At 33.7% G+C, this 288358-nt stretch overlaps 6 protein-coding genes across 9 annotated transcripts; 1 reads left to right on the top strand and 5 right to left on the bottom strand.

Moving 5' to 3' along the window:
- Positions 1-2421: 2421 nt before the first annotated feature.
- LOC124364438 (seipin) lies at positions 2422-26081 on the bottom strand. Its single transcript, XM_046819935.1, has 7 exons — positions 25533-26081; positions 21119-21264; positions 18170-18372; positions 14459-14675; positions 11761-11850; positions 10609-10741; positions 2422-3295 (listed from the first exon to the last, which is right to left on the bottom strand). The coding sequence occupies exons 1-6, from the start codon at positions 25769-25771 to the stop codon at positions 10614-10616; spliced, it is 1023 nt and encodes a 340-aa protein (XP_046675891.1). The 5' UTR covers positions 25772-26081; the 3' UTR covers positions 2422-3295; positions 10609-10613.
- Positions 26082-44332: 18251 nt separating this feature from the next.
- LOC124365431 lies at positions 44333-55854 on the bottom strand. The gene is made up of 14 exons (XM_046821410.1): positions 55839-55854; positions 51167-51285; positions 50924-50992; positions 50734-50802; positions 50540-50608; positions 50346-50414; positions 50152-50220; positions 49863-49931; positions 49665-49733; positions 49471-49539; positions 49277-49345; positions 49132-49151; positions 48774-48966; positions 44333-45374 (listed from the first exon to the last, which is right to left on the bottom strand). Exons 1-14 carry the CDS (start codon positions 55852-55854, stop codon positions 44754-44756), a joined length of 1590 nt encoding a protein of 529 aa, XP_046677366.1. The 3' UTR covers positions 44333-44753.
- Positions 55855-93168: 37314 nt separating this feature from the next.
- Positions 93169-111362, bottom strand: LOC124364437 (putative methyltransferase DDB_G0268948). 3 transcript variants are annotated; one of them, XM_046819934.1, is made up of 9 exons: positions 108331-108755; positions 105851-105993; positions 105198-105364; positions 103041-103115; positions 102762-102891; positions 100477-100592; positions 95289-95429; positions 94249-94291; positions 93209-93379 (listed from the first exon to the last, which is right to left on the bottom strand). In XM_046819934.1, exons 2-9 carry the CDS (start codon positions 105953-105955, stop codon positions 93356-93358), a joined length of 801 nt encoding a protein of 266 aa, XP_046675890.1. In that variant the 5' UTR covers positions 105956-105993; positions 108331-108755; the 3' UTR covers positions 93209-93355. The 3 variants fall into 3 exon arrangements, with proteins under 3 accessions (XP_046675889.1, XP_046675888.1, XP_046675890.1); XM_046819933.1 differs by lacking the exons at positions 94249-94291; positions 108331-108755 and adding an exon at positions 111343-111362 and having other exon boundaries at positions 93169-93379; XM_046819932.1 differs by lacking the exon at positions 94249-94291 and having other exon boundaries at positions 93169-93379; positions 108331-108747.
- Positions 111363-123872: 12510 nt separating this feature from the next.
- LOC124364436 (deubiquitinase DESI2) lies at positions 123873-146559 on the bottom strand. 2 transcript variants are annotated; one of them, XM_046819931.1, is made up of 6 exons: positions 146264-146559; positions 145969-146075; positions 142843-142915; positions 134121-134214; positions 131002-131143; positions 123873-124766 (listed from the first exon to the last, which is right to left on the bottom strand). In XM_046819931.1, exons 1-6 carry the CDS (start codon positions 146277-146279, stop codon positions 124599-124601), a joined length of 600 nt encoding a protein of 199 aa, XP_046675887.1. In that variant the 5' UTR covers positions 146280-146559; the 3' UTR covers positions 123873-124598. The 2 variants fall into 2 exon arrangements, with proteins under 2 accessions (XP_046675887.1, XP_046675886.1); XM_046819930.1 differs by having other exon boundaries at positions 146289-146559.
- Positions 146560-148317: 1758 nt separating this feature from the next.
- LOC124364435 lies at positions 148318-224827 on the top strand. The gene is made up of 23 exons (XM_046819929.1): positions 148318-148683; positions 159769-159995; positions 161296-161451; positions 162477-162608; positions 164931-165103; positions 166845-166980; positions 169496-169781; positions 171741-171879; positions 177559-177727; positions 183172-183226; positions 185476-185600; positions 189342-189528; positions 191762-191974; positions 192332-192577; positions 195331-195521; positions 197585-197803; positions 200749-200875; positions 202003-202160; positions 213328-213490; positions 217950-218128; positions 219969-220114; positions 223552-223673; positions 223893-224827. Exons 2-23 carry the CDS (start codon positions 159771-159773, stop codon positions 224036-224038), a joined length of 3693 nt encoding a protein of 1230 aa, XP_046675885.1. The 5' UTR covers positions 148318-148683; positions 159769-159770; the 3' UTR covers positions 224039-224827.
- A 13894-nt stretch (positions 224828-238721) lies between these two features.
- On the bottom strand, positions 238722-263960 carry LOC124364434 (nucleosomal histone kinase 1). The gene is made up of 8 exons (XM_046819928.1): positions 263834-263960; positions 257903-258073; positions 255234-255298; positions 252657-252726; positions 249407-249603; positions 247923-248139; positions 247407-247577; positions 238722-240497 (listed from the first exon to the last, which is right to left on the bottom strand). The coding sequence occupies exons 2-8, from the start codon at positions 258054-258056 to the stop codon at positions 240061-240063; spliced, it is 1311 nt and encodes a 436-aa protein (XP_046675884.1). The 5' UTR covers positions 258057-258073; positions 263834-263960; the 3' UTR covers positions 238722-240060.
- Between the last annotated feature and the right edge of the window lie 24398 nt (positions 263961-288358).

Below are 288358 nucleotides of genomic sequence, written 5' to 3'. Positions count from 1 at the left end.
CAGCTGATCGGTCACAACAAAACCACACCTGTCATACGCCGCTATCCGGCTAGGCAGAGAAAACCCGTAAGCAAACTAAACTTATAATTATTCAAAAATGATTTTTATGATATTGATATTATGTGAGTGTATATCTATTCTGATTTCTATGTATTCTTATCTTGATTAATTGATTGAAATGGGGTTTATTGAGGATACAATAATTATCCATGTTTGATATTTTATTAGGTGTGCTATTATTACGTTATGTACTTGATTTCATTATCCGTATTCATTTCTACTTGTGTGTAAATTGTGTTTCATGACTTATCATATTTCTTTTATTACTTGTATTCATGTTGTATTATCTTTCAACTTTTAGGGGGGAAGAGTTATAGTATATTAATTAAATAAATAATATTAATGTGGTGTAACAAGACAGTTGGTTACCCTGTATGTCAGTACAATAATTTAGTTTTATGTTGTTTCACGTGTGGCAATATGTTTTGCAAGTTGTATGACGTAGAGGGTGAGCTGATTCTAATAAATGGCTCTGGTTGGTCGGCTGGCATCATACCACCTCACCTGATGCTCGTGTCCAATCCCACGCCTCAGCCCCTGCTACCTTTGTATCGCCCCAGTCCTCCCAGACCATGAAAAGATGCGGTCGGTTCGGCCAGTGCGTTAACTTTCAAACATGTGTTTAATTTACCAGCCCGTTTACCTCTAGGCTATGATGCCGACCACCACCGTAATGTCGAATCACGACATTACAGGGAAGGGTAACATCGTAGTGAACTCAACTGTGTACCTGATGAGACAATGGAACACTACTTCATCTAGATTACATTGTTTGTAGTCTAAGGGTCTCTGATGTTGAAACAATATAGAGAGTTCGTTATGAGCTTCTTCGTCACCGACTGTTTTAAATCTCTTCAGATGGATGTTGATTCCACTCCAGGAGTCAAATCTGTCATAGCGTTAGATTTCAGACGTTGCTCTAAGTGGAAGGTGAAACGGAGCTGAACTTAACATTTTCTGTGAGAACCTTATAACGGTTCTCCATAGTTCTTCTGTAAGTGTAGCAAATTTATTGATATGACAAACTGAATGATTGGTGAGTTAAATTTATAAGATCGGAACTCAATTTTTTTATTGGGGTACTTCCTGATCTTGGAATTTGATATTGTGATAAATTTTTAAACTAAGAATTTATTTTTATACTGTGCAACTGTACTTAATTATTTATTAACGTTTTATAATAAGTGTTTGTCTAATTTTATTAATAAATAAATTTATGTTTTGTTTATCTATGCATAACTTATATTGTTTCTATTGTTATTTTGATCTCTAGTTTTCATAGAGATTAAGTTGTTAAGATTTTATTAAGTAATAAATTTTTTAACTGTTTTTTATTTATTGACTTATTTGTTGTAACTTTAAATATCCTTATATTATTTATTTAAGTAGGTTAGTGACGTGGCAATACTGCTCAATATAAATAACTTTGTCAATGCTTTTGTAAGCCTGAACGACAATAAAACATATTCTTATTCTTATTAGTTTTGGATCACCCCTTCCCACCATTGCTCAACATTATGTGATTTGATGAAATACTTACAGACTGGATGACAATTCTAAACTTCTCGTTACAGACCATGGTGACTGTATTCAACTCTATTCTCTGTTAAATAACAAACAAAACCTAGAATATTACATTCAGTTGTACGTGACAAACTCATTGAAAAATATGGTCTTCAACAATACATGATGTATTTAAAATTATTGTCAAACTATTTTATTGACTTTTAAAACTATTAATTTATAATTCACAAAATAATAATAAGAGAACAACTACCATAGATTTTAAAATATTCATTTTATAATGTAGGCAAATATTGAATCACATTCAATAATAATTATTTGTACTATTACCGGACTTATCCATACACTATCAGAATCATACTTCCTTCCGTTTGTAATTATTTAAATTCACAACTGATTATCAATGACCCAGCTGACCAAAATTACTCTAAGTTTTGATTATAGCAGATCAACAAACATAACTTTTCGATCCCGTTTAATTCATTTAATTTATATTCTAAAATTTAACTTTCCTTCATTTTGCATATTTAAAATCACCAAAACTTTATTAGGGGGTCCCAATTGACCCTTTCATCAGCCCACTGTATCTACAAGCATACAAAGGATGTCACACATAGCACCCTATTGGATATCTGAGGAATCGGATCTATTACAGGCCGACTACGAGCAGATCTTCCACATCATCAGTAATTGTGAGCTTGTTCTTCTATTAACACTAGTTGTTTATTATTCCAAATTCAATAGTTCTTAGATTTCTTTCCATTTTTCAAAAATAACTATTGGTTTTTCTGCCTATATTTAGTCCAAAACCCACGATTCTGATATTGAAGTATTATCTCATTTCATTTTGATCTATATTTATTAATTTATAAGAGTTACATTAACCTTTCTAAATTCATTCAGAAAAGATTTATCAAATAGGATTGTTATTATACTTGTGTTAATAATTCCTACAGTTTATTTCTAAGATATTGTTCTTTATTAATAAAAACAAATATAGACGATCAATACTTATCCAAATGAATTAATACAGAGCAAAATTACTTATAATGTATTAAATCATCTTTGAACCATAAAATATTTGTTGCAAAAATAAAATTATGATAACAAACAAGATTACCTTCTTTGAATCCTTCAAAACACATAAATTCATGTGAATATTCAAGCTTTACATCCACAATTTAATTATAATTAGGATGGATTTTGCGATGAAGCTAACCCAGAAGATGAACAAGGATTAATGTCCCTATTTGGGTACTCCAGGACTCTTTGACCCATAGAACAATCAGATACGGCCTTAGGAATTTATGTTGTAGTGAACACTGTATTATGTCAGCGAGTCCAAGTCATATAAGAATAATGGAAATATTCAAATTAAGTAATAAAATCAGATATTCCAGATGAATTCTGCTAATTCTTCCTAAATGCCATAAAGTTTTGATCACTTCATAAGTTTCTTCAAAAGTTATAAAATCAAAATTATTGAGATCATATTCATTTACCATAAAATTAATGTAAAATTATTTAATAATCTAATGTATCATATTTTATGACAGTTTTGAATGTTGTCATCATTGTAAATATTTAATATAATGTATCCAATTAACTCAGCACAAGTTCAAAACAGCTTGTGATGGCAGACGGAGTGTACAACACACAGTATCATCAGGTACAGGATCTTCAGTTCTTTCGCTCTATTGACTTGGAGAATCTGGAACAAAAGAAAATTGACTATGAATAACCATAACAATTTTTTATGATATTTATTGTTTAACCTGTATGTGGTTATTCACCTATTTTGTTAGAGCTTTTCTGTGGTGGCTCTCGACACGAGTCCCACCATACATGGCAGAACACTTCCGCGTCTTTTACAGTTTTCTTTAAAGTGAACAAACAGATGCACCAATCACATAATGTTTCACTGCTATGGTTTGTCGTTTATGTAGAACTAGATTTTCTTTTCATTACTAGTTAACAAAAAGTAACAGATTATTTATTCCATACGATACATATTTGTTGTTGTTAGTGTCAGTAAACATGGCTGATGATAGGTTATACCACAATAAAATACGCCATGAACGATTCCAATTATTTTTGCTGAAGAATCTAGTATCAAGAGTGATGAATCTGAAGAGAAACAAAAAACTTTCAGTATCAGTTAATTTCACTGAGGGAGCTGAATTTCAGGTAAAATCTTTAACCCTGTATAACTTGCCAACAAAGGATTTCTGGACCCATGTTTATATGATATGTTTCCATTATTCTGATGAGAGGAATAAGCGTGTGCAGTATGGCAGATTCCTCCTGAAACATCCTGTAAACATGCTTGTGTCGTGATGCTGAGATCAGGACAGGTTGCTATACAGGAGTCGGAAGCTGACAAACCAGTGATAGGCTCTTATTGCCTTTTTTTGCCAAAAGCTTTTTTGGTCTGCACTTAAGTTGCCCAAAAGTCTTACACCATAGTTGATTTGCGAATGAGCAGATCAAAGTAGACCATTAACAAAATTTCTAAACTGAGACATGATCTTAAATCTTTTAAGAGACAGGTTACTCTAGACAGTTTTTTTGCACAGATTGTTTACATGTGCATCCCAGCTAGTTTAGTGTCAAAATAAATATCCCACAGATTGACAGGATAAAAATAGGGATGATACAAAATGTCTATATTATGTTTTAGTAAGAACAGTATATGTTCTGTCTTATTTACATAATCAGTCTTGTTCTAAATAATCTGTTAGCTGGGTTCTAACATTAATAGTATTAGTATTATAACACATCAAGGTTGTGACATCCTCATATAACAATAGAAAACTTGGTACACTTATACTAAAATCATTATTACATACTAAAAAATAAGGAAGGGTCCCAAAACAGAACCTTCGGGGCGTCACCCCTCCAACTACACTTAAATATTCTGAGGAAGAGTTATTAATACACATAATTTTGTTCTCTGTCTTTCAGGTAACTTTCAATTAATTGTAATTCCCAAATTCCTTATTCCATACAATTCAAGTTTTTAACATAAAATAGAGTAAGTTACGGTATCAAAAAGCCTTGCTCAAGTGATCTGGTCTAAAGCGAAATCAATAAGGACTGATTCAATTGTTGGATGTACAGTATTGAAAAAGTTGACGTTTTAAAAAGGATTCTATTATTTTACTCATTATCAGAACTATTGTTATAGGACAGTAGTTCTCTGGTAAATTCTCGTCTCCTTTTCTTAAATATAGGTGGTAACTTTAAAGAGCTAGTAAACTGATCCTCAACTAACATTTAATTAATTATATAAGTAAGAGGTAGAATTATTACATCTATAATATTCTTTAAACAAAGTTGGGCGTTCCATATAAGTCTTCACTACATAACTGAACTGCTCATTTTGGAAACAACATAAATTTACAGTATCACTGTAAATTACATTCCATTTGAAATCATGTTTAATAACATTAACGTGATGAGGATAGTTCTCTAAGAGATCAAAATATGATATGTTGCAGACATCGTCAAAAAAAGCTGTATTGTAAAAATAAGATTTACAGATATAGTCTATACAAATCAAATAATAAATAAAAAATAATGAAATTTCTGGGGCTTACCAGGTATTGGTGGTAAATCATCCTAAACACTTCATCATAACTCTACCAGAACATTTAAACATACATTTTTATTTTCTGCAAACTAGAAAAATTAAATTTTTACTTCTTTTGTGAGATTAATTCTCTAAATACACGAGGCGTGTTCAAAAAGTAAGTACCAAAAAAAAAAAAGTAAAACAATTTTATTTATACATGAAAGCCCAAACCTTAAACTATTTTTTGACATAGTTTCCAGCGATGTTCAAAACACTTTTTGTAGCGGTTTTGTACACTAAATCAAACATGAAACAGTTCAGCCAGCATCAGGTTGTTGGATTTAGTTGGACTTGGCAAGTTTTTTTTTTGTTCTTCATTTATCTTTTTTACCCTCTTCGTAGAAGATTCCACGCCAATGAATGTAGCTACAACTCACGAATATAAAAACTCACCAAATAAAGTAACATTAGTGTGAATGAAAAGTCCCAGGAGACTAATGGTAGTGAGGACTATCAAGTCCATATCAGCTGAATCTCAATTTGCTGGGATAAACTCTCAATCTGATGCATATTCAATGATTTTAATTGTGTAATACAGTATCCACAGAATATGTTACTTACAAGATTCAATCTTCTCCATCGAGATAGTAGCCTAGTTCTTCACTAGTTCCCGTGCTTGAAGAATTCTTGGCTTGATCGTGATTCATCATTTTCACTGCTACTCCCAGACTGCTTTCTCTGGTCTTGGACTTAAATCTGTAAAGTGATACTTATTTACAGACATTGTCAGGTACGGAAAATTTGACGCAATTCAAACTTATATGTCTCACTGAGTTTTGTAACTAGAATCATTCAACCAGACCATTTTATTCAGAGACTAACAGAGTTTCAGAGAAGTACTCAAGCCACCATCTACGTAGTCTCCTACAACCAATCTTCAAGCAGAGTTCTGAGAAACGGTCTATCTCACCCGGAATTTCTGAAGACGCTGAGAAGTGCTGTTAATGTTTACAATGTATCCTCACCCCATGAATCCGATCCATAAACCTTCTACACCCCTAACACAGGAAATCTCAACCCAACCTCAGGTTCACCCTTCTGACTCAACCTGTAATACTGTAAGCCCTGAGTCTCCTGAATCATTAACACATCCACAGCTCTGACGCTGACCACTAACCTCATTGCAGCCTCATCACCCAACAGCCCTTCTGGCAGTTATTGTAACTTTACACCACACCAAACTCTGGATTTAAACTCCCCACTGATAGCTCAAAGAAGTCCAATTTAGACTTTCAAAATGTTTCATTAAAAAAGTAAATCTGAGCATAAATCTACAAATATTCTTTCAATTTTTCACCAAAAACATTCAGCACCTCGAATCGCGAAAAGAATCTCATTAGATATCATTTTAGATCTAATTAAACCGATATTATTGTATTGACCGAGCACAATATGAAACCGAATGAATTTACAAACATTTTATCTGGAAAGCTTTTCTATTACATCTGAGTACAGTCGTACCACCACCACTGGAGGCGGGGTGGTCATCCTGTCGGAGAGGAGTTTAAATTCAAAGGCTCTTAGACTTGAAAAGATTGAAGAGTTGACAGAAGATAAACTTTTTGAATGTTGTGTGGCTAAATATAAAATAAATAAAATATCTTTTGTTCTAGTGGAATTTACAGGAAGCCACAGTTACAAACTCTCGAATTTTTAAATAGGTTAGACAAATTATTTGAAACCTTAGCTGGTCTTAAGGATGTAAAAAAACAGTGTAATAGCCGGAGATTTTAATCTCAATGTTCTAAACACTTCATCTGAAATTCAAAAATTTAAGAATATTCTTAAAAGGCATAATTTTTTATTACTTAGTAGATTTTCCAACAAGAGTTACTTCAAATTCATCTACTGCTATAGATAATATTGTTACAAATTTTGATAAGTCTCTAACACAGGTGACTGGTATTGTAACTGCACTGTCAGATCATGATGGACAAATTTTTTGAACTCAATCTACCAGTTGTGAATGGTCTTGAAAAAAAATTTGAATATGTAGAGTTTAGGGACTTTTCGAAAAATAATATGAGTGTTTTTAAGAATGTCTTGTCCCAATGAAAATTGGTTGACAATGTATTTAGCTGATGTAGATAAAAAGTTTGAGGTATTTAACAGTATTTTTCAATACAACTTTAACTTAATTTTTCCTAAAAAAAAAGTAAAAAAATATCTTGGTAAAAGTAAATGCAGCTGGATTAGTGACAAATTGATTATGGATACAGAAGGATATTGTTGAGCTTACAAAACAAGCTAAACGTAGTGGTAGTGAAGATTTCATGAAATATTGTAAATTGAAAACCAAAGATTACAAAACTAAGCTAGTTAATGCAAAAAAAAACCTTTTATGACAGACAAATTAGAAACTCAGATAATATCAGTAAGAAAACATGGCAAATTATAAATAAAGAGATTGGAAAAAGTTCTAATGTCCTAAAGGGTTCTATAAATTGTATAAAAAATGATAATGATGTAATAATATCAGACCCTTTAAGCATCTCAAATTGTTGTCAATAACTATTTCATAGATGTAATAGGAGATTTAATCCAAAATACAGCTAAGGAATCCACAGTCTCCGCAAGTCATTCAGGTGCAAATGTTCTAGATCAAAATCTTATACAAAAACCCTTTTCGGTGTAATCCGGTAGATGAAAAGGAATTAGATAGAATTATTTCATCATTAAAAAATTAAATCATCGTCGGGCCATGACGAAGTTCCGCTGAAACTAATTTTAAGTATGTTGGTAAGTCCTTGTTGAAGCCTTTAGTTCATTTAATTAACTCGTCGCTTATAACTGGAAATTTCCCTGAAGTTTTAAAAGTGTCTAGAGTAATACCAATTTTTAAGAAGGGGAGAAAAATTTAAAATGAATAATTATCGTCCGGTATCGGTTTTACCTTCTTTGTCAAAAATTTATGAGCGAGTTATGTACAGTCGATTAGTAGATCATCTAAAAAACAATGATTTATTTTGATAGGCAGCAGCATGGATTCCGTAAAGGTAAATCCATTACTTCAGCTCTGCTAGAAATTTACGGAAACTATAAAAGATTCTATAGACAAGGGGGACAAGTCCATAGGGGTTTTCATGGACCTGTCAAAAGCATTTGACAGTATTTCTCACCAAGTCCTTCTTGACAAACTTAAAGTCATGGGTTTATCAAACCTTTCTCTAAACTGGTTTAGATCATACCTCTCGGACAGATCCCAGTATGTTGAGATTACGTCAAAACAAAATACTCTAGTAGTAAAACATAAATCTAGCACACTAAAAATCAAGCATGGAGTACCTCAGGGTTCTATTTTGGGACCATTGCTGTTTTTATGCTACATCCAAGGAATGCCCTCAATCTTAAACAACATTAATGGTACAAAAAGTAATTTGATCTTATATGCTGATGATTCTAAACTTAATTTGTGACTGCTAAAACTTATGAAAATCTGGAAATAGCCTGTAAAGAACAATTAAAAACCATTCAAACTTATTTTCAAAGAAATAGTCTATTTTTAAATGGCTGCAAGACTAATCAAATGATATTTTCCACTGTACAAAGTAAAGATTATTTTAGAAATACCAATTTCAGTTAAACAAACTAAAATTGAAAAAATTAATAGTATCAAATTTTCTTAGGACTTAATGTGGACAATATTCTTAGCTGGGATGGTCACATAAATATTTAGCGAGCAAAATTTCATCAGGGCTCTACATCTTGAGGCGCATGTCTTTACTGTGTAGCACTGAGACATTAAAGTCAATTACTATGCACACGTGCATTCTCATTTAGCTTACGGGTTGGCCATTTATGGTGGAACATCTAAAAAAAATCTAGACACAATTTTGATACTTCAAAAAAAAGCACTAAGAACAATTCTAAATTTAGAAGAGAGAATCTCGGTAAAAGAAAAATTTTTCCACTTTAGAAATCCCAACAATATATGATCAATACATTTTTAGAGTGCATTATGTGTGTAGGAAGTAATCTTGACAAACTAGATACGCGTAGTAATATTCATTATTACATACTAAAAATAAGAAGGGTCCCAAAACAGAACCTTCGGGTTACCCCTTCAACTACACTTAAATATTCTGAGGAAGAGTTATTAATACACATAATTTGTTCTCTGTCTTTCAGGTAACTTTCAATTAATTGTAATTCCAAATTCCTTATTCCACACAATTCAAGTTTTTAACATAAAATAGAGTAAGTTACCGTGTCAAAAGCCTTGCTCAAGTGATTTGGTCTAAAGCGAAATCGATAAGGACAGATTCAATTGTTGGATGTACAATATTGAAAAAGTTGACGTTTTAAAAAGGATTCTATTATTTTACTAATTATTAGAACTATTGTTATAGGACGGTAGTTCTCTGGTAAATTCTCGTCTCCTTTCTTAAATATAGGGGTAACTTTAGAAAACTTTAAAGAGCTAGTAAACTGACCCTCAACTAACATTTAATTAATTATATAAGTAAGAGATAGAATTATTACATCTATAATATTCTTTAAACAAAGTTGGACATTCCATATAAGTCTTCACTACGTGAACTGCTCATTTTGGAAACAACAAATTTACAGTATCACTGTCAATTACATTCCATTTGAAATCATGTTTAATAACATTAACAGGATGAGGATAGTTCTCTAAGAGATCAAAATATGATATGTTGCAGACATCGTCAAAAAAAGCTGTATTGTAAAAAAAGAGTTACAGATATAGTCTATACAAATCAATAATAAATAAAAATAATGAAATTTCTGGGGCTTACCAGGTATTGGTGGGTAAATCATCCTAAACACTTCATCATAACTCTACCAGAACATTTAAACAATTTTTATTTTCTGCAAACTAGAAAAATTAAATTTTTATTTCTTTTGTGAGATTAATTCTCTAAATATACGAGGCGTGTTCAAAAAGTAAGTACCAATAAAAAAAGTAAAACAATTTTTTTTTTAACAATTTTATTTCTACATGAAAGCCCAAACCTTAAACTATTTTTTGACATAGTTTCCAGCGATGTTCAAACACTTTTTGTAGCGGTTTGTACACTACAACAAACATGAAACAGTTAAGCCAGCATCAGGTTGTTGGCTTTAGTTGGACTTGGCAAGTTTTTTTTTGTTCTTCATTTATCTTTTTACCCTCTTCGTAGAAGATTCCCGCCAATGAATGTAGCTACAACTCATGAATATAAAAACTCACCAAATGAAGTAACATTAGTGTGAATGAAAAGTCCCAGGAGACTAATGGAGTGAGGACTATCAAGTCCATATCAGCTGAATCTCAATTTTGCTGGGATAACTCTCAATCTGATGCATATTCTAATCTCAATTATTTTAATTGTGTAATACAGTATCCACAGTAAAGATATGTGACTATCTCAGAATATGTTACTTACAAGATTCAATCTTCTCCATCGAGATAGTAGCCTAGTTCTTCACTAGTTCCCGGCTTGAAGAATTCTTGGCTTGATCGTGATTCATCATTTTCACTGCTACTCCCAGACTGCTTCTCTGGTCTTGGACTTAAATCTGTAAAGTGATACTTATTTACAGACATTGTCAGGTACGGAAAATTTGACAATTCAAACTTATATGTCTCACTGAGTTTGTAGCTAGAATCAACCTAGAGATATGTAGTGTTGTACTAAGTCCTGTCAATGTTATTACTAGGTATGGCTGTCAGATCGTGCTGTAAACATTTATTCCTCTGACAGTTCTTTTGACGGTCACCTTTCTTTAAATATTAATTAGAACAACAAATGATCATACAATCAGTCAACATATTCTTTTAGCATAAACAGATCTTATAAGGATGAAAGCAATATTACAGGTGCAATATTATATGCAATATGCCATTAAAATCAAAGAACACAGTGAGCATAATAACCTTCACGTTTGACTGCACTTGTCAAGCCTTTTTCGGTCATGGTAATCCAAAATACCTCCACTGGGATGATTGAGCCTTAGTTTCGTCGTCATATCTGTAAACCTATGTTTCATCATCTGTTATAACACATTTCACTAATTCTGCATCGTCATTGATTTCATTTACTGACTTCTGACCTACTTCCATTCGCCATTGTTTTTGTTCAAAATTCAACAATTTTGTAACAGATTTTGCTAACATATGTTTCATACCCAAAATACTCAAAAACATTTCATTGCATGAGCCAACTGATATGCCAACATCATCAGCGACTTCTCTGATCATAATACGGCAATCATTTATAATCATTTCTTCCTTTTTTTTCTCGTTTTCACTATTTGTTGATGTAATGGGGCGTCTGAAACGTTCATCATCTTTAATGTCTTCATGGCCACCTTTGGATCATTTATACCACACGTAAACCCTTGTTTTATTCACAGCAGTGCCATTGGCATATAAAATAATTACAAACTGCACTCAACAGATAGAATAACTTTACCAGTTTTCTACTGTGTAATTATGTTTTAGTGTACTGACTTATATTTATATGATACAGCATATTTAATATGAAGATAATAAGAAAATAGAATACTAGATAAGAACAGATCTTATCAATTCTCACCTTCAATATAACCACTACTCCCCCAGACTCGACTCCTGAAGGACCTGCTTGTTAAAGACTTTTTCATGAAGTCTAGAAACATTCCTCCACCTGCAAGCACGAACAGGTTAGGTCAGTTGTAACTATTCAATAAAATAGTATATTTATTTCTAAAAGTTCGTCAAAAAATCAATAGTAGTTCACTAGCAAAGTAAAAAGTACAAAGCATGTGCTGAATATACATTTCTAAAAGAGGTTCTACTGTGGTATAAAAGATTAAAAAGACGAAAATGAAAATTAATAAAATTGGCTAGCAATAGTTTGATGATGTTAGAATGTAAGTTTAATTATGTGAACTTGTACTCTAAATGCAGTATTACAAAGAAAACCATCATGTAACGTCCTGAATGGTATCACAATCTGAGGGGCAGAAGGAACTAAAGACTTTTGATATAATCACACAAGACCACTTCCTGTTCCCAACTTCGATATGATCGGCTTTTAACAATCTCCTCTTTAAGTAAAATTACTATTTTTTATAGAAAAGCATAATTACTCTAGAAATAAGTCTTGACAAACAGCAGACGATACATTTTTGCTTTGTTTTAATTAATGGTTGTTTGCCAAAGAATACATGTTTAATGTAAGACTTAAGCAATAAAAATATAATGAGTTGCAACATGAAAAATATTGCTGAAAGACTTGAAGTGAATGCAAAATGGAATTGTCACAATTACGTGAGTTTCATCACTATAGGCTTTTCAAGCATTCAAGTTTGATAATGATTACTTAAAATCTACAGGTACTTTGCATTTTCTTTAAGTATCACTGTTCTACCTGCCTTGAGTATGGCTGGTTTTGAAATATTACAGGGAAGCACATGATAATAACTTCTGGTGACAAGACAAATTGAATTTTTACTTAAATTTTTTTCCAAAATGAATATCAATGAACATAATTGTACATTACAAAAAAGAAATTATTAAAGATGTTTAGATTTGAAGTAAAATTGAAAATTATGAAACTGATTACATTAGTACTAATTATTTATTTATTTGATATATTCAGGGGGTTACAACATGCATATGCTATAAGTAGGTATTGTAACAGATAGTTTCAATTTAAATTTAATTTTCAAATAGCTCGTGACAAGATTGGTAATAGTCATCTATTACAAACACATGATTATTACATGTAGGCTTAAAATAGTTAATAATGAAAAAGATAAGCAAACTTTATATTGGGATGAATTTGAATTATTTAATTACAAAACTACTAAATAAATTTATAATCTACAGGTGATATTAACAAATATTAAAGTAAAACATGGTGGTTTGGGTCGGAGGCTAAAAGGCTCACAACTTCCGTCGAGTTGGCCCGACCATCTTCTGGCTTTAACCGTTGTAGAGAAAGGACGTGTGTGAGTAGCTCTCTTGCGAGAGAGCAAGTGTTTCATAAAATTGGATTATACGTAAATTTGTGAAGTGGAAAATTTGAAATTATGTATTGTGTAATGAGGTTAACATTCAATTATATTTTATTTTAATTATTGTGTTGTGAAATGACGTGCATTACTCGGATCATTAAAAAGCACATGTTTAAGTGAATCAAGCTGGTGCATAGAATTTACGTTCAATACATAAATAAATGTTATACTAATGAAGTACAGGAACATTTTTAATAACCTGTAATACATCAAATTGGTGAGTATGTCATATTATTCAGACTGAGCTAGGCCTACATTGAACTCACTTTAAAACCACATAGTGTTATTCACTCAACACACCTAGGCCTACATTGAACTCACTTTAAAACCACATAGTGTTATTCACTCAACACACATTAAGACTTTTACACATGACATCACAATGTGGATTCATCAATGAATATGGTTACAATAAAATTAAGCCATTCTTGAACTTACACATAAGATCAGTATTGAAACTTTCAAACACCACCATTTTGTAATTTGCGGCATATTGTTCTACTACTTAAGACCTTTAAAATGGTAAGCACATCAGTCTATGCTTACATTTAAGATTTTCCACTGATTCCTTACAGGCCATTTCTCTGAGGTGGTGAAGAGCTACTGATGTCATCAAAAGGTCCAATTTTAAACCCTACATCACTGTACAAAGTGTTATGTTGTACAGTGAACATGTACTCTTAAACGTCTATGTTTAGACGTTTAAGAGTACAGAAGATATTAGACAATTTCAAGACTTCAGCACCCCTGTGTAAGTTCACCATAGTTAATCGACAAATGCATAACAATAACCGTTACGTTAAAATGCATAATTTAAAAAATATGTTATTAGTTATACAAATTTACTGTGTGTATTTAATGGATGCTTTAGATAGAGTGTTATCAATATATTATTAAACGCTTTGCTCTATTATTTCTTATCATTCTTTTGTCATCAACCTCTTCTGTGTCATAGTAAAAATATACTGCACTTTTAGTATATTTAAATATGTTTTTAAATAACTTGTTTGTATAAAAATTAAGAACTTGTTTGCTGAGTCTTTTTTTACAAACAGCATAATGCACTTGTTAGCAATACCTTGGAGTGTATGTGGTGTTAATTGACTTTCCAAATACCTGAACAGTGTGACGATAAGGTTTGAAAACTCATGCACAAGTTGTACCACCCGAAGTCAAACGTGAATGCAAGAATAAATTGCTTACAAATACTAGAAAGAAGATGTTACTACTCACCATTTTCGTTTTGCATGTAAAGATGGTACCACGAGAGGGAGAAAATGAATGCTAAGATAAAGAGGTTTGAGGACACTCCCAGAATGGCAGAGAGCAGGGGCCAGTGGAACATCAGGTATCGCAGACCACTCAGGTGGGCTTGGATGTGAAGAGAGGCTGAGTACAGCTCTATGAACCTTGACTGGATCTCCAAGTAGATGTCAGTCACTGGGTGGCCCTGATAAAATATTTCAGTATTGGTCATTTCTGGAAATTATGGGCACCAAAGCAATGGGATCTGATAGATAATATACATGAACTAATGGTTAGTTATACATACGAGGGCTATTCAGAAAGTAGGGAACGTTTTGGAATTTTTAAAAACCTAGTGCAAGAAAAATTGTATTACATACTACATATGAAAGAGGGACTAAAATACTAATTTTCTACATAATCATCATACAAATTCAGGCACTTATCATAGCAGTGAACAAGCTTTGAAATTCCTATAGAATTCTGCCGACTATGCTCTCAGCCACTCAGTGACACGTGCCTGGAGCTCCTCAACATTGTCAAAACGCTATGTTGCTAGCCAGGTCTTCATTTTCAGTAAAAAATGAAAATCACTTTGAACAAGGTCAGGATGTAGGGGGTATGACAAAAAACTTCCCAGTTAAATGGGTTCTTGTGTAAGGTTTGCTGTATGAGGTCCGGGCATTGTCATGCAAAAGCAAAATTTTGGATGACAATTTTCATTGGTGCTTGTTTTGGACAGCTCTCCTAAACTTTTGTAATATTTGGCAGAATTGCTCAGAGATTATTGCTACACCACAACCCGAGAAAACCTATAAGAAGAACACCTTGCCTGTGCCACTGTTGCCATGATATTATTTTAAGGGAACTTGTGTTCTGCCATTTTTAAGCTGAATGCACCACTTTCTGACAGAACGTCATTACGTTGTTCCTATACACTTCACACAGTTCCCGATGAATTTCTATTGGTTTTAGGTTTTTTGCCAACAAAAACTAATCACAGACTGCACTTTACAACTAGTGGTATTTTCAATTTCAGCACACATTTCAAATTTGAATTAAAAATTTCTTTTGAACCGTCAGAGCAGAGATCCCCATTGGCACGGCTGGACGCTGACTGAGGTGCCGAGCACGAGCACACCAATATATACGCGATGGGCAGGTACCTGGTGGCGTCAGGTGGAAACATTGCTTATTTTCTGAATAGCAATTAAGAAGAATAAATTAAACTAATCAATCTCTTTGTTGGCTCTATGTACAATTTACAATAGAACACAGAAAATGATTTTTTTTATAAACTAAACTTAATAAGTTAAAATAACTTTTTGCGGTTGGATATTGTATCATATTATACTATTTTCTCAGTCTCAACAAAATTAAAAGAATCAAAAACAAACTTTTTAATGTTTTCAGTTATTTACACCTAAAAGGGGCAAAGTTATCCATTCTAAAGATTCGCCTTCTCTAGGTTACTATTACGTTGATTGGAATCAAGCCTTAACTTTGGGAACTAATTATAAAAATCACTTTGTCGAAATTTATTCACTAACAACGTTCCAAGAAAATTTTAGTTGAAAATTTTTCTATCTTGGACCTCTGCTGCTTTGGCATCCTGGGTGAAGAAATAAACCACGTAGAATATCCATACCAAATTTGGATTTATTTATAAACAATAAGTTAGTGCAGACTTGTTTCAACACTTCCATTCTACACCTTTTCACCCTTTGACTACATTTTATTAAAATCTGGTCATGAATTTGAAAATAACCCATAAAATCTTTAGCTCATGTTATGTAAGAACTGTTTCCTAACAAAGCTTCCAGAACAGTGTTGTAAATAATTGTCTTCATTTTGGGATTCACATACACATGCACATGCACGTGTACGTGCGCACACACACACACATAGACGCACGCACACACAATTAATTACTAGTGGAATATTCATAAAAAAGTTGGATATAATTTGTTCAATAATAAGAGATCTGAATTAGTCGCTTGATTCACTGTTTCGATTAGCGTAGTAACTAAGATAGAAAAATTATTTTAGTTTAAGATAGTTTTTAACTCAATATGACTTTGTACTTGTTACTGCTGCTCTGCAATGTCAATGTAATTTATATGTACAAATAAAAGTTCTGAAATTTAATCCCCTTGTTTATATTTTATTCAAATACAGTTTTAAGTTTATTATCAACCTATAAAATCACTACATAAAGTTTTGTTACGATTGCTTTAATATCAAAACTCATTATGTCATAATTGTTTTAAATGCTTTTCATCTTAGGGCTATGCCCTCTTGGGTCCGGTTGAGTTGAATGAGAGAATTAAGTTTAAAGAGTCCCATAAACGTAGTACCAAATTTAGCAAAGATCAAACAGAAAACATGCTGCTTTAATGTTTATAGACAGACAAACAATTTTAAACATATCCTGCATTTACATTGTTAGATTCATCACTATCAGCCAATTAGGGGCTCTGTTGATTTGATGACCCACTGATATTCTAGTTCTCATTACAGTATTTCTGGTTATCAAACGCCAATTAATAGAAGAACAAACTAAACATCACTGTGTTAAGTTTAAAATAAGTTTTTATACCAATTCTACTGACTTTTAACGTTATTAAAACCTTGTTTATAAAGAATCAAAGTAACAAATTCTTCAATTCTTTGTTCTATCCTTAGAATGAATACATAATAACAACTAATACACACAATCAACAGTAATTTGTATATACTCAAATCAACATTAAAACTAATACTTTATACACTTTGGTTAACTTATCCTTAAATAGAATGTTACCACTCAAGAGATTGTAAAATATGATTGTGATCACAGGCAGTTTATAAAGGCTTCACAATCAATGCCTATATTTAACAAGTTTGTGCATTTTCAATACTCGTAATGCTTCAATTTTCCTGAAATATACAGGGTGTAAATTAAGTCTCAATACACATGGATATATTCCAAACGGATTGAGATATCAATGTACAACCTTCACCATACCTATTAAAATAATTTTTTTGATTTTTTGAATGATAAAAAAATTTCCCCCTCTTTAAAAGAGGAGTACGGGGGGGGGGTTAACTTTAAATTTTCGAATTGCAACCCCTATCTTGTGACATGTCATTGTAAAGGTATATTTAATAGAAACACAATGGCACTAAGAAAATACTTCTATGCCGTTTCTAGTAAAAGTCTTTTTTTGTTACTTATAGCCTATTCATTTTAGTAAACCAAATATAACAACACAAACAAAATCTCACTCACTTTCTGGACCATGACTGTTGTGAAATAACCAACCTGTCAAAGAGTCAAAAGCTCTTAAATAAATTATTTGATTTGACTCATTGCAAGTTTTCTGTAATATTTCAATTCAAGTAGGTTTAAATATCTGACACCATTATAAATTTCATTTATTTTAAAATTAAATGCGTATGGAGGTAGAACATTTTTTTTGTATACGAGTATATCAACACAATATTACAGCACCACACCTTTAATTATTATCGTAACTTAAAAACATTGTCTTTTTATAATCTTACTTTTAATTTCTCATGGTTCTTTACTATATTTAACAGATTAGTTTGTATAACATGATAAAACTAAAACTTAACAAATTTACAAAGTACAGTTTATAAACAGATGGACACATTGTGTTTGGTACATTCTCATACATGATTCACTTCCATTTTTACCTGGTGTTCTTCAAAGTCTGAATAAAGTTCGATGGTAAGTAACTGCTTCTCCTCTTTGGAGCCGAACAAGAAGAAAGGAGAGTTAACACATGTGTAAAGGAAGTTGAGGAACTGGCTACGGTAGTGCAGCATAGTGGAACGGCAAGAATTTGACACAAGCACTCCTCCCTTATCTACCATTCTCGCACACACCATGAACATGCCTAAACGAACAATATTGTTAGAAATTGATTTCAAAATTATCATTATTCAAGCTATAACAAGTTACAACATGTAGATGTAGTACTGACAAAACTACATGGGCCTTGAATTTGTGCCTCCTTTTATGCTATTTCTTTATGTATGGTTCATTAAAACGTTATATTTAAAAGTAGATGATAATGGCCCAATATTGATTATTAATAATTCATCAGGCTTACACACTGAGTCTTTACACTTACCATTCTGGACATCAAGTATACATTCATATAGAATTGTAGCAAAACACCTTCAGTGTGGGTCTATACTGAGTGATTTTGACTATTCGTACACAGCCTAATGCACTATTGTTAATAAAACTTTAATAACAAATTCTTCTATATAATTCCTGAAACCAATCATTCCCCAAACTCTTCTAAATTTGTCACAACCCAAGAACTCACCACATGATCCTTAGATCAAGAGGTGACTGAAAACCTTACTTCAATAAAGCAAATAAAAGATCGCCAAATGAAACCTTAAGAATCAAACTTCTGGTTTTCAATTCCAAAGACTATGCTTCATGACATATTTATAAAACTCATATATTAGGCCAAACTAAATAGACGATTTACAGATTGTCCCATACCACAATATCTTACGCACTCTTTCAAAATTATACACAAGAACATGTTATGACCAGTTTGTATATTAAATATACTAGTCGCAGCAATATTATGTAAAAGAACTAAGATATTTACCAACAAAAACAATCTTTTATGTAATGAACAGTTTGAAATTTAAATACAAACAAGGCAATAAAAACAATAATAGTTTTCAGAAAATTTTTAGAAATGTAAATACATTTTTTTACGTAAGTAGCATTAACTGACCTAACACAACCTTCTGATTTAATTGACATTAACATGAATTCAGAGGCATTGTAAATAAGCTAAATAGCAATGATACTAATGAATTAGAATTAATTGATTTACTTCTAAGCAACATAAAAAAATTATCAAAGGTCAAGAAAAATCTGATGAAGAGCTTTTTTAAAAAAACTCAAAGAAGCTTGTTTTTATAACTGTTATCTAGCCTAATTATTTTGGTGATAAAATATTTTAAGATTTTAGTAATTTACCAACAATTAATGTGTTTGTTGATTTTATTTTAAATCTATACACAATTGTTATTTGTTTTTTATTTATTGTACGATTTTATATCAAATTGTGATATAGTAAATGTTATTGTAGTAGATTTTACAATCACAGTTTTATAAGTGTTGAAAATGTCTTACAACTCTTATTATTCTATTAATAATGTTATACTATTATTGTACTCTAGTACACTTTCAAGAAATGTATTTTTCTGACTTCGTATATTGCTTTTGCTGAACAATAATACATTTCTTAATTCTATTAATAAAACTCAATTCATACAGACTAATTACATAAAGTCAAATTCCTTGAAAGATTTACAAAAAAATTGATCTCCAAATATCTCCATGGATTCTAAAGATGCTCAAGACTATGATTTACTCAACACAGCCATAATCAATGCAATGCCAATCATTATTTTTTGCCTCCCTAAGTGCTTAGTCTAGATCTTTTGGTGACCTTGGCCTCCAGAGCCTGACAGACCTTCATGTGATGTTAATGGGTCAAAAGTGACTGATTAAATAGATCAGACAGATAGAAACTAAGTTAATCTACTTACTACATTTTGTAAAACATGTGTTACCCAAAAAATCCAATATATTTATAATTATTATTCAGCATTGGTTCACATGACATGTCATATATTAATTTTCAATGAAAAACATTTCCTGTATTAGATTGTCTTTTAAATTGATTAACCCTAAACACGGAAGTTTCCCCATTTAAGGATTTTCATGGTTTTGTGTTATTTTGGTTTAAAAGTTTTTTTTAATATTTCACCCAACAAGTGCTGACTTGTAATATTATACGATTTTTGCAGTATGTTGAAAATAAATATTATCTACATACAAATTTATAAAGTGTAACATATTATACGAGTATATATGTATATATATATATATTGTTTCTTTTTTCAACAAAAGCTACAGAACAAAAAAGATATTAATTACAATTACTTACTGTTTTATGTTAAAAAGTTATTAATTAACCATTTTGGATATTTGTTTTACCTTCTTCACATTTAGCACTTAAATAAACATGCGCAAACAACAATAAAAAATACACAAAATAAAATGTGTTTTTTTTGCCTTCTGAAAAGCCCTAAAAAAAATAAAACAATTGCTTCAATCAAACAGAGGAGTTTTAAAACAGAAAAAATAAAGACACATGTGTATAAAAATAATAGGCGTTTTATTTTATAACAAAATACATTGAGAAATATCATCAATTATGGATGATCTTTACTAAATGGCAAATCAAATTGCCATTTAGTAAAGACGTCTCTTTGTTAGTCACTGTTCACAGAAAATTTCTCATTGACAGAGGTTCTTATTTCATGCTGTTATCCTCACAAGTTTATCTCTAATAATCCAACTCCAGCAGAACATGTCCTCATGCAATGATTTCACGATATAATTATTTTGTTACATTCTGTTATGATTTATCTTAAGCATTATGTATGATTTTAAAAGGAATTCTTCTATTGCTGATGTTACATAAAACCTTGTATGATGAACCTTTTGCCTATTATTAAAGTATTAGTGAAGCCTGGATAAAAATAACAGTTATAAAATGTAATGTACAAAACATTGTTTAATAATTAGCTTTTCCTTACCAAGATCAACATTGGCTGGAGATTCTGGCATTTCTAAGTTAAGAAACATTTTATACCTCTGCCCAATCATGAGTAACTGCTGCTTCTTAGTTAACTGCACGTGAGCTGAGGGAAAACTACAAACTCCCTTCTCAGTTTCACAGGCTCTGCAAATAAGAAAACTTTGCTCTAAAAGTGTCCAGTTCAAGATAGTTTGTATCCAGTACAATTTCCTTCTGACACAAGTTGGAAGGATCACAATTCCTTTGTATAAAATAGAATACAAATTCTCAAAGTAAGAATTTGAAGATTCGTATAAACTTGCAATATTGTTTATTGTAAAAAAAGTACATGAAATTTTACTTTGGCTTTAAATAGTTTAAATTACTTTACATAGTCCTAATAATGTGATGTACATTTTGTCTCTACCTGCTATACAAAATAGCTATAATATATGTAATATCTCTACACAAGGAATAACAGTAGTAATTGTACACTTGAATGTGTAATCGTACTATTAATGTAATCTTTAGATATTCCCCAAGTAGTAAATGATAGTTATAATACTGCTTTATAAATAATGGAAAATGGCACTATATTTTGATTCCTAAAATGAATAAATGATTATTTTACCTAAATCTTTACAAGTACTATTGCCATCAGTTTTCGAAATGATGTATTTAAGCTTCTGGAGTAAGATCTCACTTCCTTGTTTTTTTTAACTTTAAATAAAAAGTAAATAAGTTTAGTATCCTTTGAAACTGTTATCTGTTACCTGATAAGTATTATTTATCAGTAGGTTTGTGCAGGGTGGGTGTAGCCACAGTCTGCACTGCTGGGGGGCGGAGGCAATTCTGATCAGACATTCTGAAATATTCATCTCATAATGGATTAATATTCCAAAACTAATGATCACAAATCCTTCAAACCACCAATCCTTCGGGCTACGAAAACACCTCAGGGTACTGTCTGTACACTGCTGGCAACAAACAAAATATATCCCTGTATACATTCTTCAATATACTACCTATCAAGTAACAGATGAAAATTCCAGAAGGTATGATCAAGAATGCCTCCATTCCTTTGTGAATAGGGTACCTCAACACGAAATGCTTTAAAGGTGGCAACGTAATAGTATACAATTATCATAAAAGTTTACATATTTACTTTCACTTTGTTTCTTTAAAAATGAAATAAATAGCTGATTTAATATGATAACTATTAGGAAATATATACTTAAGCTATTGGTTTCATGATAAAAGTAATTGTTATTTAAACTTGGCTAATGTCTAATGGAAGAGGGGGAATTAAATGAAATGAAAAATGTCTTTATTGGAGTTAGGACTAAAAGGCCTCTCTACCACTTAACCTCAGGAATTGTAGGTGGATAAATAATTGTGTGAACAAAGACATTATGGAACAAGGTTTCCTTATCTTTGAGAAAATTCTGTCTCATTGACCCCACCTCATGTAGTCAAACTTCACTCTCAGGTATCAAATTAACAATTTTAATTTTTGGTACAATAACAACCACCATGCATCTGTGAATAAGTTTTGAACAAGGAAACTTCACTCACCCCTTCTACTTCTTTCTAATCAGAGAATAATTTCCCATCCCAGTCTAATTTCTGATTTTGAAGAAATTGCCGTAATAGGTCAGGAGTAGAGTTGTATTAAATGACAACACATTCAGGACAAAGAGAAGTATCCCTTTTATCTAGACGCTCAAGAGGAACTCGTTTCCTTTCAATCTGTGTCCATATCATTTACCAACAAGCATTTATATAAATCTATCAAGAATAAAGTCTTTGGTGTCCTAAACTATAAGCTCAGAAATTGTTTCATAACAAAACCATCTATCAGTGAATCTCATATAGGATCAAAAGTCTATCTGAACAAACTCTCTCCCATTTTAAAAAATTTGCTAATAATGGTTTCAAGTAGCTGCATGAACCAACCTTTAATGGATTTCATTGATCAAATAACTTTCTGATGGTAGTACAGTATATCTCACACTTTACAGGATCTTTTATAATAGTTTAAAGTGTTACTTTTCATGTGTGTACAGCTGAGAAAAGAACACATCCTACTCTTTCTCTTTCACACAGCAGTAGAGCCCATTCTGAGATTAAAATAACCCTCTTGTCTTCAAAACTGTTGTACCTTTATTTTCCAAACATAGCATGAAAACAACTTATTCACAACCAATCAAGTTACCAGTTTAAAACACCACATAACCAAGAAGCCTACTTGAGGAAGATGATAAGTATAACAGGTGAGTGAGAGTAACAGTCTTACTGGCCAAGATATATTATTTCCTAGTACAGTACGCTTAATTAATTGATACTTAGTCATTGTCATACTGAGTCAATAAAAATTGTACAGTCTTAATTCCTAAATCATCAAGGGCAAAGGTTCAAGATATCAGAGAAGCACCTGCTCTTAACCCTTCAAGTGCCATGACATATCACATGTGGTAAACACCACATAAATTGCCGGCGCTGATTAGCAATCAATTGTTGACATTGGTTCATTGCGTAAGTATTGTTATTTTGGGGTAGGGTACGATAAGCAGACCCGGTTTTTTATATTGAAAAAACGTAATCATCGATACCTAATATTCGCATCTCAAATCCTAGACTATCAATCGATATAAAAGTATCTATAGTCCTCAATAACAATCATTTTATATTAAATTATGGATTTAATATTTACAGTGATGAAACAAATAATTATTATAAGCAAAATTAGGAAAACTGAAGACGGCCATATTTGCTCCTCTCACTGTTACAGTTGTTTCTTTCCCACAAATTTCACATAATGGATTTTTCGTCCAACATGTTAAAGCCACGGAAAACATGTCTCATCATCTTTCAAAGCAATGTCGTGTAGTTTTCTAAAATTGACTGCCATTTTTAATAATCAAATGTTACTTATATGTAAATTTGAAATATTACCGTATGTCTATTATTTGAAAGTGTTTACACCTGTTGATATAGATTATTTAAGTTATTTGTTCAAAATAATTAATCAGTGTCGATTGATTATATTGGTGGTTATGATTAAGTAATATAGTTTGCCAATTTCGATACAAAAAACCGGGTCCGCTTATCATACCCTACCCTTATTTTGTGCTTTATCTGTCTTTTATTTATACCAATTAGTGAAGAAAACGGTAATTCTAAGCAATATATGGGTCAACCTCGATTTTTCTCATATTACAATATAATGTTCCAATAGTCAATTAGAAAAGGAAATGACTAGAATTTCTTGCCGGAAAGCAGTTATAGGGAGCAGGCAACCGCCAGACGGTCATATATTGCTTAGAATTACCTATTAGTGATCAGGGGCACTGACGTGATCTGGGCTTCAAATTTGGAACTACTCGAGTTAATTTTTTCTCTAAAAGAGCAAGCAGCGCGAAGCGCTGCGCACCAGGCAGGCATCGTGTGTGATCCTTTGATCCTTTTTTTTATTAAAAATTACTGATAAATTGTTATTACATATTACAATATAATGTAGGTAATGTATGTAAAACAATTTTAAACACATGACCGTCTGGCGGTTGCCTGCTCCCTATAACTGCTTTCCGGCAAGAAATTCTAGTCATTTCCTTTTCTAATTGACTATTGGAACATTAACTTAAATATTGTAATATGAGAAAAATTGAGATTGACCCATATATTGCTTAGAATTACCAAGAAAACTTTGCAGACATGAAAACTGTATAATACAACCTCTAGACGATAGTATTTGCTCAACATTTCTCAGTAGTAAGCCGAATAGTGCTGGTGATCAAGCAGTAGTGTTATCTTATCAATTGTTTTTCATATCTGTTTACATTTGGAAAAATTAAATATTACACAAGAATTTTCTTTATAATTTCATGGCCTTTTCACATAGTATGCTAAAGGCTTGCTCAAAAAGATCTAAAAAAAACATAATAGGCTACATATAGGCAATTTTGAATGGAACTCATAAGTGTATAACAAAGTTTTAAAAATTTTACACTAACATAATATATTTAAAATATATTCCATTTTATTTTTACCATTAAAAATATATTTTATACTCTTCATTTTATTGTAAAAAACTATGAATATCTGTCAAGTTGTTATTAAACAATATTTTTCTGAAAAGCTCACAAATATACAAACATCAGGCTGGGCAATTTGGGGGCAAAATAGCTATTGTACTCAAATTTTTAAATAAAAAGGCTTCTTTTAGGGATGTTGGCCCACAGGTAGGAGGGTATTTATTATTTTATCTCAGATAACAGTTAAATTATAAAAATTACTTAAGGTAAGTCGATTGGCCCTTGTATAGGTCCGATAGTCTGATAGTTAAGTTAGGTGGGGAGTTTCAATGAATGATGATGAAAACAAGTTCAGAGCTAAAAAAACTTTGAGAAAAGCACTATGATACTAATACTTACGTGAACTGTAGATGCACTTGTCTGGTGTGGGACAACGAAGGCATGTATAAGTAATAAAACACTATGTATAAAAAAATTGAAACCCACACAATAGTTGCAACTATCATTCCCAGCATCCCCCCTTTAAAAACACTATCCCACAGGAGTTCAACACCCGCAATTGTTCTTCTCTTGTAGTTTTCTATGCGGCGAGTTATCATTCTGACAATCCGCATCTTGTATGGAATAAACATAAACATTTTAAAATGTAGGCTGTTTCAATTCAAATTTATTATAATCGATGAATGTAACTGAATAAATGTAGGGTCCTAACCCTAAAGAAACTTTATAATAACTTATTATATCAAACTTGCTGATTTCCCTTTTCAAATATTTACTAGACTATTATTTTTCTAAACTGCTTATTCACATTTGTAAGATAAAAATAAATTATTTCATAGAAAAAATCAGGTTATCTATCGACAAGTAATGTTATCTATCTTCAGTCTAACCCCACAACAACAACAGAACACAGTTTACGTGAACGCATATACAACATGCATTGCTCATTGGTCAGATTACCATCGTGCTAGCAGACCAACAATACAGAAAAGCAGAAGCAAAATCTTCTAGGAAAAAAAGGACCGATTACTTAATAAAAAAAAAACAGCAAGTATTAGAATTAGATTAACTAACAACGAAAGGTTGAATTGTTGCTAATGGTAAATACTCAATTCTTAAAGAAAGTCCTGTGAGTGCAGTTGGAAATGAGTTATAAGGATATTTTTGAAAAGTTTATTCTTGACTACAGTATTAAATTTATGCTATCACAACACAATTATTATTTTTATTTTATACAGTGACTAAAAAATCATTTAGGACTCCTTATTGTGTTCTACTATCTATTACTATAGGTCCATATTCATTGTGCCCGCAGCTAATTTAGAAGGTGGAACGTCTCAGATGATAATCTTCCTAGAAGGAAATAATCTTTTATCAGACTGTCAACATGGTTTTAGGCCTAAGCGTAGCACCATTGCAGCCACTCAAACTCTAATTACAAACTGATTTGAAGGTATGGAGGCTAAAAGGAGTGTTCTCTTTATAACGTATGATATGTCTAAGCCCTTCGACACTATAACACATGATGTGTTGCTAGATAAGTTGTAGTTTTACTCGTTTGACAATGTTGTCATTTCTTTTTTAGATCTTACTTGGAAAATAGATGGATTTGTATATTTAAATGGCTCTTTTTCCAATTCTTTTGAGATTGTACAAGGCGTACCACAGGGGTTTATACTTGGCCCAACATTGTTCATAATTTACATAAATGATCTTCCTAGTAACATCATGGAGCAACATGTAGAGTGTTTTATGTTTGCAGATGATCTGGCAGTGTGCGTTCAGTGTATTAATCCTCAGACAGCTACAGATATTGTTATCTCTAAATCAGATGTAATACATGACTGGTGTAATGCTAAAACGCTGAGCTTAAATGGGGAGAAGGTTCAGGACATACAACTTTGCCTTCGTTCTGGTTCAGAATGATTGGCATTCTCAAAATTTCTTGGGCTTCCATCTTCAGTCCAATCTCAAATGGCACTCGCACATTGACAATCTGGTCGCAAAAATTCTAAAGGGTCTATTTATGATTATATATAATAGGTCGCCTGATATTCTCCTTTGCATCTACTATGGTAATGTACATAGCCACTTGTCCTATGGAACCACTTTGGGCGAATTGTTCTTATGCTCACAAATTATTTGTGTTACAAAAAATAATAAAATGTTAAATAGAATTATACTAATTTAAAGTGAAGTAGATAAATAGACAGAGGTTGCTTGTAGTGAATCTAAAATTGCATTTTTATGAATATTTGTAATGAAGTATCAAATTTTCGAAACAAATTTATGATGTAGACATGATTTGACAAGTAACTCTGTAAGTTTCTTATTGATTGGTAAGTAAAATGTTGTCTATTTTGTAAGAAAACAAAAATTGAAAAAATAAAGTTGTAAGTTTATCGCCAAATTGATTGTGCGGCAAATATAAAAAATGCATAAATATACATTTCTGCATCGAATTTCATACTTACATTTTTAAATGTGTGTATACAGTGAAATATGTTACCGAAAATCTTGAATGATATTCTCATTAGTCATATATACAAGTGTTCGGTACGCTAATTATCATTCCAAATACTGGACATCGCTTTTCTAGAACGCAATATAAAAGTCATTGTTATTATCAAAATCTGTAATTTCATCTTTTACTTAAGTCCATGCCTTAGGATTAAAAGTGTTCTTGTTATATTTTTGTGTATTGTGATGTTCAATACAACTGTGAAAATATAACAATTATTCCATTTAGGTTGCGTTAGAGAAATTTAATTTCTAGAAAACACAGGTAGGCAATACTAATCTAATACTTACAGATAAATATACATTGTAACTCATGTTTCATTTATTTAATTATTCACGGCAAACACAATTTTACAACAGATAATAATGCACAAGATAGCAATGCATAAAGAAATCTTATAAAATATATGCAGAAAGATCTATTTTAACGTTTAACAATTATAATCATGCATCAAGCATGAGCATACAAAACAAGCTCAGAAAGAGTAAAAACCAGACAACATAAAACACTAATACAAACAACAAAGCCATAACAAACAAAAACTGTAAATTTAACAATAATCATATATCAAGCAATGATACAAACATATAAATTAACATCAAGCGTAGCAATAGTGTAAATTTTACATTAACAATACATGCTGGAAGGACTTTACACGGTATAAAAAGAAATAGTTTGATTTAGTTATTTCGTTTTCGGTTCTATGTAGCCTTGGCATGCAACTATTATATAAATATAACGTCGAAATACAGGCATGGAAGAACAGTTTGTTTTAGTGGGTGGTTGTTGGCACTCTAAATCTATTGTGGCCAGAAGTTCAGGGCATCAACATCACCAGTTACAATTTTCTTAAGAATACCGCATCCGCCTGTTGTCTCCTTGAAGCCAGTGATCCAAGACTCAAAAGTATTTACATATTTCCCATTTAGAACATTAGTTCTAGTAAACCTTAGTGATTGTAATTTATTGTGCCAACATCACTGATCACTATTTCTCTTAATGTGATACCTTTGATCTCACAGGATTTGATCCTGAAACTCTAAAGGTCAAAGCCTACACTAGACCGCAGAAAGAACCGTTCTATCAGCTCTTTCAGGTTAATTTGAAACAAGCCACTGTATAGCGTGCTAGTTTTACATTCCATGTGTTAAATTTATCAATGTTGTGTATTAAGCAATCATATGTCAGATAGAATAAGTCAACAAAATAAATAACGCACGCTTTAAGATTAAAGTAGTGACATGACAAGGAAATTAATGAATTGGCAGCAAGGTTCTAAATTAAGTACGATATCCTAATATATTTGGTTAATTCTTGAAAAGTGACATGTGATCGAACTGAAAAATATATTCAGTCTTCTTGTACTTTCTATTTTATTGTTATATATTCCATCGTATTTTTATCACACAATGAACTTACAACGATGCTATTCAACTGTGAATTTAAAATTTGTAAGATTTATTACTTCAACTATTAGTGATTATAGGAGTAAAAGTCATTACGAGTGTTTAAAGATTACTCCACAGGCTACACAAAATGACGTTAAAAGAGCATACTACGAATTGTCAAAACAATTCCATCCCGACATTAACAAATATAGTCAAGATGCATCTGAAAAGTTTATAAGCATATCAGAAGCCTACAATGTTCTGGGAAATTCAAACAAGAGGAAGTTATACGATAGAGAACTATTTTTGATAGGTAATGAGTGTGCTATCATTCAAAACGCAACGCCAGAAGAAAATGATTGTAACCCATACAGAACAGTGTCACCAACTATAAAAACTAATGAGAAAAAGCTACACTCCCATGTTGACGAATGGACTCGAATCCATTACAGCCAAACATTTCAAGAAGCATATAATACTAGAACTGGATTCAGTATAAGAAGTAGAGAACAAATGCAGGAGGATGATAGAAGAATGTTGCATGTTGTAGTATTAATTTTTGTTTTCACAATATTTTGCCTTCCTTTCAAAGTAAAGGCAAGGGATACCCCGCAGTAACATTTAAAATCTAGACAAAGGCTACAATTTTACTTAATTATGGAACTTTAATGTGACAAAATATTGTTATAGTTACTAATTTTCTTAAATATATACCTCGTATATCAAAATACTTTAGGTCGTAAAACAAATAATCAGTGTTTTATTAGCTCTTAAATTCCTATGTATTTCAACGAATAACTAATTTAAATCCATAACTGGCAAGCCACTATCAATAGCCGCTTTTGTAAGTATACACAACAATGGGATGTGAAGTTGTAGTGTGAGTGTCACTAGTTACGTTTATACGTTGTATATTTTTATCCCCTCGGTCTCAGTACTATTTGTCTAAAGCTCCCCGCAGAACACTTACGACGAGGTCATCAAGTGGAAATCGGACATGCCAATTGTTCTGTAAAGTCTTGGTAATTAATTTATTATAACAATGTATTTTATTTTTATATGGATAACTGTTTAAACAACGTGAGATATTTTGGGGAACAAAATTAATAATACTTTGCAAAGTATTTTCGACACAGATCTGAAAGAACTACTAAAATATTTCCCGACCCAGTTACTTGGACATTTGTCACGAATTTTCTTGGCTGAAATGGGCGGTATTCCAAAAATATTAACATGTTTTTGTATTGCACTCTTGTTATGTTTTTAATAATACTATAAATTAAAATTAATTATATCTAGGCTCTTATGGAATAAGGACATACGAGCTATTTTATTTGTATTAATAAAATTATCCCTAACTATACATGTATAGGTATTAAAAAATTGGGAATAATCTAAGTTAAAGAAATTGTTCAGAGATTATAGAAACGTCAAGTTTGATAGTCTTTCTAGACTATTTCGATTTCTAACCTTCAAAGAGCATACTGGGGTCCACAGGACCCCACATAAATTTCACTTTCATATTTCTCAGTTAAAGTGTCTCATGATAAATTCTGGTACCCCTATACTTTTATTTTGTATCACTATGCTTCAAGCCCCACCACTGGCCACCTTACTTGCCAGCTGTGTAATAAACAAATTTATTTATTTTGAGGTCCAGTGGACCCCTGAGTGCCGTTTGAGGTTGTTTTTCCTCATTGTCTTCGTGTGTATATGTCTCCTGTTTGAAGTCGGTTCTAAAATTTAATACGATCTTGTGGTACCTTCCATAAGTTCGCCAGTAACATCTGGTTCTTGTTTCCACCATCTACACCAAGGCGTCAAATTCAAATGTATTATATTATTGTTCAGCTAAAAACAAATCAATTCTGCTAACTTTGATTTCCAGACATTTTACTCCAAATGGTCAACAACTGTTTCCTATTGCACTTTTATACATTGCCATACAATATAAATAGTGTATGGTATGGTAAGAGAACTGCCGCAAACAACTTGTGCAACATAATCATGGCTTACATTAGATTAAGTAACAATATGGACTACTGTGGAAACGTGAATAATAATGTTAACAGTTTTATTAACAAAAACTGTAAAGAACATAAATATCGATTAATAATAGTAATTTATTTATCTCAGCTGACACTTTGATATTCAAAGTGAAACAAATATCAGCACACACCAATTATGCAATGACCTTAGGTAAAATTGGTCTCTGCACGAGGTGTCTTTACTAGCGCTTCTTTCTGTATGACTTAGTATTTAACTGGTGCCCAAAGCCGAAGAAAGAATAAATCATTACCTGGTTACCATATGTGAGTTACAGGGGCCCTTGATTATGAATCATTCTGCTAAGATATGTCATCCCTACGAGACAGCTGTGAACGGCCAGTGTAGCCGATTTTACTTTGTTCGTGTACCCACCACCAGAATCGCAACCATCGCTTGCTTCACCTGTCAGCCCCTATTGTTGCTGCTCGCCGATCACTAATAGCGTGTGTTTCTAGCGTTAGCCGCTAGGTGGCACATACGTCGAGGGATTTAAAAGGGAAACAACTTTTAGCATTGAAAAGTTTATCTTTTCAGAATGATTTATAATCAAGGCCCTGTCCTAGTAACTAACCACCAAAACCTCACGATAAAAGGCTGTTGACTAAAGACATAGTTGTGTGTTTTCTATGTTTCTTACTTCATCTTTCTCCTTCCTAATTGAACAGGGCTGGTGTTGCTGTAAACTGCACTGTCCTTAATTAAAAAAAAAAAAAATGTTTATTAAATTAAGTATTTTAGCACCACAACTGCTTGCCCACACAGTTCATTCCTGAATTTCAAAATGTTATGAAGAAATTTGAACTTTGGTGGAATCTAAACATTTAGAAACTTTATTTTAGAATCATATTCATTGAAATAGATTGTAAACATTAACATATTAAATTTGAGAAAAACTTTCTTCTATTCAGATGATTTAATTTGAATTCATATTAAACATCAAAATAATTTTATTTATCAATTAACTTAAACTTAAACAATCCAAAATCACCACCCCTTAGTGTAAGAATTTTGCAACTGATTAACACTTAACTTAAATGATAATAGTTCTGATAAAACCCACAGGATTTATTTCCATTAATTCATATTATTATAATATAATTCACAATAACAATTCATTATTGAATTTCATCCCAATCTTTTAAAAAAATGTCTAGTAAAGGATTTCCTGGTTGTAATTCATTCCTTTAATTTCCATTTCATTGTATTCTTCTCACTTTCATGTAAGTAATTAAACTAATAACTCATGAATTTTTGAGTGCCTAAACCTTACATAAAATTGTATAAAACTATCAAAAGGTTGAAGAAAAAAGACTGCAAGAGATGAACATTGTCCCTACAATAAAATGGTCATTAGAACTTATCATGAATCTCAATAGAACCAATACCACCACTACAACCAACTGTATCAGTCTTGTTGCTGTGTTTGAAACGATTGACAGAGTCTCGTAGTCTAAACAGATTGTTACAGTGTACAATGAGATCCTGTATGCTTTTTTATTATGGCCATGTGGTGAATTTTAAGACATATATAATTAAATTTCCTTAAAATTCTTGAATAAATTTCTGTGTGAGATATCTCATACAGAAATTTATTTAAGGAGTCTCTCCAAGAGGTAACCTTAATCCCGTACTTGAATGCTTAGAAACTAACGCAACTGTTATTAAAAGATTATTATTGTAGGTTTGAGTTACAGAATAAAATTATTATTCATATTCATAAAAACCATCGATCATTGATGAGTATAATTGAGGTGGATAGATATTATGGATTAATAGATGAATTTAATGTGAAATTAACCAAGATGATCTGAAAGCTGGTCATATTGTTATTCTTTTACTTATTCCTCACAAAAAATTATGTAAAACTCAGAACATTCAGTAAGTGATATTTTTCATCACATTTACTTGTAATAGCTCAAATTATAAATACAGTAGTAGTCAACCCCCGATAATAGACCTGACATTGTGGTAAGTCTTTATTAATTACAAAATAAAAGAACTTCTTTGATAATAACATAGAAAAAAATGTTGGTCCATGTTACAGGAGAATTCCAAAAAAAGGATTAACACATCGATGGTTATAAGCACAGACATTGTATGTCCACTTTTTTTCAATTTTGCGACATATTTTTTATATCTTTGGAAAGCTGTAGTCTTCATCTTTCAGATCATACATATTGTATGTCCATTATTACAATAGAAAAATTAATAACAATTCTTTAAAAAAGTGTACACTTTGGAATGATCTAATTTTACACTGCACACTTGTAGCATGTCCAGCGATTGACAGTACCAGCTGATCAGAGAAAAATACCGTTAGAGCACAGATATAGTATCTTTGGACTTGCAATGATTGTGCATGAAAATACTAGGCCTACTCTCTCTCTGGTATTTGTTTTGCATCTTGTAGTATGTCCAAAAATTCGCTGATCTCAAGTGCACTCATATAGTATGTCCAACATTTTGCTTTACAATTAGGTTAGGTTTAGGACATACAACATCTGTGCACAACAGAACATAATCCATAACAATAAACAAAACCACGAAGTCCCTTAATGTTTCTAGTTCGAGCTGTTAACCTCTACTGAGAAAGCTTGTGTTATAGACTTTTCTGATTATTTTGTAATTACCGTAATTACTTATGAAGATTTCTAGGTTGAAATTTAAGAAATGGTTAGTCGCGGGCAGAAAAAAATCCTCAACCTCTTACAAAAACTCTGAATGGAAAAGGTGGACACAATAATTGTGTACACTGGAACAGATGGTAGGAAAGGTAGACCAGCTCCAAACGCAACCAAACTGAGGTAGTGTGTCAAGTAAAGAAACACATAGATAGTTTTCCAAGAACAGAGACTCATTACTGTCGTAAGAATTCAAAAAAGTTGTACTTAGCACCAGAGTTGAACATGAAAGAACTTTACAGACTTTACGTCAGCAGTTTCTGTCCAAAAGAAAATATTGAGAAGCCAGTGAAAGAGCAAATTATATCGCTCCATTTTTAATTCGTATGATCCTCCTTTATCATTCTATATTCCCAAGAAGGATCAGTGCTCTAAATGGAACCAATACAAAAAATGCTATCAATAAAGAAGGTTTAGAAGAAGAGTACTAATCACACCGCGTCTAAAAACGCAAGCGATGGACGTAAAAAGTGAGGAAATGGACTGCAAAGAGAAAGATAGGGTACAGCCAAGTTTGATCTTCAAGCGGTATTATCTGTTTCCCTTTGCTGGTGATGCACAGATTTATTATAAAGAGAAAGCTCTCAGTTTACAACTTTACAGTTTACGATTCAAGAGGTGGGTGAAGGTTTTTGCTATGTTTGGGATGAATACAACGGTATGAAGGGCTCTAGCGAAATTGGTACTGGATTGATTACATACATGACACATCTTCCGAAGGAAATCAAACATGTCACAACGTTTCTGGCACTTGTGGTGGTCAGAACCAGAATCAATTTCTTGCTTCTGGAATGATGTATGTTGTAAAACAAGACACACATTGAAACTGTTAACTTAAAGTTCATGAAGCCTGGTCACTCGTACTTAGAGAGGCAGACTCAACGCACGCCACGATTGAAAGAGCGCACTAACACAGGAAAATCTATGCCACTCAAGAGTGAGCAGTTTGATTGGAATGGCTCGTAAAAAACCTAAACCATACAATGTTGCGATTTAGAATTTTTGGAAAAATCTTTGACCTTTGCAAACTGGGAAATAAATCTAATATTGAACAGAACGAAAAACACCAAACATGAAAATGTGAATTGGCCTAATGTAAAGTGTTTTCAGGTTTCAAAAAAAAGCAAACCCCTTTGAAATTCTATACAAGTACGAACTAAATAAGGGAATAGAGTTTTTTACTCTTGACGTACGTATAGATTTCGAGACGCCACTCGTTTGGGAACAACAACTTCTCAGTCGAAGTACACCGAGCATATTCCGGTTTCCAGTGCCAAGGAAAAGGATTTGATGTACCTATTGAAAGCGGGTGTAATCCCAGAAACATACACGGATTTTGTCACTGGAATTCCTAGTTTGGGATTGGCAAGAGATATTGTACCTTACGTCGTAGATGAAGAAGAAGGAATCGAGTCTCTCACTGAAGCAACCAAAAAGAAAAAAGGAAGACACAGTAAAACAGATGTTAAAGGCAAGAAACCAGAAAAAGAACTCAGCAAAGAGACCAAGAAAACCAAGGAGCCTAAAAACCAAAAAAAGAGTAAAGAAAATAAAACCTCCATTAAAGCAGTAGTAATAAAATGTCTAAAACGACAGCACTACTGAATAAATCCCAGAAAAGACTGACTTCATGAAACTGATACACATTTAGTTGTTTACATGAAGCACTACCTATATTATTTAATGTTTTGTTTATTTTTATTTGGGTTTCTAATAGCTGGTAGTAATTTTTATTTTTAACACGAAAAAAAAAAAATTAGTCTACAATGTATGACAATAATATTATTATACTAGTTGTTGATTTTTCATTTCCCTACTAAATCATCTAGGGGCAGTTTTTGTTTTGCACACTTGTGGCATGTCCATAAATCTGTTGTTCAGAAGTGCACACATATAGTATGTCCAACACGGTTTGATTTACAAATTATTTGTAAAAATATGGCTTAAAGAAAGTTCAAACTATTTATTTAGATGCATTTCCAATAAATGTGACCAACAAAATTTATTCCATTCAAACATTTAACAGTTTTAGTTTAAGTTTCCCCACAAAATACAAACTTTGTTTTCGCAGTTTCCGAAAGTTTATGAAACTGGACATACAATGCCTGTGCTTATAACCATCAGCATATTCATTTATTTGTGAGCCTGACTGACAAGTGTAAACATATGACATAAACCAGTCTGTTTGAGAGGAAATCACTGATCTCAATGGCCCATACAGTATCTCTATATTCTAATTCAGCTTGTAAGGAAAATATAGTTTTTAGAAAACCTACCCCGAAAGATTGTTGTACAAAGTAAAAGTTGTGGTGGATATCATCTTTACAAGAGAAGAAAGGAGGGCAGGTTTAAAAAAGGTGTTTTGAGGATTATATTGTGTAAATTAAAAAAATTTGTAGTTACTTAAAACCCCCTTTTCAGTTATTTTAACCTATTCACAATTTTTTGCGTAATATTACAGTCATAACGATTGCATTAAAGTATGCTACTAACATTATACTACACACTGTTATATAGTTCGTATTATTCTGTTTGCCATAATATTATACAAGAAGCATCTCTATGACAACCATGCACGGTGCAAGTAGTTCTGGCATTTTCTACTAGTCATAGTCCATAGTCATAGTCATAAATCTTTATTACATATTCATTGAGAACATTAATGAGTCAATCTTAACCTAATCACTTTTGTTTGTCATTAAGTGAAATTCTACATTAAAAAGAACAATAATTAAAGAATTCAACAAAATTAGGTCAATTTAAACTAATCAAGTTCATTGCTGCCAGATTCAAACTCCTCCAGACTGTAGAAGGGCGTTTCAGCAGCCACTTGTAGACGCTCTTCCTTAGTTGATGATTAGTGTGTGCCTTGACTTCATCTGGGAGAATGTTCCAGTATTTTGCACCTATGTAGGATGGTTGTTTCTCATAGATGTTTAGCCGATGGACAGGCAAAGCATAATTGTTGGCTCTTCTTGTTGCAAAGGTTGTGGGTGTCAGCTCCTCTTGCCAGCTTTTGATTACTTGCATAGTAACTGCCTCCATGATAAAGAGTCCGACTACCGTAAGGATGTTAAGATTTCTAAATGAGTTCCTGCAGGAATCCTGTGGTCCAAGATTGCAGAGAATACGTATAGCCTTCTTCTGGAGTACCAAAACTCTTTTTAAGATTTCCCTTTGGAGGAGCTTCCCCAAACAGCCAGACCATATCGCAGATGGCTCTCAAACAGAGCATAGTAATGCTGTTTTAGCCGTGTTGGCATGGTCACCTGCTTAAGTCTTCTCAAGACATATATTGAAGAGCTTAATTTTATGCAAAGTTGGTCGACATGAGAGTTCCATGACAGTTTTATCATCTATGATCACTCCAAGGTATTTAGCCTGTTGCACTCTGTTTTAGCTCTGGTATTTCAGCTACCTCATTTCTTTTTCTTCCAAGGAAGATCTGCTGACTCTTACTCTCATTGAGGACCAGATCATTAGCATAGCAGTACTCTTGGGCCATGCTGATTGCGATGTAAGATTCTATCTCCAGGGTTCAGGTGTTTGGTTCTGGAGGAGGAGTACTGTATCATCTGCATACATAAGTGACCCGCAGTAACCACGAAGGTAGCTAGGCAGATCACTAACATATATAATGAAGAGTATCGGTCCTAGGATAGATCCTTGTGGGACTCCTCTTGACATGGCCTTCTTGTTAGATGTGATGTTTAGAATTCTGCAGTTTGTGGTAGTTGTTATTTCCACGGCTTGGGTCCGGTTGAATAGATAGCTCTTAAACCATTTTAATGCATTTGCTCTAATGCCAATATTTTCCATCTTATGTAACAATATATCATAGTTTAAGCTGTCAAAAGCCTTACTGTAATCCAAAAAGATGGCAGAAGCTGTATCTCCTCGTTCTAAGGTTTTTTATGAGGGATTCAGTGATGCTTGTGATAGCAGTTAATGTGGAGCGTCCTGCTATAAATCCATGCTGTTCTTCTGGCAATAGATTGTTGGTAATCAAGTAATGCATCAATCTTGCAAGCGCTATTTTTTCAACAAGTTTAGAGAAGTAGGTAGAACTGATATAGGCCTATAATTTTCTTGTTTGTTCGTTTCCCCTCCTTTGAACTTTGGGTAGACTTTAGCGCTTTTTCAGCATGCTTGGGAAAATTCCTTGAGCAAAGGATTTGTTGATTATGTTGGCTAAAGGATGGGCTAGCTCATTCCTACATGCTTTTTATTATCTTTGAGGATATTTCATCAAAGCTGGCTGACGATTTTGTTTTAAGGACTTTATGGAGTTAAGTACTTCTTCTTGGTTGGTAGGCCATAGCACAAAGTTTTGATCGAAGTCGTGAGGGGTTTCAGGCGTTCTTGCAGTTCCCAGAGCTGTGTTAGAAAAGGATGGATCAGCAGCGTTTACAAAGTATGTGTTGAGTTGTTCAGCAATTTTAGAAGGATCAGTTGTGTCTGTGCCATTGATGCATAGTTTGTGTTGTCCTTTTGAGATGTTGTTTAGGCCTTCTTTCACCATTTATCAGACTCCAAGCTGCCTTACTTTTATTGTCTGACTCTTGTATGAAGTTTGAGTTTTGCTGCTTTCGTAAGGCTTTAATGTGGAGGTCATATTCTTTTTTCTTTAGAGCAGCATAAGCTTTGCTCTCCGCATTTCCTGTCAGTTCATGTGCATTAAAGGCCTGTTTAAAGATTTCTTTCTTTTGAATGGTTTTCTTGATCATTAGGCCTGATGTTGCATTTTTTATTTTTATTGCGCATTTTCCTTTTAGGACACACTACATCCAGATGGTAGGATATTATAGAAGAGAACACACAATATGCCTCCTCAGCACTGCAATGTCGTAAACCTCATTCCAGGACTTCCTTTCCAAGCTGGAGTCTCAGAATCCCCAGAGATTGGTCGCAAATATGTCTTCGTTCAGTTGTTTGCAGGAGTAGCAATATTGGAAGATGTAGAGAAAGTGCATATCTGTCCATATGGTCTGAGATGTGATTGTTTACTATTGCTTACTGAAAGTTCATTTTGGACCAAAGTTAGTAGCAACAAGGTCAATTGAAGTCCTGCTATTGGGAGTTATCCTAGTTTGGTAGGTTAAAGCGTGAAAGGTTGTAGCTAAGGAGGAGTTCCTGGAGTTCTTGATCCGTTTTTTCATTTTTTCCTGGTGCTGGGTTTGAGACAGTCCACATTAATATCTCCCATTATGACAACAGGGTCATTCCATTCGGTATGGTTTCCAGGAAGTTAGAAATAGCTTCTAAAGCAACTTGAAAGTTGCGGTCAGGTCTATAGACTCCTAGGATGTAAAACTCTTCTTTCTTCAGGATGAGTTTTGATTGCTGCTAACTCACACACAAGTTCTATTCCATGCCGGGATGCGTTTAGATTAGCTAATTTCAGCATTTAGGTTTTCATTACAATAAATAGCAACACCCCCCTTTAAGTGTTCTTTTCTAGAGAAGTCAGCAACAAGTCTGTAACCTTTAATAATTGTATTTTCTAGATTTGTTTGGTTAAGGCCATGTTTCACTTAAAATTGACTACATCAGGATTATGTCTTGAAGGTGGTTGACAACCAGATCAATCTTGTTTGACAGACGATCCATATTTTGGTGAAAAATCTTTAACTGGTTAACTTTCCTTGGTTTTATTTTATCCTTGACCGATGTTGCGTTGAAAAAGTGCCTGTTTTGTATTTTGTATTGATCATCTTGGTATGAGCTAAAAAAGATTCCCGATGATTTTCTTGGGCACTCAGACCATTTCTGTAGATTCTGGGTTGTGTTGGTTTGGGATTTTTTTCATTACCGTTGTCCTGTCAGAGTTTAGCATATGTAGTGTTTTTGATATTTTTCTAAGCTGCCTTGAGTAATCTAGTTTACTGGCTTTGATAGTGTCAATGTGTTTGTTTAAAAAGTCCTCAAGTGTCTCATTTATACTGAGTAACTTCGCTGTAACTGGAGGTTGCTTTAAAATTTGCCGGGGCTGTGTCCTGCGTTTCCATTTTGTTTGTCAATGGAATTTTTAATTTTCACTCTATCTAAATGGGTTTTTAGTGGTTTTGGAATTATTCAGAGTCGGTAAAGATCCATCTTCATATCGATGAATAAGAGGAGCAGTGACTAGTTTAGTAGGTTTGTCTTCATCAGATGATTCTCTAATGTGTCATCAAACTTCCTATTTATGTTTAGCGCCTGTAGCTTTAGATTTGCTTCTTGACTCTTTACCACTTGGAGAGATACACTAAATGCATTTCGTTTTTTATTTCTTCTTTAGTCTTAATGGTGAGCTCATTTTCTTGTAGACTAGTATAAGAAGAAGGGTTGGCCTTATTACTGCATTTAGTTGTGAATGGTGTAGTAGGACTAGCAGGTATTATACTTTCAAGCTCCTTGCAACTTTTATGTTGAATGTTTTCTGACAGTGTTTTTGACCAACTGTTCCAATTTGTCTTGCCTACTTTTTAGTAGCACGAGCTCCCGTATGAGTTGATAGGTTGTTGGTGTAGCTGGAAGTGTGCTTTCTTCAGAGGTTTGAGTGGCAGGATTTTTAATTGTTTCTAGTTTATTTAAACTTTCCATTTTATTTCCTCTGAAGTTTATCAACAGTCAATTCCAGATTTTTTATTTTGTTCAAGTTTAAGTCTATAGTATGTTGTGACTTTTATCTTGTTCTTCAAAAATATTTTGCATTTCAATTTGAAATTCTTTTTCTTTACGCAGTTGGATTGGCAGTGTATCAGCTCTTCAGTAAGGGTTTCAATCCTGCTTAGATGTTTTTAGTTCACTATTCTCAAATTTCTCTATTTTCTCCTCCATACTTAATATTGTAGCTGCTAGTCTAAGATTTTCTTTCTTCTAGGTGCTTATTTTTTTCTAAGAGAGTTGAACCTATCTTAGCAGCTATTTCTAGTTTTTCATCGTTATTAGTAGTTTCTAAGAGATTATTTTCTACAGGCTATTTTTCTATTTCAACTAGTGAGTCATTTAAGATTTTTGTTCTACTATTTGAAAAAGAGGAGTTTAAGAGTTCATTCCCACGGGTGCTGTTGACTTCCTGTGGGGAAGTGATAGAAATTTGAAGGACCTCTTGTATATTTTTAGTCTTTATTTCTGAGGTGTTACAGGCAGCAATGTTCCAGTTCAGTTTTAGACTGACACATGAGCTGAGACGGTTAGTGCATTGCCATTTTCCAATTTCAACTTTTGTCCATTTTTTAAAGTTCCTTTCCAGAATGTTTTGGCATCCTACATGGTACCATTTTTTTACAGAGTCCTGTGCACAAAATCCCTGAGAATTTCACTCCAATGTCCACAGTTTGCCACAGGGAAATTTTGAGGCATGTTTGTAGATGTTCAGCTTTTTAGTACTAGGCTTGTCTAACCCCTAGTGGTCTTATTTTGGGTCAATATTTAAGATTGTTAGTCTAGACTGTTCATTTTTTTTTTTTTTTTAACTAGGCTTGTCCAACCCCTTGTCTAACCCCTGATAAGGTCTGATAAGCATACATATATAAACAAACCAGGACAGTCCTCACAATAGTCAGATTGCCCAATGTCAAAGAATGTGTGCAGGTGTTCAAACACTGGTGCTCCAGCTTATCTTATCTGCTGGTCAGAGGTCAGCTCTCGGCAACAATGTATCCTTATCTGAGAGCCTTTCCTATCAAACTGGTTAGAAACACTCACTTATATTCAAATTTGACAATAAATTGAATTTATCTCTTATTGTAAGTCAAACCTGTTTGTTATTGTTCTTAAAATCTTCACAACAAAAAACTGCTAATTTAGGTACCAATTATTAGAATAAAAACACACTAAAAACTGTATAAAATTGCACAAAATTGAAGAGCTGACTTGCACATGGACTGTAACAACAGGGGCGTCCCCCACTTCCTCAGATGTCAGCACTTCCTTGATCCTTTGTAATGAGTGTTCGTACCTTTGCAAGTTCGTTATAGATACAGTGTCACCTGCTCTGGAATATTTTGTAGTTTTATTTCTAGTATTTATTGCACCATGGAAATATCTGATACACAAATAAATGATTGGCTTCGTTTGCTTGATGATGATACGGATGGGATGCAAAGCAACACAATTTTAGGTACAAAAATACGTAATGGGTTAAGACCTAATTAATACTAAAGATTGTACACATGTTGACCACAACATAAATATATAAATGTTTTAAAAATCCCATGATTGTATAAGCGTAAAAGGAGTTCAGAAGAGAACCTTCTTCACCATGATATTATGCTCTAAGTGAAGCAGCATATAAAATATATTTATATAACAAGCATGGCCAACCACGTCATGCTATTATTCAATTGTCAGTTCTCCCAGACTAGCCACATGTGTATTTCACTGCTTCAAATCTACTATGCAAGACAAAGCAAAAAATATACTTGCATGGTTTAAATTAAATATTGACAAAAATAGAAGTCCTCGTCTCATCATATAAGACACCATTTTTGTTTGCATTTACTTCACATTAGTGGCTGCAAGATTACATACACACTAGCCATTGATTAATTATGCAGAAATTAATTATGCTATTTTACCTACTCTACAATTTAAAAAGCAGCCATAGAGTGTGGTCTATTTTTAAGATAGTGAGATTATTGAAGGCATAAAGCTTTATCTCTACAATTTCTTAAACAACTATTCTCTTTTATTTGCATATTTCAATAACGTATCAATGCACCTAAGTTATGGAATTACTTCACATTATACCTTCACAAGACTACTCCCAAATTGAGTCTAAAAAAATTGGAGCATTGTAATTTAAATATAATAAAGTTTATTAAAAAAAGTCGTGTTTAAAAATGTGTTTGAACACATTTTATAATTAGAGAAACAGTAATAAATAACTAAAAGTACCAAAGAACCTAGTGTTTTTCTGTCAAGGATTGATGTTTTGCTTAAAACTTTAAATTTTTTATTTGAACACAGCAGTTCCCAGTTCATTTAGCTTTTTGTATGGTAAAAGCACAGGGGCAAACTTTTAAAGTAGAAATTCATCCAACAGAATTACAGACATTGTTTATAAAGAAATAGTGTAAGTGCTGGTATACATTGAAGCTGGCTTGTAAAATTATATTAATGTATTCCATGAATGAAATAATGTAATTTTTCAAACAATTTATTTCCTTCTAAAAGCTCATTGTCTGCTATGCTATTATTTATGGGCCAAGTGGTTAAACCTAAATTACTATTACTTTGATACTGTTTCCATGTGCCTTGCTTGATTCAAAGCTTGGGGAGTCTTCATTGAACTGATTAAACTAGTTCAGGGGTTTTCGTTTTGGTGGAAATGATCAATCTAGCACACATAGTTAATATTTCAGTTTTTATTTGAACTGAGGGTGCAAGATATGTATAGTTTAGTTTAATATTAAAGATCACGGAAAGAAGAATACACAGAATGTCAGAACCTTACATCTGGCAGTCGCAATTAATTTACAACACATTTAGTCCCTCAGTGAATATAGACTTTGAATTTTTGGATATTATTGTAGTTTAATGGTTTTTTTTACTCTTATAAAGGTATTACTATGATCATAAATACTTTGTAGAACATACAATAAGTATAAATCAAGTGATTTTTACTAATTGTACAGACAAAATTGGAAAACAGGTATCTTAGGTCTGGTACTTTTATATAAGAAAATCACTGATACCGTCAACTTCCACCCAAGCCAACTACCATTAATTTATGGTGGACCAACCCACCAGCTTATCTAAAGAGTGACTGTCATAAGAGTACACAACAAAAATCCCTAATGTCATGCAGGAATTGAACCAGCGACTCCAAGGCCACCTCCCTCATCCCGAAAGTAGCACCATCCTGACTTGATGTCTTGATTGTGCAGATACCTCACTTAGTATACCTGCTGTAGCTGTTTGAGTCAACTGTATTGCACGCCAGTTCTAGGGTTAAAGACCACTGCAAGAGATACCACATGAGTTCTGGATCTCACAAACAAGCCACAGCACTATTACAAATGACAAACACGCATGCTGGCGATTCACTGCATTCCACAGACAGAGAATGACTAAGCAGACTGCGAGTTTAGGTATTTTGTTGTAGTTGGAGACCACTGCAAAATATAGCACTCGTAACCTAATAGTGGAATAACTCACAAAATCATACTTATACAACTAAATACAGAACTCACTGAAACAAAGGCCCAACACTGTATAGGTTCATTCATTTTAGGTAAAACTAAAAGAATACCCTTGACTCCCCTATAGGTGATTTATTTACTTTTAGTTGTATACATAACAATATTTTTAACTGAAACAATGTTTTCTCAAATTTCAAGGTTTGACAAAATACTGTTACAGAGAAAAACGCAAGACAAACAATGCATGGATCTTAATAGCACATAATCAATCACCATTATGAACCATTTGGAATAATAAACAACTATATAAGTCTTAACCTTTTGAGCCCCAAGATAGGCCTAAGATAGGGGAGCAGTGGTACAAACGGAGTAGTATCATTGCCTGGTGTCCACAGGGTTAACAAAAATAATAAAATAAGTTAGAGTAATATTTGATTCTAATAGATTTAATCAACAGAAATATTACATTGCTACAGTTATAATTTTTACATAATATTTATGATACAAAATAGTTGGAAATGCAATAAAAATGTAAATTTATGGCATGAAAAATGTTAAATCGTGTATAATAAAGACCCAAATATAAGTTCTTAATTTTGAAAACAGTTAAAAAGTTTCGGCGAGTATACTCCTGAGATCAAACATGATTTAAAACTTAAACTTTCAATCCTGGAAAATCAAAAGATTAAAAAAACAATCCTAGTGGTAAGTAAACATAAAAATAGGGTTTATATACAAATATATAAATCTTTTTACACAAAATAATATTGGCTTAACTGAATTAAAATCAATTATCATAATGGTCTGGTTATTGATATTTTGTACAAGTTATAATTATGTACACGACGTATTTAACCTGTTACACTCTCTACCATGGTTTTCTTAATAATCTCCCCAAAGTTCTCACTCTGACACTCATCTGTGCTCTGACTTGGCTTCTCCTGACTGCGACTATTCGACTCTGTTGCATTAGGCAACTCGGGGTCTCCGTCTGTGTAACGACCTTGCAGTAGTTCCGAAAACGACTCCAGTTTTGTTTCATTGTTTGTGTAGTGATTGTTGTCCACCGAAGACGAGAACGATTGATACGACGAGTGCTGAAATTCCAGCCCGGGAGAGACGAAGTCAGACACATCTGTGTGCTCGTATGTCGGCATGTAGCCACTGTAACCGTAGCTGAAAGTTGAGTTCTGCGAGTCGTAACCGTCGTAACTGTACAAACTGTCACGGTAAGGGAACTCTGGGAAATTCCCTGAGTGGGCACAAGCCTCTGCACTGTCCCTCAAACTGAGGTTTACTTGACGGCGCTGTGCAGCTTCCTCTTCTTCTTGAGCCTGCTTCTTCTCCAGGTCAAGCCGCATCAGAGTGTGAATGAAATGTGTCCTTACTCGCACAGGGTTGAACTCGATACGGCCACTAGAATTGCCGCATCCATCCCGTGTACATCCACAGGGAAAGTTCAACCGGTCCACCTACAACAACAAACAATATGTATATTAGATTTCGAATGCTGGAAAAAGAGCTATAAGGCATTATTATTACTCAAACAAACATGAGGAAATAAAATGGTGGTATAGGTTAACTATAAAAAACCTAAAAATTCGTTTTATTAATAAATTGAAGAACAGCATTTTACTACAAACAAAGCAAACATTTCTTTAGTGCTCTATTAGATTTCAGTATGTTTACAGTATTCTAGGTAATTTACACTAATTCTAACTCACCAGTATTACAGTTTGTATCTTAAATTTAATTTAAAACTTATACACACAAATGGAAACAATCATTATTTGTATACCTAAGCTATACCAGTGATTCCTTAAAAAAAAATTAGTATACATTTGAATATAAACATTATATAGTCCTAAATATGCATCATGTCTTCTTTTGGTTTAAAACGAACTATACAGGCCCTACTTAAACATTAAGCAATGTAAACACCCAAAAACTTTAACTGATACAAATATTCCCAAAAAGAAATATACACTTCAGTCATTAAAATCAGGTTGAGATCATCATGTTCAAGAAGCATTAACTGATATCCATATGATTGTAAATTAAAATAAATTTAGACTAAGTTAGTGTTTATACAACAGATAAAATAGACTAGACAAATCATTGATAAAAAAAAAAGTATAGATGTAAATCTTCAAATAAGTCTATTCATGGATGACAGCTAAATGCCAGTACGCAAATTACTGAATGCAATGACACATTATTGTCTTATTTCTGTATAAAAAACAATACATAGATAACCAAACTAGCTTCAGTTTGAATTTTTTATGTCTACCTAAGTCTGTTACATCTACGTGTGGACGTCTGTTTCTTGTGGCAAAAACATTTTTGTTTATATTGTAATTTGTTTAGTTGTATAACTAAGTCCTTTAAAAGGATGTACAAGGGCCGTTTTCTTTCAACTTCTGATCTCACGATGTGACGACCTGAAACGTGGCAGTTCCGCAGTGTGGGCAATAGTCGATTATGCATCTTTCCTGCTACAACATTTGTCACTGCTGAGATCAAGTAACTAGTTTCCGCTGAGCTGCAGTTGCATAAACATCGGCGCCTCTATTGATCCTCCGCCAAATACAATTTGAGAAGTGTTATTAGTTTCCTACAAGCAGAATGTGTGGTGTTTACGAAGAAAACATCATGAGTGAGTTGATGGAAGAAACACCACGGAATATGATAGTTGACAATTACAGAAGAACCACAACGCAGCAAGGGAATACGTGAGTACATTTGAAACTTTTATAACAAAAGGAAATTATTCTCCACAGCAAATTTATAATGCTGATGAAACTGACCTCAACTTTAGAGTACTGCCTACAAAGAGTTTAGCGTTTAAAGAAGAAACCTATGCTCCTGGCTTCAAAATAAGCAAAGATCGAGTAACATTAATGGCATATTCTAACAATTCTGGTAATCACAAGCTCCCACTAATCCTGATAGGCATATCTGCTAAGCCTCGAGCTTTTAAAAGCATCAATATGAAGTCATTGCCAGTTTATTACAGAAACCAGACAAAAACGTGGATAGTTATTTAAACAATGATTTCATGACAAGTTTGTACTCCATGTCAAGAAATTCAGCAATGACAATGATTCGTCTCCACTTGCAATTCTCTTGATTGACAATGCGCCATCACACCCAAATACCGAAAAACTGTATAGCGGTGAAATGAAAGGAATATTTTTACCTCCAAACATCACAGCCTTATTGCAGCCAATGAACAAAGGTGTGTTGCAAAACTTAAATACCACAATTTTGCGAACCCTGATTGAAGATGACAGTCTGGTTAAAACAGTAAAAAACACTAACATCAAGGATGTTGTTTATTGGGCTGATTATTCTTGGGAGAACGTTACAATTCAACATTGAGAAAGTCTTGGACAATGACACCCTCAAGCAGACAATGACAGAGACAACCTGTTACAACAAGTTCAAGCAATTCCTGGTTGTGAGAAAACAGTTGAAACACAGGTCAATGAATGGATGGCAGCAGATGGTATGACCTCTGAATTCTTAACTGATCACGACATAGTTGCAGCAGGAGGAAGGAAGAGATGACAAAAACTTGTGATTGATAAAGGAGAGTGGGTGGTGCCACACGCAGATGGTGCAGCAGTGCTTGACCTTCACTACGATACCTAGAGCAACAGGCTACTACTACACCTGCCGATGTCATGTTTATGACACAATGTCAAAACTACATGTCATCCAATAGTCTCTCTTCACTGTGAAAAAAAAAAACAATTACTGAATTCATGTTAGTAATATCAGTGCTGTACATCCAGTTTTTATTTGATTTCACTTCTTAATTTATTTCATACTTAACCTATAAGTTTCAATTTAGTACTGTATTTAACCCTTTTAGTACCAGACAGTTTTTCAAAGTTTTTATGAAATATGCCAGCCTGTTTTTTAAAAGGACATGTAAAGAATGCCAGGCAATTGCACTCTGAAATAATATAGAAGAAACCTACCAAGTGATCGTCATGACAACAATGTATAGAATATAATTTTTTTCAATCTTTTTCTATGTTGCCTGGATACAGAATGCAAGATTTGATTGTATTTGGCCGAAAATTTTAATCACACAATAAGAAAACCCAGATGTGTTCCTGGAGTGCATACATACCATTTAACTGTCTTAGCTATTTTCCTACGTTAACCCTCTAAATTGCTGGCCTAATTATTGCATATTTGCAAGCTTCAAAACATTATGCTTCAATAACCACTTGACAGATTTTCATAATTTAGGTATTTTTTGGTAATAAAAATGAAGAATACAATACATATTTTTGGGTAAAAACATATTTTTTTGAATTATATACCTGATGAAATGCCATGAAATTATAAACATAATTTATATATAACATTATATTTTTCCATAATAAACTAATGCCAACAATAGATTGTGTTTTTATGCACTTGGCATACTAGAAACAATAAAAGAAACAAAAGCTTGTTGCTATGGAAACATCTAAATATCAATATTGATATTATTACACTCTAATAACTGTTTATTGTACACTGCTTTAAGATTTGTTTTTACATCAAAACACAATTAAAATGGAATGAAGTAAACAGTGCTACTAGACAAACATGTAATTCTTATCTGACGAATTCATCTGCTGACAGACCGAAATCATAGTTAATTATCATTCCAAAGCCCTACAAGGGAGAAAAAAAACAGCATTAGCCGATACATAAAAAAAAAGATCAAAAGCCGCTATAAAGTAATGTGGATATTTCAAACTGTACATACACTACACTACACTGATACATAACTTTAAGTTTGAGATAGTTACAATTAAATTCTATGAAAACCACCACATTTTCGACACTGTATAGAACACAATACTAACCTGACATTTGATCCCAGCAAGGGAACAGGCACATGTGTCCGGATCACAGTAACCCTTGCACGCACAGCCACAAAACTCCCGAGATGTCCTTATATCTCTGCATTCATCTTTCTCCACTGAGTCGATTTTGTGAACACCAGCAGCTCGTAGCATGGCTCGCCTCTGCCTTGTTGGCACTGGCTGCAAACAAAGTTAGAAACTCAAATTTACTGCTTCTACACTGATTATGTGAACACCAGTAGCTAGCAGCATGACTCACCTCTGCCTTATAGGCACTGGCTGCAAACAAAGTTAGAAACTCAAATTTACTGCTTCTACACTGATTTTGTGAACACCAGCAGCTCGCAGCATGACTCACCTCTGCCTTGTAGGAACTGGCTGCAAACAAAGTTAGAAAGTCAAATTTACTGCTTGTACACTGATTTTGTGAACACCAGCAGCTCGCAGCATGACTCGCCTCTGCCTTGTTGGCACTGACTGCAAAGTTAGAAACTCAAATTTACTGCTTCTACACTGATTATGTGAACACCAGTAGCTCGCAGCATGACTCGCCTCTGCCTTGTAGGCACTGGCTGCAAAGTTAGAAACTCAAATTTACTGCTTCTACACTGATAATGTGAACACCAGTAGCTTGCAGCATGACTCGCCTCTGCCTTGTAGGCACTGGCTGCAAACAAAGTTAGAAAGTCAAATTTACTGCTTCTACACTGATTATGTGAACACCAGCAGCTCGCAGCATGACTCGCCTCTGCCTTGTAGGCACTGACTGCAAAGTTAGAAACTCAAATTTACTGCTTCTACACTGATTATGTGAACACCAGTAGCTTGCAGCATGACTCGCCTCTGCCTTGTTGGCACTGGCTGCAAACAAAGTTAGAAACTCAAATTTACTGCTTCTACACTGATTATGTGAACACCAGTAGCTTGCAGCATGACTCGCCTCTGCCTTATAGGCACTGGCTGCAAACAAAGTTAGAAACTCAAATTTACTGCTTCTACACTGATTTTGTGAACACCAGCAGCTCGCAGCATGACTCACCTCTGCCTTGTAGGAACTGGCTGCAAACAAAGTTAGAAACTCAAATTTACTGCTTCTACACTGATTTTGTGAACACCAGCAGCTCGCAGCATGACTCGCCTCTGCCTTGTAGGCACTGGCTGCAAACAAAGTTAGAAAGTCAAATTTACTGCTTCTACACTGATTTTGTGAACACCAGCAGCTCGCAGCATGACTCGCCTCTGCCTTGTTGGCACTGACTGCAAAGTTAGAAACTCAAATTTACTGCTTCTACACTGATTATGTGAACACCAGTAGCTCGCAGCATGACTCGCCTCTGCCTTGTAGGCACTGGCTGCAAAGTTAGAAACTCAAATTTACTGCTTCTACACTGATTATGTGAACACCAGTAGCTTGCAGCATGACTCGCCTCTGCCTTGTAGGCACTGGCTGCAAACAAAGTTAGAAAGTCAAATTTACTGCTTCTACACTGATTTTGTGAACACCAGCAGCTCGCAGCATGACTCGCCTCTGCCTTGTTGGCACTGACTGCAAAGTTAGAAACTCAAATTTACTGCTTCTACACTGATTATGTGAACACCAGTAGCTCGCAGCATGACTCGCCTCTGCCTTGTAGGCACTGGCTGCAAAGTTAGAAACTCAAATTTACTGCTTCTACACTGATTATGTGAACACCAGTAGCTCGCAGCATGACTCACCTCTGCCTTATAGGCACTGGCTGCAAACAAAGTTAGAAACTCAAATTTACTGCTTCTACACTGATTTTGTGAACACCAGCAGCTCGCAGCATGACTCGCCTCTGCCTTGTTGGCACTGGCTGCAAAGTTAGAAACTCAAATTTACTGCTTCTACACTGATTATGTGAACACCAGTAGCTTGCAGCATGACTCGCCTCTGCCTTGTAGGCACTGGCTGCAAACAAAGTTAGAAACTCAAATTTACTGCTTCTACACTGATTTTGTGAACACCAGCAGCTCGCAGCATGACTCGCCTCTGCCTTGTTGGCACTGGCTGCAAAGTTAGAAACTCAAATTTACTGCTTCTACACTGATTATGTGAACACCAGTAGCTTGCAGCATGACTCGCCTCTGCCTTGTAGGCACTGGCTGCAAAGTTAGAAACTCAAATTTACTGCTTCTACACTGATTATGTGAACACCAGTAGCTTGCAGCATGACTCGCCTCTGCCTTGTAGGCACTGGCTGCAAACAAAGTTAGAAACTCAAATTTACTGCTTCTACACTGATTTTGTGAACACCAGCAGCTCGCAGCATGACTCGCCTCTGCCTTGTTGGCACTGGCTGCAAAGTTAGAAACTCAAATTTACTGCTTCTACACTGATTATGTGAACACCAGTAGCTCGCAGCATGACTCACCTCTGCCTTATAGGCACTGGCTGCAAACAAAGTTAGAAACTCAAATTTACTGCTTCTACACTGATTTTGTGAACACCAGCAGCTCGCAGCATGACTCACCTCTGCCTTGTAGGCACTGGCTGCAAACAAAGTTAGAATCTTAAATTTACTGCTTCTACATTGATTTTGTGAACACCAGCAGCTCGCAGCATGACTCGCCTCTGCCTTGTTGGCACTGACTGCAAAAAAAAGTTTTAAAACTCAAATTTGCTACTTCTACATTGATTTTGTGAACACCAGCAGCTCACAGTGTGACTCGACTCTACCTTTGTAGACCTGGCTACAAACAGATGTAAGAAACTCAAATTTAATACTTCATAATTAATTATGAACTTGCCAATACGATATACCTGGAGTGCCCCACCTCCTTAGAGTACTATTCCAACAGGTTGTAGATGTGACTTACTTGTATCCACTAATCAGGATTTTTAAGGACAATAAAATGCACCCATACTGGAATTCACTACAACAAGAACTGCAAAGAAATGACTACCTTCTAAGAATTAACTTTTATTTGTGGACCCATGATAAAATGCATGAGGATGAATATTTTTTTCACAAGGTTTTATAGTGCGACAAAGTAAACTCTAAAGTAATGGAGAAGTGAATCGTCACTAAAATGAGGTTCTTGGCTTTTGAAAATCCCCACTGGATACGAGAGGTAGACAACCAAAAATACTGGACCCTCAATACTTGGTGCGGTATTGTTTATAAGAAATGTGGTTTATGCAAGGCGGGATGCCAGCCCACTACTCTGAAGTGGTATAACAAAATCTGAATGAGGAATATCCCTCAAACATAGATTGGGAGTGGTGGGCCTACTTACCCACCTAGACCTCCAGATTTAACAAGCATGGACTACTTTATGGGGTGTTTATGACTCGAGAGGACATGATGCAATCTGGGCTGCTGTTCAATCAATAGTCAAGTCAAAGTCAAAGCAAACTTTATTCATGAACATAGAGTACAGAATATGTGTCAATAGATAAAAGTATTTATAAATTAGGTTGACAAATCTCTCCAATTTGAAAATTCTTCAACGGAGTAGAATGTCTTGTCGGCCAGCCAGGTGGTGAGACGTGTCCTGAATGGGAATAGTCTCTTCTCTTCTTTGAGATGTCTTAGCAGTAGATTGAAAAAATTTGCTCCTGCATAGGAAGGTTTTTTGGCAAACATTGCAAGTCTGTGAGATTGAAGGTTGAAATTTACTGCGTTTCTGGTGTTGTGGGTATGGATGTCAATGAATCTTTCAGCATTGCTTGTGAGAATGTGATTGATGGACTGAAAGATAAACAAGGCAGTAACAGTTTGGATACCAAGGTCTTTAAAAGCACTTCTACAAGTGTCTCTTGGTCCCAAGCTTGCTAAGCACTCTCTCACAGCCTTTTTCTGCATTATTAGGACTCTATTCAGATTTCCTGCAGTTGATCCACCCCAAACAAGCAGTCCATATCTTATGTGGGATTCAAATAGTGAGAAATAAGCAACTTTAGCTGTTGCGAGGTCTGTGACAGCTCTAACTCTTTTGAGCACATACAGGGCAGTACTCAATTTGTTGCAGACCAAATCAACATGAGGTGTCCAAGATAGAGCACTGTCTACAATAATTCCCAAGTACTTAGTTTCTTCCTCCACCTCTAACATCGGGAGTCCAGCATTTTCATTTTGTGCTCTACTAAACAGTACTTGCTTTGTTTTTCCTTCGTTTAGTGCCAAGTTGTTAACATGACAGTATTGTTTGGCTACATTTAAAGCAATGAAGGGAGAAGAGGCATTTGGCTGTAAAACATTTAAGTTTCCAGAGTATCAGTTGTATTCCAACTGTTTGGAATACAACTGATTACAGTTTGAACAACTGTAAATAAGGTTACTTCAATAAAATAATTTTTGGACTGAAATAGGTAGAATCTAGATAATTGTAGGAATAATAATTACTTCAATTACAGCATCTAATGGAGAAAAGTTAAAAAGATTAATTCACTAAGAAACTACAAGAAAATACAGGAGCTCAAAACTTGATAATAAATTGAAACTTTTTTGTTCAAAATGATCAGTGAATAGAAACCTTTAACCCTTTGAACCCCAGACCAAAATATTGATGGTGGAAAAAACGTACCAAAATCATTTGACCTAAGAACTACGGAGAATCCCCGGAGCAGAAACAGCTGTTTTGCATACTGTTTGTAAAAAATTAATACTTTTGCTATTTTTTATGCTATTGTCTTTAATACACACCAAAATGTCCAGAATGAAATTGTATACACAGAAAAAGATTAGTCTGAAGTATAAAAAAATGTTTAACAGCATTAAAATAATTTTAAAATATATGTATATAGATTTGTAGGCAAAAAAATTGATTTTAAGATTTTTTAATTAAAAAATAAGAAATATTTTTACCATGGGCACCCACATTTTATTTTTCTAAATTTAGTTTTGTGTATGTACAAAAAAAATTATATTGATATCTCTAAAAATAAACTTTTTTTGAATTTTTATATAAAAGTATGCGACTTGTAAAAACCTCTAGGCGTACAACACAAAAATCACTGATATTACCTAAATAAATAAATAGTCAAAATTGTTGGTACTTACGATTTTGTATTTTAGTAAAATACATATAAATATGTATTAATACTCATAAAATAAGTATTTTACGATTTCAAATAAATATGTATTAAACGCATATACCATGGCGACGATATTACGTCGCCCGGGGATTCTCGCAACTTCATTGGCGACGATACATCGTCGCCGCGGGGATCTTCGCATATCTTCTCGGCGACGATATTTCGTCGCCTGGGGTTCAAAGGGTTAAAATAAGGTATGGGGGGGGGGGGGGTGGGGGGGGGGGGGGGTGGGGGGGGGGGGGGGTGGGGGGGGGGGGGGGTGGGGGGGGGGGGGGGTGGGGGGGGGGGGGGGTGGGGACATCCCACAATAAATCATGATTATGTTTTTAACTATCGAATACAACATTAACCTATATATATATAATTCATAATTAATCTTGCGAGCTTTTTATTTTATTACCTACTAATAGACTAGTGACGTCATTGCCAGCTTTTTATTCATTCATGTAGTGAGTGGGTTTAGTGACAACGATAAGAAAAATGGCAATGAACATCCAAATTTGGCCTAAAATGTTTTTAGCTGCAGTATAATAAGCCCACTAACACAATTTTATTAAATTATCGATTGATTCGAACATCGATATTCATGACAAATCCAAACGACGAAAGCAAACTTTTCGCTTATTATACAGCACCCTGGAATAATTTTTTTTTTTCCATCAAATTATGAGATGCCAAAAAATTTTTTTGTACCAAGTATTAACCCTTTGAGTGCCGCAGCGTTGCAATGTTATGAAGTCAAAGTCAAAGCAAAATTTCTTTATTCATATACATCAAGTACAGAGATAGTGTCAAAAAGTAAGTTATTACATTTATGGATAATAATAACGATAGCATCAAAATTCATGATTTGTCTGATATTTTGAGACATCCAGATAGAATTCTTGAAGTGTATAGATGGCCCGTTGAGAGAGTATTTCCAGAGTGCAGTTTTCAGTTCTTTTCCCTTCTTCGCCGTATTTCTGTTGGTAGCAGTTGCTCAGTTTTCTTCCCATGTAGGTCGGTTTTTCTCATACTGCGTTAAGTGGTGAGGGGAAGTTGGTACATTTTAGTTGCGTGTGTTGAGTAGTGAATTCTTCAACCCTTTGTAAGGTTTTTTCTCCGTCCACTACATCACATTCTTGGATATAGAGAGCGTCACAGTCAAATATTTAGGTTGGGAAAGGCCTCTCTGCAGCTTTCCAGGGGATAAAGGGTTTGAAAGGGATTCTAATTGCCTTTTTTTTTGGAGGATTAGAATTCTGTTCTGTTGGTTTTTGAGGTTCCTCCCCATACAGCCAGTCCATACTTATGGGGTTCTCAAACAGAGCGAAGTAGGCAGTACTGCAGTATCAGATCTCCGATAGTTTTGATCTGCTTGGGGGCATACAAGCTTGAGTTCATCTGTTACATAGCGGCCCAATGAGGGTCCAAGATAATTTAAGTCAACTAAACCCAAGGAATTTGTTTGGTAAACTAAGTTCATTCTGGTAAGGAGTTTATTTCCCCCTATCTTTTTCCCAAAATCCTAATTGGCTATTTTGGGGGGTTTTCACCACTAAGTCGTTTCTATCACAATATTGATATGCCATATTGACGAAATAAAGCATCAGGCACAATTTTCAGGAGAAGGGTTGTCGAGGTTTAAAAAGTTGTGTCGTCTGCGTACATCAAAGTTTTAGTGTTTCACTTAAGTACTGGGGGGTCATAGTAAAAAGAATGAACAGCACGGGCCCAGCACAGATCCTTGGGCACACCTCTTTGTTTGGCAGGGGTTGCGACCGAAATGCCTTGTTGGTTCCTTTTACTGTAGACTTAATTTCAACACTGACTACGGCTTTGAGGAACTCTCAAACCTTTTTAGGGCCGTTGCTGTTACACCCATGCTTCATTTCTTCAGTATGAGGCCGTGTCCAAAGCATCGAACGTTTGCTGAAATCGAGAAGATCGCTGTAGTTAGGTTCCCTTTTTCTAAGCTGTCAATTACTGATTCTAGTAATTCAATCATTGCTGTGGTAGTTGATTACCTTTGAAAAACCCCATGCTGAACTTTTTTATCGGGTTTTGAGTGTACAGTGTTCTAGAAGCCTGGTGAGTACTATTTTTTCACAGAGTTTTTGCGACCGTTGGAGTAAGGATATGGGCCTATAGTTTCTTAAATTTTGTTTTACTACCAGTCTTTAAAATTTTTGGGTATATTTTGGGTATTTTAAAGCGGAGGAACGTGGCCTTCATTTAAAGATTATTGAAAATGTCAGTGAGGGGGCAAATTTGTTTCTTTTGCACAGTGCTTTAGTACTTTTTGTGGATATGTCGTCAATTCCTGCTGATTTTTTGGGTTTTAAGCTTTTTTAAAAATTGATCTTAACTCCTCTTGGGTTGTGGGGCTTAATGATCTGAGTTCACTGGGGTGAGTCCCTCCAGGGGGTTCAACTGGTCTCCTGGGAGTGCCATTTTTACGATCAATGGTGTATTTTTTCAATGTTGGCAAAATAATCATTGAACTGTTCAGCACAGCATATGTGCTTCAATAAGTTGTCCTTGATGGTCGTTTGAGCTGAGTAAGGTGCCTTGTTTTTTTTATCGGACACATTAATCGTTTCCCCCCATTGTTTTTGCTTATTTGGGAGTTGGGAATTTTATCTGCGATTCTTTTTACTTCTTTGGGTCTTCATCTTTGGTCAACTTTTTTTTTAAGTCCGTCGCTTTGATTCTTCAGCAAGATTTCCTGTGGTTTCAAAATGGTTGAGGGAAGCTAGGTAATAAAATTTTTCAAAATTTTAAGCTTCTGCTCTGCAAAGTTTTGGTTTGGGCTTTTTATCCTGCGTTTTAAGGGGCAGCATGTCCAGAGCTATTGTTACCGTGGTTCTTAGTTGTTGAAGTTCCTCTGAGTTTAAAGATGTAAACTTTTTCCCCCTTTTTTTTTTTTAACAACCTTTCAGCTCACCAAGTTTCTTCCCCCAATTGCTCTGTCACTGATTTAGTTTTTTTTTCCTCTAATTGGTGATATGCACTTCTGGCTTGTGATCAAGACCAGTGTTAAAGACTGATATTCAAGTGCTTCAGTGATCATATTGGAAGCAATCCAGTCTATAATGATTTTGATATAGGATAATTCTTGTGGCGGGAATCAACTCTTTGAATATTAGGTAAGCAGCTTTCTTTTTTAATTTTGCTTGTTTCTGTTCCTGGCTCCAGTTATATCAACATTTATATCTCCCATGATAATGAATGTTTATTTACGACATGAGTGTAACTCTAGAATACGAGTTAATGTGGCTATTTGTATCTTCTAATTACTATCAAGTCTAAACTTAGATTACTATGAAAGTTACTTTGAAAGAGTGCAAAAAGTGCTGCCATTGCTAATTTTGACGTTCGTATTTTGATATTTTATTGGCCAAATAACCAGATAGCTGTATACTCAGTAGGTTCCAAACTAATCAATTTTTTTGGACGAGTTTTTTCTTACTGCAGATGAAATAAATTTAGAGTATTAAAAAGAACAGACTTTCTTAAACCTATTTTAAAATTTACAAATTATTACAACAATCAATAAAAACAAAAATTAAAAGAACGTTTTATAATTTGAAAGTGACAGGTGATTCAGCGTCTAGGTCTACTTGAAGGGTCGCTCGTGTAAGTCTATTTGTAGGTGATTTGGCGATAGGAAGTATGACTCCATCGAAGTATTTTTTTTATTTATTATGGAAGAAGGAAAGTATTAATAACATAATTAATAAAGTTTATTTTGGTTCCTGATAAGGAAAACTCGTCCAAAAATGATTTTGTCTTCCAGTCACAACGTAGCAGACGAGTACTGTGTTGCGTAAGAGTCATTCTTGTTGTTTATGTGCTGATAACCAAGCATTTGAGTAAATACAATCTAATAGTAACTTATACAGTGTTTTACTGTATTTATTTAAAAAAGTAATGTAGTGATTTGAGTGTCCAAGCGAAAAACATGAGTTTTAGTGTGTAAAAATAATAGGGTTATTTTGGTTTTTAAAAAGTTGCTGACACCTATACAAAAGAAATATATAAGCAAGTATTTGACTCTACCATACATATTCATTTGTGTTGTCTTGATGTTTTATTTGGTGTATTGTGAAAACTACACTATTACAATGTAATGTTCTAAACTCTGACAAATGAAGTACAACTTATAAAATTTTGGTACTGGCATGTATAGATTCCGTGTTTTGTTTTTATTGTACAATCATATATTATACATGGGTTTCATTTAGAATTTTACAGCCCTTTCTTCTTCTATGGGGGGTGGCCTATTGCAATGCACTCTCATCATGGTTAAAGAAAAAAAAATAAAGAAAAAAAATCTTAAAAATACTGTATACACTCAAATTAGGTTCATACTTTAACTTTTAAAAAAAAAGTAAAAAGAGTTTTTTTTTGTAAAAACTGAAAATTTTTATAATTTTTTTTTTTAAAGCAAATTTTGCTTGTAACAATATGTCTCTTATTATTCATTTAATTAGAAAAAAAAAAACACCAAAAGTATTAAAATGTGTTGGATAGTTGATTTACAACAGTTTTTTTTTCCCAAAAGTTTTCACAAATATGCTAAAAATAAACCCAGCACTTTATGCACATGGCATAGGAGAATGCCAGCGGCACTCAAAGGTAATTAACAAATCCAGAGTTTTGGATTCCTTATTTGAAAATTATACTTAAAGATAAATTTAAATAGGTAGCCGGCGGCACTCAAAGGGTAAATAATATATCCAGAGTTTTGGATTCCTTATTTGGAAATTATACTTAAAGATAAATTTAAATAGGTACTTTGGTATTATACGGAGGCTACTATTTTATACAGCTCGCTGTAGTCTATATATATAAAAGAAAGTCGTGTTAGTTACACTATTTATAAACTCAAGAACGGCTGAACCGATGTTTGGCTGAAAATTTTTGTTAGGGAGGTAGCTAAGAACTGGGAGAAGACATAGGATACTTTTTTTATCCCCGTTCGCCGGATTCAGGATTCCGCCCCACTGGTCTCTAAAAGTTTACAAAAATACCCTACCCGTAAAAAATGCATTGCAGCAAACATATGTTATTAAGTGAAAGAGAGCCTGTTCAAATTTAATCAGCTGTTCTTTGTAAACATATATAATGCGACAAACAAATATGTTTATATAATTTTAATTACGATTTTAAATTTCTTTACATTTATAGTTTGAAAGGCATAAAGTAAGCTTAAGAGAATCAGCAAATTTTTTTCAACTGTTTCTGCAATCACTGTTAAGCATAGACTTTACTATCCAGATAATACAATTCAAATCTTACGTAAAAATTCACCTTTAAACTGCAATATTTTTCTAATATAAACCATGCTCGTGCTTGATCAGAAAGAGCAATGCAGATATCAAAATTACTATCTTACGTTGGCTACAAATATAAAGAATGTTATAAAAACCTACCTTAGTTTTTTCTTTTTTTTGTTTACAGAAGTATGGTTCTCAGAACTCCGTGCATACATATTCTCTCGATCGAGACAACAAAGCAAGCTCAATAATGGCATCGGATATATGAGTATAAATAATTCGATCCAGAAGTGATACACGCGCAAAGCCTAAAATAAAAACCATATGCAATTTCGTTTAACATCTGGAGCTCATAATCATTAGACTGTAATAATATGTACCTAATATATGCCTATTTTCGTTTCAAAAATTACATTGAGCGCCATCATTTATTACATTGTATGTGTGCAAATGAATTCGACTTTTGACTCCTGTCCACGCTGAAAATCGCTTGAAAATCAAGAGTTTTCGTTATAAAATACTACGAATGTATTGACGAACTAGCTGTTACCCGCGGGCTAATCGCGCATAATTGCTTTTACTAAAGTAATATAAGGACTTTTCTAAAGATTGTGTGCGAAGCCGCGGGTAACAGCTAGTAGATAATATAGATTAGGTTATCATAAAATATGTTACTTGTAGTAAAGTAACCTTCTTGAGCGCTCATGTAATTATCCTAACTTGAATTTGGGTACTTTCCCGAGAGATTCAACGAAGCTTGCATCAATAACCAGGGGCATTTCCGATCGGTATTTTCCCAACCTCCAGATCATGCAACATGATGTGATGTCGGAAAAGTACTTATCGGAAATGCCCCTGGCCATCAATGCAGGCTTCATTGGAGCCTTCCACCCTGCACTTCTGGGGGAAAAAAAGAAAAAACTTCCTTTAAGATAGTACCCAAATTTAAGCTCAAATTATATTGAGTGCTCAGAAGGTTAACTTTAATTTTTCTATTTTTAATACTTACTTATATTATGAAATAACAAGTAGGTATATAGAGACAGAGTATAGTAGTGGCATCTGTATTTTTTTCATAGGGGGTGTGAAAGATGCATTACTGCACGAATGCTTGGCTTTGCTGTACCAAGCGAACATGTGTGGGGCTCTCCAACATGTTTTTTCTTGAAGGCACACCCACTGAAAAAAAAACACCCCCTCCTCTTCTTGGACCAGCCTAGAAATGGTGTTCCAATACTTCAGGCTAGTCTTTTTGTTTCAAGTCCTTAGTCAAGCTCTCATCTGGTTTCCTTTTTTCCTAGATTCAGTTGTTCACGATCTAGAGTCCTCCTTTTTCACCCTTAGGATTTTCTCCACGTATTTGGCCATCACATCCCAGCATTCCTGGCCTCAGAGCATAACTCAAATGATAGTCTGTAGTTGAAGATCTTCCTGCAACTGTGTCATCAGCTCCCTCCTTTCTTCTGTCCATTGTCTGCACCTGAAGAAGGTATGTTCGGAATCATCCCGAGGTGAATCTCCAAAAGCGCAAGCTGGCAATTCCCTTTTAACCACTCTGTGCAGGTACGATCCAAAATAACCGCGGTCCGACAAGAACTGAGTGAGGAAGAAGCCCACCTCGCTGTGTTGTCTCTCCATTCACTCTGTGTATGAGCAATGGACGTTTTCGTCCACAGGATTCAGCATCCCAGTGACCTTGTTCATCTTTGCATGCTCACAACTTTTGCAACTCGCTCTGCTTCCTCAACCCTGGGTTGCTGTCAAAACAAACTTACATTTTGCGCCTTTAAATCGATGGGCATTACACTTGCGATGACCTGAACCGCTTCAGAGGCTGTCCTGTATGAGCTAGCATCCCTCAAAGTGGCTTTTCTTTCTCTGAACAGATACCATTCTCTTTTGATACTTTCCTTTCCTTAGAGTGTTGGAAACCTCACATCCATAGAGTACGATGGAGTCTGTAATCAACATCGAGCCGCCTTCACCCTGCGGTTCAGCCCCAATAAACCTTCCACAAGTCGGCAACCAAGATGGAATCAGCTTCCCTGCAACATTGAGCATATAAAGAGGCTTTTATGCTGATGGGGATCCTGGATCCCCCCTTGCTTTGCTGACCAAGAACTAGGCGCTGTCTTTTCCAGCAGCGCCCTCCTCCAAGCAGCGGCTGTATATCCTCAGGAGCACTTCTGGGCACACCTCCATAGCCACTTTTAGCACTTCACTGGTGTATGCCATCTGGCCCTGGAGCCTTCTTGTTTCGAAGTTAAAAAATTGAAGTGGACTCCTGCAGTGTAAAAAGTGCATCAAGTGTCACTTACAATTCGTATTTTGATAATATTTAATATTGTATTACGTCATTCCAGTCTTTTAACAGTATCATTGTACTTGTTGGGTTCTAGACTATTGATATATTTTAGGAGATTTGTATTGAAATTTTTTTTCTATGGTCAGGAATTCTGATGATACTTTCTTCTGAGAGCTGACATAGGGATAAACAATAAGTGGTTTATACTTTTTGTTGCATAGGTGTCTTTTTATTTTTGACAGGTGTCTTAACAGAACAGCTAGCTAATATGGTATGATCTCTACATTAAATGTTCAACAGCATGAGAAGAATTGCTTACATGTTAGTTCTAGGTCTACATCAGTTTCAATATTTCACAAATTGTGTATTACATCATCAAAGTGACACCAGAACATGGAATTGGTATGTGATTGTAGCACCTATTGGAAATAGCACCCAACATCTTGAAATAAACTAGGTAATTGAAGGTATTGCTAGTATTTTGAAAGGGTGGATATACGAGCTGAAAGTGTTGTAGGCAAATCTTTTAAGACATCTAACTCTGGTCTTATAAAACTCCTATCATAATGTTAAGAGTTTGTTATAAATAAAACGGGTCATTGTTGCAAGACGGAATAACTCGTCAGCAGTGTTTTTAGTCATAAGTCCAACAAATAACTCTGCAAAAAGCCGTTGGGTTAACATACTGTAGTACTAATAGACTATTAGAGGGTCAATACTGACCCCATGATTGTTATGAAGTGATACCTAGATCATCTACATTAACCTGTATAGACTAATTATTATGGGTATCACTTCATAACCATTCTCTTAGCAGGTTTTGAAAAGTTGGGAGATTTTTAATGGGCTGTAATTACTTATTTTAGTGGAGGATGTTTTTTTTTTTGTTTGGAGTAAATTTCTGTATTTTTAATAGCAGAAGGAAAAAGGTCCAGTTTTAAAAGATTTTTTTATCACTGCTGTTAGTAAGGTTGCAAAGACATGACCTCCACAGTATTTAGTTAGTGATGGTCATCAAATAAGTTCTTGATTTTTGTCTAATTACATCTTTGACTTTAGAGGTATGTGGGGGTAAGTGTGATAGTCTGTTTTATCACTATTTAGCTTTAACATTTCACAAATAAAACAATGGTTTGAAAGTACTAAATTATCTCCTACTAACATTGTGTCTTAAAAAATATAAATTTCGCATGGCCTCCCCATAATAATAGAATAAATGGCTTTAGAGAAGAAGCATTCTAACATTCTTTATATTTGTTTCTTCTTCAAGACTATTTTTTTTATTTACAATTTAATCATGACTTAGTGTGTACTTGTTTTTGCATAGGTCTTACACCATAAAAGGGATGTTATTGTGTTTTCTAGATAAAATAATTCCATATATTAAAGTTGATAAAGTGACCAGTATTTTAAAATCATTTGTTTGTTACAGGTTTCATGGCTAGGATAAAGCAGCTTGTTCCTCAAACATAAATTTTTCTTTGAATTCAGCTTTATGTTAAACACTGTTTAGTGTTGTCAGCTTATCAGTATTTTGAACTGATTTAATTTCTACAGTTCAATGGATTGTAATTTGTTCAACAAAAATGTTGAGAATAATTCAGTTGAGAGAACTGTAACTGTGATCGATCAGAATTATATTAAAGATGATTCTAATACATGTGGAAAAAATTCAGTGAAATGTGAACCCATTGTGACGCCTAATAAAACAGAATTTGCCAAAAGTTTTGATGACACGAAGTCAGTAAGTGACGGTCAGAACAATAGTGATGTAAATAGTTCACTTATCCAAAGTAGTATTTTAAACTCGGTGCCTGATGATGTTGACCATAAAATTTCTAATACAATTCTAAAAAGCAGTTTATTGAGTGTGGACATTTCTAAAGTATCAGATAGTTTTACTGAAAAAAACAACAGTGAACAAGAGGAGTGCAAAATTATTTCTGACAATTCAATTACTAGTGATTCAGAAACTTGTGACAAGAAATTTGTTAAATCAGATAAAACAACCTGTGATACACCTAACGTTATAAAGGAAATTGAAAATCAGGGGCCAGTTAACGTATGCTGTCAGGAAATAAATCAATCATTTGCTGAAGAATCACAGTTATCTCCGGATAAAAATCAAGCACTTTCTGAAGGAACTGACCCTATCCCAAGTAAAATCCTTCAAATTAGATTTTACTGAAATACAGCTGCCCTTGTCATGTGGGGTTGAGACAGGTATTTCAAACTATTCAAGCGAAGAAAAGGAAGAAGCAGTTGAAAAACAGATTAATGCTGTTAGTGCAGACTTGACATCTACAGATCCGACTGTGGATAAAACTTGCCTAGACATTGTAACACCTATGATACTAGATGATTTGAGTTGCTTTAAAAGTGAATAAGACTAAATTGAATCTTGAAGTTGAATTGTCTAAAAATGAACTCTGTGTAACGAATTTGCATTGCAGCATAAAAGAAGGTGATTTAGAAAGCCCTGTTCTTAGTTGTTCTGAAGCTAACTCATCGTTAATTTTGTCAAAGAATCCAATCAATGAGATTCTGACTGCTGGTGATTTGCAGAAACATTCAACTAAGGAGGACTTGTCTTTAAGTGCTGGTAGTTTTGCTAAATTATCTTCTCAAGAAACTGCTTCCCATAATTTGGTACTTGCATCAGAAGAATCTGCATTACTTTCAGATAGTTTTAAAAACCCAGGTAACTCATTTCAGAGTAATACAGTTGCCTATGTCACTGCTGCATCAAGTCATTCTTTAAATGACCATTTTCAAGAAAAACTATGTTACCCTGAAGATGCTAGTGATAGTAACCCCTTTTTAACTAGTTCTACAGATACAAACACGACTCAAGTAGTAAAATCACACCTGACATTTCCTTATAATCATGAAACATATTTCACTGTTTGTCCAGTACCAACAACAAGCTGCCATTCTTCTTTTTTATTCAAATAGTCCAGTGAAATCTCTAGCAATTGATAAAAGCCTACTGATAGGAAACAAAAGTAAATATAATTTTGATCCAAGTGAGGATATTGCACTGAGACTAAGTGCTAGTGAAAACTGTTTAGGTTCTAGAAGTATTTATACTTTGGCTTCTTGCAATATACCAAATAAAGTACACACTTCAACAGGAGTGCAAATAAGTTCAGAAGTGGGAAATCCCATAGTGACTTTTGAGTTCTTTTTCAAATGAGTTTGTCGCTTCATCCAAACTGACTGTAGCGTACAACACAAATAATGATACTTCTCCAGTAGAAAAGGAAGAGTATTAGGTTTTGTGTGTGACAAAAGATATGGGATCAAAAAATTCTGTCAATATAAATAACAACATAAACAAATTGGACAGTAATTCTGCAGGAGTTTGTTATGGCAATAAAGAAGACACTTTTCTCAGTGAATTCCCTCCTGATAGATCTGACGGTAGTGATTCTGGCCTTGGATCCGAAATTGTTGATGAGCGGATTGCCTTACGAACCGATTCACAGTCCTCGGACGAACTAGATGGTGCAATTTCAAATCAGTGGGTTACAGCTAAGTCTGATGTTCCTGCTTTACCCTCCACCAGCAAGCACCCCCGAGTAGCCAAGAGTAGTTTGAAACGTCCTCGTGTTACTGGGAGAAGATGAGCCATCAGCAAAGAAAATTAAAAAGTCCATTGATTTTGAAAATGTTTCCATATTCTACTTTCCCAGAACTCAAGGATTCATATGCGTTCCATCTCAGGTATGTTATATCTTTTTAATTTTTATTACTCTAACTTAAACCTTAAACATAACAGGATTTCGGACATTTGCGATGGCAGATGTCCAAAATCCTGTTATCCTTTCAAACCTTCTATCGTCAATAACAAACTTTCTACAAAGAGCTTTATGTTATTTACATTACATATTAGCAAGTAATGAAAATAATATAATGCAGGAACTTTTGGAATAGTGTTGTATTTACTGACATTGGAGAGTAGAATTTGTAAAATTGGACAGTGTGTAGTCTCTTTTATAAATTTGTAATTATAATTGGTGTGGACCAGCAAGAGAAATTTTGTACCAACGATATAGTTTGTAGGTGTGCATGCATGGGGAGAGTGACTTCAACCGACACTTCTCCCTTGTTGATAATAAAGATCATACAAGCTCAACATGGTACCTTTTCATATTAGATGTGGGCATCTGCAACTCCCCACCACTTTTGGCGAGTTTGTATTATTGACTGTATGTATGGGTGTGCCATCAGCATATGCTTTGTCACTACACAGTTATCAATTATCAGAATTAGTATTTTTATCTTGTTAGATATATACAGTACTACAAATATTTATGATGTATTTAAAAAATCACCGTCTCACATCTGTTGTATTGGTAGAATCAGGAAGTGTCACTTATTTACGCAATATTTTTTCCGTGTGTCACAAATTTTAGTTTTATGAAATTACTAGTGGAAACATAACTATCCAAACATGATGCATGCTATCTAATGTAAAAATCATATGATGGCAAGAAGTTATTATTAATATTGTTAGTTTTTTGAACTGATAGTTTTCGAACACAGTTTTTTAAAATTATTAACTAAGCCCAACACGGTTTTACTATAATGTTTGCACCTTTTAAATGTTTTTGTAGAATTCTGGAGGAACTTAGCTGACATGCAACCTATTGCTGTTATACAGGAAAAATGCTAAATTCGTTTTATTTTCCCCAAAACATACAAAACAGTTTTCTTACAGCACTAACAAACATTGTATTTTTTCAGGACACTAGACAAAATCCTTCATGAATGTTATATTCTTCATGATTATTTTCGTACAAAGAAAACTGTTTACATCAGTGTAGGTTTTTTTTATAGGTTTCATTTTATTTATGTTTTTAAAGCAGAGGTTCAATAATTTTTATTGTTTGTAAGTTTTTGATACCAAATACGATTTCAGGAATATTTTGTAATTAGTATTTAAGTATTAGCTTTTAAGTGAACTAAAGTGATTTTTTTTTCTCCATGAAACATATCACTTCCGACTAATCACAGCTTTCCTTTACCACATGAGGGCCCTGATTATCAGATATCGATATAGTTTAAACTATTATACAAATTAGTTTTAATAATTGAAAACATGATTATCAATCATACATATCTATCATACTCTTGCTTTATTTTTGTCATTAAACCTTCTAGCTTGTAAAACGTTTTGAGGATTTCTAAGTTGACTTGTATGGTCACCGCTTTCCTTTATACAGATCGGTATAGTCACTGTAGACCGTGTACATATATTGTTTCTCATTCTACATACACATCTCTCATTAGGATACAGTGGAGATTTACCTTGTCAGTGTCAATACTATATTACTATATGTCTTAATATAACAAATCGGTTTGGCAAGAACTTGACATTTCAATGTGACTAACATGATTGCATGTTTTTTTTTTATGAAAATGTTCATTTGTTTTTTTAACTTACACCGATTATTTTCTGGTCCTCAAATAACTAAAGATGGTTTATGCCTTTTGATTAAGAATACCTCTTCAATAGTACTATATGCAAATACTTGAAATATTGGCATTATTAAAATGCATGAAATAGTTGAATGTTTGTCCCGTGGTATTTTTAAAACTGTTCTGAGCTGTTCGGCGCAGTTATAAAGAATTCTCTCTGCAACCCCCCCCCCCCCCACTCATCTGCATACAAAATTGTATTTATATTCTAATAATGCAATACCTACAATAACGGTTTTTCTAATTACTGTTGGATGCAGCTCTCAGAGTTTGTCAGTGTTGAAGTTGATTGTTAAATTCAGCAATTCACTATTCTATACAATTTACAAAATGATTAATAGGCTTATTTTTGTAAGTATTATGTAAATAAAAAAAAATTTAAAAGTCAATCTGGAAAAGATTAAAGGATCATTGTTTAAAAATCACGTATTTCTTATAATATAAAAAAATAAGTTTTTAAGTCTGGTCGAAGTTTCATGTAGGTAATTTTATTATGTATATTTAACCTCACAACACAAATTTTCTTCATCATAACACAAAATGACAACCTATTATCTATTTTAAACTACAATCTTGTCTAAATATGTCCTGTGCATGCAGGGAGGGTCAAACCTTGGGTATGTCCTGGACACACTCGCATGCGCAGACATTCACGCTGATGGAAACATGCCAGCCGAGCAGCGTAGACTTCACCGCCATTCACCGCCATTTGGTTGCAACAGCTGCGTACTGCCAGCAATGTCACATCATCCCTCCAGCGACTCTGATACGGATGAACCACCCAGTGAATCAGAGCCAGACTCAAACTATTACTCTTCCTTCAGGTGATTAGGCATTTTGCAATACTAAATTATATAAATAGCATTTTGCAATACTAAATTGATATAAATAGGCATTTTGCAACACTTAATTGCGTATAGATGTTTTAATGCATGCACACATGTAAAATAATAAAAAAATAATTTTGTTTTAAAATTACTATGTGTAACTATAAACAATATTATTTTTTGAATTTTTCAATTACACATTATTCTGTTATCTGAAAATAAAATATACAAATTTCTAGTTTTGTAACATTAATTTCATATCATTGGATGAATGATTTTATGTTTCAAGCAAGATAGCTCAATTCACAATGAATTACATTACTGTACTCTCATTTCAAAATTAATTAAATTGTATAATGAAATTATTTATAAATTATATACGATAATTTACGATATATATATTTAAATCCAGAATAGGCTTGATCTTAAGTATAAGAGCTACATCATTGTCCATTTACCTTCTTGGGATTATGTTATCATACTCATTAAGCGTACAAGCTTAAATGAGGATAAACTATATATACAGGATTAGGTAGACCACCTGTGATATATAGCGACTGAGTAGAGAAACCTACCATTTTCGTTCTAACTAAAATCCCCATATTTTGGACCCCAAACAAATTCGGAGGAAATATGTTAAGAACCTCAAATGGTACTTTGGAAGGGGGGGGCCTCTTTTAAAGATTTTCAAAGGTAAAGGTTGGTTGTGCTGTACCTTATTTTAAAGGTTTCTATTCACTGATCATTTTGAACAAAAAGTTTCAATTTATTATCAAGTTTTGAGCTCCTGTATTTCTTGTAGTTTCTTAGTGAAATTAATCTTTTTAACTTTTCTCCATTAGATGCTATAATTTAAGTAATTAATTATTCCTACAATTATCTAGATTCTAACCTATTTCAGTCCAAAAATTATTTTATTGAAGTAACCTTATTTACAGTTGTTCAAAACTGTAATGAGTTGTATTCCAAAACATTTGGAATACAACTGATACTCTGGAACTTAAATGTTTTACAGCCGAATGCCTCTTCTCCGTTTATTGATTGAACAGTAGCCCAGATTGCATCATGTCCTCTCGAGTCATGGGTCATGATGCATAAACACCCCATAAAGTAGTCCATGCTTGTTAAATCTGGAGGTCTAGGTGGGTAAGTAGGCCCACCACTCCCAATCTATGTTTTGAGGGATATTCCTCATTCAGATTTTGTCATACCACTTCAGAGTAGTGGCTGGCATCCCGCCTTGCATAAACCACATTTCTTATAAACAATACCGCACCAAGTATTGAGGGTCCAGTATCTTTTGGTTTGTCTACCTCTCGTATCCAGTGGGGATTTTCAAAAGCCAAGAATCCTCAATTTTAGTGGACGATTCACTTCTCCATTACTTTAGAGTTTACTTTGTCACACTAATAAAACCTTGTGAAAACAATATTCATCCTCATGCATTTTATCATGGGTCCACAAATAAAAGTTAATTGTAAAAGGTAGTCATTTCTTTGCAGTTCTTGTTGTAGTGAATTCCGGTATGGGTGCATTTTATTGTCCTTAAAAATCCTGAGTAGTGGATACAAGTAAGTCACATCTACAACCTGTTGGAATAGTACACTAAGGAGATGGGGCACTCCAGGTATACCGTATTGGCAAGTTCATAATTAATTATGAAGTATTAAATTTGAGTTTCTTACATCTGTTTGTAGCCAGTTCTACAAAGGTAGAGTCGAGTCACACTGTGAGCTGCTGGTGTTCACAAAATCAATGTAGAAGTAGCAAATTTGAGTTTTAAACTTTTTTTGCAGCCAGTGCCTACAAGGCAGAGGTGAGCCATGCTGCGAGCTACTGGTGTTCACATAATCAGGTGTAGAAGCAGTAAATTTGAGTTTCTAACTTTGCTTGCAGCCAGTGCCAACAAGGCAGAGGCGAGCCATGCTACGAGCTGCTGGTGTTCACAAAATCGACTCGTGGAGAAAGATGAATGCAGAGATATAAGGACATCTCGGGAGTTTTGTGGCTGTGCGTGCAAGGGTTACTGTGATCCGGACACATGTGCCTGTTCCCTTGCTGGGATCAAATGTCAGGTTAGTATTGTGTTTCTATACAGTGTCGAAAATGTGGTGGTTTTCATAGAATTAATTGTAACTATATCTCAAACTGCAAAGTTATGTATCTCTCCACATAATTGAGAGTTCTCCAATGTACAAGGATGATATCAAATAAAACATTACTTTTTTATTAATTTTTTTATTAGAAATTTTATATTACTAAACATTATAAATACATACTATTCTTTTACATACTCCTCTCATCATAGAATTTAAAATTTTTTTCCCATTGGATTGTTTACTTCATACCGTAATTTGTGTAGTGATGTAAAAACAAATCTTAACCCTCCGATGGGTTAATGCCGACAGCTTCGGGCATCATTAACGTAACTGGCGAGTGGTTCATTGCCGAAGCGTCGTCAATTGTTTCTTTTCAAATATTTCATGTGTCCTTCTTTCCTCTAAACATGTTGTATTTGGTATCGTTTAAAAACAGCTGATTTCGCTCTTCATTTAGTGAACATACTTATGCTCCTGCCGGTGACTAGACAAAAAAAGACAATACAAAACTACCAGCTGTTTCGCAGTCCGTCGTTGTTTACATGCTCTCTCCGCGGCTCCCGTTGACTAGTTGAAAGGGTTAGTATTGTGTTCATAGTGATTGAAAATGGATAATTTTCATACAAGTTGAGATTGAACAGAGAGTTAGATAAATCATCTAATTGATACGAAGTGATGGTTAAAGTGACATTGGGATCTGGAAGATGTGCCTTCAGGACTTTGATTTACTTGATTTTTCGTTCCTGGAAGTGAAGAGAGTACGTTCCGGATATTGATGAAATGGAAACTTCAGATAGGGAAGATGTGACTAATGATCCTCCAAGCCCTTTGATGCCTAGGCCTACAACTACCCCATCAAAACATTCCTGTTTTGACTCCTTGGTCTACGAGCTTATCCACCTGAGCCAGAATTAGATATAGGCCCCAAATGTTAGAGTGAGACAACCAGGTCCTAGGCATACCTTAACCCAGAAACAGTCCACCCATCTCCCTATGCATTGCTAATTTTTTTACTGCTAATTCCCTTTTGGATTACTGTTGTTGACCAAACTAATAAGTAATGCTAATAAAATTAATGAAAGAAAAAGACACTCTGGCACGATGAAACGGTTTACATTAGGATATAAAAAAATGGTTTTGATTTGTCACACACCTGAAATGAAAAAGTTTTTTTTCCTCTGTTGATAAACATGGGGGTTTGAATGGTGACAGTACTCAAGCCTAGGAGGGCTTTTTGGACACAATGGCTTCTCAACACAATTTCCTTCATTTCCAAAACAATGGATGTAAACAGATTTTGAAATTAATTTTGTCAAAACTTTCCAACTTACCAGCTAGAGAAGGAGTTCGAAAGGGTAGCCGGGCTATGATCCTTGGATCAAAGTAAGATTTTTCTTGGATCATTTTCAACAGTATTTTTAAAAAATTATTTCATCCTTGGGCAAAATGTTTGCATTGAACGAAAGTCCTTATAGGTATGAAAAAACAGATGCCCATTTATTAGTGTACATGCCGAAATAAAAAACACAAACAATATGGCATAAAAAATTTGAGTGTTGCGACAGCCAAACAAATAATGTACATCACATTGATCCTTTAGAGTGGAAAAAGATTATTTAGCAACTGAGATATGAACATCCTTTTACAGAAAGAGTTATATTTGAGGTCCATCTGCAAAAAGTGCATTGCTAGATAAAGGTCATCACTTATTTACTGATAACTTTTATACTAAAATACCACTAGCTCGCAAACTTCATGGACAGAAATACCTACCTACCAGGAACTATAAATATTAGGTCTAAAATTATTTACCAAAAACTGTGAAAAAAGCCAAGTTACCTGCTATGGAAAAAGTTTTATATTTTCAGGCAAGGAGATGTGTTATTTGTAAACTTTAGACAAAACAGCAACGCGAAAACCTGTCATTCTCATTTCTTCTAAAACGGCTACCCATGCTGAAGATAAAGTAGTGTAAACAGAGTAAAAAAAAACTAATATTAGGAGGGTAAAGAAGCCTATTGTTATTCACAAGTACAAGTCAGTATATGGGTGGTGTGGATGCCAGTGATAAAGGCAGTGTACCATAACTCCTGCAACCCGCCTACACCACAAAAAATGGAAAAAAGATTTTTTTTCAACATCATTGACATTGCTCTCTTCAATGCCGTACGTGCTTTACAAACTAAACACGGACAAACCTATTCAACGCAGAGATTTTTTATAATTAGTTGTAGTGGAATCTTTGGCAGCAATCGAAGAAGATCCTGTGCATGCTCCTGTGTCCTGCTGGTGATTGGAAGCCATATAACTTGATAAATTGCCCAGCAATGTCAAGAGTGGACTTGTGTGGTTTGCAAACCACTGAAAAAAAGGGGGAGGTCCAGGTTCTGTCAGGTTTCCAGGATGTAATTTGTGGAGTCCACAGGGAGTGCTACCACCAACTACAACACTTCTGTAGACCCAAGACGGGAGGTAGGAAAATTGCAGCACCTGGCAGTAGGGGTTCGTCAGAAAGAACGGTTTCCACAACGTGCACAAATTTACTTTTTTGTACATAGAATTTTTTGTTTTTGTAAATAAGTTCATAAAAAGTTTGAATATTTTCTTATTCAGTAATACACTGGTGTTAAACTTCTATTTTCAGAAACACTAAAAAGTGTTTTAGTTTTATATATTTGTAAGAGTGAAAAGTTAAAAAGTTTTTTTATTACATTTTGCAATTCTTCTTCTTCTCCTCCAGAAATGAACAATGACAAATACATGGTAAGTAATTTTTTCACCATATTTTTATAATTCTTTAGAATTTTCCTTAACCAAAATGATATATAATACAGCTTACCCAAATAAAAAAAAATATTTTTTTTTTGGAATTTTTTTAAAAAACGTCTGCAGAATGCCACAAAATAGGCTGAACCCCCAGGTATACCATACAGTGAACCATTGGAGGGTTAAAGCAGTGTACCAATAAACAGTTATTAGTGTAATACATATCAATATTGATATTTAGATGTTTCCATACAAACAAGCTTTTTGTTTGTTTTTTATGTTTCTAGTATGCCAAGTGCATAAAAACACACAATCTATTGTTTTGGCATTAGTTTCTTGTGGAAAAATATAAATGTTATATATAAATTTTGTTATATAAAATTTCAAGGCATTTCATCAGGTAATAGCTAATTCAAAAAAATATATATAGGAATAATTTTGAATGTAAACTCAAACGTTCATTAGATAAAGATTTTTTAAATTTATACTAACACCTATAAAAATATATATATTATTTTTTACCAAAAAATAATATTGTATTCATTTTTATTTGGGGGGGGGGTGGGGGGGGGGGGGGGTGGGGGGGGGGGGGGGTGGGGGGGGGGGGGGGTGGGGGGGGGGGGGGGTGGGGGGGGGGGGGGGTGGGGGGGGAATACAGTCGGAGTATTGCAAATATCTCTAGTTTATGTGTTGAAAACATAATTAATAGAATGTTTTAATTACAAATACATATTTTAGTTCCAATTTACATGAACCCATGCGAGACTATGAATACAAATAACTTAAACGATATATCTAAAATATCTAATGATATTTCTTTAATGCTCTGTGATAGTCTTTACACAAAATTTTAAAATAAATAAATAGTAATAAATTCTAGATTTCAATATGCTATTATGGAGTACACAAAAATAAACAAATCCTCAGTGGTGTGGTATTTAGGTAGACTTTGTGTACAAAAATCTACTTTTTGCTATTGTCCTCATCGTAGCCCTTACCTAAAATTTCTCAATAATGTCACGGAACATGGCCCTCTACAGCCCAAAACCACCCCGTTCCAAAGTGTATATAAAAAATATTCAAATATTATATATAACCATCCCAAATATCCCTAAACTAGTTGAAACTTATAGATTATTTTGTAAATAAAAACTTGTAATGTTTAAATTTTATTACAAGAAAATGGCTAGAGTAAATACAAACAGAAAATAGAAAACGGACAAGCACAGACTATATAACTGTTCTGTAGAAATATCTATAGTCTGTGGTACTAGTGACTAACATTTCAAAATAGTTTAGTATTATTATGAAACACTTTACACGAATATTTACCTTTTAAAAGTTCAGCGTCTCTCGGTAAAATTTTACTATTTATACACTTTCCCGAATGACTTCAGAATACTGTCTATCAACTATTAGACTACTATCTACCAATTAACAGTTCTATACAATAAAGTTTCGACCTTCAAGCAAACTGCACATAAAATATAAAAAAGTTTTGCTTTGATAACGTTCGTCATATGTCTAGTTCATTTGACGATAAGACATGATTAGGCTGTCAACGATTTACGAGAATTGTACTTATTTGTGCCGCTGAAATAGTTGGAATAGTCACATATTTATTGAACTGTATGGCAACGTTACAGAATAATCCAATCAACAAACATTGTCTTGTGTTATTTTTAATTTTAATTACGATCACTAAATAATAAATGAGAGTACTAAATTCAAAATTTAATATAAGGGAGAAAATCATGTTTAGAGATTTTTAAACTGGTTCCCTTAATTACTTTAAACCATGCAATTTTATGCTTTATATATAGCGGTTTAGGTATTATGAACTACATTATCATCGATTTCCTAAATTGTCTGCTGCATTTTTACGTATCAACCTGATATACTAATAACATTTACCTTTGCAAAACATGTTATAATCCGTGTTGGGCAAAACATATTTTTGGTTATGTTTGACGTAGACTAACACACTAACGTTGATAATATACTGGTCTCTCTGAAACGTGTTTTAGTAAGTGGATCTTAATATAGTGTTTTCTTATTTTTTTCTAACTTAAGAATTTAATTTTAAGCAAATCTGGTCCTTAAAGTTTTTAGTCTTCGCTCAGACTCGAATACCCCTGTATTAATTCCAATAAGTAATTCTAACACTAGGGTTGTTATTGGTATCATCTTCTAAACTATCTTTAGTGATAATTTTATTCACAAAGTTTATTTCAATAGCTAGAATTAAATTTATTTTTATTATTAGAACATTATTTGTGAAGTGGGCCCTGAAGTAAAAGAATGAATCAGTTTGTAAAGAGTAATAACACCAATGAAATAACTTAACTATCAGTTCAAAATGTCATGATATTTGATTTAATATTTAATAGAGGTATAAAAGTTAAACAAAATTGCTACTGACTCATATTTCAGATTTAGTACGTAAAGAAGCATTTCTGATTCGAATCAATTACTGAATATTTCACACTACGATTGCCTTGTTTTGCCATAATCAAAAAAAATACATACACATACTTGGTATAAAATACCTACTTTAATAAAAAAATTTCTACTTTCGGCCGTTTAAAACTTCTTCCGGTCTAAGTAATTCCTGGTGCCTTAGTAGCGCTTGTACTGATGTCCCCGTCTAGAAAATATACGTACATCTTAAAATTCCACACCAGTAAAAAACCGTTTACTACAATTGTAATATACTTTGGTTTAAGGTATTTAGGTGCCTCCGTTGCCCTGAAATGTTGCCCTGATCAAGAAAATGTACACATAAACAGGTCTAAAAAGAAGGCTTCGGTAAAAAAAGCTTATTTTTTCTGCTATTGCCATCCACGTCTGGTCTAAGTCTAAAGTTTCGGTATTCTGTTGAGAGCATAATATACATGTACGTTCAATTTTTCCATTCTAAGTCAGCGTAAATTAAAAAAAAAATACAGTTCTTTTTATATAGTTCTTTTAGGGGTTGAAACTCTATTTCAGCCGCCATGGATCTTCATGCAAATTCTTTTGCTTATGTAATGACTGTGTGTTGCAATTTTATCTTTTTAGGAAAGCGGTTACTTTAAAAATACAAATTTGGTTCTTCTATGGATTGGAACCTTATTTCAACCCTTATGAGTGGTTACCTTCTTGAAAAATCTGTATTTTTCTGTGGAGAGCATACGGCACGCCCTTTTCAAATTTCTTCGTTCTAGGTCATCAGGAAATTAAAAGTTTAATATTAAAATTATTCTGTTTTTTTCTATCACAAGGCACTAGTGTGTGTGAAATTTATATTTTAGGACAACGGGAAATGGAAAAACAAAAATGGTTTCTTCTAGGGTTTAAACTCCATTTCAACTATTATATATGTTTGAACTCTATGATTTAGTTTCTTGCTATTTGATCCTTTACAGTCCTTTAGACGGTGGAACTTCCTAAAAACTTTTATCACTTTTGAGCAAAGACATGTGTGTGTAAAATTTCATCGTTCCAAGAAATTGAGAAGGTAAAAACAAAATATAGTTCCTCTATGATTTGTAACCTCACTTAAATTTCTAAAGATGCTTAACCTCAATGAAAATGCTTTATCTTTTCTGCTTTAGTTATGGAACATTCGTATGCCAAATTGCAATGTAGTGCGTGGCCTCGAGATAGTGAAGAATGGGAGTTCAGCTCCTCTGTCAAGTTAACGCTAAGGTAGCAACATGCACAGTACAAACTTAGTTTTTAATACCTAACGTACTTAAGGGCTGAATATTTCAAAATCCTTTCTTAGTACGCATCTAGACTACAAGGAATATTCATACCAAGTTTCATAGTCTCGTAAGGTTTAAAGACAGTGGCCGCATACAATTTTGAGAAGACTACGAAAGTAGTGGAATTATGTTTGAAAACGATGATTGTTGTAATTTTTAACATATTCAGGATACGCCAGACACAAAGATAGTACTTTAACTTTGTTAGCCTGGTATTGATCATTAAAACTTTTTAGTTGGTGTCTACTCGAATTTTTGGAACATTTTGCACGTGTATCTCAAAATAACACGCTTTTAGAAATGTAAGTCGATATCTCTTAAGGTTTTAAGGCAGAGGCTGTTGAAAATTTGAAACGAAAACTCATTATACCTAATTTATTTGCTATTATAGATCACGCAAGTACTACAATTTCCAGTTATCCTTTAAAATCACACATTGTCAATATTGAGCACTAAATAAGGAATTCTTCTCTAGAAAGAAATTAAGGAAAAGAGACGGATTTTTGGAAAATCCCTATAGGATCTGTTCCATTCCGTTCGCTTAGGAAAGAGGCTTAGGAAAACTCAATACATTTAATGCTGAGAAGACCATTGCACTTCCGAAGTAAAAGGATATTCAAGATGGGTACAGTTTTAGGTAAAGGTCGCCTCCCGTCGAGATTCCATATTAGATTCACCATGAGAAGGAATAGCGGGCAGGACATCTCAGTGATACTTCCATGGATGAAGGGGAGCGTGGCTCTGTCCCAACTTCTTCCAGTGAGAGAGAGAGAGAGCAGGGAATGGTACTCTCTCATAATTAGGTTTGATCAAACATTTAACGCAAAGGAAGCCCCCCTTACTCCAACAGGACATTTAGGGTTCATTAGGGGGACGTTTAGGGGGACATTAACTCTTTATCTTAACATCTCGACATTTACGATTAGTGATGTGCGACTCCTCGACATCCATGAAATTGTACAGATGTAAGTGGCTCATAGCTTTCGCTGCACCAACCTAGAAGTGAACTCTTCTGATAAAATATCCTAAAACTATGGAACAATAAATTAAAGGAGGACAGATATGCCCCTTCAAAATTCCTAAAATAAACCTTTCTGCACCTATAAGGACATTTACATCGTAGAATAAAATATTTCCTGAATCCTACTTTCTCTTCAGGACATTGAAACTAGAGTATATGCACTGCACGTCTACTAACCAATAAAAGATAAGGTCAATCACATGATGCTTGAGTACTAACTTAAAAGTGGGGATTTGATATATTTACCATCAACTATGATTGGCACTATCATCCTATGCTAGTAGAAAACGCCAGTAGAGAAGAAAAGTCTCATATTTTGAAGTGCAATATAACATTTGTATAATTTCATTATTAACACAGCACCTTGACTGCGACAGGTGTCATGACCTCGGTACATGTACTGACTTCAGGACAGCCGTTATTGCATCAATGTGTGTCCACTGCAGTCAATGTGTTCAACTATGATACATCTCTAGCTACGTCTACGTTGTCAACAACTTCACTGCGACAGGTGTCATGACCTCGGTACATGTACTGACTTCAGGACAGCCGTTATTGCATCAATGTGTGTCCACTGCAGTCAATGTGTTCAACTATGATACATCTCTAGCTACGTCTACGTTGTCAACAACTTCACTGCGACAGGTGTCATGACCTCGGTACATGCACTGACTTCAGGACAGCCGTTATTGCATCAATGTGTGTCCACTGCAGTCAATGTGTTCAACTATGATACATCTCTAGCTACGTCTACGTTGTCAACAACTTCACTGCGACAGGTGTCATGACCTCGGTACATGTACTGACTTCAGGACAGCCGTTATTGCATCAATGTGTGTCCACTGCAGTCAATGTGTTCAACTATGATACATCTCTAGCTACGTCTACGTTGTCAACAACTTCACTGCGACAGGTGTCATGACCTCGGTACATGTACTGACTTCAGGACAGCCGTTATTGCATCAATGTGTGTCCACTGCAGTCAATGTGTTCAAACTATGATACATCTCTAGCTACGTCTAAGTTTCAACCAATTTTACTGCGACAGGTGTCATGACCTCGGTACATGTACTGACTTCAACAGCCGTTATTGCATCAATGTGTGTCCACTGCAGTCAATGTGTTCAACTATGATACATCTCTAGCTACGTCTAAGTTGTCAACAATTTTACTGCGACAGGTGTTTATGACCTCGGTACATGTACAACTTATTGCATCATGTGTGTCCACTGCTGTCAATGTGTTCAACTATGATACATCTCTAGCTACGTCTACTTGTCAACAATTTTACTGCGAACAGGTGTCATGACCTCGGTACATGTACTGACTTCAGGACAGCCGTATTGCATCAATGTGTGTCCACTGCAGTCAATGTGTTCAACTATGATACATTCTCTAGCTACGTCTACGTTGTCAACAACGTCACTGCGACAGTGTCATGACCTCGGTGTAACTGACTTCAGGACAGCCGTTATTGCATCAATGTGTGTCCACTGCATCAATGTGTTCCTATGATACATCTCTAGCTACGTCTAAGTTGTCAACAATTTTACTGCGACAGGTGTCATGACCTCGGTACATGCACTGACTTCAGGACAGCCGTTATTGCATCAATGTGTGTCCACTGCAGTCAATGTGTTCAAACTATGATACATCTCTAGCTACGTCTACGTTGTCAACAACTTACTGCGACAGGTGTCATGACCTCGGTACATGCACTGACTCAGGACAGCCGTTATTGCATCAATGTGTGTCCACTGCAGTCAATGTGTTCAAACTATGATACATCTCTAGCTACGTCTACGTTGTCAACAACTTACTGCGACAGGTGTTCATGACCTCGGTACATGCACTGACTTCAGGACAGCCGTTATTGCATCAATGTGTGTCCACTGCAGTCAATGGGTTCAACTATGATACATCTCTAGCTACGTCTAAGTTGTCAACAATTTTACTGCGACCCCGTCATGTACTGGCTGTAAACGAGATGAGAGACTCAGTGTGTTTCCACCGCAGTGAATATGTTAATAATCAAACATCTTTATATTTTACCTCGGAGTTCTGAGACTCAGTTGATCAGTGTCACCAAACACCCGAGTGTCTGATACGTGATAAGATAAGCCAACAGCTGGCCCGTGCAGCCGATCAGAACTATTGATCTCCGAGCATACCTGTGTCTTCTGGTCCATTTGGAGAACACAACGGGGCACACTCCACCTAAAGTGGATAAATTAATATCATGTTTAAATAACTGTTCTAACTTTTATTTGATATTTATATTACTGATATTGAATCAAGGGATTACTAATCCTTGCGATTGATTGGTTTGCCCCACAACTTACAGCTGCTTCTTTTGAATAAGTATGTTTTTGTTTATTTTATTCAACTTTGTATTGTCAACGATGGGAGATTGCGCCTGGATTTGATAAAACCCATAATCAAATAGCTTTAATACATTTTATTTATATTGTATTCGTTTACTAGTTTAAATTTGCTTCGAGCAGCTTGGATTACTTGAGCAACTCAAACTACGGAGTAAGATTCTTCATTTAGCGAGAGCAGTTTGATAACAGAAAAGGGTTATGTTTTTCTGCTTGGAATGTACGAAAGAAACCTCTTTACTCCAACTCTAAGAGGTGGTGTAAATATGAATAATGTAAGTAAAATTTAAATTCATTTGTATGTATAATTTATAAATTATTACATATCATGATAAAAATAACTGACTGTTTGGATTGTGAAGTGTAATTTTGCTAAAAGGATTGTATTCTTATACAGGCTTTATGCATTATTTCCATATAATTATTTATGAAATAACTTTAAATATAACGGATCCGTTTATTCCCTTACTTTTTATTCACAAAGGTATAAACTGATGCAAGTTTGTATCAAAATTGACAATCGTTGAGTACAATCGTTCAGGTGTAAAACGAATCATAGTTGAATTGTTCGAAATAATCATTCAAACAGTACTTGCCAATCTCTCTTCGTGGTAGTATGTAATGTAGGAGACACGTAAATGAGACTAGACACAGTCAGGTTGAGGTATCTAAATGGGTACATGGTAAGTCAATAGTTAATTGACTCGGGCGAACAGGTGAATAGGTCTCGGGAAATTATTTTCTTTTGAATATCTTCAAGCTTCTATATATAAGATTCAAAACCCTTTTCTTGTTACTCAGATTATACATACATATTTGTCATGTTATCCGAACAATCGATATGCTTCAGGAAGTATAGCGAGTCAGAGAAATTACCAGATTTGGTTATTTAACTCTAGATCTGGGGTAGTAAATTGTATCCCGCCTCATCCACACAAGCACGCCATATCGCTTTAAGTATCGAGAACTGTCCGTCTCTGTCGCGAAAAACTGATACCTCGAACCAAAGACGTAGCCAGCAGGGAGTCCAAGGGGTCCGGACCGCCCCCTCAAATTTTCAATTGTCTCATTTACTGTTTTAGTAAACGATTATTATTATTTAAATAATTCAATATTGCTGAAATGTACTGCTGAAAGATCGTTCTCAACACAGATACGGCTCAAGAACCTTTTAAGGAACAAAATTGGGCCTTAATTTATGTTTACTTTGGGAAAATATCAGCTGTCGACCCTCCCCCCCCAGTTTTTTCCTTGCTACGTTCTTATGTACCTCGAACTACAGCTTGATGGCAGAAGAGATTAGCGTGACCGATAACATTAATTTCCACTAACCTATAAACACTGTGGCGATTGCCGCCACAATATGAGTTTCAAACATTCTTGTAAAATGAAGCTGTTTACACTACAACACTGCCTGCAAAAATGTACGCAATTTCTGATACAAGTAACTAAAAACTACTTGCTATATTATTAGTTATCATTGTTGGTGTAACAGACCTGTATAGCTGAATGTACACATCAGTCAATATATTTTGCTTGGCTTAAGAATGGCCCAACACTTCTTAACTGTTTTTGAAGGACTGTGCACCTTTTTTGTGGTCACTTGTAGATTTAGGGAGAGCCATGGTGATGCTACTGCCAGTATGTTTATTCCCACCAAGAAGTACAGCACTGTTCGTCTTGTGGTCTGGTCAATGTACTGCTTTTCATTGAACATTAGTAGGTAAACAGGTTCCCCCACAGAGTCCTGTAACACAACAGGTTTTGTTATTAGTCACAGGTACACTTTTATCAGCTGAGAATTAAGGAATACAACTACTAACGTGCTATTTTGGGTACTGTGTCAGAGTAGGAAAATTAATCTGGATCCAGTGTTAGCATAGCATGGACTGTCTACCTACCACGTATTCGCGACCACAACAAAGCACGTATAAGTTTAAACCGACTACTCATGTATTCTTCGAGTGAATGAACAAATGAGTGAAAAATGCCGTATGATTACGCATGACAACAATGACATGGCCAGCGAGGGTATCTAAGGGGTCCGGACATCCCCCAAATTTTCAGTTTTTTTCAATTAATTTTGTAGTAAATGATTATTATTATTTAAATAGTTCAGTATAACTGACATGTACTTCTGGAATATCGCTCTCAACAAAGAACGGATTCGTTAAGGAACAAAATGGGGCCTTGCTCTCTGTCCACTACGGAAAAACATCAGTTGTCTGGACCCACCACTCTTCAAAAAATAGAAAAAAATTTCTGGTTCCGTTCTTGCATCATAATATATTCTATTTAGTAATGTGCTTATTCCTCGTTTTCTTGACAACGTAACTACTTATGAGTTAAAACTCCACAATTTCCCCTCTATTATTGTTGCAGAATAGTTTTCTTGGCGCGAAGAATACCGCAAACTAATGTTTTAAAGGCACAAACTCTTTTTTCAAGTATTTTTGCATAGCAATAGCTTGTATAAGATTTAAATTACGTTGATACATTAACAATACACTGACTAATAGAGTAGCTTAGAAATTCATTAATACTTCCGTTCATAACAGAAGGCAGTATTTATTAATTCTATTGTTCACTTGTGTATTCTACAAACCTGCATATTTATCATCGTCATGTCAGAAGAAAACAAGAACATAAAGGACAAGCTCAAGCTCAAGATGCAGACGAGCTCTCTGCTGATCAGGACCAACATCTTGGGCGAGCGCAGCAACCGTACTCTCGACTCTTACTCCATAGTTGCAGGATAGAAGCAGATGTATCAGTTTTAAACATTTATTTCAAAAGTCAATCATTCTTCCCATAATAGGTGAGTGACCTCGTTTGCAAATATAAGAGTATGTCAAAACGTAAATCAAAATAATAGTATCTTCTTAATTCAGTTAATATAGAATGATACACAGTTAAAGTAGGTATTAGGTAATACGCTATGTTTCCTTAACTATTAAAATGGAATTATCTTGTATAAACTTGATCCCAACGTTAAAATACCACTGCCATTATTTGGTATTACTGTTTTATTGGTGCGGCCTCATAGTGCCACAGCTCATAGCGCCACAACAATTTTGTGGCGCTGTGAGCATGGATGCGATTATTTATTCGGTTGTGTTGGCGCTATGAGCACTCGACCAACTCTGTGGCGCTATGAGCTGTGGCGCTGTTAACATGGATCCGATTATTTTATTCGGTTGTGTTGGCGCTGTGAGCACTCGACCAAATCTGTGACGCTATGAGCTGTGGCTCTGTGAGCAAAGTCACGTTGTGGCGCTGTGAGATTAGGCACTATGAGCCACCACCGTTTTATTATAGGTGTATTTGATATTACTCTGTGTAAGTTCGCTCACAATAAACAGCGAACTTTTGTATAGTGGTACTGAACCTCTGAACCTCTGACGCAAATTTAGTCGTAGTTGTGTAATATGAAGATACCACCACCACTATTGTAACAATATTACAAAGAGTCTTGAAACAGGTCCATAAAACATTACCTCAACAATTAACAGTATTTCCGTTGTATTTTAATCAGACATGCTCCAATCCACGTTTCTCTATCTGTATTGAGTATAACTCAAAGTTTAAAAAAGTGTTTTGTCTTTTACGCAGTAGTTTGTTTTAAGCTAGAACACAATTTATGAGATCTTAAAACTGAACATTTCTCAGGGCAGGATTCTCAAGCCCCTGTTTATGCGGTATTTATACCTCCTGAGCCACCCAGTTGTAAGCTCACCCGAAATATATTTCTACATACTGACTTACTGACTATTATAATTAATAATAATGAATGTTAGATTGTATTGTTGCCGCAAACCAAGTTATCAAGTTAGATTAGATATCTGCAATTGGATAATAATCAAGGAACCCGCCATAATTTATTGAAGACTAACAATGAAGTTTTTATCGATATTTAAAGTGGAACAAATTATAACTACCATCACGAAAAAATAAAGGTTATTGTTTAAAAAACTGCACTGTGGTATTATACTGTGGTATTTTACTTACTGAGGAAATTATACATCGTTATGGCGAACGGTACTTCTTACTGCTTATCAAAAGTTACAACCATCCGAATAGTAGGCTATAATAAAAATTCTCTTCCATAAACCAAACAAAAACGTGGGTTTTAATAATTCTTAGACGAAACCCACTATGAAAGTATAACATTTATGATATTTTTGAAATTAGTAAAAATCTACTTTCTTTTGAATAGGTAAAACATTGGTCTTTGCGTTTAAAAAAAGTTATTTGAACACTTCAGCTCATTCTTGCTGGTCTTGAAATATTTCCATTATAATATTTAAAAACTAGAAGAAGTTTCATGCAGATTTCCATGAGATTCCAATAGCTGTGTAAAACGTCCCATTATAAGTAGTAATAATAGAGCTTTGACAGTTTGAAATTTTTGACCAAAACAGTTTCTTCATCGTAGCGGAGAAATGTCGCAACCAATAATTAACTTACCTACACTGATTTGTTGGTCTTGATCTTACGCACAACTTTGTCCATTTAATCGTTGCTGTATCTATTATAGTGTCCAAGATCTCTTCAGTACATACAAATTTGGAACACACTGTATAAGTAGGTATTATAAACATGAAAAGTTAAGTTACCATTTACGAGAGTTCTTACGTGATCTGAGCTTAAATTTAGGTACTATCTTGAGGGATGATTTTCTGTTTTCACCAGAAGAGCGGGTGACACGCAATGATGACCAAGGGCATTTCTGATCGAAACTTTCCCAACTTAGATCACGTGGCAGATCGTCCAACGAGATCTGATGTCGGAAAATTTGAACGATCTGGCACGTGACCTCCTCTTAGGAAAGTACCGACCGGAAATGCCCTTGACCATCATCATTGTGGGCCACCAGCACTTCTGGCTAAAAAAAAAGAAAATCTCTTTTCAAGATAGTACCTAAACTCAAGCTCAGATCACGTGACCTCTCGTAAAAGTTATCTTTAACTTTGGTATATTCATGATAACCTAATCTAAAACTACTTAGGTCGCGTAATAACAAGTAGTACATAGGGTCATAATGGCCTCCTTTCTGACATCGCTTCCTTTAGGAGGCAGAAAACAAGATGACATGGATCTTTATAATTTCATGTAATTTTCCTAGTGTCAATAAAATTTGTTATTTTTTAATAATGTAATTTTTAAGGTCTCTAATAAGAAAACCTCTTCTAATAGTAGCTCCTGGATAATACCAAAGTACCAAAGAATTTTGTTACACTTAAAGCGTACCGAAGTAGGATCAACCATGGCTAACCTCTGATTTTTCCGTCAACATCGACCATTTGCAGCTAGTTTAGGCCACGAACCTGATTCAATACTCTTATAGTACAAGTTTAGTGTACAAATTTTGACATCATATAGAAATACCTAATATTTATTGTGACCTGTTACGTTCTCTACGGGACAAATCGTTCTTTACAATGGTATTTTAGTAGGTCTATACACTTCTTGACAACCTCTTTGCACCAATTGGTAGGCGACCGTTGAACATAAGATAACATATCGTAAACTTTTAGTAAATTAAAACCGATACAGAACTGTAGTTAATTGTGCAGAAATAATGAGTATAATAGAGCGCCTTGTCTATATCACAAAATATTCCTGTGGAAGGAAACTAAACATGAAGATAGCGCTGTTTGCATTTCGTGATAAAACGTTTCTTCTTCCTTGTAGGAAAGAGTCCATGGATGCTTATTTTGAAATATACCTAACTATTTGTTTGAAGTTTATTTTTGACGATGGAAGGATTGTGAAGGAAATAGGATATTTCCCGACATTTGCCATTGTTCAGTGAAACAAAAAAATCAGTAACACTAGTTTAGCGACCGTTCATGGCATCTCATAATCTTCAAGAATGCTTCCTCTTCATACATAGTTTTTTTGTATATTCCAATTGCAAGCAAAAAAATAACAAAATATTCACATCACTTAAATCATTAACATGGGCCCAACCTAGAAAAAGCATTGCCCACCCTAGCAAACCATCATCATTGAAGTAATAAATGTTTTCATTCATTTTCTTGTGAAAAAGTTATTTAACATAAAACCATTCCTTGTGAAATTGTAGGACATTTTTGAAAGAACATATTTTTTCAAGTATATTGGTGTTGCTTTCAAGCTTCTACCTATTATCATTATCGATTTAAAGATTGTTCTTTAAATTTTACCATATTCCAGTGTTAAAAATTGGTTTTTTTAATTCACCCAAACAGTTATAACAAGACTTAAAAAGAAAAATGTGCAGCTTAAAGTTCATGGTCATCCCCACTTACCTCCCGCACTACATCATTTGACTAAACAACAAATATATATCATGTAATTGAGGGAATGAAGTATAAAATTAATAAGTATATAGAAAAACTCTGCTTATCGTTTTATTTTGATAAGATTATTATTTAAATTTACACTTATTACATCGTAATGAATTACGTAAGTATAGGAAATGGAAAAACAAACTGAAAATAGGAAATTTACAATAATAATTATTGTAAATTTATTATTGTATAGAATTATTCTTCTATGTCCTCATTACTAACGAATATATTTTGAAACTGTTTCATAAAATAGTTTAATCTTATTATGAACCATTGTATGCTAACAAATACCTTTGTAAAGTGCAGCGTCTCCAAGTAAAACTTGAGTAATTTTACACTTTTGATAAACGAACCTTAGAATACCATAACTCAACTATTACTACATAACACTTAGCAGACAGATATAATGCAGTTTCAACCTTGAGGCAAACTACCAATAGAATAGAAACAATTTTTGTTTCCTTAAATTTTATTAGAAACCTAGTTCGCTGGACAATACGACACATAGTTAACGATAAAATAATGATATTTATGAAATATTAGATTGTTTACACTAAAACAATAATTCAGACTTATAATTCAAGTATTTTCATGTCCAATTTATTATAGTTTATATTGTTATGAACTACATTAATATTGTGTTGGTAGATTTCATAGACATCTATACAGGGTGATTCATGAAGTTCTCCCCCCACTTCTACAGCACATTGTACTAGTAAAAATAATGAAAAAATGTTATATAAACATAGGTCCGAAAACGCTTCATTAGCGAGTTACAGCTAGCGAAAGATTTCGCCTGAATTCCTGGGTAAAGAGTAAAATAAAGCCATACTGAACTTTTGGAAAGGTTAATTAAGTAAGAAATATCGTGGATTCTTATGTATTTTTACCTGATAAAGATAATAAAATAGGTTTCAGAACTGTACCTGTAGTAGTTTTTGAGGGATTCAGGGTTAAATGAAAAAATTGGGGCACGAAACAATGTTTTTTTAAGTTTGATGTACAATAACTTTGTTAAATTGGTAATAAATACATAAAATCAACAAACATTAATTGTAGAGAATTTAATTCTGAGAAAATTGATATAATCAAAGTCTAAAATAAAACAGAAATAAGTACCAAAAAATAGATTTTATTCAGTATAATACATTACTAGCTGTAAAGAAATACCGTACGGTATTTAGTTAAAATAAAACAAAAACAAAATGTTTGTTCCTTAATGATGAGATAAATTGAGAAAACAAGATTAACTGTTAAATAAATTTGTTAGTAAATAAAAATATCATGTTTTAATACGTTGTATTTTTTTTTTAATTAAAAATTTACATCAAATGTTTGAAAATAAATGAAGCAAACATTTTTCCATAATTGTTTACTAATCATCGAAATGCAGTTTTTTGTTTTATTAATTTCTAAGTTGGTAACGCACGAATAACAGCTGATCAACAATGGTATTCTGTACTGTTACGTTAGAACTGTGTATTAGTGGTGTTTTGCAAGCTACAGCAGGAGATCGGGTTCTGTGAATCGTGTTATTAAGTGCAATTTTTTCTGTGAGTTATAATTCGATTGTTTATTCAGCGAAAAAATGCCTTACTTATTTACATCAGAGGAATACGCTGATATGGTTTTTATTTTGGGTTACTGTTATGGTAAAGCTAGAGCTGCTGTAGAAGAATATGAACTACGTTCCCTAATCCCTAATAGGAGGATTCCAGATACCAAAACAATTTCAGGAACTTTTCATACTCTTCGGGAAACAGGATCACTACCAAGTACTAGAACCAATTATGAACGAGCTGTCCAACTTGATGATGATATTGTTATTAATGCTGTTCATCGCAGTCCAGGTGTAAGTACACGACGTATTTCTAGGCGGATAGGAGTTTCGCAGTCAACGGTGTAGAGGTCACTTAATCGAAACAAATTTTATCCGTTTCATAAACAAAAGGTTCAACATCTACAGCTAGGGGATGGTCCGCTTCGCTTGGAGTTTTGCAACTTTTTGAATATTAATAATCAACTCTACAAGCGTATTTTGTTTACGGATGAGGCACAATTCACTCGGGATGGTGTCAATAACTTGCACAATGAACACTCATGGGCAGAAGAAAATCCACATGAGGTAGTGGAACAGAACTTTCAACACCGATTTAGCGTCAATGTCTCGTGTGGCCTTTTGCACAATCGGCTGATTGGACCTTTCATATTACCTGGACGCCTAAATGCTGAGTTCTATTTGCATTTCCTTCAAGAAGAGTTGCCGCAGCTGTTAGAGAATGTTCCTTTACATCTCAGACAAAATTTGTACTTCCAGTATGACGGAGCACCTCCCCACTTTTCACGTGCCGTTTCTGCTTACTTAAATCATCAATTTCCTGGACACTGGATTGGTCGTGGAGGGCCTCACCCTTGGCCACCAAGATCACTAGATCTATCTCCATTGGATTATTGCATCTGGGGATGGATGAAAGACATTGTATATAAGACAAAAGTGAATTCTCGTGATGAATTAATTGCCCGTATTATGGATTCGGCTGTGCAGATACAGGGAAGTCCTGAAAAATTAAGAAACGCAACAAAAGCAATACACAAACGTGCTGCAAAATGTATTGATAATGATGGCCTCATTTTCGAACATCTATTATAAAAAGGTGCGTACGGTTGGCCCAACCTGATTAATTTTGCTTAAAACTAGTAATGTATTATACTGAATAAAATCTATTTTTTGGTACTTATTTCTGTTTTATTTTAGACTTTGATTATATCAATTTTCTCAGAATTAAATTCTCTACAATTAATGTTTGTTGATTTTATGTATTTATTACCAATTTAACAAAGTTATTGTACATCAAACTTAAAAAAAACATTGTTTCGTGCATTTTTTTGCATTTAACCCTGAATCCCTCAAAAACTACTACAGGTACAGTTCTGAAACCTATTTTATTAGCTTTATCAGGTAAAAATACATAAGAATCCATGATATTTCTTACTTAATTAACCTTTCCAAACGTTCAGTATGGCTTTATTTTACTCTTTACCCAGGAATTCAGGCGAAATCTTTCGCTAGCTGTAACTCGCTAACGAAGCGTTTTCGGACCTATGTTTAAATAACATTTTTTCATTATTTTTACTAGTACAATGTGCTGTAGAAGTGGGGGGAGAACTTCATGAATCACCCTGTATATTGCAATCACCCCCATGAAGGAATTTTCAGGAGATTTTTATTATTTTCTCTGATCGTGACCCCCAGAATCCAAAACCACTATAATCCGAAAATTTATATACTTACACACACACACACGCGCACGCACGCACGCACACGCGCACACGCACACTCGCACGCACACGCACGCACGCACGCTGCTTCGCGATCTTCTAAATTCTTTCAATCTAAATTGGTCCGTGAATTTGCCAACACGAGTGACAGCCACGACGCGTACTGCCATCGACAATGTTATCACCAATATTCCTAACACAACAGTCTCTGTATTAAGTTCTGCGATCTCTGATCACTTTGCGCAGGAAGTCGTGATTCATGGATGCAAACTGGAAAATCAAAATCCAAAATTTAAAATTACTAGGGCAATTACTTCCCAAAACATTTGCCACCTGAATAGATGTTTAAAAACCGAGTCTTGGGAGTCTTTAAGTGGGTGTGGAAATGTCGATGACATGTATCAGTCATTTAGTGACACCTTCAGTCACTATCTGGATGTTGCATGCCCGTTCAGGAAAACAAAAAACAGTAAAAAGCTGCAAAAATTCATGGATAACTAAAGGAATTCTTATATCTCGAGAAAGGCTCCAATTCTTCTATAAAATCTTCACCAATACTCAAAATTATGATTTCAAAATGTTTTTTAGAAGATATCGGAGAATCTATAAGAAGGTCATAAGAGCTGCAAAAGCCTGACATCAATAGAGCCTTGGGTACCTGTGAAAATTTTTCCAAAACGGCTTGGAAAATAATTAATAACTTTTCTCGAGATGGAGGTTCCAAGAAGTGTTACAAATCTATTGCAATCCAAATTAATAATGAAATTGTTGAAGATAAATTAAAAGTGGCAAACGAGTTCAACAAATACTTTTCAACCGTTGCTTTTACGAATTCGTCATTTAAGAATCCTCAGTCTCACGGAGAAGAGACTGGGGGACCAGTTGCGTCCATGGCTTTGGCTCCTGTGTGTGAAGAGGAGGTAGCACGTGTCATACAGAGACTGAAATCAAAAAAGACCGGTGACGCCAACGGGATGTCAGTATGGCTACTCAAACGATGCTTCAAGCATATTTTGAGTCCTCTAACAAAATTGATCAATTTTTCATGGGAGACTGGAAGTTTTCCATCTCTTTTAAAGACGGCCAAGATCACCCCAATTTTCAAAAAGGACGATCCTTTTCTTACAAGCAATTATCGTCCAATATCAATTCTTCCAGTTTTCAGTAAAGTTTTTGAAAAACTTTTCTACGAAAGGCTTGAAAGCTTTCTGGAAGAATTCGAAATTCTGAATCCAGAACAATTTGGATTTAGAAAAAACAAATCCACAATTGACGCTGTGAACAACCTTTTGGACAATGTTGTCAATGGTTTGGATAGACGAGAGCATGTGCTTAGTATATTTCTCGATTTGTCCAAAGCCTTTGACTGCGTGCACCACGAGACACTGTTGCACCAGTTGGAGAAATGTGGCATTCGGGGTGTCCCGCACTTATGGATCGGTTCTTACCTTAAGGATCGACATCAGTGCGTGGAGATTTCGAGCGTCATTTCAAACAAAATTAAAATAGCCCACGGTGTTCCTCAGGGTTCTATCCTTGGGCCTCTCCTGTTTTTAATTTATGTCGGCGGATTGAATTCAGTTATCCAGCATGGAAAACTGGTTCAATATGCCGATGACACGACTCTTTGTTTTAAAAGTAAATCAATAGAAGAACTAGAAATCACCTCATTCATGGAACTGAACACTTGCATTCAGTATTTCACTGAAATGAATCTGAAAACAAATCAGTCAAAAACAATCGTAGTAAATTTCGGCCTTCGTCAGCATGATCGAGTGGTGCGTCCGGCCGTATTTATAGATGACGACCTTCTCGAAGAAAATAACTCCACAAACTTTTTGGGAATGATTCTAGACAAAGGACTGACCTGGAGCGATCATGTTGACAGGGTCTGTGCTAGAGCTACCTCAGGTATATATGCTCTGCGCAATCTAGCAAAATTTTGTTCCCCAGAAGTTTTAAAAATGGCCTACTATGGCCTAATCCATGCTCATTTTGCGTATGGGATAAGACTTTGGGGAAGTTGTGCAAAAAACAAAATGGAGCGCGTCTTTAGACTCCAGAAAAAAGCTGTCAGAATCATTAAAAATTTAAATTATAGAGAGTCGTGTAGGGAATCTTTCGGGGAGTTGAGATCGCTGACTTTGCCTTGCCTCTATATTTTTGAGGTGATCGTGTACTGCACATCAAGGTGCACTTTGATTCGTGGCGGGGACGTTCATCAATATGAAACTAGAGGCAGGGACAACTTTCGCACGCATCAACACAGATTGACATTAGCGCAAAATCTACCGCAAGAAGTTGGTGTCAGATTAATCAACAGGCTCCCTGAAGAAATCAAAATTTCCAATAATCAAAATCAATTTAAAACGCGTCTCAAGCTCATTTTGGAGTCCAAGGCTTTCTACTCTGTTGATGAATTCATGTCAAGCCGCTGGGATATTTAGATTGCTGGATCTGAGGTCAATGCGATTGTGACCTGAATGATTGCAAGAACTGTGAGTGTGAGGTTGTGTGAATGTGTGGATGATCTCGTGTAAATGGACTTATAAAAACTGTTGACGATTGCGATACGATGTAAAAATTGTTAAAAGAATGCAATAAAGAGATTATTATTATTATTATTATTATTATTACGCACGCACGCGCACGCGCACGCGCGCGCACACACACACACACACACACATATATAAATTATATATATATATATATAATTTAGAAACCATATGAAAGACTATCTTTTCCAGAACGCTAACAATACTAATGTTGTTTTGCTTGCTGTCTGGACCAACTTCAATTTCATTCTTTTCAATATATAATTTCAATTAAATGTTAACAAAATTAAGAATCTCAAATTTGGCTTGATGAGTAAGGCTCTCAAAGTAATTAACTAAGCAAGGAGGATTCTCTGGTATTTTCATATTAAATGGTGTTGTTTATTGTCTATTATAATTATTTATTATGATCTTAGGAGGAATTCTCAGGCTTGCTATGGCGCTCTATTGATAAAAATAATTGTATATTTCAGATCAATTTATCCTATTCTCACCTAGTGACTCATCTTGCGGAGACGGCTTCTGGATTCTCTTCTGAAGAGTTTTTGTGTTTAAGCAAATGTCACTTAGGATTATCTGTGGCCTGAGAAGAAGACAAGCTACTGGTTATATCCTGTTGTAATGTATATATTTCTGGCGAGACGTGATACAATTCGTTTATATTATGATATTTATTTATCATGTTATTTGTGGAATTCTGGGATATTAGTAAATATTTATTAAAAAACTATTTGTTAGATAAAGATTTATACATTATACTAGTATTTAAGTCGATATAATATATACAAAATAGTGAATGTTGAATTTAGATCCATTTCACCTTCCTCTAAGTGCAGTGTCTGAACTGTCACAGACAACCCCTGGGATCTGGAATCATGTTCGTCTAAAGAGAACCAAAAAAGTTGGTAATGAAGAGGCTCAAAGTGAACTTCTTATATTGTTTCAATATCAGACAAACATGACTTCAGATTCTAGGAGTTAAGTCTGTGATAGCATCAAAGTTCGGATGCTGAACTAAAAGGGAGATGAACTGGAGCTAAATTCAACATTCAAATTGACTCAACCCTTCCCACTATAGCTATGTTAAGTGTAGAGTAGATTTTTATTTGGTAGTCTCTCTTTTAACTAGGTATACTATATATTTCTTTCATAATAAGTATTACTCTATTTGGTTTACCCACTTGAATTTCTGTCCCCCTTTCCAAGATACCATAATTATGCACACCAACAACTAATGAAAATAATGGTAGGGGAACATAAGAACTCACTGGCTTATATATAATATTTTTAATTTTAACAACACTATAATATACATACAATATATTGATCAAATAAATGAATTTTGAATTAATAAAATATCTCAGATTTAAATATACAAGAAACATATGCTATAAATCTTTGCGACTTAAGAGCAGGAAATATGGAAATGTAATATCAAATGTAAGTCCTTCCAACTTTTTTTCACCACCCAGCTGCTCTGCTATTCTGGAAAATAAAAGAAAGAGTAGTCATAAATTAAGTTCTTAAGTTAGACATGTTTGTTATTCAATTAAATTTTATCTTATTGTGATGGGTCTTAAATTAAAAGAGATTCATGTCACTGACCTATACAGGGTGTTTTCTAAAGGTGTTCCAATATTGTGGTATTTTATTCTAGACGTGAAAATGATCAAAAAACTTTATATGGAGGTATGTCCTAAAACTTTTAGTTTTCCATCTATCTGTATGTATGTGGTTTTTACCAAAAAAGTTATATCTTTTATACCAGTAAAGATAAGGTTATGAAACTCTGCAATTGTGTTGGCCTTTTAAGAAAAAAATATGAACAAATTATCTTTATCCGTTTCAAAATGGCAGCCAATCATAAATTTTGATGTTAAATTCCGCAAATTCAATACCCTGTATGAAAATTTTACAAGAATATTAAAATGTTGTAAACTTTATTCTAAATCTAACAGTGGTTGTTTTATTAAAATCGAATAACAAACAACTGATTAGTACTACCAAACATAATATCATGTTTTACACACAACACAACAGAAAGTATAGTTTTCTAAACTGTTTTACTCTGAACAGCTGATTTAAAGTCAATGATCTGATTAATGTGAACGGCTGTTTATTTAAGCTATTAAAAGTTGTTTAATTCTGAGTTGGTAATATCATTATTTGCCATTCCTGTTGCTAATGAAAAGAAAACTAAATCATAAACACTTACTAATAAAACAAATAATACTTTATACTAAAGTAATTGGAATGGAGACAAAACAACTTTTACATTACAGAAGAAATAGGTTAAGTTAGTTATGGGTAAAATGCAAACCATGCCAGAAACATAAACAACTTTTAATACATACCTTGGACATACCTCCATATAAAGTTTTTTGCTCATTTTTACGTCTAGAACAAAATACCACAATATTGGAACACCTTTAGGAAACACCCTGTATACACAAATACCTAATTAATAGATGGTTTCCATAACTTTTAAAATAATCATTAATTTGATCAAATTAATGCAAGGTGCCACTTACAGTAAAAAAAGAATGTTAAATATAGTAACCTTAACTGGTAAATGTTTAAACTCTCATGAAAGCTTAATCTTCATGCTTTTAAGTTTATTTCTAAAAAAGAGTAAAAATACCATTTCGATGCGACTGTTGAGCTTTGCTCCAATTTAGACACTGCACTGAACAAAAGGTGAAATGGAGCTAAGCTCATCATTCGCACTGAATCAACTCTTCCCACCACAGCTACGTTATGTGTAGAAAACTTGGTTGCTTAACTGTGCTTTGGGAGCATGTCTAAAACAGTGTTATGCACTCAATTATACACTTAATGGAACAATGAGAAAACCTTTCCATCTAGATTACATGAGACGGCTGTTGGGTAAACCAGATCTTTTGCAGTCTAGTTATCTGTGATGTTGGAATGATGTAAAGAGTTTGACTTAAACACCTTCATCGTCAACTTATTTCGGATCTTTACAGATGGATGTGTATTCCATATTCCAGAAGCTGCACTGAGCAGAAGATGGAATGGAGCTAAGCTCAAAATTCGCATTGAATCAACCCTTCCCTCCATAATTACGTTAAGTGTGGATAACAGTTCTTGAAACACTATGTTTCTTTTTTTATAATACATATGGATGGCTAATGGCCAAAATCCTCTTCTCCTTCCAATTTATTTGAATTAATTATGAATCATTATTCAAAGGGTCTTGTTTTATTTAATTTAAACTATTATTTGATTAGTCTCTATGTTTTAATCGTTGACTTCTTGATTGACAACCCATCAAAACTCTCTTCAGATGAAAAGTGCACTACATTGGATGATTAACAACAAATAATTGACTCTATGAGTATAAACGTGTTGTATATTGTTCTCTTTTACTTACTGAGACTTGAAATCTGCCAGAAGACAAGAAGCTTCAGTTTCACCCTGTTTTTCCAAGTAATTCTGGTAAGAAGACGTAGTGCTTATGTAGCCTATTAAGTCTTCAATACTTGCCTTCTGCGTAGTTGAAGAGAATTCAAATCTGTTAACATTCATTCAATTATTACACGTACAGTATGTTGATAAGCAATCAGTTGATATTAAATTGGTTAGTGGATTAAGAATAACTGCCTGAGCAAAACATATGTTTCAGTAATCAGCTGTTTTAAACCAAACAAAAATACTTTAATAAGATTAACATTGGAAATTAGGAAGCCCTATAGAGCTCTATAGTCGGGTGTATTTAAAATTCACAAAAAACACATATAGAGAGTAAGAGTTTGTGATTTATACTAAGTATGAAATTAAATAAAGTTTTATACCAAAATCACTTAGCAAAAATCAAGAAATTCTTTTGAACCTATAAACATTACAAGTCACAATCACGATGGATTATAGTGCTGCCAAAATAACATAGTCATGATAACAATGTATTAGCGAGACTCGTGATGGCACCGTTTCATTAAAGCACCAATCGGTATGTTTAGCATACTACATCGAAGAATAAGAGTTGTTTTACATGTATACCTACATATCACTAAACACTTTTGTTCCTAAAATTCTGATATATTGGCAATCGTACAATATACATCTACAATCAGAAAAAACCGTGTGTGAATAGTGTAATATACATTTTTATTTTTAAACAGTTATCTAGGTGTTTTATATTGTGTACAGTATTAAATTGTGCATCTTTTGTACGGATACAGTAAACATTTTTATTCTCTGATAATATAAGTTCGTGGACTGACATAAAAAAGTCTGTTAACCATGGAAGCGTCCATCAGAAATTTTAAAACGTGCACTGATTTTTGTAGATTTTACAGGGTCCCTTTATAAATTCCATAATAAATCTTATATGTAGTGCATGTATAAGTGTTACATGTAATTTTTCTTGTTAAGAATCAGAGGATAAAACTAACTACATAAGTTTGAAGCATAAATACAAATATTTTTCTTACAGCATATATTGTATTTATCATTTTACATGTGAAAAATATATTACATAAAAATATCTGCATCATTAAAAAATCAAAGATGTTTCAAAAATCCAAAATAGCTAAATTGTAAACTAAAAATATATATTTTTATATATAGTGTTATGGCGTTCAGAAAAGAAAATGGTAATAATTTTATGTTTACAGAGAAAAGCGCAAGGTGGCAAATTTTTACCTATTTTCATTTGATAATCAAACAATGAACTAAGCATATTAAATTAATTTTCATGTTTTTTACCTTTTTTATGAAGTTACCTGATACAAAACAGTGTTGAAGTAAGTGTTATACTTCAAAATAAACACACAACAAATCCAATCGACAACTTCTACTTCATACTAAACAAAGTCAGTCACATCAGATTCCTCTAGACACGAATATCATTTGATCTACAAGGCTCATCAAGCAAAAGCAAAAGTATTTCCTAAACACAAGAAAGGCAATACAACATCAGTGGAAAACTATAGACCTATATCGATTCTTCCAACGATATCAAAAATAATTGAAAAAAATCTTTCTGAATCAATTGACAGCACACCTGACTACTCAAAACATCTTGACGCCTCAACAGCATGGCTTCTTACGAGGAAGATCCACCACCACGGCTATAGTTCAACTGACAGAGTTTATTATTGACAAACTTGAAGAAGGTACAACAGTAACCGCCATGCTACTAGACTTCAGCAAGGCTTTTGATTGCCTAAACCACTCTCTACTGCTCCAAAAAGTAGGGAATATGGGCATTAGGGGAGCATCACATGACTGGCTTGCTAGTTACCTGAAAGATCGACAGCAACTAGTGGAATTAAATTATACCAGAAACAACACATCCCATAAAGCAAGATCAACCTTGCTCCCAATCACTAGAGGTGTACCTCAGGGATCTATACTTGGACCAGTGCTCTTCATATTGCTGACAAATGACCTACCAAGCTATCTTCTTGACTGGGCCCAAGCTATGTTATATGCAGATGACACCGCTCTTCTTATTGCAAAAAAAGACACAGAATCTCTTGAAATAAATTCATTTATAGCCCTGAATATGACAAAGCAATACTGCCAACATAATGACCTAGTTCTTAATGAGAGCAAAACACAACAATTAATATGGAAAGGCCGAAGAACCAATGATTACTATGGCTTACCTGAAATAATCCAAGATAATGAAGCCAAGTATCTCGGCATAACAATAGATGACAATCTCTCTTGGAACTCACACATTGATGGTCTTTGCAGCAAGCTCAACTCTAGTATCTATGCTCTTAAAAGAATAAAAAGTACTTGTAACAATGATACTACCAGGACAGCATACTTCTCTCTTTTTGAATCTCATCTGAGGTACGGACTACTTGTGTGGGGCAACTCCTCAGTAAGAAACAGGGAGCGGGTTCTGGTTCTACAAAAGAAAGCAATTCGAATTCTTGCGGGACTGACTCCTCAAGACTCATGCCGTCAGGCATTTGGAGAACTAGCGATCTTGACAGCTGTCTCACTCTACATCTGCGAGACCATCTGCTTTACAATAGCTCAGAAACCTGACCAGCTAGGTGACACACACACAGCTATGACACCAGAAACGCCTGTGACTATGCCCTCCCCACACACCACCTGACCCTATTTGAAAAGAAACCTACATACATGGGGAGAAAACTTTTCAATCATCTTCCAGAGGACCTCAAGAGACGCAGAGATGAGAAGTACTTCAAGACAGCACTCAAGGCCTGGCTGCTGCAGAAACCATATTACACTCTAGAAGAATTTTTAAATACCTGATTGTACAACTAAATTATATTGACACAATTCTGTACTCCATGTATACGAATAAAGATTTCTGTATATTCTGTATTCATTCATTCTGAAGTGTTATATATAGTGTAAGATAAAACTTTGCACAATTTGAATAAAAAACAAAGAACAAAATGATTTGTGAACAAATAATAATTTCCACTGTACAGAAGTTAACATCACAATCACATCTAAGAAAATCATATTGGCAACTAGAATCACGATTTCTGAAAATCAAAGACAACTAAACACTAATGAAACTCATATGCTTTTGAGTGATACATAATACATTTTAGATTTTTTTTTCTCGCTGACCTAGCTACTTGTAAAAGAGGTCAGTGTATTTTTCCTGTCATTGTTAAGTTAAATCAGTTTTGTAAGTTTATAGGAAATAAATCATTTTATTCATTTATACAATTTAAAGATGTGACTAGTAAGAATGCTTTTATTGAAAAAATACGCTTCACCACTTATGGTATAAATCGCACTTTCACGGTTACCCGATCAACACTAAATAGGTCGATCAACTCTTCAAGTGTTAATAAATTTTATTTTATTTCAAGTTTTTTAAGACTTCATGTTATAAAAATTATAAGTATTAATAATATTATTTTTAGTAGTAACAAATAAAACTCCTAAATTCACATTTGCAAGATAATCAATGGAGGCGGCCATGTTTATGTGACTGCAGCTCTGCTCAAACTAGCTACTTGAACTCACCAGTGACACATGTAGCGAGAAATATGTGCGATCGACTACTGCCCATACCGCTGAACTGCCACGTGTCTGGCCACCATGGCATAAGATCAAAGGTTGGAAAAAAAAATATGGCTCTAATACTTTAAGCTAAGTTCAGATGATCATTTGTGGCATGTAATAACGATGTGCCCACACCAGGATTTGAAACAAACTGGCTTTTTGATAAGACAAAATCTAACCGAAACAAAAATGACCTTCAAGACTAAAAAAACCCCTATATACAATATGGAACATATAGACAAGACTAAAAGACTACTAAATATAAGAGTTAAATAACACATAGCTGGCAATGCAAGGAAAGGATTAGTGGAAAAGTCTAAAAACTGCTGCTCAACATTGCTGGTGTAAAACTCATTGTGTAACATGGAATAAAGCTATCATATAATATGTGAACAGACTTTTTTCATAACATGGCTGAAAAATAATGAAATGGGCTTAACTTCAATGCACAACAGGATCGCTTTTGTATGTATTTTCCAACATTTTCTAAAAAGCTGTTGTACACTGGGGCAAGACTGCATAATGCGAAACCAATTCATTTTAAGAAAATACAAGAAAAGAAGCTAATAAAAAGAACTGCGTTGCTGGCTTGTGAATATATTAATTTACACAATGAATGAGTTCCAGGACCATGCAGTCTCAGTTGTGATAACAGTTTTAGACAACAGGCAAGGGAATAAAGAACTGCCAAAACCAGCCTATGTTATCATACAAATTATTTTATATTTTCTATTGTATTTGATTGACACCTACTCTGAACTTGAAGTTTATGAATAAAACGTTCTGATTTCTAATTCCAAACGAGAAACTTTTTCCACATAAAATTAGCAGATCAACCACTAAGTTGGTTGAAGTCAGGTCATATTGGGTATCAATAAAAAAAATAATTAGAAAACCTGAACAAATTATAAAAATTCAAGAAACCTCATCCATACATTTGAACATTAAGACCTTAAGTCTTAAAAAAAGTAAAAGAGTACAAAATAGGTTGGAGGTGAGGACAATCTTTCCTTTTCCCTCCCCCTCCCCCAACCACGAACAACACCACCTTATGCCAACCAGGCATGCTGCTAGCCTCTGTGCTATTACGGAACAGGACATTCTAGTCATTCTTTCACTACCTGCTGTGGTTACTTATCATGTGTTTCTATGGCACATCTTTTTGTTGTCTAGTGATTCTTTTTATTTGCGCTTCTCCAGATATGGTTCTGGATTTAGGTATATTTATTTTGTTCTTTTTTGATGTACACAATGTTTGTTGTTAACTTGGACTTTCGTGTGTTTATCGCCATGTGTTCATATGTCTTTTGTATTTATTTATTATGTATTATTCAAAATGTGAAAAATAGGGCAGATTCTCGTCTTCAAAACCTTGTGTTTTGTGTTTCTTTTATTGTAACAATTAATTATGGCAAACATATGCCATCCTATTATCCTATTAATCATACCTTTCATAACAATCAATTCAAAGTAATATATTGATATAAATTGTATTGATATAGGTTGATAAGAAGTTGACTGGAGAAACACAAATTAAAAGTCAGATTTACCGGAGTGGAGACTGGCTGCTGAATGGGAACTTTGAGAATTGTGGAGCTCTGTAGCCATCAATGTAGACAAGTCTACTCTCAGCTGGCATGTACTGTCCAAGAGTGTCCGTGAACATCTATAACAAACTGTTAGGTTACAATCACTACATGCTCTAATGTTTAGTCACACTTTGGTGGTCCACAGTTGAAACGGTGTAAGTGTATAAAAACAAAAGTAGGAGGAGTCATTGTAGTCGCAAAGAAGTATTACAAAGAAGATTACGAGGGCGGTTTGATAAGTCACTTGGCTTTTTGAATAAGACAATTTTTCGGCAAATAAACATTTTATTTTTCAATATAATCTCCTTTTAGCTCGATACATTTAGTCCAGCATTTTTTTAATTTGGTTATTCCCTCCACATAATAGGTTTTCTCAAGGCTTTCAGAATAAGCGTTTATTTCAATAATGAGTTCTTCATTCAACCCAAATCTCCTATCACCCAGTCATTTCTCTAGATTTGGAAACAGGAAATAGTCGCAGGGGGATCTGGAGAATATGCTGGATGGGGTAGCAGTTCGTAACCCAATTCAAGTGTGCACATGTGCATTGTCTTGATGGAACAGCACTTTCTTCTTCGTCAAATGCAACTGTTTTTGCTTCAAATCAACATCGAATCTTTCCAAAAGCTCTGCATAATATTCACCGGGGATCATTTTACCCTTTTCAAAGTAATCAATGTGAATGACATCCAGTGCATCCCAAAAAACTGTGGCCATGAACTTATTGGCTGACAGACTCACTTCAATCTTCTTTGGTACACGTTCACCCCGAACAACCCACTGTTTCGATTGTTCCTTGGTTTCTGGTGTGTTGTGATGGATCCATGTTTTGTCCACAGTTACAAAACAGCGCCAAAACTCGTCTGGATTACTGTTGAACATTGCTAAACACTCTTTTGAAGTGGTCACACGGTTAAGCTTATGGTCGAGTGTAAGCAATCATGGCACCCATCTCATGAGAGTTTTTTCATGTCCAAATATTCGTATAAAATGTGATGTAACCGTTCAGTTGAGATACCTACAGGTTGAGCCAACTCACGCACTTTCATTCTCCGATCGTCCTATATCATTCCATGGATTTTGTTGATGATTTCTGGCTTGGTCACTTCTTTTAGGCGTCCTAAACATTTGGCATCACTAGTGCTGGTATGACCACAACGGAACTCTGTAAACCACTTCTTAACCTTTGAAATTGAAGGTGCCGAGTTCTCGTAGTATTAATCAAGTCTTTCCTTAGTCTCAGTAATGGATTTTTTACATTAAAAGTAATGCTTAATCAGCACTTAAAATTCTCTTGTTCCTATTTTCGTGAAAATTCACGAGTTGTCTGCTTTGAACGACTATCAAACACCAACTGCAAGACACAGCTTACTCAAAATTAGGAAGTTGTCCACTTATAAATTATAGTTGAATGCAGCACTGTTGCATTTAAAGTTGCTATGCAAATTTAAAAAGTCACTGTATTATCAAACCGACCTCGTATATTAAAATATGGATTCATTTTCAGTGATACAATGGTTATTAATTACCTCAGTGCTTTATTCACAATATTGATTTGAGTGATGATGCTGTGTGGCCTCGATGTTTGAAACTCTACTCTACTGGAAGTTTTCAAATGGAAAATGAGAAAGCTGTTGATACATCTACTGCTGCAATTTATCAACTAATTTAAAGACCTTGATCGTGGCATTTGTTAAAAGCTAAAAATTAAACAGGCCAGTATTTATTTTCCAGTTCCAGTCCATGTTTTATGGCAGAGAGCTGGCAATTTAAATTGACAAGATATCCATTTAAGATCAATGTGAATGTACTTCATTACCACATACAGGAATAGCCAATCGACATAAAATGTGATTTTTAAGCATAGGAGAATTTTTTTTTAATGGGTGTAGAAGATTTTTAATTGATTTAACTTTTTGTTTACTCAATTTAGGCAAACCTATTGAATACATTGTTCAAAAAGATATTTTAGGTAATATTAAACATGATTTAAAAATGTATCAAATATTTAATTTTTAACTGTGTAATATCCACAACAAAATATACAAATTTAAATATTATTTCTTGTGTTGACCACAGAAGGTGATGATGGTAGAGGGGAAGTGTGACCAAATGTTAGTATACTAAGAGAGGCACAAAGCCTGAAAGGTTAAAATCTTTACTAATTAAGAATTTAGTATGAAATTTTGTTGGGATTTAAACAGATATCTATTGTATCTAACTGTGGGCTTTGATTAGTCACTGACCGAGTACACAGCATCTGCCAGAGAGACACAGCCGACTGAAGGTCTAGGAAAGTTGTACCCATACACAGCCAATACTCCACGGGGACGCAGCACTCTGTCAACTTCCTTACAGAATTGCTGTAGATCAAACCAGTGGATAGCCATCCCCACAGTGATCAAGTCTACACTGCTGTCAGCCACTTTCAAGTCCTCTGCACTTCCCAACCTGTAGCAAAATATAAACTTAATAGATTTTAACCTTGGTGAAGACCAGAGCCTAACTTCAGCTGTAGATTAAACCAGTGGATAGCCATCCCCACAGTGATCAAGTCTACACTGCTGTCAGCCACTTTCAAGTCCTCTGCACTTCCCAACCTGTAGCAAAATATAAACTTAATAGATTTTAACCTTGGTGAAGACCAGGGTCTAACTTCAGCTGTAGATCAAACCAGTGATGTAAAAATAACATCCCCACAGTAATCAAGTCTGCACTGTAATTTATTTGGTCCCACATTGAGATCTACGGGTATAAAAATTTAAGTTTAAATTATTTAACTGTAATTCTTAATCTTATGTACTTGTACGTTTCTTAATGTTACTGTAAATAAAGATGATTGATTGATTGATGTTGCGTGCTCAAGATAAATTGTTATCTGAGATTATTTCAGATGGACCAAAACCCTTAGTTTTACTTCCAAATCTTTAAATAGTTTTCCGGAGGAGCCCTTGGACCTCCTTTCACCCGAGGGGGAGGGGTATTGCATATCACCCACTCTCTTAGTAGTTAGCGCTCCGGTACTTCTAATTTTACAAATTAAGCCATGATAAGGACTAAATATTCTTTATTTTAACAAACATACATCAAGTATTAAAATGGTGTCAGACAGTTTAAATTTTATTTACACTTGTCAAGTTGTAATGTACATTGCTTTCTTTCAATGAACTCATTGAGTGTATACAGAGGATTGTTGACACAACCAAATTGTAACAGTTGTTTCCAGTCTTTTCTTGGTAAGGCATCTCAATTCTTCTGGCTGAAGATTGTGCAGCTTCAAGCTAATATAGGAGGGAAATACTTTTCATATTAGGAGAGCTGGCAGATGGTAATGTGTGCCACGTCTAGTATTATAGTCATGGAAGTGTCTATTCTGCATCAGTGGTTGTTCATCAGTATACTTCTATTATCATAAAATTCAGGGTTCCAAAAGCTTTTATACAACTTTCTCTGAAGGTTTAGCTAAGGCTGTTATGGCTAAGACAATCTAACTAAAAGTCTTGATTATAAATCATTCTGAAAAGATATATCATACAAACAGGACAGTTGTGAACAGCCAGTGTACCGGGTTTTATGTGGTTCACATACCCCCCACCAGAACCAGCGCAATCATCGCTTGCTTCATCCATCAGCCCCAATTGGTTTGTCAGTGGTAGTCTGAACTGCTCAGCTCTTGTCTAATTGCTCTTTCGCTGCATGCTGATCACTAATAGCTTGTGTTTCTAGCACTAGCCACTAGGTGGCACATATGTCAATGGATTTCAAACAGAAACAACCTATAGCACTAAAAAGTTTATCTCCTCAGAATCATTCATAATCAAGGCTAAAAGTTAAGCTTTTTAATTTGCTTGACCACGTCTGAAGCGTGTGACCACTTAATAAGTGTTTCTGTGCCCCTTTTTAGTAGAAGTTAGTTTGTTTATATTTTTAGGTCGCACATTGGCTCTAAACTTAAAAAAAAAAAAATCTAAAATAGACCAGATTTCAAGTTGTATACAGGACAAAACTAATATGTGTAAAAAGAAGCTGTCCGTCTTATCACTGTGGTGCTGACTGGCAGGCTCACTGCAAACCATTTTTTGTTAGGCTAAGTACCCCTACTCTATTGTCTATGTATGTTTTTTCAGTTCTTATGTACGTAAAGGAGAACTTCCAGAGCACAATTAAAGTTAGTGACATACATAACTATATAACAAGAAATAGACATAATATAGCACAAACAAGATGAACGTTTTCAACGACTCAACAAAGCTTTATGTATCAAGTGATTAAAATGTACAGTACATTACCTGGAAAATCAAAAACTCTGACACCTCAAAAGTTTTAAGATAGCATTTAAGGAAATTCTATTGAATAAATCACTGTATAATATTACAGATTTTTACAGTATAATAGCTACACTATTTCCTTAAGTTTATATTTAAGTTGTGAATTGACAACTGTCATGTATTTTGTAAAATATCAACGACAATAAAGATTTCTGATTCTGATATTAGGTTATAAACACATACGTATAAATATAACAAGTTAAAGTCAACATTTACAAGCACTCATGTAATGTAACCTTGAATTTAGGTCACGTATGTGATTGTTGTGAAGGTCAAAATTTCAAAACAGAACTGCTCCTTAAAAACGAATAGCAAAAAATTCCCTTAAAGTAATAGCTCATTCTTTTTGCTTACCTGTATGATACATTTTGGCATTTGGTTGTTCCTTTTGCATGTAAGAGTTGCTCTTCGCTGTTGTCTAGACCAATAACTTGCTCAAAGTAGGGTGAGAGGATCTCTGTGCTCTGACCAGAGCCACACCCCACGTCCAGAGCTTGCTTAAGAGGATAATCTGTATCAATCTGTAAAATGGTTTGTACTTATAAACTTATTTACAATTGGTTGATAACATTTACAAAATATCCTATTTTCTCTTGAATTATTGTAAGTTAGTGCTGTACTTCAAAACTGTTAAGAGTATTATTCATTTGAATTTTAATTTAATAAGATTTTAAACTAACAGGAATCTTTCACCCTTTTGTTGAAAGACAAATTCAAATGTAATACCAAATAATCATACAAGGTCTTTATAAGCTTAACAAAAATGTCTTTAACAACTGTAAAAACCCAGAAACTATAAAAACGGCAAATGACGGTCCTACCTGTAAGATTCATTTTCAGCAACAACAAAAAGGTCCAAGTGAACATTTTCCATTTAATAAAATTCAAATAACAATCTAAAACTCAATTTTTTTTTAAACAACATTATTATTTTGATATTTTTTTTAGTTTTCATATAAGCTATGAATGCAAAGTTCCATAGGCCTAATACATTTATCTAAACTTACCCCTTCTTTTAAAAAAGTTACAATTTTCTCGATTAAATCCTGTGGTGGTAATGGACGGAACCTGTTATATGAGACAGCTTGAAGAGGATTCCTAATGTATGCCATTTTCACACAAATTAGATGGACGTTGTTGTGGAGAGAAACTAAAAACCAATACAAGCACCATTAAAAAAATAGAAACAAAGGAGCAATTAAAATAACTATTTTTATATTGCAAGCAATATAAACAAAACGTAAAGAAATAATAGAGAGGAACAGTTATTCACAATCAGATTTCTACACGTGTTAGACGTGGGTGTAAATTTCCAGATCCCGCACAACCTCTGAAACTTTAGTGGCCACCTACTGAAGTTCACTAGGATACTCTACGCAACCATTCTCCTCAAATGCCTAGATGTTAGTAAGAACACGCCCAGATCCCGCACAACCTCTGAAACTTTAGTGGCCACCTACTGAAGTTCACTAGGATACTCTACGCAACCATTGTCCTCAAATGCCTAGATGTTAGTAAGAACACGCCCAGATCCCGCACAACCTCTGAAACTTTAGTGGCCACCTACTGAAGTTCACTAGGATACTCTACGCAACCATTCTCCTCAAATGCCTAGATGTTAGTAAGAACACGCCCAGAACACGCTCAATGAGAATTTAATGTTATTGGCTTCTGAGACAGAGCCAGCTACCTCATAAAATCTGACTAAAAATTTAACTTGCTTATAAAATTCAAATAAAATAAAATTTAAAATTTAATTCGATATAAAATGTACTTTTCTCTATTATAAATGAGGCTAATAAATAAAACTGAAAAACTTCCTGAAAAATTCTTGTCACAACCTGTTTACTGTTGCTAAAGACTCAAAAGTTCAAACTGTAATTTAACTATGTTTCACCCAAAAATATTAAAACTTTATATATTGACCTATAAAAATAATTCTGACAGTTGTATACCAAATAGTTATTACAGGTACTTTTAAATAATATTAAAATTGAAGACTACTTGTACAACACTTGCAACGACAAGTACCTACTCTCTTGAAAACTTGCGTTAATTATTAAGTGAATTCAAATCTTCTTACTTCCCTTTTGTATTCAAATAATACAATAATTCACAAAATCCTACACGGAATTGTAGGGTAACAAATTAATTCAAAAACACTAATTATTAAACAGCAAAAGATAATTTTTTTAAAAGCTGGGATGCATGTGTCAGAGGTTTTTATACCGACAACTTCCCCTACCAATTATCACCTCCGACCAGTTATTTGATTGGCCTCTGACTATTAATTCATGAAGTCACAGAGATATATTTCTCAACTCAAAGTCATCTCTATTGTAAACCCGTTATCACAGTTGCCTACCACAAAAACCTGCTGTATTACTGACCATTTCCTACATCTTTAAACCCTTTATTGAAATTAAATTACATTAATAATTTGGGTAGGGTACAATAACCGGACCCGGTTTTTTATATCGAAGAATGTAATCATCGATACCTAATATCTGCATCTCAAATCCTAGACTATCAATCGATATAAAAATATCTATAGTCCTCAATAACAGTCATATGTTTTACTTAATATTTACAGTGATCAAACAAATTATTACAACCAAAATTAGGAAAACCAAAGACGACATTATTTGCACCTCTGAAAGTTACTGTTGTTTCTTTCCCACAAATCTTATCACAAGTATTGTCATCTTTCAAAGCAATGTCGTGTGGTTTTCTAAAATAGACTGCAATTTTTATAATCTAATGTTACTTATATAAAATTGAAATATTACATTACGAGTATTATTTGAATGTGTTTACAGCTGTTGATGTAGATTATCTAAGTTAATTGTTCAAAATAATTAAATCAGTATCGATTGATTAGATGGATGGTTATCATTAGGCTAAGTAATATAGTTTGCCAATTTCGATATAAAAAACCGGGTCCGCTTATCGTACCCTACCCAATAATTTTACCTGAATTTTGGCATCATTAATTGAATTCAAATATATTTTCTACCATCAATATTTATTACACTTTAAATTGCCTATGTAGCAAATGCTACAATTTCTATAAATATTATTGAATAATAGAGACACTCCAACAAGATATAAGAAAATTACCACAGTCCACGCATTACGGAAATAAATAAAGCGTATGTGCTTATGTGTTAATAACAAATATTTTTTAACATTGTTTATCTTAATCGAATGCTATATTTTGTATTCGTTTCTAGCCAATATATGTACACTTAAAGTTCCTTATGGTACAAAATTTAGCTTAGTTAGTGTTTTAAATAGGCCTACCATCAACTTGTAGGCTAGCTTAGATAAAATGTGTAAAATACAGATGTTAGTTTTATTTCTGCATAATTATTGTTAAAACTACTATACACAATCTATTGACTTTAGAGCATCAATTAAAGTATAGCTATTAAAAATATACTATCAGTAGGTAAAAAATACGGGCTACTACAGAAAACGTACATACCACTTGTGGGTTTGAAGATCTACTTTAGGATAAGATTACACAAGTTCTAAATGTGTATTACTTTCTCCAAAACATTCTTCCAAAGAATAAAACTGTAACTTAAAAATTAGTTTTAAAATTCATAATAATTCGCCAAATTTTCTACTACACTTCTCAATTTTCATAAAAATTTAACTTCTCGTACGAAACATATCAAACCATCAAATTTGACAGCGTTAATCACATTGACAATTGACACTAACAGACCGCTAACTTAATAAGTATTTATTTGATCAGCTGATCATCACTATTACCAGCTGTACCAGCAAATATTTGTAAAACTATTCAGTACACGATGTACTGAAGGAGACGGTAGCAGGCCCGGTTCATTGACATGAATGCTTTTTTATTAGTTACAAAAGTAGTCATAATCGTTTAGCGTGTAGATTTTTAACCACAAGTAAATTGCACAGTTGTGTAACTAGTACAATTAAATTACATACCTTCTTTGGTTATGAGCGTTAGTTGGTACGCTCCATAACGTAGATGCCAATAACAGTATCCCTTTTCTGATTGGGTGAGGGGTTATACTGCAATATTAGGGTGACCAAATCATTCACAGAAGAAACCGGGACAGCTCCAGTGGGGGGGTTGAGCACCAGGGGGTCTGGGGGGTACGGAGTCCCCCCTTTCATGTCGGGGGGTCCGGGGGTCCTCCCCGGAAAATTTTCAAAATTTAAGTGTAAAATGACGCATTTTTAGGCCGATTTTAACTCTTGATCAACCGGAGTTTAGCATCAAAAAACTATGGGTTGACTCAAGAATTTTGACAAAAAAGTAAATGTATTTTTATGTCATTTAAATGTTTTTGTATTAACATATCACATCTGACCACTTGACCAAAGAATTTGAACTTGAAAGCTATAACCTTTAAATTTTAAGTAGGGAAAGACTTTTAACCCTTCTGAACCCCTCCCGGGTACGGCCTTGGCTTCGAATTATGTACCATTTCCTCCCTCCCCATCATCACCAGGCCGCATACTAGCCAACTGGTAAGTTTTTTCCTGGATAAGAATTATTCTTAATAAGAACTACTTGATTCATAGTTTATGTCTTTAATTACAATTAATTAATTAGATTCACACAAAACAATGTTTCATGAACTTCCAAGACTCTATGTTCATATAGCAGTGTTCAAACTTTAACTTGTTATCAAATGATAGTATAATATAATAATAGATATTACAATAATTGACAACATCATGATTATTACATAACATTGACTATATATATCATGGTAGGTATGTAATGGTAAAAATAGCTAAATAGTATAGTTCACAAGTTTAAATATTACATTATACATTACTCAACACAGCTTGATGTGGAGGGTAATGATCGGCCTTGCAGAAAAGGATATTTATTCCGGGACTTTTGGGCGTCCCGATAACATTTTTCGGGACATCGCATAACATGATTAAAAACCGGGACAATCCCGGTTTTCCGGGACGTTTGGTCACCCTATGCAATATTGATATCAAATTATTAGCTGTCAAAATAAAATTATGTGGTTGCTCATTATTTATTTGCAGGTCTGAATATTGATGTACAAACTATTAGCATTATTTAACCACATTGCAATAATTATTTACAATTGATTTTTTCACGATACTCGCGGACTCAGTTTTCTTAGTTCTTATGACAATTAATGATGTATGTTTATAATATGTATTGCAAAGTCAACAGATTATTAGTATCAGTATTAATACATTTGACATTGGCATCACAAGTGAGGTACTCGAAAAGTCGATCCTACAGTGTTGCCGATGAGGTGGGGTGGGTGCTATACAACCTATACTAGGAGTGCTACATAGAGTGCTCTTTGCAACTACTTTTAACATGTAGCCAACAGCAAATTGCAGGTTAATTATTGGTTGTAATAAAATTGTAAGGAAGACCATTGTCAGTACTCTCAAGCATGAGTTAAGATCGCTACGAGTTACAAAAATAATAAATTCTAATGCACAATTTTCAAAAAATTGGAATCTTAAATATTAATAATGTCCAATAAGTTTATTGTAAAGTTTTAGATATTACGTTAAATTTGGTGTCCATATATATTGTTCGGGGGTAGGGTACGATAAGCGGACCCCGGTTTTTTATATCGAAATTGGCAAACTATATTACTTAATCATAACCATCGATATAATCAATCCATACTGATTAATTATTTTGAATTATTAACTTAAATAGTCTATATCAACAGCTGTAAACACTTTAAAATAATACAGTAGGGTAATATTTCAATTTTGCATTAGTAATTTTAATTATTAAAAATGGCAGTCAATTTTAGAAAACTACACGACATTGCTTTGAAAGATGATAAGACATAAATAAAATATATTGTTTCTGTGGCTTCAACCTGTTGGACTCGTACCGAAAACCCCATTATGTGAAATTTGTGGGAACGAAACTCCATTTTATTTTAATTTAAAACATATGATTGTTATTGAGGACTATTAGATACTTTTATATCGATTGATAGTCAGGGATTTGAGATGCGAATATTAGGGTATCGAAGACTACATTCTTCGATATAAAAAACCGGGTCCGCTTATCGTACCCTACCCATAGTTCGGAAACGTTGCGATCGGTAAATACATGACAAACACATATGAATCAGGCCTATCAGAATTGGATTTTACATCCTAATCAGGCAAAGCTTAAAAAAATTTGCAAAATTTCTTATTTTCATATCTTTTTTAATTGCACGACGTGATTTACCACTACAGGTAAAATTACATTCTCAGCTTGTACAGCATAATAATAAAATTATGTGGATTTAAAGAATATCTTCTAGTTTGTTGTTGAAGATTGATAATTTGAAAGGATTACAAGGACACTTGCTATTGTCATATATTACAAAAAGGAACAGTATGTTTCTAAAGATTGAAATTTATTTTCTTCTTCGCGATAGCAGAAACCAAGATTAATTAAGAACAAAAATAAAAATTTAAAGTATGGCAATAAACTTACTAATTAAGGAGTTGACAGTAGAACAAGTTGTATGTAAAAACAAACCCAACAGTGTACTTATTAAAAGTTCAGAATGATTGAAAGCAACACTAACCACGCCACTGCATAAAAACAGGTACACCAACAAGAAAAGCCATAGGTACCGAAGTTTCTCACTTTCCCTGGTGCGTTTGATGGGCAAATAACTACAGTGAGAGAACCTTCTGTTGTACAAAGTTAGTCAAGATCACATCAAGGGCCTTTTGGTTATGTGAGGTTTCGTAGAGGACACAACACTCCCTGAAATTTTGGTAGACCGCCTAAAGAGTTCTTTTCCACTACTGGAAATATACAAATGCTTGAAACAAAAGTAATGTTCAATTAATCAATTACGAGACCTAAACAATTCAAAACCCCATTGGAGAGTGTTATAAGTACTGAAACCCAAAGTATTGAGGAGAAACTATAACGATAATATGTTATAGAGCCTACTAACACATTGAAAATATTGTTGAATACATTGCAGTCATATAATCAACAAAGTATAATAAAACATACAATGAGAAGAATGTATACAGTCCGCGTTATATAAAATATAAGACTTTGAAGAGAACAGTCAATTGTGTCATTTAAAGTGAGCCCTCAAAAAGTGTAAAAAAATATGTGAGGTGCGTGAGTATGTTTTTAGTTTACTGGAAATAGTTATAAATTATTAATTTTTGTACATATTTCTACTGAAATGTCTGTTTATGTATGTACTACTATGTGTATGGCAGCCGAGCTCTCTCGACAATTCCTAGACACTTTCATATTATTTAAAATTCTGGCTGTTCTAAGCATAATAAAAAAACACAAATATAACAATTTAGTTTAATTCTTTATCTAAAACTGTTGTAAATGTCTAAGACCAATAATTAATAAAAAAAACTTCCTCATATGTGAACATCTTATGAAGCTTCATTTACTAATAATTTTTAACTTTATTAATGTAACATATTGCACTTAATGTATTGAAAAAACTGCATTTGTTAAATTCCTGAACTCATTCTTATTAACCATATTACATTTTGAAACTTTAACTTTACTAAAAGACTGGTGCATTTTAAGCACAGACTCTACAAAGCTTCGAGGGCTTTTTTACGTCTACTGCGTTGTCTGAAGGTGGTGGATTTTACAATTGCTATTCAAAACGTTTCATCTTATCCACTCAATGTTCCTCAATTGTATAAACCCAAGTACAGTAATCCTTGTAAATAAAATATAAAACAAGAATTCTTCAGCCAAATGGTTCTAGAGTGATCTTTGGAATCATCTATCTTCCTTCATAAACCTTTTAATACTAAATAAATATTCAAGGATAACATTACACTTAATATTTAGCTTACCTTACCAATCCGATTATATTAAAACAGCCTTCAGTTAGCACCTTAGGACCTTACAGCCTGAAGATACCTAAGAAATTAAATTTATTGCTGTCCTAAAATAATTGGTAAGGTGACCTATAAAGCAAATTATAAATTAACCAATCCTGGACCAGAAATGATTTCCACAATATATTAGAGCATAAGCAATAGTCTGTGGTATCCCAATTGTGTTTGGGAGGAGGAAAAATAACGTTCATAGTATATAACAGATTGATCAATAAGTTTAATATTTTATATTCATGTATACACTATGTTTCATGGAGAATTGTAAAACAAAACAGGTCTACACATCTAGCACCCTTAAACTTGACAAAAAAACATGACGTAACTACAACAGAAATAATAAAACTAAACATAACTCGCTCCATTAATATTTCCAAACAGACGAGAAAAGTTGCACTTAAATTACTACATTACCGTTATTATACTAGCAGATTTTGTACATTCATGTAACCTTTTCTAATACATTTCATATTTGGTTTGAAGAAAACAAAGCTATGGTCATTAAACTAATGATTCAATTATGTACGTAAGGCAGTCAGTAATAGTTGGCGAAGTGAGCTCCCAACGGAGTCACACGAATCGATAACATGCAGAATATACACAACAACATCAAACAACAGTCTTATTTACACTATAGTCAAGTAAGTTTGGTATCTACAACATTTACAAAATATGAAACAAAAGACTCCAAAATAGGTAAAAAATTCATTTAGTTGTTTTATTATCGCTTGCAATTTGACAAGCTTTCGTCTATTTACAGTGTATAATGTATAACTACAGTAGTATAACAAAGAAGAGAATCTGCCTTGAAATAGCTGTTTTTAGGATTGCCAACTGGATGGTTACTTTAATGCCACTTTTTTACAGTGCAAAGTGAAAAGGAATGGTACCTGTAATCAGTAAGCAATGAATGAAGTTGCAGCTAATGTACTGTGGGCTAGCCAGGAGAAAAGATATAGTATTATTGACAATTTTTAAAAAAATGTTTGTTTTGGCATTATAAAGTTTAGTGCTCTGAAGTTTATTGTGAGTTTAATACAGCTAGTGCCTGCAATACTTGAGATACCACATGCAACAAAACTGTGAGGTCTCTCTTCTCCTGGGTCACTGACAGTAGAATGAGTGTTGAATGAGGGAGGATCACAAGGTGGGTAATTAAAAAGGTGAAGAGGAGCTGTTGAAGTAAGGAGTAAGAGAGGAACCTTTAACAAATCAGTCCTCTTCTTTGTTGTCTTACCATATTAACATATGTTCAATAAATAGGTTTTATTATCATTAATTTGCTAACAACAAAAACATTGCAAAAATTGTTCAATTATAATACTAATTTTTCACTCCATATTGGTTTCACAATTTTATGTATTACCTGAGAACATTGTGAGTATTTTTTTAATAAAATCAACCTTAACCATTATTAAGGAAATAATACTTTGATGCAGCCTTCCAGCATTTTCCTAGTTACTTTTCAATGCTTATCACTTGATTTTTGCCAGCACAAGACAAATTATCGGGTAGCTGATAATATACAAAAACAATAATAATAGATTGGTATTGTCAATTAAAAAGTCTGACTAATTTTCTATTACAATTCCTCTATTATATAAGATACTGTATCTTCATTTCTCCCAAACATCATGTTTGTTCATATGCTTTATCAAATATAAATATCTGAAGTTTGAGAAAAATGCTCCTCTTACAACCAGCACAGACTTTCATCCATAGGACAGTATGATGTTACACAAGAAGCATAAGTCTTGTATCAGGGATATTTTGAAGTTTTAGAAAACCTCACTATATATTTAATTTTATATTCGAAAAAGAATGGCTTAGCTGGCTTTATTACCTTGCTCTAATTTGTTGAATTCTTATTGATTTAATAAATAAAACAGTATATACATTTGAAGTTGATTTTGGCAGTTTTTTTAATATTTCCAATAATGTGTAGGTTGTTATTCCTAATTTAGAAAACTAATTATTGCCATTGAAACTGGTTACTTCTATATTCACCAAGTTCTTAGATCCTGTGCTTGGGAGCAACTGGCGGAACAGTAACACATACTTATTATACATAAGTATTATGTATAAGTGCTTTCAGTATCCTTATCTGACAGCAACTGGCGGAACAGTAACACATACTTATTATACATAAGTATTATGTATAAGTGCTTTCAGTATCCTTATCTGACAATGTTTTAGTAATTCTTTAAATTAAACATGTCATTATAATAACTCTATAAGCAGCCTGAAGACCAATTCAAAAGAATCCTGTTTTACAGCCACCATAAATGTGAAAACAACCATTTGGGGATTACAAAGTATTTAAACTAATTTAACAATAAAAACATCAATGATTTAACACTGTGAAACTCTACAAGAAGCAAAACACTTAAACTTGATTTTAGCATAAATTATACTACTTTAGCCTTTGGTAAACAATGACAGATTACTTAATAGTTTCTAAAACTATGACTTTTCAATCAATCTTTCTTTACTCCATAGAACCAAGATTTGTCTACTTAAACACTATATTTAATTAGGCCTATTCAAAAACAAACAACACTTCAAAGATCGTATTATTGATTCAGAGGCCTATTTACTTTTCAGCCATCTCCAGGGGCTGAGTTTACCAAAATCTCTTAAAGAAAACGACTGTGGTATCTTAGCGTTACCATTAAAGTATTTATTCTTCCCAAAATATTGTGAGATAAGACATTTATTGGACCTGTAATCTTGTTGTCCACATTAAAATCTAACAAATTTAAAAATGAAAATCCCTTAATATTAGCTTTTCCAGGCATTGTGTAGACGAATTATATACAGTTAAAAACCAATAAATATATTAAGTATGTAAAGTAAACATTTATACATTTATTCAAAAAAGTCAGTAAATATTTTATAAAAAAGTATAATAACACTTGTTAAGCTTTTGGTAACTGCCTTTATCAGAACAAAAAGTGATGGATACAAAAGTGTATCCAATATAATAAAAAATGTTCAATACCGTTTTAATATACTAAGTTTAGAAAATCAGGGCATACAATATGACTATTCAAATTTGGTTCAATTATATAGAGGATCAAATAAAAATTGACATGATAATAGTACAAACAAGATAATCCTACATTTGGAATATATTTTTACAAGGAGAACAATTTTTAACCCTTTTAACCCCGGCCATTAAATCAAGTGATGTGCCAGAAATCCTAAGCCATTTTCAGACAAAATGTAAGGGTTTTGTAAAAAATTCATAACTTAGTTATTTTGTAAGATATTTTGGTAATTCTTTTTTTGTTTTACTTCTTTATATATGTAGCTTACAGAAATATACAAATAAAATTATTATTTTGAAAGTAATTTTTTTTACATACATATACATTTATAAAAAATAAATAAAAATGAAAAAATTTCAAGTTTGATCATGGAAAACAAATATATAAAAAAATATTTGACACAAAAATACCCATTTACTTTATGATATATTTAATCTTTAATAAAAGGAAACAAAAATTATAGGCCTACCTTATTTACAAGTAGAGTAACATCAATTTTTATAAAGCCGTGTAAATTTTACTTTTTGCCATTTCTGGGCAAGGCAATGTAACAAGACCTTTGAAATTCACAGTACTTAAAATAAACATAAAACCAAAGTTATTTCTGACAAAATAACTAAAACTGTTCATAATCTAAATTTAAAAAAAGTTTTAAAACAATATTTACATCACTCAAATTGTCGTCACTGATCACATCCACACCATTTGCAACTAGGTTACTAATTAGTGTATTTTCACTTACGGGAGACTTTGAACGATGTCTTTTACTCATTTTGAAATCAAACAAATAATAAACTAAACTTTAACTGCCGTACTTTATACTGCTTTAACCTAAAACTGTGAAGAAAACGGAATATTCACAACCACGTGTTATACAGCTGTCTGCAACAAGCGTGAGCAGTCAGTCAGTCGAGACGAACTGCAATTGCTCAGTCACGGACTGACAAAATACGAAGTCAAACCATTACAAACTAATATATTTCGATGCAAAATATCTTTGTGCACAAGTCTGTGAAATTTCAAAGGATTTGGTGAAATATGTGGCCAGTAAAGTAATGAAAAGTGCACGTCCGCACTATACGGACGTCGGGAGTTGACGCCATTTTAACTACGTCCGTATAGTACGGACGTCGGGGTTAAAAGGGTTAAAAACTTACAGGTAGTTTTGAGCTAAGGAACCAAACTATTTAAGTAATAGTAACACGTTAGTGACAGCTAAAATAATCGTATGTTTCTAAATAACAATGCAAATTCTACGGAAAAAAAACCAGTACATTTTTTTTCCATTAAATATGTTTTGGATTGATTATTAGTGTCTGTGAACATATTTTAAACATCTCAAATGCAGTTGAATAACATTCAGAGAGTATTAGAAAACCACTGTTGCCTGTCCCACCGGTGGAGCACAACACACATTTCTAATAAACAACTTGACCCACCTTTCGTCTGTTAAAAATATATCATTTTATTTATTTTTATATTTGGGCACTGTTTGGGTTGGAATTAGTAAGAAATTGCTTTTCTGCTTGTGTTGCAATCTTGAGTATATTAGTGAAATTTCTTGGATGCCAGTTGACAAACACAATATTTATAAATTTTGTAAAAATGGAAAAAAAAATACTCTGCAGATCTTAGCACAAGACTATACTTGACACTCTAGTATCACTGTGAACCTGATATACCTGCAGTTAAAGGGTTAACTAGGGTTATTATGGGCTATGTGAAATCTATTAGTAAATATTAATTGTAGATCTTAATTTGAGGTGCACCAATTAAACGAAACTGATACAATAGAAAAACAAAATAATATTATTAAACCTTTTTTGGCCAAACTACTGCAATACTCTAATACTGCTGGATTGAATCCATATGGCTGAGTTGATAAGGAACAGAATAGTTATTGTCACTTTGAAAGCTTATTTCAAGATCTATAATTGAGTAATATTACAATTAGGCCTATAAGATTGATGCAAGTGTGACGTTAGTTTATATTTTTCTATAAAAATAACAGTGACAGACCTGTAAAGAACTTTTTCTGTTTTTTGAAAATTCCACAGGAACTAGAGTTAGTCTAAGGAAGATATAGTGCGAGTTTTGAAATTAAAAGTAAAACAGTCTTTCCATGACTTTTATATCCACACTCCTAGAACTTTCCGGTCAAAAAGTAGTTTATGATGATATTAAGAAAGAAGTAATAGATTGTTTCTCGGGAAAAACATACACAACAATACCATTATTCTAACCTATTCAACAGACAGGCAAAAGAAAAGACGCGTTTTTTGACCGTGTGAGACGTCTAGGCATACTCTCTATCTCGCACAGAGTGGTTCGGATTGAGGAAATTACAAATTTGAGGAAAAATGACACCAGCGCAAACAAAACATGTGAGGGCTCGTCCGTATAGCTGTCGATTCTAAACTCGACTAACGCGCTCTTTACAATCGCCGTAAAAATCAGAATCTAACCAGAATGCAACAAAACCTTCATCAAAAGTTACGTGGAAGCCTTTAGAATGCATATGTATAGTCATTGAGCCAATTTAGATAAATACTATATAAAATATATGTGTTACTGCAGAAGTCGCAAACAGCGATTCTGGAATTTCTTGCATATATTGCAGGATCGCAAATAGCAATGCTCCGGCACTCAAAGGGTTAAAGATTTCCTGCATGCAGATAGATAGTCAGACAATCGTACAGAAAAGAAATTGACACATTCATATCCCTTGGTTGGACATGCATCATCATCGAAAATATTCTTGTCCATGTAGAAATGAAGTGTAATGCAAAAATTGACTGTGTAGAAGTGGAAGTATCATGCAAAATTTAAATTCTACATATGAATTCTACATAGTTTTGGTTTCATAGCAATGTTAAAGTAATAAAAGGTCCCGAAGCTAAGGTGGGTACTATAACGCAAGAGTGTGGCGAAAACAAATCTTGTCACAGGCTTTTAACATTGACTTTCCACTCTATTATGTTTTCGTTTTACTCTAGGCATAAAAATGTCACATGTTGAAATCTTATATGATTGTACACAGTTTGTTCACAAATTTATTTATTCTGTTATTTTCTCGTTGCCATCATAGTCATCCATAAGAACAATGTTAAAAATTGTTCATGCAAATGAAAAGTTTCAAATATATAGGTCATTTTGTTTTCGAGATATCGTACGGACAGACAGAGAAACAAAAATTAAATTTTTCAGCTCTCAAATGTTAGGCTTCGCTAAAGCTTAGTCAAAAAAGAAAACAAAATGGGTAATGATTTGGTAACTACATTATGGTTTTATACCACAACAGTTATTTAACCTTTCAGCATGAGAACTTTTACACCATCTTGTTGTGTGAGTTAGTCTACTACCACTGTCTTAGCAATGTCACTTGCCAATTTTACATTCAACATTTTAAAATACACACTCAGTCTAGGACTACAAACCCTATTCAATTACAACACTTGTTACACTACTTTCCACTTATTTTACAGTAAAATAATATTTACACTAAAAACAGATAAAATGTAATTAATTGTTATGTAACATAAGCAAGGCTGTAATAAATGTAACAGAAATCGCTTTCTATATATTAAAACAAACTGCTGATTTAATTCATTTGGTTGTTCTTCAGCCACATGAAATCACATTAAATATTCAGAGATATAGAATGATATAATTGTATGCTGAGTGAGGACAAAAACTACCTGAAGTAAGGTAAAAGAATAGTGCAATTCATTGAGAGTCAATGAGAAAGCACTTTAACGTTGATCTGCATCAATGTACCACAGATATACTTGGTAATAATGCATATACTTTTAAGGTCCAAGCCTACATTTACAGGTCTCTATCCTCCAAATAAGCAGACGTCTCCATATAACCAGTTATATATAATCGACTCATCAGCTGGAAATAATACCATATTAGGACTATTAGAAAACAAAAATTTGAATGGAGAAAATTATTTAAGAATTCTAACCGATATCTTAGCAGGTAACCCTTACAATCAAGCTCACGCTCGTGCAGGACAGATGTTATTAAATGAACAAAATCAAAACTCACATTAAATTTACTTTTTGTTGATAGAGTTCCCTTTAAAACGCCACTGTACCCGATAAAAAGAGCAATTAATGCTACAATCAATTAATATATAATTAATTTCATAACATAGGGTTATCTATGTATCATGTGGAAATAATAGCTGGCCCAAAAAAGCCCAAAGTTGAAACTTAATAAAAAAATCGATCTTATACATGTCTTGACTAAGTTCAGTTGCCAGATTGGTATGTCATTTCATTTGAAAAAGGCAGCAGTTGAAACTAACACAACCCATTATTTATGGGTCTAGAGAAAAAATAAAGTATTCTGGAAGGTGTATATAATTTCCAAAACTTTTAAGAAACAACTTTTTTTGAATCTCATACAATTATTTTCAATATATAAATTACATGTTAATCCCACAAGATTTCTTGACCACCAAGAATGCTAAAACAAGTTTAAACTTGGAACAAAAATTTGTTCTTATAATATATTGGCCAATTTCATTGGTCAGCTTAGCCAAAAGGACCATATAAAAGGAATTTTATCCTTAATACATTATTTAGAATTTTATTATTTGAATAGTAGAACTATTTAATTTAAAGTAAGGTAGTTGGATACAATAAGAACACAGCATCTTATATCTTGAAAACTTCACCTTTAAAGCGCGATATACAGACATGCCCGTACCATCGGAATTGCGCTAAACAAGAATCAAGAAACACGACAAAAGAGAATATCCGTATTGTCTTATTTCAGTTTATTGCGGTATATCTTAACTTTTTAAACAGGTTCATGTTTAAGCAATCAGTTGTACTGTACACAGTTACTTTTATCAAAATGCCTTGCCTCATATACAAATTAAATTTCTAGCTTATGGCTAAATAATTACTTCAGACGAAATTACTCTTTTCAATCAGTAACAAACCTAGCTTGCTTAATATTTGTACTGATACTGACAACCTGTTACCTTTTTATATTTCTTTATAAAAATACATTATTAAAAAAAAGTTTAATGTTTTATATTATTTATTTGTTGTTTACATTCAAAATCAGGAAAGAAAATGCACAAATTTAAGTTACATATTTTTTGTACTATATGTAAAGATAAATAAGTTTTTTAAACATCAGATTGTGTCTGAATATATTATTTTACACAGTATTGATAACTCTTGCATAATTTAATATTCAATTTCAGCATTAGCATTTTTATCTGCAGCATTTTATTAATATTTTTATTACTTTTTTATGTCATGGTTTGATTTAATAGAGTATTGCATGATTATTTATCTTTTTTATCCACATCTCAGTAGTTATCTGTGATCATATACCACACCAGTTTTATTTTCTGTTTAATTATAAAATCAACATACAAAAACAATTTATATTTTGTACCCACATTCTGTAGGTAATATTTATTCCATTGAGCATTTAAAATTATAAAAAAATTAATATTTAAGTAAAACTTTTTAAATATTTTTGACCATAAAAATCTTGTGCAAGAACAGGACACTGCATCTTGTTCAATATATACATGTTATACGAGGGCTACCCAGAAAGTAACAGACATTTTGACATGGACGAGACTAGAGCCGGCATCTTGGTGTCAGGGTGTTCCTATACTCAGTACACAATCAGCGGTGGTAGAGTGTGCATCGTACCTATCATACTTTTTATACAGTGAACTGTTGAACTGTGCGTTGCAATTAAAAACCCCACCAGTTGTGAAGTGCAATCTGTGATAGGTTTTTGTTGGCAAAAAATCACACACCAATTAAATTTCTGATTGTTCGGCAATACCTCTCTTGAGTTGACAGTTTGGCCATCTTCAAGAAAATCAATGAGAATCACTCCCCGAGCATCCCAAAACATAGTAGTCATGATTTTTCTTGCTGACACCGTTTTCGGACACGTTACTGGTTTCTTGGGCGAATGCATGTATCCCTATTACACCAACTGCCATTTTGTTTTACAATTGACATGCTTTACCAAAGTCTCGTCGCTGGTTACAATAAAATTGATTACTTAGTTTCCACTTTAGTTGTAGTCCACCAAAAATGTCAGTGCTGCAACAAATCTTCCGTTAGGATTTTCAGAACCCACTAAATTTGTGGTAACCACGTTTACCAATCTCAACTTCATGAACTAAACTCTGTGAAATGACGCTTTTCACAAAATTTTTTGTTGATTTTTACCACCAATTCATCACTTACAAGACTAGGCCTACCACTGTGATGTTCATCGTGAACACTAGTTCATCCATTTGGAAATAAATGCACTCGGTTTTCCCTCATTATTCCTTGACCATACACACCACAAATCTGGCAATAAATTTCAATATTGGTCTGTGATTTTTGACCAAATAAATCCACATCACAGATCGCAATTCACACGTGGCGGGATTTTCAATTGCAGCATTCATTTCAACACAACTCTGTTTACAAAGTACGACAGGCGCAATACACAATCTATCACAGCAGGTTGCACACTGAGTGCAGGAATGGGCGGTAGGCACTAGACACGCCCATTGCCGCACCATGTCAAAACATGTTACTTTCTGGACACCCTCATAGAAAAGATAATCACAAAATGAAACTATAAGCATAACACAAAAAAAACACAAAACACTAAGTTATATAATAATTTTAGCCAATTACAGACTTTATGCAGGTACAGGAGCAGGACCCTTGGCAGATACCTCGACAAATTTTAATGACTAAAAGGGTTAACACTTGGCAATAAAACAGTATGTTACAATAACAATAAATGAATTATTCATCCAGTGTCCTAGGTTATAATAAGTACCTATTAAAAGTACCCTTTGTTTAAATAATTAATTTTATTCGGCTATATCGGCCAATTTGAAAAAATGTGTTTTTATAACTGTAGACTCAAGGTGGGAGAGCGGCAGTGGACAAGGCCGGGAGGATTGTAAAGGGAGTCCAGTAAAAAATAAGCTCAAAGTCGCATGCTAATGGAGACTTGTCGGAGAAAGACAACTGGACACGTCCCTGACTGTTTACACAGAACTCTATTATTTATTGTTGCCTGTGTCGTGGCAGTTATCTACCACGGCTTAGCTGATCGCTCTGTATTGTTTTGTTGGCTTCGTGAAAATTGACTTAGTAGATCTACTTTACAATTTTAGTTTTTATTATAAATATTTATTTACTTTCAGTATTTGTTGGTTAGTGCAAGTTTCTGAATAATGGTAACATTTCTGTCGAAGATTAAAACAGAGAAGAAACTTCACTGCAACGCATGAGAAATAATTCAGCAAGTGAGCAAGTTCATGCTTAATGAAGCTATTGACTCAAACTCCAGCTTGTTAAAGAATAGTATGGAAAGAATAGTGGCAGCTTGCGGAATGTAAATTGGACTATTAAAGAAGAGAAGGATCTTGACATCTCATTTTCTTTATCAGAGAGCCGATGCGCCAAATTTGTTCTTATAACTTCTACAGCTTTAACAAGATAAAACTAAACGTTCAATGAAAAAATGCTAAATTACAAAATAATTAAAACCATCTTTTTTACAAATTTTAAATGATTTTAAACTTAAAAATTAGATTACCATTAGTAAGCACCTTAAATTGATATATCTTACACAGTTTTACGACATCGGCTTAACCTTCAAATCTTGAGAGGAAGCGTAAGTAATTACTAATTTTTGGAGTCCATGTTCAACTTCTTCAAGGACAATGTTACACAGCGAGACTGACTTTTCATGCAGGATAGTACACTTTGCTTGAGTCTACGGTTATACAATTGTTGTGTACTACTACAGTCATATACTTTTTTCCAACATAATATTTCAGTAAAACATAATATTATAGAATGTCTTTGATAGATTTAATTTATTATTATAAAGTTGTTCCAAAACATAATATTATAGAATGTCTTTGATAGATTTAATTTAATGTTATAAAGTTGTTCCAGTTGAATGTTATATTGCAAAACTTAAGAGAAGAGCGTTAACAGTTAATGTTTCTTCTTTACATTACATATATTTCATATGAAAATAAGAGTATATCAACAACACATACTTAAGACCATAAAAGTATATTTTAAAGATTTTTAATAGAGTGTTGTAAAACCCCAGCTAAGAGAACTGTTATCTGTGCTATGCCTAGGATTCAAAATGAACAAATGTCAATTATATTAGGGATTTTCATGAAAATTCTTTTCAACAACTTAATTAGTTTCATAATATACAAAACAGGTACACCTTTGAACGTGGAGACAAAAACTATAACTAGATTATCTTACACCATATTCACAGAAAAATATTGTGCTCATGCATTTTAACAATAAATAATTAATATAAGACGAAAAAATTAAGTGTAGATAAAAATTAATACATCACCATTGTCCATTTTGAAAATTGTGTACGTGACAATATTTGTAATAAATGAGAAAACAACTACTGCCACTGTTTAATTGAAATTATGCCACTTAAGAGTATAGCATATTAAAAAAATAGTTAAAACTACGAAGTAGATCACATATACTTTTAATCATATAAATTTACTAAAAGATAGTAAAAAGTCTTAAAAGCATCAATTCAATTTAATAACGTACTGTAAAAAAGATGCAGTGTAAAAATCTTTTTATTTTAATATATAAAATTATCTTTAGTAAAATGCTGCTTTTACAGTATACTTATAAAAAAGTCTTACACATGAAATTTCTCATTCATGCATCATAACGTAGAACTGCCTGGTTAAAAATAAATACAGTATAATTTAGTAAACGGACTGACGATATCACAGCTAGAGAGGAGAGTCCGGGGATGTCTCTTTGTTGTGTTGGCTGATGGACTGTTGCAGAGCCATAGGTGTTAGCCACTCGCGGGGTAGACATCGCTGCAGGAACGGAACACAGGAGCTAAAGTAGGCCAGTCTGTTCACCCACGATGGAATTTCCTGTCCACAAAGGATCTGTAATCAGACAGTGAATTAAATACAAGATATAAGATATTTATATTGTTGTCAAGCACAATTATTACAAATCATGCAATAGACAAAGTTAACAAATTAAATAGTACATTAATTTTATAATATGACATAAGCAATTCCTTTAATGGAGGAAGAGGTTAAGATTCAATCACTAGTAGAAAAAAATTGTACAACACAATAAAATGTACACATTAAATTATACAATTATCTAAAAACTAAATTAAAGAAGGATTTAAAACTTAAGGCTATGTAGTAATTTTTATGGAATAATGAGATTGGATTTCCAGCCACTTTTCTAGGGTAACTTTAAATTTTCCGAATAAAATATCCCATGCTTTGTCTGGTAACTTATTGAAAAGTTTTATTCTTAAAAACACATGACTGTTTTTAGTTTTATCCACTCTATAGATTTAGCAAATAGTTCTTTCTTGTATAGTGTAATTATATGTTTTGTCTATTTGTAAAACTGTGTAAATTTTCTTTAACTTGGAGTAATAGACAATAAATATATAAACTAAGTAAAGTCATAATTTGAAATTCTCAAAATATTAGTAAGCAAGATTCTCACTTAGACACATTCTTTATAACTCTCAAAGCCATTTTCTGCCAAATAAAAGTTTTCATGAACTTATCCCTCCAAAACGTAATACCATACCGTAAATAAATGAGAATGGAATGCCGATCGGTTTCCTAGTTGTGTTGGCTAATGGATAAAAACCTATTCTACTAAAGACATAAAAATAACATGGTCAATTTGTGTGCTTTGTCTAACACAATAGTTATCTGCAATAAGGAAGAGTTCCTTCTTGAATGAATTGAGGAACAGTGTTCCACAAGAATGCTCATGACATTACCTTTCCAACTGAGTCAACTGTTGTTAACGAAGTCTACAAATAAATTATGCTCACTGATATAAACTTCCTATTTGTATTAATCCTATCAATTATTACCAATAAATCCCATCACTTCAGATAAACAAGATTAAGTGATAAAATTTATTATTCTATTAATGAGGATTTTTATTATAACATTTAGGTCTCAACACTTCTCTATCTATTCAATAGTAAATCTCGTTCCCAGGTGGTGCATTGGCTGATCATACCTCTTGACTGTATCATACCTCTTGGTCAACATGACCTTGGCGGTTTTTTTTGTTAAAAATAGAACTAGCCCAATGATACTTAATAAAAAGTTATTCTGCTTCATATTTTAAATAATTTTTAAATACTCCTGTTTTCAGGAGATAAATGGAATATTTCAAGTCAGAGTTAACAACAAGAGGTAAAATTTAGTATTTTTACTTTTATTACAAAAACATGCTGTACATCTATAGATAAACCGCTCTCAAAGAAATCTGTGCAAAAGCAAATATCTGAGTAGCTGCACACAAGAAGGGCCCTCTTCCAGTGGTGGGGAGTGGGACATGCATCTCCTCTTTTCTGTTTTATCAGCTGTGTGGATTGTGTCTCGCTTGCACAGTTTTGTTTACACTGCAGCTACTTACCTATTCTATAACTATATTTTATTTTTGTGTGTAGGCCTATACAAGCGTAAAATATTAATTAAACAGACTAATGTAGCCATAGACGTATTCAGGGAGCTTATGTTTTAGTGTGAAATTAGCTGTGTAGTGGTAGTGGCCAGTCAGGGGATAGAGGAGTGGGCGAACCCCGGCAATGGCGGAGAGACTGTCAGAGCGTGACATCACAGTGGCGGAGGGGTATTTACCCCACCCTGCATGAACTAAAAGCACCCATTTTCTTTTTGTAAGTGGTTTATCTATAGTTTTAGGTTTGGATTTGAGTCAATGAGGAATGACTTTCCCCACTTGGAAATAATAAGTGTACACCCTTATATTTGAATCGGTAAATGTTAAAAGGGCGGAAGTCAGTTTGAGTAAACTTTCGGGAAATAAAAAAAAACTGTGTAGGTTCTAATATATTCATATTTAATAATACATGTGGTATTTTTTTAGTCATACATGTATGTAGAAACACATAATTAATGTATAAAAAGAATTATAAAATGTTATGTGATGGATAAAAGCACTTAAAACTGGTAGACTTCCGCCCTTTTAACATTTATCTCAAAACCAACCTCAGTTTTATTGCTCCTTGCATTGATTAGACGGGGAAATAAAGAAAAACTATTAAAATAACAAGTTTATTAATATATTATACATATTTACATCCAAGAGATACTTAGTCTGTCTCATAAACTATTTCGACTACACCAGGAATGTTGTCTTGAGGCCATTCGAGAATTTCTTTATAAAACTGAGCGTGTTCGTTGGGAATGTATTGTAAACACCTCCTCAAGTCATTTAGTTTTGCACTTTTAATAGAGACCTTCCCTGTTGGATAAGCTATTTGGTCTGGAAGATGCAGCTCATTGTTGCCACATGTGATCATACTCATTTTGAACGTATGAGTAAGGATTCCATCGATTTCCTGTCTTGCTCTACAGACGCCTTGTTGATCGGAGTTGTACTCAAAGTGGTGGAACTTACTTATTCCGAAAAAGATTCTTTCTTCTTTGCGCTTCCTTTTGGTTTCTTCTGATGCAATGTTCCGTTTGTGTAAAGGTTGGCCACCAATCTTTAACATTGTAAACCATTTTAGAGCTGTCTACTTCAACCACTATGAACTTCTGGCTTTTGCTGCTTTTGATGATTATCTCAGTGATTTCATGAACACTATAGATTCTGTCATGTTTCTTTAGCTCCCATTTGATGATGGAGAAGTCCCTATCACATGGGAGGAAACTATGGCCCCTAATAGGAAAGAACTGATTTATTTTTTTAAATCGTTTTAAGTCGGTGAGTGCTAGAAACAGTTTGCAAAAACAATGGTTCTTGTTTTGTCCTCCGCAGTTGTCTGCATACAGATTCAGCTCATCATAGTCACTTTCAGGCACAGAGGAGAGGTAGTGTAAAATGAATGAAACACGTTTCATTAGGTGATTTTCGTGCTTCTCCTTCATGGTACAGGTAGATGGTGGCAACATTCTTCTTAACATCATGGACGCAGAACAAACTTACGGTAAGTTGTCGCATATAAAACAGTTCTTGAACCGGTATTTGGGGTAATGAAATGTTTTGCATGTAGTCAATTGCCAATGATAATACATTACTGTTCATTTTATTCTTTGCGTCAGTAACATCTTGTTCAATGCGGTTGTAGAACTTGTTTGCTCTCCTTTTATGTACAATTTTTTCAGCCACAGCTACTCGCTTGGCAACGTCATTTAAATGGGGTGACTTTATTTTAATGCTCAACTCCTCACACGTACAGCAAGTGTCAACCTGAGGCTGGCCAAAACTTAAGTTAAAATTGGTATTGAAATAGTTCCAGTATGCTTGGTACGAAACTTTTACTTCAGGGTGTTCTTCCAAAAATATTTGGTGCATTAGTTTTACATTCAGTTTCTCACTAAGAAACTGTTTCACTTTCCCAGAATAATGGGTTATCTTAGTTGGGTATGATCTTATGTGCTTGTCATTTTCTTGATAAACTTCTGGAGCCAAAGTATTACTGGTATGTGCCCCTCTAAGGTCCCTAACTGGCTTACTACTGGTCTTTAGCTGCCTTATTCGTCTTACTCTCTTTTCTAAAATGGCAAAAATTGAAATAAAGGCTGCTGCGCATACCTTTACTCTCCTGTCTCCAACAAGAATATGGTAACGGAAGGTGTTGCTGTTGCCACCTGCCTTTTTTTTAGGGCGAATGTTTGCATTTTCTTCGCGCTCCTTCCCTTTGATGTCGCGTGATCCAGGTCTTCTGGTTACAACGTCTCCAACATCAATCAGACCATGTAAAAAAAGGTCCTGTTCATCTTTTGTCTTGTAGGCAGAGTAAAATCGGTTAAAAGTATCCTGGATGTTTTCTGGCCCAATGCGCTCAAAACATTTTGCTGAACATCTGCAACATAAAAAACAACCACCAAAATTAACTGTTTTTAAACCAAATTATTAGCTAAATGTGTGAAAATAAAAGTAACAAAATGAACTTTTCAGATCAACCCACATTACATTAGAGTAGATTCTGTTAATAAACAGCCTATTTACTAGGTTAGGCTTTTACAGTTTAACAGGTTTTTTACTAGAAAGTAATGGCCTTAATTTAATTTTTTTTTTATATCACAAGAGGCTAACGTTAGAACCATATAAAACGGGAATACTGGTCACTTAAACCTTGAATCAATGGAGGGGCTAGATTTCACTGCTTAGTAATATGCCTAGGCCTAAACTTTATAAACCACCCTCCAAGTATATGCAATATAATATTGTTAGTAGCCTAGCCTAACTTAATTCTGTTCTTATTAGCCAATTGAATACAGTAATAATAATTAATATCATTACTTACCTACAAGGGTTTCCAACCTTTTTCTCTTCTACTTTCTTGCCACTAAAACTTTCATAGGCTTGGCCAGATAACCTTGCACTTTTAATTTGATTTCTTTTGTAGTTCTGAGGATTTTGCTTTCTCTTCTTTCCTACATTGACATCCTCGTCACTACCACTACTTCCCGCCATCAAATTAACATTAAATTATAATTAATACTACTGATATTTTAATGAGTTATGTAATAGCCAAAACGGTACACCCACTGATTCAGAAACTATAGCAGCAAATTGAGGTTATGTTGTTTGTCCACTCAGCTGCTAGTCAACCAATCTTTGTTAAAAAGGCGGAAGTCCGGACTTCAGCCCTTTTAACAAAAAACAAAGAATTCATGTTGCCATGGTTACTATAGTAAATTTATTTCAGATGCCCTTTTAACACGAATTGGTGCGGCTATATAATCACAACATTATTCCGTCATAAAACGAATATGTCAAAAAAATTGACTTCCGCCTTCCGCCCTTTTAACATTTACCGATTCATTTACAACCTATCTTATACACAAACAGTTAAATACCTATACAAATTACCAGCTGAACTAAAAATGCTTTACAAATTTTAATAGATAACTTAAAAATTATTTCATAGCTAAACCTATGTATGAGTTTTCAGATTTTGTTGATAAATAGGAAACATTAGTAGTAGAAACAAAACTCCGTTAATTATATGCAATTATAACTATTAATTAGTGTTATGATATTACAGATACAATATAATCTTTATGAATATGACACCATTCAATGTACACACCATGTATTTTTATGAATGAACTTGTTTTCAATTCAATTCAACAATTATGATATGGCAGCGTTATCTACAGGTCCCAGTGAGCCACTGAATTCATGTTATCACCCGATAAGAGTTGAGGGAGATAACTGTTGATAACAGATGTGTGGTTTCCTTCTTTAAAAAACTCATAAAATAAATGCCAGATATTTGTAAATATTTCCTTGTCTAAAGTTATTCAGTGCTTATAATTAGTTTATATGAACAGGAACTACAATGAATGTTTTCAATATCTCCAGTATATTACAAAAAAGTTGGGCTTTACAAATATATTTTGAATTTTAAAATGGTCAAAATGTGTTTAATTAGTCACCAGGTTACAAGCTATCAGCTATTTTGTATTTGTTTACTAATACAATTATAACTTTCTGAAAGAAGGAATTAACATTGTAAAATAATATGAACATGTATTTTTTATGTTCTCTTTGTTAATCCATTTCATATAACAGATACTTATAAATAAACACAAACTGCAAAGATTTAATATTAAGAAATCATGATACCAACAACTTTGAATGTATCATTATTAGCACATCCAATGCTGTAGAAGCTGTGAAGGTATTTAAGGAGATGAGCAATTTACTACATTACCTATAAGTATCAATATAATATAATTGATTCACAGTTTGAATTAAGTATTGTTATAAGTTTCAAACCTCACTATGTGATCACTAAATTTGTCATATTTACTGTATTATCAATGGTCTACATTAAATGTTTTCAGTATGTATTTTACAAGACGTATATATTTTTGTATTACTACAAAATTTTTTAAGTTACTTGATTCTGAAAATTCACTAATAGTTACTACAATTGTTATTTGGAACTAAATAAAAACCAAACATTTTTATGTAAATTAGCTAAAGGAATCTGAAAATATAAAAACATTCATGTAACAGCCTGCATATTAAATATTTCTCTCTCTTTTGATTTTTGAATTCCACTGAATCCTGATTTGAGACAAACATTCACTAGTACAATTCCCCAGTGGTGCACCCACATCACCAACGTTTAACATCCAATCTTACCTGTGTTAATGAACCTGAGAAGTGATTACAGTTTTTGTTCATTAGGTGATAACGGTCTCCTCGGAAATCCTTGCCTAATTCTTGAACTATTCTTTTAACATCTTGTTCGGTGAAGTCGGTATGTCCTACATGGATTGATTGTCTGTAAGCAGAGAAATATAAGTTATTTAAGTTAATAAAATTAAAGCTATTTAAATGTTGTGCAAGCAAGTTTCTAAAAAAAACAGTACATTTTAAATAATCCTAAGGGTAGAGGGTACAGAAACTTACTTATTTTGAAACTAAAATTAAAGGAAAGTAATTCAGATATCGAGATAATTATTTTACACCATGAAAATACGTTTCAAACGTATTTTACTTATTTTTAAACATGACTTAGGAAGTATTAGGATTCTTTCAACTTCTCCCACATATTGACAATGTGATTGCAATAGCTTGACGAATGTTGCTCTTCTGTTGGGCCAGGATCATGGGACAATCATTGTACACCAGTGATTCAAAAAAGCTCTATACAAAATAATCACAGAGGGCTAAATCAGGCAACTGTCCTGGCTAATGTAGATCATCACTTATGAAGAGGTTCGGGAAATGTTACCGCAATAATATCATTGTCATTCGTGCTGTGTGTCCCATCAATCCATCCTGCTGGAACCAAACACCTCCCACATTCATCTCATTCAGTGTTGGTAGGAAGAACTCTTGAATAATCTCAACATAATGGTCAGAATTCACCAAAACTGCCTATTTTTTTTTCTTTACAAAACCACTCACTTTTATCACCAATCGTGATAGGGCATACCAAATGGCATATATTCACATATTGTGAATGTAAAGATCACTGATGAAATTATCTGGGATTAACAGGGCACTAGTAGAGCATTTTCTGCTTACTGACACTGAAAGGTAAAGTAAGCATCATCACTGAAAAAAAGGTGCCTTCCGGTATTTTAGATGCTTACGGTACGTTAGATGCATTTTCTTGAGCAACAAAATCACATGGATTAAGTTTCTGCACTGCAGCCGATTTGAAGGGATGAAACCTTCGTTTTTCATGAGGGGAAATATGAGTAGACAAGGCATCAGTAGCTGCACGTTTGTGGACAGAGCGCTGGGCGAATCGTAAAACAGATACCATTACCATGTCAAAATTTTGGGATGTCTTACTGTTCATAAAAGTCCATGTTTTCTTTCTTCACATCATTATTTTCTCTGAAATTGTTCTGTTTTTACTACAAAAATTTTTATTTTTTAAATCAATACTTATTTTATATACATAATATGTATAAAATGAAATGAATTTCAAAAGCTTTGGTACTTGGTGCGTTTAAAATTACTTGAACGTGAATTATATGAATTACAGAAGCAGTCTGCTGCAATAAAATTTGGAATTGTGTACTGTTTTTTTATTTTATCTATACCTTCATTTTTTCTTATACAGTGAAACACCATTATAATGTTTCCCACATGTTTTTCACTGATACAGTCCATTTTTTCAGTACATTTTGATCACTTATAAAGTCTCTTTATCTCAGCATATTATTACTGTTTTCTGCTATTTTTGTTTTTTTTACTGCACTCTACATGAGTTGCAGTGGTGGTGGTGAAGCACCAGTAAAACTACTGTTGTTCTGCTGCTGCCAGCTAACCAGCTCCCTAGCTGGGTACTCTCAGCAATTTGCCCATCGCCAGCAGGCAAGCTGTATGGGACCATCTTCACAAGTCATGCTCGCAGGGAGAGGAGCAGGTTATGGACGAAGACAGTGATGACAACGATGGTGAGGTATCTTAACACTGAAAGGACTTGGGCACTCCGAACAATATGATGACTGTTGTGTTGTAACAAGACCTTTCTCTAGAATTTCTGGGAATGTGGACCAAGATGGAGACACTTGTGATACAATCAACAAAAACTATTAATTAATTTTTTAAGCCAGATTTTAGGTCCATTTATTATTGTCTTTGTTACTGCCAATCTTTTACTGTTCTATCATTTTCCCATTGAAAAATGTATTAGCTAAAACTATCCACAGGTTTTTATATACTAAGTTCAACACAAACATATTTTAGAGATCTATTATTTGTGTAATCTCGTGCTTAATCCTAATCTGCCATCCGTGAATTGACACACCTGACATATATATATATATATATACACATAAATGTAGAAAATACAAACTGTAAGCAAAGTACTAAATATAAAACTGCCTTAATTTGTTATTTAGCTTACCTATCTACACTTTTTCATGAACAAAGCATGTCGAAGATACGTTTTAGTGATCAGAAATTTGCGTAATGTAAATAAGCTGTCATCCCTGAATATGCAGTGCTCTAATGCATATAATTTGAGAATTTCTAGCCAAATTTTTTATAAAATCATATTTCTTTACTTTTATTGACTAGTTACAATCTTTTCAATCTACATTATTTTCACTTCCATTTCCATTTTAGTCTATATCAATTGACCATCACAACAGACGTACGGAACAATATGCAAGACTTTTTTCTTGTCAACATGATTCATTGATTACTTGTTTGTTGGCATAAGGAAGAGAATATGGAGGAACATGAATACGACTCATGTCTAATAATTAATGACATGGGTTTGATAGCCCTAACTCCGCCTCTTTAATAAAGCCATTTTTCATTTCATTTCAAATATCAGCAGGTTTGCAAATTATATACTGAATCTCATCAATCGATTCTCAATTCCCAAATTTGTTTACATTTATTGGATTCCAGATTCAGCTTCAACAACACTACCCTCCTAGTGTCTCCAGTGTCTCCCAGGCACTTGATAGTCTTAAAAACGCCTAAAACAGTGATTTGAGAGACAAAAATAGAGTGAAAACCTAAGTTTTCAGCTTATAATGTCGTATTGAGAGAAAAGAAATATTGGATTTTCACTGTATTCTTAGAAACCTCAACATTTAAACAATATATACTTTACATATCATGTACATGATATTTTGCACTTTTTGCTATCTTGGATTTTCAAAAATTCAGATACAAAAATATTTTCTAACCATGAGCAATCTCCATAAGTGAAAAACACACTTCCTAAAATTAAGGTACTATGAAACCACTTCATTATCACTCTCAATGATCTGAGTTATACTTACCTAAATCTAAACTGTTCCCCTAACTCTTCTGCGTCCCTTGGTGTTATGGCAAATATACCAGAGAAGGGGTACGGATGGCCACCGTACGCGTATTCTGAAAATAACCAGACACTTTTTATTAGTATTTTGTTCATATAGACACAAAAAAGGCAAGAAAAAAGTTAGTCTTTTTAGGTATTATCAAGTTAAAGAGAATAATAAGAAGCTGCTTGCAAATTAACTTTTATTTTGTTAATAGATTAAAAGATACAAATTGAAATGCCAAAACTCAAAATGTACGATTTTTAATGCATAAATATATTCCTACTAAGTGTAGGCAATCTTTTATGCAATAAGAAGAAAAGTTACAAACTTTGAAGTTGTGATATCTTCCAGCATTTGTAATTAATGATTGCGACAAAAACCAGGTGAATCCCTCGCACACAAGCACTCCCACAATCATGAGGGCAGAGAGTTGGGCCACCACCTGCCATTTTCCAACACGAGTTTTCAGTTACGTCTTGGACTCTAAACTAAGCAATACTCTGACATTTTCAATATATTACACGTTCTTTGGTATCATTTTTCTTTTTATTGATGTTTAAAATCTATATACAAAGATAATCACTTTAAAATAAGATTAAAAATAACAAAAATGGCATAGTGCTTGGGGAGGTGTATTAGGTAACTAATAGGGAAGTCCTAATCTCCTGCACTTGTGTGTTTTTTGGTGTAAAGCTGCTTGGGCATCCGCCGCAGACACTATTTGCAAACACTATACGAACCGGCCGTACTGGTTGCCATCTTGGTTCGTGCCCTATAAGAACAATACTAAACCTTATAAAAACTCTTTTATCCTCTTATTTTTGGCTGTAGAATTAAAGGAGATCTCTTGTTTGAAAAATATAATTAATACATACCAAGATGAATTTTTATAGTTGTCATTTTTATTGGGTTAAAAATAATATCTGAAACTTATTTATATTTCATTGTTTAAATATTAAAAAACGTATACAATGTATAAAACTAATTTTAAAATTGTTTGAATACGTATTAATTGTGTTTTTAAAATGAGACAATCCCCATAATTCTATAACCAAAAATAAGGGAATACAAATTTTTGACGTTTCAAATTGTTCTTATGGGGTACAACTCAAGATCATTTTGCTGCAGCCAGCTCCTAAAGCAATTACCGTAATAGTTTGCAAACCGAACTCACATTCATACTGGTCGACTGTCTGATAGAGCACTCTAAAAATTCTACCAGTTATATACATTAACAAGGTAACAGTACATCAGATTACAATCAAACAGCAGTCTTTGCTGAGGATTGAATCCGAGACATCCCATGTAGGAACCTGTATTAATCACCAACTCCAATTTGCAATGTAAAATTGAAGTTCCATGAGAAATTTAAAAATCTAAGTCTAATAGATTTTCGAGATATCCTATGGACAGACAGGAGAGAAATTTTGTCAACATGAATATGAGTTATAGACTTCACTACTGCTTAGCCAATGAGTGTTACATTGTTTTTCGACAATTCCACAAATATTTATGCCTGTCAAAAAAGTTTGTGCAGTAAAAATCATTATAAACATTTTCAGAAGTATTTTAGAAAAAGTTCATTGGCTAAAATCAGTAATATTTGTTATATCTTGATAAGAAATGTATTTAAATCGTTAGAAGTAGAATTATATCAGAGTATGTAAACAATTGACATTTAAATTTAATATTAAATTGTATCTTTTTTATTTTTTATGTTCAAAAGTAAAAAGTTAATGAATTTTAACATTTTCAGGATTATAAACAATAATTTACTTTATGAATTTTCATTTATTTATATTTTTATAAAAAATATTTTTTTAGCAAGTTATACTTGAAAAAAATACACGTTTTCAGGATTAAAAACCAGAAATAATGAGCTCATTACATTCATTTTATTTACACTTTTATCAAAAATTACTAATTGTTGTTAAATAACATTTAAAATAAACACACTATGTTTATTAACAATATTTTTATGCAGACTTTGAAAAACTGTAGCAATTTACACACATGTAATTATAATTACTTATGTAATTACTTTTAATTAGCTTATGATTACTTTTACTAATATCATTCATTAGTTGTGCTTGATTAATTAGTCCTGTAGCTTGATTGATGCATCATGGCTTGACACTAAATATTTCCAACATCAAACAACTGTTTATGATGTATGAAATTACAACTGGAATGCTTGTAATGACAAATGTATTCAACAATAGTATTGCACAACTAAGTGTCAGTTTGCATGCTGTAAGCTGGCACAAAACTGAAAAACTGACAGTATAGAAAGGCACAGTGAAATGCTGTTTTTGCATCATTTGTACATGTAGCCTACACTATAATATTTTATTTTATTTATTTATAATTTTATGGCCTACATTGGACCACTTTAGTCACTTTATATTTTTCTAGTCTTTCTTCTTTTATCCACCCAATATTTCTTCATCCTTTCCCCGAGCGTAATTGCCTTTCCTCCTCCGGAACCACTCTTCCTATTCGTTGTTTGTTTCTTTTCAGCTGTAGTGTAGAGTATTTGTCATTCAATATCTTTAATGTGTTTGTCTTGTGTTTTAAATCCTCTACTGTAATTTGTAACTCTCTCATATCTTCTTTTAATTCTGTGATCCATTTAATGTCACTTTTACTATACCACAGTTTTTCTACTATTTTCCTGCTAATTCTATTTTCAGGTGTTCTTAACAAATGCCCCAGGAATGATATTCGTTTCTTTTTAATTATACTTGTAATGGGTTCTATATTTTTGTAGACTGTTTCATTGGAAGCTAGTCTCCAAACTCCGTCTACTTGATAGTTTTTGTTTAAGCAAGTTCTGACTATTCCGCCACCTGTGGAGGCGCTCCGTAGGAGACTAGCAACTCCCTGGAGGCACTATAATATTATTGAATTAAAATATATGGTCGTATTCATCATAGAGATCTAACTAATGTTTTAAATCCTTTAACTCTAATCAATATAGGTGATATGTATAAATTCTAGGTTCCTATTATGAACATTACATCAGGTCGATGGTTTGATCCAGTCTTTTTTGTGCGATAATTATTCAGGTAGTAGCTGTAGTCTAGTGGTTTTTAACGGAGAAACGCTTAGAACAACGGATTGGTCCTCAGTCATCTAAAGGTTAATTGTGTTTATGAAATACAAATCATTAGGATGAAAACATTTAACAAATCAATAGGTTTGTGTAGACGAAAGTTGCCTTGAAAACATTCCAGGTTGAGTATACTGCCAAACCCGGGATGGTTTTTTTGTTTCGTACCACCACCATTAACAATAAACAGTGGCATCATGTGGGTAACAATTGCAAGACTAGCGAGTGTTTGCGGGCAACTTCCCTAACTATTGTAAATGATTTTGTTGCAGGTGACTGGCATGCTCCAAAATACATATATAGCAAGTTGCTTCCCTGATAACTTAGATTTTGTAAATACCGCTTTAATATTGCCAACATCAGAATATGAAGTAATATTGTTGATTTATATTAATATTGTTAAGTTCTCATCAAGAAACCTATAACAGATTTAACTAATCAGTTAGCTATAATTGGTTATCTCAGAGAGTCTTATAGTTCCATAAGATGACCTTACAATGTTTAATTCTCTTTTACAATTACAAGGTCATCAATAGAGGAAAATGGCTAGACTATTGTTTTTTTATCAAGAAAACAGGGTTTACCCAGTGTTTATAGATTTTTGTACTTATGACACCATTCTCAATGGTATTGCTGCTCATGTTTTCCCCATAAACCACAGAAATTTGGTATTAAAGGTTTGTGCTGTACTCTTTCTTGTTTGGAGATGAACCTCACTATCTTAGTTGATAGGATTCACAAAAATGTACCTATTTTGGTAACTAGTATGAGAAGACTAATCTAATTGGCTTAATGATAGCCAATTTGCATTAATACACCAACAATTACCATTCCTCGATTCTGAGATGATACTTTCTAAATAAGTCTCACATCATTAAGCGGCAATAATTATTTCAAAGAGTCACAAGTTGAGAGTCTTGGTTCTAAATATTCATGTGGTAATATCTGTGTATAACACTTTGGCAAGAATTTACTGGAAATAATTGATTCTGTGGTTGACTGAACTGAATAACATCAATTAACTGAGCCAAAACTACGCAGCAGTGACCAATGATAAGCCAGTATATTAATGTTTCAACATATTGCGCAAGAGACTGTCAAATAATAATGAGGGTACCTCTATAATGCTTATCAACAAACAATTAGCATTATATGACTTGAGTTGTCAATCTATGTAACAGGCCATTTAGGACAACTAACCTTTCTATACGTCTATCACAGTGGAATAAATCAATAGAAACAAAAGAAAGGAAATATATTTTAGTGTATTTCATATAGGAGTATCTTTTAAAATTGTAAAGTAATAAAAAAAGTAATCTTTTAAATTTTACAGTAAAAAGAAATATATATATTTTTTTTATTCAAAACTATTATATCCATGACATAAAAATCTGTGTATGTATTAAATACAATTAATTAACAGAGAAACTTGTTCACGTTTTGGAAGATTTACTTAATTTTTATAATTTATATATTCGTTTATACAAGATGTGAGCAAATTGCAGTAGAGCCAAGGACATAGCCAGCAAGGAGGTTTAAGGGGTCCGGACCCCCCCCCCAAATTTTCATTTTTTTTCAATTACTTTTATAGTAAACGATTATTATTTAATAATTCAGTATTACTGAAATGTACTGCTGAAAGATCTTCTCAACATTGAAACTGGTCACAAACTTTTTAGGGAACAAAATGGGGAATGAGTGGTTGACTGCACTTGCCTTACTTTCTGCCCACTACAGGAAAATATCAGTTGTCTTAACCCCCCTCCCCTTCCAAAATTTTTCCTGGCTACATTCTTGCATAGAGTGTGTACTACTCTTGCACAACAGCAGGATGTATAATTATGTGTTCAATTCAGAATAACCAAGCATTTTAGTCAATTCCTACAACTGTGAAACTACAAACATTAAGCAACCCAATATTATCAACAAAGAAATATTTTTCAATGTTACAGCTTCCAGATCACTATTATACACAACAAAAACTTCATTGACCTGGTCCACCGCAGTGGTCCTTAGTGTGGTTACTTCCCTTTGTAGTGATTCAAAAGGTTGTGAAACATTTAAGCAATCTAATGATAGCACCTGAAGATTGTTCAACTGTGACAAACCTGCAGTAGTGAAATGAACACACAAAGAGCCATTGTGACCAACCAGATAAATTAAAATTTTTATGGTGATTAAACAATGATATAAAGTTATTTAGATTTCTTTCGTTTTAAGGTGTTGTAAGAATGATGGTTTTATTATATATTGCATAAACAATTTATAAATATACAACAAGACTCTAACTCAAAAAACATTTTTACCAACTGATCTGCATCATACTACGTAAACTTACACAATTCTTAGGGCTCAAGTCAGATTTAATTTTTATTATTAACCCCGTTCAACATTTCGTCCTTGAAAAATATGGGATTGGTTGCAGTTTTTATTTTATTTGTATAATACTTTTTTACTTTGTTTATTGTGCTTCTCTTTGTTTGGATTAGATTAAATATGCCAGTTTTCCAAACAAATCATATACAATAAACAAACATAATGGAGCATTGTAGGAACCAACAGAACAAACAACACAGACGAAGAGTTGGACAGCCATTTAACCTCTTGATCCCAAAATCAATAGGATTCTTTCTTGGACCAAGAGGAACCTATATTCTAATTTTCAAGTCTATAAAAGGTCACAGAAAGGTCTATCAAGAGTTATCGCACTGAAAGATGGACATAGAAAATCATGATTTCAATAAGGTATTGTCACATCCTTAATAATGATTGTATAAAAAATTCATTTACAGCAATTTTAAGGCTATTATTTTTACTATAATATACTTTCCAAGATGGTTCAGAAAGTTATTCTTAAACTGAAATCTTGATGAGTACAAATTTAATATGTACTATGATAATATAGTTCAGAAGTCAGTTTCAGTAAAATTTCCATTTGGCAGAAGTCAGATATATTTTATCTAGTAAAATAGATTTAAACCGATACTATTTGTAGCAGACGGTAGACGTCTGTTTGATTTCATATTTTCGTCAAATAGAAAAAAAAGAGCACTCTATTTTATTTACGACAATTTGTATGTGGGTTGAAGATTTTTTATATAATTTTTAGACAATTCTCGAGCATTCTTTCTGTCCGTTGCTTTTTGTGTACAACCATTCTGCATAGTGTTATTCTAGTCGTTACGACAAAGTGCAACCAGTGTTTTGTAATCATGTTCATGTCATAATAATAATTATTTGGTCTGGTTTTTAATGAAAATAAAGGTAATCGAGTATTGTGACAAGTGTCTAATAACTGCACCATAATTTAGTGTAATTATTAATAAACACGTAATAAGTGAGTAGAAGTGTTTCTATCTGCCATTATATATTCAAACAATAATTGTTATTAATTTTCTCTTATTGATTTATTATATTTCTCTATTGATTTATTTACAATTTATAGAATTCCAAACATAGTATACAAATTATTTTTTTCTTATTTTAATACTTACATTATTTAAGAAATTATTACAATGTATAAATGAACTGTTTGGCAATTTGTACATGTTTCATAAAACAAAAACATACAGTTCAGAAAATAAGGTATGAACTACACATTTTCATTTTTCAGCAATAAATTTATTATATTCTCATATTTTCCTAAAAAATAAAGTATTCTTGATAACCGTATTTTTCACTTAAGTGTACTTATTCTATTTAAGTAACGGTATTTTTTTTGTTTGAAAATATGCTAGCATAAAAAAATCTGTCACCCATGAGCAGTTTTTACCATTGCCATCCGGTGGGTTAAACCTAAAATATAATCTTAGTTCTTGGCCTTACGTAGTCGGTTTTATGACTAACATAAGTTTTCCGGCTTGTACTGTCTTAAAACGTCGTTAACACAATTAAAAATCTAAATTTTCGTACATAACATATTGCCTATTTATGTTTTGTGTTTTCAAATACTACTATTCAAAGTTACTTGCTTTTCAGTTTATTTATATTTATCTCGTTATTTGTTGCACTGTTATAGTATATTTGATATTGGTAGTTTTGTCTTAGAATATATAAATGTCAGTTATTAACTATACTGCCCAGCAAATATCATTTCTTATGTCAAATGCACTGTTGTATTTAAAATTGTTGGTTTGGTATTGGGACATAGAATATTAGAATATTTTACTTCTACAATATATTGTCCAGCTATATCTTTTTCAATTCTATCCAAAAATTTGCTTAAAGTGAACAACCTACTATAACGTGTAGTTTTGACCCAAACATGCCCTTTTAAGTGCAATTTTGTAACATTTTCTGTTTGAATTAAGTATTTTTTTTTACTTTTAAAGTCAAAACATTCTGGTGTTGCTATAGCCAGCCATGACACAACTCTACTCCCTCCACTCAGCTGTATGTATACATTACTGAATGAATATTACTGTCAGTTTCAGATTAATATCTGTTGATTTACTCAAGTTCATTTGAGTCAATATTGAGGTAGTGTAATATTTTCAGGATTTTCTAGTGTCATCAGCTTTACTCATTAAAATTGAGCAGTGAGGGTCTTCTGGGGAATGAAATCGGATCAAAGCTGACCAGAGCGTTTCCAATCAAGTTGGGTCCTGGCTTCCCTTCTCATTTTCTATCAATAATATGATGCGGCTGCAGAACGCTCTGCCTCAACCTGTCGATGAGCTGTCCTCGACCCTGACCTCTTTCAAACATCAACTGTTTACCATTCTTGATTGAATTTGTACTTATTTTGTCTAATTTTAATTTATTAAAATGTGATATGTATGTCTCGTAGTCTCGTAAAAAATGTTATAGTTAAATTAATATAGTTCAGCTTTCAATATTTTATCTAAGGTTATTTCAGATAAAAATAAATTATATAATATATTTATTATTAGTTGAAGTTATTAATATTTAGACTTGCATGATTGAGTATTGATTATTTGTATTTTGTATATTTGCTAACTAGCTTAAATTTAATAATTTATAAATGTATTTATAACTACAATGTAATTTGATAACTTGTCTGTAATGTAGCATGTAAATAAATAAATAAATTTTTCATTCGACAATCTTTGTTTTTCAAAATAAAAATCTGTTTCCACATTTACACCATGACACATTAAAAATCACCTAATTTCAGACAGATTTACTCCATATGTTCAAAAACTTAATTTTTGTTGTTGTAAACTCTACAACTCACCTCCAGATCTAATCTGAATGCAAACAGATGTAAATAGATTTAAAAAGGATTTAAATAGGCTTACTTCTACACTCTCCAAGAGGCTCTCATGATGTTCATGTTTTGATAGTGGTTAGCAGCAGAGATAATTTATAAACCATTTCTCTAAGTTTGTTACGAGAATGTAGTGTGTTATTTTTAGATAGTATATATACTCTATTATACACAGTCATGTTTCTGTATACTGCTCTTGCGTTAAATAATTATTCTGTTTTCATTCTTTTTACTGTTACTCTTTGTGTTCTGTTGTGTGAATCAATTATTCTGACTCTGATAACTTATCATAGCAAGCTTATGATAATAAAATTTACTTAAACAATTATCACAAAAATGTAAACATTCTAGATTACCTTGACCATATATTTCCACCCCAGAATGAAACACTCCCAGGCCAATGGGAGTGGTATATTCATTGATCCAATACTGTAACCACAAAATATTATTGCAACATTGGTGCATATATATTATATAACAATTGCATGCAATCTGATCATGTTTATTCCTATCAAAAATATTGCATGTGTAGATAAAAAATGTTACACGATATTGTACTAGAAAGTTAGTAAGCTGTAGGGGTACAATATATATATATATATATATATATATATATATATATATATATATATATATATATATATATATATATATATATATATTCCAAGCAATCAATAGTTTATTTTTAATGTCAAATTATATGAAAACATTGGAATGCTGAACCAATTGATTTCCCCTCAAATTCTAAAAACTCTAGTTCAATCAATCTTATCATACGACTCTGGCAGAGAATAATAAACCCAAATTTGGTCTCACAACCAATTTCACTAGAAGTGGTACTGAGTACAGAGTTGTCCTTGAGTAACTAGAGTATGTTATTTATATACTTTAAAGCTAAATATAACAAACATCACTACAAACTATAACCATTCTGCAATGGTATTTCTGCACGTATGATGCCAACATAACTACATTCATTTATTAGAAAGTCATAGTTGGTTTGATTCCAACTAAAATAGTACATTATTGTTAATATATTCATTAAACCAAATTTAGAGTGTTAAAAAAAGTTGCATTAATTCAAAAGTGTGTTAATTCAAATGCATTTTTGAATATTCTTGCAACAAAAATACTATGATTTCCAACTTTAACTCTAGTTTTCATCTCCTTATTACAAACTAGACATGTTGGATTTATTTAAAGGAATAAGATCATTATATTGTAGCCATTTTAAATATTGTTCAATGTTTAAATAATATGCATTTTGACAAAAAGAGTGCATGTTTATCACCATTGTTCTTGCCGATGCCATTACTCACTCACTGTGCACAAATAATGTTACTTTGTTTAAATTAATTTAATTTTAAACAATATTATTATTCTGAAAAATAAAAATAGCTGGCAATTATTAATTATGAATATTTAAAGGTAAAACGTCTTTATATTCCATATCTGATTCCATTATCATGGTGGCCGCTTATTATACTGCAGACATGAAAACTTGACTATAAGGAAGGTTTTTTCTTTTTTTAATCCTATGACATTAGTTTATCAATAGTTACACATACATTTTAATCAAATATAGCCTTCATATTAGCTTAATGCAAGTAGTATCAGGCAATATTTGTTGAACCGAAATTACAACAGTACTTAGCTAGTCTTTACTTGGGCTGCAATATGATAAACGTTCACCAGGACAATTGAATCAATGAACCAAAAGAAATAGTGATACCAATTAGAATTAGGATACCTAAACGATGAAAAGCAAAAGCATTCTAGGTATAGTCTGTTTACAATTCACTTTACCTGTTTTTAACGTATTAAATAAAATATTATTTAAAATTAATTCAAATAAAGTTAAATTATTTATATGACATTAGAGTAATTGCCGCAAGTACAGTGGTGATGAACACGTGTTATTTGTGTCACAAGCCGTCAGACACATTCATTCTTTAAAATAGTAAGTTTTACACTGTTTTGCTCGTAACATTCAATAAGTTTAAGTTAGATAATTTTTGGTATCAATTTACATTAACGTGACCATGGAAAGGTATGTTCATTTTTTTTCCTGAAAACTACAATTTTTCCTGAAAACGAATATTGAAGAAAAAAATTCGTCTGCAACGAAAATCAAAGGAGCTACGATTTTTTTAAATCCTCTGAAAACTCTGTTTTTGACAGTTTCCTATAACTCCGCGTCTGCTCAAACTCAGTATAGCCAGATTTTAAAAACCAATTATCATACCAACAACGAGAAATTATCATACTTTCATATAAAATAATCGTACCAAACACATTTAATGAAAAAGTATGTTATGTTCGTATAATAAATTATGTTATAATAATTAACTTTTGGTTTGTTACTTGTATAAATTTGTCAAAAATCTTTCTTGGTACGATAATAACTACCCATCGTGTATCTTACCGGCGCATAAAATCAATGAAATTATCGTACCTTTACGATAATTATCGTACCTCTGGCAACACTATCCATATTTGACAGTTTGGTAATACTCCGCACCTTCTCAAATAAAGAAGGGACGCCATTTTGAACTACCGTTGTTCCTCCACCTCTATTCTTAACCTCCTAGTTCAGTAGTGGTAATGGCACACCTTTGTGTTGGATGTTCGGTATCTCACATGGAAGCAATTCGTAAAGACGAGTCTGACTAATACGTTAATCCTGTCAATGATGCCTGCCCGCTGCGCACTGCTTGCTCTTTTAGAAAAAAAATTAACTCGAGCTTGCAAAAGTTGAATCCCAGATCACGTGATGCCCCTGCTCCTTAACGCAATAATGTCCGAAAGGCATAAATATAATACAATAATATACTTTCCTCCCAGTTCATATGCACCTGTGATAATAATACTTGGCTATAAATGCCCAACCCATGAAAAAAAGTCCATTTTCCATGGTCACGCTAATGTAAATAAATACCTAATTTTAATTAGTCCTAATCATAAACCTATCTAGATAAAAAAAAAAACACAATTTAACCCAAGTCTGTACTGTACTTTGTAATAGGGGCTACCTTTAACAATTTAACATTTTGATTTTTTTTATTGTTTGATAGTTTAGATAATCAGAAATATCAATGATTCGATTGTTGTGGTAGTCGCTTATTATACTGCAGATATACGTGGCCATCAGAAAACCCACCTGAATACCTTCTTTGCCTTTGACCATCACTTCTGGATTAGCTGCTTCAAAACTAACCTAACTTAACCCCACTAGTTAAAAGGTTAACTTTGAGCATAACATATTCTCATACTAATGAATATGAAGGCCTATTAAAATATAAAAAGAATAGGCCTATATTATGAAATATCCTAAGAATTTTCTTGAAATAGACTAATAGTAATTTAAGATCATCTTCTACACAATAGCACTATTCAAGCCTCAACTCCTATATATTATACTAGTTCGTGTGTAACTGTAAACAGAATAAGCTATTATTTGTATTTTAAGAAAAATCACTTACCATATCATAAACATTTAGCATGACTGGTTCCCTTGCCATGTTGGCTGTAAGGAGCTCCTCACTGTCACTGGGGAAACTCAGACAGCCTGGAAATTGGATGCTGCAGCCTGGCACAAAATAATCACTTGCAATAGGCTTGTTATTTTACTTAATGTTGTGCTTGAAATTAAAATTGTAATAAAAGAAATGTTGTGCTTTTAAAAAATAAATTTGTAAAGCTTGTGATCCAGTTTAATAAAAACAATCTGAGTGCAATCTTTTTATCTTGGAGCTGCAAAATGTGAATGTAACTTACAAGAAAGTTTGGGCATAGTTCTCACCTAAGTTCTTCCATTTTGAGTGTAACATAACATTAGGTTCAAAATAATATTATAATGGCGAAATAAATCACTGTGGTCACAATTTGGTGACAAAATTATACATTGAATAGTTCTAATAAGTAAAAAACATTTTAATATAACACAGTAATCAACATATCAGACACCTACTCATCTCTCTATCAAGATAAAATAAGTCTTTACTCTTTAGTCCAGTCTGTAGCAAAAGATGAATGTAAGTTACTAAAATAATAAATAAATTTAATGACTAGTGACTGACATATGAAGGAATCACAGACGTTCGAAACTGAGCATGACGTCCATTCACACAGTAAACTGAGTGCTTGCTTCTCCACCAACAGCTTCCAGTGCTTCTGCTTACTACAAAAAAATTACCATCGGCTGTTACCGAATGGTAGTTGGGTCCGTTATCTATAGCGGACGGCTGAGTGGCCCTTCAGTTAGTTTACGGAATAACGATTAACCTACGGCTGGGTCCAAGTTTTGGCCTTATCTTACCTTGCATTATAATAGTAATATTATTACTATTTAAATACAATATATTTATTACTATTCATTATTATAATATTCAATGTGGGGATTGTGATGCAGGCATTTTGTTTGGTAAAACTAGTTTTGTTCATTGAAGCATAGATAGCTCTGCAACTATTGTACTAATCGTATAAATAATAATGTATAAATCGAATCGTCAATTAAATGTCCTCTTTTTCTCCTACTACCGTATTGCAATCGTAACCATCATTGAACCCAAACCGATCTACTGTTCCGCACTCATAAGTACTCACCGACTACCCCAACAATCAACTAACTGGCTATGAAGTTATTGGTAAACACAACACATAACGTGTTAGCAAAAACTAAGTAGTGTTTTGGATCTGACATTTCGATTTAGATGGTGGTGGTACAGGTCAACAAAATTTGTTAGTTGTGTAACTGGAGGCAAACTTATATTCTATGAACCGAGAACCGATTTCTTCTATAGAATTAGGCAATCTGTTTATTTCTTCTAGAAGTCGGTAGAGGATCTTTCCCTAAGAATTAAACCTTGTTAGCCACGCTAGTTTTGGCGAATGTTGAAATGGCAAAGAGGTTGAAGGATGGCTGTTCTAAATACAACTTTAATAGAGTGTGTAGAACGTAAAACAAAGCTTTTAGAATACTTTACAAATTGAAGAGAACAAACGTAACAATAAGCCTAAACAATTTAAATCTCGACTAAAAAACTTCCAGGTGTCAAAGGCATTTTACTTTGCGAAGGGCAAAGTTGACGGGTTTAGGACGCTGGGATAGTCTTCAGGAATAATTCAAAAATACATTTTATGACTCCCCTTCTGATATTTAAAAAAAGTTGGCCACAGTCAAGGTACTGATGACCGGTTGACGTGTTAAAATGTAATTTTTAATTGATACTTATTTATTCACTTGAAACTAGGTTTTATTTATTTAGTCAGTTTAATGCCTGTTATGTTTTAAATGACACTTGCAATACAATTATAGTAAATTGTTTCTTGCAATAAATAATATTAATATTATTATTATGTTGTCGAGGTGTTGTTTCGATAAACAACATAAAATAAATGTAAAAATGTTCTTATTTCTTGTAGTTTTGTATATAACTCGTAAAAATATATGTATGGATACGTTCGTAGTAAATTTACCTAAGTTGTCTTGTAAAGCAGAGTTTATAATGGAAGGAAACTTAGGAATAAAAACATTATTTTTATTATTACTTCTTAGAAGACTTTTTCTATCGATTTCAAGAAAAACTCAGTTGTGTGTTAATACATTGCAAACTGGCTCATGGATTCTGATTTCTGAACCGTAATGTTTTTTTATATTACGAGTTTTTGTCATATTATTTATTTATTGTCCAACTCTTGAAAATACTGTAAATAAAAAATTATAGAAAAATTTTTTATTACAGCTTAGGATCACGGGTGATACTACTCAGTATTTTTCAGTATTACTTTGACTATTTGTCACTAGTCAGCTGTTAGTTGCCTGTTATCGACACCAATGACTCCTTTGTAAACAAGACGTTGACTCGCTGAGTGTATTTCCCGATTCACATACACCCCATATAGCCTAGGTTGTGGGATGTGGATTCTTGGAAATAGTTGTCTAAATTAATTGACAGTTAATTTTAATCTAGAGATTATTGATAAGTAAAATTTAATCATTAATTGCCATAATTTTAAAATAAAATTAAAATACAAATGAGTGGCGTTATAGGGTCTTTTAAATTTCAAAGTTGTTGATGTGTAGTGTGAGATTTGAAAAATGTTTGATGAAAGAATCGTAGCCTCAGTGTTTTGCTAATTTTGTTTTTCTACAGTATTCATTGAAGAAACAGTCCCAAAATAAATTGTATACTTAGGTAAGTACTTATTCGAGTTATAAGTTAATCTTTAAAGTACTTAAAATGTATTTAATAAGGAATAATTAATAACAATTTACTTTACCCATATCACATTATTTAATATTTCAAATGGATAATACTTAAAAAATAAATATACAAGCATGGGAAGCCCAAAGAATTAGTTAAAATCCTTGAGGAGCTAGAAATACAGGTGTACCGAGACATTTAGAAAAGAATCAAGAAAAGAATCAATCGTTCTGACCTGAATGTTCCAGGCTTGGAACTAGTGCTGTGTGACTCTCAGGCATTCTCTCCTTGCAATTCATGTTATAGCACACATTATTTATTTCCTAGCTGGTATTGCACTGGGAGGATATATATTACATAGGCTAACTAGGGCAGAGTACGATAAGCGGACCTGTTTTTATATTGTTTACTATTGACATCGTTACTTCATATATCAAATAATCGAGTTCCACGGGTCTTCCTTTTTCCTGAGGTGAACCAAAGTGCAGTCAATAGTTGAGAATGTGCCTGCTCCCCACACGGCAAAATTTCCAGCGATGATGGGTGCTCTTTGTGTTATTGAGGCTATACTTCCTTGAAAACGTTTAGACATTCCATTGGGAGCATTTCTAAAACCTTTGATGGCCTAGAATAGCACACCTCCAATGAGGCCCATTGTAAAAGCTCCTCCACAGTCATCAACAATATGCCATGGGCATGGTTCTCTTGTGTATTCTTCCATATCTGTCTATTCTCACTCTCTCGTTTTGATCTGAATAGGAAGCTTCAATACCTTTGATTACAACAATACAATTGATTACAAATAATACAACTATCAATCAATATCAACATAAAATACTATTCAAATGCTTGAAATTAAACAAATTAATTACTTATTATTTACAATCACAATTGGAAAAATCTCATTTAAATAATATAAAAGAAGTAACAACAAAACAAATATCATTAAACCAACAGAATAAGTTTATCATCTTACAATGCTATTTCATTTAGTTTTTCTATTGTAAACTAATTTTTAAGAAGAAATAACTTTTAAATGACATATTTACAATCTGAAAATAAGTTTCTAGTTTGAACAAATGATAATTGTTTAACTTTATTAGTCAGGATTGGTTTATTGTATCCATTGTTATGATTAACAATACTGCTTGTTAATGTTGATATAGAAAATTTAATTGTTTTCATTTAATTTAATTTAGTTCATTTTCAAAGGCAAAGCCTCTTTTTACAGAGTTTAACTTATTTAGAATTAAGGTAGATATTAACAATATCAAGATAAATAACAGTAATTACAACAAAAATAAAACAGACATGACAATAATCCTTTAAAAGCACTCAGATTCAGATTCAGAAATTCTTTATACATAAAACAAATGCACAGAATGTACAATGAATAGAGTCACATCAAGAAAATTATAGTTAATAAAAAAATATTATCTAATATGTATCAACTTGTAACATCAACTTTTAAAATATTAACTAACATTATTAAGCATTAGTACTAGGATTACTATTATAATTTTTAAGTGTATTTCATGTACAGTTGCTGGAATATACACTCATTCATTATAAGTTATGGTAATAAATAGTTATCTTATACATATAAACAGACACATACATACATAAATACATATACACAGACACATACATACGTAAATACACATAGACATGTTGAGCTAAACCAGTCAATTAGCCCTTTCAAAAAATTCTTGGAATGAATATATAGGTTTATTTAGTAGATATTCTTTAAGTTTAGTTTTGAAATTATTAGTGTTGTAGTTAGTCTTCAACTCAATTGGTAAATGATTTAGAAACTTTTTCCCCATGTATGAGGTTTTCTTTTTATAAAATTCCAAGTGATGAGAATCATTAGATATATTGAATCGTGTATTATATTGATGTTTTCTTTCTGTTAAGGCAAAATTGCAGAAATGTACAATGTAATTTATAGTTTCAAATATGTATAGATTGTAGACAGTAAATATTTGGAGTTTCCTAAAAATATGCTTAACTGAATCTCTTCTCTTTAATGTCTTTATAATTCTAATAGCGTGCTTTTGTTTAACTAGAATTTTGTATAAATTATGTGATGTGGTAGCTCCATAAATAGCTATACCGTAAGCAATGTGGGAATTTATGAGAGCATAATAAACTGATTTTAGAGATTCTACACTGCAAACCTTAGCCAATCGTCTCAGTGCATATAGACCACTGGAAATTTTATTTAAAACATAGTCAACATGTTCATTCCAACTTAAGTTTTTATCTATAATCAATCCTAAAAATTTTGTGCTGTAAGCATTTAGCAATTGTTCTTCCTCAATGAAAATGTTGGGTTGAACCCTGTTTAGAGCTTGTTTTGTGGAAAAAGAGATAAAATTTTATTTGTTTGAGTTTAATAAAAGGGTTTTACTTATCAAGAAGTCTTTTATCATTGAGAGACCTATAAAAGCGGACATCTCAACACTTTCAACACTTTTTCCTGAGATAACCACATTCATCAGCATATAAACAGACAGCAGAGCTTTCTCTAACCAATAAAGGCAACTGATTTATATAACAAAGAAAAAGAAGTGGACGTAATATTGATCCTTGTGGGACTCCATGCTTTACTGTTCTTAGTTTTGAATTGAATTTGTTTTTAAAACAATACTGAGTTCTGTTTGAAACATGCTCTATTTCAACGTATTGCATCCTATTTTGAAGGTAAGAACTAAACCAAGCAAGTTCCTTTCCCATAACACCCAACATTTTAAGAGTACTTATTAATTTACAATGTGACACACTGTCAAATGCTCTGGTCAAGTCCAGAAATACTCCAATCACGTGTTCTCCCTTATCCACTGAATTGATTATTGAATCAATAAACTCGATACCTGCGGTAGTTGTAGATCGTCCAGATCGAAAACCGTGCTGTTGACTGTTTAAGAAATTGTTAGATTCCAGATAATTTAAAAATTGGTTATAAACAACTTTTTCATATATTTTTGATAAAACTGGGAGGAGAGACACTGGCCTATAACAGGCAGGATCATTTGGATCTCCCTTTTTAAAAATAGGAATTATTTTAGCTATTTTGAGCTTATCTGGAAAAATTCCTGATATCAAAGAAGAATTAACTAAATGTATTAAGGGTTTTAATATTAGTGGACAAGACTGCTTTAGAACAATAATTGAAATTTCATCAAATCCTAATGAATATTTGTTTTCAAATGATGAAATTATGCTTTTTATGTCAACTTCATTTACTGGTTTAAATTTAAAAGTAGTTGAAATTTGGTTTGAGTGCTGAAATTCAATATTGCTTTCATGGTTTGTGGAGGAAATGCTCAGAAGTATTAAGCTATCAACTGCTTCAACAAAAAAATTATTAAAAATATTAGCAACCAAGGTTGGGTCTGTCAATATTTTACCGTCCACTGCAAGTGATATGTTTAATATTGAAAGCTTCTGTTTACCGACTTCATAATTAATTAAATTCCAAGTAGTTTTAACTTTATTAGGAAATTTTACTATCATAATAACTCTTCTTTCGCAAGGCAATAGACTGGTTCAACTCTTTTTTCATATTTTTAATGGTTGATTTAATATTATTATTTTTAGTAATTTTAAATTCATACTCTAATTTAACTATTTCTTTTCTCCTACATTTCAGCTCTTCAGATGCCCATTTATTACTTTCCATTAATTGCTTAGAGGTAAATACTTTAGGTACCCAAGGTACCAAGAGAAAGGGAGGTTTTACTGCTCACTACTAAAGTTGCAGGCTTAGATTTGTTAGGTTACGCTTGAAGGAAGAATAAGTCGAGGTTACAGGGTATGATGTGTTCGTATGATGCTGAATCTTCAGTAAGGTGGAGTTGACAATGTTGGAGCTAGAACTGTAGGTTTGGAGAATAGGGTAACAGATATCGTGCCAGTAGGTACTCTGAAGTTGGCGCGTTCTAGAAGCTAGGGCAGTTAGGTTCAGAATTGGCAAGGCGGTACAAAATAAGATGTCCTGGGTAACACGTCTGGTTTAAGAGATGAAGTTGAAAAAGTATTGTTACCTCCTATGTTGGAACTTCGAGGAACCTGTAGCCGATGAAAGTAACGGCTTATCTCACAAAGTGCCATTGGATCCTCACAATTTCGGTCTTCTGGTATTACATTATCTGGTGGGGTGACCAGATAACAGCAATATTCAAGATGTTGGCGCACTAGGGCACAGTAGAGAAGTTTAAGAGACTGGATGTCATCATGGCAGCGTGAGAGTCTATATAAGTAAGACTCAATATCCAAAACGTCCCATTGCACATGTTGCGGAAATGGACATCCTAAGTAAGAGATGAAGTAAAGGTCACTCCCAGGCCTTTGACAGAGGACTCTCTGGAAATTTCTGTACCCTCTAATGAGTAGTCAAACAGGAGTGGAGTGGAGTAATTTTCCGATGGAGTAATCATCAGCAGAATACGTGAGAACCAATTTATCTGTAAATAGATAAGTAAAATCATAATCAATTGTACATCCCAAAGTTACAAATATATTTAGTTCTTGGTTTGATGAAAGCAGTAGTGGTATGAATAATAATGTCTAATATAGGATGGTGTACATCAAATATTAAATTAAGTAGCGCTGTTCAGTTATCAACAGAAAGCTATAAACATTTGTTGCTATTGTTATAAATATTATATATTGTTGTCTTTTGTCTGTGAATTTACTTATTTTTGCTACAAATTAGTGTCATTTTTATTAATATCATTATTGTTATCACTTTAATTATTGTTATAAATTACTGTTATTATCATCGTTGTTATCCTTTGTTGTTTGTTATTTGTTGTTACTTTGATTATTATTATAAACATTTTTTATTGCTATTACTGTCATCATTATTACTTAGTTATTATAATTATTTCACATATCTATTTATATACACTAGTGATTGTTGCTATTTTTAGAAAGTGACATTAGTTTTAGTTATATTGTTAATTATTGTTATTTTTGATTTGTCACCAATTCTAGGTTTTTAATTGCTTGTTTTTTAGTTGGATTAATATGACACATATGTGAAATGGTGTATTGCCGTATAACATAAAAACTATTATGGCATGTTATTCTAAATGGAAAATTGTTTGTCCGTAGATAAATAAATAAGATTACCTTGCAAGTCTCAATGCATAGGAAAGTTCAAATACAACTCTGGAATAAGCCGTGAACAATATGAACTTTTAAAAGTCCAAACAGTACCAGGAAAACTTAAAATTAAGAAGAATTAAACCCTGAGTATGAGCTAGTTCAGTCAATGGAAAATTTTTGAAAGATCTAGTGAAACATTTATAATTATTGGGATACAGACTCAATTCAGCAATAATGAGGTGTTACATGAAAAAGTAATAAAGATAAACAAGGATCAGTATGATCGTTGACCCATACTCGTAAAGTACCAATACCAAGTTTATAGTAACAAGGCTATAGTAACTGCAAAACATATTACAACATTATCTTCAATATTTTCAAAATGGCTGCCATTACAACTTTTAAAGTTTGAATATCTTGATAAGCAGTATTTTTACTAAATAATTACAAGAACATTTAGTACATTTTATCATGAATCTAATGACACCATAGATATTTAAATTTAAAAAATGAATAACTGAATTAGAGCAGATTTACTGTGTTAAAACATGGCTCACTCAGGTTCTGAGTGAATAGCCAACAATACAAAATCAGATTTAAGTTCTTTGATTTAAAGTGATGAAGTACCTCAAAATCTGTTTCTTGGAAACTGCTTTATTTATAATAAGGCTTCCTTTATTAACAACTGTTAAAAAACTAAAATATTAAGTAAAGTTACTTTAACTAGGTTAACTGTTCGCTATTAAATAAAATAAACAACTAGTATAATCTCTTAGTAGTGTTAGCAGTGTTTTTATATGGCAACGGCATAGATCAGGTGTTTTTTATAGCTGATTGGCATTTCTTAATTTTAACAATATAGTAATAAAAAAAGATGAGCCCTAAAAATTATAATTTTGTTGTTAGTTTTTGTATGTGAATTATAAAATTTCATATGTATATTATAGAATGGATTTTAGGGGAGAATATAGTATGTAATATATAAGGAACACTATAGGATGTTCCTAATATATGACGTAACCTTTTTTTCAAAATTAAATTTAATACTTAAAAAAATTACACCACAAAAATCTGGAATTCAAGTCATTGATAGTTTTTTTCTTTTTTGTTGTTAGGTTGTTTGTCATAAAAGAACACATTGTTTAGTACATAGTTGAATTTACAATCCTTGAAAATTAGTGAACTTGTACATAGTATAGTAACATGCGTATTTAGTATAAGGTATTTACAAAATACAGGAAGTACTGATTTACTAGTTCAATATTTTTCTAGTCTTTGTCGTTTCTAATGCATTGTAGACACACCTTTTTAGCACATTCCAAGCATATGGGTTTTCCACAGACCTTACAGGGATATTTAGTTTTCCTCTTGAGACGAGGAGGACAGCAAGAGCACGTCTTCCTGAGTGGTAGAACATCATCTTGCACAATTGTTGGAGGATCTTCAATGTTCAGCAGTTTCTAGATGGATAGCTTCATTTCATCACTCAGATACCATCTTTCCAGTCTACGCTGCATGACAGATGTTACAAGATACTTTGCCAGGATTTTCATGTAGTCCAATCTGTTGCGTAGAGAAGTATCCCAGTAAGAATTTTAGAGCATAAAATAATTCACTCCAGCAGAAATGTTCACCATGGTGAAGAAGATTACCATTGGTCATCTTTGCATTTTTCGTGATGTTGAACAGTCAGAACACAATTGGTTAGCTGAGTCAACGCCACCATTATTTATATTGTAGTCTTCAATAATTTGAGGTTTGCCTGATAAGTCATCATTCCCTGGTCCCTGGTGCATTGATGACAACAATGTAACAGTCTTATCCTTTTTTTGGCACATATGAAAGTAAAGTTATTCTTTCAGTGTAACCGTACATTGAACTGAACTCTTCTTTCTCCCTGTTTGGTTAAAAAATAATGGGAATTTCATTTTTGTTTTTCTTCACAGTCTTAAGATATGTTAATTGTTTTATAGTTGAATGGAACTAGAGAATTGACAGCTATTATGTTTTGTGTTCTCGATTGGCTTAACCAACCTCACTACTGCTTGACTCGGTTTGAGAAGTGTTCTTTGTTGGACTTCTGTAATACCTCAGCCGTCACAGTCTTTTCCAGAATAGATGTAATTATTTGAGAGATAATGTATTCCAGCATCAGTGAGGCATTGGATCCTTTAGGCATATACATCCTAAAGGAGGAACGTCCTCTAAACGCAACCAGCATTTCATCAATACAGCAATACTCTCCCATTGAGTAGCAGTTGTTGCTATTTCTCCATAATTTTGTAGAATTTCTTATATATTGCTGCTTCTTGGATTTATTTGTTTCGTTCTTTCCTGTCTGTGGAATTATCAAATCTTAGTACTGCAAGCAAAAATAAAAACCTGTCCTTGCTCACGTGAAACACATTACTTCTCTGCCTGTACGATCTGTAGAAAAGATGTTCAACACTGATTCTCTCCCTGACTTACCAGCAGTGTAAACTAGTAGTGCAATAAAAGTCTTGAGTTCAAGTACATCAATTTCATAAACGTACAATGCTTTATTGTTAATGAGTTTTGACTGAGTTAATTTTCTTGGTAGCCCATTTTACGATTCCATCCAAAATATCTTGAGAAAATAATAGACTCCGAATGGAATCTGCAGTTGGTTTTGTTCCTACCTTTTTACCCATTGTCTTAAAACCAGGTATATGTGCTACTTAATTTACAGCCCTGGTTCTTACATTTGGATTAGTAATTTTTCTCTTCCATCGGAAAGCAGGTACACTTTCTTCACCATCAGTTGTGTCCGTCTTCCATAGTAGTAAGTTACTTCTCCCCTAATCCTAGCTTGAGGAACCTCGTTCTGATGCATAAACTGTTGTTCATTATTTTCCTTTTCATTGTTTATGACAAGGTCATTTCGCACCCCTTCCTCATATTCAATAATAGGTTCATTATGGTTTGTAGGGTATTAAATATCATTGCTTTCTAAATTTAAATCTAGTTTAAGTTGTTCAGTATAGTTTATAACAATATCTTCTGGATCACTAATATCTTAATCCGTTTAATGTTTACTCTCTTATTCAAAAATCAAGATTGTCGCTATCATGTATGTTTCCTTCAAGTAAGTCTTCATGCAATATTTCTTCCACAAGTAATTCCTAACCTTGAACAAAACCTTGAGACGAAGATTTTAAAACATGTCTGATTGGTAGATGATTTCTTGTTCAAACGTTAGGAGGTGCATTTGATGGCTCTGGTTCGGCATCTATGACACAAAATTAAAAATTAAAAAAACATAAACATGAATCAAATATAAAAAAAATTACAATCAGTTAGAAAATAGAGATGTAATCACTAAAAAAGTCTTGTTAGATCTCGAGGTTCTGTATCGCAACTACTATAATACATCTGAGAGACCAATATGTTTTGTAACCTAACTATTACAATATGTCTAGGAGACCCTGTTACATCACCAGTGTTAGAACTGTGCGCAACTCGTCAGGGTCAAACTCTGCCCTCAAACTGACACACAGAAGCTAGGAAAACACTGTGTGGCATGGCGATCCAGGGTGCTCAGAAAGGGAGAAAAGGGATTTTTAATTTCTTGTGTGGTCTCCTAGACCACTTGTAGTTACTAAGGGTTAAAGATAATATCATAATATTTTTTATAGTAATTGGCTTTGTTACCATAAACATTTGACCTAAATTTGTTAGGATTTAATTTATTAATTTTTAAGATATTAATGTTTTTGTTAAAAACACATACACTGACAGTGGTGCGAAACTAAGCACCGTAGAATCATGTTCATGTGGTGAAATATGTTTGCCTTGACCTGATTAATATTGTGATAAGCATTTGTTCAGGGAGTTATATTTCTTTAGTATTAAAATGACCAAACAGGGATGAAAGAGGCTTATTTGTGTATATTAATTTTAGTAAATTAACCCTATCAGCTCATGTATTGAAGTGAGAGTACCACACTGTGAGTAAATACTGTATGTATTAATGTGTCCAGATGACACCAATATGCTGTTAAGGGATAAATAAGTGATAATACTAGTACTATACTCTAGTCAAAGAGCTGTTGCTCCTGAAGGATTACGGATCCTCACTGACCCAAGTGCTCTGGCACATGGACTCACATTCATAAATAATCGGGCTGTCGTGTCAAGCTGTGTTCCCTATATGCATTGATCAGTTTTGTTATTACTTATTAAATTCAATTTCTGTAGTATTAATTTAATTTTCATAACAACATAAAGAAAATGAGTCTAAATGTGATGTAATTTGAAATGGTAAAGCTAACTTTTACATTCCTACAGCCTTGTTAAAATCCTTATTCCACTGCCTTCATACTTGTGCCGTGTGTAGACCCATATTTTTTGACGGATATAACATTATTTCTTAGAATTATTTCAATACGTTTTAAAAAGTAGTTTCTGTATATCATGGTTCAAGTTGAATCATAACAGGCAGGCAGGGGTTGTGGCTAAATTGTGTAAAATGGTAAAGGTTTTATAATCTTTTAGAAGCTACTGCACTCCGGAAAGAGTATAAATAATAATACAATTATTTATTCAACTCATGGTCTGCAAAATTAATCTGTATTAAAATATATTATAATTACACTTTTTACACTGCTATTCACCATATATGTTTTCCTTTCATAGCTTAATTTCCTTATAATAGTTCCATAGCTTAATAGTTTCCTTTCACTTAATTAAATTCATACCTTAATAGAAACAGAATGTGTTTGAGAGCAGAAACCTAATTTGACAAATACAAATGGGCTTTAATGCCAATTAGTCTCAGTTTGATGCTTTGCTAGGACTGAGATAAGTTTATTAGTAGTTTTTGTACTTTACAACCAAACGAACATTATTGGGTAGTTAAAGTCTTAATTGAGTCTCATTGTTAACAACCTGACGGAGCTATCTAGAGATCGTTATTGTGTCCATATGTGTGATCCCTCGATAGAAGGGTCTTAGAGACTTGAAACTGGGAATATGGGTTCCTCCTGGTGTAAGGAAAAACATTTGGTTTTTACGGCCAAAAAGTCAAAAGCAGTCTGTCTGCTTGTCTGCCTGTCTATACGATAACTCTTGATAGAAGAGTCGTAGAGACTAGAATCTTAATTTATAGTTTCCTCTTGGTATAAGGAAGAAATATTTTGATTTCTGTATGATTTTTGAGTTCAAAATGTCAAATGGAAGTATGTACGTCTGTCTGCTTGTCTGTGCCATAAATCATTTATTCTGTTCATATGTTGTGACAGATATAACTCTGTTATATAAGTTTATAAATAATATCTTACAAGAGAAAAATAATTTATGGTCAAAAAGTGTGATTTAGTCTCTGATATTCATTATAGATTAAGTTATTTGTAATGATAGTTCTAAATGTAATTAATAAATTTTCTTTAAGATAAAAGCGCATTATTGAGCATTGATTCACATGGGACTGTAGACGAATCTTTTTAAATGGAGCAGGGTAGTGATTCAAAACATTATAAACTAGACAAAACTGATAAATTCTCAAGTCCAAGGCGTGAGTAAATAAGATATCATTAAAAGCGTATACACCATCATTTGCTTAAAACTATTAAATGTAAAGAATGTCTTGTTGCCCCAGGTGAAGTTAGGCCTAAGAAGCCCTCTCTGACACTTAATCTGGGTACCAATGACTTCCGAACCACCACCAATAACCAGGCAGGTAAACTGCTTACAAGGGTAGGATTGCTCAGCGGTCATCCATCCACGCAATATCCATGCTTGACGGTATTGCCATACCGTCTACGCTGCCAGTGGCAATACTTTTACTATACCATAAGAGCATAACTGCCCAACAATCGATAAATACTATAACTTTTGTTTACTATATTAAATAAATATATAATTATTATAGCCCACTAGAACTTAGACCTCTCAAAGGCCACCACTACTGCAATGATAAAGGTCTACTTGAACTGCTTGCAGAAATGGCTGCTCCACAAAGTGAAGATGATGGGATTCTGAGGGAGTGGGCTCCCTTGAGTGGGTTCTTGAAGGAGGTTCCGCTAACGGTGCGACGTGGCCTGTTTCTCGAAACAGTGGCCTTGACTTGTATCGATGTGGTGCCAGAATATCTTGCTGTGGGCACCAACATCGGTGTCGTGTATTGGTACAATCGAGAGACGCATGAAATGCAGCGATTACGTCCCGAGGTAAAACTATATTTTATAGTATCTATAAGGTGGTCATATACAAGTTATATACAGGATGGGTGCAGAATATGTCTGGTCATGTGAGCATTGCTTGGAAATTTGAAACAAAGAAAGTTGATGATACAAAATTAATAATACCCAAAACAAAGTACAATTTTTAAATCTTAAAAGATAATAAAGAATAATAAAAATAAAATAATAAATAATTTTAATAATAATAAATAAAAAATAAATAATAAAAAAAGATAAATAAAAAGATAAAAAACTTGATAAATAAGACATAGTACATCAAATAATCTAGTGCTTTGTGGACCAGTTTAACAAGAAACAGGCATCTTACAGATGACCCAATGTGTCTCATCAGCACTCTCTGTCTGTGTGGGTCAGTCCACAGTCCAGCTGTTGAAATCTTGTCACGAGGCCATGTCAACCCAACTGTACTTGAAACCACAGGCCAGGCACTAGTTGTAGGATTTCATTTTGTTTCCATTTAAGATTAGTAGTTACATGTAATATATGATTTCAAACATGAACAGTAGGGTGTGTGTAAGTAATTCAAGTTGTAATTCAGATAAACAGGTTACAAGGAAATTTTCCTTTTTTACGGAGGCATCAGATGCCTGAAACGTGACTTCATCCAAAGCACAGACTTTTCCCATAGCTAAGGCACTGCTGTGTCTCAGCTATGAAAGAAACCCAAACTGATTTGATCTATTTGGATGTCATCAGGTGAGTGTAAAACATGGATTTCAGTTGTAATGTTCAAGATGGAGCTTATATTGGCTACATTATTACATTTAAACACTAAAAACCAATATTTAATACTTTTATATTTGTGTGTCTAACGAAGATAGCCTTGCTATCGAAAGGCCTCACAAAACTAAAAGTATTAAATATTGGTTTTTTTGTGTTTAAATGTAATAAGTTAATAGATTTCAGTGTTCATATCACGGTAGCTTTCAGCTTTCAAGGAAGCTCAAAAGGAAGCATCTCGATAGGAGGCGACCCCTACCACCTAATCTTACCCATCCTGAATATCCTGTCACTCTTGAAGCAGCGCTAAAGTTCTTACAGAACTAAGTGCATTTTATAAGCTTCTTCTCCTAAGAGAAAAAAAACATTGCAGCTTTCAGAATCAGGGCAGTTAATATATTTGGTTCTCCAGTAGATGGCTAAGGTGTAATGTCAGTGAATTCTCTTATTTATACCTGCCGGGTGTCAGATATTGACAAAGAGTGGGTCAATGCCAGCTGTTTAAGAATAATGTGTGTCTAATGTAGTGTAACACTGTGATCCCCAGAAGACAACACACAAGATTACCAGTGTGAAGGTGGTCTCCTCAGTAGACTACATGGTGGCTGCTGGTGACAACAGTGGCACTGTCACCGTGTTCAAGATCCCGAAACCTACGCCTCAATGGATCAGCTCTGCTTATAAACAAAACACCTCCAACAGCGTAAGATATCTTTTTAATACCTTTTTCCTAACTTTATAACATTTTTAGACTTCTTAAATGGAACATTTTAAACTTTGTTCATGCAACAATTTAGACTGCTATGATTATTTTAGTTTTAGCTGTAAGTAGTGATTTCGGCTCAGTTTTAGATCATTATGTTACTAACGTCTCTTGAATTTCCATGCATGTTATGTTTATGGCAGTAAATAAATTGAGAAATTGCATTTAAATCAATTATGTATAGGTTAATGAATAAAATAGTTTTTCTGTATGATTTTTTTCTCCCTCGTATACAGCATAGGGGAAAGTACTCTAATGGTCCAAACAAACAAATGTTTGTTTCCAGTAGAGAAATCTGGCAATCTCAGAGTAAAAACAGAGAGGTTTCACACAAATTTCCTTTTCTTTATTTAGGTATGTATCAGTTGTAAGCAAACAATCTCATTGTTTTGGTCGAACAGCATATAATTCATATTCATATATACATTTACATACTTCCACATTGGTGAATATTTGAATTAATGTTTTAATTTCTTATTGAGACTGTTAGCGAGATCAAGAGTTTACTTATTTTACTCTCTATTGTTGGTATAATTTTGGTCTGCCAAGGTTGGCAATGGATGTCTAATCTTGCCATCTAACAGCTGTCTCCTACCATCAAGCTCACGCCACAATTTCATACTGAGACCAGCATTAGACAACATTATTTGCCACCAAAATTTTCCTGTCAACTAACAGCGGAAGAAAAATGGGATATCGAAGATTGCTGCAACCTGTAGTTAATCAGAAAGATGTGACTACATATAAACATACATTTTACAATTGCTGATCAGATATTTCTGGCACGAAACAACCTGGATATATGGTGATGGCCATATCTGACCTACACAGTAGTTAAAAGAAAAGTTCATTTTGGCAGCTTAAAGTTAACATTTAATAACAGAATGAAGCAGTGTTATAAGACAGTCAATGAATTTATATGTTAAGCTTTGGTAAATGTGTGTCAATAATCTTGTACTGCGCAGGTGGAGCGGTACACGGTGGGAGGCCTCCACTCTGCTCCTGTCACTGCTCTTGAGTGGAGTATGAATGGTCAAAAACTGTTTAGCGGGGATGCTACAGGTCTCGTTGTTTTCACCGAAATTGACTATCACATGGTAAGCATGTTGCTGCTAAACGAATTTTTAGAATGAGTTATCAGAAATTAAAATGTTTTCTAATGTATGTAATTTTAAAAGGATAACAGGATTTCAGACATTAGCTATTGTTATATATTACAAAGAGCAAGAAACACTATGTTTTGGTGATAGTAATATATATCCTCTTCATCAGGTGTCAAAATATTCTAAGGCATAAAAGATTAAGGATACAGAGTATTTTAATAAACTAATAAATATGTGATGATGAATTCACTAAAGTCATGGATAACAGCTGGAAATGTTGCGCACCAAAAACATCTCAAGCATATACCTGAAGGTCCAAGGTGATTGGAGCAAGCACCAACAATGTCTGTACACAGAAAAAATGAACTGAATCCCACATCCGTAAAACAACGTGTCCGTAACACACCTACGTATAAGTGAAATACTCTGGAAAAAATTAATATGGGAACTTTCTGTGCCTTAACCCTGTTGTAAAATCTCAATAAACATGTTTAAACCATATGCCTCAATGTTTTATGACACTCAATGAAGAGGGTAGATTTCAACCCTCAAAACATAGTGTTCTATTTTTGTAATATATAAGATGGAAAAAGTTCTAAATTAAACAAAGTATAAAATAGTACTAAATGTCCATAAAACAATATTTTTCCAAATGGTTTATTTTTTGGACGAGGCCTTTCGAAACCAAAGGTTTCATCATCAGGTGACTCCACAAATAAAATATAAAAAAGTATTGTTTTATTAACATTTAGTACTGTTTTAAAATTTGTTCTAATTGCTCCAAGAGTATTCAATAAACAAAGTATGTAGTTTTATTGCCATCAATTATTAAATTTGTATGATTTTTAAATTCATTTACTCATATTCAAAAATAGTTTCACATATGATAATAAAAATTTATAATGTGAAACAAATTTGTAATTTAGTTAAAAAATAATTTACATAACAAATAAGGCTACAACTAACTCCTAAGACTGCTATAATTAACTCTTCATTAAGTTCCTCCACTTGAGTTACCATGATGCACTTTTGGCACTACTGGGCAGAATTAATTCACTTGCTCTGCTGCAGCACAATACTTATTTGCATTTTTCTAATTTTAACAGTAGAATCAAATAAAACTGTTACATGTCATATAGTGTTTAAATATTATCAAGTTTCCTATGATGCGGTTTTGCCAAAAATATTAGACTAATAAGGTTAAAGTAATTTAAGTAATGATTTGTATCTTCAAAAATTTGTATTTTCTTTTTTTATTTGGTTTTGTTTTATACATATAAAAATTTGGATTTTATGCTAACCTTAATTCATAATATGAATTACCTGAAATGTATAAGCTACTATTATTTATTGTTATTGTACACTCTCTTCTCCCTGTGTTCTGTCGGTACCCCAGAAAAGATGATTTTGAAGAAAGGAATGTCACACTGCCAACGGAGTGATATACGAAACATTATGTATGTATACAGGGTGAGTCTGACCACCCGTGCAGTATTTACAGCTGTCTTAATAACTGACTTCCACACTTTTTCTATCTCTTTTCTCCATAATTTGGCCTCCCCGAATCCGTTAAAATTATTTTCAATTTTGAAAAATGCCCCTAAAGGGCCCAATTTGGGGTGTAGGGGTGCTTTTTGGGGAATTTTCAAATGTAAACATGGGTCGTGTGATACATCAATTTAAAGGTCTAATTACACCGAACATTTTTGCGCAAACAAAAGTTAATTATCTTTAACCGTATGTACAGGGTGTACCAAAACGTTTTGAAATAGGACTTAAAATAAAGTACCGTGTTACCCTACCTACAATACAGAATAGCTCCAGATTTTTTTCCTAACTTGCTATTGACCTATTTTTGAATTAAATATGTGGTACGGGCATTTTTCACTGGATTTTCTAAATTTCAAAAATATTCAAAATTTAAGAACACAAAAAATCCTAACACTCAAAATTCTTAAATAGCAACATATAATAAATTTTATATCAAATAAAAGGTCTTTTTAAAACAAACATTTTTTGTATTTAACTTTTTTACCTATCTCTTACTGTTTCAAAATGGCAGCCGAAAAACTGAATGAATTGAATCCTAAATGAATTGAAGTAGAAGTGTTCAATTTTCTTCCCAAATGAGTGGAGAAACTGGAAGAAAACTAGTTCAGTACAGGATAAAACTAGACAAAATTATAATTGAATTTGATTAAGTTTTTATGTAGTTTTGATATGAAAAAGATTTTTATGTGTTGAATCTTGATGAACTATACTGTGTATAGCCCATACAGTTAATCTGACAAAATATTTGTTCATGTTGTTTCCCAGAATTTGAGCAAGGCGTGTGAAATACTCAATGAGAAGTACAGAGTGGTACAGCTTAGTTTCAACCAAAACGCTCAATCCTTGGTGGTAGCCACAGAGTACCGGTGTATCGTTGCTCACCGACAGGACAACGGTAGCTGGAGGGTGGTACAGGTCGGACAACAGGAGAGGAGAAGGTGAAGTGACACAATTTTATTGTTATTGATGTTTGTGATACATTCCAAAACTTTCAGTAGCCATATATTTTTTGCATTTTTGACTGTGTTCACATAACATTGTATATGGATAGAACAGTCATCTCAATACTCCTTTCAATAAAGCCAGACCACCATCTTGTTCTGGCAGACTCTCAGTTTACAACTGGTTTGATGACTAACTTCATAAGAAAATTTGACGTACTTATATTATGGACAATACTGTACATCGTAGTGTTCTTTAGTTCATTGTGAACAAAAGTATATAAAATAGAAATAGATTGATTAACAGTACAAAAATTCTACAAATCGCCTAAACACAGCTTACCATTTAGAAAAACTTCCAGCGCAAGGGTTACAAATTTATATTCATTCTTTTACTTTGTATGGAAGTGCAGTTACAACTTTCGCTTTTCTTTTCTACTGAGCAGAGCAATGACATTGAGTTTTATTGAAATATTTGATGTAATACGATGTATAAAGTTTATGAAATAAACATGAAAAGTACTATTTTATTGTATGACATTATTACAAATTGTGTAAATATACTAAGAATTTAATTGTACTGTAGTAAAATCTGGAATTCATGAAACAGAAGGTTAATTAAAATGTTACAAGCATCTGTTTATTTCTTTATATTTCTTTATTTCAGTTATCCTTATTTTGTCTAGAAGATTAGAAAATACAAAGAAAGAACAGATATGTCCATTAATATTTATGAAACAACAGTACATTTACACTAGTTGATTAACAATGATTTAAAAGTGAAATTAAACATGGTAATTGAAAACATCATGGCCAGACAGTTATTGAACAACTTATGAAACTCCAAATGTTACCCAAAATTAGGTGCAGACCTGCCCTTCCAAAAAATAACTAAGAAAGTTCAGTTCCCTGAATAATAAATATGAGAGCTGATTTCTCGACTTAGTATGCTACTCCTTATAAATACTATTCTCCTTTGACGAGATAAACCATTAGTAATGCGCACTCCTTCCGCCCCATTAATTACAATATTGAGTAACGTACAGAGCAGCACGGGTTTACTAGTATTACTTATAAAAATGTATCAAATGATAATTTTAACTCTTGTTCTACAACCATTGCATCTAGAACATGAGAGTGGGCCACATCACGTGTTTTCTAACAGGCTTTTAGAAGTTTGCAAAAATTCAAGTCTGTTGCTCAGTATTCTTGAATTGTTCTGTGGACAGACAGACGACAGTCGTACAGAAAAGAAATGTTTACATCTACCACAGCAGATAAAGAGAAATTGTGTCAAATTAAATGTGTATAAAAATGAAGTTTCATATAAAATTTGAAGTATACAGATGAAATATTTTTGGAAATATCTTTCAGTAGTTTGGCTACATGTGTTATTATGTCACATGTTGAAATTACTCTGTTTACAAATTTATTTGTTATACAAATTTCTTATTGCCGTCATGGTCACCCGTAAGATCAATGTACAAATGTTCAGTAACGCTTATCCAGACCCCATAGAGTGAAATGCACCATTATTGAATTCGAAGTTGGTGTTACAGAAATGAAGCTTCATGCAAAATTTCAAGTCTATAGGTTAGTTTTTTCTCAAAATATTATGCGGACAGATAAACAGACAGAAATTACATTTTTCGAGTCTTTCAAGTGATGGGCTCTGCTAATGGCAAGTGAAAAACATAACCATTCATTCATAGTAAATTCAAGTAATTGTTATGTCCAGCTTATGCCGTGTGGGAGCAACATTTTTTCCTCATCCAGACCGCCCACTGCAACGTGTCATCTATTCAGGGCGAACTGGTTGGCGCTTCTGGTTGTCTGACAGTGAGGGCTGCGTGCACAAGACACTCATCTTCAAGGTGTGTAGTCCTCTGGCTCTAACATTCAATCGATCATTAATGAGATTATGTGATATATCCTGAGAATATACAAGTGTGCAGATATGTTATGTCATCAAAGGATATTATACATTCAAATCCAAATCTTTATTAATGGCAAAAACCACAGAACGATATACAATACATAGATTTGAAACATAAACAAATATTAAACCAACATTGGGAGTATGACAATCCAGATATATATATATATATATATATATATATATATATATATATATATATATATATATATAAAAGAGAACAGTAATTGCAGTGGAAAAATTAACTACTGAAGTTCAATAAACTTTGGAATGTATCATAAAAAAATTAAAGGAAACCATTTAAATCAACTATTCAAATACACCAACATAACAACCATCTGACTTAGAATAAAGAAATAATTACCATTCAACAGTTATAAAAAATAAATACAATAAATAACATAAGTATACATAAGTAATAAATATAATTATACACAAATAAATAGACATATCTGTGTTTTGTAATGATAAATAAAAAAACGCATGTAAAATTACTTTAAAGTTACAATAAATAATAAGTTTAAAATAACTTATTGCTGAAGATCCAGAAATATGAATAATTCACCAGCCTTAAACATGCAGTGAGCATTATAGCAAAGCTTTATTTTTATTACAAAAATTAAAGCATTTAAATAACTAAATTAGGGTTATACTATTCAGTAGAGAACTGATAGTCCAGATTAATAAGAACCTATGGATTATCAAATTGCCCAGATTTTATCAATAAGTTATCAATAATAACTTTTATAAAAAAGTAATCAATAAAAAGGTTGGTATACATCTGCAACTTGCAGGGAGGTTTACTCTAGGAGGAAAAAAACCTATTCCATCAACGGAGCTTAAATGGCTCTTAGACTGAAAGTGGCACATGTGCCAGAGTGGTATGATTGAGACCTAATGCTATAGACTTTCAAACTGAAGTCACTGCCATTATGAAATGTGCTCGTGAGAATCTTCATCTGGAGCTGAAGGAAACTGCTGAATACCTGTTTTTGGGGTGCTCTGGTTAGTAAGGGAATATTGCACCATCTTTTGGATTCTAAACAAGAGTGGTGAATTTTTCCCAGGAAGACCTGATTGGTTGTTTCCTGCATTTTATGGGGCTGCTAAAATTGTAAAGTTGTAGACTTCACTATACCCTGCCGTGGTGCACAAACTGCCCTTGAGGCTTCAGTGTTTGGTAGTAGGCCACCCTGTAGAATAAGACATCTTCAACGTAAATGGAACATTCTAAATTCTCTCTGATTATATAATAATAATATAAAAGGTGTTCATAATTGAAACTTATAAACTCCCCTTGTCTGATACAGATTGTTAAACTAGCTTGTTTGAATGGTTTTATGGATTTTAGATTTTATATTATCATGGATGGATGGTATTTCATGTTATTTTTCTCTGAATTCTTATTCAATTATAATTCAAATGAAAAAGAAGGTTTTTTTTATAAGAATTGTAACATGTTATGAAACTTGGAACCACCACTATGAGCCAAATTCAAAACGACAGAGCCTGGAGTGGAAGCGTATGACTTCTCCCACTCGCAAAACATTCAGGACATCAGCCATCTGCTGGTAAAGTCATGCTTACAGTATTGTGGGGTGTTCAGGGGCCAATTTATTGAAGTCCAAAGAATAATCGATAGCCAGTACTACAGTGACATGTTGGAGAATATGGTAAGACTGGCCATTTGAATGAAACACTAGGGATTCTTGACTAAAGGTGTGATTTTGCTTCATGACAACGCCTGTCCTTATATGGCACAAAAACTTCAGAAACTAGAGTGGGAGATCCTTCTTCATACCCCCTGCAGCTCTGGCCTCACCTCATCAAACTTTCATCTGTTTGGAGCCCTTTAAGAGGGTCCATGAGGGGAACAATTTCAATCCAATGAGTTTAAAAAATCAGGTGCAAACGTGGCTTTGAGATCAACAAAAAACAATGTTATACCAAGGGTATTTACAGATTAGCAGCAAGATGGAACAAGTGTATAAGTGTTACTGGGTACAATGTTGAAAAGTAACCAATGGTCTCGTTTCTTATTGAATGACCCCGTACATGAACACAGTGTTTGCAAGCAATTGTTTTCATATAAATTCTAAAAAAATTATAATTATATGTAAGTACAAAACTGAAAATATTTGAATAAAAAAATGTATGTGTTGATTCATAAGAAGTAAATTAGATGTGTATAAATACCTTTGATTCACATCTTATTAGAAATAATCTGCAAAATATCAAAAGACTTATTTTACTTGTAAAACTACAAATCGTGATTTTGACAAAAAAAAATTATCTAGGTGACTTCTTTTCAAAATGGTATAAGTCTAAGTATTCTTGTGTTGAAAAATACATGAACAATCACAATTTCAGGGAAATATGACATGTTATCTAAACTTATCCCAAATTAATTCAAAGAAGTTCTTTAAAAATCTTTTGACCATTTACTTTTACAGGACATGGTTAGAAAACCTCACCAACACATTCGACTTTTACATCCGCCACCAGTGAAGGACACATCGTGGGAAGACCTAGGACCTGTGTTTGCCTGGCGAGGCACATACCTTGTCACCTTTAACTCCTCCACTCTGATCATTCTGGATCCCCAGAACATCTCGGTGTTGGCTAGCCTCTGTGGTCTCTCAGACCTCCACTCTGTGTCTCTCACTCCGACAGAGATCTTCATAATCTATGGCACACGCAACATCACAAGACTCTCCTACATCCCTGACTTGTATGCAGGTTAGATCATTTAGTGTGATTTGTGAATTTGTTTAACTTTACTCCGAGGTAACAAGGACCGTTAGAACATTTACTGATAAGCATTGTCAGTCACTTTGCTTGTTTTATAACAATCTGAGAGAAATATAATAGTTTTTAATGCCAAGTAAAAGATTTGCCACATAAAAAAATATATATATATATTTTTATCAAATTAGTAACAAATTAAACAAAAATTTATGACTCGCAGATGTTTCTCAAGAGCAAGCATTAATTTTTTCTGTAAAGTTTTAGATAAAAAATGTATAGAAGTGTAAATAGCTGCTGTAGACTTAGAATATATTCAAATAAAGCAAGGAGAAGAGAAGGTAGAAACAAAATGTTTTCAAGTAAAGTGATAAATAAGAAAAATATAATTATTTAGGTACGAAAAATTTTTAGGAAATCTTAAAAAGAAAAATATACAATAATTATTAGTGTTATATTAGATGAAAAGTACCTAAAAAATATAATAATTGACAAACAAACCTGTAACAAAAGATGAGGATAGCAACTGCTTTATAATGTACGAAACCTCTTTTCATTGTGTATTATGTTAGCAATTAACTATGAAACTTAAACTAATTGTAACAATCAATGAATCCTCAGCCAGTAAATTTTGAACTCACACTGTCACTTTGAGACCAAAAACAAAGGTGTAGGGTCAAAGGTGTCTGCCCCTCCCTCATCCAAACACATGCCTTCCAGTTTATTGTACCAGATGTATTGCATTGCATACTACAGAATGTGCCAATATTGATAGTGTCCTCAGTCTCTTGTCTTCTCTGGTGTGTACAGCATGTATCGTGTAGTGTGCTTGTACTGTCTAATGTTATGGTATTTGCTTCTTTTCACAATTATGAACCTCAGGTAAATGAAATTCTAAAAATGTATTGGTAAACATCAAGATGACACAGAATAAGTGTCAAAATTTCATGTAAAATCAGATAAAAAGGTTAATAATGAAAATACATGGTTATGTGTTTTTTGTTAAGTTCTTTAGCACAGGTCAAAACCTCTTCTAGGCTGTAGACAGGTCCTGTCAGTAACCAAGTCTTCATCCTGCTCTTAGTAATTTTCTGGGCTGCCTTCCTTCATCTTAGGTGGGAGTAAATTTTGGAGTTTTGCTCCTGTGTATGATGGTTTTTTAGAAAAAAATGGGATGTTTTGTATATTGCTGAAAATTTATGTTTTCTCAACAAATATGTCACAGTTGAGAGGTTTAGATGCCATTTGTTGTCCAGTATTGTACAAGCGTACCTTTAAAAAGGGGTCATGTTCGATTATGCGTTGACATATTTCTTTGAAAAAAGTACTGTTGTAATTGTTAAAAAATTACTAAATAGTTGGTGTCTTGTACATTTTGTATAAATATACTGGTTTTGTTGTTGTTATTTGACTTTAAAAATTTTCAACAGGCAACATTTTGTTAATATTGAAAAGCAAATCACACCATATTTTTTTACATTTCTCTTATTTTTTACTACTTATGTACAAAGTTTGGTATCTGTAATTTTACTATTTCTAGAAATATTAATATTTTTGATAAAAAGTACAAAATGGCAGCTAGCCGCTAAACGACACATTTCTCTATGTATGTTTATAGAGCATTTTTTTGTTTAGTATGATGAGTACTATCAGCCACAGAAGTTCGTGATACACTTTCGTAAACACCCTGTATATATTTTAAAACATTATTTTAAGTTTAATGAGTAAGCTGATGGAGCTATTCAATTTATCACACTTCATACAAAATTTAATGAATTCTGGTTCTAATACTATTCTTAATTGTATTTAGTTTATGATTATGTGAATGTACAATAAGCCTTTATCTTTAAATAAATACAGGGTGTACTTAGATAAATATCAGTCGTTTTGCACATACTACTTACAGATCATTAAGTAGCTCCACATTTGTTTAATTTTAACTTAAAATTTCAGTGAAACAAGAAGATTCGGGAATTTCTCTTTTGGATTTGAAAGTCTCACCTGTTGCTGACACATTGCTAGATTTCACGTCAAAAATCAAAACCACAGCAACCCAATTTGTCAACAGCCGTCCTCCAACAACCGTAAATGGGTGAGTAAGAATTAAGCTGTGATAAAATTCTAACTTATACAGCCAATTGTTTTATGCAGATTCATACATTTTACAGATACTTACAATCGTTTTGAATAAAGAAATTTGATATTGAATCAAATAGGGAACAAATATTACGTCTTTGAATTGAACACAAAATTATTTTTTGATTTTTTTGGGTTATGTTGAATTGTATTTACAGTGTCACAGAATATTGGTGAACAGTATCAAACCAGTGATTAATCGTTCAATGAGTGACTGTTTTGCCAATATATTTATAATTATTGTACCATTTAATAATTTTATGTTGATTCGTTATTTAAATTAGGCCAAAATTAATTAACTTAATTCAATTAAAATAAATTATCCGAATGTGAAATTGTTCATAATAATTCATTAATAAACTTAAATTTCAATATAAAACAAAAATTGCATACGTCCAATATTGTTTTGTCACATCCATATTGTCAGTAACATGAAAGCAAAGAGTTTATGGTACAAAATCGTGGGAAACGGCACAGTAATCCCCAAAATTTTCTTTTAAATGCTTTACTATTATTTTTTATTTGAGAAATTCCTGTGCACCACTTTGATAGCCTCTTTTTTAGCACTGGAAACAGCTGGCAGATATGTCATATCATCTGCTCCCATCTTGGCATATGTGAAAAGGGTTGCCGGTGGTAGACAACATTTCAGATTGTAAGTAGCGTATTGGCTCTCTGGTAGGATTGTTTAACAGGGCACGTTTTGAATGGTAAAAGGTGTTTCCTCCTTGGTTTTTAATTTGTAAGCGTGATATAAATTGAATTTGTGACTCCAACGAGAGTAGTAGTGGTGCAATCAATTTAAGAAATGACTAACCAGAAAATGTTAGTACTAACTTAATCCTTTGACTGGTGGTGTTATTAATACACAATATAAAGTAAAAACAATATTTGGTAATACTCTTATATACATACTGGGCATGCCACAATATGACCAATAGTTAGTTCAATAAAGTGTTCACATGTTTAAAGTACTTTGTGATGTGGAAGCATTCTGGGATACACAGCACAATGTCACCCTCTAGTCACATCCATATCCTGTCCTGGCACTGCAGTCGATTTTCGTTACTATAATACTCATCATTATAGTGATTTTCTTGATCCTTAAAAATCTGATAAAAATTAATTTGAAAGTTATTTCTTCTGCCTTTGTATAAAAATGCTAATCACAAGAATTTGTATTCGTAAATCATCACTTGCAATCCATAAATATCAGGAAAAAATGATTTTACTACTATTGTTTTTAATATTTTGTTGCTCTCAAAGATGACAAGCAACAGTATATAAGGAAGAAATCATAAATGTAGTTATTGGGGGGGGGGGGGAATTTTCACAGAGTAGTTAACACTACCACATGAGTTACAAGACATTTTCTCATGAAGCTGTCAGGGTTACGAGTCAAAGAGTTTAATAAAGTTATTGAAGTTTGTTTTTGACTGTAGTGGTCGTACAAGAATTTTATTTATGGACATTAATAAATTCTATCGCTGATTTCCTACTATCACAGCCAATTTAAGGGCAATGTCTTCTCCTACATTACTTTACAATTATTATTATTATTAATGAAAACAGATAAACAGATGGCACCATCAGTTTATGGTGATTAATAAAAATTCATGATTCTGTCTAAAAAATTAACGATCTTTCATGGATGCCACACCAAACTTGAAAGGGCAACTTCTTTCAAAAAATCACTATAGATTCACAACGTATTTAATATGCTTTAATAATATAACTTTCTAAAATTAATGATTTATTATTAATTTTGTCAGGACAATAAATTAGTAGAATGAATAAAACTATATAGTCCTGATTTGCTTCAATGTGTAGTGCTATTGGGTAGTAAAAGTAACTGTACTAACGCCTACTAATAAAATAGTCTACTCAACATACACTACATTAAGATCGTTTTTGCAATCAACTTATATATATAGATTATAAGACTAAAAAAAACAAAATTATAATAATTATTGATGCCACTATTATTGATTCTTGAAAACACTAGATAAAACTTTTCCTGATAGGAAACTGTTTTATTTTAAAACATAAGACGTGTATTATACAGGGTGACAGGTAAGTCTTAGGACATCTTGATGACTTTTAAACGACAAGAGATATCAAAACAAAAATTTTGCATACCATTGCTGGTAATAATAAACAATTTTTTTGTGTAAAAGGTGATTAGATGTCACCTTGGGGGGCGGGCTTTGGGGGGTAAGAAGAAAATCTGTAATGACAGCCTATGTTAAGTTGTACCTCATTTTAAAGGTTTAGTTAAACTGAAAATGTTTATCCAGTTAGAAGAAATTGGTATTTAAAGTTTTAAACATGTTTACTACCATGTACATAAGAAATAACTAATACTGTACCTGTTATAGGTTGAAGGGAACACTTATTTGGGTGAACTAATTTCAAAGTTGGTGTTCAAAATGTTCCTGCCAATGTGACAAGCGTATTCATAAATACCTACTGCTAAAAAAAGTGCACTGTTAAGTGAAAGTAGTGGGGCTATTAGGATTTCCCATCTACTGGACTTTCCCATAATGGCCTGTTATCTTTCTTTATCAGTTGCTCTCAATCTATATTAGTTGTTGCAGTGGTGTCCAAGTGATGCGATACTTGGATACAATATTCCCACACCGGTGGATTGGAAGACGTGGAGAAATTGAGCGGCTCTGTCTTTCCCCTGACCTAACTCCTCTTGACTACTTTTATGGGACTACAAAGGAAAAGTTTATCAAACTCAGCCAACAGATCTGATCAAACTCAGGCATAGGATAGCACAGGAAGCTCAAGCTATTCCATGAGAATACAATAAAAATGCAGTAGGCAAATTTCGTAACCTGTTAGCACATTTTTAATACCTACTTTGAAATTACTAATGAAAGTAAACATAAAGAAGCATATACTGATGCAAACAGAATTTAAAAAAACAAAATAACTTTAGAAAAAAAACATGCCAATGAAAACTTTATTGCCAATGCTTCAAATAAATGTAAAGCCGCCTGGAATATAGTTAAAGCTCAATCAAATAATGGCAATGGTAGTAACAGCTCTAGTCAAGTTAGTGTTATTGATTCTGAAACGTTTAATGATTATTTTGTTAATTTAGTAGGTAAGTTAAGTTTAAGTAGTTCTAATAGAAATGTAACTGAGAATCAAGCCATTGATTATGTAAATACATATGTCACAAATTGTTCTGAGGATGGAAAACATTTTAAATGGAAACCAATTAGACAAGTTGATATTTTAAAAAGTGTGCAAAATCTAAGTACATCTCGTAGTGAAGACTACTATGGGTTTTCAAACTTTATTGTTAAAGAAATTATTGAAATAATCTTAGAGCCCCTACATTTTCTTTTTAATAGGGTATTAGAGAAAGGTGTATATCCCAGTTCTTTTAAGATAGCTAAAGTTACTCCAATATTTAAAAAAGGAGATAAAAATGACCCATCAAGCTATCAACCAATATCTCTGGTTCCCATTTTTAGTAAATTATTGGAGTCTTGTATTAAGCAACAGTTAAGCGGCTATTTTACTGAAAATAGCCTCTTTTGTAATGAACAGTTTGGTTTCATACCGGGGCGAAATACGGTAAAAGCAGTAGAAAAAACTTGTGGAACAAGTTATTTTTAATTTTGAGAACAAATTAATATCATCTGCTACTTTAATTGACTTGACAAAAGCTTTTGACTGTATCTCGCACAATTTATTAGTAAAAAAGCTGTTTGCATATGGAATACAGAATAAAGAACTTGATTTATTAGCATCTTACCTTAACGATAGAAAACAAATGGTGGTCCAGGGCCAAGAAAAATCAAGTTTTAAAGGTGTGAATGCAGGAGTCCCCCAAGGATCTGTCCTTGGACCATTTTTATTCATCATATCAATGAATGACATAGCTTTTAATTTACCTTGCCCATCAGTTTTATACGCTGATGATACTACACTTTTGAGCTGGAATAAAAGTTTGGATACACTGCTTGAGGACGAAACACAAGCCATAGAAACTGCATTAGAATGGTTTGAAGCAAACAACCTTGTTGTAAATAGTAACAAAACAGAAAAAATAATTTTTTCCTTGACTCACTATATTTATAAAGACGTAAAGCCTGTAAAACTGTTGGGACTTCACCTAGATAGTAGATTGAGCTGGGACCAACACATTCAAGAGTTATGCAAAAAATTATCTAGAGTCACATTCCTTTTACGTAAGCTTTTGAATTCTGTGACAACGAATATGCTAATTACTACCTATTATGCCTTTTTCCATTCTCATCTTAGATATGGCATTACACTATGGGGTAATAGCTGTGGTTCTCAAAAGGTTTTCATATGGCAAAAGAGAGCCCTAAGGGTAATAAAAAATGTCCCAGAAAGAGAGTCCTGTGAGCCTCTTTTTAAAGAACTACAGATAATGACTCTACCTAGCCTATACATTTACTGTTGCTTGGTTGATGTTAAAGAAAATCTACAAACACTCAGGGTTAGACAAGAAGTTCACAGATATCCTACTAGGAAAAACCATATGATAGAAATGTTACCAATACAATTAGAAAAAAACTAGAAGTAGTCACTGTATTATGAAATTAAAGATGTTCAATAAACTGCCTCAAGAGGCATGGCATGTAACATTAAAAAGATTTAAGGCAGTTTTAGAACATTGGCTCAAAGATAAAGCGTTTTACTCTGTACAAAGTTATTTGGCCTGTGATATTACCTTATATTGTGTGTACCTTAAGATTTTAAAATTAGTGTAGTACCCCCTGTTTATTTATTTAATTGTTAATAATTTATCTATTACAATTTATCCTTTTGTAAATTTTTCTGTTATATCGTTGATAAATTTTTAAATTTTAGCTAAATTAGAGCTAAGCCTGGTTGATGAAAGAATGTAATAATTGTTACCTGTAACATTGACTAAGCCCGCTAGACAAGTTTGTTAATGTACACAATATATAATAGTGGGATTTAAGCTTTAGCATAGAATGACTTTGTCGATTGCATATTTTATGTTTAAAGACAATAAACTTTCTCATTTCTCTCATTTCTCATTTCTTACTTTACTCAAATAAGTCCTTCAACTTGTAATAGATACAGTATTAGTTATTTCTTAATTACAATATACTAAACATGTTTAAAACTTTACACATCCATTTCTTCCAACTGTATAAATCTTTAGAAGTACGGTTTGTGGCATTGTTTTTAGTTTAAATAGACCTTTAAAATGTACAACTCAACATAAGCTGTCATTAAAAATTTTTTTCTTGCTCCTGTTGGGCCATTCCCCAAAGGTGACATCCGATCACCATGTACACAAAAAAGTAGCTTACTGTTACCAGTAACGCTATGGCAAATTTAGTTTAGGTATCTTTTGTCGTTTAAAAGTTCTAAAGTTGTGTAATTGCCACTCTGTATATTTAAAAAAATGTTATTAAATTTTATATTTTGACCATTATTTAAATAGCTAAGTCATTGTTTCCAGAAGAATTTCCTTAAAAAGAAGTAGAACCTATGGAATAAAATGTTAGAAAACACATATAATGTCGGACTAATATAAACACTTATTACATTTTATGAGTGCATAATTTAATTTTGTCCATTTTTGTCATTAATTGGCTTCTATTTTGTCCAGGTTAGTGGAAGAGAATGTGATGACTGGAACAGACGCACTGGAGCTGGAACTGCCGCCTGTCTTGCCGCTGGACACCGAAGTTCAGGAGCTGACAGTCCAGTTAGATGAGAGGGTACAGATCTTGGAGCAGATCGGAAAGCAAGATTTTGATGACATTATCTACAGGAGAGTAAGTTCCAGATGGATCAGTCTATGCTTTTAATATAATTATTGATCACAATATACCTTTTTTAATTACTTAATATAATACCCAACATAATAAATTAAAAATTTTAAAATAGAATTGTTCTTAAATCAAATTCGACTTTGTAATGTAAAAAACATATTTTGGAAATAAATTTTTGTTTTTAAATGTCAATAATATTAATTTTATTAGTTTTGAAACAAAGCAGAATATAACTACAATTGAAATGTTTTTATAAAAGAGAATCTCGAGTAAATTGTAATGCAAAATTTATTATATTTATGTGTTAATAAAACCTAAGCTGGAACCTAAATACACAAACGTATAAAAAAATTCTTTCTGGAATCTATAACATATACAGAGTGTAGTAAAGAGTATCACAAACTTTTATGGATAGTACTCATCATTTCAAACACAAAAATGTTCCATAAATATAGGTTAATAAACGTGCTGTTTAGCTAGCCACCATTTTGAACTTGTTATAACAAAATTATTGTCTCTAGATCTCCTAAAACTAGATACCAAACTTTGCACATTAGTTGTGATAAATAAGAGGAAAATTTAAAGAGTAATGGTGTGATTTACTTTAATATCTCCTTCCCACACCGCAGACGGATATATTAGAATGGTAGACAGTTATATCGACAGACAGTTAGCCAAATACAGTTATATCCGATATTATAGATCATGTCTCTTGTCATTTTTTAGTTTACAAAAGGCCTTCAAAATGCCTGGTGCTCTGTGCTTATCATAGTTGCTGAGGAAGTATATATATATAAATGACCTTCACTCTACGGCAGAGGGTAGGGAGAGCCCTTTCTCTAACTCAGACCACTTCATCAGTTCTGCGTCTCCTACAGAGCCATAACCAAACATATGTGTGGCGTTTATTACTGCTTTCTCGGTTGTCACAAGTGCATGTCTACTACGTATCTCATTATTCTTACTCGTGTCGTGATTAGTTTGAAATATTTATCTTGTTTTTTAGTGAGACGAGATGTATTTAATTTAAATTTATTTGAAATGAACAGTTTTGTAAATAGTTATATTTGATTTTTATCAATAAATACGCTAGTTTTAAGAAAATTGTTTTAAGTTTTCTCCAAATGGCTTGCAAATATACAAAAATTAGGCCAGCAATTTAGGGGGAGGGGTACATAATGTATAGTGAGTAAATAAAGAAATGTTTGCTTTGTGGTGGTTAAACAATATATTAAATTTGTGGTAATTATGCATTATACCAACTACACATACTTTTTGTTAGTTTTTGATAGGAAAATTAAAGTAACATATACTGAACAAGAATAAATGTTTCCCTGTTTTTGTATTTTTGTGTTGGCTATATGAACGGAAAAAGATTGGTCAGATGACTCGTTGTGTCAGCATGGCAGTATTGTGTCACGTCGAGTATTGCACATGAATTAACTATCAGAATGTCACACATGTGCTCAAATCTACCCTACTCGAGGATCAGCCGGCTTACTCAAGAACCAACTGGCCTTCTTGAGGGCCAACTGGCCTAATGGAGGGTACATCTGGTACAGGTTGGCCTTTGTCGATCAGGTAGTTTGCTTACGGATAGGACGGTTTGCTTGGAGTTGGTTATAGGGTAGGATAAATATAAATGATTGAACTAAAAAAGTAACAATCCTTGCTCTATGGAAGAAAAACACAATTTAATACAGTTGGTATAAATATGCTATCTATTTTTTCTTATAGTCAAGAAGTAACAAGGACTTAATGAAGCATTGTGTTTGTACTTAACACAAATCTATTTATGTGTAATCAATTCGTATACTTGCTTATCCTGCATGTTTCTGGAAAATTCTTAAACCTATTCTATTCTACAGGGAGACTTAGTTAATATGTTACTATTTATTAAGTATCTACTCAACATAAAACAACGTTTTCATAAGATTAATCAATTAATCGCATTCAGATGTTATACTGTTGAGATTATTTATTTAATCATAATGTTAATGGCTTCTTACAAAGAAAAGCAATGAAAATTGTGTATACTTTAAATTTGAGTGTCGCGAGAGATCGCGCCCGCAGCAGTTTGCCGCGCTTTTTTGCTTTCTTTATATTTTCGTTTGCAGTGATGCCCCAGGATAACAGGGTCTCGTTTTATCCCTCCCAGTACATCCCTGCACCTGACCTTGACAACCGTTAGTCTGTCGCTGGCTTTGTTTGTGAGTGGTGGAATTTTTGTTGTAGCTCTGCACCTGCCGCGGCAATATGCCTTCGCGCGATCTCTCCCATAGTGCATTCTGTTAAATCTGCAAATATTGGAAATATTTCTAAATCTTCAATATTTTAATGTTTTTGTGATGTTGTGATTTAGTTATATTGTGTAAAAATGAATTTTGAAGAACAGAGAAGAATTATGGACCTGTTAGAATCCGTTTCAAAGCTGAATTCAAGTGAATTAGGTGTGAATGACTCGGATGTAAGTGATATAGATGAAAATGAATTGGTAAGGGATTTCGAGATTGACAGTGATTCAGAACACAGCTTCAATGAAGAACTACCTGCAGACAGTGAAGTTGAAAGTGAACCGGATGTTGAAGATGATCAGCACTACTTACCAGTACCAGGTCAGATTATTACTAATCCTAAGTATAGTGGAAGGGATACTCCAAACCCTACCATTTGGTCTGAAAGGCCACAGAATAGACCAACTCGCATTAGAAGGCGAAATATTGTTACCCAGCTTCCGGGGCCTGTTAGAAATGCCAGACATGCTAAAACAGAATTAGAATGCTGGATGCTATTTTACCCTGTTGAAGTTATAGAAAATATTGTCACATATACTAACCAAAAAATAAGTGAGGTCAGAGGACAGTATAACCGGGAAAGGGATGCAAGGGAAACCAATGTAGTGGAAATGAAAGCAGTGATAGGCCTACTTTACCTAGCAGGCGTACTTCATTCTAGCCATCAAAACATTTTTGATTTGTGGAATATCGATGGTCTTGGAGTTGAAATATTCAGGCTAACCATGAGTTGTAGCAGATTTAAATTTTTGCTAAGATATGTTAGCTTTGATGACAGAGAGATAGAAGGTCGCCGACAAAGGAAATCGGTTGACAAATTTTATTGCATGAGAGAGATATTTGATGAATTTGTACGCTTATGCCAAGCAAACTATAGCCATAGTGAATACGTCACCATTGACAAAATGTTACCCAACTTTCGAGGTAAGTCTAGTTTCAGAGTGTATATGCCAAAAAAGCCTGGCAAGTTTGGCATAAAAGTGTGGGCAATGAGTGATTCCAAGACATTTTACACATCCAACTTGGAAGTATTTATTTCAAAACAAAAAAGAGGACCCTACGAACTAAACAACTCTGCTAGGGCCATTGTAAACAGGCTGACAACACCCATTGCAAATACGGGACGGAATGTGACATGTGATAATTTCTTTACGTCTCTGCCCCTTGCACAAGACTTACTCGAAAAAAATCTAACTATAGTTGGAACTATAAAAAAAAATAAAAAAGAGATTCCTAAAGAACTAACATCAGACCCAAAAGGAAACAAAAGACCTATCAACAGCTCAATGTTTGCATTTACAAAAAATGCAGCGTTAGTATCTTATAAACCCAAGAAAAACAAATTTGTTCTTTTACTCTCGACCCTGAGACAGATGAGATCGATCAAGACAGTGGAGAAGACCAAAAGCCTACTATAATCACCTTCTACAACAGATATAAATGTGGGGTAGATGTCTGTGATGCCATGCAAAAACAGTATAGTGTATCAAGAATATCAAATCGTTGGCCATTGACAATGTTTTTCTTCATGCTCAATGTTGGAGGTATAAACGCCTACATAATTCACAAAGCAAATAATATGACACTTGAAGAAGAAAAAGTTCTCCCTCGGCGATCATTTCTAATGAATTTGGGACGACAACTCATCCTTGACCAGGCTAAAATTTGGGCAAGTCCACAGTATAACATTGGACGGCAAATGAAAAATAGAATAATGGAAGTCTTCAAACTAAATCCTATAGAGGATGAAGATGAACAACCGGTTGCTGCGGGAAGATACCAATTTTTTTTTTTTTTTTTTTTTTTTTTTTTTTCTCTTAGGACAAGAAGCTTATAAATTGCACTTAGTCCTGTAAGGACCTTTGTGCTGCTTCCGGAGTGATAGGATATTCAGAATGGGTAAGGTTAGGGAGTAGGGGCCGCCTCCTATCGAGATCCATGAGGAAGAATTAGGGCACTACATCTCAAAGTCATCCCGGAAGAAGGGAGGCCAGCTGTGAACCAGCCTCTCCAGTCAAAGTAGGCAGGGGGGGGCACACCCTTGTTGAGGTTAACAAGAGCCTCTGAGGTAAGGGAACAAACCCCACCAACTCCAACAGCCATCTTCCACAGTAGACTAGACCTATTGAATTGCCCATGAACCCCAGAATCTCAACATTTGCGGTTAGTGATGTGCCGCTACTGGACATCCATAAGGTTGCCCAGATTAAAGTGGCACATCGGTTTTTGCTGTGCCCAGTGGTGGGTTCAACTGGTAGGTATAAACCAGCCAGAAGTGATCCCTGCTGGGTATGAAGATACCCATACTGCAGAATTTGTCCTAGAAGAAAGAACAGGAAGACTACTGTAAGTTGCAGCTCCTGCCAAATTCCGATTTGTAAAGAACACACAAAAGCCACCTGTACCCGATGTGCTGATGCAGATGAAGCTATGGACACTGACTAAGCTAAAGACATTGGTTTTCGAATACAGACACACTTCTTCAGTTAGCTTAGATGATAATGTCCACTGAAACAAAATTAGTAAACTTGTACTAATTTAGGGGTTTTTATATTTTAACTTTTTATGAAACTTAGAAAGAAATTTTAATTTTTCGTTAACATTTATAATTTTTCTTTTATAAAAAATAGGTTTCTTCATTTGTACATAATATTTTATTGAATTAGTAATCTTTTGCCTAAATATTGATTTATTATACTATAACGTTTTTGAGGCAATTTGTTTTGTTTTAAGGAAATATACATATTATAAAATTTATTTCTTCCTCATAATAAAATACTTTATTGTAATAAAATGTTTCATTTAAAAGCCTAATTTATATTATTGCAGCAAATTGCTCACACTCGACCTTTTTCGTACCAAAAAGTCACCAATTCCGAACCAAATATACAGTGTATCATAATAATATTTCTCTTTGTTAGAACTTAAGTGCCCAATTACTTTTATTAGTATATACTGAAAGACAGTAATAGAGACAACACTCAGTTTTTTTTTTTGAAACTTTTCTCACCAAATTAAAGCTGCAATTTGAGTAAAGGACGAGCGTGAGCAATTTGCCGTCGTGCGACCTCTCGCGTCCAGGAAGTGAGTGCGATCTCTCGCGTGTTAAATAATTATGTAATTTTTGGACTAATAATGTTAACTCTTTTTTAGGCTAAAGGAAAATGTCAGAAAGTGAACAAAACAAGCCGATCGCCTAATGGTGTGGGTAAGTTTAGTTAATTTATAAAATTATTTTCAACTAATTAGTATACTTTAAGCCTTAGAAGAAGGAGGGATGTATATTTCTTAAGGTTCTATATGAGATCTTATAATAAATTGTTTATAGTTGTCGAAGTCTATGTCGGAGTTCTAAATAATAAAGAATAATATGCTCATAAGGTCAAAGCTGAATAAAAATCCACCACAATTTGCCACTTCACTTGGACAGGAAGTACATACTCAATACATACTCAATTACAGTGCATCTGTATTGCATAAAAATTTTGTCTAAATCGGATCACAAGTTTCCGAGCTATGAATTTTCAAAGTTACAGTTTGGTTGAAAAGTAAGTTATGGTGTTAGTAACAGTTTTATATGTAGAAATGCAGAAATAAACAAGCTAAACTTTAATGTTTCCTGTTATTGTAGCTCCATTATTTAGTCTGGTGTCAACTTTCAAACTTGTATATCTATACTTTTTATCCGAGAGTAGACATCAAGATCTCACTTTGGTCTTGATTTGTAATTTAAACTTAACTACTTTTTGCACTATTTTGTTTGTGTTATGATTAAATTTTGTTTTAGTTAATTATAAACTCTATTTGTTGCAGAATATTTTAATTATCTCTATATAAGCTTCCTGGTGATTGGTGGTAGAGTTATTTCACTGTTAATTTTATAAACTAAAACCGTTTCTTTAGTTTTAGTGTGCATTCTTTGGGGGAGTAGTCTGTAAGCAGAGATCTCCAGCAGCATGAATTATGTACTAATTAGGCAATATAAAATATAAGTACTGTAAATTATTCAAATATACTTATTTAGTTAATAGTGAAATATATTTATGTAAAATATATGTATTATAACAAAAATTTATTTTAGGACATAGTATTTCAAAATTTTCCTGCTATGGTCCCAGACCCCCCTACTGATCAGGGGGATTCAGCAGCAGTTTCAAGTTTGAGAACGGTATCAGAACATGGAAAAGACCCGTTACTGAGCAAGGTTGTAAATAAATTAAATTTTAACCAACCAGTGTAAAAGTAGGCTATTTAAAATATAGAATTAAGACAAATACGTGCATCTAAGAAAGTTAAACTCATTTAATGCAAGTAATGTTTTAGAAAAATTTGAATAATTGTTGTTTTGACCTGAAAATTAATAACAGAATATAACAAGTTACTCTGGCTAGTAATGTAACCCAAGTGAGTTGAAAGCGCCTTATTTATTACAAAAATATTTTATCAAATGACTCCCAGAAATAAGTGAGCACATTTCATGTAATAGAGTAAAAGATGGATTCCCATTTCTAGGTTTTAAGCTCAACAATTTGAAGCTACAAGTATCCCTTAAAGCTTTAGCGACAATATGAACTGAACAACATTTGAGAAAAACACTAAAATATTCAATACGTTGGCCGGCCACTAATATTTCAGGTATTTACCCATAAAAATAAATTATACAATATTTTACGAGCATAGACAAACACTTACAAGGTATGTATAATAGAAAATATATAAATAATTATTCAACTACGCAATGCGCTGGAAGCTCTTCGAGGTAGCCACAGTGAGGTAGAGCACAGGTGATTTTTTCAGAATATCGAACATAGTTCATAAATTTCACCAAGTTTGAGGAAAAGTCAGGTTCCCTGATGCTGAGTTAGGCAGCCTAGGCTTCTATATATATCGTAGCTATGGTAAGAAGGGTTGATTCAATTGAATTTTGAGTTTAGCTCCAGTTCACCTTCCTTTTATAACATAGGCTTGCTAGTTACTGGTGTTTTGAAGTAATCCACAAATTGGTTTGAATAACAATATAATTGATACTTATTGGTTATTTTCTTTACAGATACCTTTTTTGTTTAAAAACACATTGAACATGCATATAATGCCAACTTGTTATATAAAAAATACACTCAACTGGTGCTTACCTAATAATTTTTACACCTTTTTCCAGTATCATGGTAGAATTTGTAATGTGAACGTCCTTAAGTGCAGACGTGGGCATTTTTCAGTAATTTTTGCTATGTCCGTATGTATGAACGTTGGCACTAAAAGGGTGAAAAAAGAGAGATCACATCTAGCTACTTGATAAACTCCAGGGAGAGTGTTTCGAAATGCCAGTGAGAGAGCACATGTTAGGTACTGAAGACAATAAAGTGGGTGTGTATAACATTTGTGTGGTATTGGCCGATCTCGTCTCCCATCACTCAATCAGTGATCAGCCATGGCTATAATGCTATAACCTTGACGCAGGGGTGGAGTCCAGTTCTGACACTGTCAGTGTAGCCAGTGCCAAGTCGGTGGAGTCCTGCGACAGTGAACCTAACACAAGACCTCCATCCAGAAACAACAATGTACTTCCAGAATCTCAACCACAGGTAGATTGATAGTTAATAACATAGGTCTGTTATAGAATTAAAACCTGACATTGAAAGGTAAAAATGCCTAATGGTAAAATAAAACATATCTTGTAAATGGACCTTAATTTGTATACTGTAATTCACAGAAGTTTTAAAAATAAATAATCTGTGGTTAGATTTGAAAGTAGCATATATTGATGCACTATTATTGTTATTTTATCTATGGACATTGTTTTGGAAATATTACTAAGTAAATAAATTAGATGTTAAAAATATTTCTTCCAACATGATTGTCCTTTCTCACCCGTACATTGTACAGAAGTAGAAAGTGTTGATAAAGAATTGGATTTTACATTATTTTTGCTTTGAAATGCGTACTGATAATTTATCAAATTTATAAACGTTCAATATAATCAAGATACTAGTAATTTATGGTATTACCTCCGTAATGCCCTTTAAAATATTCATAGCATCCTTCTTCTTCTAAGCAGCCACCTATTGCCATGCACTTAAGCATCAAGGGCCTTTTGCACAGTCTGGAAGTATACGATGAGGCCAACCAGTTCACAGTTTCAGGAGTTCTACAAACCACTGAAAGCAACTGATCAGGTCCTCCTGGGGAAATTTACCAACCTTGTCCAAACTACTTAGTATGGTGTAGCATTCCCTTGCTATTGCAGTAAAATCAAAGAACAGGTGTTCAGCAGTTTCCTCCTGCCCGTCACACAGTCTATAGAGTGGATCCTCCAGGAAAATGCTGCAGAAAATAAAAAAAATGTTTAGAATATAAACATTTTAATTTTGGAGTACCAAACATCCATGACTTTAAATATAAACCTATTTTGATATATTTTAATATACTGTATTTTACTATGAATAAAACAATATATAACACTTTATATTTTGCTTGGTAACTGATTTTGCAGTTAATTTCCTTTTTTTAGTCTGCGTAAGGATTTAAAAAGCTGTGCCAGTTAAGGCTAAAATGCACACAAGTTCTAGGGTTAAATTTGGGGTATTACCTTTCAACTTTTAGTGCTGATGGCAAATGGCAGATTAGTTATTTTACTAGGAATTTAGTAAGAGCAGACCAAAAAGGTTTATTGTTTTTGCTAAGAATTCATTAGATCCAGGTTAGGTTTTTGAAACTTTTCAATATGTTTTATATTTATTGTTCATCATTGAAAGGAATGAAATCAGATCTTTGGTTGAAAGTGGTGAGTTTTGAAAGTTTATTCAAGACGGATTTATTTTAAGAGTTAAATTAGCTATGAGTGAAGAAAAGATTGTTTGCTATTGGAATAGTAGTGATAGTATACACTATAGCAGCTACATTAAAACTGTCACTCAGATAAAAAAAACAAATCCAAACAATGTTTGCTATAGTTTGTACTGCAAATAGTGAAATATTAATTTAGTTTTGAATTTGGCCAAGATATTACAACACTTTCCAGACACATCTGTATGAAAATTGAATTTTATAACGGCTTAATAAGACATAAGATCTTTATTGCCGTTGATCATATATGCAATGAAATAGGCATTGTCAATACACTTTTTAGTATAAAACATACTAATATAGAAACAAACCATTATTGAAAATCACAAAACAGATTTAACAGACTCAAAAATATTTACCTTACAGTTGTAAAATAAACATAATTTTTAAGATTAAAACCCAATGATTTAAAACTGAATATTGACATCCATATTTAAAAACTGGATTATTAAAAAGCCATAAATAAAATTTTCTTTTTAAATCAGTTATGGGAGTAACATGAGCAATTTCTGGATGCTTGTTAAAAAATCTTACACAATTTACCATTTAGGATGTTCCAAATTTGGTCAGTTGATGTTGAGGAATGTCAAGCTTATTTTTATTTCTGGTGTTGTGTGTATGAAATTGATTTCTAATGAAAACGTTTCTGAGGTTTGCTTTAGTGTATAATATAATATGGTAACTTTTCCCTCACAATCCCTCCATCGTCAAAAATAGACTTCAAACAAAGAAATAATATGGTAAATGTAGAGGTTAATTATGGTAGGTATTTGTAACTGTATAAATAGGCATTTGCAATGATCTAATGGTGCAGCATGGCAAATGGTTCTAATAACCCTTTTTGATGATTAACAGATCTGAGACTGCTAGAGAATGGCCCCATAATATCAAGCCGTAAGCAATATGAGATTGGAATAATCTAAGATATGCTGTCCCAAGGTACTCAGTAGATATTATAGATCTTAATTTCCGAAACAGAAAAGCAACTCTCGAAAGTTTTTGCTAAATCCGTTAACATGGTCATTCCAACTCAATTTCGTGTCAATACAAATTCCCAGTAATTTAACAAATTGGTTATTGTTTTGAGAAAGGCTAAGTAATATATTTTGCGTTTTACTTTCATTGCAGAGAAGTGTTTTAGTTTTGAACCATTTCTGAGCATTACTATGAGCTGCAGCCATAGTAGATCATAATAAAGATAGTAAAGTCGGCCACACATAGTGGCCAGCTAAGCTTAACTGGAAAATTGCGGGTGCCATTTAATCTGTCTCAGCTGAGAGACCCATGATGATACAGAGCTGTGTTGTGATGATACAGAGATTTATCTGTATCATCACAAAGATAAATGTGATGATAACCCTGCGTTCTTACAGAGAACTACCTCCCAGGCTAAGGGCTCAATTACATAAGTTAAAAATTGAGTGCTTGGACTTAAAAATGTTTCTCAATGTTTTGAATACATTCTTAAGCATTTTCATTGTATTGGTGGTTAAAAACATGGCATAAGCTTATATCTCAAATTTCTTATCCAACAGTTATAAAGTAGAATTTAAATTATTTATTCAACAATTATTAAGTATAATTTAAATTTATTGTAAAATACAGTTAAAAATGTGATATCATGATTGAGACCACTCTAATTGCATGATTTTTAATAAATTCAGAATGTAAGTATGATTTATGACTTTCTACACTGGTCCTTTCATTTAAATACTTTAAATTTAATTAATGTTTTAGCCATTTAATTAAATTTATAAAATATTGTTTTTGGCTCAAAGTTTTTTGGAGGTACAAGATATTTTTATTACATTTTCATCATTGGTTGCTCATAAATTGGAAAAAGTAGTGTAAATCAGACCTAAATAACAATTCTCTTTAAAAATAGATTTAATTTTGTATAAATTTAAAATAATTTTAAATTATTAGTATAGTATTAATTATTAATACTCTTAAGGACATAAATGATATCCTGACCTAGATCTTCCAAAATTCTAGTGGTGTGAAGATTGTTCGTGAAAGATAATTTTTTTAGTAATTTTGTTATGTATTTTGAGTAGTTCAATCAGTAAAGTTAATTATGATTTTGAAAGAGAATTGTTAGTTTAAAAATTTTTCTTTGGTTGACTGCTTTAGTTAACCTGGTCCAGGTTAATCTGTTTCTGTTTTTTTTCGAGAATCTTATTATGTTTTGTGTACCAATAGTGTGTTAGCCTACTTCAACCTGTCTTGTCTTGTTGTTATGTGGTATTTTAACTATCTGATGTACTATCTTCCACATTGAGCTAAGTAACCAGACGTGCACTATCTATTAAATGTAAATAAATAATTGTAACATTTTTATAAAATTTTAATTTTATATTTTAATGTAGTTGGATTTATTCTTCCAACAAAGTGTCTTGTGTGTTTGCGGTTTGAAGTTTGTTTCATTAAAGTTTAAATCCAACTATACTTGCTTACACCTGCCTTGTTTTCTTTTCTAGCCTCGTTTATCGCTAGATTTAGTTTCAAGTTCCAATCGTCTCTGTGGGACGATTCCTCCCGACATATTACCTGATCTCAGGAGTCCTGATTCTATCCTCAGAGACGTTGAAGACAAAGAAATACTAGTAGCCAAAGCATTCAACCTTGGAGAGATACTCCTAAATAAAGATAAAAAGTCAAACAAAGGTAAGTCAGTTATTTTTTAACAGCTTGTAATTTAATTGTTTTTTAGGTATGTATTTATAGTAAAAATATCTAGTCTTTGCAATCAATTTGTCGTAGTGTACATGTGTACAAAATGGTAACAAATATAATAACTGCTTCTGTTATTTATTTAGTAGGAGCCACATTAAATAGGAGAGTATTTTAATTCTTTCTCTATGGTGTGTAGAATGTTTTGAGATAAGGGTAGTGTTGAATTTACTCTTCTGCACACTTGAATTGTACTAGATCTCTGAGTATGAAAACAAAATTTAATGGACATTGATTGAACTATAAATGTTATTTCTTTCAATACATGTAGTAGAACAGTGGTAGACACCTTCAAGAGAAAGAAGGCCCTAGTTTGTGTTTTATTGGTACTGAAGAGCTTTTGACAGAATAGGATCCATGGAGGTAGCACTGGAAAGGGTTGGAGTTTCCTCAGATGCTCTGAAGTCAAGTCAAAGCTCTCTTAAAAAGCAGTAAAATAAGAGCAAAGCTCAGAGAGGATTCTGCTACAATAATGCCCTGAAAAGGGTGCTCCCAGATAGTTGTACTGTAATGTATTCCAATGTGGTCAGGTATCTAAGAGTCATTCTACAAGAGGCTCACATGGAATCCTGATATTGTAATTATTTTATTAAAAGCTCTTGGTGCTTGTGAAAGGCTCTTTGGACATAAATGGGGACTAAATCCCTGGATGATATATCGGATCTATGACGCCATAGTAAAAACAATGGTTACATATGTGCAGCTCATGTGGTGATCGAAAGTAGAACAAAATACAGATCTAAAAGGTTACAGAATCTCCAGAGACCATGCATAAACATTAGTGGGGCAAAGAGTTCCTGGCAATAATACAGGAATTTTCTAAGGCTGAAATTTTAACTTATTTATCCGAGTGCATGGTAAAGAAATAAACCATGGTGTGTTCCTTTGATAAACCATATATCGTCTCCATATGAAGTAAAGATAAATTGAATACAATAGAGGACTACCCTATTGAAGGTTTTCACTACCTACAGTTTTACACTAATGGTTCACGCCATATTCAAGGGCATGGTTCAGAGTATATGAGCCAGGAGCCAAATTGGCAATGCCCTCAGGGAACTATGCCACGGTTTTCAAGCAGAAGTCATGGCAGTTGAAACATCAAACAAACCTTCAAACAAAGAATGTGCTAGAAGAATCAAAGAGGACTTAAAGGTGCAGAATATCTAATACTAACAGACATTCAGGCAGTTTTAAATGTGCTTGAAGCCTGCTCCTTTGATTCAAAGGCAGTATAAGAATGCACTTATGGAATTGGCAGAGTTCCAAGTTGTCCTTGGCCAGATGCCGGGCTAAAAAGACATTTCTGGTATTGAAACAGCAACGCTCTTGCCAAGATTGGCTCTCAGAGCCTTTTAGTAGGACTAGAGACAGGCTGTGGAATAACCTTCTCCAACAGTAAACCTGTATTAAATGTTTGGGAAAATAGGATTAGATCCTAGACTTAGAGAAAAGTCTCTGGATTATGTCAGTTAAAAATGTTTATTTTTCCATGTGCAAAAGAATGGTCAAGACTTGTAGATTTAACCAAGGAAGATATATATAGTCCTCTTCGAAACATCTGGTGAAGTTGGGTCTAAACCAGACTGATGAATGTAGACTCTGAATGAATCGCTGGAGCACATATTGATAAACTGTCCCGCTATTTGCAAAACCAGGAAATGATTCCTAGGAGCTTATATCTTGAGCCCAAAGGACATTAGAGAACAGGAGTTTTTAAATCTTATAAGTTTTTGCAGGAGCCTCAGATTTGAGAGTTAAAAATAAGAAGGGAAGCGCAAAGGTCTAAGGCTCTTTCCCTCATTAATAAAAAGGTTAAAAAAATTTAATAAAAAAGGTGTTACATTTCAGGTGCTGTTCCATCTTTATACCAAAAGCCCATTTAAATCAATGTGATTGTTTTTCTTGATTCCAATAATGTACATTAACCTTAAAAATATAAATACAGTAATGTTTGTTTCATCAGTCAGATGGCAGTAATGGAAGGCTTTTCCTCATCTTCCGATTATTTTAGTAAATTATGGTAGGTAAACTTTACTATATCACATTTAATCAAGGGATACAAATTTCCAACAAACTACAATTATTGTGACATACTAAGGAGTGCCATGTACAGTCTTGGGCTGATCTTATATGTGGTAATTGTAACCTGATGTGCATGTTTTAGAAACTGCTCAGACGACCAGTGACAGCCTGAGGGAAGAGGCACTCAGCTACGGCCCACCATCAGGCAGCAGCAGTGCCATACCCTCGCTGGAGGCTGCCAACCCTCCTGGTCTCCCTGACATCAACCTGTCTGTGCTGAAACCCAGCCAGGAGGTCTGCGAAAAAACTGATTTTGAAGACCCATTGGCACAAGACACCTGTGATACATCACCAGGTTGGTAGTCAGTAACATTATACTAAATACTAATAAAATCTGTAAGATTTGCCATTATTTTACAGTTTTCTTCTGCCATGTTACTAGTTAAACATTTTATCAACTCCTAATTTTTATCCAAAGTTACCAAAGAAGTACTCATTCTGAAAATATGTTAAGTTGTCACTTTCCATATCAAAAGAGTTCAAATTTAAGATATTTTAAACGTGTAAATCTTAAAAATTCAAATAGCAACATATGACTTTTATTAAACCTATCAGTAGCTCTCTTAAAAACTAAAATTTTTGTTTTTAATGTTAGGCTTTATCTAATATGGTTGAGAAATGGTGCTAAAAGTACTAATTTTCGTGTTATAAGAAACGGACACTCTGTTGGAGCACAATGACGGATGGACTCGAGTTTCGACTCCAGAAATTGCCCAGTATCTGAGTGCCTGCCAGGGGTATGTGTGCATGAGTGGACCGAGTCGTACCATACACATCGGCCCTGACTGGCGCCGGCTGGACTACCGAGCTGTGGACCTGGCGTTGGCTCCTGACGGCCAACTGGTGTGGAAACTTGACTTTGGAGTCGCGTCCGCCCTTGCAGACGTCACCACTCAAGGTGTGGTTAAGGTTAATGTATGAAGGTCATCCAGAAAGTAACTTATGCTTGGCAGTGTGATAGGAGAAGGGGTAGGGTGTCTGAACATTTTGTTACTCAGCTGTGGTGGCTCAAGGTTCTTCTTACTCCTCTTTTCAGTAGTGTGGTGTGATTGTCTAAAAAAAATTGTGTACTGTAATTCGAAATTCTACCAGTTGTGAAATACGATTTGTAATTAGATTTTTGTTAGTGACAAACTTTAAACCAATTTAATTAACTACCAATTTTTTGAAGGCTATTATGAGATCATGAGTGAAAGGGTTAGACTGTGATGTAGTATATTTAAAAATAAAATCACTAGTGTTGATAACGAAAAGCAAAATAGCTGACTGAGCATCTTCACAGATGGATTTGTGGCAAAACTGATTGAGAAAATTAGTGAATATCATCACTTTATGATCACATAAATTTATTTACTTTTAAGGAGTTTACTATATGATATTATGACAAAAGAACCATATTATCACAAGCTTCAAAGTTGGCCTCAGTTACAGATGGAGGAGAAAAGTTACAGTGCAATTGTAAAGCTAATTCAATGTTATGGTATTAGCTTTAAAATTTAGCTTTCGAATAAATTGAGACAATTATGTTCCTCATGATGATGCAATTTTAATTCCAAAACTTAAGTTACTTTCTGAACGGCCTGGTACAAATATTAATGAGGTAGAGTTTACAAACATTTTTGTTAAGGCATTGATTGTATTAAATATCAGGAATTATTTTAATATTTCTTCTTTGTTATGAACAATTTTTACTTCACAAGATAATTATTATAATATTATATAATTGATTGACTCTTGAGATGTATGAATAGTAACAAAATTCAGCTTGTTTTGAGTACTATATTATTTTTAAAATAATACACTAACTCATTACGAATTTCGCTGTTTCTTATAAAACTTAACCCTTAAAGCGCCGTAAGCGCATATGCGCGCGAGGATCGACTTTGCTCTGAACGCCGTAAGCGCGTAGATGCGCAATATACTTGTTTTTACTATTTTGCACTGTTAGTTCAGAGTTTGTCCGCTAGATTGTGAGGGGTGTATGTTACAGTAGTGTAGCGGGGCTGTGCCACATCACGTGACAATCTTTGTGTTTATCGATCAATACTGGACCGGTTTTTGTTGAACAGCTGGCAGTTTGGTAGTATTGCACAACGCCGCAAGCACATTTATGCGTACGTCACTGCCTTGCCGGGCAGCTCTTGTGTTCTTCTTCATATCCTGTTGAAGCAGTGCGAATAGTTTTATGTGTTATATGATCATCTTTTTATGAAAGTTATATATTTATAAACTTTTGAAATAAACAGTTTCTTGAATGGCGATAAAAGTCTTTTTTCCTCGTAGAAATATTTTTTACTCCTTATATTTATAATTATGTATTTTGGCTCTTGTTCCGAAATTCTACATTTATTTTTATTGTTTATATTTAGGCTTGTTTTTACTCCAATAAGTGTTACAATCTTTTATTTACTTCTATAAACATCTGAAAACCATTTTGTAATTAGAAAAATATAACACCCGTTAGAGGACTAAGAATTTGTAAAATATTTGGTTTTCAAATTTTTGGCATGTAAATTTAATTTTTTATAATAACTGTATATTAAATATGTAATATACTTATTTTCTAGTTCTATTCTATTACGTATAAGCACGCAATGTCATTATTTATATACGTAATTAAAAAAAGGAAACAGTAAGCATTGGGTACAATTTAAAAAGGAGCTGGAACGCTAAATAGTAAATCATGTGTATTTTGGGCAATAAATATGATAAAAGATATTTTTTTGCAGTTTCTGTTTTATTTTGTTAGCTAAAAAAAGAAATTAAAATTAGCGTTGAGAAAATCTAATTTTAATTTTTTTATAAATAAATGAGCGCTAATCCAGAGTTTAGCTGAAACTGTTTGGCGCTTTAAGGGTTAAGATCTTTAATTTGGATTATGTTATTTTGGGTTGTATGTTGGCAGTGATAGTAAGATCTGACGGCAATAACTTTCATTTCAGTAAACGGGTGCCAAATATGGGTATGTTGATAAACTAAGATACTCATTGATTAACCCAAATTCTGCACCTGTTTTTTACGTAACATAAGCATTGAACAATTTTTTAATGTAATAAGGAAAATAATTATTGGAAATAACTAAGAATATGTACACTCATTCATCAACCCTGTTCATATCTCACCACTTAAGAAAAGACATGGCAGGTGAATCTTTCTTTTACCAAACTAATAAACAAACATTCAATCAGCAAACTAGTCTTGTCTATTGTGCCGTATGTTTGTTATGACAGTCGATAGATACTACTCATGAGTCACAAAGGGGAACAGAAGTGTCTCAATGAAGGCGGGTTCTTTTTGTAAGAGCATCATCATCATGATCATCTGGTTAGTAGTAGTAGTAGACCGAAGAACTGAATAGTAAACAAAATTGAATTAATTGCAGTATTTTCCGGTCGTCCACTTGACTTTCAAAATGTCTAATACTTGTAGGAGTGAATACAGATTTCTGGTACGTATTTACTCAGTTCAGAGTATAAATAATTTAAATGTGTCAATGTCTCTGAAGTATACATTGTCAAAGTATGCAGTGAATTGAATGTTCAATCAATTTGTTTGGCTTGGCCTATCCAATGTAGTAGACGAGTTATGCAATACGCAAGATGAACACCCAGTCATCAGAGACTAAAGTGAATATTCAAGTGTTTTCTACAGGTCCAGTGGGGTCGAGGTGGGAGACAGCTGCACGGGGAGTGGAAAGTGTGGCGTTGTCTGACTCCAGCGCCTGGTATGTTACTCAAGGCAAAGTCTATATCCAGACTGAACTGTCGCGCAGCATACCATGCCGCGAGGGATGTCAGGTACCTTGCCAAACTCTTGCACTGAAGGTCTGCTGCTCGCACAATGTGAGTAGTACACTGTCAATGTTTCTCTGTTAAGTGTATGTTTATGTTTTATAACCAAGTGAAAATAGGGGTCAGCACAGATCCATGGCAGTTGCGTTATTAATGCCATTACCTTGTGACTTTTGAGTACTTAAAATACTTTTTATTACAAGGTAGGAGTACACCAACACATATCACTTAACTGGCTTTGCTGAAATTACATGCAAAATTTAAACCTATCGCTCACTTTATTTTTGTCCTGTGGATAGACAAAGTATCAAATGGATAAGAAATTTGTATATCCCATTTGTTGACAGAAGAGAAAGTTTGCCACCCTACTGAGTGATAGACTTTAATGACGCTCAGTCGAATTCCACGGACAGATTTACACCTTCTTAGAACTCATTCTTATCTATGTATAAATAAAGTGTCATGCAAAATTTAAATTGTACAGATAAAATCATATTCGAGATATCCTGTGGATGGGCTACATAAGACTCAGCCAAATTCTATAGAGGGATATGCATATTACCAAACATGGCGTTACCTATGTAGTAATGTAGTTAAATGCAAAAATTGAAGTTCACACATTGAACTCACTATCCTTATGTTTGCTGCTTTGAGACATCTAGCAGTAAACAGATAGGCAGACAGACAAGCTGAATTGGAATTTGGCCAAAACTTAAGTGATAGCTAAGGAAATAACAAGTTTATACCTACATTGATCTTGACATAAAACTCTGAGTTATAGGCTGTATCGAATTCTATCATCTATATACAAATAAACTGATACCTAGAGTTTGACTAGATTTTGTTATGCAACATCTGCTGATATGCCAGAATATCAAAAGACCAATCCAAAAAATATCACATGTTAAAATGTCATATGATTTTACACAGTCTTTTTACAAATTTGTTTATTCTACAATTTTCTTCTTGTCATCATGGTTACCCAAGGGACTACAGTAAGATGTGAAGGAAAAATCATGTTTCCTTCACGATCTTTCCATCATGGGATCTGATGAAAGGACCTTCCTTTAGAGTTATATGGGTCTGTTGATATGTTCCTTGAAGATGAAAGGCCTCACAAAAATAAAATTCAATGATTGTTGGAGTATTTGTTTTTAAATTAAGTAATCCTTTCATCGTCATAAACAAACTTCAAACGAAGAATAGGGTAAGATTTTCGCTAACACTTAGCAAAATTTCATGGAGTTACAAGCATCATCTTCGAACTTGATGTTTTTTATATAAAAATGAAGCTTCATGCAAACTTTCAAGTCTATAGGTCAATTTGTTTTTGAGATAACTTGTGGAAGGACAGACAAAAATGAGATTTTTCTAGTACAATAAGTGATAGACTTTACTAACACTCAGCCATTGACAGTTTTAGATAATTATTTTATGTCTTTTTTAAGATTGGTTTTTTCAAACAAATTATCAAGTTGCACTTTTTATTAATTGTAACGGTAAGTAGGCTATCATGAATACAGCAATCTTAAATGGAAAATATAATTTCTTTACATTTTTGTTTATAAAGCATACTAATATGGTTGAAACGGTTCCACACAGAAGGTATTAAACATAACTAAGGAAAACTACTGTCACACTTTACACTGTTCGTAATTCATTGTGCTAGAAATTGTTGATCTATGTTTGATTCCCACATTGAAGCTACCCTTCTGTTGGCCAACAGTTTCTGCCAATTTCTAACCCTTTCGATAGTCTTATAACAAAGAAAATATACAAAATATCACACTATTTAAGGACAGTTTAATAGAAATTACTATATTTTAAGAACTGCAATTCATATGCTCTATCTTTCTTTATTTGATATTATATAATTAATTGGGTTTTCTGATAGAACCTTAGAATTGGAAAATATATATAATTGTGTATTTTTATGTATTATCTATTAACTACCGACTACTGGCTGCTGTGACGGGCAGGTATAACGAAGCAGTGTTGTGAAGATACCCACTGGCAGCAGCTCAACGTCCCCTACCAGCTACAGGTGGCTGACATTGCACTCGGTCCCTACAACTTGGTCTGATTTGTACATTATTGATACATACCTTGTCCAGATGGTGTGGTTACTCACTACCGACTACTGGCTGCTGTGGCGGGCAGGTATCACGGAGCAATGTTGTGAGGGTACCCACTGGCAGCAGGTCAATGTCCCCTCTCAGCTACAGGTGGCTGACATTGCACTCGGTCCCTACAACTTGGGCTGGCTGGTCGATCGAAATAACTGTGTCTACTTTTCGGACAACTATGCCAGTGAGAACTGCCTCTGGTGGCAGGTAAAGTTAGTTTTTCATTGAATTAATGAAATGCATTTTCTCAATATCAATGATTTTGTGTTGAAGTGGAGAGATAGGCTTTTGTTTACTCTGGCATATCTAAAGTACTGTTTTGGATCAATCTGTCTTATTATTATGAATTATCTTCAGATGTTGGTGTTTTGTTATCTAAATGTATGTGTGTTTTGTTATTTCGTCCTCATATATTATTTTTAAGGAAATCTGAGCTGTAGGTGCTGGGGGGGGGGGGCTTGAGTATTATCAACTCCACATATTCAGAGAAAGGGTGAACAAGGAGATGCACCAGCATATTTCCGTCTCCTGCTCCACCTTTAGAATACTATTTCCTCCATATTTCCATTTATCACAAATTTTAATTAGTTTAGTGACACCAAAAACTAGGGCTAAGGTAATGTTCTTTTAATGCTTTTTTGTTAAGAATGCCTTTTTGTATCATTGTAATAAGTTTGCTGTCTTTTTATCCCCTTACAACAAAAACTATTGAATCAATTCCTTCTTTGTTATATAATAGAACATTTTAACCATTTTAATTACAGTCTTTAGTGTTATGTTGGCCTGCACAGCCATACCCAAGAGTGCTGGCCAATTTAATCCAAAATGTAGTAGATGAAAATATAGGTAATATAAAAATAAGGTTAATTTATTTGCAGTAATGAAATCTGCTTACAAAATTTGTTATATTAACAAGTTGTGGTGTTAAAAAAATTGTAATATGCAATACAAATGCTCAATATGAGTGTCGTTAGTTACTCTACAAATATCAAGGTGATTCCAACTCTGCACACTCACTGCATGTTTAATTTTGTCTTAAACTGCCTCACACATTGAGCTATGTAGTGCTGATGAGGATCATTTCTGAAATTTGTCCAAACCTTCCAATGAACACCAACAACAGCATGAGTTCAAGCAAACTCCTAAACACAAAATGCTTTTCTTTCTTTTTTGGTCGCTATTTGAGAAACAGTTAAGCGTTGTTCAACCAAGTCACCATGAATTTGCAAAATAACAAAAAATGGATTTTGAAAGTACCATAAGTGTTGATCTTGTACATATTTTTAGATAGCTAGATCAAGAGCAGTTTAGTTAATTTTATTAAATTTTCTAAAAGATTTTAACAGATAGTGGAAAAATATATTTCTTATTTTATAAGATTTCTAACAGCGAATGATCTTACCAAAAGATGAAATAATTAATTCATTTTGTAATTGTGCTTGAGGAATGCTCATGGAGCAATAGTATGCAACAATAGTGTCTCCCGAATTATGGCAGGAGTACTATGGCGGCTGATGCAAATTTATCGGAAAACACTGAAATTTTGTACACTTCTTGTACCATTAAGATTGTTTGTCCATGGCAATTGTAGGGTTAAAAAGAGATTATAAAGGGATATTGAGTATAAAAATCTTATTGTGACTTCTGAAATACATCTTAATAGTTCCTTGCATTATTTACAATGTGAGTTTTTCAGAAGATATGTACGTTAAGTTGTTGTTTGTCAAACATTGAAATATGTGTACCGTGTATATATGTAAAGAGTTTTTCATTTTGGGCGGGTAGATGTTGAGATAAAATCAAACAAGCTGTGTATGATATATTAACGAAATTTATTTTTTGTATGAAAGGCCTATGTATGCTATTATGTATGGAATATGACATCGTTCAAATGTCCACCGCGGTTTCTCACAATTATACGGATGCGAGTGGTCCAAGTTTCAATTACTTTGCCGCATACATCCGGTTGAATTTGAGAGATGGCCTGGGTTATGTTGATTCATTGGTTGATTGAGGCCTATTGGCATAGACCTGTAACTTCAGAAAACCCCATAAAAAAGTGTAGGGCCATCAAATTGCATGATCTTGGTGGCCAATTCACGTCACCTCTGCGAGAGATAACCATACCCTCAAATCGTTCATGCAAAATGTTCATGGTGTCGGTCGCTGTGTTGGCACGTAGAACTGTCCTGCTGAAACCACATGTCATTTACGTCCATATCGTTCAATTTGGGCAAAAAGAAAACCGTTATCATTGTTCTGTAGCGTTCGTCGTTGACAGCGATGGCCTCACCAGCATTGTTTTCAAAAAAATACTGACCAATCACACCGCCAGCCCAAAATCCGCACCAAACAGTAACTTTTTGTGGATGCATCTCTACCTGGTGAACCTAATGTGGGTTGGCGTTGTCCCATATACAGCAACTGTGCTTGTTAACATAGCCACTCATCCAGAAATGTGCTTCGTCGTCCAGATAATTTTTCGTCCGAAATTAGGGTCCTCTTCCAAACGCTCCAAAGCCCACTCGGCGAACAGACGATGATGTCTATGCTCATAAACTTTGAGCTCCTGGGTCAATTGGATTTTGTACGGATGTAGGCCTAAATCCAGACACAACATTCGCCAAGTTGAAGTTGCGAAAGGCCGAGTTCTAGTGCACGGCAAGGAATTGACTGCCTCGGGTTCCTCTGCACACTTTCACGGACAGCGGCGACGTTCTCGATAGATCTGCTGTTCCTTTGACATCTGGGTGTAGGCTAGTTGTTTACCAGGTTTTCTTGAATATAGCTACCAAACGTTGAAGAGTTGACAATGAAGGGCCTCCGCGTCTACCTTAAAATGGTTGCACGCACGTAACGTTTTAACTAGTGAATACTCATTTTGATAATAAAGTTTAATCATCTGAACGTGCTGCTCACTCGTGTAACTTGTCATGAAATGGCATCACTCACTGAACAACAATACACTAATGAAACAGCTAACACCAAAACAACATGGCCGCCACAGGCTGCCAACATCTACCCGCCCAAAAAGAAAAATCCTTTGTATATATCAATACTAATAATATATATATACATATATTAATACTAATAATTTTTTGATACTTATCTTTAAAGTTATTAACCATAGCAAATTAATTATTTCTGTGTAGGTGTTGATAAGAAACTACTTATTTGAGAACAACAGCATCTTGTGTCAAATATCCACCAATGACAACTCAATTTGGGTCACCAATAGAATCTCTCCCTTTGTGTATAAGAACTCAACGTCCATAAAAGGTATGTTGTTTAGTGAAGAGAAAGAGAATGGATGGGACTAAATTAGGTATTGTGTGTACACTCACATGTAGAGCTTTACTTTAAATTTTCTTTTCAATAGTATATAAATAACATGGCTATTTTATCTGTATATCTTATTTTATGATTAACCACAGCTGTTACCCATAGTACCAATAAAACATTTTCAAGATCAGAAAAGGTTGAAAGAGATCTTTAACTGCACACAAAATCTTTCCACACTGGAAAATAAGGGGGAATTTCTGTCGTCAACAAACACGTCATTGGAAAATCATACTCATCTGTGCTGTAGCATCAGAATACTGGAATACACCAAATTGTATATTTTGATATACAGTAATAAGAATATTTTTTCTACTTGCTATACAAAACACATTGTTCACAAGTATGCAGTTTACTAGTATTATGAACACTCTTTGCTATTTGTAGGCCATAACTTTTTTTTTAACTAGTTGAATAATATTGATTACAAACGCAACAAACATACACATATCCCTATGCCTTAAATTTTGCTTTAACACGTTTGCTAAGGGGTACTGTTCGGACGAACTGCACTAACAACGCTATAATGCTCTGTTATTTCACCTGTTGTGGTCTGCAATCTTCCTGCAGATCTCTAAAACTTTTCAAACTAGTTCTGTATGAAGTATACATACTTTCTGTTACCTCATATCGGCCTGTAAATACATACTTCATTTCCTCCCATCAAATACATTTTTTTGCACACCTTTTGTGTATTAAGGTCAGAAACTTCGGTGTCTTCTGTTTTACTGAGGCAAGCATGGAGGAATATAGTGACAGGGTAACTATACGTCAACCATGGTAACAAGTGACGTGTAGAGGGTGTTGCATAAATGTTGGCTTGTGTTACTATGACAGCTTGCGTGTAGATATATATATATATATATATATATATATATATATATATATATATATATAAAACCGGTCAACTTTGATTAGTTTTAAACATTGAGCTGGGAGGGATACAGAATTTTGGTATGTTTACAGCATCAGAAATAAAATGTAATACTTAAACTGGTGTCAAAATGTAATAAACGTGTTGAAAGCTGCTAATTATAAAGTTAACTTTGACTCTTGGCATAATATAGGCCATCGGTGGAACGAAGTAGTGATCAAGAACCTAACAACACAGCTGCGCTGGAGACAGATAACTGCAGAAGGTGTCTTTGAAGAGAAAGGCTCCTTGTGGCTGTTGTCTTCTGCCAACGATTTGTTCCATCTTCGACCTGACTGTGACAATGTCAATGTGAGTTTAAGTTAACTCAAGCTGTCATTATATGTAGGATCCTGTCACCATTATTATAAATACAATAGTTTAACTTACGTGATAAGAAATTGTTGGCTGTGTAAAAAATTATAATATAAACTATTGCAATTATACTTATTATTAGTTACTAGCAGTTACCCGTGGCTACACACGCAAATTTTGTGTTGAAAAACAGGGACACCATAGGCATATTCTTTTTAAATGAAGTTCTAAAATCTTCAGAGTTAAGTGATAGTTACTGAAAGATATTCCAATCTTTTGATCCATTTGATATTTAAGTTTAAAGATGCGTCTAAAGTCGGAGAGTGAAACTGATATTGTAAGTACCCGTGAAATAACTCGGATTTCTCTCCAACTCCATGATATTTTATTGAATAATTCCAGTGATTTTAGTTGAACTATTATAGGCCAGTGTGGATGATTCTTAAAGTTCTTAGCTTTTCAGTTTACGCACTTACAATGGTGGGGCTGTGTAGATTAGAAATGGTAGTAGGTATATTTTAGGTACATATTATGTCAATGTTCATGGTTAACAACTTCAGATGTAACGCGAAATTGCTAATGGCTATTATTTCAGGCTTTGCCCGTGCTTAATAACTTCTGGTTTGAGTGAGTTATATTTCTGATGCCAATGTCAAGTTTACATTGTTTCCCTGGTCAAGAAAAAAAAAAAAAAAAAAAAAATATATATATATATATATACATACACAGGTCTTAGAAACCAAAGTATTTCATAAAGTGTCTCTACTTTCGGCCACTGTAATTCACTTCCAGTCTAAGATATTTGTGGTACCACAATTAAATTTGCTTTGTGGCCCTAATCAAGAAGATATATATATAGTCTCTTAGAGCAGTTTCAAAAGAAAACTACAATTTTTCAATGTACAATATTTCATTGTAATTAACAACTTTGTCAAGTACACTTTTAAAACATACACAGAATAAAATAAACAAACAAAAGAAGAAACACCTGATAATAAACATTCTAAATGTTTATATATATATATATATATATATATATATATATATATATATATATATACATAAGGATGTCTGAGAAGCCTACATCTGTCAAAAGACAACTAAAATGGGCTTTACAACTGTCTTTAAATTTATAGTAAAAGTTAGTAACTTTGTCTTTGATAAATTGTCTTTGTCTTACAGTACTGACCAAGCACTGCATACTTGATATTTTGTTAAAACGTTCAGTTAAAAGTATATTTTTCCTAAAACTTATAATTTTTTATTTTAATAAACTCTGTGCACAACACCGATTTCAGAAATAATCAAAATAAGAGGTTTTGTTTCTATCAATATTACTCTTTGCTTACAAAACTAAAAATGTTAACCATTTTATAATATTAGTTAAATTAATTGAATATATGGTTGTGTTGTCATAAAATAGTGTTTACACATAACAGTTGTTTACACTTAACAGGGCCTTTTAATTAGTAATATTTGTTTACTGTAACACATTTCTTATGAGATTTTGCTACTTTAGAGACCAGTGGGGCATAGCCTGGACAGACTTTTGAAGTAGGAATAGGTTTCTATGTTAACCCTAAGAATGTCTATGTAAAATTTCAGTACAATCGGTCCAGTAGTTTTTCTGTGATTGAGTAAAACACACACAGACACCACTAGATTTTTATGTAATAGTAAAGATTGCTTACCTCTTATACCCCTTATATTAAAACTGTGTTAAAACAATTTACTGTTTGGTGGACAGCTTTCAACAGAAAGAGTCTAAACCAGTGGCGTAGCGAAGGGGGGGGGTCCAGGGGGTCCGGACCCCCCCCGAAATTTTAAGACGTATTAAAAAATAAAGCATGGAGCAGGAGAAAAAAAGGAGAGTTATCATTTACTCTTGTCTACAAACATTAAAATTGATTGATTTAATTGATTAAAGTGGCCGTTGTTAAAAATATAATTGTCCTTTCGTTTAAATCATAAAGTATAAACGATACTTTTGGGCTCGGCCTTTCGGATAGTGTAGTGTAATCACGGTATTGCTATAGAGCGCGGTCACGTGACGTCGCAAAGCAACCTAAATTGTAACACGGCGAACATTCGACCTCCAGCGCTCGTTGTGTAAACAACTACTGGAACAACATGAGTGACATCTTCAAGAAGATGGCACAGCGTGCTTTTGGAAGCGCCGGGAAGCCAGCTAAGAGGCCTAGCTCTCTAAACCTGCCAGCTCGGCGCCTAAGAAGGTCGCTGCTCCAGCAAAGGGCCTTTTTAAAGGCCACAACGTCACAACTTCTACTGTGACATCTGACCAACCTACGGCTTCGGTTTCTACGCCCAGGATACCCTTGCTGTTCCTGGAAAGTGTTCCGGACTGGCCTACCCATGCCAAGAAGTTGGAGGAGTTGGCGCGGGACGGCCTGACGACAACATTCCACGGTGCTCACTATCGCTTGAAAGTGACCACCGTGGAGGACTTCAGGGCAGTTCAGCGGTACCTATGTTCCAAGAAGCTGCCCTTCTACAGTCACAACCTTGGGCGTGAAAGATCGCTTAAGGTTGTGATCAGCGGACTGCCCGACACCGATGGTGTGGAGCTCTTCGATGTCTTAACTGACGAGGGCTTCGCCGTCGACGAGGTTGCACGACTTCGGACAGCCAGGGGACCTACCAGGAGCTGGCTGAGCACGCTGACCAGGGACAGTGAGCGAGAGAATCCTGACACTAAGCGGGCTTGCCAAATCTACAACGTGACAAGCCTGCTCCATGTCAGGGTCTCAGTCACTGTCTACAAGAAGCCGGTCGGCCCGCCGCAGTGCTACCGGTGCCAAGGTTTTGGCCACGGCTCCGGCAACTGCGGGAGGCCGAGAAAATGTGTGCGCTGGGGGGGGGAAATCATCTGAAGATGAACTGCCCCAAAGTCTCGACGGAGAAGGGTCACTGCTGCAATTGTGGCGGCGATCACAACGCCAACTATCGTGGGTGTCCAGCCTACAAGGAGGCCAGAGCGGCAGCTGGTCCAATTAGGCCGCAAGTCCCCGGCCTACCAAACCAGCGGCGAGGCGATCAACGGCCCAGCCGCCCAAGCGACCAGCGCGAGATGAGTCACCAGCGGACTCCGTATCGGAGAATGAAGCTGAGGACCACATGCCGCAGAAGAAGAAGCGCCGGAGGAAACCCCAGAACCCAGCCACCGAATTCCTCGCCCGCCGGCATCTGTGGCTGACCTTCCCGGTCACACAGAGGCCCAGGGCGACTCCCAGGCAGAAACTAGAGTGGCCACATACACCAGCCACTCTGCCGCAACAAACGGAGGCGCCAGCAGCTGATGCAGCATCAGAACCAGCCGCCCCCGCCCAGCGCAGCCTACAAGCCGTCTTGAAATAGCTGCGCAGCTGACCGCCCTCACCCGGCTCTTCAATGAAGCTGTGGCCCTCAGTGGCACACCGACCAACTGATAGACTGCTGCAGGAGCAAATGGTACAGTTGACAGGCAAGTCATTGAGCTCAACTGCTCAGATACTGCCCACAGACCAGGAGGAGCGCCCAGAGGCCATCCTAGCGACCCGACTTGGACTTGGACAGTTTAAATTAGCGACCACTTCGTTCAAATTCGTCTTGGGGACGTAAAATGGCTGCTTAGAATTAAGTCACGACGTTTATTTTAGTGTCATTAAAACTGTAGACGTGTATATAATTATCGAAAAAAATATAAAAGATCACTTTCGGGTCGGAAAATACACTTTAAAAAGCTCTACTGATAGAAGTTCCGACTACTTTAGATTTCACTGACTGAGGTTGTTTGTCTTTGCCTACATTTTACTTAGTATATTCCGATCTGAAGTGATTATTTTTGTTTTTTTTTCTCGATAATTATATATTTATTCGTCGGCGTTGAATTAATACCTAAAATCAATGTCCTAACAAAATTATAAATACCACTTTTACCTCAACCACTGAACCAGTGAAATCCAAAATCGTCAAAACTTGAATCTGTAGAGAGCTTTTCTTTCGGTATTTATCGACCGGAAGTGATTTTTTGTCGATAATTATATAGGTAGTCGAGTACAGTTTAATGATAACAAAATCGTCGTCCTAACTCAATCAAAAAAAACCACGTTTACCTCTATAACCGAAGTCCGAAGTAGTTGAAGTTATAATCATTAGAGTTTTTTCAGGTGTATTTTATTTCCGACCAAAAGTGATTTTTTGGATTTTTCCGATAATTATATACTCGTCTACAGTGTAATGATACAAAAAATCGTCATTATAACTCATTTCATAAATCCCTCAATCAGTGAAATCCAAAGTAGCCGAACTTCTAATCAGTAGAGTTTTTTTCCGGTACATTTTCCGACTGTTAGTTTGATCTGTACCGGAGCAACGCTCGAAAATTGCCCTCCTTTTCTAAAGGGTTTCGGCCGTCAGTGGCCCAATGTCCCCGAAGGGGTGTTTAATTTTTTCCACAGAATATAGTTGTGTGTCAATTATATGCTTTTTTTTTTTTTTTTTTTTTTTTTTTTTTTTCCTTCTGAGGGAAGAGGACACTTTGTCCCCGCACTTAGTCCTAAAAGGACCTTTGCGCCTCCCTTACTTTTATTTTTTTGCCCTCAAAAACCGAGGCTTTTGCAAAAACCAATCAGATTTAAAGGGCTCCTGTTCTTTGATGTCCTTGGGGCTGAGGAGGTATGCTCCCAGGTATCTTTTCCTAGTCTCTACGATGGCAGGACAATCCCAACCAAATGTGCTCCGCTGACTCCTCCTCCTCTCCACAGAGTCTACATTCGCTGCTCCGACTAAGGCCTACCTTCAAAAGGTGCTTTCTCAGAGGGCCATGTCCTGTCAACATTCCTAATATCAGTCTTATATCCTCCTTATTCTGGTCTAGGAGAGCTGTCCATCCTTTTGCATAAGGAGAGATAAACATTTTGGATATTCTTAAACCCGAGGCTCTGCTCCAATTCTTATATCTTGTCCTCTTTTCCCCAATCTTTAACCAGAGCTTTTAATGCTGGAGAAGGATATTCCACATCCTGGCTCTGGCCCCACCAATATGGATTCCGCTCCCTTTTTGGCGAGGATGTCCGCTTTTTTCGTTTCCATGAATTCCTTCATGACCCGGCACCCATCCGAGTGTAGTGTTACTCTATTACTTGTTGCTAGCTCTGCTAGGGCCTTCCTGCATTCCCAGACCGCTTTCGAATCAATCGAACAGGTATCCAGTGCCTTCAGTGCAGCCTGACTATCAGAGAGTATAAGGTATGATAATCCTTTAGTCCCCAACTGTGTGAGTCTTCTAGAACATGAATCTATTGCCATGACCTCCGCCTGAAAAACTGAGGCATGTCTTCCCAGGGGCACAGCCATGTCAACTCCAGGTCCATGTATTCCATATCCTGCCCTTGAGTCTAGGAGTGAACCATCGGTGTAAAACTTCAGGACTCCTTTTTTTTGGGTAGGCCTCCCTTTTAATCCATTCCTCCCTACTTCCGATAGAGACCGTGTATGGTTTTTTCAAAGGAGTATTTCTTAACCATAGTATCAGATACTTTGGTTAGCATTTCAGCCTCAGGGAAATTTTCCAATATCTTCATATGGCCTTCTAGGGGAGGTAACATTTATTACCTTTGTCCCTAGAAGCTTCATTGCGCTCATCGCAGCTGTTCTCATCACTTCCTGGCCAAGAGGAGTATAACCCAGAACCGCTTCCATTGCTAGTGTTTGGGCAGGAGCTCATTGCTCCCGTGATGCTTAAGCAAGCTAACCTCTGAAGACTCTGTAGCCTTTTTTGCAGCTGTTGTTTGTTCGACCTTCGGCCACCATACTAAAGCAGCATATGTGACCATTGGTTTTCACTATGGTTTCGTAAATCCAATAAATCATTTTGGGTTTAAGTTCCCCATTTAAATCCAAAGAGTCCTCTTACAGGCCCCAAGGGCCCATTATTGCTTTGGATATCTTGTTTCTAATATGGGAGTTCCAAGTGAGCTTCTCATCCAAGATTAAACCCAGATACTTCACTTCTTTTGTTTGGTTTATGCTGATTCCCTCCAGGACCGGTTTAGCTAGCTGGAATTTCCTTTTCCTGGTAAAGGTAATCATGTTTGTTTTTGATGGGTTGATCCGCAGACCTTCCCCATGACACCAGTTGCTTATGAAGTTCAGTTCTGTTTGTAATTGGCGTTCCAGCCTGCCAGTGTTTTTCCCTTTAATCATAAGCACTAGGTCATCCGCATAACATAGTAGCCTTATCCCCCTCTTCTCTGCTTTTCTTAGGAGATCATCCACTACCATCGCCCACACAGGAGAGGAGATAAGACTCCCCCCCTGGGGGGCAGCCTCTTTGGGCCGTGATCGCAGCCGATTCGTCCCCGTACTTGGCTTTCACCTGTCTGCTTTTTAGGAGGGCTACTATCCATTTGACTACGTCTGAGGAAACTCCAAAACGTTCCATCGCAGTCTTCATGGATTGATATGCTACTCGGTCGAAAGCTCCTTCAATGTCCATGAAGACGCTGACTAGGGCTTCCCTTTTTTTCGAAGGTATTCTCCACCTCTCTCACTAAACTGTGGAGAGCTGTGGTGGTTGATTTTCCTTCTATGTATGGCGTGTTGTGTGGGACTAAGTGGGTGTTCCAGTAATATTGCGTCCCTTATGTGTCTATTTATTATTTTTTCCATAGTTTTCACCATGAAGGAGGTTAGGCTTATGGGTCTATACGAACTGGGTTTTGTTGGATCCCTGTCATTTTTTTCCGCAAGAACACCACTAGTGCTATCCTCCAATTCTTTGGTATATATCCTAGGGCGAAACTGCTTCTAAATAGAATGCTAAGGGTATTTAGTAGAATGTCCAGCCCCTCTTGAAGCAGGGCTGGAAAAACTCCATCCGCCCCAGGAGATTTAAACGGCTTGAACGATCTTATCGCCCATTTAATTCTTTCGTGTGTGAATAGTCTGTTAGACACCTGTCTGGCTTTTGCCACCTCCCGACTGGATCCCCCCCCATATAGAGGAATAAGTATCCTCATTACGAGTTAGTTGACCCCCCGGAAGTGTGTCTCCAGAAGTAGTTCTAAGGTCTCCTTCCTGTTCATTGTTAGGTCACCGTTGTCCTTTACTAGAGTCCCCATAGGATTTGTATGCTCCGTTTGGAGAGTTTTTTTGAAGCCTGGATGCCTCGGGAAGACTGTTGATATTTTTACAGAAATTCCTCCAGGTTCTTCTTTTATTTGTTCTTAGTTCTCTTTCTTATATTCATTTTGGGCCTGTAGATAAGGGAGCCAGTCGTCTGTCCTTTTTGCCCATTTTAATAATTTCCTCGTTTTTGTTTCTTAATGTTTCCAACCTCCCAGTCCACCACGGCACATCCCTCTTCAACCGGTTTTTGCCTGGGAGGACAGTTTTTCTCGTAGGCCTTTATTATAGCTTGCTCTACTATTTGTGCAGACCTTTCTAATTCAAATTCATTTCTCTGCAAGGGTCCCTATTTCTTCCAACTCTTCTGCCAGGGACTCTCTGTAACCTCTCCAGTTGGTCGATTTAGGAACCCTGTGGGTCACGTATCTTTCCCCTGTCTCCTCTAATGTCGAACCTAATTGGACAGTGGTCCGATAGTGAGGCCTCCTTGGAGACGTGCCACCTTACTATATTTAATGTTTTTTAGTCCTGTAGATAGTGTTATGTCCAGGACTTCTTTCCTATTTCTAGTTATAAAGGTTGGGCTTGACCCTCTATTCTCTAACACTAGATCATTGCTGAACATAAACTGTAGAAGTTCCTCACCTCTCTTGTTTGTGTTCGTACTTCCCCAATACGTGTGGTGAGCATTGCAGTCGCAGCTGAGAATGAGGGCCGAGCCTCTGTCTCTGCAGCTCTGCAATAGTCTTTCTAGTTCTTTTGGTGGGCAGCTTGTTGACGGGTTGGGGAAGTAAGCTGAGGCTATAGTAACCTCTCTGTCCCCTTGCAGTGAAGTCACCTTCACTGTAGCCGCCACCAGATCCCCTTGTTATTAGATCTGTAATCGGAAAGACTGTTATTAGTTTTGAAGTTAGAATACAAGTTCTTGGGTTTTTCAATTGTTTCGATCATAAATGAGATACCTACCTGAGTTGTCAGTCCTCTGATGCAACCTCTATAGATCCAAGGCTCCTGGATTAGGGCGATATCCAGGCCTGTTGAGATAAACCTTCTTCCCAAGATGTCAGTTGCGCCCTTTGCATGGTGTAGGTTTGATCTGTATTAGGCGCATACTTACCCTTCTTCCCACCTCCCCCCAGGTGGGTCCATCCCCCGTCTCTTCTTCTGGATTGCTTGGAGACTTTATCCCCTTTTCTTCCTCGAGCCGAGACGGATGGTCCTTTGAGTGAAGGTCCCTTCTTCAAGAAGAGAGAACAGGTGGGTCTTTCTTCTTCGACCGCTGCTCTGGCTTGTGGAGTAGACCTTTTAGGTAAGGTATGTACAGATTGCTCTGACACCTTCGTGGCCTCCTCCACTTCCATCTCTTCAGCGGTCATTTTTTTCTGTGGTGACCGTCTCAGATTTCTCTGTAGTCCCCTCTTCCCTTGTGGGTTGTTCTATGTTTTTCTTGATGTTTTTTCTTCAGTCTAAGCTGAAACTTTCCCAAACTTGTAGCCGATCCATGGACCTTCCTTCTCAAGTTTGTTCGCTGTAGCGCAGTCGACTGCCAGGGTGAGTAGGACAGACTTCCCCCTCGTCGCTTCTCCGCAGAACATTCCATTCTCCGACAGATAGCTCTTTGTTTTGTCCTTTTAAGAGCTTCATTATCTTTTCGGTTGTGTCATGTATGCTGTCAGGAAGATAGACAGTCGCGATTCACGCACGAGGGATTTCTTCCTCTGGTACTATCCTTAGACTGGGCCTCTTCCCAAGGCTTTAGGGAGTCTTGCTTTCCTTTAAGCCATTCTGCTGTTTCAGTGTTTTTCGCAGGTGAAGATTAGAACCCCTTGTCTCCTGTTTGATACCGTAGAATCTTGGAGAGTAGGGACCCTCCTGTTCCTCCACGATAGCTTTCAGGATGAAGCTCTGGATCTTCTCCATCTGTTCAGTTGTGAGTAGTGTCTCGGGAAAATTGGAGTGCAAGACCCCTACCCTTATACCAGCTACCGCTTGTTTTGTATGAAGGTTTCTGGGGTTGTCCAGATTGCTCCTTGCGTTCCCCCTTGATTTCCTTCGTTTCTTTGTTTTCTTCCTCCTGATGGGCCTCCGGAGTGGATCCATCAGAGTGAGGTCTTTTCGGTTTCTTTCCCTCTTTTTGTTTGTTCAGTTTTCTTATTTCTTTCTTCTGGGATTGGTTTTAAGGCCAATTCCCTGGCTTCTTCTTGGGAGTACCCTCTTTTTCGGAACCAGACCATGCGTTTCCTGGCGGCTCCACATAACTTAGGCAGTGCTGGGAGCTGTCTCTCGACTTTTGCTCCCTCTTCCTTCTGGTGATCGCCCTCCAGTATCGCATCTTCTTCATCTGTTTCGACTCTGACCGAGTCGGAGGCTATTGGACTTCTACTAGGAAGTCCGCCTGTTTTTTTGGGTTTGGTCAGGATTGCTAGGGTCAGAGCCCATCATCAATCCTCTGTGTTTCGTGAATTTTCATCCACTTTTTGAGTGCTACAAGAGCTCTCTGGTTTGTTTGTTTTTCTGTAAATTCTGTACTCATTGTGTTCCCACGAGTAGCGGAGATCTAAAGGTCACCCCAAGCATTGTCCCGCTCTACTTGGGGAAGGCTAGGTTTAAACTGGAGGTCGCCAGGTATCCAGAGTTCGCATATTTACGACCAAGCTCTCCCTTGATCACGCAGCCCTCGGCATATGCTGTTCCACCTTGGCTTGGATTAACAGAAGGAAAATTAGAAATTAGAATAGCTTAAGATAGATTGTTGGGGAAGATTACCCGACAGGTGAGAGTAGTGGGAAAAGAAAGTTAAAAATTTGGATAGTTCAAAAGAAAGCCCGCCAGATCAGCTCAGCCTGATCGGAATTATAAAAGAAGACAAGATTTGGATCAGGCAGTTCCCAGGTGCACGCGCACGAAAAGTACAGCACTCAAGAAGAGAGAAGGTGGCTGTGCGTGTGCTTCGTGGACGCTCTGGCTTGGCACATGTGTTGGGGTATGAAGACCCCGCCACTTCGCACCCCAATTATATGCTTGAGTGAAGCTCTGTTTTGTTCTTTTTCTTTCTTATCCAGTGAATCCAACGTCACTTTGGAGCCTTATACTCGGCCAGAATCGAACTTCGTAAAGTTTCTGTAGCTATACAAGAAAATTTGTGGTACTAGAGTTGCTGTGAGAGTTGAATTTGCCTATTACATCTTTCCACTTTCTATAAGGCGTGGTTACTAAAGCTCCATATTTTTGGTATTTACCTTTTACCAGTGAACTCATTGGCAAATAACACACAAAACGTCCCCCGGATCTTCCAGTTTCGGACCCCCCCCGAACGAAATTTCTGGCTACGCTACTGGTCTAAAACGTTATTGTCACAGTGCCACATACAACAATATTGCAATAAATATTTTAAATATGCCCTCATTCGAAAAAATGGTTCTTCAAAATGACTACACAAGTAAACTGCAAGGCATCTGGCCATCCATGGGTGGAATTTAGTCTCTTAGAAACCCGTTAGGTGATCCAGTACCTTTGCTATAGTTAATATACTTACCAATAGTGTTCATTCCAATGTTTTAAATTATGAAAAATATATGTTTTAAGAGATTAGTAGCTTTTTGAGGGTGGCATCTGATCATCAGTTTTAGTGATGGGTAGAAACCGGTAATGTCACAAAAATATATGAACTGAAAATAACTGGTAAGTAAACCAATTGTTAATTTTTATTTGTCTTTCGTTTTACAATGTTATCTTTAATTGCAATAAATACTTAAAGTATGCCCTCATTTGAAAAAACAGTTCTTCAACATGAAATCTGCAAGGCATCAAGCCATATTGTAAGTTCTGCGAGGATTGTTCTATCTAGAAATTCTGAATGGAGGATTAGAGTTAATATATGGGGACAATATTGTGCCAGTAAATCTTTCCTCCATCCATAATATTTCATAAATCTTTTATACTTAATTGTTAATTTGACAGTTGTCGTTTTGTGTTGCTAAATGGTAACAAGAGGTCATTTTAAACAACAGTCTGGTACCAGAAGTTTGTGTGACAGGTAATAGCACTGCCCTGTCGTGCGGAGGATGTGGCCAGTCTGACTGCGGCTCCCCACGCTCTCTGGCTGCTCACTCACTCTGGACAGATCCACGTCAGACAGGGGATGGGAGACTCGTGTCCCCAAGGGGACAAATGGCGCACACTCAACCTTGAACAGATTAGTGAGTCTCAATAGTCGTAGAGTTTGAACAGTTTTTAATTTAATATTTTGTTTAGTGATGGGCAATCCAGAATTTTCTAACCTCAAATCCATTTACAAATCTTAAAACATTGATTCTCGATTTTTGAATACTAATAACTTTTTTGCCTAACTATGAATCAAGCAAAATCATTACCGATCCAGTTACACACATTTTTAAACTTTGTAGATTGCCCTGTAACACAAAAAATAATTTAAAAATATCACTATATTTTATAGGGGTTCGCAGAGGTTCAGGGAACAACTACATTTTAATAACTAAGTCATATCCCCCTACATTCTAATTTAATTTTATAGCATAATATATGGGGTTTCAGAATGTATTCCTTTAATCTCCAAAGAATATGGGCATATATTTGTATCACTTATAAAACGTATTTTTAAAATTTCAAACCACGCCTGGCTAAGACAAAAAATATTAAGATATAAATGTAAATATATTTTATAGAGGAAATATTTATATAGTTACACAAATTCTGAGGTAATTAAAAATTAATTAGTGACTGTCTGTTTGTTTCGTGTTGAGCACACGTTGTCCACGCATACATGTAGCAGACACGCGGCATTACAGGAACATAAACATAGAAAATACAAACTGCAAGAACAATATTATTTACAAATATAGGATAGCCAGTTAATTTTATTATCTATCTATGATTTTACAAGTTCAAAAGTATGGAAAAGCATGTGTTATCAATCGATAATTTGTGTACTGCCGATAAGCTGTTGCCTGTGAAATATATACAGTAGTCATGGTGATGCCAGCATTAATATGAAACTGCATACAAAAATAACTTACTCTCCATAATTTTGCCATAAAGTATGAAAATAGATGTTGTTGAAGATTTAAGTTAACACAGTCGCTGCGGGTCACTGTCCGGACAGTCCCGTGACCCTCGCCAAAACTGCGAGGCACTGTCCGGACAGTGCCGATACGCACAATGCATTGCTTTTTCGTTTCGCTTGTCACGTGCTGCGATCTTGCAGGAATTGTCGGAAACTTTTCAAGCTTGTTCTAGATGAAGTATACTTACTTTCTGATACGTCAGTTCGTCCTGGAAATGCGGGCCTACTGTCCCGACAGTGCCAGCGAAACAGCTGAAATTTCACATGTTTATTGCTATTATGAACCAGTAGGAAAGCAATAAAACACGTGTTCCTAATTTCTTTTCCCTTGTGTTATTGTTTTCGTGAGTAGACGTATTAGCAGCTAGGCTTGTTAGTAGTAGTAACAAATTGGATAGGTTATTACTACTAAATTAAAAGTAAGGTAATCTTTTACCGGTATTGCGATTTTATCTATATGTGTGGTGCTGTAGATGGAGCTTATATTGGTCACTGTTAAATTACATTAAAATACAAAACCAATATTTAATACATTTTATTGTGAGGCCTTTCGATATCCAAGATACCTTCATCAGACACATCACAAAATATTTTATGTATTTTTTATGTAATTTAATTTTATATGTGTGGTGTCAATATTTTTCTTGTACATAGTATACACATATTTTGCTTTTTTGTATACAGTATGTATTGTCTCCTTAGTAAATTCATTTAAACGATACTGTTATTTGTTTTACTGTGCGGACAGCACGCGGCGGCGATCTGCACCGCGGGCTCTGTGGGTGTTTTACGCTATGTGCGGGAATACTGTCCGGACAGTAGCGTTGTCTAGCAACAGAACCTGATGCAAATCAAAGTCGATTGAAGTATTGTTGCTACTTTTGGACATCACACAACACATTTGGTAAGTTATAGTTAAATTTTATATAGCCCGTCATATGTTAACATAAATGATGCCATGCCAAAAATGCGGGCCACTGTCCGGACAGTCCCGATGATTACAAACGCATAAGAACGTAATATAATCGAATATCATTATTTTATAGCGCATCAAACCAAAATAACGCCAATTCAACGAAAATCGCAAGTTTGAATTTTGCCGCATATCGGGTACATCATTGGCCGCTCTTGCCGCAGCGAACGTGTTAAAATATACAAAAAACTAAATATGTATTTATAATATATTGAAGACTACAAAGTTATATTACAAAAATTTAAAGACACACAGACACTGTGGATGTATTGTTATATTGTTTATAAGTTTTATTCACAACGATGACAATTTAACCAAATGTTTTCAGGGATGCAATTGACTTTACAAATTTTGGTCGGGGTCAATGTGGAAGAAGTTGCTCACAATGTGGAAGGACCCCAAAGTGGACTAATTGAAAACTCAAACTAAAAGGCAAAAGGTGCATAAAAAGTGAAGTGCACATTTGAAGGTTGTTTGCATTTGGTGATTGAAGATGTTAACCATGTAGTTAGTTTTTTAGAGAGCATGTGCACTGCTGAGGAGTTCAAGATGGGGAATTGGAAAGTTAAAAACATCAATAAATATTACCCAGATTTTATTTTGTTGGATAAAAATTGTTCAGTGAGACATCTGTTACAGAAAACTGAGGTTGTAGATGGTCTACATTGGGGACAAGTGTCAAAATGACAAGTCAGGAGCAGAGCCAAAGCAAACAAATCTGATATTTCCTACTAGCACATTTTTGAAGTGACTTGGTCACGGGTGTCCCACTTAAGGAAAACATAGACTCCAGTCGATTGGCTCAACCTGGTTCATGTTTGACACATAATCTTACTAATCATGATACTTGAATATTACCTTTTACCTTATTTATGGAGGCTATTGGTCCTAGAAAAAAAATCTTTGAAAATCATGAAAAATTTAAGATATAAAGATTCTGTTAAACATATATTTTCTGAACTTGGAATTCTGACAGTATATGGTTTACACATATTTGAATCAATAATTTATGTAAAACAATTTTTTGATCCGATACTAAAAACTAATAAACATACATATAATACTTGTTTAAATAGACATATTGATCAACACAATCCCGAATTTTACTAAAAGAAAACATATTACAGAAGTGTGAGATATTTACATAATTTACCAACAAAATTTATAATGGAAACAGATTTGTTAAAATGTATAATAGAAGTAAAGGATTATGTAACTAATTTGTCTCTTATATTCTTTTGAGGAATATTTCATTACAAAAACTGATGAATTCATTTAAAGAAGAATTTAAAATAAATTATTAACATGTTACCATTTTTTTTATTTATATTTAAAAATGAATATTAGTATTTGTTTTATTGTAGTGACGCTATTCTTTGTACCTTGTACATATTACGTAATAAAGTAGTTTGACTATGACTATGACTACCTTGAACGTTTGGTTGTACCAGATAGGGTCATTTCTGTGCTTTTGACATTTTAAAATGTTGAATGAACATTTTTCGAGAAATTGCATGACGTTTGTAATTTTTTAATGAATGATGTTTACATAGTCCAGCCATAAGAGTGTTTCAGCGGTCATGTACTCACAAGGATAAGCAATTTTAATCGTGAGATCTGTTGCAAGTACTGTAAAATATACATTGCGAGTTGTCATGGGGGTCAGTGCCAAGTCTGTTTACACATGACACAACTTGGCAATTTTTGGAACTGGCACTTGAATGTCAGACACTGCTGTAATTCTCGTCAACAACACTGTCTGACTCATAAATTAATCATATATTATTACATAATGATTTCTTAGACTGAAAATTAACTTTGAATTTTTATTTAAAAAATAATTTATTTACTGTATTAATTTTTTCTTCACTTTTTTGCTTGTAACTAACTGTAGCCATCCATCCATCCTTCTGTTTTCCTCGCCACTTCAGTGTTTGCCCCTTAACAGTTTACCTTTTATGTGGGTGGCAATTTTTAACCCATTACAGACAGTTTTGGATATATCCACAAAATCAAAGTAAAACTATACAAATGTAATACTATACAAAACTGTAAATGTATACTATGTAAAACTATATTTATTATAAAGGTTTTACAAAAATATAAATAAAAACTTTCATAATAAAAGTTGATTGCATTTTACCAGCTTCTTCTTATTGAAAACTAAATGCTTAATTTATGAACATACACTCCAATAAATGGCAAATTTGTATTTTTGTGAGGCCTTTCGTGTTCAATGAACACATCGTCAGACCCACATAACTGAAATAAAAATTTGTCATTTATTGGAGTGTTTGTTCATAAATTAAGCAAAAGTTGATTGATTTATTTTTAAGGGGAATTTGTTTTGTGCACTGAGACACTGTTTTGGATATATGATCAGCATGCCTTCTTCTGCTATAAAACCATTAAAAACATTATTTGGTGCATTTACTCACACACTAAGTTGTACATCAAAATGTGTCTGAAAAACATGTTTCTATAAAAAAATATGTTATGCTGAGCGTAAAAATCTCGAGGCATTTTACTGATTTTCAACCGTCCGCAAAGAGTTAATGAAAGGGCCAAAACTGTATTATACAACTTCATGGTTGTTATATAGGTGACAAACAGGTGACCCTGCGGCATGTCAGCTGTGGCTGTGACATAATCTGGGCCTGTGACACCAAAGGTGATATGTACATGGCGGTGGGCTCACCTTATCTGATAGCCACTGATACCTTTTCTCCAGCGTGGGTGCAGGTCGATGGCAGACCCTTGTCGAACACTCATTTCGTAAAGGTAAATCTTGCACTGATATTGCCCTTTTTTCAAGCAAAACTTTCCATAGTCCAACTTGTGGTATTTACAAAATAGTGCAACTGGTTCCTGTATTAAATTGGTCTTCTTTAAATCTTCCAGTGTCAGAAAATTTTTCAGTATATTAGTATAAGTGCCAAGGATATTTTCCAGAGACATCTACAAAAGTGTTGTACAATTTTAAGTAGTTTGTTTAATATTATTAGAAATAATTGTAACTTTCAATTTTCAATATTTATTTCTTATTTTGTTATTAGTTTCTGTACTAAAACAGCTAAGAAGTGAGTAAAATAGTCAGTGACAGAAAGTCGTGATAATCTTTTTGAAAGGGCCTCTGTGGTATAATTTCCTTCCACCCACCATTAACCCTCCAAGCGCTACTATCGCACTGTGCAATATGTTCGAACCACTTTAAAGTGCTACTATCGCACTGTGCGATATGTTCGTTTTTGTTAAATTACCGTAAAACAGTTTATTTAATTATTCCGTAATTTTCTTAGTACAATGTAGGTGAGATTTCTCTACGCACTGACTCTATTTTGTAAGCCTTTGAGTAGAATGAAAAATAACAGTCAGCTGATTTTGTCAACTGTTGCCGCGCTCGCCATGGTGCCCACAATCTGGTGCGACTGACTGGTGTGAAACTTCGTGTGTGCATTGTATGTTGTACTTCTCAAAAACAAAGACGTAGTCGGTACTGGTGCCCTGGATGTGATTGTGGTGTTCATCCTAGTTGCTAAAGTGCCTTAGAACACTTCAGGAGGCCTGTAGGGGGAGGCAGAATAAAGAGGGTAGCGCAGCAATCAGAATCTAACTCTGACTAATTTTGTTTAGTCAAATGTAAATATGTGTAACAAAAGGATCATAATAAGATTTTTGTACTATGCATAATTATTATAACAGACATTTAGCTTTTGTGAGGTTATATGTACATCCAAACCAATATTGTTTGAGAAGTGTTTACTTTGAATGTGTCCATTGTGCAAATTGTGGTGTGCGGAACATTTTTTTAGTTTTTATATTTTGTGTGTATTGTTTTGGTTCAAAAGGCTTTGAAGTGACATTTTTATTGCTCACAATGATATTTGAAACAATTAATATATTTTGAAATATTTATAATTATAACCATGTTTTAAAACGCATTTACAACCTCACTATCTAAACAAAAACAAAAAGAAAAAGATTATCTGCTACTCATCAAGACTTTTTTTAGAGAAAAGTGGTAAGTGTTTTGAATTATCTTTATTTCCTAAAGCATGTTTTTCTGAAAAGAATGATATATAACACATGATCTTTGAATGTATATTTGTATCTAAAAAGTGGCTTTTAAGAAACCATGTATTTGTCTTCAAAACTGCCCAGCACTTTAAAGTGATTTAATTACCACTTGGAGGGTTAAGAAATTTAAAAGACTTTGTATCTTGTAAGAGATATTGTTTGTGTTCTAGCCTCTTTAGTTCTATAGTTAAACATTTTAAATTTAGATATAGGTACCTAAATTTCAATATAATTATAGTTATTGACATGAGTAAATTTGTAAACTATATTGGTAGACTAAACTCTGCTATTTATCTATTTAAAGCGATCAAGTTAAAAGAGAAAGATTTATACTTAACAAAGGAGTAATGTTTCATCTATCATTTTACTGTTAAAAACATTATTATGTTTACAATAAAATTCCTCGAATCCTTAAAACTATTTCAGTCTAGAAAAATGTATAAACATTTATGTTATCAATGGTAAATTCTGTTACAATTCTTGAAATGTGTACTTCTGCCACAAATAAGTATAGTACTGTTCCTTCATTTATAACTGTGGCCAGGTGTTTGTGGGCTCGGAGACGCACATTGTGTGGGCGCTAGACAACAAGAACAACATCTATGTTAGGTCTGGGATATTCCACGACTACCAGCTGGGCACTGATTGGGTGTTGGTCCCAGATCTGCAGGCTGCAGAGATCACGATCAGGTAGTGTACATGGTTTTGTGTGTATGGTTCTGCAAGTCATGAATGAGCATGGGAACCCAGATATAACTTTGTAGTATGTGAGTTGAAACCAAGCCTTTAAAACATGTTGAGCTTTAGCTTATAATCAAGTTGAGTGTGAAACCAAGCCTTTAAAACATGTTGAGCTTTAGCTTATAATCAAGTTGAGTGTACATTTTTAAGTAATTTACATTACTCACCTTTCAAAATACTCCATAACAAAATTATGAAGCTCACAGCAGACAATAAAACTCGAACATTTAAGTTTTTAGAACCACACCGCACTAAAATATCGCTTACACAAGTAAATGTCTTTAAAGTTTTATTTTAACACTAAAGACTCTTCACATTGGGCGCAAAATATTTCAAGGATTAATTGTATAAGCAATGGTTTCACACGGTATGAATGGAAAACTGATGTTAGTTATGACCCTGACCATGCATGCCTAAGAATTGAGAACTGTGAGTTTGTTTTGTTTAAGGATAACCAGTGATGTGTGCAATTTTAAAATGTGTAGTATGTTGAAGAAGAGAAAAATTTTCAAATTCATTGCTGATTGCAGACTATTGCCCAGTTGTTTTATCATTTTAAGAATAAGTGTCTATCTATTTGTAGACTCCTAAAACAGCTCAAACAACTTGTACATACCATTTTGCACTCGAATGACTAGCATCGCTGGCAACTCCTATCTCTGTGATAGCTCGGTAGTTGTTCTTACTTACCAAATGTTCGCTCAGGTCAGGTGGCTAGTACTGCTGACTTTTGTGGTTTCTGTGTCAGCACGATAATGGCTCTTACTTACCAAAATGATCCCTCAGGTCAGGTGGCTAGTACTGCTACCTGTTGTGGTTTCTGTGTCAGCTTGGTAATTGCTCTTACTTACCAAATGTTGGCTCAGGTCAGATGGGCAGTATTGCTGCCAGTTATGATTTCTGTGTCAGCTCGGTAATGGCTCTTAATTACCAAAATGTTCCCTCAGGTCAGGTGGGTAGTACTGCTACCTGTTGTGGTTTCTGTGTCAGCTTGGTAATGGCTCTTACTTACCAAAATGTTGGCTCAGGTCAGATGGACAGTACTGCTGCCAGTTATGGTTTCTGTGTCAGCTTGGTAATGGCTCTTACTTACCAAAATGTTCCCTCAGGTCAGATGGACAGTATTGCTGCCAGTTATGGTTTCTGTGTCAGCTTGGTAATGGCTCTTACTTACCAAAATGTTGGCTCAGGTCAGATGGACAGTATTGCTGCCAGTTATGGTTTCTGTGTCAGCTCGGTAATGGCTCTTACTTACCAAAATGTTCCCTCAGGTCAGATGGATAGTACTGCTGCCAGTTGTGATTTCTGTGTCAGCTTGGTAATGGCTCTTACTTACCAAAATGTTCCCTCAGGTCAGTTGGCTAGTACTGCTGACAGTTGTGGTTTCTGTGTCAGCTTGGTAATGGCTCTTACTTACCAAAATGTTCCCTCAGGTCAGGTGGCTAGTACTGCTACCTGTTGTGGTTTCTGTGTCAGCTTGGTAATGGCTCTTACTTACCAAAATGTTCCCTCAGGTGATGTGGATAGTACTGCTGACTGTTATGGTTTCTGTGTCAGCGTGGTAATGGCTCTTACTTACCAAATGTTGGCTCAGGTCAGATGGACAGTATTGCTCCCAGTTATGGTTTCTGTGTCAGCTCGGTAATGGCTCTCACTTACCAAAATGTTCCCTCAGGTCAGGTGGCTAGTACTGCTGCCAGTTATGGTTTCTGTGTCAGCTCGGTAATGGCTGTTACTTTGAAAATATTCCCTCAGTTCAGGTGGCTAGTACTTCTACATGTTTTGGTTTCTGTGTCAGCTTGGTAATGGCTCCTACTTACCAAAATGTTCTCTCAATTCAGGCGACCACTACTGCTCCTAATTGATAACTGCTAATATTCATCAGACACATAAATCGAGATGGCTTGAAATGATATGTAGCTGTTATTCTATCCATTACTAGCTCAGACTTCACGATTGATGGATATCAAAATGAATCAGGTTTATATTAATGAATTATACTTTCTTTTGAGTTATTATGATGCAAAAATTGGAGTGTATGATCTTGAAAATGTTATTAATACAAACAGTTGTGCTCTGAACTTTATAGCTGAATTTGTTTTATGCAGTGTTTGAATTTGGAGATACTGTTATTGTCTAATACAGCATTAGGGTTTAAGATATTTTTATTAAAATAAAGTTGAAGTTGGCATTTATATGCCAACACATAATAATGTGGAATAATTATTATATGTGGCATTATTCCACATTTATATGCAATATTTACTTTATTGCAGAGCCATCTATAACTGACTTGATATTTAGCCACACCAACATGTCTATCTATCTCTATCTTGACCAATCTTCTTCTGTAGCTCTAAAATCATCTGTAAGGGATTGTTGCAGTTGGATTTTTACTTTATTGCAGAGCCATCTATAACTGACTTGATATTTAGCCACACCAACATGTCTATCTATCTCTATCTTGACCAATCTTCTTCTGTAGCTCTAATTACATCTAGGCCTATAAGGGATTGTGGCAGTTGGATTTTTACTTTATTGCAGAGCCATCTATAACTGACTTGATATTTAGCCACACCAACATGTCTATCTATCTCTATCTTGACCAATCTTCTTCTGTAGCTCTAATTACATCTGTAAGGGATTGTTGCAGTTGGATTTTTACTTTATTGCAGAGCCATCTATAACTGACTTGATATTTAGCCACACCAACATGTCTATCTATCTCTATCTTGACCAATCTTCTTCTGTAGCTCTTATTACATCTGTAAGGGATTGTTGCAGTTGGATTTTTACTTTATTGCAGAGCCATCTATAACTGACTTGATATTATAACATCTATAACTGACTTGATAAGCCACACCAACATGTCTATCTATCTCTATCTTGACCAATCTTCTTCTGTAGCTCTAATTACATCTGTAAGGGATTGTTGCAGTTGGATTTTTACTTTATTGCAGAGCCATCTATAACTGACTTGATATTTAGCCACACCAACATGTCTATCTATCTCTATCTTGACCAATCTTCTTCTGTAGCTCTAATTACATCTGTAAGGGATTGTTGCAGTTGGATTTTTACTTTATTGCAGAGCCATCTATAACTGACTTGATATTTAGCCACACCAACATGTCTATCTATCTCTATCTTGACCAATCTTCTTCTGTAGCTCCAATTACATCTATAAGAGATTCTGACAGTTGGATTCATCTGTAGATAGTATAGTATCATCCAATAAAGAAATAAAGTGTTTCATAACTGAAAATCTGGATAGCCTCCACTCACTATTCTCACCACAAAGCTTAGATCCTGTGACTCGTAGCAGAAAGATATCTACAATGAAGTACCTAACTTTGCAATGGAAAAAATGGTTGACGATGTTGCAGTGGGTCGACAGTCTGGGCGTTGTCCACAGCTGGATCAGTGTTCTGCCGGCTTGGTATCTCAGAGAACAACTACATCGGCAACTACTGGTACCAAGTCCCAGGTTCTCTCTGCCATCTGACAGGTACTAAGTCTAAGATTACTTTTTTAATCTTAATTTCAATATATTCCATATGTATAAAAAGGTTCTGCTTGATATGTGGTTAGCATTAGTCAGCTAAGTAGTATAAATAATGGAGAAGAGGTTTGTTACTATCTCTTTGTGACATAAGTCAGCACAATGTTGTTGTCAGTTTGATAAAAGTTGTAGAGATTTAGGTCTATCAGATTTTGGTGATTGCAGCATCACTGAGTGAGGGGTTGTGGGGAGTGTCGGACCGGACCGGCGGACTGGTGGTCTACTCACACCATGAAGTGCCACTCACCGAGGCGGACCGACAGGCTCTCACCGCAACAGTGGATCGAGATGACGACTGGGAGGTTATATAGGGTCGGCTGCAACTGCAATACGCAACAGACTTGGGCTGATCTCTTAGCCTGACGTGGTTTTGTGTATGAACAAGACCAAAATCTTCAACTTTGGTTTAACTGCTGTAGCTAGCAATAAATGGGGAAATCTACTAATTGACTTCTTCTACTTAGAAGATGAATTGATTTTTTAAATCATACACCTCTAATGAGGTGGTAAATATGCAGATATTTAAAATATCACTTCTTGTTGTTCCTTTTATTACTCTATGGAAAATATTTTGTAACTTAGATTTTAGACTATTAAGCATACTATTGTCTTGTTAAATAGAATAAGTGTTCCAGTCTCAAAAACAAAAGACAATGATTACAACCATTCCTGATTCTTTAATAAATTGTGTAGAGTAATTTAAAAACGACATCTTATGGAGTGTATATTTTTTTATTTACGTGAAAGAGTCCAAAGTTTCAGGCTGTGATACATAGAATTGTGAGTGGTGCTGATGTAGATTGTTTAATTTTGTTATTGTTTGTACATTTTGTGTGACCTATTCGTGGATAAGCATTTTTTTCACTATAAGTGTGGAAAATCATGAATTCGAATAAAGCTGACTACAATGTATTATTGTATGAAATTTGTGTATTTTATAAAAAAACTTATTTAAGCAGCATTAAATATGCGCAGTATTTTCTTGTTTTGTGATTATATGTATTTGGTTCTTTTGACCTATCACTATAGATGGTATAATTAAACTTGCTTGAAATTGTGATCAAAAAGTTTTGTCAATAAAAATTATTATTGTCTTTTTAGTTGCTGTGTATCAATTTATCCATTCTATTTTTTTTTTTTTGATTATTTTTAAACCATCAATACTGTCCACAATTGCGTTATTATATTTATGTATGTGTGTGTGTGTTTTATACTGAAAAAACTTACAGAATTGATTTATTATATTTTTAGTTGTACCATGCAAGATAAAATCAAGTATAGTGTTCGGGCTGATACCTAAGCAATCTTTTTTTTACTTAAGCTATCTTTCAAAATAACTGTACATTTTATTTGTACACAGTAGATATTTGAATATGTGGCATTCCTGTAGTCTTTACATATTTCTGAAAGATCTTGGAATGGGAAGAAGCTCTGTTAATAATTTTATTAGCGTGGCTCTAAATAAAGCTGTGCTGAATTCTTATTGCAATCTATGGCTTTGCAGGTTAAAATCATAATCACCAGGTAGGATAGCATTGGGCTTGTAAAACACTCGGAGAAAATGAACTAAGTTTTGCTCCATAAAAACGACGTTAAACTTTTTCAAAAACTTATAATACGTTATCTTTTGTCCTACAATTATGTCAGATATCTCATTTAAACCTATTACGTTGCATTTGTTGATACAATGTCCTGACTTTGTCTATTCTCAGCTGTATCACACACTCACTTCTGCCAAGAAAAGAGTTAAACTAGCTAGCACAATAACTAATTAAAGATCTGGTTAGTATGCATCCAAATACTTTTACCTTTTTCTTGCGAAGTGTATAAGTTTTGAGTATTCCAACTATAGAGTATACAAAAAGTTTTAGATTTTTTTCAGAAAAAAACCAATACGACTATTGAAAAATCTGAAAGTCATATAAGTGTTTCAAGTTTAACATTGTTCTTATGAAGTACAAGTAAAGATGGCCACTAGTTTAGCTCACTCTTAATATCCCAAGATATGTTTGCAAGTCCTGGGATTTGAATTAGAAGAAATGATCCAAATAAAGTTGTCATGCAAAGCGTCGTGTGTGTTTTTTCCACACAACATCTTGAAAATCTCTTCAGAAATATTGATGGGGCCTTGTCATGAATGATCAACACTGTGATCTATCCATCCTTACAAATTGTGATATATCTAACAGTAAAATTGGCGTGACAACTAATTAAACAGTTTATTGTCAAGTGAATTTTTTAATAATAATATGCCTACTTGATAATACATGTTTATGTTTTCTTTATATTTTTAAGTATACTCCTATATATAGTGGTCAGATTAGTGCTTGCTATTTTAACCATACCTTTTAAAAAGACAAATAATTGCAAATGTTAATACAAATATTTAGGTTAGTTTTTTATTGTATTTAATTTATAAAATGGATAAATCGTTTTTTAGTTACATATTACATTAAAACAAAACAGGTACTGTTAAATTTGTGCCTTCAATTATAGTTGGTCATAATGCTGAAATGAAATAAAACAATTTTTAAATTGTGGTGGAGGTGAAAAACAGAAGTTTTCTGCAACAATAAGTTTACAAAGTAATCTGAAAAGGATGTAATAAAAAATGGCCTAGCATCCTCCAGCAATCACTGTGTCTCAGTATATTAGGATATACCAATATTCCATTTACACTCTTAATTCATCTAGGTAGTAAACTGTTGTTCATTGATAGTAAGAATTTTTCAACTTGCTACAGGTCTTCTTTATCTAGGTATTTCATGAGGTCCAAAGCTCTTCCTATTTTAAGAAGTATACCACAGGGATCTGTTCTTTTTATCTTATTTAGAAATGACATTCCCACTTATTTGGATGAATATGCAACAACCATAATGTATGCAGACGGTACAACTATAATTCTCAGTGGTAGCACACGTAATCCCCTGGTTTAAAGTTACATTGCAACAGACATGGCTATTCAGTACTGCCACAGCAAATATATCTTGTAAATGAGGCCAAATTTAAACAGCTTGTCATTGGACACAAAAAAAGAAGAGGTGGGATTGCTTTCATACCTTGAAACTGTGGATGAAGCTAAGTACATGGGTGTTACAATTGATAAAGACCTAAAATGAACCACACTTGTTGACTCTCATCTTAGCTATTGTCTTTCAGTATGGAGCAGTTCAAGTGTGGCAAATAAAGAGAGACTACTTGTTCTTCAGAAAAAAGTGTATCCAAGTTGTGGCAGGTTTAGAGCTTGGATATACTTGTTGAAGAGCCTTTATTGAGCTCAATATGATCACTGTAGTGTCTTTTTATATACCTTAAGTGATAATGTATGTACATTGTAACAAATTAACAAGGGGAGAGATCTGCATACATATAACACATGCTGGACTGCAAACTTCTATTTATCAGCACTCAGAATGGCATTGTACTTGGAAAAGCCGTCTTACATGGAAGCTAAAACATGCAACATCCTGCATTAAGAAATCAAAATACAGGAAGAGAGCGACTGGGAGCTGAAGAGGTGGTTGGTGAAGGACCTGTTTTACTCCATTGCGTAATTCACAAACTGGAAGAACTCAATGGGATTTGGAGGCTTGAACATCTTGCCATTTTAATTCTCAAATAATTTACAAATACAGATATTTTCTGTATAACAAAATGAAAACTAGCTTTGTCAATCTTTAAATAAAATTACTTAAGATCAACTAGTGTACAATGGACAATACAATTATCATTGGAACATAACCTGAATTGAACCACTTAGAATGATCCATAGCAAGTCACATGTACCTGGTTTTAATCTTTTAGTGATAAAAGATGTTAGTTGAAATGGACTGGATTCATTCTGAGGTGGGAGCTGTTGTTTTGAAGGCATGGGGCACAGGATATTTTGGTAATGGATCATTGTTCTCTCTGTGAAAAACACTATGAATAGGAACAGTAATTTTTAGACTACGATATTGGACCTCAACCTTCCATTCATACTCATCAATGCAACTTTCAGATTTTAGGACCATGTACTTGGAATCATATTGGTGGGGCCACCAGCCCAGTTCTATTTCAACCAAACAAAGGGGGTAGCTTGATCTCGGTTTTATGATTTTAATTTCCTGAATTTTCATGTGATGGATGAATTCCATTTTATGCTTCTCAGGTAGGTCGCAAAACTAAATCTTAAGGAATAATCTGTCTCTTAGTGATTACCTCTTAAATGTTTCAATGGAACATTGTTTTTAGACGTCTGGATAACAGGATGTTGACACTAAAAGGGTTAAATAAATATAAATACGGAGGTGACTGCCACCTTTGATTTTCAGAGCATATTCTTGATTACCATACTATCAGAAATCAGAAACTCTTTATTACAAAATTTCTTAGAGAAATGTATAGCGTCAGTTTACAGTGGATACAATTCAAATTGTACACAAAAATAATGTCACTCTTGAATATCTTTCCAGTGCACATATTCATCTAGGGTGTAGAAGGGTCTTGATGTCAGCCAGTCATTCAGCGATGCCTTCAGCTTCATTCCTTTAAGAGCTTTTAGTTCTTGTGGTAATATGTTGTACAGCTTCTTGCCAGCATATGACGGTTTTCTTTCATACAGTGTAAGATGGTGGGCTGGTAGTGGGTAGTTTGCAGGATGTCGGGTGCAGTAGTCGTGGTGGTCAGCAGCTTGAGGTAGGTTCTTCCCATCAACATACAGTATAACCTCCCGAATATAGAGGGCAATCACTGTCATGATTTTTAGGTTCTTAAAGGCTTCTTTACAGGTGTCTCTGGGGCCCAGGCAGTTAAGAATCCTTATAGCTTTTTTCTGAAGTCGCAGTAGTCGTTGTAGGTTCTCTTGAGTTGTTCCTCCCCAGGCGGCTATCCCGTATCGAATATGAGTTTCAAATATTGCAAAGTAAGTAGTCTTTGCTGTTGGGATGTTACTGATTGTTTTTATTCGCTTCAAGATATAAAGACTGGTATTTAATTTCTTACATAGTTTGTCAATATGTTGTGTCCATGACATTTTTTCATCGATAATCACTCCCAGAAATTTGGTGTGTGGCTTTACATCAACATCTGGTAGGGCTGGTACCTGGTTTCGCTTTCTACCAAATGCTAGCTGGTTAGTCTTAGACATATTAACTACCAAGTCATTGTAGTGGCAGTACTGGTATGCCATGTTCAATGAGGTGTATGAGCGTACCGCTAGCTGTTCAGTAGAGTTTTCTGAAGAGAGAAGGGTTGTATCATCTGCATACATGAGCGTATGACAGAGACTGTCTAAATATTGAGGCATGTCGTTTGTAAAAAGGATAAACAATACAGGGCCAAGGACAGATCCTTGTGGTACACCTCTATTTATAGGGAGTGGTTTTGATCTTACAGTATGGATCTGTCCTCTTTCCGTGTGTCTAACTTCGACCAGTTGGCTGCGTTGTTCCAGGTAGCTCTTGAGCCAGTTAAGGGCAGTACCTCTAATGCCCAGATTTTCAAGTTTGTTTAAAATGAGAGAGTGGCCAAGGCAATCAAACGCCTTACTGAAGTCGAGCATAATGCCTGTAACTAGCTTTCCTGTCTCCAGATGGTCAATTATAAACTCTGCTAGCTCAATGATTGCAGTAATAGTAGATCGCCCTTTTAAGAAACCATGTTGACTTGCTGTTAGTAGCTTATGTTGTTCACAGTACTCCATCAGTCTTTTTAGCACAACCCGTTCAATCACTTTTGAAAAAGTTGAAAGTAGCGAGATAGGCCTGAAGTTACTTGCTTGCGTTGGACTTCCATTTTTTAACTTAGGGTACACCTTGGCTAATTTTAAGGCTGATGGGAATACTCCTGATGTTAAGGACATATTGGTTATAAATGCCAGAGGTGGTGTAAGTATATTACTGCATTGATTTAATAGCTTGGATGATATGCCATCTACTCCTGCTGATGTTTTGGGTTTGAAGCTCTTGATTATGCTTAATTGATTTGTCTAAAGCCTTCGACAGCATACCTCATGAGTTACTTATAAGTAAACTTTATTGCTATGGTGTGCAAGGTAGTGAGTTGAATTTGTTGGTATCTTATTTGAATAATAGAAAACAAATGGTTGTTCAGGGTTCTAATTCGTCTCTCATAAAAACAATTCAAATTGGTGTGCCACAAGGCTCAGTTTTAGGTCCTTTTTTATTTATCGTTGCAGTTAATGATTTTCCTTTCAATTTACCCTGTATGTCAGTTTTGTTTGCTGATGATACTACTCTTCTAAATCACCATAGTACACTTAATGGTTTAATAAAAATACAAGAAAATGCAATGAAGGTAGCAACTGAGTGGTTTCAGGCTAACAGGCTTGTTGTAAACAATAGCAAAACAGAAAATATAATTTTTTCAATGGACCATGTAATTTACAAATGTTTTAAGCCTGTTAAACTATTAGGAATCTTTTTAGACAGTAGACTAAGCTGGGAAAGCCATATAAAAAATCTTTGTACTAAATTGGCGAGAGTAATTTTCCTATTGCGCAAATTGAAACTCTGCATCACCGAAGAAATGCTAATAACCTCCTACTATGCCTTTTTTCCACTCCCACTTAGTCTATGGAATTTCTTTATGGGGAAATAGTTGCCATTCAAATAAAGTGTTTGTCTGGCAAAAAAAAGCAATAAGAATTATAAAAAATCTTAATGAAAGGGAATCTTGCCTGCAAGCTTTTAGGGATTTAAATATCATGACATTGCCCTGTTTGTATATATATTATTGTTTACTGGATGTGAAAGCAAATCTGCAAAGTTATACTGTTAGAGAAACCATACATACTTATAAAACTAGAAAAAAGTACATGTTAGAGCTGCCAAGGACCAGGCTTGAAAAAACAAAAGGTAGTCATATCTATATGAAAATAAAACTATTTAATAAATTACCAAAAGGAGGATGGATTGTAAATATAAATAGGTTTAAACGAGTTGTAAGCAAATGGCTTAAAGAAAAAGCATTTTACTCTGTGAATGAATATTTGGCCTGTGATATTAGTTCCTTAAGTTTATAATTTTGTCTAGTCAAGTTTTAAGTTTTTTAACCTTTATTTTATAGTTTTGGAGATTTTATGTTTTAACCACCTGACTTACATATTTTAAATATTTATATTGTTACATTTTTCATTGGGTTTTAATTGTATGTGTTATTTGTGTTTCTTGTCCAGTCTGTGTTTTTTATATATATTTACCCTACAATGCTTTCTTATTTCTTAAATAATTTTATACAACCGCTCTCTATTTATACCAATTATTAGTTTTGTAATTTCCTATATCTTGCAACATTCCTGTTAATTTTAAAATAAGTCTCCAATTATAAAATTGTTAATTTTTTAAGTATTACTGCCCAATAATGTGACGAAGTCTATTGTAACTAATTATGTTACTTAATGACTAATAAAGACATCTTGAATCTTGAATCTTTCTTCTGTATTTGTGTCCAGCAGGTGTGTGAGGTGGCAGTTTACAGGAGGTGCTTGAAATGTATTTTTATTATTGCTGTCTATTAATGTCAAGTGTATTGTCTGCTATGTTGATAAAGAATTTATTGAAATGTTCTGCAATTATGTTTGGGTTGCTTGTTTCTTTGCCATTAATTTCTAGTTTCAGTTCTGGTTTCTTCTGATTATCATCACTTCTTTGGGAATTTATTATCTGCCATATAGCTTTAGACTTGTTTTCTGATTTATTTACATACTCTGCAGATGCTTGTTGCCTTAGCATTTTCAGTCGGAGGTCATAATTTTTCTTAGCTTTAGCTGCTGCTGTCTTATCTTGGTCATTACCTGTGAGCTTATGTTTACTGAGACAATTAAGGTATTCTGTCTTGAGATTAATGGCTTCTTTATCTGAAAATTTGTGTTTTGAGGTTTTCTTGAGCTTAATTCTTACCAGCGGACAAGTAGCATCCAAAGCCATTGTAAGCGTTGCCGAGAAGCTGTTGTACGCATCATCAGTATTTGAGGCATTGTACACTCCATTCCAGTCTTCATTTTCCAGCAGAGCTCTTAATGCACTGATGTTTTCTTCTTTGAAATGTCTCTGTATAATACTGTTGGACGATGTGGTGCATCTTTTAAACTGTGCCGTGGTTACCTGGGCTGTATGGTCAGATATACCCGCTTCAATAACTGCTGTTTTCAATTTGTCATGTTTGAGGTTTGTGCATACACAGTCTATAGAGGTCGAAGATTGAGGAGTTATTCTTGTGGCAGGAAGCAAAAGTCTAGATAGATTGTGCCTGTTTAGTCTCTCATTTAAAATAAAGTTGTCCCGGCTGTGTGGCTTTTAGCTGTCTACATTTATATCACCCATCATGATCAAGGAATAGTTTTCTGCCCTTGTTTCTTCTAAAACGTTGGAAATTACATCAAGAGCTTCCTCAAGTTTTCCATTGGGTGGCCTGTAGATACCTACAACAAAGAGATGTTCCTTTCCTTGAGAGATTTTTACCATAGCCATTTTACAAGTCAATTCTGCGCAGTAGTGTGTAATATTCACTGGTATAGCACTTCCTTCACATTCCTCCGCTACGTAAATGGCCACTCCCCCTTTCCTGTGTAGTACTCGACTAAAATCGGTCTTAAGGGCGAATCCAGGAAATATTGTGTTCTTTAGCAAGTCATCCTACAGTCAATGTTCAGTAAAAATAACTATATCCGGCTGTGTGGTTTCAAGGAAATGAATTATCCTGTTCGTTTTGTTCTGTATTTCCTGAACATTTTGATGAAGGATTTTTATTACGTTTTTTAGAGATTTGATCTTGTGCGTAGGAATATTTTGGTTCTGTAGCGCTGTTTCTTGTACTGAGTCTGCTCTAAAAAACTATGAGGGAAGAAAGCAGTGGAGGGACTTGTGGGTTCGTTCGTGGTTTGTTGGTTATTTGAGCTTGAATCTATTTCTAATGTCTCTGTACTGATTTGTCCTACCTCTGCGGGAATGTTTTGGGATGTTCTTTTGTGTGTTTCTGAAATTTTTTCACAGTTGGCAATGTTTTTTGTAAAAAATTCTTCCAATGTTTCACCATCTTCTAGTTTGTGGGCTGTACAAGGAGGTTGCCTATTGAAAGTAACTGTGGTCATGGTTTCTCTCTGGTATTCCCTATCTTGGCAAGTTTGAGATGCCCGTAGCTGCCCTTGACTCTCTCTAGCCAGTACTGTACATTCTTGTCTGGGGATGGTCTGTTTTTTTGTGTTTAGCTGCTTGGAGTGAGACACTGAAAACATTATTTTTTGTCCCAGTACTTGTTTTTCTCCTAAGAGGTAAACTGTGCTGCCTTGACCTATTCTGTGCCACTTGAGGGGGAAGTGTAGATTCCGTTCTTGATTTGATTGCGAAGGATTTTATTGCTAACTCCACCTGGTCAAGTTTTGTTTTTATCTCGGTTAATTCAATCACTATAGGGGGTGAGCTTTGTGACTGTTTAGAAGTTTCAGTTGCTGAGGAGTCAGTTTGTGTATAAGAATCCTTGTGAGTTTTATATGTGACTTCTTGACTTTCAAGTTTCTTTTGCAACATAAGAATGGTCTTTTCTTGTTGGTCTATCTCTTTTAAATGATTGTCAATGAGTTGTCCTAATTTAAGATCGTGGTCTTCAAAAATAGCCTGTGCTTCTTGACGAAGTTTTTTCTCCTTGCCAAGCTGTTCTTGTGATTCTGCAAACTGCTGCAGCAGGATTTCGTTTCTCCCAATGTATTTTCCTTCATTGATTTCCATTTCCTCTAATTTCCCTTCCACTATTGCTAATTTAGTTTCAAGCTTGAATTTTTCTCCTTTTAGAATTTTATTTTCTTCTAGCAAAGCTGTCCCTATTTTAGCAGCCATTAATAGTTTATGTTCTTCATTTTTAGAATCTTCTAGAAAATTATTTTCGATAAGACTGCTTTCGAGTTCTGTAATTGAGTTGTTCAAGGTGACTGGGCTAGTTGGAGGAATTGCGTCGGTTTGTTGAGCTAATAGGCGGGGATTGATAACTTCACTGCACTTTGTGCATTGCCATTTTTAAATTACATGTGGAGTCCACTTTTTAAGATCTTTTTCCTTTATTTTCTCGCATCCACTATGATACCATGTTTGGCAAGCTCCAGTGCATTTTATGCCAGAGAATTTTACACCGATTTCACATATGCCACAGGGATATTTTGAAGGCATTTTAGACCTTTCTTCCTGACTCTTCTATGTTAAATTAGCTGGAAATTGTCATTATTTCATTCTTAAGTGTATCAGTAATTACAAAAAGGTCAGGAATAAGGAATTGCACTGTAAAATTTAGATTGATTTAAGGTAGTCAATGACCATGTCAAAAATGTAACATACTGTAGACCAGTGTATTACTAGGTACTCAGTGGCAACTACTCAATTCATCACCACTGAGACACCTTGTCAAGTAATTGGCAGACTTCTAGTGGTCAGAATTAGTCAGAGGTTGAAAATAAATGTGTTTGATTTATAGGTAATCAACTCCTTGTCAGCCAGATAGAAGCAGTACAGTGTGAGTTATACTGCAGTCAGCTGAAAGGTGTTGTCGTAGCATAAGCACTGCTGACGCGGTATTTGGATCAGCGGCCTTGTCACATATGGTGTAGCACTGCTGATGCGGTATCTGGGTCAGCGGCCTTGTCACATATGGTGTAGCGCATGTGAGGTTGTCTTGATAGTGTTAAAATAACAGTGACGTGTTTAGTCGCTTATGTGACGTCACAGTCAACCTTTTGTTTTATTATTATTACTGCAATGAGCTAAGCTTGTCTGACTTACTAAATTAAACTACAGTATTTGTAATTTATGCAGAGATGTGTGCTTCAACTACTCTCTCAGAGTGGTATATTCTTGAAGTTGGAAATGAGTTTCATGTGTAATTGCTGCCTTTTAAAGTAGGTCAGCTCTGTGCTATTAGTTTTTCAATGTATTCTTGCTTTAGCTTTTATATTTGTATTATATTATAGTTGTAACACTTACAGTTGCTGTTGATGTTGTGGTGGTGAGTATTTAGTAAGCATCTTGTTGGGTTTACCTACTAATAACTGCACTAATATGGGGAGCACTTTCACAGTGAATGTTAAGTGTCGGCCATCTTGTAATTGAATTTTCAAGTAATTTTAGTAGGTTATCTACTACTGCTGGTGTGGTAGTGTAGACTAGCCTAACTCGAGCAGAGGTAGGAACACGGTTTGCTGTATTCTTGGATGTCAATTCCCTACCCTTTGTGCACATACCCCCTTTGCTTCCCTCATCTACAAAGCAGATGTGGGGGCCATTCCACGTCAAAACAAAACATTTTGTTTATACCAAATTTTAGGTTTTGCTAAAATTTGGTATATTCATAGTGAGTGCTGAGGCCAAGAAAAATACAACATTTTAAATGTTTATATCCAATCACTTCCGAAATACGGCTATGTAAAGTTTCCAGTAGCTCACAAAAAATAATTGAAGACATTTCTGAAATTGCTTTAAGAATTCTCCTACTTGAACCAGTGTGCTGGAAGAGGTGCTATTTTGCAACATGTTTTATGCTCTTTCTTGTGGTACGTAATACACACAACATGGGTTATAATGACAAATATTTTGACAAAATACGTGTGAAAATTTTGATTTATTTTTTTTAAGTACATAGTTTAAAATTTCTCATGAATACTTAGTACTGTTGTATCAAACAGTAAAATTTATTATTGTTGTAAATTGACTGGCTAAATATATAAACAAAGGATAATAATAGGTTTATTAAAAATAATAACTTTATGCAATGGTTTTTTTAATACTATTTATTCTGTACAACTTAAAACAATATCAATTCCTGAATTTCTTCATCTATTCAACAATCTTATTTGTTAGATCTAGTGGTTGCAACTTCTGTAACTTTTTGATTTACTATATTTCAATTCAATTGAATTTGTTTATTGCTCAAACTGACTTTTAATATTTTAATAAATCTTGTTTTATTTAGTGTTTTCCCAATTAAATTTATTGTGTAACCCAGATATGTAATTATTTCAATCGATTTTAGGCTTTTGATGATCAAGAATGAAAAAGTAAATCATATATTTTTGCTAGATACAGGACAATTTTTTCACATTGCCTCTTCTTTTTCCTCATCAGTATTTAATCAATCAATCAATTCTTTATTGTCATTAAACAACATACAACATTGTAATAGACATTGTCAAATAGGAACATAAAATATACTCTATGCTAAAAATTTCAATATAAATATAAAGGCTTACAACATAAAACATATAAAATATTAGACTAGAATGGTAGGCTATGTACAATTGTTAAAACTTAAGGTCACTCATGTCAGCAGTTTCCCAGTCCTCAACACAATAAAAGGCTTTAATTTTTAACCAATTTTGTAAAACTTTTTTAAAATTATGTACAGTAACATTCCTAGCAGCTAATGGTAACTTATTAAACAGTTTTACTTATATGATGTCCTTGCAGGTCAAGCTGAAAATGCTGCAAAGGGAGTAGGGGGGGAAGGGTTTAATAAGGTATTGGTATGAAAACAATTGATTATATAAAAAAAGTATTTTTATTTAATATAAATTACAGTTTCCACAAATTGTCAGTTTGTTACCAAGTAAAATACTTGAAAAGGTAAAAATTAAAATATTTAAACATAGGGTTAATGAAATTATGTACTAAACATTTGCATCAATAGTAAATCATTATGTTTACTGTTCCATCTAGAATAAACTTCACCATGCATCCACTGGTGTAAGCTTAGCACATCACATATTTTTACTTACTAATTAGTATTCCAAGCAACAACGCACATCCAAGCACTTTTAACATTTAGCTGTTTTTGAAAGTATACAGGGATATTATTTTTTTCAACTGAAACATTTTTAATTGTCAAATTATTAGTAATATTGTAAAAACCCTCCGAAAAGTATAGTTGGCCATTCAGATAGTAAAAAATTCTCAAAATATTTTAAGGCAAATTTAGTATTGAGCGTTTCTTTACTAAAACCACATTTAATATAATTCTGTTTAACAATTAATTGTAACCTTTCTTTATGGTCAGTAAAATAAATCCCATTCACAAAGAGCTGACTGAATTAATTTCAAGGCTTGGCTTATGTTTTTGTCACAAAATCAAAGTAGTTTCTTATAAATTTAAGAGTCTATGAATCTTATGAGGGCTATCCAGAAAGTAGCGGATGTTTTGGTCTATTGAGGGAGTAGCGGGCTAGAACAGCCATCTTGGTGTCAAAACATACTTTAACTCAATATGCAAACTGTGCCCCTCATACTTAGATTTCTGTGTGACATGTTAACCGTAGAAGAGTTGACCATCCAATTTTGTCGGCGATCACATCTTGAGTGCAATCAGCAATTTAACGGTTGATCAGTATTCTTGAGTTAGAATCAATAAATCATCATGTATAACAGTTGCAAACCTTTAAATGGTATATTAAATGAAAGCTTATGAGTTCTAGTTTTGTGTAGTGGTATTTATGTTATTTTTAGCTTGTAATTCTGTACCAATCTGCATATTTTTCAACTGTTATTTTGTTTGCGTCATGCAAGCAGCTAAAACAGTAGTTTGTAAATAATACCAGTTCCTGTTTTGTTCAGTCAAAGTTATTTTGTACTATTGTGTTTTAATTTTCAACTAATGAATGATAATTGTTCATAGCTTGTGATCCACGAAGATCAAATAATATCCAAGATGTATGTATAGAAATTAATGTGATTTTATTTGTAAAAATTAGATCCTTTTGTTAATAATTTTTTTGTTTGTATATTTTACTGTGTTTTATTTGTACACCTGCTGCACATTGCTTCAACAAAAAGGCAATACAACTTACAATGCTGTGTGAAAAATAGCTAGTATGTTTCTTTCTGAAATGTAAAAATATTATGAATTTTCTAAAAGAACCTAATAACACTATATATTCTTGTGTATATGGTAAAATTTTGTTCAAATTTACTATTCTGGGAAGGTGATATTTCAATAACAAGTATATACTTGTAAGCATATGAAGCAATTTTTGACATTTTGGTTAAAGCGTTTGAAGTTGTACAAAAAGTTATTTTTACAGCTTGAAAAGTACACAGTTTAATATGGTGCTTTACAAGAAAATAATACATTATATAACATATATAGTGTGTGAAGTTGAATATTTGTATGAATTTGATAAAACGGGCCAGTGAACTGTATTAAAAATAGTGTACACTTAGAATTTCTTATAGACGCTTCTAGGGTTATAATAGGAGCACTATAATAAACAATCCCATCACTTGTGAAATGTTCTCTGACTAGGTTTTTGTGGACAAAATACAACAAACCAATTAATGGAACTGACACTAACTCTATGATGTGAGCGGAAAAATAAAAAGAGTAGCCAAGCATGGTAATAGCGCAACGATTTAAAAATAGCCATACCAATGTTCACAATGAGAATCAACAAATCCTATCCAAACATATCGAAATTGAAGGCCTTGTCATAATTGGTGATGAAAACCAATACAAAACTCTTGAAAATCATTGTTTCACAGTTATGGAACTTCCGAAAATTTCTCTTGAATATCACTGAGTTTAGTGCATGAAAATGTGGTAGAAAAGCTTGGTTACCACAAATTTTGAGGTAGATGGGTTTCAAAAATCCTAATGAAAGACTACAAAAGACCAGAAAAATTGACCGCAACACTAACTTTTCTCGAAGATACCAACAAAATGGTAACCAATTTATTGATCATATCCATGACTTGGGTGAAACATCAATTGCAGAATAAAGAAGTTGTTTTGAACAATTATACATCAAAATAGCTTTAAATGGTTCCTTTCAAATGCATATAATAAGATTGTTTCTACATTTGGTTAATTTTGAATTAAAAACATCTGTCTACTACTTTCTGAACAATCCTTGGAGACTCGTGTTAATATATAGGAGTATTTGTTTGTTCGATTCAGTTATATTTTAGTAAGATAATTAACCAAGCACAATGAAGTTTTTTAAGTAATAAATATTAATCCATAACATCAGACTGAGCATCTTTATTCCACCTGTAGATATTTACAGTTTACAAATCCACATTGTTCGTATGCCCTTATGTCAACCAAATATTTATAAATTAGAAATAAGATACAAAGTAATAAATTACAAATAAAAAATATACATGGAAGATTTCAACATTTGTTGTTTTAATATACATAGGATAATCATAAAAATAAAAATTGAAATACAACATTAATTTAACTACAACAATGAGTAAGTAGTCTTCTAATGACCATCACTGAAATGTCTCAACAAATAAGTAGACATAACTATAAGTACATAGAACCAAATGCATGAATTTATTATACGCATTTTACAATATGAATAAGTTACATCAGTGAAAACCAGTTTGTTCTTAACCCTTAGAAAGCCATAAGCCAAAATCTCGACTCTAACAATAATTTCAAAATAAAATTAATCGAGATTTCGGTTTGCTCTTATTCGTTTACTGTTAACAAGATATTATACACAATGAAAGATAGTAAGACCAAGTTTTAAAATTATTGCAATAAATGAGTTAAAATCATTCAAACGCCATCTTTGGAACTAGTTGTTCATTATCGTAGTTTAGTTTTGTTCGTTTTATAACATTTTAGTTAAATATAGTGAAGTTAGTGTGACATTTGCTGGTAAATTTTAGTGATGGGTTGAGTTACAATACATCTTATCAAAAAATTGCAAGGTAAAACACTCTTCATACAAGTGTTGCATGATTTATTGACTAATAATATGTTTATAAAAATCTCAATAAATGTATGAAAGAATTACATTAATTTTCCTGTGTCTGTAAGAAGTTTTTACCAATCGAATAAAAACAAATTTCAAATGATTTTAGTGATAAAGCAAAAACTATTAAGATGTATACTACCATTTTTATAAAATTACAAATTAGGAGTGTCCAAACTTTTATTTTGGGCCTGGCCTTTCTTGAAAAGTTAAATTAAATTTATACATAACATCATTGAGAATGGACATTAATTTTTCATCTGGCCTTCAAAGAGTCAATTCAATACAAAACTAAAACAATGTATGCGATCATAGTAAATAAGCATTCATCATATTTGTTACAAATAAATCACAGTGACTGTTTTGTCTTCAGCATACCTGCTATAATAAATAACACTGGCCTGTTTTGGCTTGTATAAAAAATACAAAAATAACAAAACAGAAAATATAACATGTATCATGGAAATGAAATCCTAAAACATACAAAAATGTTGCTAAGACAGCAACAAACTAATGGAAGATTAATTAAAATTTAAGGCACAATTTATAAACCGTACGTCTCTTATCAAATGATACAACATAATACTTTCAGGTGCACTATTCTTTTCTTTGTCTCTTTGTGGGTTTAGGTTTACTGCTGACATATTCCCCTGCCCTGACAACATTGCTGGCCCTAGCAGTCTCACAGTCCTTCCAGCTCGGCCCGTTTTTCTTGGTTTTCCTCGGCGTTTTCTTGGGTGTGGGCGGCGGAGACTCATCATCTCCGATGTCCACAGCACTGTCAGAGTCATGTCCGTTAGAGATATTCACAGCCACTCGTCTCCTACGAACTCTCCCAGGCATCTCATCAGAGTCGGCGTCAGCTGCGGCGGCAGTAGCCTTCTTGGGCGACTTATCTGCCTTGAATACCAGCTTGCCAGTGTTAGCCACTCCAAGCTTCTTCAGTTCATCTTTGAACAACTTTCTGCAGAACTCGTAATTGGGCGCCTCATCGTGTTTGAGTTTGCTCACATAATCTAAATAGCTGGTAATTACTGGAACAGAACAATCCTTTATTGGCACGGTTTCATTTTAGAACAGCTGATTTCACTATTACACTTCTAGAACCATATCTGGGTCTACTTCTTTTCACCCTTTTTGAGCACAAATCACACTATATGGAAAAGAATAGATGGAAAAGCATAGATGGCAAAGCTAAATATTGCCTTTTCTTTTTAAATGAAAGCTTCATAATAGCATTTTATCAAAGCTGTGCAAAGAGATCAAAATTCAAGATTTTAGTATTGATTCAACTTTGAAAGGTTTCAGTTTGTGCCAACAGTTATTTTGCAATAGGAAAGCAAAGGAAATAATGAGTGATTAAATCACAAGTTATTTGTAATAAGCCACTGTGATAAGCATGTGGTAACCTTTTAGAAAATATTACATGGGTGTACAAATTGAATTGTTTAGATTGTAGATTTCATGTACAACTGCTGGTTTGATGTTTTGAGGTGTCAAAATATCAAACTAAAGAAAGTACATTATTAGTTTTGAAAGTTTATTTATACAACATTGATGGCATGACAACTTTAATGGTTGACATGTTAATAAACTTGTAACATACTAACAATTTAAAATCTTCATCTTGAAACATAAAACAATTAAAATCCTTATTGGTATTTAAATGGTATCTATGACTGTGGACTAGTACAATGTTTTAGATTTCCCAAAACATTGCACAGCTTTCTATCTTGAAACTTGCAAGATTAAAAAAAGAAACCTGTAAGAATTAACATTGTAATTGATTTAAGAATCCTTAAACACATTTCAATTTTGCTCCACAATGCTTTGCTCTGTGACTGAGATACAATAACTCCTTTCTAAACTGTGAACAATTTCAATCTTAAAGCCTTAATAGATATGAAAAAGTATAAACATAAAAGTAGCTAAAATTGCTTAACTTTATTAAAAACTGTTATTTTTCATCTATGTTATAAAATAGTTTTGAGAGTAATTTTGTTGGTTATTGTTTGAAGCAAAATTATCAACGTCATCTGTAAGAACTATCTCTGTATGAAGTTTACTTTAGCATTATGCCCTTTTTCCACAACGTTATTTTATTTTAATCAATTGCAATGCTCATCAGCATAGATACCAATATATAATATTTGATTAGACTTTTTACATTACCTTGTCTGACACTATGGACAAATTAAAATATAAAAAAAATAAAATAGCCTTCCGGCTCAGTTGGAGGAAGTACATAGCTTTTGTGACAAATCAAATACTATTAATTCTCATGGGATTTATATGTCCTCAATATCTTCAAAAATGTTCAAGATGCAAAAACCTTTTTATAACTAAAGTTTAGGAAATTTTATAAGTATTTCAGAACAATTTTTTTCTCTCCGAGGTTCATAAATAACAGAGTTATATATTGAAACGAAATGGTGTAATAAGCTGGCCAATGAGCTTAGTCACAATATTTACAAAATCCATTTTTCTACAAAATTTCAATTTATTTGGGCTTTTTTTTGGAACATTGTTTCGACAAGTGAAGTTATATAGCATATACAGATACACATAACATTTTGATAGGTAGGGGTGGTTTTTGGCTCTAGGGGCCATGTTCAGAGAACTTATGCAGAAATCTTCGGTAAGTGCTACCAAGAGGATAATTGAATAGGCTGATTTTATATACAAAATCCATCTAAAATTACTGGTAAAAAACTAACAAAGCTTAACACATTCACTGCAGGTGATGAGCATGCTCGTCATGCAAAAATGGCGCGCCGGGCGGTGGACGAGCGAACTCGGCATTTGGCAGCTGCTTTCATATTGCCTCAGGCTGAGCTGAGCAGTTGCCCGGGAAGGATGTAACACTCATAGCGAGGTGTGCCTGTTTCGGTGAGTCTGTTGGTGCGATTCGTCGCTGGTTCGCCATTTTCGTTTGTTGTGTATGCTTTGCGATATTGTATGAGTGGATTATAGTGTCTGTTGACTGTGTAAGTGTACATACTAATAATGGAGGAAGACTATAATGTTATTGACGATAATTTTTCATCTGATGAAGATAATGAGTTGCAATGAAATGCACTTTCTCCAGGTTGTTGTAAATTCTTTTTACCTGTACAGCATGTACAACTCAGATAGACTGTCCCTGTATGACTTCCGAGTTCGTGTTCTTGAAGACCTGCTCCCTCCAAAGGAAGCCCCACTGCTCATCACACCAATGCGCAACAGCATGCATCGTCTCTCCAAACTAACGAAACGGCAAGTTAGTTACCCGGAGGTTCCGCGTTTGCTACCAAGAAGGCAAGCGTAAGGAAACAGTGTACTATTGTGCAGTGTGCCCTGACGAACCAGGTCTGTGTGAACTCAGTTGCTTTGATAAGTATCACAAGGACAAATAAGTAGTTTTTAGTCTTTGGCGGTGGGTGGGGATGTATATAATCTTTTTCTAATGTTTACTCAGGGAGGGGGGTGTGTGTTAACTGTTTTTGATGTTGTATATTTTTCAAACTAATACAGGGTGTCCAGTAATGACCAAATCTAAAATTCAAGCACATTTCAAGGTTTTCAAGGCTCAAAATTATAAAATTCAAGGCTATAGTCGCGGTTTACTTTTGGCTCTTTATCGGTAACTAACAATTTTACAAGCCAAAATCAAGTCACGAAATAGTGTTTACTTTCCATGTAACAATAAAGATTTCTCAAATATTTAAGGCCTAATAACAGCATTGTGATATTTTAAAATAACTGCTTAAAAGAATACATACCTTTATTTTAAACGATGCTCAAAGATAGTAGGCCCTCTGTTTAAATTACTAATGTTCTTATACATTATTAACAACATTTTATAATTCGTTATTTAAAAATCTACAGTAAATGAGGTTTTTTCATAACCTATAACTTATAATTGAACTTCCTTGTGTTCAAAAACATTGAACTGTAATCGTACCTATAAAATGTGTTAATTTAATTATTTAAACAATACTATGCTTAATGTGGCATTTAATTTAGTTTAAAATGAATTTCAGTGTAATGTTACTATTAAAAAAAATAGTAAAAAAACGTAGGCCTTTAAAAAATTATGATAAAGTACCAAACCCTAATTTAATGTTTATATTGTAACAGTTTGTTACAAATACATTTTAATATCCAAATAGGTAAATGATTTCGATTTTTTATTTGAAGTCTGAAAACAAACCCTCAAAAACACAGGATACTAAAGAAACAGTTTTACTTTTAAGTTAAAGAAGTTTTACTTACACTTTCAACATCAAACACAACACTATTCTAAACCAGTTGAGAGTTAGGTTAGTTTTAGGTGAATTAAGTTTCATAAAAAACAAAATAACTGTTAAAATAAATAAAAATATATTAATATTCATTTTGTAAAAACGGATTAAACTCAAAAAGTCCAAAACATGGGCTATTCAAATGTTGAACCCTTTTTAGAAAACATGTGTAAAAGTTATAAAACTTTAAAATTGAATTACTAACGATGTATTGCACCTTTACTCATTGCACAAATTAATTTAAACAAATAAGGCTATTGACAATAAGTAAAATGAAAACAACCATTAATAGTATAGCAAGGGTAAATAAACACCTAGATTACTAAAAGAGTGTTGTATTAATTATATATCTCAAATAAATTTAAAATAAATCCTATAGCATCCAATTCTACACCATTATTGATCACATGATCACGTTTTTCGTTTACCTTAAATTGAAACATTTAATATTCATCAGTATGTTTCAAAGAATTGGCAACCTCTTCAACATGCGAATATTATAAACACAATATATAGTCACGTAGGTTATTTAGCCACTCTTCAAATTACTTTAACATCAAGCATACGAGGTGTGATCAAAAAGTTCCAGGACTTTTTATATACTATGGGAATGCAATGTCTCACAGTGATGTGGTTGGTAGCATTGTATTCCCTGACTCAACAGTAACACAGCTGTGTTTGCAGATCAATCATAACATCACTGAAAGTAACATTAGCATAGTTTGTTTGAAATTATTTTTATAGAGTTTGGCTATTTTTTTGTTTAATGAAAATGAATGTGAAAGAAGAGCAACGTGTTTGTGTGAAGTTTTGCGTGAAACTGAACAAAACGTTTTCTGAAACTTTTTTGATGTCACAAGAGGCTTTTGGTAAAGAATGTCTAAGCCGATCATGCTGCCATCAGTGGTTCAAGAGGTTTAAAGGTGGCCGAACATCCATAGACGACGACGCTCGTTCCGGACGCCCTTCAACGTCAATCAATGATGACAATGTTGATCAGACCGTCGACTAACAATCCGTGAAATGGCAGAAGAGTGTAACATTTCATTTGGGTCATGTCAGGAAATTTTAACTGAAAAACTTCAAATGCGTCGTGTTGCAGCAAAGTTTGTGCCAAAACTGTTGACTGAAGACCAAAAACAACACCGAATTCATGTTTCTGAGGAACTTCTTCAAAAGGCAAATGACAACGAAAGCTTTTTGGATTATGTCATTACGGGAGACGAGACATGGGTTTTTGGTTACTATGTGGAAACAAAAGCCCAATCATCACAATGGACATCAAAAGGCTCTCCAAGACCCAAGAAAGCACGTCAAGTCAAATCAAATGTGAAGGTCACGCTTACGGTTTTCTTTGACTGTAAAGGTGTCGTCTACTATGAATTCCTTCCACAAGGTCAAACAATTAATCGTTTTGTTTATCTTGAAACCCTCAGAAAATTGCGTAATGCTGTGAAAAGAAAGAGACCTGAGCTGTGGCAAAGTGGTGATTGGGTTCTTCACCATGACAATGCTCCTGTTCACTCTGCATTAGTTATCCGTGACTTTTGTGTAAAAAACGCAATGACCGTCATTCCTCAGCCCCACTACTCACCTGACCTGGCTCCAGCAGACTTTTTTCTCTTCCTGAAGCTCAAGAGACCCCTGAAAGGACAAAGATTTCAAACAGTTGACGAAATTAAAGAAAAAACGACGGAGCTGCTAAACACCTTTACAAAAGAAGAGTTTTCTGGGGCCTTTGATCAGTGGAAACACCAGTGGGAAAAGTGTGTAGCTTCCCAAGGGGAGTACTTTGAAGGAGACAAATTCGAATAACCTGTATGTTGTATGAATAAATGTATAAAAATTCAGTCCTGGAACTTTTTGATCACACCTCGTATATAAATGCCATCTCTCGCCAAACGTACTACAACGCCATTTTTGGCGACTGCAACGAAAGCCAGTTACTTCCAAATTTCCTTTGTATTCTGTCAATTTCACATTGATGTGAACATAATCGAACTTTTGCTTCAATACCTTCATTCGTGTTAAGCACGGAGTCCACTGCGACCGGCCCTGGTCCAGCCCAGCCCGGACTTCTGTCAAAATGCATACGATCAAATGAAAACCCGCCCATTGCGACCGGTCCGGGCTGGGCTGGACCGGGCCCGGTCGCAGTTGGTGGGTGTCCATTTGATTGCGTGTATTTCGACTTCATAAAAAGGCCGGGCCGGGCCGGCTGCAGTGAGCGGGTGTCCCTTTGATTGCGTGTATTTCGACAAAAAGGCCGGGACGGTTGCTGTTGGCGGGTGTCCATTTAATTGCATGTATTTCGACTTCACAAAAAGGCCGGGCCCGGCTGCCCGCAGTTGGTGTGTGTCCATTTGATTGCGTGTATTTCGACTTCACAAAAAGGCCGGGCCGTGCCGGCCGCAGTGGGCGGGTGTCCATTTGATTGCATGTATTTCGACTTCACAAAAAGGCCGGGCCGGCCGCAGTGAGCGGGTGTCCCTTTGATTGCGTGTATTTCGTCAAAAAGGCCGGGACGGTTGCAGTTGGCGGGTGTCCATTTAATTGCATGTATTTCGACTTCACAAAAAGGCCGGGCCCGGCTGCCCGCAGTTGGTGTGTGTCCATTTGATTGCGTGTATTTCGACTTCACAAAAAGGCCGGGCCGTGCCGGCCGCAGTGTGCGGGTGTCCATTTGATTGCATGTATTTCGACTTCACAAAAAGGCCGGGCCGCCCGCAGTTGGTGTGTGTCCATTTGATTGCGTGTATTTCGATTTCACAAAAAGGCCGGGCCGCCCGCAGTGGGCGGGTGTCCATTTGATTGCGTGTATTTCGACTTCACAAAAAGGCCGGGCTGGGCCGCCCGCAGTGGGCGGGTGTCCATTTTATTACGTGTATTTCGACAAAAAGGCCGGGACGGTCGCAGTGGGCGCCTTGCATTAGTAACGGCAGCGGCGTTAAAAAAATCAAAACTCCCGATTTTCTACAATATACAAGCATAATTCCCGCCTTATTCAAGGCAGGTAAAATTCAAGCATAATTCCCGCTCTTCCCGATTTTCAAGGCTGCTGGACACCCTGTAATAATAATATATACGTGTAATTGATGTACTATGTACGTGTCATTTATGTACTATCATGTAATTCGCGAGTGTTTGTGCCGAAACCTAGTGTGCTGCGAACATATATCACCCGGTGTGGATGACGAGCAGACTCGGCACAGACATGACGTTACCCGTTCCGGCCAACGAAGATTTCGGAATACCTTGGACAACCCTTTCGGCTATCCTGACTGTTTTGGTAAATAAAAAACAACAACAAATTCCCGCATTTTCTGTTGCTGGTAATTTTGTCATCCGCAGTGAATGTGTTAATAAAAAGTTTTTATGGCAAATTTAACCATTCATTTAGAGCATTCATTTTGCAACAAACAAATTTTAAGTAAATCTTTACAAAATTGACATTTTTGAAGGTCTGGTGCTTTTTAGCTTCAACATTTAGCCCTCAAATGATAAAAAAGGACTGTAATTTTTTTTAGTTACAAGAAAGTGGTATGAACAAAGACAAAATTTCAAAATATACACCTGTAGATCAATGAAAACTTAACTATTACTGACATTACAAATATAATTTTTCAGAGGTTTCCTAGTTTAGAATAAAAATGAGATTACCTGTTGGAGCAGAGGGTATCAATTTCCTAGCGGACGAGATGCTCTTCATTAGTGCTATCTTTTTCTCTTCAACCACTTTAGGGTCGGTAATGTTGTCCCAGGGCAGTGTAGATGTAATCCAATGGAGCAAGTTAAAACCGAGAATTTCCATGTCACCTCTTCGCGTTGTTACTAAAAAAAGGAAAAGTTGAATTTTTAACATTTGAAACAATTTAACATTTTATTACTGACACATTTCTATTAAGACAATTAGTAGAACTTGAGTGTGGTGTTGCGAGAACGAACACATGTGTATTTACTTTACTGTGCTATGAAAAGAAGACCATATAATAGGATACAAAATATTTGTTTGCAATTAATATTATTTGGTACGTTTTAGTTTTCATGACATTTTAAAAAATGACCAACTTTTTTGTAGGTTGGAAAAAAAACTTTTTTACATACATAAAGTAATTTTAGTGTTATCTTAAGCAGTGTGCTATAGCACTAATTTTTTCAAAGTTATTTGAAACGAACCTCCAAGATGGGCATCTCTGCTTGTGTATTCTATTGTGCCATTGTGAGCCTTCTTAGGGTCTGGCTTGAACTCAGTGGTGATATAACGAGCTGCAAGTCCAAAGTCTACCAAGTATACCTGGTCTTCAGTGCCCTTCTGGGTGCCCAACAGTAGGTTAGCACCCTTCACATCACAATGGGCATACCCCTGCTCGTGTATATACTCTAGCACATCCAGCTGTAACAGAGAGTAAAATACATTAATTACTGGGATTGGTTACATTAGAAACTTATTCTCCCAATAATCATTTACAAAGTTGTGCCATAAATTGGTATTTAAAAACTGAAGGTGAAGATTATTATTAAGGAACTATAACGGTTGGGACCTCACCCTCCATTTTGAACTCTGGCTTATCTCCTCATATTTATTCTTAAAAAAACTTCATTAAACTTTTTCTATGTGAGAATTCCTAATTAAACTTTGTATAGCTGCAACTGATTTTTCACTAACAGTCAACCAGACATTTCACTCTTTTTTTACACTACATTCAGTATATTCTGCCAGCCACAGTCATTGATTTATCCACATACAAACATTATTTAAAGTGGACTAAAAAATTTTGATCAAGCAATAGTTAACAACCGAGGTAACATTTTAAGTCATACAAATAACATTTTAAATCATACTGACCTTTAATTTACGACTTATCCCTAAATAGCTCACCTAGTTCTGAGGTATTATAATAAACATATCCACAAAATAATTTGTAAACACTTGCAGCCATGAGCAACAAATATACAATTTTATATATCTGTAACTGAACAATTACAAGGTTTGACTACATTAAAAATAATATTTTTACTGTGCATCTCTAATATTTTAGTTGTAAAATATACAATTTTATATATCTGTAACTCAAGAATTACAAGGTTTGACTACATTAAAAATAATATTTTTACTGTGCATCTCTAATATTTTAGTTGTACTTATCACATTTTAATGAAAGTTTTAATATAGCCATATCTTTTATTGTATGAACATAAATAAATTCCAAGTCTTTTGGTCTCCCTCATTTTATATAACACTTAAATTACTAATAATTTCTAAATAATAAATATCACTTTTATTCTATTAACCTTTAGAAGGCCATAGGTCCATGTATCGGCTTTGGAATTATGTTTCCAAAATAGCAAATAGCCGAGATATTGGCACGCTTTATTTGACTACATTATTCAACTTTATTTTTAGTTTGTAACATAAAATTAAACAAAATATAAAACAATGTCTTTTTAGCCTGTATTCAATTTTTTTCTTTAAAGTAAACACTTTTATATTTGATTAAATGTTTGCTGAAATATATTGAAAAAATAGTTTATCCTACCATACAAACATGGACTTATTAATACGTGGACAAATCCAGGTGTATGTCTAAGAAAAATCATATTCTCTACCACTAAATTGTGTCTACATTGACTCACACCAAAACTAAAAGTACTATACTCACAACTTGAAGTCCAATTTTCAACGCTGTTGCACAAGGGAACACTTTCTTGTTTTCTAGAAATATAGACCAGATGTCCCGGCCATATCTGTCCATAACGACGAACCTGTAACGTTCCTTGTTGTACTCAAAAGATCCAGAGCCCAAGTAGCAAGGCATACCAAGTCTTTTGATACCCTTGGATTTCATCCAATTTTCAACTGTAAGTTAAAAGAATTAATGAGTCATCATGTCATTAAAATAGAGACTTGGTACATCACACAATCAAAATTTACATGATAACTAGACATAACATAACTATGCCCATTAGTGTAACCATTAGTGTAACATAAAGCTAAATTCAACATTCCCATTACTTGTTAAAACTATAATTTCATTAAGATTTTTCAAACACATAGTTCAATTTATAATTCAAGACATTAATACTCTAAATAAACACTTTCTCTATCAAATTATCATTGAAAACAAGGCCGATCACCTCAACATTCTAAACTACTTTCTTTCCAATCCACCACTCTCAGGGTGGCCACTCAAAACCTCTTTACAAATTTCCGGTTTTCCCGATAGAAAATTTCCGATTATCTAGTCTATGTTCAAACCAAATAGACAACTGTAGTACTGTATTTAACACGTTTTATCGTCCCTAGCAGTATTTTCAAGAAATGCCACATCGGATCCAATTCGGAAATACAAAGAGAATAAATAAATACCAGCACAGCGCTACCGCTGGGCAGACTGCAGCCCAGTATTGCGGGTCTGAGGTCTAACCCGCACCGTTGTGGACGAACTTTCGGTACGAGACAATGATTTTCGCCGGTACACAAGGTCGGTTCAGTACAATCAACAAATAAACCAAATAATTTCATCTAAACTCTACTTAATTAATTAATCTTTTGTGGGGGAGGGGGAAGCCTGAGAAAACCACATTACTTTAAAGGAATTTGCAGAGATGCAGGGAAATAAATATACATTTAAAATTCCAAGGGATTTTTCCTTTTTAAGTTATAGAAATGGTAGGTTATAAAATGAGCCTCCAGAATATATTACATTTACGTAAAAATATATGGATGTATATTTATAGAGAATATATTTATTTACAACTACGCAAAGTATGACGTAAGGATAAAATATGAATTAGCGATCGTCTGTTTATTATCGAGGAGCTAAAGTTCGCACATAGAACCAGCAGACACGCTAGCGTTGAAAAATATAGACACAAAAAAAACGAACTTCAACTATAATATTATTTATAAATTTCGTTATTCTGTTGCTATATATTTCTAAATCGTTTTATAAACAAAGAACTACAAAAACATGTTTCACCAAGCGGTAATTTGAGTACTGCCGATCACTTGTGTCCACGAATAGACAGTGTTGTTTCGTAGTCCTTGACTGTAATCTAACTAACAGACTCAGCTAGTTAGTCAGTTAGATTGTAGTCAAGGACTATGAAACAACAAGACAAAGATCCTCATGCACGTTGGACTATTTGGTTTGAACAGTTAGAATCGTCCGAATAATCGTCAAGTGTGCGTAGAAGTCGTTCCGGCAAATAGTTGACCGGAGAACTGATGGGATTTCCAGCCGTCGTCCAACCAATGCCGCACTGACGACGAAAACTGATGAGCGTGGCTGATTCGATCGGCTGGCTGTCTGGGGTTGTAGAGAAGCAACAACATTAAGTTGCGTTTACACTGGCTACTGTAGCATTAAGTCTGTCCACACACGACAGTGATGTCTCTGCAATGTTTATTGAAATTTTAATAGCCGACACTGTTCTCCAGTTCTTGTAATCAACTGTCCGGCACTGGTTGCAGCAGCGCTCGCGAGAGCTCTTGCCCCCATTTAGACTAGCGATGTTTAGTTGGACACAAAACTTGCGCCATTTTTTCCGGTGTAAACGCAGTTCAATCGAGATTTGGATGTGACCGTGATATCAACACAAAACATCACTTCCTTTGTTTTAACCTATGTAATTTGATGACAATCGGAACATGTGTCAGGAGCAATCATTCATAGACCAACCGAGGCCTCGGTTGCGATAAGAGCGGTTACCGGTGGGCGGTGATTGCTAGATTGGGCAGGGACTTAAAGTTTAATGTTGGTGTTGTACATATGGGAAACACTGGACACTAACTATGGCAGACGTGAGCAGCAGGGCAGTACCACACGATGGCGCTTATCCGCCGCCAATTCTAAACATTAAATGTTTCTCCTGCCGCTCAACCCTCAGCTCAGTCTGTCGTTGCTGTGCAACAGGACGCAAACGCTCCTCTGTATAAATCCAACTGATATTCTGGTGTACTCAAAAACCCGGGCTGCACCTCTTATCAAACCGTCAAACATTATATTATTCAACAAACCGAACTCTTAAGCCTGTTTATAACAACAGTGTACATTTTAGGCCTGTGCTATCTATTTAACACACGTCTTTCCAAAATACTATTTTCTCTAAAGAATAAGAGTTGGACAACTTTGTCCAGAGACCCCACTTCAGCGACTGAATAATACTTAAGTATAAACACCCGTTTGTATCGCGGTTACTAGCGCTTTGTCGCGTTACCTCTTAAAGCGTACCACTCGTTTAGTGCCGAAGTCAGAAACGATCAGTTGGCCGATTTTAATTGTTTAATGCATTGTTACGTACTTTTTTTTTGGGGGGGGGGTGGAGGCTTGTCACGGCACAGCAGTAGAACTAACCAAGATAAACTCATACACTAGTGGAGATAACCTTAGATCAACCGGCGTCAGAGTAGCTCACAAACATCCATCTTTATTCACAATTTCATGAGCCACGTCGCTTTAAATACGATGTTTCGTGATTAATCAGTTCTTGATTCAAGAAGCTGTCAAATTATGTCTTGATTTTATAAGATTTTGGAGACGGAAAAAGTATTTTTTTTAATTTTCCCGGTTCTCAGAAAAATTCCTGGCTTATTCCCGGTTTTCCCGGTCGGGTAGCTACCCTGACTCTTTGCACCTTCACCATAAACATCTCCAACTGGACGATTAACGTAAATTAAAACAAAAATTTCAGTAAGAATCTCACAGTCAGTGGGCTCAGTAATTTTCTTAAATATTTCAACATGCACAGCAAACTAAAAACACAATGTAAAAAAAATCAAAATGGTGTCAGTTGAGAGCCAGTAAACAAAGAATATAAGAATGCACTAGTAGAACACTGTCCGCAGCACTGTATTGGCAGCCTCATGTTATATTAAAATTCTCAACATATTATAAATTATTTACTTACTATCTTCCTTTTTGGCAACTTTCATGTAGAAGTGCATTTCAACAAAGAGAGGTCCATTTTCTTGAGGTTCCTATATAAAAATTATAAAGTGAGTATCGGTATAAAAGATAAGCAGTATACTAAATAGTCTGTACTTAAGGAATAAAGCTCGTCCAAAACTGATGTACCTGTCAGATCTATATCATGGAGAAATAGAGTAGACGCTTGACCTTCCTCCTAACACATTTCACTATCTACTGTACAATATTATAAACATTGGTCTAGACTACATCAATCTAATCCCAAAACTCTGATTATTTGGTATTGCTTTAAAGATCCGAAACATGCCTTGCAGATTAACACAATAGCACACTTGAAAGTTTCTATTAAGGTGAAAATCGACCACTTGTATGCAACAACGTTAAATACCATACCAACAACCATATGACAGGAAAATAAACGTAACAAAAGTATTGTTACAAAAACAAAATGTAACAAAATAAGATTGTTAATTCGCTATGCCAGTACACCAAAGTAGTTTCAAATGAAACAAACAGTAACTGTCAAGACATAGTAGTGCATAGTATAACATAGTGCTCTATCTCTATCCGTTCAAAAGAACGAGTTAATGATTTAATTTAATAGAGAAAACTGTGATTTGAGGGAAACATTAAAGCTATACATGTGAAATCAATATTACTAAATCAGTATTATATTGTAGGTAACTTATTCTTTTCTACTTAACCTCCACAGTACTAATCACAATGGTTTACAATAACAAGTAATAATACCTGAATAATAATACTGTGTCCTCATTTACGACAAAAAAATAAAAATATTTTTGAAAATTTGTACCACTACTAGTTGTAATCTTGTACTGGTAGCAATAAAGCTTTCTTATCGGATGTTGGACGTCTTCCGATATAACTATTTCATAGTCTGAACCGTTATTGGTGTCATAGTTGACAAATCTCCCAATAGATTGCAGGCATTTACTTTGCATTTCCAAAATTCAGATTTCACATCAGCTGTTTGTTTTTAATTTGATATTTGATCAAATGCAGGCATACAGTTTGTCTACACCAGCAAATGATTTAACATGAAAAGAGTCAACAAAATATTGTACTTTATGTAGTGGTAGATCAATATGGGTTGGAATGTAAGAAACTATTTATTTTGTAAAAATAACTTAGTTTTACATCCTGGACTTTGTTTAAAAAATACCACATACACCAAACAAATTTTTATAAATATTTTGTTGTGAGTACAGTATAAATATAACTCTAATAGCATATCCGGTTGCAGCTGTAAAAACCAGAACTAAAAAAGAAAGAAAACAAGTAACTGTATTTTATTCAAAGTGCTCTAGGTACAAATGAATGGATTGTAAAGGGTTAAATCCCAGGTAACAATGATGCAAATATAGGTTTCATTTAGTCAACCTCTAGCTTCTCTGGTTGAATGAGTAAATTCCTATTAATTAGCGGTTTTTAAATATGTCTTCATGCTGAAGTGTCTACATTCAGCACAAAACTGGCGATGCTTCACCTGATCCATATGACTCACATGAATTTGAATGTTTAAAGCTTTATCTACTTATTGTATATGAAGTAAAAATTTACTGAATATAAAGGCATGTCTATTTAACCAGCCAATCGTTGGATTTCAGTTATATGATGACTGATTAAGTACAGTTCCTGAAATTATAATTAAATAACTTTTGCAGATAATTATTAAAAAAATACTGTATATTCAGTTGTACATAAAATAATGTACATAAATTTAATATTATTCACCATAACCTGTCTTGTTCAATAAAATTACCATCTTCAAACTATCTCTTGAATGCATTTTCAGTTTATTTCAACCACCTCATGAATATTTACATTTCAAAAAAATTATACCTACATATATTTTAAAACAAATAACTATATACCTATTTTACATTTATGATGGTCAAGTAAATTAATCTTTTAAATACTTTTTCGTGAATAAATAATCAATCAATCAACATTTTTATTGCCATAAAATAAAGATCATTGACAAAGTCTTATTACAGCTTTATATGAATATAGCAATGTCAGTTATAAAACTCAGATCAATTATATCTTAAGTTAAACGCAAACATAAACCACAATACTCAAATACAGCCAGTGGCATTGGGGAATTTAAAATAAAATGTTTTTTAATTGGAAGAACTCGTCCAGTGCATAAAATGGGTTATCTAACAGCCATAAATAATATTTATTCAAAAATATTTTTTTATTGTACTTTTGGAGTAAGGGTAACAAATGGTTGTACACCCTCAGTGCAATAACAGAATGGCTTTCACGAGTTTTGCTCAATCTATTAAAATTAATAGATGCAGCATTTTTATACCTGGTATTGTGGGAGTGTTTTATACTGTTAGGCTTTACTAATTGAGGATTTTTAAAGATATATTTCATAAGATCAAAAAGATACAGGTTTATTATGGTCTGAATTTTACAAATAGTGAAAAGAGGTCTACAATGTTGAAGTGTAGACCTCTTTTCACTATTATAATCAAACATAAAAGCTGACTACTACAGTAATACTACAAATTAAGTATTTACTTACAATTTTCATAACATGTGGGTAGGATTTGCTTTTAGCTTTAGAAGGTCCAGCTTCATCAATTGGAGCTAGGAAAAAACACCATATTTTATATATACTGATATGTTAATAAAAGAAGAGATAATATTGCCTAAGTACAATTTTATACTGAATTATTATATAATACTTCAGTTATAATTTTGAGGTCATAATTACAACTTTTTCATTATGCTCACTAATGATGTATAAACTTTTATTTGCTAATGCATACACCACTGTTGGGATTCTTTGATATTTTTGTGGCTGTGTGACCGCTTCCTCTACAAGCTCTATCATCTTTTCACTACTCCAATATGTATCAACAAATTCATCCTTCCCTAAATAATGCTTTGATAACAAGCCTCCCCAGTTATCTATTTTTGATTTTTCAACCCCTAGCGTTTGGTTGGTCACAGTCTGAGCACAGAGGGTAGGCAGCTCTTTAACAGATTGGAGAATTATAATCTCCAGTCTGTCAGGTTGGTGGGCCACACTGAATATCCCTTACATTTCCCAGTTAAGCTTGGTTGGCCACTAGATGTACCCTCACTGTATTAAATTGCTTCAAAATTAATTATGTTTATAACCCTCATCCAGAAGTGGCAAGAAAGTGCTGTAAAATAAGTCTTGTCAAAATAAGGAATTAGATTTATACGTCACTTCTTGCTGCTCACAGTAAACATTTTCTCTTGTTTTGATGTTGCTGTGGCTGCAAAGCTATCATTTTATTGGTTGGCAGTGATTTTTAATGCTACCAAATATAAAACTTTTGTAATAAGTTTAAAAAAGTCATATCTGACCTGCGATGTACAGCCACTAGAAATAGGTTCTCAAAAATGGCTTCAAAACATATTTAAGGTGATGAAACCAACACTGGAAAAAGTGTAAAGTATCTATTTTCAAAGACTTGAAAAAGCCGAAAGCTGAACCGTTCAATTGTAATTATTCTAGTCTTGATACTTTTTGAATAAACCATTGTGTGTAACAATTTTTTATGCGTTTCCCGGCCTGGAATTTATAAATAAACTAATGGCCTGGAATTTTAACACTTGCAACACAAGTTTTTAACTTGTACTTATAAACATTTATTTTACTTTTGGACAGGTGACTTTTTACATTTCAATAACACAAGCACCTTTAAAAGAGTAAAAATGAGATTTTTGCTAATTTAATGGTAGTTGGTTTAGCGTAGCATAAGTAATAAAAACATAATTATTTATAATTGCTCTCATATTCTTTAAGTTTTCAAAGTAAGACACTCAATTTACTCATTAATTTATGAATTACTAAAAAAATACTGGATTTTATAATTTTGCACAAAAACAAACCAAAATCATTGAAAGTAATTTAATATATCTAAATTAATTTAATATACAATTTAATATGCAGTCTAAACTGTCTACATAGATATTTTTAAACGTTTAGGTGTTATTTTATACAAAATATGCTTGAGCAATCTTTAAAACACAGAACATCTCAAAACTAATTGTATGTGTAATAATTATAATTAATTTGTACACAGTAAAAAAAAAACTCTCATACAAAAGTTTAACCTTTGACGCATTAGTTTTAAAACCGTTTTCAAGGTTTGGTGTTATTATGGGTTAAATGGTTTTTAACTTTTAAAAGCTATTATTATGGTCATATAGTAACAACAATATAGTAATAGAAATCTAGTAAAGACAATAATTGCAAAACGGGTGTTTAGTCTAGTTAATACACCAATCCAGTCTACTTCCACTCAAACCAACAACATGCGATTTAAGGTGGACCCTCTTGCCAGTTTTACCACAGACTAGTGACTCATAAGTGTGCACTAGACCAAGAGTAACACCTTAGACCATGCAGCCATTCTGACTTTATGAATGAGATATGTAAATAGCTCACTTTTGTTTTCGCTATATCACAAAGTATATACCCAAATTTGTGTAATCTCTTTACAGCAGAAAGCTGAGGACATATTGGGACCCGTGGTACGTCTCAATTAGTCAAAGTTTTAATAAATAACTTATATAGGAAAATTATAACACAAAATTCATATCTAACACTGACATAAATAATGAATGATCAATTATCTATACAACCATATATTTTAAATCACACTAAAGGATTTCGTTCACTGATCCAAATGAATAAGAACATAAACCACTGCGATCTGGAGGAAACCATAAATACTAATTTGAAACAAATCAAGTAGAATGTATTATACACAGCATCTTACAACCAATAATACTGTACTTTATGAAATAATCTAATACCACATGGTTTGCAAATTTAATGCAGGATTATCTTGTGGTTTTAGTACATATTGGGTTTCCTATGGGTCGATTTAGTTGAAAAACTGGCTCCTTTTGAATTAGAATTATGGTTAGTAAATTCTGACTGGCATTATCAATAAGATAGGCTGTACCTAATACTATTTAACTGAGATAGTTGAATATAGCAGCAACTCATTGGTAGCAACTTGATTAAGAGAAGATATTCAAATTGTAGCTATTTGTATGTGTAGGATAAAGCCTACTAGTTGTCAAAGGCAAAGAGGATAAAATTTCAAACTGTATGTATAGAGAAAATTTAAAATATTTACATACCTACCTAGAGAAATAAAAAAGGTTAAAAATTAAATAAAGTTTATTTACTCAACTGATACCTACCACAGCAATATATCTCACCAAACCCTCCCTTTCCTATTGACGTTCCCACTTCCCAAGATTTCTTCTGGCTGTTTTTTACTATATAACCGGCAGGAATTGGTGCGGGCATCTTGTATCCATTAGCCTTCCTCGGCTTCTTTGCTTTTGATGACATTTTGATAATCTGTAAGCCTAAAAAGTAGTAATAATAATAATAATAATAATAATAATACTTTATTGTCATGGACATATATACATGTATTGACAATGTCAGAATTGTTGAACGTTACATTGTTTCTTAGTCTTAACTAGAGCAGTAAAAAAAACAAAACTTAGCGGTATAAAATTAGTAACAATGCATGTATTGCGTGTAATGTAATAAATGTAACAATTTTAAAAACAACGTAAAATTGATAATAATAAACTAATTAATAAATAAGTATATAAATAGATAACATCACAAAAATTCAACAAGTTAACAAAAAAATAAAGACTATTAGTAAGAACAGTTAACAAGAACAAAAATAAACTATTTAAAGAGTCAACAAAGCAAAAAGGTATTGATCAACGGACAAATATATTACAGAGTTATGCCAGGGTGTTCTAGGAATTCCTCAATGTTATAAAAAGGATTTTGCTAACAGCCAGTCATTGAGTTTTTTAAGAAAAAACCTTACAACTATACAATTTAACAAAATAACTTAACTTATTATAGACTTTTTTGCACATGACAGAATGGCTATTTAACATTTTACTTAATCGGCATTGTTGAAAACTAATATTATCTTTATTACGTGTATTGTATGGATGTAGGTCTTCATTAAGTATCATTTTCTGGTAATTTTTTTTAAGGAGTAAGCAGCAAGTTCAAAAATGTAAAGATTGACGACAGTGTTAATTTTTAAACTAATGAATATAGGCTTGCAATGATCTAATGGGGCTGAGCCATTAATTATTCTAATAACCCTTCTTCTGCAATTTCAAAATCTCAACAATCCTTGGAGAGTTACCCCATACAAGCAAACAGTATTTCATTATTGACTGAAAGAAAGCGAAATATGCCATCCTAATATAATCTGTCGTTACACAATGTTTCAGAGACGTCTCAATAGAAATATAACTCTAGACAGTCTAGTTTTTAATGTGGTCTATATGTGTTCCCCAGGTCAGCTGGTGATCAATAAAAATACCAAGAAACTTAACATTATTAACGGTGTCCAACTCTACAAGTTCCTGATTGTATGGCCTTAAGCTAAATATTACATTTTTCAGTTTTACTTTTATTTAAGAGATAACCATTGGGCTCGAAACCACACACCTGCCTCTTCTAAAGAGCTCCTCACCAGATCATTCAGCTCTACAATATCATTTGAAACATTCAAGAAAGTTGTGTCATCAGCATAAAGGAAAGTTCTACTAATAACATTTACAGGCAAATCATTAATACTTATTAAAAATAACAAAGGCCCCAAAACCGAGCCCTGCGGCACTCCATATTTTAGGACAACTTCTTGAGACCATTCTCCATCGATAAAAACCACCTGCCTTCTATTTTCTAGATAGGAACTTGAAAAAGCCTCAATGAGCTACCCCGAAAAACCATAAAAATTAAGTTTTTTCTAATAGGTCCGAGTGATCAACACAGTCGAAAAGCTTTGCTCAGGTCACAAAACGTTACCTGAGCAAAGGCCCTGCTCTCAAAAGGCCTGCAAAATTTCAAAAACCAAACTATCTATGGCATCAAGCGTGGCTTTACCCCTCCTAAAACCAAAACTGAAATTTGGTCAAAATGTTTTTCTCTTCCAAAAAAAGTAACAACTTGTTCATAAATTATAATTTCAATCAATTTGGATACAACAGGTACAATTGAGAACTGGCGATAACTTTCAGGTTTATCTCTCGGACCTTTCTTGTAGATAGGACAAACTCTGGAGATTTTAAGCTCTTCAGGAAAATTTCCTTCTTTAAGTAAACAGTTGACACATTTAGTAATAGTTCGACAATAAGAGGTAGTATTTGCTTCAAAAGAGTATTAGACATGTAATAATAATCATTGCTGTAAGAATCACTCAAATGTTTTGCGGCCTTAAGAACATCATCTGTTGACACGAATTTCCACTCAAATAAGCTAATATTACTTAAACTAACTGGGCACACATTTTTAAGGAGAGCTTTAGTAGTATAACAGCAGGGTTTTTCGATGGCTTTTTTTGCTTCAACAACTGCTTCTATACAATAATTGTTAAAACATATTTGGTGAGATTCAAGGGCTCTTGGCCTTTTGCCATGTTACAGTTTTTCTTTATTAAAGGACCAAGCTGCCTTACACTTGTTTCTTGCTAGAATCTATTAGCTGACTGTTATAAGCTACTACTTTGGCAGCAGAAATGTTATTGGTGTTACTCTCTCTTTAGCACTTTCAGCTGATTTTTAACTGTATTACTACCAGTATTCTTGTACAAAAAATCAAGAGACAACAACCTATCCTTTAAAGTTGCCAAGTCAGAGATGTATACCAACTAACTGTACTCTGTTAACTGGATAGTAAAAGAGCTGTAATTAAACTAAATAAATGTGTAAAACTGTAAACTAGGACCTTCAATTACTTTAATTAATTCCAATCCTTCTATATTCATTGAAGTGTGAAAAAACAAAGATGTCTCACATGTAAAATCCAAACAACAGAAGATTCTTCCAAGAATAATCCTTACTTAAAGAATAAAAGTAACTGCAATAAGTACTGTTAAAATTTAAAAAAGTTTCTTTACGAATAAAAACATGATACAACGACTGAAATATGACACATAATACATATTGCAACTTATCACTTCAATATCGATATCAAAGGAGGAAGTGTTTGTGATAAAATTATTATTGTTAGACATTGTATTCTGGATACTAGTGTCTCAGTGCCTAATCATGATAGCGAATTTTTTTTGTAGTTGCATAATTACAGTATCTGATTTATGAGACATGTCAAATAAAGAACACAAGCACTCCCAAAGAGATTAATATGAAAATGATTTTAGAAAAATTCCGGAACCACACATTAAATTCATTTAAGAAATTAGTTTTAAATATTAAAACTAAACAATGTCACCCTACTTGCCATTATAGATAAGCACATAAACATATGCATACACAAAATAGCACATGCAGAGGCCTGGCCTAACACTAACTGTCCAAAATCCAAAGCATAAATTCATGTCATATCACATTTTTCAATTCCTTTAATTAGCTTGCAAACTCCCTCTGTGTGGATATTGTCATAAGTAAAAAATACAGTCCTTAAATCAAACCACTTTTCAATACTTTATCGAGTTATAATTTTGTATATAAACTCAAATGCCATGACACGTTATTTTTTATTTAATTTAAAAAAATAAAACTACCCAAAAATCCACCTCCCATAAAGAGAATGCTTGGAGGGTTAATGACCTGATGAATGCACAAAGCTGGTGCGGCAAGGCCTACTTTATACTTTTTGTTGGTCATTCATTGTTAGAGATATTAATATTTTAAATTGGCAGCAGTATAATAATCGGCCAACAACAAAATTGAATTATGATTATCGATTATAAATATTGATACTATCATTTTAACTATAGATATTCATAATTAATCATTGCCAGCTGTTTTTATTTAGTTTATATGTACTGAATAGGCTAGTGACATCAGCAAGAAAAATGGTGATAATCATGCAGTTATTGTCTATAAATGTATTTTTAAACATTGAATAATGTTTTAAATGGTTACAAGATTACCTTTCCCCCTACAATTAAAGGAGAAAATCAAATAGCATTTCGCTACAAGAAAAGTCAGAACAAACAACACGTTGCAAAAAACGCACTTGAGAAGATTTTTTTTAACATTTTACATTTAAGTTAGTATTATAAATATACCAAAAATTGTACTATTTTAGTTTAAATCAAACAAACTATGACTTTGTAATTTATAAATGTAGTTTTGACGGCATCAGTACCTGCAGAAATGCCATTTCAGATTGGCTGCTCAAACAAAGTTTAAATAAAGTTTAGTTATTTTATGTAATCTGAAACAAATACATTTCTTTTACATATAAAAGTATAGCTTCACTACAATACAATTTTAAAAGCCTAAAATGTAATTCAATTCCACTTTATTACTCAAAATTAATTTAAAGTAAAATTGTTTTTGGAAATTAATTCAAAGTGAAATCGTGTTTAGCTATTGACTAATGGCGGCAAGAAAACAAGGACAAGTGTTCTTGAAAATAGTAAAAAGTATGTTATAGTTTTGTTTGTAACATTATAGAAATATAGATAGGTTTTTATTTAGCGTTAAGATATTTATTTTAAGGTTTAAAACCAGTAGAGCTACTGTATATTGTTATTTGAAATACCTATTATATACTTTGGTCTAAAATTTTGTTTTTCAGTATTTTTAGATGGTAATTAATATTGATGATTTGATAATCATGATTCGATTGTGTAGGTGGCTAATTATTATACTGCAACCTTTAATTTGATACAAAGCAATTATTTAAATCGTTCTTTGCTATAGTTTGATAGGCATAACTCAAATTTTACATAAGTTAGTAAGAAATTGTCTGGTAGTGAAAAGATAAGCAAAACCAACCAAATTGGCATTTTCGAACCTTGAGCCTACCACTTTTCCGCCTATGGTTGACTTCAAGTCACACCCTGACAGCCAATCAGATCAGCTTGTTGCTGTGCTCAAAATAAATCGGAAAAGCGAATGGGTAGCTAATTACGATAAGCAGACCCGGTTTTTTATATTGAAAAATGTAATCATCGATACCTAATACTCGCATCTCAAATCCTATCAATCGATGTAAAGTATCTATAGTCCTCAACAACAATCATATGTTTTAAATTAAAACATGAATTTAATATTTACAGCGATCAAAAAAATTATTATATAACCAAAATTAGGAAAACTGAAGACGATCATATTTGCTCCTCTCACAGTTACAGTTGTTTCTTTCCGACAAATTTCACATAACTGGGTTTTTTGGTACGAGTCCAACATGTTGAAGTCACGAAAAACATGTCTTATCATATTTCAAAGCAATGTCGTGTAGTTTTCTAAAATTGACTGCCATTTTTAATAATCAAATGTTACTTAACTTATATAAAATTTAAATATTAATTTACGAGTATTATTTGAAAGTGTTTACAGCTGTTGATATAGATGATTTAAGTTAATTGTTCAAACAATTAATCAGTATCGATTGATTACCTATATCAATGGTTACGATTAAGTAATATCGTTTGCCAATTTCGATATAAAAAACTGGGTCCACTTATCATACCCTACCCAGGCGAATAAATAAAGGCATATGTGGCAATAAAAGGGTTAACCATTTTAATACTAATTTCTGCTGTTGAATTTCAGCACACAATAGCTGAGGGCTACCAAGAATGCAGCATCTACCTGAAGGAAAAGTGAGTAACAACTAAAATTAGTAATTTAAATAGGTTTTCAGTGTTAAGCTTTAAGAACATTGACATTTTTACTATTTTACAAAACATTATTGTTACTAATTGAAATATTTAAAATATAAAACTTGTTGATGACCAAAATAATCTGTAAATCAAGTTTTATGAAAATATATCAACATTAGTTTACACAATGTATTCAACTGCCTTGCCTTAGAAACTAGGATTTGTGATAAGCCTACCACAGGGAACAATAAGGTTGAATGCAATTCACTCAAAACGTAACCACAATGGAACCAAGTTTTATCTTTCAGGGAGAACGATATACAAACACTTTTCAATCTAAAATCATACACACTTTATCAATCTCAATGTTTGCCAAAATTAAGTTGTAAAACAATCCTGTATGAAAACCGTTAAAACCATCCGACATAACCTAGTCAGCGATTTGATCATACTTAAAATGAGGTTATCACCTAAATGTTATATTACATTACGATTTTGGACTCACTTGTGTTCTAAGCTTTTCAGAACTGAAAGTAACTTATTGAGAAAGAACTGATACAAATTCCCAACAATTTACATGCAGTTCAACCCACTGTCAAACATGAAACTTCCCAAACAAACTCCAAATCTAAATTTTGTAAAGCCGTTCCCGCTAATGCTAATCAGATGTTATCAACACTGCCAACAGACTAAGACTTCACTAAATTATTGTAACGTCTTATTGCATTATCCAATACGTATACCTACAACAAATGTATATAGCATAATACGAATAAATAATTTACTAATTATAACGCACTACTAACGCAATATTTTAATGTCCTTAGATGGATTTATTACGGTCATTTGGTCAAAGACATTTTGTTTTTAATGTAAACTATATGTCTGATGTATGATCATGGGATGGATACTATCTATTTGACTCAAGAAACTCGGCAAACTAAATTCCCTTACTTATTAAAACAATAAGTTGTAATTCAGAATTTGTTTATTTTTTTAATAAATACCAGAATGTTTTGTTACGTTAGTTTCTTTTTCAATTCAACATCATTGTTTAGGAGAATACTATAATGCTATGAGTTTAATGACTAAATTTATAATTATTTTGCTTTTTAATTTAATCATATCTTTAATTTATTTAATTCTTCTATCTTAGTCCTTGATAATCACAAGGTAAACTACACCATGTGTCGTGTAACAGGCATCGCTGAGATTGCATGAACAATTTCGAATTATAAATCATTTAATTATAGAGATGTCCTGTGAACAGAAAAACGAACAGACTATTATCTAAAGAGAAATTTTTACCTCGCCCCGGCATAAAAAGATAAATTATATTTCTTACTGAGTGACAGGTTCAATGTCGCTCTGCCAAATTCCATGGTTGGAAGCACATTATCATATAACTCTTTTTTGTCTACAAAGAAATGAAATTCCATGCGAAATTTAAAGCCTACAGACGATCTTTCTCAAGATATCTTACCACGTGATACATTCACATTTTTGTTCATTGAGTTAGGTCTCATATCAGAGTTTAAATAATGAAAGTTCCGGTGAGGCAGGAAAGGTACAACGACACAAGAGTGCGCGGAAATTGAATCCTGTGGTCAAAATTTAATAATTACTTGTGATTTCTCTATCTTGGTCAGTCAAAACTTAAATTTTGCTAAAATTGATATTTCCGCGTGTGTGCAGGTCCATATTCTTGATGCTACTTGCATATAGCTTGTTTTATAGCTTGTATCATTATTATTATTTATTAATTGTACAATAAGAGCAAAAAAAAAAAATATTGATGTACCGTAACTGTTGTGTCTTTATACAGATTTCCAGGTTCTGATGTTAATAGATTTTTTTATTGCTCTAGATAGCCTATTATGTTTCATATCAAACAAGAAACCTACAAGTAAAATAATTCTAGGTGGTAACTTTAACATAAACGTTGTAAATAATTATTTTGATACACAAACGTTTCTAAATATTTCAAAGTCATATGACCTTTGTTCATATAAGTTTGTCACTAGAAAGAGAAGCTGTCTAGACAATGTCGCAACAACCATTCCTCAAAATGAATATAACCTTTCACTTTGGAACGATACTATATATAATTCTCTGTTCTATATTATATATGTTATGTTATATGACAGATTCTCTGTTTTAAGTTTTTGCCCAATAAGCCTGCTATTTCTGAATTTAAAGAGGTGTCACATTGGACCCTGATAATCTATCTTTGCTTGCATATAACTTATTTATATTTAACTGGATAAATATGTATATCAAAAAGATGTTAACAACGCATTTAAATAGTTTTCTGTCTGTTCTATTTGAAAAATACAATCTTTATTAACCTAGGGTAAATAAAAAGGTTTCTTTAAATAAAGTAAAAAAATAGAAACTGTTCTAGTTGGTTTAATGATGTATTACAAACTAGACGCACATTGTAATGTTGACAAGAAACATGTTAAAAGTTCCTCAATATCAGAACACTGAGATGTTAACACCTTTTTATATTAATCACAAGAAAGATTACAGAGTTAGCATTGTAAAGGCAAAGATAAAATATAATGAACAATTTTTTTTCAAAGTCTAAGAATAAATCTTCATCTACCTGGAAGGTCATTAGGTCAGATTCGGGTATGACGTTCAAAAAATATGATACCTTACCACTTTTTCAGATGATGCATTTAACAGGTGGCAGTCAGATTTTGGAAATAATTTGAACAATATTTCAGCTGTTCCATCCAATCGTGATTATTTTACTTTCCTTGGGACCTTCAGGCCGGTTTTCGAGTAGTTTCGTTGGGCTGATGTTATTGTTCCTGAGAGTAGCAACATACTGAAAGGATTAAAGTCACCAAAAGTGAAGATAATTTCGGTATATCATTGGTGGACACTATTGTCGAGCCTCTCTCCTATCTCGTAAACGTGATTTTTCAGCAATCATGTTTTCAGAGTGACTCAAAATGTCGCAGGTGATTCCACTTTACAAAAAGGGTAACAGAGATTGCTTCAGCAATTGTCGTCCAGTATCTATGGTTTCAGTAATCTCCAAAGTAGTGAAAACAAGTATAAAAAGTCAGATCCTCAAACACCTCAAGGAAAATAACGTCTTGTACACCGAGAATTTGGTTTCATTCCAGGTCTATCCTCTGCGATGGATGTTGAAGCGGTGGATCTCTGACATTCTTGATAGCCTGCATCCCTTCCGGTGTGCCAAATGTGGTTCCAATCATAAAACTAATGCTTCAATTGGAGAGTACATATATACTTCTTCCAAATGTGTACTGTACGATGGAGACAATCCAATAAACCATATAGGCTGTACTGTTTATAACAATGTAAAATGCAGAACTTTTCCACGTCCATAAATTTAGTGTCTTACGCTCAGGAAACGAAAAATGGAATAAATTCTACCTCAGATAGTGAGTAGTCAATTTGTTACACATCTTCGTCTATTCATTCTGTTTTTAATAAGTTTGAAACACTTCTAACTCAACAAGCGCAACAGGTCGGTACTCTTATAAACCTATTAAAAGTCTTTTCTAAATGGAAATATCAGTTTCTCAGAATATTCGAAAAGAATGCCATCTACTTGGTTAGACACAAACAAGAAATTCAACTATTCATAGGTAAGAACTTATAAACTTTACTGTTAATATTTGAAAGCCACCCTACTGATCTCACTTACTTTAAAGTTCTAATATTTTACTTTACTTTCCAAATCATCCCGACAACACTGCTCACGATAGTTCTGCAATTATAACACGAAACAATATTAAGATTACAAGAAAAGCCAATATGGACAAATTTACTTAAGTTCAATAAACATGCCGTGAGTAAAACTATAATGTGACTTGCGTGGCAGCAACAACCCTAATATTTTTACTGAAATGTTTTTTCCTTAGGACCAGAAAAGCTGAGAACCTTCTCATTGCACTTAGCCTTAAAAAGGGCATTCCTCTTTCTTCCGGAGTTACAGGAATACGTACTGTTGGGGGTAAAGACCGCTTCCTTTCGAGATCCGTAAGCAGGGTTAGTGGTTAGTGGGTAGGGGTAGTGGGATATATATATATATATATATATATATATATATATATATATATATATATATATATATATATATATATATCAATCGTGTCACCTTGGAAGAAGGAGGGGCCACATCTGTATCAGCCTCTTCAGGCAAAGCGGGTAAGTGTTCTGCCTTTAAAACTTAGTGAACCTTAACAACTGGAAAGGTAATCCTCCAGACTATCGATCTGATCTTGAAATGAAATTAAAAATGTCTTTATTAGAGGCGAAGTTAGGACTATGAAGTCCTCTCTACCACTTAACCCCAACCCCTTGCATACCAATATCTCAACATTAGCGTTAGTGATGTGACACATCCATAGGTTTTTTAGATTTAAGTAATACATCAGTTTTACTGTACCAAGTATTAGTTCAACTATATGGTATAAACCAGTCAGAAGTGAAACCTCCTGGGGAACTTACTAAAGGTTATGTGCGAAGTTATCTATACACCTACATTAAAGATTTCAGAACGGCTGTACGTAACAGTTAGATTAAAAGCCTCAAACAACACATCTACTGTACCCCTAACCGAAGTCGAAAACTATCAAGTACTCCATAGCCCAAATGAGATGTTATGGCAGCACGACCTTTGCGTCTGTCGTTATACTGTTATTGACCAGCAGTGTGAGGGGGAATAAGTAATTGAGCTCACTTATAAATGTTTTACTTGATAGTTAGAAATAATACTATAAAATTAGTTTACACGTCTTTTTAAACATCACTAACTCCTTACACGCTTTCTTACCTTCAGGTGTTTTAGCGGAATCACGGTTACATAAAACACATAGTCTATCTACTTCTACTTTTTGTTCACATTTAAATGGTAATGAGCCAGCACTATTTAGGTAGATTCTATAGTTTCATCACCTACTTTCCAGAGTAAAATATTTAATAGCATGACTGAAAAGACAAGTAACGCTCAATGTTATTTACAGTGGAGCCTCTTAATTAATATTTAACTCAGAACAATTTAACTGAACATACGACCAGAATATTTTTTATACTATCATATGTATGAACATAGTCATGTAGAAAAAACTCATGTATTTTAACGAACTGTATTAGAATATAAATGAAATATTATAATAGAACAAAATAGACACTTTGAAGGTCATTTACATGCTATCCTAATCCTAATAATATAATAAATGCGAAAGTGTATTTTTGTTTTTGTTTTGCCTTCAAGCATAAACAAAAAAATAAATTACATTAAAAGAGCACGTTTAATGTAATCAAATGTTCTATGTAAACAATTTCCTATTTGTTTACATTTATATTTAGTGCATTCTCTAAGGAATAGCCATTTTCACGCCGTTTTATATTTCAGCAACTAGGTAAGTAAGTACTCATCTACCTTTGAAATGTACTGAAACATAAGATGGTCAGAATTTAAATCCTAAGACTCCCTTTGAAGCAGTTGGCAAGAACTATGCTATATAAAAGTTCGCTGGACTGTGCTTTTGAAATAATGTACCAATTAGTAACTCCAGCTATAAATGTTGTAAAATATTAAAAATATTTTTCAGTTTATAAGAAGCAAACACGTAGTGTCATTGTTGATGTACCTTTAAATATACATTTTTATCAGATATTAAGTATTAGGTTTAAAATACAATGTTACCTAATGTTTACTATAAGTTTAAAGGCTGATTTAAAACCCATCTTAATTAACCTTTAACAGAAGTAGGTTTATCTGATGTATATATATATATATATATATATATATATATATATATATATATATATATATATATATATATATTCTGAATCAGGAAATAAAGCAAAATCAAATATGGAACAAAACATACGAAGGACAAAGTAAATTACTATGGCCATAAATATAAACATTTTTACTTACTTTCTTGAGTTTTGTAACAGGGCAAACTCAACATTGTTATCGGAAACTAGCTGTTACCCGCGGGTTCGCACGCACTTTAGAACTGAAGTCCTTATATTACTTAGTATAAGCAATTATGATGTAATGATGGGAGTCCTATAAAAATTATAAAACGTAAGTAGGCATACTTCAGGTAGATATTATTTAAATTAATGGTAAATAGTATTAGAGTTTAATTAATTATTACATCATGTTTGGCACGTGTAGGAGCATTTCTGGTTCTAATTAACTATATACATAACGTCACAGCTGAATCTGCTTTGTCATCCCGATCAAGAAAACACAAATCTCGGATCACACAGGTCTCGGAAACTTACTTCGGTCAAAAAGCGTATATTTCCAGTCCTTGTCATATATTTCAGGTCTAAGATATTTCCAGTACCATAGTATAGTTTGCCTTGTTGTTCTGACGAAAATGTATATATACAGGGTGTATATTATGTCTGGAAACACCCAAATATATCCTTTAATAATTTAAATATAAATTTGAAACCTCTTACAATCGTGATAGAGATTGGGCATCTACTTTTTGGAACAATGTTTTGTTATGTCACACCAACGGGGGACGTCCTGCCGAGGGTATCGTGAATATTCTTAATGGAAGCCTATACCTTGTGATACATAATTTTAAAGGTAATAGCTTACTGAATTGAATGCCACAAACCGCATCTCAAAGGAAATTATTCTATCAGAAAATAGAGCATTTTTAGTATTGAAAATTTACTGATGTTCAACAATGTAATTTTAAACATGGTTCTTGCCACAAAATGTGTTACACTAATTTTTTAGCATTTTTTAAATGTTCAATTAAAATAAAATAAACAATTTATTTTTAAGCTGGTTTCATTAGTACAAATTTACCAGTTTTTTATTACAATGAATAAAACTTATGAGTCACTTTCTCTGATTACTTATGAATCTGTACTTGGTGTTTTCCAGTCAGCAGGAAGGTTTAAAGAGACAAAGGTCACTAGCCTATGAGAAACATTATTGTGTTATTAATCATCTGGTCTACAGGTTTCAGTTTGTTGAGCATGGAGCTTTCACTAGACAGGTCTAAGCTTGGGAATTACAAATGGACAAAGGTCATATCATTCCTGTCGAGTTAATCAGTGTCTCTGAAGCATTGCTGTCAACAAGTTTATCTAATTACAGTAGTTCAGTTTTTATTTGGCATTTTAATGGAATTGTCTGAAAGAGAACGAATTACTCTGTTTGATGATGCGAGGCGATCGTCAAAGATCTTATCGGGAAGTTTGTAATTTGTTTAATGACACTTTCCCAGAAAGGAATCCCATAAGTGTTTCAACAATATCAAAAACTATTGAGCGTTTTTGAAATGACAGGGAGTGTACGTAATCGGCCAAAGTCGGGTAGGATACAATCTGCAACAGATGAAGAACATGCACTAGATGTTTTGCAAACATTTATTGAAGACCCACATACATCGCTCAGAAAAGCTGCACAGCAACATGATATGCACCCTATGTCTGTGAGTAAGATTTTGAAAATTAATAAATACAAACCATTTAAAGTTCATTTACTCCAACAGTTAAGTGAGGATGATTACGACAGAAGAGTTGAGTTTTGTGAACTTGTGATGCGCAAATGTGATGACAATAGAGATTTTCTGACCAACATACTATTTTCTGATGAGGCAACTTTTTTCCTAAATGGCAATGTTAACAGGGCACAATTGCCGTTACTGGGCTAGTGAAAACCCACATTGGATTACTGAGTCCCATTCACAGCAACCACAAAAAACTGAACGTATGGTGTGGAATTTTTAGGTAACAAAATTGTTGGACCCTTTTTCATCAATGGAAATTTAAATGCCGAACTTTACTACAATATGCTCCAAAATGAAATAATCCCAGCTATTCAAATTGCATCAGGAGAATACTTTGATAATGTATGGGTTTCAGCAGGGATGGTGCTCCACCCCATTATGGGAGACAGGTAAGAGAGTATTTGGATTTAAGGTTTCCTCATAAATGGATTGGCCGAAGAGGAGAAATCGAATGGCCTCCAAGATCTCCGGATTTGTCACCAATCGATTATTTCCTATGGGGTCATTTAAAATCCAATGTTTATAGAAGAAAAGCCTCATAATTTGGAAGACCTAAGAAACAGGATTATAGAGGAGATTGCTTTGATAACTGAAGAAATGTTAGGCAACTCTGTCGAATCATTTTAACACAAGATTGGCTCATTGTCAAACCGTAGAAGGAACACAGTTCGAACGATTGCTTTGACACCAATCCAGGTAAAACGTTTGTTGTAAGACTTTTCTAACAGCATACATTATTTTTTATTTGTAATAAGAAATCAATAACCATAAGTATTTCCATAATTGTACTGTAATAAAAACTGGCAAATTTGTGCTAATAGAACCAGCTTAAAATGAAATTTTTGTTTTATTTAATTGAACATTTAAAAAAAATGCTAAAAAATTAGTGTAACACATTTTGTGGCAAGAACCATGTTAAAATTACATTGTTGAACATCAGTAAATTTTCAATACTAAAAAATGCTCTATTTTCTGATAGAATAATTCCTTTGAGATGCGGTTTGTGGCATTCAATTCAGTAAGCTATTACCTTTAAAATTATGTATCACAAGGTATAGGCTTCCATTAAGAATATTCACGATACCCTCGGCAGGACGTCCCCCGTTGGTGTGACATAACAAAACATTGTTCCAAAAAGTAGATGCCCAATCTCTATCACGATTGTAAGAGGTTTCAAATTTATATTTTAAATTATTAAAGGATATATTTGGGTGTTTCCAGACATAATATACACCCTGTATATATATATATATATATATATATATATATATATACTCGTACTTACTTAGGATCGAGATGCCTACTTCGGTAAAAAAAGTGCCTACTTAAGACCGTTTAAATTCACTTACCTGCTATGTCACAGTTTAGCTTGCCATATTGCCTCGATCAAAATACTATATACGTTCGATTATCTAGTTCTCGGAAATCTATTTTGGTCAAAATCGTGTTGACATAGTTGAGTTTGCCTTGTCCTGATGAAGAAAATACACACATAAGTAGGACTGAAAAGCCTATTACGACCTAGGGGGAAGTCCTACCTACTTCTTATGTACTTTCGGTATAAGAGGGAAATCCTTATTAAGATTATGCAACATTCCAAAATAATCGTTATTAAAGTTTTGCGTTCCACTTTTTTTGGACTGTAGCCAGGGAAAGAATGAATCGTTGAGGCATGTTAGTATTCATTTCTCTGTTTTTCCATAAGCCATTGTTCAAATGTAATATAATGTCAAGCAGCATACCAGTTTAAAGTAACTTATGTGAAACCATTCATAACTTTGTTCATTAAGGTTAGTTTTATAAGAGTATTTAATGCGTTAGATGATTTTAATTCGTCACTGGCGCATATTAATGTTTTATTTACTATCTACATTACACTACCGATCAAGTACTGTTTTTAAACCTCATTTAAGCCTCAGCATCAGCTATGCCGGCTTCGAAGTGCACTGGTTTTTTTTTAACAAAGTACAAAGTACATGATTGGACCTCCACGGGATTTGAACCCGTGATCTCTCGGTTAGAGAGCCGAGACTATAACCATTAGTCTATGGAGGAGGACTAGACTAAAACACTGTTTACTTATTATTGATAAAATTCAAATGTAAACAGATGTTTCAGAAAGTTTGTCGAACTATTGCTGTCGACACCTGTGTAGTGGCAGTTTAATTTGAATTATGAAACGTAAAAACTAGAACTTTTCTGAATTCCAAAATATTCCAGGTAACCTTTCTTAACTTTTTCTTCATAAAAACTTTCCTCGTATTTCAATGGAAATTTTACAAAAATAATTAACCGAATTGGTCCAGCTGCTATAGAGATTAATGCTTACCAACACATTTCACCATTCATTTTTATTTATAGCCTAAGAAGATATAATTCACTCGAACCAGCAGTGGTCATACACGTACAACCACAACGCCTACTAAATTGCGTGCAAAGCAGGGGGCAACTGCTATCAGTGCAGATATAATAGAAAATGTAGTCTAAGTTTACATTTAAAGACTGAGGACTGTTACGACATCTAAATTAGTTGTCTTTCAACCCGGATCTCTCACTTGCCGGGTGAATGTGCTACCATTACCCCACAGAGCGCTTACTTTTTCGATTCAATTATTTTGTATTTGGCCGTATCTGTGACATATGCGTTTAAATAAGCAAACTAACATATGATCGGAAGACCAAAGACCTATATTATATATAAGTAGATAAGAATATAAGGTTCCTAGCGCACTTTCGGAGCCAACAGTAAATCAAGGGAAAATACTGTTTAAAGGACAATAAATCAAACAGTAACTCACGAATGAAAAAATAACCGAATCTATAGCTGTTTGCTTCTACTTTCTTGAGCTGTTTAAATCAATCTATTTGAAATGTCTGCTACGAATAAACGAAAAATCTTCTACTCTACAAAATTGATAGTAACACAGTCTTTATCTTTAATAGTCTTCTTTCCAGTAACAACCAAGTGAAATTTATCATGTTTATTCAATTCTTTAATCTTTTTTTCATCCAAAACAGTCAAAAATCTGTTCGGTAAGTGTACTTTATAATCTTCCAACTCGGCAATTATTGTAAACCCGAATTTATCTTTCATTTTCTCCAAATTCAAAATTTTGTATTTCTTATTTTCTTCTAATTCCATTAATTTCTTATATTCTTTGAACTTTAAATCACCAACCGCGTTCAACTCTTTCAAGAACTCCATTTAGATAGAAAAAATTTATTCATAGCCTTTTTTAAATTTCAATTTTATAGTGATTTTTCGAAAATATCCTTCAAATTATCAACTTTTTAAGGTACATACAAACTGGTACTAGAGTTTTTTAAAAAATCCTGAAAAATCTACCGAATTATCTCTAATTATTGCGAAGTTTTAGCTTAAAAGTTGATAATTTGAAGGATATTTTCGAAAAATCACTATAAAATTGAAATTTAAAAAAGGCTATGAATAAAATTTTTCTTATATAAATGAAGCGTGAAAAAGTAACATGTCCGTTTTGTAAGAAAGAAATCCTAAAACATAACTATGATTGACATTATAGCTCAAAAATCCATTTAAAAAACAAACAACTTTACGAGAGTGAACTGAATTATTTGAGGAATTGGGCTAAAGAAAATCAAATTGTCGATCATGAAAAGATGTACAATATAGAAAAATTGCGTGAATTAAAGAAAAACTTTAAGGAAGATAAAAAAGATCTCAATCTATTTAATGATGAAAAAATTCAATCAATCGCTGAAAAATTGTCCATTGAAACAAACGATAAAACTAAGTCTGAAATGATCGAAGAAATTGACAAAACTCTTAACGAAAAATCTGAAAATATCATAGATGTTGAAGTTTTATCCTCAATACACGGTCTTTTTAAGCAATACATTTTAACAAACTTGAACGACAATTCCATGTCAATTTACAAATATCTTTCAATTATGCGGCCAGAAATTAAAAGTTTAATCGAGAAATTTCAAGAAAATGTTAAAAATATGAAAGGATATCTCTCTTTGGAATGTGAATACGAAAGAACTTTAGTGAACGGTGAACCAAAAACTTGCCCAATGTACTTTACTATAAAAGCAGATGAAATCTTTGACGTAAACGACTTTATTACTAAGCAATTTAATAAATTATCACATCGAGAACAGACAAATCATCCAAAAAGAGGTTCTGGATGGACATTTAAAAGCTGCAAACAACTAGTTTTGAGCATTAATAAACACGAAATGATGAACGCAGGATCATATATCGATTTACCAAAGAAAATCAAAGATAAAAAAAGCTTGTATAAATATCAAAAATAAAGATGACTATTGCTTTATTTATTCTATCCGATGCGCTATTGAAAACCCCGAAAGAGACTGCGAAAGATCAAAACAATATGAAAAATTTGTAAATGACGAGATATTTTCGGGCTTTGAGTATCCAATGTCTTTAAAAGATATACAGTTATTTGAAAAACGAAGTTATAATTCTAAGTACAATTATCCAAAAATGTCTGTAAATGTGTATAGCTTTGATGAGAAAATTAATATTGTTCCATTGCAAATTTCAGAAATTTATGACGCTGAATTAAACGTTGATTTATTGTATTTTAAGCAAGATGATAAATCTCATTATGTTTTGATCACGGATTTAAATAAACTCGTTTTCTCTCAATTATCTAAATGTAAAAATAAAAAATTTCTTTGTAGAAGATGTTTGAGTCATTTCTACAAATATAGTGCTTTAGCTGTTCATTTAGAAATTTGCAAGCAACACGAAGTTTGTAAACCAATTATGCCATTTCTAGGTCAAACGACAACATTTACTAATTATCAAAAGAAATTTTCTCATCCTTACGTTATTTATATGGATTTTGAAAGCATATTAGAGAAGATTCCAACATGCAAAAACAATCCGCAAAAATCGACTACAACCAAGATTCAGAAGCATATTCCTTATGGTTTTACTCTATATTTAGTGTCGAATGTGACCAATCGCATGTACAAACCTATATGTTATAGAGCAAAAAATGGAGACGATTTGCCTAATGTTCCTGCAAAATTGTTTGAAGAGCTCAATAAAATATCAAAATACATAGCTACAAAATATAATTCTAAGAACAAAAAACCTATGAAATTGACCGAAGAAGAAGAATTAGCTTACCAAAATTCTAGTCTTTGTCATATTTGTGAATGTGAGGGTTTTGATAATCAAACAAGAAAAAAAGTACGAGATCATTGTCATTTAACAGGTAAATTTAGAGGTTCAGCTCATTTATCTTGTAACTTGAATCTAAAATTTCCTCAAAATATTCCAGTTTTCTGTCACAATATGTCAAATTACGATACTCATTTGTACATAAAAGAATTGGCTAAACAATATGGAAATGTTGATTTGATCGCAAACACAGATGAAAAATATATAAATTATTCAGTAAATTCAGGATATGGGTATGAGTTTGAAGATGATAAACCAAGAAAGTTCATCAAGTTTTCATTCGTAGATACGTTCAGATTTATGGCATCATCTATTGAAAAATTAGCTAAAAACCTCAAAAAAGATGATTTCAAGCATACAAATAATTTTATACAAGATGGACGAATATTGAACGCAATTCTAGAAAGACAACCAAATGACGAAGAAGAAATCTTTAAAATTCTATCTGGAAAAGGCATATTTCTTTACGAATTTATCGATAGTATTGAAAACTTGATTATACAGAAGAGCTGAAAATTCAAGATTTCTATTCACTTTTGACAGATGAGAGCATATCTGAGAAAGATTATCAACACTACTTGAGCGTTTGGAACAAATTAAAAGAGAAAAATCTTGGAAATTACTCTGATTTGTACAATATCCAAGATGTACTATTGCTCGCTGATATATTCGAAAATTTCAGAAACATTTGTCTAAATTGTTACAAACTTGATCCAGCTCATTATCTAACTGCTCCAAGTCTCGCATGGGACGCTATGTTAAAATTAACGAAAATAGAATTACAATTGATTAGTGATTATAATATGTATTTAATGATTGAAAAAGGTATTCGTGGAGGTATTTCTCAATGTATTAAGCGATATGTGAAAGCAAATAACAAATATTTGAAAGATTTCGATAAGACAAAACCTGAAAACTATCTGTTGTACGTCGATGCCAATAATCTTTATGGTTATGGTCTTATGCAAAATTTACCATATGGCGATATTAAGTGGATGGATCCGAAAACATATGCAAAAGAAGAGTGGCAAGAAACAATTTTGGAACTCACTGGCGACGAAGATTATGGCTATATTCTCGAAGTTGATCTAGGATATCCAACAAATTTACATGAACATCACAAGGATTTACCTCTTGCTCCCGAACATTATAAAAACAAACTTTGCACAACTTTACTGGATAAAACTGAATACGTTGTTCATTCAAGAAATTTGAAATTCTATCTGGAACAAGGTATGATTTTGAAACATGTGAATAGAGTTATTGCATTCGATCAGAAGCCTTTTATGAAAAAGTACATTGATTTTAATACTAATATGAGGACCAAAGCTACAAGTGACTTTGAGAAAGATTTTTACAAGCTGATGAACAACTCTGTTTTTGGAAAATCTATGGAAAATGTGCGAAATAGATGTGATATCAAACTAGGAAATGAAGAATTTTCAATGAAACAGGCCAAGAAAACAAACTTCAAATGCTTTAATATCTTTGACGAAAACTGTATAGCGAGTCACATGTACAAACAAAAGGTGAAATTTAACAAACCGATATACATAGGATTTTCAGTTCTTGACCTATCAAAATTGTTAATGTACGAGTTTTATTACGATAAATTAAAGAAGTTTGACCCAGATTTGAATCTGTGCTACATGGATACAGACAGTTATTTCCTAGAATTGAAACGAGATCCTTTTAAAATTATTAAAGAAAATATAGATGACTTTGATACAAGTGATTATCCAAAAGATCACGAATGCTTCACTACTAAAAATAAGAAGGTAATAGGGAAATTCAAAGATGAGTTAAATAGCGAAGTTTTAGAAGAATTTTGTGGATTGAGATCGAAAATGTACTCGTACAAATATCTAGACAAAAATCCAGTAAGATGTAAAGGAATTAACAGAAGCGTTGTAAATAAAACAATAAATATCGAAAACTTGAAGAAATGTTTGTTCGAAGATAAAGAAGAATTTAGGGAGATGACAGTAATCAAAAGCTACAAACATGAGTTGTACACAGTTACCATAAACAAGCTGGCACTGAACGCTAAAGATGATAAGAGAATTGTCCTAGAAAATAAGATCGATACAGTACCGTATGGATATAAAGGCGAAATTAAAACAGATATTTTAGAAGAGTTAAACAAAGTTGGAAACTTTGATATATAAATGGAAGATGATTTAATTCACTGCCACAAATGTAAGAAAAAAACGAAAAATATAGATTCTAAAATTGTTCAAACTCAAAACGGATTGTATAAAATTGCAGCAAAATGTTCAAAATGTAAGACAAATAAGAGTAAATTTATAAAGAATCCTTATGAAAAACAAGTAAAGAAAGAATTGAAGAACAAAGAGGAAATAGATATTGAAGCTAGAGAAATTCATGCACCAGTACGAAAAAAGTTTAAAAAGAGAAAAATTATAACTTTAGGAATTGACGATTTATGGGCAGCAGATTTAGTAATAATGTCTAACTATTCGGATCAAAATGATGGCTTCAAATATATGTTAAATGTTATTGATACCTTTTCAAAATATGCTTGGTCAAGAGCTATCAAAAGAAAAAACGGCAAGGATGTTTCAAAAGCTTTCGAAGATATAGTAAAAGATGCGATAAAAATCAGGCATAAACCTCCTAACCTACTTCATACAGATAAGGGTTTAGAGTTTAAAAATAAAGAATTTAATGATGTTTTGAGAAAATACAACATTAAGATTTATCATACTGAAAACGAAGAGAAATCAAGTATTGTAGAGAAATATAACAGAACTCAAAATGAGAGAATGAAAGTAATTTTTGAGATTAATAAACACTTTAAATGGATCGATATTCTTCAAAAAATCGTAAACAATTATAACGATACAGTTCACAGCACGATCAAAATGAAGCCCAAAGACGTAGATAAGGATGCAGAAAAGGAGTTATTAGAGACCGTTTTCAAGTATATTCCACCAGAAATTCACACGAAAACTAAATTTAAAATCAATGATCATGTAAGAATTGTTAGTAAAAAAACAACATTTTCGAACAAATATAAGAACAATTGGTCAAGATAAATCTTTGTGATTTATCAAATTAATAACACAGATCCTGTAACTTATAGTATAAAAGATTTAAATAATGAAGAAATAACCGGAAAGTTTTATGAATATGAATTGAGAAAGTCAAAGCTGTAATTTTTTCTATATAAATGGAGGCTCAAAAGAAGTGTACAATTTGTCAAGAATATAAATATTTTGAAGAATTTCATAAAAATAAGAGTAAAAAAGGAGGAATAGGGTCTATGTGTAAAGATTGTCGTAGTAAATATAACAGAGAATTATACGATAAAATGAACAAATTAACTTTAGAAGAGAAAAAGTGTTACTTTTGTAAAGAAATTTAAAATATTTCTGAATTTAATAACTGGCATTATAGTAAAGATAAAAAACATACATATTGTAAAGATTGTGCTATAGGAATTATTAGAAAAAGTCAAAAGAAACCTACTCTTTGCGAGTGTGGACGAACCATTCAATGGTTACCTTATCTTCAAAAACATTTACAGACAAAATATCATAATTCGAGAGTTTAATAAAATTTAGTAACATTTTCATCGTGTAATAATTTTTTCTATATAAATGGAGTCTCAAAAGAAATGTACAAAGTATCAAGAATTTTATAAGGAAGAGAATAGAAAAGACGGATTGTACTGTTATTGTAAGGTTCATGATAAAATGAACAAATTAACTTTAGAAGACAAAAAGTGTTACTTTTGTAAAGAAATTAAAAATATTTCTGAATTTAATAACTGGCAGTATAGTAAAGATAGAAAAAAATGCTTTTTGCAAAGACTGTGCTAAAAAAATTTTCAGCGAAAGTTATAAAAACGAAACGCCTTGTGAATATGAAAAAAATTCTACAATGGTTACCTAGTTATGCTAAACATTTACAAACAAAATATAATAAATCGAGAGTTTTTAGTAAAATTTAGAAACATTTTCATCGTCTAATTTAGATATTCTATAAATCAGTCGAGATTCTGCCATATTTGTAGTAAAATGATTTCCGTTGTATAAAATATTCAAAGATTTTTTCATTTGGTAGTAGAGATTTATACTATTTGGATCTGCATATCTTAATAAAATTTCCATTTCTGGGTAATCAATTTCAAGTTCTTTCAATCTTTTCGGTATTTCTCTCTTTTGAGCTCTGATAACGTAATAAGGATATTCCCACATGTGATTCTTTTTAATTAATACAAAAACATGGTGTTTTTTCTTATCAAAATCTTCACAAACAAGGTCTGGTTTCATTAAGTCAATTTTTACACTTTGTTTTGCGATTATTTCCGTTTTTATTTCATCTTTAATTTGCAAGTGTTTAACTTCGTCCTGTAAATATTTAATCTTGTTTTCAAGTTTGTACTCACCAAATCTACGAATACTTGGCAAAACTTCTTTTGTAACCCAATTTTTGAAGATTTTTGCCTCTTTTTTATGTGATCTCAAAATTAAAGAATAAAGTCCAGATTCATTGATAAAAACAGTGTCTTCATGAATATAGTTAAGTTAAGGGGTGATTCGAATAGCCCCATGTTATTTAAGTAAAAGTATTGAATTTTATCATCAGAATCAACATGTTGTCTAACAGCTTTTTTCGTATCTTGATATTCTAATAGTTCTGCAACATCTTTAGCCTTAAACCAGAATTCCTTATTTTCGTCAACAGTTGTTAAAATTACTTTATTATTGAATTTGAGTTTATTATTGAGTAGATCTAAAACTGTCTCCATTTAGATAGAAAAAAAATTAACTAGTTACTTGCAATCTTAAATATATTGTTGTTTTACTCTCATTATTTAATAAATTTCCCTCAGAGTCTTGTATAGTTAGAACGATTTTTTGAATTCTTTTAATATTTTTTCTAATTGGAATATAATCGATTTCATTCGGTTTTTCACTGATTTTTGATCCATAAGCAACATTTGGGAAAAATGTGTACAAAATTTCAGATTCTTTGTGTAAATGTTCGGTATGATTTTCAAAACTAGGTTCAACGAGATTACAATGTACTTCAATTACATCGAACGGTCTAAATTTTGGCGTTTTATTTCCTAAATATACCTGATTTGGCTCAATAGTTTCTTGAACAAACCCTAATAAATCTACTATAATAGCTGAAAACATTATTCTTACTGGTGATTTTATTTGAATTTTATTAGAGAGATAGTTTTTTTGCATTTCAAACTTGTTTTCGTCAAAGTTTAAAGATTTATCTGATTGTTTGAATGTTTTCAGATAATTTTTAAGGGAATTTTTTATTTGATCGAAGGTATAATATCCTTTGTTTAAACCATAGTATTTTGTTATGTTCTTCTCACTAAATCCTATACAATAAGGAGAACTTTCACTAATATTTATTAAAAAATTGTCAGAATAAAAACCGCTTAAGCCGATAAAATAATTTGATTCTTCCTCTAAATGAATAGGATGTTCCAAGTTTAAAACTAATTTAGAGCTTTCTGAAGTCAACTTGAACAGCTTCATTTTCGCTATTTAAATGGAGAAATTTTTAAAGCAAAAAGATCAGATAAAACTTCAAACGTTTCAAGAAAAAAAGAAAGATCAACCAATCAGATTGTTAATTGTTGGTTCAAGTGGATGTGGAAAAACAACTTTATTATTGAATTTTATCTACAATAGGTTGATTCCTTATTCCAATTTGTATGTTTTTAGTAAATCTTTAGAACAAGACGCATACAAAAAATTACAACAAAGATTCAAAAATATTGAGAAGAACTTAAGCAAAGAAATATCACATTTTTATAATGCTTCTGAGGACATAGTTCCGTTAAGCGAATGTAAACCCAATTCGTTAATCGTTTTTGATGATTGTATTTTGGAAAATCAGGACGTTTATTATAGTCGAATTGATTACAAAATAGAACTGGGACCGGTGGGAGGGGCGCGCGGTCGAACGGCTGAGAGCAGCCAATCAGCTTCGAGTAAACCGCACAGCGTTGCCCGTTTTCACAATCCGCGCACGTCACTCCTCAGTCTCAGTCTCTGCCCAGCAACCGATTCGTGTGTTTCACTTTGTAGTCTCGTGTTCTGTGTAACTGTAGTGGTGTTACCGTTGTTTAAAAAAAAACAGGGGTTCCTTTTCAGGACTTAGTTGTGACTTAGGCCTAGTGTAACAAACTATTTTGTACTTTCATAACCTTCGTACTGGTAGTTAATGATTATATTTACATCATGAATGCAGAAAACCAAACTGTGAAACGTCGTGGGCGTCCCGCGCATTCATCATAAGCGTTTTATATTATCAGAACGTAGGACGTGGTGTACCTCTGCGCACTCAAGCCCAGAAAACTTGTTTGCACTGCCAAAGAATATTTCCAACAGGAAAAAACAAACAATGGCCCACTACTTACCGTTGCCAAAGTTGTACAACGAACTGCAGCGGCCTGGGCATAAATTAAAAATATCCGTTGTAAAAATTTGTTCAGAGAAGATGAAAAAACATCGTGTTGAGGGAGGAGGAAGTGGACAACTACATACCCCAAACAAAAAGAAATTTCCACGTCCAGAAAGGAGTTACAAACCTGGGATAATTTCCAAAAAGATGCAATCCGTCGTCATGTGTATGCATACTATAGACGAAAGGAATATCCAACTTTAAAAAACTAATTCAATCATTGAAGGATGCCGATTTATTTAACGGTTGCAAATCTTCACTTTCACTTGTTTTAAAAACAACTTGGCTTCAAGTACAAGTCAGTTGGGAAACGGAAAGTACTTCTTGAAAGACCAGATGTAGTTTGCATGGCGCTGTAGGTTTTTCTTCGTCAAATGAAGAACTTAAATTTAGATGAAGTAGTCTGGATTGACGAGACATGGGTTAACACAAACCCAACTCCCAAGCAAACGCTTGGACAGACGACTCTGTTCAAGGTACAATGTCCGTACCTCTGGGTAAAGGGGGAAGAATGATATTGCTTCACGCCGGTAATTCTAAAGGGTTTATTCCAAACAGCCTTCTACTTTTTTCTTCGAAAAAAAAAAAAAACGAGTGATTACCATGAAGAAATGGACCACGAAAAGTTTTTATAGGCTGGTTTGTAAGCAATCTTCTTCCAAATTTGGAAGATCCTCAACCATAGTATTTTATAATGCTAAGTACCACTCAAAAGTATTGGACAAGGCCCCCAACAATGGCTTCAAAAAAAAAAAAAAAAAAATGTTTGATGTTGGAATGGCTACAGAAATTCAACATCCCATTTGAAGCAGACATGAAGAAATGCAGAACTTTTTGGAAGTAATAAATTTACACAAGCCTCGCTTTCCAAAAATATGTTTATTGATGAGTTAGCCAAGGAACGTGGCCATACTGTAATTCCGTTTACCTCCGTATCACTGCCACTTCAATGCTATAGAGTTGATTTGGGCCCAAATCAAAGGACACGTTGTAAAAAAAAAAAATACAATAACGTTCACATTGACGGAAGTAACAAGATTAACCAAGGAAGGGATAGACTTAGTAAAGGAGATGAGTGGGAAAAAAGTTGTATCACATACAAGGAAAACCATAGAGGAAGCGTGGGAAAATGAGGGTGTTCTGGAAACTGCGATTGAAGAGCTCATCCATCACGTTAAAAAACAGCGACGACGACTCCAGCGACCGAACCCCCCCAGCAGTGCTTTTTCGGATGACCAAAATTTGGGAGAAGATCGCTTTGACCACCTGCTATCAGATGAATCTCAACATGACAGTGAAGATGAAAAGTGACAGTGACTTAAGTGGAGTGTAACAATTATGCCCAGAAGGTAGAGTAACAATTTGATGAATTTTAATAAGTGTACGTAATAAACAATTTCAGAGTACAGCTACTAAACTAGACCTAATTTTAAACGTTTATTGTTTTGAATGACAGTAATATGTATGTAAAATAAAAATATTTAACATTTAATGCTTGTTGATTGTTTTCTTATCCTGCTTAATTTGATAGATTTACTAATTTTATACATATATATATATAATATATTTATATATATATTATATATATATATATATATATATATATATATATATATCGTTCAATTTTTCGAAAAAAAATAAAACGAATATATTATTAATTCTATTTCCGCATGCAAATACGACAAAACTATACACTTAAAAACCTTATTTTAAATAATTTTTATGAATAGGTACTGGTTTAAAATTACATCATAATATTATTATCTAGCCAATTGTAATGATATTTAAAATTAAATGTGCAACCAAATATTTATGTAATTATTTAAATCAATATTTACGTGAGTTTTGTTTCATTTATTAACACCAAAACGAAAAGTATGAGCAAACAGGTTCATACAAGGTCATGAGTGAACTTGATAATAAATTTTGTGTAAATGACCAAAAGTCACTCAAAATTATTAACCGTAATGAATAAATTGATAAGCATAATATAATATAATCAATTGAAGACTCAATAAACGGTCAGTGAAAAACGCGCGTGGCCTAGCAGATCTGCTATACCCTGTAACACCAAGCGACGTCAACGTTGGGCAACGCCGCTCCCCTCCTCTCCTATGCCGAGCGCCAGTCCTATTTTGTAATCAATTCAACTATAATACATGTATTTATAATTTCATAAAACTTACAAAAGGAATTATTTCCATCACTATCCAAGTATACATCATTCCAATTGACTGTCTGTAACTTATTCTTAACAAGATTAAAATCTATAGCTACTTTCAATAAATCAGAAATTTGTACAGAATTTACAGATGGGTTTACAGCTTGTGTAGGCGCAATTTTAAAATTTACAGCTAATAAGCAATGATTAGTTATACCCTGATCAAAAACGGAAGCCTGAAAATTATTTATATACTTATTCCTTACAAAAAATGGTCTATTATTGTTTTCTATTTCTATTTTTGGTATTGTTATTGAAATCCAAAATCGTCAAAACTTAAATCTGTAGAGAGCTTTTCTTCGGTATTTACCGACCGAGTGATTTTTTTTCTCGGTAACTATACAGGTAGTCGAGTACAGTTTAATGATAACAAAAAATCGTCGTCCTACCTCAATAACTGAAGTCCGAAGTAGTTGAAGTTCTAATCATTAGAGTTTTTCTGATGTATTTTATTTCCGACCGAAAGCGATTTTTTTTCCGATAATTATATTCTCGTCTACAGTGGAATTATACAAAAAATCGTCATTATAACTCATTCATAAATACCTCTATCAATGAAATCCAAAGTAGCCGAACTTCTAATCAGTAGAGTTTTTCCGGTGTATTTTCCGACCGTTAGTTTGATCTGTACCCGAGCAACGCTCGAAAATTGCCCTACTTTTCTAAAGGGTTTCCGGCTGTCAGTGGCCCAATGTCCTCGAAAGGGTATTTAATTTTCTCCACAGAATATAGTTGTGTCAATTATACGCTTGAGTGAAGCTCTGTTTTGTTCTTTTTCTTTCTTATCCAGTGAATTCAACATCACTTTGGTGCCTTCTACTCGGTCAGAATCGAACTTCGAAAAGTTTCTGAAGATATACAAGAAAATTTGTGGTACTAGAGTTGCTGTGAGAGTTGAATTTACCTATTACATCTTTACACTTTCTGTAAGGCGTAGTAAAGCTCCATATTTTTGGTATTTACCTTTTACCAGTGAACTCATTGGCAAATAACACACAAAACGTCCCGTAGATCCCCTGGTTTCGGACCCCCCCGAACGTAATTTCTGGCTACGCTACTGGGGCTTAAGTAATCTAACATGACAAATTCCATAACCAAGGAAAGTATGCGGAAGCAGGGAATATCGCAGACGATGCTATATTCGTACATTTACATCAATAATAATATGAGTAAACTGATCGAGCAGTTAGAAAACAAATAATTGTAAAACACTACTAGATTAGAGAAGCATTTTGTTATTTTACTTATGATATATAATGTTGTATGTTATTACGCTTTATATTTCCCTTTTAATCTCTCCTAAAAGAGTTTTCACTAACGTCAACTTTTATTAGTTCAAATCAGATGTTTATATAACAATTTGTTTACATGTCGGTAAAAGTAATCATTCTATTTTAAATCATGTGGAAAACATAAACATGCATGATGAATAATATAAAAGTTTACCCCACTTGCGAAGAATACATCATAGGCGACCAAAAGAAGTAGTCAATTCAACAAGGAGCGATAGTAATCTCTCACTAGCACGCCATAGAGCGAACAAGCGTGACGTTCCGTTTTCGTTTCCACCATGGAAAACATACATCCATAGCCCGCCAAAAGAGGTAATCACTTCAAAAATTAATTGTAGTCACTTCAAATATTGATTGAACTCTAGCAAAAATGTATACAATACAATAGGCAATTAATAAAATTATCTCATTCTTATCAGTTTTCATTCTCCATTCACTCAGCTTACATGCAGTTACCCCAGTGTGACCACAAGAACCACCAACCGTCACTTCAGCTGATCTACAGCAATAAGGGCATAACCTCAGCCCCAAAGCGATCGCTTGTTAATGATTCTGATATTATATGGGAGGTCGTTCCACAATTGACAAGTGGATACAGTGAAAGATTCGTTATATAAGGCTGTCCGATGAATTGGAGTTGATAATAAAGATGGATCCCTACGAGTTCTACGAGCACCGATATCAGACATAAAAACAAAATTTTGGGCCAAATAACCTGGATAACCATTATGGATTATTGCGTGCGACAGACTAAGTAAATGAAGATCTCTAAGTTATTTGATTTTAATAGGGATTATTGCTCAAAATAAGGAGATACATGATCACCATGTCTTAAGTTGAAAATGAATCGAATACAATAATAATTCTGTGCACGCTAAATTTTACTAGAATCACTGAACAATGGCAAATGTCCGGAAAATCCTGTTTCCTTCACAAATTTAATAATTTATGGTAGACTATTTATAGAAAATATATTCCAGGTTTTGAATGTAAAATTGCGAGATTAAAACTATATGTAGGTTTTATGTACAGCAAAAATATGTAGGTAACCATTTTGCTAAAAATCGAAACCTACCCTTAGCTACAGTTGAGGCTGTTCAACTATCCTATCAGTAAGAACAACACATTCCCTGCCTAAATAAATTAACAGACTTTAAATATGACGACTTTTCAAGTAAGAAATTAATTTAGTATATTTTTGTTTTTTAATCTGTGGTACTGGAAATATTATAATATTGCGTACACTTTTTTCAAAATAATAACAAACACTCATAAGTTTTATGAAGTAAACTGTACATCTTGGTTGATTAAAACACTTTAACGGTGGCTACATTAACTTACAGTACAAGTACTGAAAAAGGCGTCTTGATATACTGTAACAACAAAATTATGATCTTCTTAGCTGACACACATAACGGCAGATGACTGTAATGAATATAATTATATGTTATCTGTAGGGCACATTCAAATTTTGTGTGCAATATCTGTATGTTGACTTCTTCTAGTCACAACTTGGTACCTTTGGCCATCTGCCACTCATCTTTTAACTTGTAATGCGGGGTTTTTTTCTGCTAAATGTACACACTTGGCATTATTCAACATGTTCGTTCATACAATATCCAGTTTTAAACAGTATTATAGTCTCATTCAATACATATTAACAATATTATTCTTATCATAAATGGAAATTACAAAATAAAATGTTCAAAAAAAGATCTCTCATGATAAACACTTAATTCAATAGTTACTAAATTGAAAACTATTAATTACCATCTTAATTATAAACTAATAAAAGATGCAACATCAAGTGTAAGATGTAATATTTATACAAATTTGTATTGTTTTAGAAATGTTAACTATTTTCAGTGTCAAAACAACTCCAAAATGTTATCTGGCCTCTAGTGACTAAATATATTTGTTCATTCATCGTCAAACATTTGCAATTGAAATTATTGTATATAAGTAAATAAAAAAGAACTATGACTGCACATTTTAAAATTTTATTTTCATATTAACCCTCCGCCACCCCCTAAAGTACATGTCATACTTTAAGACAACCAAACTGCAGTGTAATTTAAAATTGGTTTTCAATTAATAAAAACAAAGTTCAAGAAATTTATAGAGAGAGGAAATTTGGGGTAGTTCCAGGTTCAAAAGTAGCAATTTTAACTCACAATTACAAGACCTTCTGGTTTCCTTTCAGGCTGATCACAACAAGCTCATGTAGAGCAGTTACAAGTAGTAACATCTCCATTTCAAACTTTGAGCCTTTTGTAGTTGCCAACCAGATTGATGCCAAGGATTTGGAGTCATCACA

Source organism: Homalodisca vitripennis, chromosome 6, assembly GCF_021130785.1.
Source record: "Homalodisca vitripennis isolate AUS2020 chromosome 6, UT_GWSS_2.1, whole genome shotgun sequence".
NCBI lineage: Eukaryota > Metazoa > Arthropoda > Insecta > Hemiptera > Cicadellidae > Homalodisca > Homalodisca vitripennis.
This window is presented reverse-complemented; position numbering and strand designations above follow the sequence as displayed.

Coding starts and splice junctions, on each gene's coding strand:
- LOC124364438 (XM_046819935.1), bottom strand. CDS start 25,771: ATGTTTATGTTTATTCCATACAAGATGCGGATTGTCAGAATGATAACT. Junction 21,265..25,532: donor CAAGTGCATCTACAGTTCAC/GTAAGTATTAGT, acceptor TCTTATTTGCAG/AGCCTGTGAAACTGAGAAGG. Junction 14,676..18,169: donor CAGACTTTGAAGAACACCAG/GTAAAAATGGAA, acceptor ATATTTTATCAG/GGCCACCCAGTGACTGACAT.
- LOC124365431 (XM_046821410.1), bottom strand. Junction 50,609..50,733: donor ACAAAATCAGTGTAGAAGCA/GTAAATTTGAGT, acceptor CTAACTTTGCAG/CCAGTGCCAACAAGGCAGAG. Junction 50,221..50,345: donor ACATAATCAGTGTAGAAGCA/GTAAATTTGAGT, acceptor CTTTGTTTGCAG/CCAGTGCCTACAAGGCAGAG.
- LOC124364437 (XM_046819933.1), bottom strand. CDS start 105,955: ATGGCATACATTAGGAATCCTCTTCAAGCTGTCTCATATAACAGGTTC. Junction 103,116..105,197: donor TGCCAAAATGTATCATACAG/GTAAGCAAAAAG, acceptor ATTTTGCTACAG/GTTGGGAAGTGCAGAGGACT. Junction 95,430..100,476: donor AGCAGCCAGTCTCCACTCCG/GTAAATCTGACT, acceptor GAATGTTAACAG/ATTTGAATTCTCTTCAACTA.
- LOC124364436 (XM_046819930.1), bottom strand. CDS start 146,316: ATGTTACACTCAAAATGGAAGAACTTAG. Junction 146,076..146,288: donor CTCAAAATGGAAGAACTTAG/GTGAGAACTATG, acceptor ATTTTGTGCCAG/GCTGCAGCATCCAATTTCCA. Junction 124,767..131,001: donor TCTCAGGTTCATTAACACAG/GTAAGATTGGAT, acceptor GTCTGATTACAG/ATCCTTTGTGGACAGGAAAT.
- LOC124364435 (XM_046819929.1), top strand. CDS start 159,771: ATGGCTGCTCCACAAAGTGAAGATGATGGGATTCTGAGGGAGTGGGCT. Junction 189,529..191,761: donor AGATAAAAAGTCAAACAAAG/GTAAGTCAGTTA, acceptor TGCATGTTTTAG/AAACTGCTCAGACGACCAGT. Junction 192,578..195,330: donor TGCAGACGTCACCACTCAAG/GTGTGGTTAAGG, acceptor TGTTTTCTACAG/GTCCAGTGGGGTCGAGGTGG.
- LOC124364434 (XM_046819928.1), bottom strand. CDS start 258,056: ATGTCATCAAAAGCAAAGAAGCCGAGGAAGGCTAATGGATACAAGATG. Junction 248,140..249,406: donor TGAAAATTGGACTTCAAGTT/GTGAGTATAGTA, acceptor TCTCTGTTACAG/CTGGATGTGCTAGAGTATAT. Junction 247,578..247,922: donor CAGAGATGCCCATCTTGGAG/GTTCGTTTCAAA, acceptor TCCTTTTTTTAG/TAACAACGCGAAGAGGTGAC.